Here is a 288,358-nt window from a genome sequence, read left to right as displayed (position 1 = left end):
CAAGATCCATGCCTCGTATCATAGATGAAAATTAACTAAAATTAGATTAAATACTTAAATTTAAGACCTGAAACCATAAAAATTCTAGAATAAAACATAGAAAAACACTTGTGGTTATCAGCCTAGGCAAAGAATTTATGACTATGACCCAAAAGGCAAATACTTGCAACAACAAAAATAAATAAATGGGACATAAATTAAAAAGCTTCTGCACAGTAAGGGAAGTAATCAGCAGAGTAAATAGACAATCTACAGAATAGGGGAAATATTTGCAAATTCTATATCTGACAAAGGACTAATATCCAGAATCTACTAAGAACTCAAAACAAGCAAGAAAAAAACAAATCACCTCATTAAAAAGTGGGCAAAATTTACATGAGCAAAGTTTTTTTCAAAAGAATATTGACAAGTGGCCAACGAACATATGAAAAAATGCTCAACATCACTAACCATGAGGGAAATGCAAATTAAAACCACTGCCCCAAGTGATTTACAGATTCAATGTAACCCTAACCACCTTATCCTGATCATAATGGCCATTAATTAAAAAAAATAAAAAAAACAATAGATGTTTGTGTGGATGCAATGAAAAAGAAATGCTTATACTTTGCTGTTGGGGCTGCAAATTAGTACAACTTCTATGGAAAACAGTGTGTTGTTTCCTCAAAGAACTAAAAGTAGAGCTACCACTCAATCCAGCAATACCACTACTGATATTTTTTCCCGAAGGAAAAAAAAGTCATATCAAAAAAACCCAAAAAACTCCTACACCCAAATGTTTTTTGTAGCACAATTCACAATTACAAAGATGTGCAGTCAACATAAGTGCCCATCAATTGATGAATGAAGAAAATGTGATGTGTGTGTTATATGTGATTTATCACGTCATATATGTGAAGTACACACACACACACACACACACACACACACACACACACACACACACAGAAGCACTGCGGAGTGCTACTCAGCCATAAAAAGGAATGAAGTAGTGTCCTTTACAGCAACTTGGTTGGAACTGAAGAACTTTATCCTAATTGAAGTATCTCAGGAATGGAAAAACAAGTACCTCGTGTTCTCACTAATAAGTGGCAGCTAAATGATGGGTACACATGTTCATAAATGGTATAAAGGACATTGCGTACCAAGAAGGGGGGGCAGTGGGAAGGGGATGAGGGATGAAAACTTACCCATCTGGTACAACGTACACTATTCTGGTGATGGGAGCACTAAATGCCCCGACTTCAGTATTATGTAATTCATCCATGCAACAAAAACACTTGTACCCCCTTAATATTTTAAAATAAAAGTTAAAAAAATAAAGAGTTTGAATTAAAAAAATCATTCAGAGAGTTTGGCTTTTGGAATGTGGTGTATTATTAGAGTTCATTTGTAAATATTGGGTGGCACTGTTCAGTTGAAGTATGAAGATACTTTGAAATGCATTGCTGGAAGTGTTTGTGGAATAATATTCATAAATAAAAATGAAGAGTATTGTCAGAGTTCTTCATTTATGGCATAGAGGAGATTTAGCTTTGATGACATATCTGATAGTCAATATAGAAAGAAGCAGTTCATATTTAAGTTCAAAATCTTTTTTTATACTTTTAATTAAAATTCAAAGGATTCTAGGGAATTATATCATTAACCTTTCTGTGCTAGAATTCGAAGGATCACTTTTTAGGTCAATGTGAATAATGAGTTTGCTAGTCTCATCCAAATGTCCATTTGTACAACTCCCCAAGCCCGGAGCAGGATTATTAACTCATCAGCCATTTGGCAGTCTTTGCCGAAAGAACAGTGCCAGATGGGGGTTTCAGGTCAGGGCTGTCCTCAATTGACAATGATGAATGACAAATTTAGTGAAGTTTTTTCTTGATTTAGTTCATTGTTACCTGACTCATTCAAAAATTTTAAAAAATGGTTAAAGTCCTGCCAAAGAGAGGAGAGAAGCAGATCAAAAGAAAAAGGTTTGGAAATACAACATTTATTCAAAATCTTTTTATCAGAGCTATCTGTAATATGATTGATTGCATCTGCATGTGCATTTTGTGATTGAAAAATAGAGGACTAGTGCTTATCAATGGGAAAATTACTGTCAAATTTTGTATTTGAAAGCAAAAAAATGACGACAAAAGAAATGGGAAGAACATGTGAGCATTTGAGGAAAACTTCTTTATAGGGGGTTGAGATATTCCTAGATAGTACAGGAGAAATAAACTGAAAAAATAAAAAAAGAGGAAAAAAGATTGTGAAGAAGGTAAAGGCTAATCAATATCAGTAAAACCATGCTGGTGACTGGAGGAGCTGGTGGAGATGGGAAAGGAGAGAAAAGTGAACCAACAGTGTCCAATAAATTCATTTGCACTTGAAAGGAACTGAGATATGTAAGAAGAAAGGCTTTTCAGTCATTAGCAGATTTGAGGAAATCTGTTGCTGGCCCCTAAGAAGGAAAACTGAGGCAGACAGAGCCCGGAGAACTGAAGTGTTCGGTGAAGATTTTTATGGACAGGCTATTGCAGGGTGGGTATAGTGCATTGTCTTCTCATATTAATTATTATTTATGTGGCAGAGTGTCTGATGAAATTATTATAATTTTCATCTTCCTTTTGGTTTATATTGGGACAAATTCCACTGCTACAGTACACCAGGAAGGCATTTCAAGAGAGCTATGAACCTACAGGTAGAAAACTAAAAGGCTTAAAGATTTTGCTAATTTTATCTCTTTAATAGAATTTTATAACTTTACAAAAGAAAGAAAATAGGGAGTAAACCAACAGCTTCTGTGTGGAAGGACAGGACTTATTTTCTTGGACATAATATTAACCATTGGGAATGCGTCCTTAATTTCGATTGAATTATTTGCAAAGGGTAGAGGACAGTGACCCAGACCCTTGCCAATACGATCATAAGATTTCAACCTAAAAGTGGAGAGAGGAGAGGGGACAGAGAGAGAAATATTTTCATTCAGTGAAAGATAAAAAGCCTACATAGGTTATGAAAAATAAATTTTCTTTGGTACTTACTATATGCGATAACTGTTCTAAGCTTCTTTCATGCATTAGATTATGCAATCATCTTTACTAACTTATTGAATAATTTTTTTTTTTAATCTTCACACATTGCTTTTCAGAACTTTGGCTAAGATCAAGGGTAAAATCTTTACAAATCCATGAGGAAACTGGGGTCTGAAGAAATTAAGAAATTTGATCAAGGTCATACTGCTAATAAAGATTTAAAATCGGCAGCCTTAGTCCTGTGCCCACATACTTAAACGCTACCCTCTCTGTCTTTCTAACATAGATATGTCACAAGGAGAGGGGCGACAATGGAGGAAGGGCCAAGTAATTCACTAAACAAAATATTGAGAGTGTCAGGAGACCATAACTATGATCCAAAGATGGTCATGTAATAAACAAAATGAAGGTAAATTTTAATTAAAGGTAAGACTTTCTAGCCACTTGGAGAAAATGGATGATGAGCTTTAGGGAAAAAATGAAAAAAAAAAAATCTGACCCAAAAAATACAAGTTCTTATAGTGAAGAGACTTTCTAATTATGTGGATCATGCAGATGATGAATTATTCCGGAAGCATACTATTGGAACATCTCCCATCCAAGTTCTAACCAGGCCCGACCCTGCTTAGGTTCCACGATCCAGACAAAATTGGGCACATGCAGGGAGGTATGGCCATCAGAGCCACATAGGTTGGCTTAAAAAACAGAAATTTATTATCTCACAGTTCTGGAGACCAGAAGTGCAAGATCAAGGTGTTGTCATGCATGGTTGGTTCCTTTCCAGGGCTGGTGGGAGAATCTGTTCCATTTTGTCCCCTAACTTCTGGTGGTTTGCTGGCCATCTTTGGCATTCCTTGGCTTGGAGAGGCATCACCCAAATTTCTGCCTTCATCTTCACATGACAGTCTCCTGGGTTTGTGTCTGTGTTCAAATTTCCTCTTTCTATAAGGACCCTAATCATAACGGATAAGGGGCCCACTCTATTCCTGCATGACTTTATCTTAATTATACTACATTGATCCTATTTCCCAATACGGTCACATCTGAGATACTAGACAAGACTTCAACACATGAATTTTTGTTGGGACATATAATTTAACCAATAAAAATGGTTTCGGATGATATTTTTATTTCTCAGATGATAAAACAAGTAATAAGTGGGACTCTAGACTTGATTGTGACCATCAAACAATGGTGATTGAATATATGGAGATGTTGACTGTAGGTGGTTATAACTAAAGAAGGGAATGCCAGGCACACAATATTACAAGTGTAGTAGGAAGTTCAGGAAGGTAGATTGTAATTGGTAAGAGTAAAGATATATATGGAGTCTCATGTCCTGGGGCCAAAAGAGAAAGAGTGGCTCAGCAGATTGATAGCTCAAAAAAAAAAAATTCACAATTATGAAGGATCCCCACATTGTGGGGTAGAAGCTGGGGTAGGGGAAGAGGTGTAGTCACATTGATCTTTTTAGAAAGAGCATTCTGAAGAGCTCAAATTTATAATATAGAATTTCCACTGACATTTAAGTTTTGTTGATTTTAGAGTGAAATTTTTCATGCACAAAACATGGAGATTAGATGACATGATCAAGAACTAATATTAAAAGCTCTATAAACTGGCAAGGGCATTATATGCAACCTTAAAATTTGTACCCCCATAATATGCTGAAATAAAAAAAAAAGTTCTATAAACTGTATAAAATATGTGAGAACATTTATTACTCTGAATAAAATATGGCTTTGGAAAAATGTCAAATGTATCAAAAGGCTTTTTCAGAAATGCTAAGAGCAAGGAGAAGACACAGTATACATAAGCCTGCTGCTTTGGGACAGATGGTATAATGTTAGCAGATTACAGGGAAAAATCAGAACTCCTTCACTGCTATTGGATTTTATCTACTTTGTTCTAAAGGTAATTGATCTTCAAGAGAGGTGAGATAATTCATATATTTTCTTTTGAGACAAGGTCTTGGTCTGCCACCCAGGCTAGAGTACAGTGGCATGAACATAGCTCACTGCAACCTCAAACTCCTGGGCTCAAGCAATTCTCCTAGCTCAGACTGAGACTCCCATGTAGCAGGGACTACAGGCATGTACCACCATGCAGGGCTATTTTTTTTATTTTTAATAGAGATGAGAGTCTCACTATGTTGCCTAGGCTGATCTCGAACTTCTGCCCTCAAGCAATCCTCCCTCCTTGGCCTCCCAAAGTGCTGACATTACAAGAATGAGCCACGAAACCTGGCTGAGGTGAGATAATTTAGAGGGTGGACCTGTCACTGTCAGTGATCCAGATAAAATATATCATAGGTTTCAAGGGAACTGGGGAAGAGATGTCTGCATATCTGCTGCTAATACATTTTGGGGACGTGTGGGAAATGGAAGGAGTGTTAGAAAATTGGGAGTAGGAAGTAACATACTGGTTTCCAACAAACAGAGGGCAGAATAGATTATCTGTACTGCAGACTGGTGAGCTTGAATTAATTCCAGAAAAAAAGATCTACATGGTGGGAGTTTGACAGTCTTTGGCCATGCATATCTTATGGTCCTCAATGCTCTGGGGTTCTCAGCAGAAATCATAAGGAGAGCAGAGCAAGAGGGAGAGGAAGGAGTATAGGGAGAAGTTGACCACCTGTGTGGGGATTCCAATGAAATCATCAATCTTTTTCTTTTTTCAGGCAGGATTATGGTTATGCAAGAAGGGTTCTGTGAAAAAAACTTCACAATACAATGAATTACTAAACACTTGGTTTGTGAACACCTGGGGAAGATTTCAGTGAGCTTCATTGTCCACAGTTAGTCTAGGGAGGATTGGTGTTGGGATTTTCCTTTCCTTTTTCTTTTGGTTTTTATCTTTTTGTTCCTCTACCTTTCCCTCCTCTCTCCCTTGTTCCCTCCCTCCATCCCTTGTTTCTTTCTTCTTTATCTTCTTCCCTTCTTTTTCTCTTCCTTGCTTATTAAGATTACCAAAGAGTTTTCTAGACATGTAGAAAATAATTTCCTGCAGGACATTGACAATAACTTTTGATAACCTTCTTGTGGAGGAGACAGAAGACTGGGAGATGGATGGTAGTATAATTAGGCAAAATTGTGAGTAGTTGATTAATTGGATGTGCAGGTTAAAAATTTAATGAGTTGTTAACATAAAACATATCTCAAGTCTCAGAGCTCTATTCCCTTTATAGTAATACCCAACATTTTCAATTAATAACTATTTCAATTATTAAAGCATGCTGATCAAATTTGTACATTACACGAAGCTGTGAGGAATAACAAATTTATTTTTAGATTCTTTCTTTTAAAGTGTCTCAGCAGGCTGGAATGGGAATGTAAACTGCTACATCAACCCAGCATGCACAAGGACCCACCGGCTGAAGGTGTGAGTAGGTCGCCCATTGGGGGTGGGAAGGGAGGCCTTAGCCACGCTTCTGGAGAATAATCCAAGTCCGTAAGCTGCAAGAAGCCCCAGATGGGCACATGAAGGTCATTCTCATGGCCACACAACAAAGCCAATCTCAGGCCGGGCGCTGTGGCTCACGCCTGTAATCCTAGCTCTTGGGAGGCCGAGGCGGGCGGATTGCTCAAGGTCAGGAGTTCAAAACCAGCCTGAGCAAGAGCGAGACCCCGTCTCTACTATAAATAGAAAGAAATTAATTGGCCAACTGATATATATATATAAAAAATTAGCCGGGCATGGTGGCGCATGCCTGTAGTCCCAGCTACTCGGGAGGCTGAGGCAGAAGGATCACTCAAGCCCAGGAGATTGAGGTTGCTGTGAGCTAGGCTGACGCCACGGCACTCACTCTAGCCTGTGCAACAAAGTGAGACTCTGTCTCAAAAAAAAAAAAAAAAAAAAAAAAAAAAAAAAAAGCCAATCTCAGAAGCCATCCATGCCAAGAAAGACTGTGAGGTACCTGCACCAGCTGGAGGAGCAGATGAAAGCAAAGAAATGCCGCACCACCCACGAGGATGCCAAGGTGCACCCAGCCATGAGTGATGCTTCCATTCTGTCCTTGCTGCTCCCAGCTGCTGGCATACCTGAGCAAGGTAAATTCAAAACTGGGGTCAGATGGAGTAAGAGGGAAGGAGTCTTGAGAATTTGAGAAAGATCAGAGAGGGAGTTGTAAGCACTGACTGAAAATTTAATATATTAATTGCATTAGATATTCACTTACATGTGAGTATGTTTTGATCCATAAATGACTATGACTGCATGTGGCAAGATTAAGTAGTCACTGCCAACAGGACTAGAACCTCATAGAGAAATTTAGTTTTGTTAAATATGAAAAAGTCCCCCCTCTCTCTCACTTATCTGATTTGATAATGCCACATGCTATCCATCCTTATTTAATAAGAAATATTTTGAACAGTGCCTGGAACTTTGCCAATGCTCAATGAGAGTTTTTATAGATAGAAGTCCTTTTTTTGAAAAATAACATCGTGCCTAGACCACACATGGAAAATTAAAGCCAGTTTAAGATGAAAATTGATAGACTAGGGTTTACCCAAAAGAAACTGTTCAAGATAATAAGTATAATTTTTGCCCCAAGAATAGGAATAGTAATATTGTCCTAACTTGCCCAACTACTGTCTATAAAGTAAATGTGGGTGTAGAGGGCAGTGCTGTGACTCCCAGAAAAGAATGGCAATCTATGGTTTATGGTGAATAAGGAATGAACTAAGCAAAATACTTAAGCATCCCAGTTTGCTATGGGGAAGTCAGAAAGAATGGGTTTTCCACTGTAGGTTGTTAAGAAGGGAGATTATTTTGGAATACTGCCTCAATGTATAAGGGAAAAGAAATGGAGGAGAATCAAACCCATGCAGAATTAGGGACTAACTATGACAATGAGTTTTAGAATGGCATGGGGTACTATGCAAATGGGAGGTGAGAATTGAATTGTTGTCATACATAGGAGGTTGTGTGTTGACTCTATATTATTATGCAATGAGTTGGGTTGGGAAATTCAGAGGAACAAAGATAAAATCTTATCCTCAAGTAATTTACAGTTTAGTAAATATAGATAGGTAAACAAATAGAGAATTAACTTGTCCTGCCATAAAAAAAAAAGACATGTGCTGCATACAAGTACAAAAAAGAAAGGAGAATCAGGAAAGATTTTCAAGAAAAGTAGATGCTTGAATTGAATTTACAAAGATGAATATATTTTCTCCAAATTAGAGGAGAAGCTTTCAGATAGGAGGAACTCATAATGTTCAGTACAAGAAGGGAATATTATGAGATAGTCCGATAAAGCCAAAATGCCAGAAATTCAGTACTATTAGACAATAAAAAGAGATTACTATGAGAGATAGAAGTTATAAAGACATAGGTTCTAGATCATGGAGAGTCTTAACAGGATATTAGTATTTTCTACCATTTTCTTATGGTGAGAGGGAATCAGTGAAAAATTTTAAGCCAAAAAGTGAAAAAAAAAAAATCACACTGGAAAAAGTTTGTTCTTTCCTTTTTCCAATTCATCCACAAAGACATGTGGAGATTTTTTTGAGGCTGGATCAGTGATCTCAGTAAGAGCTGATGGATTCCTGAAGGAAAGCAGTGCTGGAGGTAATGGTGGAAGGGAAGCAGAATTAAATAATTTTGGTCCTTTTCTGGTTTGGGAGTTAGAAGGAGAAGGATGAATCCTGGCTAGATCTCAGGTTTCTGTAAGAACATTTACCAAGAACAGTACTACAGGGCACAAGAGTCATTTCAACATATGGAGACAGATAAGTTCAGTTTTATACATGTTGACTTAAGGTGTCTGTGGTTACCAAGTGTCAATGGCCTGTGGCCAGTTGGCTGAGTCTGGAGCTCAGAAAACAGTGAATTCATGATTTAAATTTCAAGCATATAAGTAGATGATGAATCACTGGGAAGGTATGGTTTAAGCATGTTATGAGAAGCTGCTGATGTGTAAAGAAGAGAAGGAATGTATAACATTTCAGGCTACGTCAACATTAAATAGGTTCCTAGAAGACAAAGAGCCAGGCAAGGTGATTGGAAGGAATGGCTGGAGGGTTAAAATGAAAATGTACGTGACGTGTGTAGCAGAAGCAAGTCAATGAATAAGAGTTTCTGGAAGAACGGAGCATATGATAGAGTCAATTGTAGCAAAGTCGAAACAAGTTGAGGACTTAAAAATTGTAGATTAGATTGATTGATTGAATGAGTTGTAGGAGTGGAAATCACATGGTGGCGAATAGAGAGAGAATGCAAGTTGAGGAAATAGACACAAAGAACATGAATTATTATTTTAAAGAATGTGACTGAGATTAGTTTTTAAAAAGAATTGCCCTTTCCTTAGAGACAAGAAAGAAGTGATGATGAGGTCAGGTATAGCTAAATGTGGGTACGAGAATAAGAAACATTATATAGCCCTAACTATATCATTATATAGCTCTAAGTATATTTTTTTCTCAGAAAAGTAGAAGCCCAGGGGCTGGGCAACAGGGCAGACGGCTGAAGGAGCATAATTGCTACCTGACACCACTTCAGTGTGTATAAGGCACCATGTACTCAACTCACAGAAAATCTGACTCATGATCTCCCTGTCCTACCTTTTATTCTACCAACTTTGACTTCTATTTTTGGCTTGATATCCATAGATTTGAGTTTGAACTTTCTGTGGAATCTCAAAGACAGCCTCAATCCTAGAACTCTCCCTTGTCAAATCTATCCCTCATTCTCCAAGTGTTTATCTTGTCTATTTTGCCATGCAAATATCACCACAATCTGTTCATCATGCCCTGTCTCCATGGACACCAGTGGAGCCAAAGCTGCTGTCATCTATTACCTGTACAATGAAGTGGCCACCAGCATGTAAACTGCTCATAACCTGAGACACTGTCTGGGTAACCACCTTATTCCTGCAGTCTGGAAGAGGGACTAGAGCTGGTACTTAATAAGTGGTAAATGCATATTGATTAAATGGGTATAAGATTGGCTTCCCAACTGGTGTCTTGGCCTCCCATCTTACTCTACCCATGTTTCCTTTCTCTCAACCCTGGCACTCAAAGTGTGGTCTGTGAACCTGCAGTAGCCTCACATGCTGGGAATTTGTTAGAAACCTTGACTCTCAGGTCCCCACCTCCAGGCTTACTGGATCAGAACTTTCATTTTAACAAGACCCCTGGGTGGTTTGGAAGCACTTTAGAATTTGAAAAATGCTGCTCTAAAGAGCATCCAGAGAGATCTTTCTTTCCAGATGCAAATATGTCACCCATCTTTTACTTAAAAATATTTCATTGGCTTCAGTTGCTCTTGGGATAGAGATGAACATCATCATTTCAGTCCAGTCTCTCCCGTCCCCACCTCCCTGGCTCCCTTTCCCAACTATGTCCCCATTATGCTCCATGAAGCAGCCACTGCCACCTTCTCTAATATACCTGAACAAGCCTCACTCTGGCCACCACAGGGCCTGTGTTCCTGCCATTTCTTCTACTTCGCTCACTTTTGTTCTTACCCCACAATTGACTTTACCACGGTAGGTCCTATTCTTCCTTCAACTTTCATGTCGATTTTAATATTTGTTCAGTAAAGCCTTTTCCAACCGAGATTGCATCAAATGCTTCCTCTATATAGTCTCAAAACACCATGTTGCTTTTATATGTGGTATTTATTGTAGTTATTGTTTATTATTAATATCTTTTTGTATATTAGTATGATTTGATTAGTGGCTGTTTCCACAATTAGGGTGTGAGGTCTGTGAACACAGAAAAAGTATATGTTTTCCTCACCATAATATCTTGATTGCCTGGCACGGTGTTTAGCATAATAGATGTTTATTTAAAGAAGAATGAAAGCCACAAGGAGTTAATTTATTTTTCACATGGAAGTCACTAAGGAGTATAGTAACACTTGGAGGGAGAAGAAGAAAACTGAGAGACTGCTATTTCTAAAGCGCTCAGTCTGTACTGATAGTCAAGAAGGAATTGTGTATAAAAGCCTCAGGAGGGGCCTGTTAGAAGGTTTATTAATGCTCTGACCAAGGGAAAACAAAAAGCAAAATGCCAGTAGTAAGTCACAGAGAGAAAGTAAAGAGATTTGTTGAAATAAAAAACAACTAGTGATTTCAATGTTGTTAAAAATAGTAATCTCTGCTTTGTCATTGGGTTTATTAGACTTTACAATAGGAGAGGCACTATCCAATAAGTATTTAATTTTTTAACTATTCTGCAAGGAAGGTACTAGTACTAATTCCTTTATCAGGACACGAGAATAATGCATTTCAAAGAAGAACAGTAAATTCTCTAAGTTACATGGCAAATCAGAGCTCAAGTTTGCTCGAATCCAAAGCAAAGGTATTTTTATTACTTGTGTTCTGTCCCCATGAACTTTCTCAAATAACAAAATATTGTTTATGTAGTACTGTTTTACAATTAATGGATTTTAAGTCTTTAGCACTGAGAAAACACTATTTTAAAATAAATTTTAAAGGCCTATAAAAGCTTTTCATTATAAATTTTAAACAGTGCAATGTGTGTTCTTTTAGAAAATGAAGTTTCATATAGCATGTGTAAAGCATGTATCAACAGAGAACATGTTAAATAACAAAAAGATCCACCAGTTTCTTTTTCAGCACTGACTATTCTAATTTACAAAGGCTACAGTGTGAGATAATATTTTACTTAAAAAATGCAAAATTTGAAAAAGGTTCATACATATTTAGAATTTTTTTGCATTAGGAAAAACAAAATATATATGCACAAAAGCAGAAAAGAAGCACATTTGTAAGCCTAAGTGCAATCTCTAAATTAAGCAAGGTAGAAATAATCATATAACAATATCTAACCAGAGGTATCCCTTTATTCTCATATTACTAGTAACATTTGCTCAAATTCACAATGGTTGACGTTTGAATCTAATCTGTCAGTAACTTTCAATATACATTGCTTGTTGATGTCAACTTAAGTTCTTTATCACAAGAGCAGAATAGAAGAGATTCCCAGGGTAGTGATGAGGTTAATAAAAAATAAGTCATCAATATACAACGTAAGGGAAAAATAAGGCTGTTGGGAACTGCTGTAGTAATAGACCCTGTTTCTTTCTCATTAAAAAGAAAATGTCCTAAATTTTTTAAGACAAAAATTCTCATTGTAAATGCATTTTCTTCATTACTAAATAAGGTCTGGTAATTTTATCTTATAAATTGGACTGCAAGATTGTGCGAGTTCTCAGAGTGAAAGTTGCAATGATTATCACTGTCCTTCTCAGTGGAACCCTGGTGCTACTAAATGTGATTTTCCTTTCCCTTCTCAGTGATACAGATGTTTTCCTAGAGGATAGAATTAATAGGGGAGAATTGTGAAGGATGTGACACTAATAATCTGGGGAACTGAAAAGACAAAAAGGAATCACAGTATCTGCTGCTGCTCAGGGCCATCTTTGCTCTCCGTGTCTTAAATGACATCCATTCTATGATTCACGGGCATCTCTCTTTCACCTCGAGAGCCATCTGGATCAACACAGTTACATAGCTTTGGTGACAAATGCCACAAAGCTGACTATTCTCAGGGACCATCTTGAATTTCTGCTTAGTCACAGGCAGACCACAAACGAACAGGATAAAAATCTCAGAATGACCTTTAGTCCTAGGCTGCCCATCTTGGCTACGTTGGTTTTTCCAGGGTATTACCTAGCGTTTCGCTGGCGCACCAGGATCACGTAACTGTCACCAACATTCCCCTGGGGGACATCTTAAAGGATGAAGTGTCATCGTCCGCATGCCCGACTAGGAGAGCAAAAGAGGTTTCTGGATATTGAATCTTTGGCAAATTCCAAAAACCAGAGAGAATAACAGATGGTTTCAAGACAGTTGAGAACAATGAAATTTTATTCCTCTTTCAACATTTATATAATCAAATGCTTTGTGGGGGAGGAAAGATCCAGAAAGCTGCTTGAATTTGAGGTCCCTTGAAGAACCAGAAGCTTGTAATAGCATTGCTTTCAGCTGTGCTCAGGGGAGGAAGGAAATTGAAGAAGCTGTTTCTCCTAAGTGATGTTATGTGTTCCCAATTAATAGATGCAGGGATGGGAAAAGAGTAACGTGGCTGAAGCGGCCCACAGGATGGAGATTTGCTGAAATGACTGCCCAGCTTGTCAGCTGTCCCCTCTCTGGGCACTTTCATGGTGCACTTTAAGAGACCACTGCGTGACCTTCACATGCCAACCATCCACCCCGCAGCACACGATTAAACTCTCAAACCTGTATACAAAGAGCCCTGCTGGTTACTCTCCTTTCAACTGGCCAAGTATTTCAGCTCCACAATGCAATGATTTTTTTTTTTTAATATAACAGCTCACATTATAAGAAAAACGCTGTGTAACTGGAGGACTAACCGGCAATAGTTGAACAAAGTACATGCTGCAAACTGTGTTTCTTCCTGGAACTATTAAAGGCATCTCAGCAGTGCCAAAGTTAGCAACGTTTGTGGCAAATTCACATGCCCTCCAAATTACCTACCTTCATCCAAGCTCTGGGCTACAATCTAGCCCCAAAGATGGTATTGTTGAGGGTTATTGCTCGCATGATGTAAGGAGAAGAGAGAGGTTGATGCATGACCTACCGTCATTACTGTCACTACGTGCTGGTGGCACAGGTAGTACTGGCGTGGCACTGAGCTACTGGAAGGCAGGCCACCGTCGAGTGCTGCTCAGTCACCCAGACGCTGGAGTCTCAGTCTCTGGGTTTAAATCCTACCCTTTTAATTTTTATCAGCTGCTTGACCTTGGGCAGGGCATCTCACCTCTCTAAGCCTCAGGTTCTTCCATCTGTAAAATTATAGCAGTATATTTTAAATTAGGAACAGGATGTTGTAGGGGTGAACCCTTGTAAAGGATTCCAGATAAACACCTGGCAGTTATCGGTGCCTACCAACTGCTTCGGTTGTTTCTGACAGCTTCGTTATGACCACTATTATTCTTTGGATATAAACATGATATATTAAAAGAAACTCAGGTCCTTTGAATTGGTTTTCTCTTTATTAGTAAGGGGCTCATTCAAAACCAGGGAAAGCTGAAGTTGACATCAGCACCAAGTAAGCACGGCCACGTCCCACAGTGCTTTGCGAGGGCGTTTAGTTTTCACTGAGAAGACAGCTGGGGCCCCTGAGGAGCTCTGAGCAAGGACGTTTTAGGACACCTGGGTGTGAGGGAGGGAATGAATTCACACGGACACTGGTTAGTCATTAGGGAAAGAGTTAAGAGCCAGCTACTGTGGTTTCTTCGGATTCTTAAGTTATCAAGTGTTGTGTTTTCAACATATAAATCAATTTAAGTCCAAGAGAGAAAATTTAAAAAATTGATGCTTTGGTAAAATTCTGTAGTCATGATTGCTTGTTATATAAGTATCCATTTTTACCTCAATTTTGGTCTGTTCTGAAGCTTTTTTAAAAAGTATATACCATTTTTATTGAAGCTTAATTTTTTTAAAAAAATATTTATAATCACATTAGAAATCTGAGTAAATAAAAAATGACTTTCCTGCTGGGGTTTTGTTTGATCAAATCTTTTTTTTTTTTTTTTACCAATTAACAAATGACAAATCTGTTATCATTTTTGCCAAGTCCACTAAAACTGAAATGGCAGAGGTATCTTGTAACAGATCATATATATATATTGACTACCTTATTTTTGCTATCACAATAATCTCTCAAGTTTGTTACTAAATATTTTCATTTTGAAGCACAGACCCAGCTTTAAGAAATATGAAGAAATTTTTCTGAAAATATATCTTAATAATATTGAAGGCAAGTGAGACTGATTACCAATGGATGAAGCATGCAGATATGAGGTAGTTTTATGATAAGATAAGAAAAATATATTTCCATTCTTAAGGAAGTTTTGCCAAAATACTCACATAAAGGTGATAAGCTTCAGTTTTTATTTTATTTCCAGCATGTGTGTACCATTTTAAAGAAAATAAAGGAATCTATATACTTTGTCCTGGTCTCTGAGAATGGGTGGCTTTGATGATTCACAGAATATTTGGGGATGGGCATGAATACATTCAAAAAAACCATATATTACATATGGGATACATTTTTGATTGCAACAGATTTTGGATAAAATTTATTCAGATATAATTTGAATGAGGGAACAAGCATGGCAGTGATTTCTGAACCTCTGTTGAAAATTATGAGAAGTGTTTTTGTTTTCCTGTTGGAGAAAAGAAACTAGAATTGGAAAAACTTATACATAACCTTTAGAAAATGAACAGAATCAATTGAGATATGTGAGCCTAGATTTTACCTAGGGCTTGGCTAACTTAAAATTGAAATTGTGATTAAAAAACAAACATATAACAAACTCGTCATTAGCTTACCTTTTGTTTCTGCTGATACTCCTGTTTAAGTGTGCTCAAATCTTGGTGAGTTTCTAGGACAGAGAAACTTAAAAATATCTGGGAAATTAATATCAGCAGCACAAAGACAGCAAGACAGAGCCTTCAGGGTTGATCACAGGATAAAAACTTCCTAGTTTTAGGACTTCGTAAGAAAGGTTTTATTGCCAAGATATAGACAATAAGTTGTTTTAAATAAAGTGTATTACATTCTTAGAGAGAGGAGAGCTATATTTTTCTTTAGCAATCAGCGAAACTGCAATAAACATTTGAGATATGACAGAAAAAAATTCAACATGTGATACATTGGATTTGTCTAAAACAGAGCTATGATTTGAAATAATATGTGCATGAGATAGTGTAATGATATTGTTTTTATACATTTGGAAAATAATGACAATTTTTAAGAGAAATCAGTATTTTAAGATAGCATGTCTGAAAATAGACCTTGCAATGGTCAAAAGTCAACGATGACGTATAGCTTTACTACTTGCACAGAAGGAGAAATGCAAGACTGCTGCTAGACCATCCAAGAGTTCCATTCTTTCCTCCCTCCCTCTCTTCCACCCTTCTTCTCTCCTTCCCTCCTTTCTTTCCTTCTTGCCTATATTTTTAAACTATTGCCCATTCAGAAAAAAAAAAGTCTTAGCGGGATTTTTTTCTTTATTGAATTTTCCATTGTGAATGCTATACTAAGCAGTTTGAACTTTATCCTATAGCTAATGGTATCATTAGAGGTTATTGAAAAAGGGAGTGTTCTGGCCATCAGCTGTTGGGTGGATTGGTGGGATCAGAGTCTGGAATACAGGAGGCTTTACTGTATTAGACCAAACATGACAGACTGGGAATTGGGTTAGGTGGGAGAAATGGAAATGGAAGAAAGAGATAGTTTTGAAAAGGAGGAATCAAAGAGACTTGTCAGTTGGCTGATGAGGGGTGAAAGCTACAGCCGTAGCTAAGGAATCAGATGTTCCCACAAATTATGGGTATTTACAATAGAAAAGAAAGAGTCAAATATTAAAGAGAGAAAGGAGTGGCAGGGGATGTAATCTGAGAGAAAGAAAAAGAAGAAAACACATTAAAAGAAGGAACAGGACACCAAGGCAGTATATTGGGTTGGACGGGCCCACCTTGTTACTTCTGTCCACTGTTCACAGAACAAGAGGTCCGAGTGATGACTGGGGCCATTGCAGTATCCAGCTGGGGAAGCACACTCTCCTAGGCCATTTAGTTAGTTTCAATCAGAATTTATAAGATCTGATAAAGGATGGTAATAAAGAAGGGAAAAAGTTGGTTTGAGAAGGTTAAGATCTTGTTGCCTCTTAGCCAATTATGGTTATTTTCTTTCAAGATAAAATAAGATTTTTTTCCTCTTCCGCTGAGAGTCCATGTATATATGTGTATGTGTGTGACTCTTGATTATGCTTTAATTACATAAATTGCAATTGTAACTAAACCACTGAATGCTTACTCAATGCCAGGAACTATGCAGATTACTAATAAGCATTATCATGTTAACTCTTCACAGCAACCTTTAGACATGGTAGCATTATTATTCCCATCATGTAGATGAGTACACTGAGGCTCAGATGACTAAAGAAATTTGCTCAACTTCCCAAAGCTACTAAATGTCACAGCCTGGATGCAAATCTAGGCAGTCTGGCTCCAGAGTCTTAGTTCTTAGCAAATACACTTTACTCTCAAAGTTTATGTTGGCTTTGAAAAACAGTACATAACTTCTTGCAAAAATTTCAAACAATGGATTTATTTTATCATCAACTTTTTTCACATCATGTGGACAGCAGAGGATTTAGGTAGCATGTTACAACTTCTTTAATAGGTCTAGAGAGCATGTATGTATAGCTTGGGTTTCTGAGGGAAACCGTGAGAGAATTTCCCCTCCTTATTTAAGAGCATATAATGTACAATCATCAAAGCTGCCATGTGTGCGTTTAAATAAGCAGTATTTGTCTTGAAATATGCACTCATGCAGTGTAATGTTTCTTGTTGGATGGTTTAACAAAAAGAGGTAAGAGTTTTTGCGCTATTTTTCTCTCCTCTCTTGATCTTTCCGACATGAATTTCCTTTACCCCTTTTCTTTTTTTTTTTTTTTTCCTGCCTCAGGTTTATTTGTACAAATAGAACAGGAGGACCCCAGCCCCATGCAGACAGCAGCCCAGGGGTCACACCAGTCCTTCTGTCCTCATGTTGGCAGACAGAGACTTCTACTCTGGAGCCTTTGCGGGGGCCTGGGCACCTTTGGGAGCCTGAGCTGGGGCTGGAACTGAAGCTGGTGCTGTGGCTGAAGCCGCGGACTGGGCCTTGGTTTGATTCTTGGCCTTTGGCCGGCAGAGCCTGAGACCCTTGGCAATGCGCGCGCGAACACGCTTCCCAAGCTTGGGGTGGGCAATGTAGGCAAGTCGACTGAGCTTGCGGCTCATGCCCTTTGGGATCTTAGCCTTAACCTCCTTGGGCTTTACAAGGGTCTTGATAGCTTCAGCACGTGCACTCATGGCCTTGGCGTTGTTGGCCTGCATCTTCTTCAGGCCCTTCTTGTTGTGCTTCTTGGCAAAGCACATGTTCCTCAGGAACTTGGGGTCCACCCCCTTAAGAGATTCGTATCTTTGTGATCGGGGTTTCTTGATGCCATTTCTGTGCCACTTTCGGGACTGGTTGTGTGTGGTGTGGTTTTTGGACTTGGCCATGTCTACACCGTAACACACGTCCGCCGAAGAGCCTGGGACCGGAAGAGAAGGAAAGGCCGCGGTGCACCACAGGAAATAGGGCCGCCGCCGCCGGAAGGTACTACTGGAAATGCTCCCCCAACGCCCGAGGCTCCTTTACCCCTTTTCTACATAGCAGATTTCTACTCATTTGACAAGATTTGGGTCAATCTAGATTCCCTAATAATTTCATGAAGTTAGTGGCTTTCTTTCTGGGATTACCTAGCACTCTCCACGAACCTCTCAAAACATGTTAATTTAAGCAATCATACCTTGGCAAGGATCATACACTTTTATATTCCCTATAGCTCAGAGTGGCTCATAGTAGGAATGTATTAGAGAGAGTTGAGATGATGAATAAATGAAAACCGGAGGTATTTCAATATACTATTGTGAGCATTTCAAGCCTGAGTTTAACAGCCCTTTGTTCTAAAGAGCACAAATGACTTCTGGAAGTCCTGAGATACCACAGAGATTTGGGGAACAAAAAGATTTCATTTATGGGCCAAATGAAACTGTTAAAGCCATTTTACTTGAAAGTCATAATGTGCACTGGCTGACTACATTTTAAAAAATATGACTGTTGATGATGCTTTCTTCAATTTTTTCTTTCCAATTCTGAATCTACTCTTGATTATCCTGAATATCATCTTGCTGTTCGGAGTGAGTGTCCAATTATATTTAATTGCATCACTTTTCACGGTTAAAATTTCTACCATGACCGATTTTTCTGTGTTCCTGGGTAGCTTTATGAGCAATCTATTATTTTTCTAATTTCCAATTTGAAATAATGACATGCTCAATTTGCTTATGTTTGTCTAAATATATATATAATCTGTGGATATCAATTGTCTTCATTCATTCTAGCAAAATTGTTTAATTCACTTTAATTATAAATTTGCTGTGTTTTTGCTTCGACCAAGCACACTATAAGTTTCAACAGTTTTCTCTGCTGTAACAATTTTATTTCTCAGATGGCAAGTTATTGTGCAGAATAATTAAATGACCTGGGATAGTTGGCCAACGGGGATAACTGATGTAAATAGAGGGTTTATTTGGCACACATAAGTGATATGATTATCTTTTTATTTTTTGCATCTTGAAGAAAATACATTTTATATACTATCAGGCAGAAAAGATGAAAGGAACCAGTTTTCATGCACTTCTATTTTAAATAATGCAGTCAGTTTTTTCCTTGCAACTGAAATTTAGTGAAATCCATTTCTCTGAGAGAAGTTATGCTTTCATCTACATAGACGTAGGGAGGAAACCCAGTTCTGCACCTTCAAACTGTGGATAGAAAGGGCCTTGCTTAGCAGTGGGAATTTGGGTCAAGCATTTGCATATGTGATAACCACAAAATTGCCACCAACTTGAATTGATTGCCTCTGAGTGTCTTCAACCTGAGAGGCAAATACCCAACCAGGAGGCACCATATCTGCATTTTAAGCAGCTTCTGTTAGAGAGTGTTACCATCTGCATATAATTTTGTCATTTCCCAGAATACATTGGTATCATAGTAAGTTCCAGAACTCCAACTAAATGCCCAGCACTATGGTGGTCTGTTGATGTTACAGCAGTGAATACAGTACACAGGGCCCTTGGGCAGCTTACAATCTAGAGTGGCCCATGGACAGTGGACAAGTTGATACGAGTGGGATGACTGCCATTAAGGAGACATTCAGAGAGCTAATGAAGGCCAGTGATAGTGACCTACTCAGGGTCACAGCTGGGAGGGCCAAGTAAATGTTGTGTGTCTGCCCTGGACTTCATCACCATGAGTGTAAACACTTAAAATTCTAAGCTTCTAAGCTTCGTACTGCGGTCAGTGAAAGGCACAAAGGTTTCAATATCTACACACAGTGAAGACTCAGAAAGACTGAAGGTTAATTTCCTAGTTTCAGTACTTAGAATCAACAGCACTTCCTAAGCCTCTGTTTTGTACAATGTGCTCAATAAATGATGGCTGTCGATTTTTGGAAGACTGCATGTGAACTTTACATAAATGCAAAATTAAAGGAAAAATGTAGAATTTTCTAAACAGATTTTAGACTAGCTCTTTCGTACGTGACTTCAGTTCAATATAGCTCCTAAATTTAGAATCCATGTTTGGAAAAATCTCTGATACTAATGCATAGAAAGCCAGGGGACAGTCTAAAGAGGAATACTGATCATGGTGGCTTTCCTCCCTCCCTCTGTCCCTCTTTCTGTTCTCTCTCTGTCTCTCCCTCCCTCACCCTCTTTTTTTCTTCCTTTTCCTTTTTCAGCACTTGGAGGTCAATTTTATTTGTATCTGTTGAGGGAATTACTATCTGCAGTCTTCCTTGGGTAGAGGGGAAATAGGAAGAAAGCTCAGAGAAGAAAAGGGTTTTTCAGTTCAAAAGGAACCTAGTTTGTGCTTATCTATTTTGCAATCTGAGAAGATTTAACTCAGTGTGTCAAATAACTTTTTCAAGGCATTCAGAAAGTCAAGGCATGAGCAGAAACAGTACCAAACCAAACCCAACCCAACCCAACCCAACCCAACCAAACCAAACCACAAAACCAGACAAACTGAAACTGGAGGAAACCAAACACAGATTGTCCAGGAAACCAAGTCCAGATTGTCTTTGTGCTTTTGGTGATATATACTACACTACTAAGCACCGCAGAGTGAGCTGGTCTATTTGTGGAAGCAAAACTTTTAATTTGGAATCTATGTATTTACATTATTTTCACATAAGTGACTTATTGTCCTGATTCAGTTTTCAATGAACATGTTTGTTTAAAGAATGAATATGTTAATTTTAAGCAAAAAGCACCGAAATTGCCACTAATATGAGCAAGTTCTTTTAAAAAATTCTATACTTTCAAAAGAGACTATTTCTTTTCAGGAGATAGAGTATATTAATCATTTTCTGTTCTTCATGTTTTTCTTTTCTTTAATGTAATCATTAGATAAATATACATCATAGCACTTCACAGGTCTTTAAAAAAACTTTCACCTATAAATACTTTCTCAATTTTCTGTGCCCCGGTAGGAAGGGATTGGGGTATGTCACCAGGAGGAGATAGATTATTAAATGGCACTTTCAATTGTTAGAGTTCTATGTGAGTTACAGACATTGAGTTTAGTGGGTTCAATTTTAATCTGTTTTATAAGAAAGTGTTACTTTCTATCATGTGAAAAATACACCTCCTTAATTGGGACACAAAACATGAAAGTACTCCTTTTAACCTTCCCATATATCTCCTTGGATAAGAACAAAAGCTCTGTATTTACTTTTCACATCAGGCAGGTTATCTTGTTCCACTATCTGCAACCTAGGTTAATTACCATGTTTATAAATCACTGGCTGTCCTAACTTTGAACATTCTTGTTGTTTTAATGTTTATATGTCATATCAACAAAGCATTGGAAATCTGCATTAAACACTAATCTCTACTTAGGGTACATAAAACATGTTATCATTTCTGAATAAAATATAGTTTTTTTAATCAACAATATTCATCCGGAATTAATTATCGAAGCACATCTTGAGAAATCCTTAGGATTAGAATTGTATTTACCTCCAATCCCTTTTGATAATGCAGATAATATAGACATTGAAAGTTAATAACATCATCATACGGTGGAGGTAGGCAATTTCCCAAAAGCACATATATCTGTTTTCCATAAACAGGCACATGCAAAGCATTTCCAGCATTTGCATACACAAAATTAGTAAAAGCAAAACGAAGAATTAGGAAGGTGTCATATTCTACTAGCCAGTGTCTCATTTTCATTGTTGTCTGCAATTTTTTAATATAAGTCTATTTCCCCCATGTAGGATTGGTCTTTTTGGAGTCAAGTTGAAGACTGGAACTGTCTCTCATTTTTGTTTGCCATTTGGAGCTGTTTCCCCAAAAGATTGCAATCAGTTTGCTTTTAAAGAATATGTGATGTTTGAAAGAGAATGACAGGCAGAAAACTAAAACTACAATAATTACAAAATGAAAATACACAAAGTAGTTTGAAAATTATCTTATCATATTTGGCCAATTAGTCTGAAACAAGCTCTGAATCCATTTCTTAGAAATGTCAAATCTATAGATGTATCAAAAGTGGTTCAATTTTAATCTAGCCATATGCTTGTGATTTAGAAAAATAAATAGAAAACAACTGGAGACAAACATTCCAAAATGACCTTATTTACAGCTAATCAATATTGAACAATCACATGGCTTTTTGCTTTTTCTGTTATGCTTTGCTCTAAATGTACAGATATAGAATAGCCATAGATCGAGTCTGAGTTGACAGATCAATAATAAACATGTCTTTGTCACACCGATGCCTTTCTGTCTAGAAATAGGTAATCTGATAAATTTCTGTACATTTACATCATGTCTTCAAAATCATTGAAATCACCCACACCTTTATATGATAATAAAACTACCCATGGCCATATAATCCAATGCTTTGGTAAAATATTTCATTGTGTTGCATTTAATACCTTTGCATATCTATAGATAGAATTTCCACAGTTAGAAATTGGAAACTCCATTCTAAATAAAATTATTCTATTCTTATTTCATAAAACTTACCCTTTTTGAGTTCGATGTGTCAGTGAAATTTTACCCTCACCAAACTCTTCAAAGTCCAAGTCATCGTTTAAGAGGATGCATTTTTCCTGCTTGTCTGCTTCCATCATTTGCATTTTTGACAGTCTTGATTCAATAACCTCTGAAAGTCTGCTTAAATCCTAAGGTGATTTAAATGCTCTGCCTATAAATTCTATTTATATCCTATAATAATGTTTAGGAATAAACTTAGAGTGTTGACGCACAGCCCAAGTAGCATATGGAGCTTTTCTGCCAAAAGCTCCTCCCACTTTCACTGCAGGTAGGATTTCAATTTCACCTTCCCCAACCTGGGTGGGGGCAGGGCAAAGGAGAGAAAAAGTCTAGCAAGATGAAGACTCACATTGGGGTATGGGATGTGAAAGCCAGTATCTGTAAATATCCAACAACCTGTTTGGTGAATTTTCATTTAAAATTTCCCTTCATCTGAAGCTGTTCATAAAAAGGAGTAAAAAAAAAAAGAAATTTTTAAAAAGGGGAAACCACAATGTCATCTTGAGGTTACATATCCTATAAGACACAGGTTTCATTCTTTAGAAAAACACCGAACGGCATTTTTGAGTCAGATTTTTTTCTTTCTAGCTCAAGCTATTGTTGTCTCCAGGCTCTGTGATGTCTTTAATTCAAGTCAGAATAAAGTTATCCCAGATAATATTTTCAAAATATTTATTCTGATATGGAACCCTGGCAATAAAGGATTAGGACATAGAGATTGGCTATAGAGAAAGCTCATGAGTCAACTGATTATCAACAGGGTTGGATTATTAGTAGTTTTCTCCTATAAGGCCATTTTCTTCTTAGCCTGTTGGTTCTGTTTGTCCACCAAAGAGTGGTTGCTTGTGCATGCTGTTGCTCTCTTCTCACCTTAGAGAAGTGGTTCTCAGGTCTGGATCCCCATTACACTCACTTGAAGAGTGTTTTAAAAATACTAGTGTCAGGGCCCCAGTCCTGAGAGTGCATGTATATATATATACACACCTTTCTAAGTAATGGTGAGATCCAGCTAGTATTAAAAGAAATGAAAAGAAATATTGTCCTAAAAGCCTGTTTTCAGTTGCTGTTTATTAGGTGAGATTTTTGGTTGCAAGGGTGACAAATCTATTCTTATTAGCTTAAACAAAGGATTTTGGGTGTGATAGAAGCTTGGCACCAAGCTTTTGGCCTTTCCTGGGACTGTGAACCGGACGCAGTGATCTGTATGATTTTAGAATGGTGAGCATGAGACTAAGAATAAAAGAGCCATCTGGTCACCAGAAGGGTTGACTATGGCAAACACTGAGCTATTCACCAAACTGTTCCTGTCTCTCTTGGGCACACAGATAGATGTCACGCAGTTGTGCATGGCCGCAGGACGGAGTTCCTGCCAGTGCATGGTGAGGAAAGTGTTTCTGACACTTTTCAATCTTAACATAAAAATCTTTTCTTGACCTATTCACTTACTCCATTGAGAATACTCTGGAAACTTAGAGGAGAGTCATAAGATGTAAGAAGCCTGAGTATGCACATTTTTGCATGGAAGACACCTCCCAGGAGAGCCATCTTATCAAAAACACCCATAATACACTGTTTTTGTGACCAGCATATAAATATTTACTGTGGGAAGCCACTGAAATTCAGGGGATTCCTATTTTAAGAGTTTGCCCATCTGCACTAATACACAGAAGAAATTATGGGAAAATGAGTTCAATAATCAGGTCTCAGGAAGAAAAGGATCCAAACCTGCTGTGAGCATGCCAGCAGCAGCAGTTGACTGACCTGGTATCTAGAGCAATACCTGTACCTGAGCTCCTATAGGTACCAACTTCCACGGTACTTCATTTTTAGCTTTCATTTACTGGAAACAAAAATCTGAATGGTTCTTAGTTGCTTAGCTGTCCAACTCTGGATTAGTTAATTAGCTGTGGTCCGTGGATGAATCCACATTGGAGAAGACATGGGACATCTCCTTAGGTATAGTCCACATGCCACCAGTTGGAGCTCTCTCTCTTGCCTACCCCATTTATGTTTTCCTGTTATATTTCAACTATTACTATTATTATTGCTACAATGCTATTGTATAAATCCCCTCAAAGCTTATATGAGATTAGAAGAACCAAAATAAATAAATGTATAAATAATAAATAGATCAAGGATTCTATTTCTTTCCTCTTTTTAAATTAGCAGTGGCATTTATTTCTCCACAGGCTTTTGGCATCATTCATATTCTTCAAACTCTTCAAAGGTTTCTAACAGTAGTTCACTGATCTCATTTACACATTTCCCCTATATTCCAAGGTATAATTATCCTCTCACCATGAGAATTTAATTCATTTACAACAGCCCAGGTATTCTCTTACGGTCTCTTCTTTCATATTAGGTTTTATTTCCTTCTTGCCATGCTGCTGAATATCATTTACCTTGACAGGGAAGATAGAAGCATGATGGCAGACAAAATGTTCCCCATATTGTCAATTAATAATATATTGTAGGCTGCTGAAATCCAGCCTTTGCATTTCATCATATTTCTCAATTTGAACTTAACCGAAAGAGTGGACATTGTTGTTCAGAGCAATTATTTAAAGCCTAAATTCATTGAGGGCTTTAGCTGCAATGACATTGGTCTTATTGACATGTGTCACTTTCTTGTTGATTTTTAAGTGCATTTCACCCACCATCTGTATATGAATTTTAAAGTGTAAGCTCATCAAAGCACACTGCATATACTTTATCTGGCATTCTTTAGGTATTTTCTTCTGCTTTTCTCAATAAGATCATTTATGATTGAAAACATAAAAATTGTATTTCTGAGAATCCCTTAAGTCACCATCTATGACAGAATCTCATATCATGAAATCAATACCATCTCTTTCCTAAATCTTTGGATTTCTGCCTTCAAGGATACATGTCTTCATCTTCTCAGTCGTTATAAACTAATATAACATAGTTTCTTTCTCCTTGTTTCATTTTTGCAATGAGAAAGAATAGTGCTGCCTGAGAAAGGCCAGCAGTCCTTCAAAGGAAGGGATTGATGATCACATTTCAGGATTTTATTCTTGGATTCTCTGCCTTGGAAATATAATTGGTAATGTATGCAGAGTCACTAGCCTAGCTGCAAAACTAGCTAAGAGCATAGCAAAATAAAATGTAAAAACTGGAATGACAATTTCTAAATTCACACTCATAGACCTATGTCAACTAGGACACATAGATACTTGCATTAAATGATGAGCTTATTCTTTTCCTGCAAATATGCACAAAAAGTCAAATTGAAACCTAAAATCATGAAATTATGCAAATAAAAATAAGTTGGATGATTTTAATCATTAGGATCATCATTCCTTGAAAGCCTAATGCCTCAACCTTACCAAAATGGGAATATCTAAATAGGGAGTGTTTTTCATGCTAGTATTTAGGGGCCTCTAAAGTCTTTGGATATGTTTGAGGGATTTATTAGTTCTATAAACATATTTTACTTCTAAGTTTTCATTTATAAATGATAAAAAATGAACTATAAAGACTAAATTATATTTTAAAAGAGCACAGTTGAAAAGAATTTTTAATTCTAGAGTCCATGTTCTAAATTGATATAAATAGACTCCAACTTTGAGGAGACTTGAAGACAAGATTTTCAAGGGTCTCCTCCCTTACAATAAGTTCCATAACCTACTCAATTTTAAGAAACCCTGATATGGTTGATTAGGATGTTTGGCCCTGCATAATACCAAAGACACTAACATTTAAAAAATATGAATCTCTTGATTCTATGTTTCTATTTCTAACCATATATGCTAGAATTTTGTGTTAGATATCTTAGGTCATTGAATCAGGTTAAAGTCTTGTTTATAAGCCATTTAGTTCCATATTAAAAGCTAAATCTCTCTGGAATTCCTTCACTAGGCAATCAGTAATAAATTACTTGCAAAGGCTAGTTTTTAATCCAGTCTCAAGGTTCAGTAGGATTTGCTCAGACATCTCTAGCTGTGCAGGAACATAAAATACTTCTTTGCAGTCCCACACCCCCTAAGGCAAATTTACCTATCTTTGCTGTAAGCATTTATGTGTTGATGGTTTAACTCTCCAAAACTAATATGGTTTTTCTATTTTCAAATTCTCTGTGGCTCCATTCTCCCTGCTTCTTATGAATTTCACTCCAGTGCAAATTAATCCTTACTAGCCTGGAATAGTGGTTTTCTTTTTCTCCAAGATGAATTTTTCAGCAAGACATATCCAAAATTTGTTAGGGACTATGTTTTATTAGCTAAATAAACTCCTAGGATTTTCCAGATATTTGGAAGTTGCCAATGGTTTCTTACTTTTGTGCCAAGAGTAGAAGAGATGGTTTAGGATACTTGCATGATAATATAATATCCATTTCTCTTTCTATTTATCCTCAGCCCTTTGTTTACAAGTCAACTTATATAGGTCTGAAAGACTTAAAAATTTTCATACAGGGAAGTGTCTTCTTGAGATACAGTTTTCCTCTCTAAACACATCTTCTTTTAAATATAGAACGAACTGTTATTACTCTAATCCAGTATTTAGCTGTATTCCAATAAGTAAAACTTAAGTGATCTTATTAACCTCTTTAAATTTATACTTGAAATTTCAATTAGTCTTTGACACACCTATCAAGACTGCCAGGTTTTCCTGGTCACATCCCTTCCTGCCTTTCATGATCACTTTGTCAAACATACTCTACTTTTCCTCAAAACTCACGTGTCTTCCCTCATATCACAGAAAATCAAAGACTTAATAGGCAAATACTCTTAAATTGGGGGAGGAAGAAAAAACTGCCTGCATCTGCAATCACTCTCACTTCTTTCCCTTTTTTTTTTTTTTATAACGTTTAGTAATTCATTGTTATGTGGCAAGGAAATACTTGACACTGCTACAGGTTTTGCAGCCTAGCAGCAAGGAGAAATACCAGTAAATCAGCAAGTCTCACATAATGTGATAAATGCTATTATAGAGGTGTGGTGGGTTTGGGTTTGGGGTACCATCAGAATAGAACTCTAACCAGACAGGTAAGCCAGGATCCTTCTTCTGTCCCTAGTACATAAGCAAAGTCTTGAAGAATTAGTAAAGATTAGATAGTGGAGTGGAGAATTCTAACCAGATGACTCAGAATTTGTGTAGGGAGGGGAGGCACAAAGGAGCATGAAGTATCTTTTTGGTTTTTATTCCTTTTTTCTTGAGGAACTGAAATGTTCATTTATTTAAATTCTTAGTTATTATAAGACTGAAGAAATGGGGATGTATAAGAAGTACGGAAAATTATTGGAAATGAAGTTGGAAAGTAGATACATTATAAAGAATCGTAAGTGTCCATGCTTTATTCTGATGGTTCATGACAGGGGGTTGCCACTGGAGGGTTTTGGCAGGAGAAGTTTTGGGGGACTGAATTTTGTCTCCCCTACATTCATATATTGAAGCTCTAACCCACAAAGTGACTCTGTTTGGAGACAGGGCCTTTGAAGAGGTAATTAAGGTTAGATGAGGTCATGAAGTGGGAACCTAATCCAATATGGCTGGCATCCTTATAAGAAGAGACAGAGACACCAGGAATGCCAGTGTGCAAAGACAAGGCTGTGTGGGGACACAGGAGAAGATGCCACCTGCACGCTGAGGGGAGAGGCCTCACGAGAAACCAAACCTTATGACACATTGACCTTGGACTTCCAACTGCTAGGACTATAAGAAATAAGTCATTATTGGAGTCATCTAGTATGTGGTATTTTACGACAGCAGCCCTAGCAGACTAATAGGGTCATGAGAAGATGTATATTTCTGACATCAATATGAATAATGGATTGCATGGGTCTGGGAGAAAAAGACGTGCAAAAATAGAAGGAAACCTATTACAGTAATACTGGAACTTCGTAAGGTTAAAATAAGTGGATATTGGAGAATTGGGGCCCATAGATGTTAAGGAGTTAGAAGGAACTTACGTCACAGCCAATTACTAGAAGTAGGACATGAGCTCTAGGAAGACATCTAAGACTATTACCAAATTTCTGTTTGGGTATCTTGACTGTACTATTTATCTAGCTGAGAAACAGAGGGAAAAAAACAAATCTGGAGGAAACATAGTAGATTCATTTGAGAATAGGAGTAGGTTTAAGGTGTCCAAATAGAATGTTAAGATGCAAGATATCCAAATAGAATGTTAAATAGATATTGGATACATTTATCTAGAGATTAACAAAATTTCACAGGATTCATATACATTGAGAACTGCAAGGCTACACTAGCCTCCTTGTTTTTTCCATTTGGGGAGGTCATGGTTCCCAGTTTGCTGCTGTTTCTGGTGAATATATGTCTGTGTCTTTGCACCGAAGGATTAATTATTTATTCCAGTCTTCTCTATATGGCTTGTTTTGGTTGAATATATTTGCTTAGAGAAGGCGTCCTCAAACTATGGCCTGCAGGCCCACTGAGGACATTTATCCAGCCCGCTGGATGCTTTTGCTGCCGCTGCCTGTCCTGCTTAGCAGCCGACTCGTCCTGGGCCCACACTGCACACTCTCCAACGGTCTGGGGGACAGTGAACTGGCCCTCTGTTTAAAAAGTTTGAGGAACCCTGGCTTAGAGAGTCTTTGTAATTTATTTCCTTCCTTCCTTCCTTCCTTCTTTCAATCCTTCCTTCCTTCCTTCCTTCCTTCCTTCCTTCCTTCCTTCCTTCCTTCCTTCCTTCCTTCCTTCCTTCCTTCCTTCCTTCCATCCTTCCTTCTTTCCTTCTTGCTTGCTTGCTGCCTCCTTTTCAGCACTACATGGGCCCTTCAGCCCAGGTTTGCCTTGGTTCTAGTAAATGATTAGAGCACTGCCTGTCCCAAATGTTACCAAAGAGCATATCCTGGCAGTGTGGGAAGGCTGGCTAGGAGTTCATACCCAAAGGACCTGTGGGATGTACTTCCTACCGTGTAATGCTGTTGAACAGCAGCTCTGATTTAGTGTCTTCTTTGCCCTAATAACAGAGCAGAGTTTTCAGGGCTGGGGATGGTAGTCCCTTCTCCTCTCCTTGTCTCTGCCTGTCCTCAGGAATATTTCTCCCTTCAGCCACTTGTGATACTTTTCATAGGTTGAGCAGGGACAGGTCTCTTGCCAGGGAACCCAAGATGGTGGGAAAGGTCATTGTCTGCCTCAATCTTTCTTCTTCCAGTGTAGGAACTATGAGTCAGTGGAAAATTTTCTGCACGCTTGTGGCAGGGAAGATCAGGGGTAGGGACACCGTAGAGGTGGAAGTCTGATTCTCTTAACATCTACTCAGAGTATTTCACTTCTCTGTGGCCCCAGGAATTGGCCAATGAGGAATTGGCCTCATCCACAGATTTAAGTTATGGGATATAGCTGGTGATAATCTCAGCACTGTGTATTTGTTTTTGGTTTTCTATTGGGGGAAGGGAAGCCGGCTTGCTTCTAAACCACCATGTTGGAACTGGAACCTCAGCTGGTTGCACGTTCTTTGGTTTTCTGTTCCCTCCACATGGCAGCTCCCTGAGGCTTGTCCTGTCCCCACCCAGCATGTGGTCTTCATATTCTCCAGACTGCTGTCACAGATGCCTTCGTGTCATTACTGCAACAATTGCCTCCATGGTTGGCTCATCTTTTCACATAAGATTTCTCTCTATTTCCATTTGGACATTCTGCCATCACCTTTGATTCAAATATCTAAATTTAAATATGGACTCAATACCCCTAAAGTCTATCTTCTTAACCAAAGTTCTAAGATTTGACAGTTTCATTATTATTCTCCTTGTGAACTAGTCTTCTTTGACTCACCACGCTTCGCCTTAGATTATTTCCTACCTGTTCCCATCACCTGAGTCCGGGTAGACATTGAAGATCATTGTTTCCAGCTGTCTTTGATTATTGATTCTGTTCTCTCCACTCTGTCCTGTTTGTCAGTAAGACTCATTTTCCTTGCCTGACACATTTATTCTGTTGCTGCTCTGTGAGGTCTAAAAGGTAGTCATATACTTGCCTCAGAAGTCAGACCACCTTAGTAAGAAATAAATAGCATTTACTGGCCGGGCGCGGTGGCTCACGCCTGTAATCCTAGCACTCTGGGAGGCCGAGGCGGGTGGATTGCTCAAGGTCAGGAGTTCAAAACCAGCCTGAGCGAGACCCAGTCTCTACCATAAAAATAGAAAGAAATTATTTGGCCAACTAATATATATAATATAAAAATCAGCCGGGCATGGTGGCGCATGCCTGTAGTCCCAGCTACTCGGGAGGCTGAGGCAGGAGGATTGCTTGAGCCCAGGAGTTTGAGGTTGCTGTGAGCTAGGCTGACGCCACGGCACTCACTCTAGCCTAGGCAAGAAAGCGAGACTCTGTCTCAAAAAAAAAAATAGCATTTACTGGTTTCTTATTTGTAATATTGAAATAAGGCTATTTCCTCATCTGCTAAACAGGGATGATGGCAATGTTTGGCCTTCCTTCTGTAAATAATTGCTGTGAGAATTTGAACTTGAAAGTGTTTCAAGAGCCACACTTATAAATTATTATTATCACAATGTCTTTTGATAGCACAACATTAAGTTTATATGCCTCCTCTTGCTTTTCAAAACTCTATGTAATTTTTTCTATATTTTCATTCCAATTTCTTCACTGCTTCTCAGAATGAACCCTTAAGGAGAAGATTCTCACTGACTCAAAAATATAATAAAGGTCTTCCTCCCTTTATGTTTTTATTTGGTTTTTCCCTTTGGATTACCATTCTCTTTTGTATGCACTTGCCAAAATATATTATTATGTCCAGTTCAATCTTTATTCCCTCCATGAATATTTTCCTTTAGCGTTACTCTGATACATTTCTTCCTTCTTTAAACCATTATCACTAGCCTATTACAATACTCATTGTAATAGCTAGTTACTCTTTTGTTGTTGATATGATTATTCTATTTTTTACCTTAGCAACTACCACACTTTGGTAAGTGCTCAATAATAGTTTTGATTGGCTGATGTAAATATTAATAGCAAGCATTGTGTAATATAGCAAATATGAATTCTTTTTTCATATACTTTATTCCTAATATTTTAGCACAAGGGCTGATGCAAAAAAATTGCATTATATTTTCCAAACAAACAAAATTATTACATTATGAATCTGAAATTGCTAGATATAGACAAATGTACTAATCCTTATATTCAAGTGAATCACAAGGCCAAATCAGCCTAAATAATAAATTAGAAGTCTGCAATGTGCTTGTGCCACTCGACAATGACTCTCATCAACATAAATTGATACCGTGGGCAGATTTCTTATTAATCATGCCTCACCAGGGCATTGGGTTAAACGTTTAAATAACAGGCTGATAAGAGTCCTGCTGGCAATTTAATTCCTGCTTTCTAGGCTCTGGAAGACGGAGTCTCTCCTCTCCTTCCCTGAAGGAGGGGAAGTCCACCAACAAGTCATTATTCTACATGTGTAGCAGTGCCATTTCTCTTGGTTTCTGCACAGGTAGAGCCGCAGTTGGCACTTGGTGATGAAGTGTCACTCATTGATCCTCACAGACTCACACCTTTCCCCTCCTTGCAACAACGATCTTGTTTTTAGCCACCTTGCTGTGTACTTCCTTCGCCTTATCCATTATGCAAGGAGGTCAGCTAGTAACACTCAATATGACTAATTAAAAAAGAACTCCAAGGCAAAGTGCACAGAGGCACTTTGGTAATTGCAGTGATATCCATGAATAATAATGACAATTAATGAGACCTGTAATAGCTTTGTAAATAGTCATTTGCCCACTCACAAGAGGTGAATAACAATGTACACTGAGTGAGGAGAATCAACTCTCCTGATTCATTTGAGCAGTCCTTGCTTCGGCTTTCTGGATCCCACTCTTCTGGGATTTCATAAATTCCTGGAAGGGATGGACTTGGAGCCATGCTGTTTATGATAGCACAACATTCCAATGCATGGAATGCAGAGCATCTTCTTTGCATGGACTACTTTATTTTAAAAAAGATTTACTTAGGCTAAACTGAAGTACCTTTGGGATGACAAGAAATGTGGCCATATCGAATGCAAAAGAAATGTAGCAAGTTGTTGGAAATAGAAGGTTCTAATTCTGTAGCTGGAAGGGGCATTAGAGGGTATCTGATAAGAACACTAAGGCCAAGTAAGGTGAAGACCTTTGTATAGGGATTTCAGACTTGTTTGTGGCTGAGTTGGGACAAGAGGACAGAATCCTTGGCTCTGTGTCAGTGATTTTCACAGAACAGTCCTCTGAGGGCTTTGAAAATCACGAGCAGGGGCATGGCTTGGACTGGGTTGCGAAGGCCTGTTGGCAATGTCATACTACCGTCTAGTGGTTAAACTAGCTGCAAATGGCATGTTGCTAAAGAAGAAACATGGCAGCATGCGGGTGAAATGAGTAGCCAGAAGTGCATCGAAGCTGACAGAGAAGGGAATGATGAAAGCAAAAGACCCGAGGATCATGCTCCAGATTCAAGCAGGAGAATCTTGCACTGACTTAGAAACAAGACAGCAAACAAGCAAACACACCTGACTTCCGGACAGTGCTTTGTTGCCTGGAAAATGTCTCTCTACTCCTCAGTGCCTTTTGAATTTCTTCACTATTATTCTACTTTCAAAAGGGTAGACACACAATTCCTTAACGTGGCCTCATCCCTCCTTATGTTCAGAGTTTCCAGCTTCCTTCTACATGGGATTTGATGCACACTTAATTTTGTGGTCTGGGAAAGTTGATCTCACTCCTCTTCTGCTAGTTGATACCTATTAACCCTCAGATCTTAGATCCAGTGGCATTTCCTCAGGAATCTCTTCCCTGTTTTCAGCAAGGTCAAATCCATCCCTCCAAGATAGACTTAGGGAACATTGTGCATCTCTCTTTTACAGCATCTGTCACAGTTGCAGTTGAGTATTTGTTGTTCAGTTTATTGGATAAATATGGATTTTTGTCACTAAGGTTCCAAGTCCCATGAGTCCAGGACACTATCTGTTTTCACACACTGTTGCATTACTCTTGCATCTGCCATACTCACTTCTGAATCTCCGGCACCTGGCTGTTCTCTTCGCAAAAGGCTTGCAGGATAGCAGTTGAATGGGTAAGTGTTTCTTAAGTTGGGAGGGAAATATGGCTGTTTACTACATTTAAAATTCTGAAAATGTTAACAAGTTTACTGGCTAGTGGAAAATCGATTAGTTTTGTGAGAGATTTACGCGTAAAATGATCCAATTTTCCGCCAAGACTCTACATCATGGTGAGAATAGATGAACGCCAGATGGTTTCAGAATCACATGCTTGAGTTAAGTTCCCACATCCTGCAGGTTCCAGTTTACATCCGAAGGGGAAGTTTGTGAGTGAGGCGAGGGCAGTCCCTTTTGGATTTTCTCACACATTCCAATTTATGAAAACTTAAGGAAGCCTTCAACAAATGGTACTGTGACAACAGGATGTCCACATGCAAAAAGGAAGCTCGACTACTCACCTTAAACCATGTACAGAATTGACTCAAAATGGATTAGAGGCTTATATATAAGAACTAAAACTATAAACTTGTAGAACACAGAAGAGTAAATCTTAGTGACTTTGGATCAGTCGATAGTTTCTTAGATTTAACTTCAAAAGCATAGGGGGCAAAAGAGAAAAAATAAATACATCAGATTTCATCAAAATTAAGATTTTCTTGTTTCCAAAGTCATGATCCAGAAAGTGAACAGACATTCACAGAATGAGAGGAAGTCTTTGCAAATCCCATGTAAGGGATTTGTATCTAGAATATATTAATTACCCTTATCATTCAACAATGAAAAGGCAAATCATCCAATTAAAAATAGGTGAGGGATTTGAATCAACATTTCCCCAGAGGACGTATACAATGGTTCATAAGCAAATGAAAACATGGTCAATAGCATGAGTCATTAGGGACATCAAAAGCAAGTACACAATGATATATTCCCTCGTACTCACAGATGATCAAAGTATAAAAGACAGTAACTAGTGTTGGAGAGGATGTAGAGAAATTGTACTCATCATACATTGCTAGTGGAATTGTAAAATGCTACAGTCACTTAGGAAAACATTTGGGCAGTTCCTCAAAATGTTAAAAATAGAGTTACCATAAAGCCTGGTAATTCCAGTCCTAGGTATATACTCGAGAGAATTAAAAACATACATCTGCATTTGTACACTAGTATTTATATAAGTATTACTTCTAATAGCCACAATGTGGAGACCACCCAAATACTCATCAACTGGTAAACAGATAAACAAAATGTGATGTACTAATATAATGGAATATTTTTCAGCCATAAAAAGGAATGAAATATTGATACTTGCTACAGGATGGATGATCCTTAAAGATATCATATGCTAAGTGAAAGAAGCCAGACACAGAGGTTCCATACCCAATGATTACTTTTATATAATACATTTGGAAGAAGCAAATCCATAAAGATGGAAAGTAGGTTAGTGGTTGCCAGGGGCTGGAGGAAGGAGGAATGGGAAGTGAATCCTATTGGGTACAGAGTTTCTTACTGGGGTGATGGAAATGTTCTAAAATTAGAGTGGTGATGGCTGCATATCTCTATGAATATATTAAATGACATCAAATTCTACACCTTAAAAAGGTAAAATTTTATGGAATGTGATTAATCTCAACAGAACTATCCTTTAAAAAAAAAGAACAGAAAAACATATAAAAACTATAAGAACTTAAATCTGTATTAATTACTTTTATAATTTTCTAAGAGTAGCTGGAACTGATATGAGGAATGCTATGCATTAATATAGGCCATTTTTTTAAAACCTAAAATTTATACAAAAAGTAATTTTTAGATGGTTTTTGCTTAGTGATTTACATTTACTCCTGCCAAAATGAGCCATTTAGAGCAACGATTGCAGATGGGGCTATGAATTACAATCACACAAGAAGCTAACAATTAAACATTCTAATGATGAAATATTTCAAATATACATTCAAAAGCGTATATGTAACTCAGATATGTGTTTATCTGGGGTAAGTGTTTATTACTCTTTGCTTGGTGTAAGAAGTTTTGTCATAAATGGATGCTGACTTTCATCAAGTGCTTTTTTCTGCCTCTATTAATATAATCATATGTTTACTTTCCATTGACGTGTTAACATAAATGTCATTATTTGTCTAATAGTAAACCATCCTTGCATTCAAATTAAAGATCAAATGCACATATCTGCTAACCATGCACATTTGTTCGCTTTCCTTCATACACTGTTGGTGGGTGTCTAAAATTGTGCCAGGGTGCACCTCCTAGAGTGTGACCTCCATCAACTCAGGGCCACATGCTCTGTGTCTAATTAGAGTCTGGTCCCCGGTAATGAACTTGAAGTGTCTTCTTTCAGAGACAGTTTTATTTGTGCTTCGTAAAGGTATGTGTGGCCATCTTAACTAGAAAAAAATAAGATTTTTTTTTTCTTGGTGATTTGGGACCATAGAAGTAGTGTGAATTCTAGAGCCAAACCACATGAACTTGTGGTTAACAATTATAAGGTGAAGATAATAAGTATCTTCAGTTTTCCCTCTTTTTTGTTTTTTCCAAGCTTACTCATAGGAGGCATCACTCTGTTTCTGCCTCTCATTTATGTCAAATCTTTAGATTCTGTGGTTTCTTGAAACTTGGGAAATGGTTGGTTTCCTGACAAACCGTTGGTTCCATCACTAACATACTCCTCTGGATTCAGTCCTGCATTATTTTAGGCTTTAGAAGAATTTACACGCTGGTTTGTTCTATCACCTTCATCTATGATGCGCTTAAGATTCCCAGTCCTCATAGGTTACATATTCTGATTAAGTGTACCTGAGAAAACAACACTGGCCTTGTTATTAAAGGACATTTATATCTTTGCTCTCTTATATTCAGTAAGATGTAAGGTAGAATCTCTATATAATATCGAGACCCGTGTTCCCCAACTCTGCTACATTTAACACTATTTCTATTAGATGCTCTCTAATAACACAGGGTTTCATGATCAAAAAAAGCTGTGAGACGTTGCATGTCAAGGCCCCATTCTGAAGATTTACAGTGAATATTTGCACAGTAAAAATCCTGAGAAGTCACGCCATAAACATCACTGTTTTAGGTGGCTTAACATTTTTCTTAAAGCCTATTAACATCCGAAGAAACTAGTATTCTGTAGAATGAGCCTTCTCATTTTACAAGTGAGGAAACACAATCTTAAAGGGGCTTATTGATGCTAGATACAGTTAGGGCAGAGTTAGGAGGAAGAAAAGGTCATGCTCATAGTTCATTTCTCTTATTCCATACTGCACATATCTTATCTCAGAGAAGCGAGCAGGGATACTAAAGAAATGGGCTACAGATGACATACATATGCATATATTTATAATTAGTGAGGAGATTCAATAAGTTCCAGCATATGAAAGTCTTCTCAAGGCCTTTCTGGGATATCTGGACTATCGGGAGGAAGGATGAAAACATTACATTTTGGAAAGGTGTCACAGAAAGACCAGGCATTCACCAAAAGCGATGGAAAAGACCAAAATACTCCCTTTTCTCTTCTTATTTTGAACAATTGACCTATTATTAGCTACTTGCTAAGCACGTATTAGAAAGGGCACAGATGACCTCTATCTTAATGGATTCTTCAATGGGGAATTAATGTACAAAGACATTTAAATTCTGTACAACACAAAACTACTTTCTTCCTTTCATTCCTCTAAAACCTCTACTTATAAGCATTAAGGAATTGATTATCTTAATCCTACAAAGACAGAAAATTTTAAGTAAAAGAAAAAGTAACCTATTCCATCATATTGCAGAAATCTTTACAATGTCAGTCTACCATGACAAATACCTTGACTGCTTTACCTTCATATCTTGCCATTGCACGAAAGCACATTTTATTTATTTTTCACTTATGTTATTTATACATTCTCACTTAGTTAAAAAAAAATCTGTATTCACTCCTTTTCTGTGTCATAGAAATCTTTTAACAAATGAATTCTTTGATGAAGTCCATCTAGAAAACTTTGGTGAAGAGTATGTAATGGATTTGCAGGTCAACTTTCTCATTCATTCTCTTAAACACCTACCCCTGAGTCATGGCAACACCCTCACAAAATCCTCAGGACTTAACACAAACACTTTGAAAAATTGCAGGAACAGTCGAGAAACCTGAAGCTCTATTTTCTCCCTATGGCCTTAAGCTTCATCCCCTAGTACTTCTGTGTAAAATGGTAGAAGGTGCCACTTCCCATCCATGACTAAGTCATCCTTTGTTATAGTCAATTCTCTGCTCTTCACTGGCTGCAATCTGCTGTCCTGGGCCAATCCTTGGATATGTGTTATTTTCCCTGGAAAACCAGCAAACCCTAGCACTGACCTCTCTTCCAGCCCAGGTCAATTCTAAGCCCATAGATAGCTCTAGGACTCAGCACCACAATGTTTCCTGAAGTTCATTAACTTCGGGAAGCAATTATGTGTTTCTGACTTGGAAGATTTGAGGGTCATCTGAAAAAAATATATCACAAGGAAAATAATCAAGCTAGATGTTAAATGTATCTGTTTTTAGGCCAGGGAGGAGAAAAATAGTTTATATTCTTTACAATGGATATAAATCCTTTAATAAGCACATTACTCCTAGCCATGTGTCCCTAAGTCTACATTCATATTTCTCAGAATGAGCCGCGTATTTATTTATTCCTTTGTTATGAGCCTCCGACCATCTTTGGGAAAACTTCATTTTAAGTTCATGAAGATTTGCCTCACCCTATAGTTAGCCCCTTACCCTCCACTTCTCCATCCTTTTACCAGGGAAATCCCTGACTTAAATAATCCACAGATTATCTTCAGAAAAGTTAGAATTATTCTGGCTGGAACAACCGGGGCTGGATGGACTTCAGCAGAAGGGTGACAATGGCCTTGATCATTTCAAGCCCTCACCCCTTTAAAGTCTCTACTTCCCCCCTCACCCTAGGTTTTTGTCTTTTGTTAAATTTTGGAAAGTAGACACTCACAGAACTATAAGCACTAACCAACATATAAGGCCTTCTCAGAGACAGAATCCACATGGTTATTAAAGACATATTTTCTAGATGGTTCCATAATGTCAAGACTTTTTTCATCCCTAAGTGCATACAGCATTTAACATAATTATGCAAGAAATTTCAATCCCCCCATTCTGAAATATTTCAATCCCACAGAAAATCAATTGAAAATATTATTATTTGCTATAGTGGTTTAGATATTTTAATCAAACAGGTATACATACATTTTAAGTCCAAGGTAACAGTTCAGTCCATGTGTTTAATTCTCATGCATGTCTTTATATTTTACTGCATGTGACTACAAAAAAGATTTCCCTCTTTCCTGCTCCAGTCTAAGCATGGGGACCTGTTGGGACCTATTATTAAACTTTCCAAACAACATTTAGAAATTTAGAAATTTTTCCATGGTTATTGCACAAAGAACCTAGGGATAAGAGGAAGAAGTATCTAAATGTATTGAGACTCAAACTTATTAAGGTATTTACTTATCTGTTCATATTTGGTTGTTACATCCATTGTATAAATGGAGAAATTGAGACCCTAATTATTTAGTGACATAAACCAGGTCCACACCACATGGGATTGCAGAGCCAGTGCTTGAAATTCACCCGGCCTTCCTGCAGAGCTGGAAGGGGGACATGGTCTCCCCTCTCTAGAGCAAGTTTGCTATTTAAACTATGATGTTATTCATGTTAGGTGAAGACTAACTCTACAATGGAACATGAATATCACTTTAACAAGTACCTTGCCATTGTGCTTTAAATATGGTTTAAAACAGAAATTTTCATTTCTAAACACATGCTCAATTCAGGGAGATATGGCCCAAATGAATTTGGTAACAGTGATAAAATCTCTGCGGCTTCTAATATAAAACATAGATTCTTAAGATCTTGACCATAAAAATAAGAAAGAAATTCTATAAATGGCTATAAATTATGTATAGACCAAATGAAATGTATATAATAACTTCTTTTATAGTAGACTTCTGATAATGTTTGATATGCATATAAGTTTTGGAACATAACATCTTGAAATACTAGTTTTTGAGGGTCTTCTAAGATTTTGAGGTCTATGTTGGAAATTAATTTATTATATATTTATTATTTTTTCAGGAAGGCAGTTTATAACATGTTTCTCTTAATATTATCCTCAATTCACCTTTAAAACAATGAATTGTTCATGTTCAATGTTTTGATGATCTTAACTACAAAGATTTTAATATCTGATACACAGAAGATATTGCAATATTGCCCCTAAAACTTAACGCAAAGCAGCATTACTTACTTTCTTTATTTTTCCACAGGCTTCTGGAACTTCTTAACAGCTATGTGACTAACAAAACATGGCATCTACTTTCTAATATAGAAACAAGGAGGTAATGCTACTAAGCATTATTGTAAACTGGGTCACAGCCACGTAACATATTATTTGGAAAAGCTGAGTGGTGCTGCAATTAATGAATAACCTGGAACAATAACTAGGCTGAATTTTTTTTCTTTTTTTTTCCCTAACCCATTTTTCATAAGACTAAGTGCAAAGTTTTAAAGAAAAAAAAACTCCCCCAAACCTAATGGCCTCATTATCAGCATATACACAGAATATAAATCAAATAATACACAATGGAGAAAAATGGTGGGTAACAGAAGTAGTATTTATGGAATGCGTACTTTTTTTATTGACACATGCCATGCCTTTTATGTAGGTAGCCTTATTTAACTCCCACAGAAAATTCTGTGAGTTGATATTATTATCCCCATTTTACTGATGAAAATACTGAGACTCATAGTGTTGAGTGTTTGAGGCCGGTAGGAAAGTACATGAGTGGAGTACGAAACCTGTTCTATTGGACTCTGGGATGACACTTCTTCCCAAGAAACTGCAGTGCCCACGAAGGAGTAAGAACATTTTGAAAGATAAAGGGAGTTTTCCAAAAAGGAAATTCTGAGATGGAATTTGGCATGCAAAATGCTCGTTGGTGTTCTTAAGGTCACCTGTGGACGGGGGAAAATGAGGCAGAAGCAGCCAGAGGGAGAAGTCAAGCTGCAGACAGGGGCCCAGGGAGAGGCTTGGACCATCCTGCTGGGACCCTGGAGCAGCGACAGAGCCTCAGTCTTATTCCAGGTTGGGCTGAGAAGGCCCTGCCTGTACACACCTGCACTGACCCGTCACTGAATGCAGGTAAGGACAGAAAGAGACAATTGTTTGGATCTGTGAAATATTCCAATAGGATGGCCAGTTTACCTATTACAAGCTGAAGTTACAAAGCAACTGATAAACTGCAAGAGTAAGAAACAGGAAAAGGTATTTGCTTTTTTAAAATTTTTTGTCACAAGTAGATTGTTTAGTTTGAGACAGGGTTGGTAAAAGTATTTTCTAAGATAAACTGAAAAGCTACTTCTCCAAGAAAATTGACAGGGACATGAGCATAGGGTACATGAGGCCAGGGTGTGTGTGGCCACAGCACAGGGGGATTCTGCCCAATTAAAAGTCCCTTCAAGGGAGGAGAGGAGGTACAAGGCCTGAAGAGAATGCAAATTCATATTCGATTTCAGTTGAGATGTTGGTCCCTGAATGTACTATTATTTTGAAAAACAGCAAGTATGGTAACTTTATTCAGAAACATGCACTCTGGAATGATGATTTAAAAAAATTTGGAGTTTTTCTGGAATCACATCAAATTTATAAAAGTTGTATTGGTGACATGAACATACTTGTTTAACTTTCCATGTGTTAGCTGACTGTTTTCTGCATACAAATTCATTATTTTGCAAGCTGCTTCCAAGTAAATTGTGTTGCGGCTACCTTGGAGTTTGTGTTTCTTCCCATTTCCACACCCTTTCGTTCTCTCTTATTTCCACTGATTTTAGATCCTTTTCATTTTGAGAGAGGAGAGACACGAAGAAGAAAGAAAGTAGCAAAGTTGCTAATAATACCCAAAGAAATATTGCTTGAACAAAAATAAGTGACAGCTTGGAAAGAGCAAGAAACAGGATAGGAATGACCTTGTCCTGCGTTTGCTAATCACCTGTGAAAATCACCTCAGCTGTAGGGTAGGCGCCTGGGACAGATTGCGTGACCAGCTTGCAGTAGATCTCCAGTACATATTAATTGAACACCAATTAAAGGACAAGTGAATCAATGTTCTGGCGTCATACAAATATATTGAGTGTACTTTGTGTCACTAACTCACATTTATTAGAATTATGAGGGACTATTGAAATGTTGTCTATGACATTCTTGGTGTGACTTGCAAGTTGAGAGATTATCACCCATGATTATTTTCAGGGATGCTACATAGATAATAGCTATGTCTTCTCTGTTCAGCTATTATTTTTTGAGATGTCCATCTTGATATAATTTATTAAAGAGCTATATCTACCTAAAATCCTATAATTTTGCCCCATTATAAACCTTAGAACAGCTTAGACACCATATTTTGAGAATAACCCAAAGCCAAACATGTCTAGCTACTTTGAGGTAGAAGCTAGGGGAAGAAAAAAAGCCTAGTTAGGAATAGAACACCCCTATTGTTGGAGGCAGAGTCTCTTCTAATCCTCATTACATGATTTTCCTTGATCTTGGTGACTTACAAAGCGTATTGTCTCAGAGTTAAAGCCACAAACACCACACAGAAAGGGAATTCCTTTTGTAATTGGTGAAGGGAGAGAAGATTGGGTGGATTCTCTTCAAAACAGCAGTCAGGAAGAAAGAACACCCCGGAATGTGTGTGCCATCATCACTGGGATGAACAGCCTCACAGGAGGCATGTCACTGGCTAATTCTTTACACTGACTGTGTTTTCTGTGCTCTTCATTAATGCACGCATGCGTTCCTGTACTCAGCAGCTCTGTCAGGAACTTCATAAAGGCCAGTAACTCTGCCCTGTGATGGGAATCATTTACAAATGGACTAAAACCGTTAGATCCCTGTGTTTGAGTGAGGGTTAGCATTCCTGTGAAAAAAACAGCCATGGAAATCTACTGAGAAGCATTATCCTAGAAAATGTGCAGGTCTGTCTGACTCAGGCCAAAGGTGCATAGCACCCTGTTGTAGTCCTTGTCCTTTTGGGGCTTCTATTCACTATAATTATGTCCCTAACCTTCTATATTTGTTCCATAAAAAGTAATTTATGTGTCCTCAAAAGTTTGCCTTTTTACTTTCTTACCTTAAGAGCATCAGTCTTCTGTAATGCACCACCTGGAACCTGGATTTCAGTCTCACTCCTTAACCTTTGACCTTTGTGACCTTGATAATGGACTCATCCTCTTTGAGTCTTGGCTTTCCCCTCATTAAAAGGGTCTTAGTACTTTCCCCCCATTAAAAGGGCATAGAACTTATGACCTGTGTTTGCATGTCCAGCGAGACAATGCATGAGATTGAGAATCTTTTCACATGTTAATTAGCTATTCCCATTTTCTCCTTTGTGATGTGCCTGTTCTTGTCCTTTGCCAATGTTTTTGATTGAGAAGTCCATGCAGTCTCTAAGTTTCATGTCATTTTGGATGATTATTTGCATGCTTGCCTTTCTCCTGTTCTAGGTGATTGCTGTGGGCCTGACTGAGGGCATGGGCTGGCCAATTCCATGAGGAGGGGAAAGTGAAGTAGGGTAACAGGTACACTGCAATAGTAGGTGACCTTGGAGTCCCCTTCTTGTGACAAGGAGACTCTTTCTATCTGTCTCTTTCTGTTATATTGTTATATCTATCTATGTATTAATCGTCTCTCTACATGCATGTGTATGTAGATATATACACATACAAATGAATATGCAATTATTATTTTTAATCAAAGAGAAAGGAAGGAATTATAGTTTCAAGACTTTTGCTGCTAGCCAAAAGGAGAGAAAAAGCCTAGAACAAAGCCTAAACACGCCATTTGAAATTATATGTGATGTTATTACATCAGATAAAGCATTATGTGTGTATATATATCCATTAAGTGAGTGTGAAATGTATTGAGTAATTTTGGAGTCTTGTCACTTTCCTAAAAATAGGAAATGAATACAATGTAAAATGAGTCTGCCTTATACAATTCTGTTCTCAATTGTCTGTTGAATGGAAGCAATTACAGAATACACTTTGTTTTAATTTAATGACTTTCTTAGATACACTATTATAAGAAAGTGGCATTATAAAGTGATATTACATGTGTCATTCATTGTCCTTGCTGTTTACATTTTGTTATTCTGCTCAGCTTGAATATTGATGTGGAGGAATATATTTTACTTCCTTGGTCTAATGCATTGATGTTAAGATGTTTAGGATATTAGCTACTTAACCATATAACATTTGTTATTTTGTATATGCACTACACTAAGATTTGCTAATTCTCTAGTAAGTTACTTCCAAATAAGTACACCAAAATAATAAAAAGTATGGAAATTTTGGTAGTAAGAGCGGGCTGTTCACTTAAATCCTTAACCCCTTATCAAATATCATAGACATTTGTGATATTTACTTAAATCTAGTCTTTTATCACAAAAGACTTTAATTTTGTTCTAAATTTTTCCAAACATTCAGTAACATTTTAAGTTTTCAAATGAAAAGTTTAGTATTCTAAACCATACTTTTACTTTTTCATCAGATTGGCTAAATAGGGAACATACTGCTACCACTAATTTACCCAATTTGATGTTTAGACACGGTAATTGAATTATCCTCAATAAATTTAGAAGTGCCTATAATATATTTATGGTAATTGAAACATTTAAAATGCTGCATGTTTAGTTTATGAAAATTCTACAATATGTAATAAACTTTTATTTTTTAGCATTTTTCATCTGGAGGCCTAAGTTTTAGTCATTTTAGTATATTTATTTAAATTACACACCTGGAATTCAATAAATACCAGCACATTTTAATCTCCCCTTTGGATATGTGTTTTAGTCTCTAGATGTAACAAAGAAGTCTTAAAAATATAATATCACCTCTGAGCATATAAGCATCTGGAAGGCAAATGAGTTTGCAAAAACTGAAGTAGATTTTTATTGTTTCGACTTACTACAAATTTATCAGTCTAAAATGCACTTATTGTTCCTTATGTAAATCAATTGTAAAACTAAATTTTAAAAATGCCATTATCTTAGAGAAAAACCACACTCAATAAGATATAGGTGACCATTAAAGAGGGCATTTTTTTCCAAATACTGTTTATGACATTGTGCTCATGTTTCTTTATGTCTCTTCAAGGTAACTTATTTGCTTATGGTCATTTGTTTTTTAAATTGATTTTTTCAAATAATCAGCAGATTCAGTACATTAGATTAACATGCAAACACTCCATTGAAGGTCTAAAATCATTTCTATGTTGCTAGTAAGTAGTCTTTGATTTCTATATTTTTTTATATTCACCTTATTCCTATGGCTCTTTACTTGGGATTCACTTAATTAAAAGTATGATTGCTATATTGATGGCAAAAAATAAAGCTGACTTGAAAATTTTGATGAAAGGGATTTTTACGCATAAAAAGTGTATTTTGAGAAAACAAAGTTTCCATTCCAATAATTTGATAGTTCTTAAAAACACATATCAAGTCACAAAATTTTCCTTCTTGTAGCTAACTTCCATATGGCTCTTGGTATGTACTATTATGTCACTAAATGCATGCTATATCTGGTTAAGTTTGATGGCTTAAAATTTTAAAGATTATTATTTCAAAGTCTAAAACATTTGACACTTATATAGCTAAGAATTGCATGCAGTAGCCAATATCTCAAGTTTAAATGTATAAAACCAGATTAGTTAATGTGCCAGCTATACCCTCTTTGTTTTATGTTTTAGCTTCTTTAGTGCTAGGAAAAGTGGTACTTAGCATAATATTACTAATACACTGTGCTAAAATTCCCTTATTATTTGCTGTCTCCAAATTTCTCATTCTCTCTTGGAGCTCTACAATGATCATTGTGATCAAAAATACTATGCCAATGGCTCAAACTAACTGTACTTATTTGTTTAAAGTTTAACATATTAAGAAGAAAGACAGATTTTTTTGGCAGATTTTCACTTGTTTTGTTCATATTCAAAATTATTTTAAATTAAATTATTGGTTGCTAAATTATTACTTGATAAATTATGTATGGGAAATAAATCACCTATGCTAACTATACTAATGAAAATAAATGTCATTTGCTATGTAAATGCTATGTTTAAACTTTTATCTTTTTTTTTTTTTACGTATTTTACCATTAAATTCAATGATTTGGGTTCTTGTTCCTTCCTTATCTGACTCTGAAAGCAAGAACTATGTAGAGCTCTCTAGCCTTTGGGAAACTGATTATGATCAGTGTGACTGACAATGAGTGCTGGACACCTACCCTGTCCTCTCTTGTTTCCACCTAACAAGGTAAATCAACAGCGACAACAACAAAAACAACAACAAAATAACCCCCTTGTAGAATTTAACAACTGAAAAAAATAAAGCCTTGTATTTTATAACCCTATTCTGTTTCTTTTCTTGTGAAGGATTGGGCTGATTTCTGTAACTTTCCCTGTGTTTGTCTTGGCTTAATCATGGCACAGGCTTCCTAAAACCAGTACCTAAGTACAGTGTTTTAACATGCCGGACTTGACCACTGTTTTCCCATGGTGTTCATGTTATTGAATCCAATGCTGCTTGACTTGTTTGGTTTCTCTGTGAATCTTTGGCTTTCTTCTATTCTTGTGGGACAGATTCTAGAAGTTTCTGCCTTTAAAAAATGTTATAAAGGAAAATTGGAAACAATGCAATCGGCACTCTTATTGGAGCAGTGAAGAGGTCTGCAATAAATCTGTAGAACTTATTGCTGTAGCTTTGAAGCTTTGCAACAGGCCAATTTGCTCTCCTTTCTGTAGGGTCTAATTCATTAGACTCCTGCCATAAAACTTTTATTGGAGAAGTGGAATCATAAAGTCAACCAGAAAGTAAGGATTTAGAGATAAGTGGTATAAGTGTCATAATGTGAAGAATAAAATGCTACAGACAAAATAAAAGTATTTATTCACTGCTTTTGGAAGTGAAACAGCTTGGAAAAGACAGTAAGACTGTATTCCCAGTGATGATATATTTCTGTTTTGCAAACTTTACAATGGTTTGGCAAAGTGGCATGCTTGCTCTAGTGGGGACATGATTACTGTTTCTGCACCACTATAACACACACACACACACACACACACACACACACACACACACACACAAATATATAGGCATGCATATATGTGCAGATATGCATTATTTGTGTGTATGCATTTCATATATATACATGTCTATATACAGACATTATATATATATTTAATACACAATTTAATACACACAGAAGACAAATATAGAAGATAATTTGGAAATGAGGAAATTTCTCCATTTTTTATAAAAGTTTAGGGTGAATTCCTGCTTACATGCTTCTTCCTTAGCCTATAGATTAAAACTAGTCTATCTGAATTACAAGCAAATGAGTAAATTAATGAATAAATAGAAAATTCCCTGAGCAGACAAATGAACAACAAATTAACAAAACATTAGTTGTCATTCCCCAGTGAGAGTTATATTCTCTCTCTCTCTTTCTGTCTTTTCTTTTACTGTTAAATATCATATTGTTCAGAACTGGCAAGGAATAAAAGGCTAGGATTTTAGGTTTTCTTTATGAATTTTCTGGAAAATCCCATTTTAGTCTATTTTTAACACATAAAAACATGTGAAAGTTACTTTTCCTCCAAGTATCTCATTCCAATGACTCTATTTACTAGAAAATATCTTTTTCTATCAAAAGGAAATTTATCTTCTATAACTTCTATTCTCTTTTGTGATAGGTTCTTGAGACCAAGAAGTTCTCAAAACTTAGCTTACTCTTGCTAAGTCTTCATTTACCTTGTCTAAACCCAAGGTTCTGTTAAAAACATTCCCAGTTTGTTCATGCACTCTTCCCGTGTTATGGTTCTGTTTCTGAGCCATCCCAGTTTATTTTCTTAAATTCATCTTTTTACTAATATTTATTGAGACACTAATACGATGTACCAGAGGGCTCCATACACAGGAAAAACTGCAGGGGCTAAAGAGAGCTCTTCTCTCATAGAGCTTATAATCTGTTTAGGAGATGCAGAAGAATGAACAAAGAATAACTCATTTAGTTGGTAAGTGGTGTGGAGAAGAATCAAGCAAGAAAAGTGCATGAGAGAATAATGGTACAAGGGTCTGGGAAGACTTGTCTGATAAGGTAACATTTAAGCAAAGACTTGAAGGAAGAGAAAAGAAGAGTGAGGCAGATATCTGTGGAAATTGTGTTTACGCAGAGAACGCAGGGTGTGAAGTCTCTGGAGTAGGAGCCTGCTGAGCATGTGCAGAGGAAACTAAGGAGGCTGGTGCAGACTGAAGACAGTGAGTTGAGGGGAAGTGATAGGGGAAGTCAGTTAAAGAATTGCTCTGGCTGATACAGAAACTAGTCTATAGCAGCTCACGTTTGTAAATGGGAAGAGCTATTAGTTTCTTTTGAAAGAGGTGGTGGAGGCTCAAATTAGAATACCAGCGTTGGAGACAACAGGAAGTTCTTAGACTCTGAATAGTTTTGAAGACAAAGCTGATAAGCTTTGTTATAGATGGAGACTATGATAAGGAAGAAAGGAATCATAGATGACTCTGAAGTTTTTAGCCTGAACAAATGGGCTTGTCCAATCTGGAAATGGGCAGCCTAAGTTTCTTAGATAGGGACAGTATTAGAGTTGGGCTATAACCCTTGACTTACCATCCTCTTGTAGTATAAAACTTCACTTAAGAAATTCTATGTCCTAACTGTGATGTGTTCGGCACAAATTAAAGGAAAACAATCAATTCTCATGATGTAGATTTGCCATTATTATTCTCATGATCTAGATGTCTTGTTATTAGTATACACTGATGTCACATCATTTGTGGATATTTACTATTTTTCACGTTGAGTTTACCATTAAATTAAATCCTGGTGTTCCTTTCAACCCTAATCTGTGTGGGAGCAACTAGATAGCTGATTACCACATATGTAAAATCTCATTCTTTCTCTCAAACAGTTCTCAGCCTCTGTTGTCATGAAGATTGGCCAGGTGACTATGTTCTGGCCAATAGGAAGAAGTGATGAAGGTGTCTTCAAAGGTTGGCTTCCAGAAATCTCTCTCAGAAGCTTCCACTTTCTCCATCCTGATGCTTCTCATGGACACAAAACAATCTAGGGAGATTGGCAAGGCAGGTTCTCTGTGTGGAAAAGAATACCTTTCCCTCCCACTATTTGGAGTATGTTGGAGTATTGTATGATACTACTAAAAATTTGATGTTACTCCATTACTGAAGCTAGTAGTGCCTTAACCAACCTGAAAATTTGTAGGTTAAAAATGGAAGTTATATTTTAAAAATTAGCATTTGTAAATATTACCCAAGGGTGGATGTGGGTGCTAAAGAGAAAACTGTTATGAGGGATTGAATATGAGTGGCAAAATATTAGTGAAACTGTCATATGTGACACCTGGAAAAACAGATCAAATGCCTCCAAGACTGTATTTCAATGGAGTGAGCAGTATGATAGTAGTTTTTCTATTTGTTTAGCTGAAGGTATTAGAAGGAAGAGGTGGGCTCAGTCAAGAATTAGTTGGTTTGTAGGTAAACATCAAATGAAATAAAGACTCCTGATATTCAAGGCCTCAAAAGTTGGAAAAATCTGAATTCTGCTAAACTTAGTGATATAAGATTGAAAGGAAACTTCAGTTGCAAAGGCCCATTCAGATTTAGCTCTTTGATAAATGTGAGATGGAATGTTTCTTTTTCATTTAAGCAGGGTATCTCTGTGGTAGCTGCCATTAAATTGACAAAAGGAGGGGAGTAGAAAAAAGGGGGGGGAGAAGAGAAAGAGAGAGAATGATGAATGATTGGGCAAGAAAATAATAGACTAAAGAAGATATGAGAACTAGAGTTCTGGGGATGATCACTAGATCCACATAGAGCTAATGGAGGCAACTAGATTTTTGAGGTGAATATATTGGTAAAAAAAAATCATAAATCTGATTATGGAAATAATACTCCCAGAAGGTAGAGAGAGGAACCATTGGTAGCTACAAATTATCAAATCATCAAATTCCAGATCATTAGATGATCAAGGGATTTCTTTTCAGATATCAAAATTAGGTTCTAATATGAAAAAAAAAATATTCCACTGCCAGGTACCTCCTACCTTACCAGCAGAAATGCATAAAATCATTATTTCTGTTGATAACCATGTGTTCCTCATTCTCTCTGTTTCCAAACAGGAGTGTTCATTGTGGTTATCATGCCTGTGCTTGGTTCACCATCGTGTGTATCTGCCTGTGATGAGAGAAGATGACTTCAGGGATTGTCAGATCACAGGGAGCCATATCTGTACCTGATGGGCAGGCTGATACCTGATTCAGAGCTTTTCTCCATTGAGCTGAATGAGGTGACCAAGTAGGACGTTGTGTTGTCTTCCTTGCGGAAAGGGTGAATGTGTTCCATATGTGGGCGGAAGAATGTAATGGATATCTGGTGACTAGGAGGCTATCCTCGAGCAGAGAATGTCCAGCAATTGACCAGATCTATTCCCCTTTCCTTTTGCCATGCCCACCTCTCTTCTGTATGGTCTGCCTTTATGTCCAAATTCTGGCCACGGTGATATGTGCTAGAATGTTCTGTATCATTCTGAGATTCACAAAAAGCTCCTAACTGGTTCTGATCCTCACTTTCCCTGTGTTGCTGGCTGGAGGTCCAGGGCCTAGAGCGACGGTGGATGTCATGTTTGTGTCTGAGGACAGCAGAGCCTGGACTGGCCTGGGTTTCTGAACAACAACAGCAGCGAAATTTCCTCCCTTGCCCGTCTCCCCTGCCCACTGATTGGATTTTATGTGAGAACAAAATGAACTTTGATTACGTTGCACTGTAACTCTCAAAATTTATCTTTCATAGCACATTAGCTTGAAAAATCTTTACTAAAACAACTGTACTTGACTGTTTGGATTTTTGAACCTAAGACAAATTTACTTTGGTTATGATGAATCCAGATCATAACATGGCCTGATATTTACATCCCTTCTAATTTTTTCATATATTATGTTCTTAATGATAAATTTCAGATCAGGGCCCATAAGTCCTAAAGCCTTCAGAGTCTAGACAGCAGCAAATAGGAAAATCATAGGCAGCACATTCTAGAGAACTGGAAAGAACATATCCTACCTACCTATTGCCTTCCCTCGACAATAAAATTAATTTTAAACACCCTACTGGCTAGTGTACTCTGAAGACTACAACATTGGGACCTTTGACTTATATCTTCATCTGAATATTTTTATAAAAATTTTATTGGACAAAACTGAAGAGTGAACCACTCAAATTTTCTTTTGAGACATATATTTGTTCATACTCTTTTGAGTGTGCTTTTGCAACTGTTTGCTGATGTACTCCATTTTATTACTTGGTGGTTCAGACTTCTTTTGCTTGTTCATCAGGATGTCAGGAGTAATGTTGTCACATGACTGCTGACATCTAGACAGATGCTTTACTTATGTCTAGATATATCTGAATCCTTCTAACTTCAAAAGTGTGGTCTAAGGACCATCTGCATCAGAATCACCTAAGAATTTGCATATTCTATTCCATGTCACTTTATTGACCTGGTTTTCTGGGGAGATGGAACTGTGAATCTGCATTCTTGACCCACTCCATGAGAAAATTTTATGATTTGGTTCCTGTGATTTATTGCATTTTTCTGATCTAGGATTCTAGCATTTGAAAGTGAATAATGTTTGCTCTAAAACGATTGCTTCTTTAGATCAACGGTTGTCAAACATTTTTTGTAAAGAACCACCAAGTGAATATTTTAGGCTTTGCAGGCTGCTGACAGTTTCTGATTGATATTTTTCTTATTTTTAAAATTTTTAAACATCCTTTTAAAAATAAAAAATCATTATTAGTTCACAAATCGTGTGCATAAAAGACTGCCTGGCCCGCAGGCCATGGTTTGCTGAGATGCATCCTCCTCTTTAAGATGCCTGCATACCATTCCTTAAATGAAGAATTTCTGACTTATATTCTATGAATTTCTAACCCTGAAGGATGTTGTATAAGCCAAAAATATGTGTTCAAATAATTTGTGAAATATTATATGCTATTTCATCCTCACAGAGATTCACAAAATGCATCAATATAGTAAGCATTAATATATAAAGATTAGAGAAGTCTGGTCAACTAGCTCCATTTTTAGTAATACTTGAATATGGATGTTTTTCTTTCTCCACAAGTTTCCCAGTAATGTCTTGAGAATTAATTTTCTGTGGAATACATTTGCAAAGGTTTGGGAAATTTCCAACACTGATTTCAGAATCTTAGAATCTTGCCCATGAGTAAGATTGCTAAGTTCATTGTTTTATAGTTTACAGAATACACTTTTTTTAGCCCATTTTCAAAAATTAAGTTGGTATTTCCAGTCCTCTGGAACTTTTATTCTTTTCCATTACTCCTCAAAAAATAGCACCTAAACAGTTTCATGCTATTGTTTATAAATATGATGATCTACTTTGCATATTTTCTTAGTGTTCCATGCTTTTCAGAGGACTTGAATTTAATAAGGACAGTTTGGTTTTCTATTACAATTTCTTTTTTCGTTCACCTTAGATTTTGCTTTGACCTATTAGTGCTCTATTTTTAGGTTCTTATCCTTAATCTTCACACAGGAAGAAATGAAACTTAGAAGAATTAAGTAATTTGATCAAGCACATAAAAACCATTGATAGAACTAGAATTAAAAAATACATATTGCAGATGATCATCTTCTTAGTGCCTTGTTATTATCTATAACTACCTTATGGTTATATAGTCATATGTTTTTATATATGTTTAATTTTTTATGTACTTAAACTTATATGAAGCCAACACTTGAAACCTATTTTACAAAATGTGTAGTGTGTGTCTATAACTAGAAATTCAAAAGTAAATAATAATAGCAAACACTCTTATAGTGGTTGCTATGTGCCAGCTACCATTCTAAGTGCTTTTAGGTATTTTAACTTGTATAACCCTTGCAATAGTCCCAAGGGTTAGGTGCTATTACTTTTTGCAATGTAATGATGAGCAAATTGTAGCAAAGTGAGGCTAAGCCATGTGCCTGAGAAACACCACATGGGCGGTAACTGTAATGTCTGAATTTGAAATGTCTCTGTGGTTGCAGAGGTAATTTAAAGCATTTTGAATAATTTGATAAACCTTGTCATGGAAATCACAAGGGGTTGTTACAAGTTGGTTCATTTTAGAGAATAGCATAAACACTGCTAAATGCTTGCATTGTTTATATTGATTGACCGTTACTGAGAAATGTGTTGGTTGGAATTTGTACCTATCATATGTGTGTCACCTATATCATAACTTTCTGTTATCTAAGTTTATTGCCATATTTCTTTTCAGTTTTGCCATTCTACTGAAAAGAAATCCAAGTGTCCTCAGAGTCTCATCTATGGGGAACATTATTAATCTCTTCAGGATAATTATAGGTTGATATATGGTTAAATTTACCAATAGGATAAGGGCATCTATGTAGAACTTGTGTGATTTCCAGGCAATGTCCTCAGAACATGCAGGAGAGAATTATAATTGATCTGGACATGAGAGTTTAGTGTAGTTTGCTACCTGGAGGTACAGACAGAAAAACATGCCTACAGCTTCACTCTGTAGAGTTTGGAGTGAAGAGGGCTTATTTTAGGTCACCTGGACAAATCAAAATCTATTGGTTTTGAACCTCAAATGCCAAATGGATTACTGTAAGTCCATCACCATCAACACACTCTACTGCATAATACTCTTATCTTTAATGCCTGATCTATCTTATCAGTAAACAAAATAGGGGAAGAAGGAAAATGTACTCAGCGTAACAGTTCCTCTCCTGACACGCCCTAATTTGCATGTCGGTGTGTCCTGCTTCATGCACCAAACCACACCTCTTGCTCTGGGTCAGAAGGAATCGAAGCTTCTTTTTGCTTTTCTGAAAACATTTGTTGACAGTTATACAACGAATAGCAATTTTACTTTCGTAACCAACATGTGACCTGGAAAGGGCCATTGGTAGCCTCAAAAATGCAATCTTGATTCTCCTGTGTTCTTGCCTGTTGGTTCCTGGTTTTTCTTTTCCTTGGTACATTCCTTACACTGCTGCTCATGTTTTATTTCTGGTATATCGTTCGGACTTCTGAAAGGACTTGTAAAATTTAAGGAAATAAGAATGATGTCTTAAATAGTTAAGAATGTCCTAGAAAAAATTGTGTTTACAATTATATACCTGATTATGTGGAGATGTTTTAATGCTAACTTGCATTCAAATGAGAGCGTGTCAAAGCTTTTTGACATAACAATATTATCTGCCCTTTTTCTTTGCAGGGTTTACACAGACATTTTAAACATGTCATTAAACAGTTAGTATTATTCTCTTTGTCAGTAGAACAAAATCTAAAACTCAAGGGCCTCGATGGTCGAATACCAAAGCAATGGTCTCTTATTCCCTTCAATATGTCGAACTCTTTTTAATTCTAAGCCATGCACTTTCACCACACTAATTGCATTGTAGGCGGCCGACTCTTAGCTTTATTCTGATTATAAGCAAGCATATTTGTAGAAAGCAATACTGTGAGATCTTTAAACCAATATAAAAGAGCAACAGTCTATGTAATCCAATTCTTAATGTGTTTAGGGATGCTTAAATTTGTCTGTTTGGCTAAGTGAGAGCATGATTTTATTAAGCCAGAAGAGGTGACTTTGATGTACACATATAAAGACTCTTCCAGAGAACAGTCAATACTCCTAATCTAAAACATCTTTGAAAATATATATCTTATTCCTATGGATGAGAGAATGACTTTGTAAGTTTTATGCTTACAAATCAAATTTCAATTTCTCACTAGTATAAAGATATAAAATCATATATACATTCATTTAACAATTATTTTATTTTGTGCCAGGTACAGGGTTATGCATAAGAGATACAAAAATGAAAAGACCTCACTGCTTTTGATAATTTACAGTTTAGCATGTAGACAGGCATATAAAAATTACAGTATAATATAGTGCAATAATAATGGTATAACTTAAGAATATGAAATCATCTGCTAAGATAGTAGCTTAAATATGTAATCATCAATTCCCAGATATTGATGGCCTAATGCCAAGGGAACTGGATTTTTTAAAGTACTTAATGTCAGAGATCCATGTCAACTCTTGTAAAGTTGAAAGGCTTAATATTTCCGTGTTTTAGATATAAAAAAAAATGGAGAGATAAAGGAGATGAACTTTCATAGCTAGCTTTCTTGAGGTCCAAAGTGTTATTATGTTAGTGAATCAGCAACACCAATTCATATAAGAAATTGGTTAAGGAAAGGATAAAAACATGTTCTAGGCAGCAGCACATACAAAGGCCTGGAGCTGTAAAAGTCACAGGGTAATTGGAGAATTGCAAATGGTGTGTTGTTATTAGAATTTGGAGTGTTATTTTTAAAAGATTATGAAAAAATAATTGTCTGGTAGACAAAACCTCAGATCATAAAGAACTTTATAAAATATATTATGGAGTTTGCAAACACTTGGAGGTTTTCAGACAAGGTAGGGTATAGTCCTATTTACAAGCTATGCAGACCATTCCATCAGTAGTACAGTGTATGATTTAGGGAGAAGTGAAAGCTACAGTTCACAGGTTGTCACAATAGAAGAGATAATGAGAGCCTGTGATAAAACAGGGGTCAGAGGTGTGATGTAAGGCCTAACATTAAGGCTTACTGTTATGTGCTGTCTTGACATATGGTAAAATTTGAAGGACCTTGACAAGCCCCCCCCCACAAGTCCCTCTCCCACTCTGCTTGTGTGGATAAGGTTTTCTAGCCAAAAATCATCCTGATCAAAAGAACCAAGTGCAGTTTCTGCTTATCCCTAAATAGTGAGTTTTAGTTCTCTGCCAGCCTGCAGAAGTATCCAAATAAACCAGTCACAACCTTCTATGAGAACTGTGGGACAGACACCTCCCTCCCCCAGCCCTGGTCATGCACTCTGTCTGCGAGTGGAGCCCCCCTGTGGGCCTGCGTGGCATGTGACGTCCTCCTCCATGCTCTGTTAGTTCAGAGGAGGAAGAAACCGCTGCTGATCTGCTCCATGTTAAGCGCTGTGTGTTTGACCATCTCTTAAAACTTAGGGTGGGAATCCCTTCCTCACCAATGGCATGAAAAGAGGAGATCAAAACAAGTGGATTTGGAGAGTGGAGGTTAAAGCTGTGCAGTTCAATATAGTAGCTTTTAGCCACAGGTGACTGCTGAACATTTGAAATGTGGCACGTCAAGATTATGTGCTGTAAGAGCAAAATACAAACCATCTTTTAAAGATTCAGTGTGAGCATAAGAATGTAAATATCTCGATAATAATTTTTAAATTGATTGCATCCTGATATAGCATTTTGGATATAATATATGAAATAAAATATTAAAATTAGTATTATCTTTTTATAGTCTTATAAAGTGGTTACTCGAAAACTGAAAATTACATATGTGGCTTCCATTTGCGACTTACATTGTATTTCTATTGGGCAACTCTTTGTTTAGTAAAAGATAGTCAGGAAAAAATTTATTGTAACTTGGCCAAAAGAGAGATTCCTAGGACTGAAAAGAATGGTCTGGCTGGGTGTGGTCATGAATAAGAAAAGAGGATCCATAGGGGGCAGAAACTTTATCTAAAGTGGAAGAGTTTAATTTTGGATGTTCTCATTTGAGGTATCAGGCAGATGTTGAATGAGGAGCAATGTGAGGTGGGTAACAGGTCTGGAATTCATAAGCAGGTTTGGGGATCAAGGTACAGATTTGGGAGACGTTTAGTTCTGGCATCTAAAGTTACGAGAAAAATTTCTACAACTAGAACATAGAGAAAAATGAAAAGGTCGATGCTATATATATATTGAAATAAAGCAAATGATTGAGTAAACTGACGCTGCTCAACACATTCCAGTACAGCTCAATGAAATGCTAGGGAACATCTACTATGTGGAAGGCTTTGGTGATATCTGAGACTTTAAATATATGAGAACAGTAAATTTTCTTAGAAGGAACTCAATTACTTCTATAAACTTCTTATTTCAGGCCTGAAATACTGTGTATTTGCAATTTAAAAATGCAGACACTAACAATGTCTGATGTGAATAAATAATATAGAAGATATATTTAAATATAGTAAGTAAAGTGTTTTTATTTGTGGAAAGAAGATCTTACTAGAAGGTGGAGCTGGAAGTCTTACAGGGAAGAAGACTTTCGGAGAATTTAGAGAAATGTTCTTATGATTTTCAAGCATCTACAGATTGATAGCACTGATTCCTTATTAGTAATATATATATATATACCTCCATTGTCCATATGGCTCCATGTAATATATATGCCTCCAGAAAGTTTGTGACTTTGGTTTGGGGAAGTTTTAGCTCTACATTTGATATTCTTGATATAATATCTATTGGGTTGCAAAGAAATTTAAGAGAGAGATGTAAAGAGAAGGAATAAGAAACATATTCTACTGAATAACCTGAGAAAGGAGTAGATAGAGGAAAGGGATAGAGAGACTTGGACAGAATTAACTGAGATGGAACTACTTCGCTTTGAGCGTTGATATCAGAATAACAGCAGAAAGCAGTTCAAAATTTACTTTTGAGTTGTGGTGAGGAAAATAGTTTCCCATTTTGACCAAATATAATTATATGTTTAAGATATATATGTTTTATTATTGAAGGGAGCAGAAAAAACATATTCTTGCTTGATACATGAAAAGAGCGGTTTGAATATTATACAGTATTTCTGTAATTAACATACTTCCACACAACTACATCAGGCATTGTGCTAAATTATTTGAGTATATTCTCAGTGCCTACAAAAACTCAATGAACAATTATTTTATTGTCTCTAATTTACAGAAAAGGAAACTGAGGTTTGGGGAGGTTCCATAAATTGTGCAAGGCCATACAGCTCGTGAGAGGTAGAACTGGGAAGAGAACTTGGATATCCAAAGCCCATTCTCTAAACCTTATGGTTATAGTGATACGTTTGGCATTCAGGGACTAAGTATACAGTGAGCAAAGATAAAGAAAAGGGAGAAGAATCACCTATCTATGAAAACTTTGGATTTTAGAGGAGAAACAACATGACTCTAGTGGCCAGACCAGCAGCAGTATTTATTCTGAAGAAGTGAGAACCAATGAATGATATGGTATACATATACTACATGTTATTTTAACAATTTCAGTAAATATGGAGTTCTCTCTCTGCTTTTCCCACCCACCTTACTGGCTGACACAGAAAATATAATTTGTATGATCAAAAACTAGTTAAAGATTCTCAGATACCACATAAATGCATATAATTTGCATCTATACACATATATTGGGTATGTGTGTACATATACACATAATATATATCCATGGTTAAGCTCGGTTCCTATAGTTGAGAGAAAATCCTATTTGCAGGACTACTAGATTTCTTTCTGAAATCATTGGCCAGCATTATTTTTGAGGTACCTCCATCAAATAAATTATTAATATGTTTTCTAGCCACCAGAAACAGAGCTTTTAAGATATCATTCCACTATAAATTCTTTGTGTTTTCTGTGATTAAAAATAAATCAGTACTCATGATAAAGGTATCACATTATACCATATTAAAACAGTGAGATAGAAGAACAAAAAAAAATTCCATAGGGTAAATGTCAGACGGTTTTCTTAAAATGGAAAGAAATAAAATCTCCTATTGGACTGAAATCTATTTTTTTAAGATAATAGTAATAAAAAGGGTGTAATTTTTTCTCACTGGCAATTTTCCTTGTTGCTTATTTAATTCTCTTTGGGCCATTGTTAAATACAAGCAAAATTTGGTTTTGGATGAGTTTTGTAAAATAATTTTTAGAGACCGTTCCTGGAAAAACACGCATGTTTCGATAAAGATTTAGGAACAAATATTGTTTCTGCCTTTATCAGTGTGTGGTGATCAGTAATTATATTTTTGAGTTAGACAACTAGAGTAAAGAAAAGGAGGGAAAAAGAGAAGAAACTAGCTTGCTTAAAGGTTTTAGGAAGTTCTTTAAAATTCAAAAAGTGTATGTCATTCAAGATGGTGAAGTGGGCATACAGGATTCTAAGGTAGTTGTTATTTTATGACAATGAAGTATTCTTTTCGGAAATAGTTATTAAGACACTTTCATTGCTTTATGACTCACGAGGCTGCCTTCACTGTGGCTTTTATGTCAACATTGTCCCTTTGTTCATACAGACTATTGGATGGCTACCACTGAAAGTTCATTTGGCATATTGTTTGGGAGATTCATTTACTACTCTATTTAATTACTTTATCTACAGATTGTGATGCCTCAGATTCATTGGAAAAAAACGTTTTAAATTGTAAGAAAACTGCCTAAATTTAGCCTATGAAGTTAAATTTTCCATTTCTCTAACTGCATAGTAATCACTTTTATATATGAATAATTTAAATAAAAATCATGACTGTTAAAAAAGTGTATCATTCAAGACCATGAGATATAATTTCTTTAAAATTTTGAAGAATTACAGATGCTAAATCTTTAGTCAATATTTCTGAAGCATTTACTGGGCAAAAATTGGGAAAAGCAACATATATTTAAAATTTAAATTTTTTTGTGACTTATCATAATCTTCTCACAGCCTAGAGTCCTTCTAAGTAGTGTATTGTAAGATAAACATGAATTATAAAGTTAAATTTTATTTCGTTGTCTTCATTATCAAACTTAACAAGAAAAATATATGCACTGATTGAAATAACCAAATAGAAAAACTAGTCAATAACTGTAGACAGGTAACTGATCTACCTGTAGACAGATATCTGGAGATAGGTAACTATTACTGTATACATTATTTGGAAAAAAATTAGGAAAATGGAGAAAATGAGTACAGTTTTAAACATCTGGTGATTAGTTGGAGAACCTTGAGTTATTTAAATTTTACTTGATATAAAAACTATTTTCCCTTCATTTTATAAATATTACTTTTTTCCCAATTAAAAAATGTTAATCTATATTTTAAAAAAGAAAGAATTAGAATATAAACTGAAAGAGACTAGTGAACAAATCAATCAAATGTTAGAGCTCTAAATACACAATTACTGTGAGTTGAGTATGCTTCATGAAATGCTATGAACCACATGCTCTCAAGGTTAAGAATTTGAGCCTCACAGTTTATAGAGAAACCATAAGAGTAATTGTGATTTACATTAACTCATGTCCAAGAAAAATCTTATGCTTTTTGAAAAAGATCAAGAGCCTCTTGGTATACTGAGAAAACAACATGAAAACAAACAAAACCTTAATGAATTATAAATGCAATGTTGTATTCCAAAATAAAATATGCCAAAATACTAATTCTCTTCTAGAATACCCAAAATTTTTTTTTTTTTTTTTTTTTTTTTTGAGACAGAGTCTCACTTTGTTGCCCAGGCTAGAGTGAGTGCCGTGGCGTCAGCCTGGCTCACAGCAACCTCAATCTCCGGGGCTCAGCGATCCTACTGCCTCAGCCTCCCGAGGAGCTGGGACTACAGGCATGCGCCACCATGCCCGGCTAATTTTTTTTGTATATATATTTTTAGTTGGTCAATTAATTTATTTCTATTTTTGGTAGAGACGGGGTCTCGCTCAGGCTGGTTTCGAACTCCTGACCTTGAGCAATCCGCCCGCCTCAGCCTCCCAAAGTGCTAGGATTACAGGCGTGAGCCACCACGCCCGGCTAGAATACCCAAATTTGATTTGCTCACTTAAAATAACAACCACCACCAAAAAAAAAAAAAAACACAAAAAAAAACACAAAAAATCTTTAGTTTGCTATTGAATTATTGCAAACATAATTTGTCAAATTATAGGAAAAAGTAGTATTATCTACAGCCTGCAAAAACATTATTCTGGAGGAAGAATGCATAATGTTACCAAAGGCAGTTTGATTTATAGTTCCATTGAAATTTTACCTCAATGTATCACTAAAAAGGTTTCACTAAGCCTTACTATATCATCATTGATAAATGAGATAAAAATCCAACTAGCATGATAATAACCACCAAATAAAACAGAAAGAACATCACTTCTCTAGAAATTAATATTGGGTGACATGGTTGAGAGATTGGGTTTAGGTTAGAAATTTAGTGATGTTTGAAGATGTAAGTTTTAGATTATATTTATTTTTTTTAAATATGCATGAAAACCCTAATCTTCTACAATAGTAAGTAGATGTACTGGCATATATGAAAAATTCATGCTTTAAAAAGATTGGCATATACTACATAGAAGGTACAGTGCCTCACTCTATTTGCAAATACATCATGGTGTTTTCATTCGATATTTTTCAATAAAGTCTTTTTTTCTACCTCAGTGAAAAAAATATAAATGCCACATCATTGTCAAGGTAGAAATACCTAGATTAATAGTATTGTAAGATTTCGGACCCACTTAAAGATGGCCTTACACATAGAGTGACATTATGCAGGTACACACTCTCTTCCGTTTTCCCAAAACTCTAATAGATTTTGTTGGAACCATAACACCAAATTCAGTGAGAATGGCATACCCTGCCAGATAAAATGGTAATATTGATGAATATCTGAAAAACTTTCAGATAGTCCCCTCTTACAAGAGGAAGACAGACAAAAAAAACATAGGAGGTTAGTTATAGTATTAAAACTTCTTTAGCAAGTTAAGGAAATTCATAGAGAAGTAACTATAAAAGAAAATGTATGTGGGCTAAATAGAATACAGGATAATTGTTCAAAAAAAGAGTATGGGATTATATAATTTCGTTTCACAATAAAAGCAAAATTGTCTTTAAATTTGCAAGGGGAAACTATTAGCCCTTAATTCAGATATTGGATTACTACTAACCTTATTGACAGATACCTCAGTCTTTATATTTTCCTCAAAATTTTAATTGGTTACTTGCATATAATCTGGGTTACCAGTCATACATAGAGTTTCTGAAAGCTTGTGGTTAACAGAGGAACTAGGCTGTGTTATAATCTCCACACTAGAAACTGGATAATGCCACAAAACCCCAATTATTTCCCAAAAGCTTATACAGGGATTGAGGTGAGTCATTGTCACTACGTGCATATATAACAGTTTTCATCTTATGAAAAAGATTGAAGGAAATTTATTCATACAGTTCTCTGTTGACAATTACAAGGGCATTAAGGGAATAAAAGTTGTGGGGTTTGTTTTTTTTTCTTTTCTATTTAATAGTAAAAGCAGGTTTCTTGAGAGCCGTGTTTCCTGTTCCCAGTGCTATCTCACTTTCTGCAGCTCCTGCCTCAACCAGGACGGCAGAGGCTGCCCCAGCCTGTGCAGCAGTTTCGACAGTTCCACATTGTGATCACGGTAGTAATTAGAGAGGAACGTTCTAGACTGGAAAGCAAAAAGAGAAAGAATACTTGAAAGAAGTTATTCATTCATACAACAGGATTCCATAATCTACCTTTCTTAAGGATTTCCATTGCAATATGGGTACCTACAAAATATTTATTTATTTTTGTACTTTTCCTCAGGTAGCCCTTATTTTTACCTTTTAAAGAGATTTGTCAAAAGTGTAGCTATAAAAGAAAAATAGGTCCAGGTATGCCCCATGTGGCTTATCTACCATTACAGCACATATTTATTGTGAGGTTTATGAAGTCTACACAGAAAGAAGAAATGATAGCAGGAGTATAAAACTGAGGAAGAATAAGGTAGGGGCCTCAGGGGAAACTGGATTTACAGAAGCGAGCTCGATAAACGTGCACACATGCATTTCCTCTAACATTGGTCCAGAGGATAAAAATTAAAAGTAAACATAAATAATCATAACAACTGGAATTCATGATTATAAAAAATAACTTACAATGTTCCATAAAAATTTTCTATATTTATTTAGGGCCAAAACAGATTGTTTAAAAATCATTAAGAGCTTTCTGCTTCCAAAATCTTATGAGGTCTCTGAAGCTTGATCTCTTTTATATTTCTTACACTTCTTCTAAGTCAATCTTCTAAGTCAAGGGCTAATCTCTGGAGAGATTGGCCCTTAGTAGACAAGTGCTTGAAAAATTATAAAATATATTGATGGTTTTAGTCTAATGTTTATCTTTTACTTACACTGATTTTGAGAAAACAGAAAATTTATAACTGGGCTTTCTCCCTGGATGTCACTGACCTCATATTATATAATACCCAGTTAACATAGTCGCATCTCTTTGATAACATTAGAGGGGAAAATTGTCCTTGTGCACATACAGGTAGCAGCGGCTCAAACATTGTTTCCATCTGGCCAGAGTTCCCCCATCTTGCTTATGCCCTCCCCATCATTTTAACACAGATGGGTCTCTTTCTTCATAAAACTCCCTTAGCAACTTTTGTGTATACTGTGGAAATGGATTTAAGACAACAACATTTCATTGTAGACCATTCACCGGGTATTTCATTATGTTTTTTCCCTTAAACCAGATTGTAAACACTTCAAATTTGGTATAAGATGTTTATAGTAGTGGTGGGAACATTACATTGATTTCTTGGCAGATTAAAGTGATTTCTGAAACCCTTTTGAAATTATCGAGTTCAAAGGTGTAGTTTAAGGACCTTCTAGTATGTCTATTTCCATAGTAACGCATGAGTCACTTGCGTCGGCCCTTTGCCCACCCTGCCGTGACAGAAATGCTTATGATACCTGGTTGAGCCCGTGGCTGGCTGGTTTCCCAGCTTAGTCTGCCACATAAGGCATTTCTCCTCGTATCCTCACTTCTAGTGAGAGATTTTCCTGCCTTTGTGCAGTTTGTCATTGTTTCACACATCCTATTATAAATCAGTGACCATGACTAATTTGTCCACCCTGTAAGAAATCTGGGCTCATAACTGCTATATCCATGAATCCCCTCCAATGCTTAGCTCAGTTCCACACCTGCACAGTGCAGGCATTCAACATAGGGATGGAATACAAGAGAATAATACTTCAATATTTTATCCAAAATCACTTGTTTAGTATATACGTATTTCACTTGCTTATCTGACAAGGAAAAGTGCTCATCTCTGATTGTATCAAAGAGACAAAACTGTGCTAATTAGGTTATAATATGAGGTAAGTGACATCCAGACAGAAAGGCCAATTATAAATTTTGTTTTCCCCAAATCTGTGTAAATAAAAGAAAAACATTGCATGAAAACTGTGGATATATTTTGTAATTTTTAACTATTTAATAAGGGCCAATCGCTCCAGCTTGACTAGAAATGTAAGAAATATTAAAAAGTAAATTTATTTAAGTGCTTTACATATTTGGAAAGGAGATACTTTTCAGTAAGTATGTATGTTTGAATTGCATTCAAACATTAAGTATATAAGTATATATATTAATCCTTTATCAATCTCTAGCATCTTCTAAATATATAAACTATTACTTGCAAAGAAAGAGCAGAAAAAGGAAGCAAATTTCTTATTACTAGTTCTGAAACAGCTGTATGCACAGATTTTTGCCAAAATAATTCAAAGATTAAGAAAGTATTACCTCTGGATCCATGGGGGGATATTTTCGGCCTTTGCTTTTTCCAAGGCATTTGGTCTTTCCTCCTTCCAGTAGTTGACACCAAAAACCCTTTTGGGGGTCGAACCTACAACATATGAACATTTAAGGATTATGCATTGTGTACGGAATTTTCAGTGAGAACCTCACCAGTTGGATAAAAGAAATGTGCTTTTGTATGCCCATTGATTTGATTTAATTCAATTCATTTCTACATATATTTATTCACCTGATCAAGAAAGGCTAATTGAAATGAAGTAAACTATCTGTTATGTCTTTTAAATAGTTTTACTATAATGAACAAATGTATATAGCTCTTTAGTCCAATTTTATGTGGAAATTATTTGACCTATGGATCCATAAGATCAAGGACCAATCATAAAATTACAACTCATATATAAAGAACCTTTAGGCTCTTTTATTTATTTATGAATGTGATTTCCCAGTCAAAATATGTTAACAGATTTATTTGAAATCATTCAATGGTATATATTCAAGGGGATAAATATAATATAGGTATACTTCTCTGAATATAGACATGAACTGAACCTTCCAATTTGGAAAACCACTGTATTTTTATAGTTAAAATGTTTACACTTCTCAAAAAGGAAATTAATAATGTAAAAATAAAGGGGAAGATTAGACAATTCCTTATTTCTTTTGTTCAAGGCAGATTATCCAACAGGTTGCCATACCCTTGAAGAAAATTCTAATGTTGTTTTGCTCCCATGGCTGTACTGAATTACAAAAGAAAGGATGTGTATCCTAATTATTTTGTTTAAAACCAAATATATAAGAATTTTTGTTTAGGACTAACAAGATAGGAAAAATGAAAGAATGAACCAAATAAGATGGGAAAATTTAAATTTATTGCTATGGGACTTGCTGCATGCATAAAATATCGAAAAGGTTTGCATTTTTGTCGCTCAGCAGATGTTTTAGAAGGATGAAGCATAATTGACTGGGATGTAAAGTTAATTAGCTGCAGAATATTTTGTTGCCCTGGGCCCATTCCTATAACACCAGCGCTCCTGCAATTTGCCTCTGCACGTATGTGAATTCATTTAGGGGGAGAGGGAAGTTTCCTTCACAGTTCCCTGCCCAACCTATTATTAGAGACCTGATCTTTGCAATCCAAGTTGCCCTAGTACATGTTATCCATTAAAATTAAATACATCAGTAGTTAAATGGATAAAAGGAAGACACAGTCGTTTCCAGCCTGGACTTTTCAATCTGCACCTGGCCTATATCTCAGTTCTTTCTCTAGTTTCCATTAATTTCCCAAGAGGAAAAACAATTCCACATGCTGTGTAAAATGAGAGGAGGAAGTCGACATAACAGTGCCCTAAAACATCATTTTCTGCCTCAGGATGAGAATATTTAACTGCATTAAGGTAAAATACAGCCCTGGTAACAAAGCCAAGATATTTATACACACACTGAGAGCATCTCCTCTGTTCTCGGGTAATGAAGAGGTCTTGGGATGGGCTGTGGTCTCTCCTTGCTCTCCACAGTGGCTGTTGTGAGACGGAGCTCAATACAGTCTGAGAAAGGAGAGCCATCTAGAATAATAAAGCCATTTTTTTTTTAAGATAGGGTTGTCATAACCTTGAATCCACATTATTTTGCTGTCCTGGTTTCATTTATTGCATTGGCGACTTTATATACCTAAGTCTAACAAAGGGCATTTATCCTCTTGAGGTTATATCAATTTATTATTTTATGATTTTATTTTAGTATGGATGAAATTGTTATATGAAAATTCAAAGTATTTCTCAATAGAACTGTCAGACAACATTGAGGACATGAGTTGATGGCCATTCAAGTTTTTTATTCTACTGAACATCACTATAGTTATTAATTTTTGTGATGTGTGAGACATATTAAAAACCATTATTTTGTACTTGTCTGTAATCTCTCCTTCAAAAGTATGATTTCACATGTTTATGGAACTATATACAATTATTTTTAGTTAACAGGATGGAAACATTACCTAAACTACTTCTGAGAGAAGGGGAAGATATGCCAACATCAATAACTATGAATAAGAAATGCATTATAGGAAGTTTTGTCTACTTTACTGTTAGTTCCATGTAGATAAAAACTTCATTAGGGTTGTTTTAGTGGCTAAGGAACAACCCAATCTTGTTCCTGCTTTTCCTTTCCCTCAGTTATACCCACTAACTGTCTAATTGCTAATTGTAATCTGCTATGAACTGGGAAATTATATAACCAGGCTTCTTAGAATTTTGTCTAACATCCAATATGCCGTATATCAGACCTTGCGAGGGAGTCTTTTGTAAGTAAGGTGCATGCCCTTTTAAGGTGTATTTTGGCTGCTTGGAGGTTTTGTTTTTGTTATTTTGCCTCTTTACATTTTTCCTCCATTTTTAATTATTGAAATATATGATTTTATTTTCCCAAGATGACTGCACTAGTACCTCTTATTCTACATTCTCTTCTACTGAATGACTTCCTTCCCATCCCCATTAAGAGGTGTATTTTTATTTCTCTCTCCTTGCACTGGGACAGGTTGTTGTGACTATCGTAACAAATATCGTAACCACGTAGCAATGCTGTGTGACTTGCAGGTCTGGGTCAGAGAAGGCTTGTGGTTCTCTTGGACCACGTGCTCCCTGGACTTACTGTCCCTTAGTGGAACACAGCCACTACCCTGTAAAAAAGCCAAGCCACCTGAAAAGGAATGTCTTCAACCCACTGAAGTCCTACCCAACTATTCAAGTCTTCCCAGCTGTAGCCCCAGTTTTCATGAGCAAAAACAAACCATCCTAGCTTTGTCTCCAACCCACGGATTCCATGACCATAATAAAATAACTGTCATTATATGCCACCAAGTTTTGAGATGGCTTATCATGCAACAATGGATAACCGGAAAAATATACAAGATTATATTTGTTTATAAATAATTTAATAAATACAGAATAAAACATGAATGCACTCCTTTTTCAACTCTGCTCTCAATATTGCTCACTTTCACAGAGGGATTGATGGCCACCAGCATTTCATTTCTAACCTGTGAGTTACTTGGAGGAGGAGACTATATCTTTTTCACTTTTGCAACCTAAATTTCTAGGACATTTTCTGCACAGAGTAGGCATGTAAAATGTTTACTTAACCAAAAACGATATTGGGTAAAGCTCATAAAAATAAGAATGTGTCATAATATAAGTTGTACTTTGTAAGATAAAGTATTCCTGGTATTCAAAAGAGAGACACTGCATGAGTAATGAGGATATTCATCTGACTGCTTCAAGTTATAAAGTGATATGTAAATTCATAGCTGGTGTTAATGATGTTGTAGACACATCTACCAGTGATAATTTATGATGGTAAATAATGGAAGTGAATTTAAGCATGAGAATAGACTCACGTTAGTGCTTCAGAGTAATTATAATGAGGTGTAACTCCCAGAAACTTCTGGACTTCATCCATCACAGTAGCCGGGTCAGATCTCAGCTGCTGTCCATCAATAATTAGCAACTGTAAAGTCAAAAATAGCCACTTTATGAAGAACAAAACAAAATTGAATGGACTGAGCTGCCTGCCTTGACCTGGTAGGGCATTCATAAATTAGGTCAGTGTGAATAGGAAGAAAATATGCACTGCTCAGAGTACATTTAAATGTTTACTATTCTCACGTCCTTCCAAAACCATAATAAAGTTTGCCATAGGCATAATTTCTTATGAACTGTCAATTTACAGCCCTTATCTTACTTTATTGTAAATCGGAAATACACATAGATACTTTCTTAATTTATTACTTCAGTAGAAACCCAATTTTCCATGCATTTCAGAGCTCTTTAACAAAATGTTCATAGTATTAATAAAATTAAAAATTAAGAATTCACATTTCTTCCTTATTTATCATTGTCTCTGATTGTAAATTGTCATCGGTGGCAATGTTAATTCGCACTTTCTGTTTGTCAGCACAACATAATTATGATATAATAAACAGCAAAAATTAATTTCAGGACGTTACCTGAGAAGTGGCAAAGTAAGTAAGCCATCTTTCTATGTGGACTGCATACCATCCAGGCACCAGGCATCGTCTCTGCAAAGTTTTTAAGTCAGATGGGGCCCAGTGTCCTGTTGTGATAACTTCATAGAAATTAAACCTCAGGGCAGCTGGATCTTCATGTGATCGCTGGTGCTTGAACAAGAAAGTCAAATGCAAAGTTAGTTGGTTTTTTTTTTTAGACCTGTGTAGGTATGTGTGTATGTGTACAAGTATGCATGTGTGTGTTTGATGTGTATGTACACACGGCTGTGTGTGACTTCATTTTACAAAATATTAAAAGTTAATTATTTGATTTTAGAATAAAATATGGTAAAAGCTGCGTATATTGAAATAGGCATTAGTGCATTATTTATTTTAAAGTATTTTAAAGTACAAGCCTTCAATATATATCAAGTGTGGTATGTAGATAAGCTTGTGGTTATCTTCATGCATAAAATGTCTAAAATGTTTAGGTGCAAAGCAGAGAGCACAAGGATTTTCTTCACGGGTCTGATTAGAAGGGAAAAGATGTCAGGGATCAGACAAATCAAGCCTGACGAAGAGAGATTTAAATGGGAAAGAGTGGGCTTGCATAGTACTCAGCTCCTTCCTTCCAAATAGCCACTCCTGCAGATTCTGGCATTTCCCCAATACCCCCGTGTGGCAGGTGGGGCAGACACAGAGAAGACAGATGTCTATTCTTCATGCTTGTGTAGGTGTCCAAAGTCCTTTCCTTTTACTGTCTTACAGATTCTACCCAAACCTGCTCATTCCCAAATACTGGTTCACTTCTACTTCTCAGTTCCAAATCCTCAGAGCTGTTCACACCAAACCATCGTTGGTCAAGCAGGAAAGAGCCCAGCTCAGTGAGGAGTGAATTTACCAGTCAATACAATTTCACAGGCATTCATTAAGCTTCCTTCTAGAACAAAGATTCTGCTGATAAAAAGACATAAGTAAGACGTGATCACTATCTCTGAAGAAATCAAATCTAGTACGGGACACAATGGACTAATAGATTGTAATAAAGGTGTGTATTTGACTAGAAGTTACTTGCTGTGACAGCAAGACCAATAAGTGATTAATTCTGACTCGAAGATGAAGGGGTCTTTTTTAATAGCTGAAGCTTTTGAGCTAAAAGGTAGTAAGAAAGATTTTGATAATTGGGGAAAAAATACCAAACGCATATGGAAACTAAGAGAACTTTATCACCTTAGGTAAGTTTGAGTGAAGGTGGATGAATATGTGGAGCTAAGTGCTGGGAGAAATCGAAAAGTGAACTTGAAGAAAATCTAGTACAAGGTGAGGGACAGAAGCAGGCACTACGTGTGAGTTAAAAATTAAAATAACCAGAAAAGGAAAGATGATTAGGAAGTGGTGAATGGCTAAAAGAGTAATTAGGAAGTGGCAGAAACTTTTGAAGTGTTCTCATTATGGTATATTTATTGACATCCTTATATATGTGTTATGTTGCATATATAGAGGTTCTATAATTCAATTAATTAGCAAAATGTGTAGAAATTATAAACTTGAATCATGATAAACATACTATCTGTATATGTAATATAGTCATTCTAAAATTTCTATTTTAAGCAGTGATAACATGAAATTTCACTTAATCTGTCCTATATCGAGTTACACCACTTTAGAACCAACTTTTCTTTATATTTCTGCAACTAAATAGATTAACATAAAAATATGACCAGGAGGCCACAAAGGCACATATTTTATGGAAAAAATAGCACTATAGTTCCTCTGTGAGGTCCATTATAAAAATGTGGGGTAGAAATTACAGTGGCAGGTGACATTTGTAGGAGTTTCTGAATTACACCTGCCGAGTTTTGGATTTATGGTATTTACTGAACAGACAGAACTAGCTAAGTAATAGGCTACATTATTTTGAAATGTGGAGCAGTTTGGGGCCCTACTCTCAGCAATACAGCCATAAAAAGTATTATCAGAAAAAATAATTCCTTTCAGACTTATATGTATGTTCAATGAATTTATTGGAAGAAGCAGGCACAAGGAAGTGCCCACATCATAAAGATTCTCATTTATTTCAATGGTTTAATCTATGTGAAAGAAAATGATTCATTTAAATCTGCTCTAAGAAGTGCCTATGCTTTCTGCTAGAAAAATGTGCATTTCCCCCAAGTATTTGAATTCAAAACTTTTAATTAAGGCTTAACATCTTAATGCTTTGGGCACAATTTAAAAAAAAATAAGTTTATTATGATTTACAGTATGAGTTCTGTGAAGTGAGAAAGATATATTCTTGTGTCTGATGGGAAATACTGACTCATGGATTCTGATGGTAATTTATGAATCTTACTTCTAATCTACATCCCATATGGATCCCCAACCACTTGCAATCCAATTTGCAATGTTGTATTTTTCTGTCCACCAGTATTTGTTTGCACTAGTACATATTTATTGAAGAAAGTTTGAAAAGTCAGGAAAAAAAGGAAGAAAAACATAAAAATTGCTTGCTATTTTACTATATCCTTTAAAAATTCCCTTTTATTTATTATCATTTATTTTGGCATATTACAGGGGTACAAATGTTTGGGTTACATATATTGCCTTTGCCCCAATCCATTCTTCACACAGTAGATAATATAATATTTTCCAGTAGAAAATCTGGTAGTCATACCCTGATGATCATTTTTCAAAGGCTCTCAGTTGCTCAAAAAATGGCAACCACATGGTTCTAGCCCCCATTTATCTGTCAGCTTCATCTCCTGCAGGTTTCCACCTGGGGTTTTCCAGACAGCCACATGGAATTCCTTTTAGCTTTTTAAAATGTGCTATGGTTCTTTATACCTAATGTAATTTACACGTACTATCTCCTTTCCACCACTTTCCTTCTACCCTCATTCAATTAACATCTACTCTTCCTTAAGTTTTAAAAGTTTATTTCCCTAAAGATTGCCTTCAGAGCACCTTTACATACTTCCTCACAGCACATTCACAATGTCTAATGATTATCTTTATTATCATTAATTGCTTAAGCCCAGGAGTTTGAGGTTGCTGTGAGCTAGGCTGATGCCATGGCACTCTAGCTCGGGCAACAAAGTGAGACTCTGTCTTCAAAAAAAAAAAAAATTATCCACACATTAGAATAAACACAATGTTTGGATTATCATTTTATTGATTAAAACCATAGTTTAACGTCGCTGGAGAATATTTCATGTCAGTGTGACACAAATCTATACTGTTGGGTATTTGCTTTTCATTTTGTTATTACTTTTATAGATAATGCTGCAATATTCTCAAATATATGCCTATCTCTTGGAAGTTTTCCTTAGGATCAATTCCAGAGGAAGAACTACAGCACCAAAGGATCTTTCCATACCTCTTGGTAAATATTGCCAAATAAGCTTTCAGAAAATATCCCCGATGTATCCTTTTATTGGAATCATTGCGAACCTTTCTCACCACCCTCTTGCCAGCCCAGGAGTGTGATAGAAAAATATCACAATCTTTGTTGAGATATTAAAAAGGAGTGTTGTTTGAATTTGTATTTTGTTGACTCTTAAATGGGTTGATTATTTTTCACATAATTATTGAACAATTGCACTGTGTGTGTGTGTGTGTGTGTGTGTGTGTGTGTAAATGTTTAGCTGTGCCTTTTGCTCATTTTTCTACTATGATACTTTATTTATTTATTTATTACCAGTTCAGAGGAATGTTTTATAAAATAAAGGAACTAAGTAAGTCCTTTATCATGTACCTGTTAAAGATGCCCTAGGTACTGACTTAGAATTTTGTTAATTTTTGATAGACCAATATTTTACATGATTTAGGCAATCTAATCTTTCTTTGATTTTTTTTCCTATTATTTTATGCTTGAAAGTCCTTGCCCAACTTGATATGAGTTAAATATTCAGCTCTTATTTCTCATAATTTTGGGTGTGGGGAGGTTAGATATTTTTACATTTGACTCTTCAATGTTTCCGGGCTCTATTTTTTTTTTTTTTGAGACAGAGTCTCGCTTTGTTGTCCAGGCTAGAGTGAGTGCCGTGGCGTCAGCCTAGCTCACAGCAACCTCAAACTCCTGGGCTCCAGTGATCCTTCTGCCTCAGCCTCCCGAGTAGCTGGGACTACAGGCATGCGCCACCATGCCCGGCTAATTTTATATATATATATCAGTTGGCCAATTAATTTCTTTCTATTTATAGTAGAGACGGGGTCTCGCTCTTGCTCAGGCTGGTTTTGAACTCCTGACCTTGAGCAATCCGCCCGCCTCGGCCTCCCAAGAGCTAGGATTACAGGCGTGAGCCACAGCGCCCGGCCCCGGGCTCTATTTTGATGATTCATCATTGTCTACATTCAAGCTACCACTAAATGCTTTTGGCAGTACTTTTTACTGCTCATACCTGGTACCAAGAGTATGCCCTGTCTGAGGGGTCAATGAGGATGGTGATGATCTTGGCTTTGGGGACCAGAGATGCAGCTCTCTTGGGAGCTTCTTCTGAATGGAAGTAATTAGCACTCTTTTCAAAAAGGAAGTCACTTGTAATGTTGGATGGCGTAGGGAAAAAGTCCATGTACCTGAAGACAGAGAAAGACAATTAATTAATCTGAGTTTTTGAGATTTTTTTTTTCTTGCCATACTCTGAACCTGAAATAAGTTGAAAATTTTTATATTCATTTATATCAATTTCTAGTTATTGTGCTATAATAGTCTAAATAGCGGATATTCTATACACTTTGAATATGAAAACAATCCAAAATATGACTTTTCTAATGACCCATTTTGGACAGGGGAAGAAGTGAGATTAAATAGGTAGATTGATAAGGAACAAAAAGAAAATACTGCCGATCTGGACTGATGTTCTGTGCTATCAAAAGGCAAATCCAGAAATATTAAGTTTGCCCCTGGCAAGCAGCAGATTCCACCATTTTCTTAGGTGTTCTAAAATAGTAAATTATGTTTACAAATTTGAAAGCAGAAATTCTGTGAGGTGAGATGAAAGTTCACAAGACAGAAAGATGTGCGAATTGGAATAGCTATAAAACACCAAACATTTTGGGGGCATAGTTGTTCTCCTCCTTCTTCTGCATAATGTGTGCAATAAGCAGCAACGTGGACACATTATGGTCTATCTCGAGTAATTAAGCGGATATTTCCTGCCAGTTGCTCCCGCGGTGCTTGAGTGGGTTCACTCCTCCATATGCTGCTGGGATGTTCCTCAGCGTGTGGATTATGGAATCAATATGTTCTGAGGTTAATTCAGTGCAAGCCTTTAATTATGTGTGTAACCCTCCTTACAGCTCATCACTTCTCTAACCCTCAAATGTTCTAGAAATAAATAATGAGAGCAATTAAGAATTCATATAAGACACTTATTTTCCTCTTTGACACTTGTTATTATGTTTCCCAAATGTGGAGTGGTGAAGAGTCTCATCTATATTCCTGCTTAACAATTTGTGTTCCATTTGAGCTCGTGGATCAGAGAAAATTACTGTTCTGCTTTTAGTAATTCGCATGCAATTCCAAACCGCGCTGAGCCTTTCAAAAGGGAGGTTGGGTAGTTAGTACTCTAGATAAAGAGTGGACACATACTCTACTCATGATGGGAAGCCTGATCTGTTCACTGCTATCAGCCCCGCCCAAATGTAAAATCCCAGCTGCTTCTAAAACGAAGGAGCATCTCACTGAGCACAGGTTCCTGTGTGATCATGACACACAAAGTTACTTGCTACAAGTGTGTGCATTGAGGGTAATTTTCCTTGGGTGAGATTTGCTTTATATACCCAGGAGCTGGCAATTAAATTCAGAACCATATTTTCTTGGACAACCAAGATAGAACTAGAAAAACATCACCTGGATCGAAGATCATTTCCAGTATCAGGTTTATTCTATTTTAGTTTATGGGAAATATTGTGATTTAAATTTTTTCCATCATTTATCAAGTGCTAATTAATATTTATTTTATGCATGTGTGTTACTAGAATTGATACGGTTTTGGAAATGCTCTGTTATTATTTGCATGACAAATATCAGCCTGTGTTATACTACAACATATATAGTTTATGTGGTTAATGAAGACAACTTGTCATAGAGTATAAAATGAAACAAGCTACTGATTTATTCGTTTCCTCAAGCATCATTGTGAAGACAAATTATGTGTACAGTTAAAAAAAAAGATTTAGGCACAGTAAAATAATACTTTAAAAGACTTTTAAATATCCTTATGAATAATTCTGATGAAATATATCCCATAATGTTCTTTATTCAATCATCTTAATTTAGCAGAAAAATATTATCATTATTGCACTGTCCAAATCAAATTATAGGCAACACTGATTAAACATATCATCATTATAAATTAATTTCTAATTCACTGTGGTAGAATTGAGCATAACAAATTTATTCTATAATTATGCAGATGCCATGCATACATCTATAATTGCTCTGCAGTGATTGAGCATGTGTTAATAATGGAATTTATTTTTTGTTATTTTCCTTACCAGTCAATTCCCTTGTGATAGTTGTTGCCATTAAAGAATTGAACCTCTTCAAATGTTTTTGGGCTGGGGAGATTGCCGATGATGGAAGGGTGCATAAGAAGAAATAAATAAAGTGCAGTTGTCCCTATTACAAAAAAGATAAAAGGTGATATGGCAGCAAAAGAAGAGACAAAATAGTATTTTAGCATAATTTTTACTCAAAAAGTAATATTCAAATAACCCACTCTTTCCAGTGTCAAAATGATTTCCTTAAAATCACTTAGGCACATTCCATGTGGCAACAACCTAAGTGATCTTTTATTAGTCTTCGTGATTCTAGTGCCCTAAACACCTGATTTGATATTAGCATGTAGCCAAAATGAACAGACTGATGGCCCAGCTAGGGTAGCACTTTAGAAATCATGCAGTTCAATTTCCCTTCTGGAACCAGGTGAGTGGCTAAAGCACGAAGGTCACAGGTGCCCCATCTCTTCCTCTACCATCCGGTGCGGTACCCGAACCTTGTGGGTCTTTGATTTACAATGAAAATCACATAAATTAAATCAGACTATGCAAAAGAGGTTGGTATGTTACTCTGAGTATGGTCCTAAAGTATAACTCTTGATAAGAAAAACACATTTGCTGCCCTCAATTAACTTAAAGGCCATGTGTGGACTTAGGGTCAAGTCCACAGGTAATTGGGACAGAGTGAGACAGGTGTTGTAATGAGAGAAGACCACAGTGCTCTTTCAATATATGAGAAAATAGGTGATTTGGACCAGAGAGATCAGTGAGGGCTTCCGGGGGATGTATGTTCTAAGACTTGCCTTAGAAACGTAAGTGTTGGCCGGGCACAATGGCTCATGCCTGTAATCCTAGCACTCTGGGAGGCCGAGGCAGGCGGATTGCTCAAGGTCACGAGTTCAAAACCAGCCTGAGCAAGAGCGAGACCCTGTCTCTACTATAAATAGAAAGAAATTAATTGGCCAACTAATATATATAGAAAAAATTAGCCGGGCATGGTGGCACATGGCTGTAGTCCCAGCTACTCGGGAGGCTGAGGCAGGCGGATCGCTTGAGTCCAGGAGTTGAGGTTGCTATGAGCTAGGCTGACGCCATGGCACTCACTCTAGCCTGGGCAACAAAGGGAGACTCTGTCTCAAAAAAACAACAACAAACAAACAAACAAACAAAATGCAAGTGTTAACGCAGGTTGAAAGAAGAAGGCAGGATTGTAGAAAGATGGCCATTTGAATGTCTTCCCCCGCAAAATAGAGCAATCCAGTTTGGTGACACAGGCACTAGGCTGGACAGTCTAGCTGACAAAACCACTCGTGCACACACATCTCCAGAGTCTCAGGTGTCATCCCAGAACCTTATTTCCCTCAGAGCCAAGCCAGAGACTGCGAGCTACAGCAGAAGGGACTCACACAGTGACTGGGTCTTCATAGCTCTCTTATGAGCTGTTACTAAAGGCTCCTTTTCTTGAAAAAGTCAACCCTGTTGTGACACGTTGGACTGAGGAGGGTTGTTAGATGCCCTAGCCCTTGGAGAATCGAGATTAGCTACGCAGGTATCTGGCAGAGTGGTAACCACTGCAGCCCGAGCATCTGGAAGTCGAGAAGGCCAGCAGACAACTGGCACTTTGGGCTCATATTCTGTAAGCTCATATGAGCAAAGGCTACTGTGCTTCCAGTATAAATGACATCGACACCTGGTTAAATCCTCACATGACCAGCAAGAGGTATGAATAGCTAAAAGAAAGAGGCTGGGTGCAGTGGCTCATGCCTGTAATCCTAGCACTCTGGGAGGCCGAGGTGGGAGGATTGCTTGAGGTCAGGAGTTCAAAACCAGCCTGAGCAAGAGGGAGACCCCGTCTCTACTAAAAATAGAAATAAATTAATTGGCCAACTAATATATAGAGAAAAAATTAGCTGGGCATGGTGGCACATGCCTGTACTCCCAGCTACTCGGGAGGCTGAGGCAGGAGGATTGCTTGAGCCTAGGAGTTTGAGGTTGCTGTGAGCTAGGCGGACGCCACGGCACTCACTCTAGCCTGGGCAACAGAGTGAGACTCTGTCTCAAAAAAAAAAAAAGAAAAGAAAAGAAAGAAACAACAGATCTGTAAGAATCAACCACCCTGGATGGAAGATACATTACAACCTCTAGAATGGGGGACTCCTAATGAAATAGGATGGCAAAAATTAATAAATGCCTTTAAGGAGATTTAATTCCAAATTTAAAAAGACTTTTAAGAAATAATAAATATGAAATTAAATCATTCAAACACAATTAAAAAAAAACCTAAAGGATACTAAACTGGTTAACAACTAAATTAGAGAGGCCTGAAGACTAGGTAGAAGAAACATCTCAAACACAGTGAAAAATACAGATGTGATAGTTACGAGGGATGAGAGGAGTCTTGAAAAACTGATATGATTTGCTTCTAAAAACAATAGGAGTTCCAAAAGGAGAAAATGTGAGAAGAGAAACAAAAATGTTCAAGAAATAAGAAATGAATTAGCGATAGAGTAGTGGCTGGAAGAAAACATGGAATCCAGAGGGATTCTTTCTAAAACACTTTCTAAGATGAGACTTACATAAAAATTTTTAAGTCATGACAAGAATGAAACATGAGAGAGGGAAAGAGAGAGATGTGAGGTTTTTGAGACTCATAAGACAGCTAGGAAATTGATAGTTTAATATCCCTGAGGTGCTGATAGTCATATAATCAGTCACAAATTCTGGGCCCACTAACATCAAAATTTATGTATATATTTTTAAAATTATCACCTATGTTTTTTATCCATCCTTAACATTCATTTTTATTTAATTTCTTCGATATAAATATTTTTTGGAATAAGAAGAAAAGGCTTTATACTTTGTGATACCCTAATACTATTCTGTTTTCTATATGATCCACTTCTCCTTAGTTTTGATGTACCAGAGAAAGCCAGCTAAATCATGATAAATTAATATTGACAATGCGAAGACTAATCTTCTGAAAGACTTAAGGCTGGTGAATTATGCTCTTAGAATTATTGTGCTAAATTGAACTCTATTAGAAATCTTCTTCTATGCTGGTAAAACCAAAATTTGACTCTGAATGATGAAAGATGCACAGCTGTCCAAAGGATTGCAGAGGATTGCAGTTTGAACTTTGACCTTTGAACTTTCACGTCCAGAGCTCACATGCTCTCTGCCAATCTGTCCTTTGCCGGCCATCTTTCCCTGACCCTCCTGCAGCCAGGAATCCCTTCCAGGGTTCAACAAGTGGCCAAGTGGAACATGGCATCCTTCCATTCTCTCCTCACAACAACTGAGTAAACAGGAGTTTGAGGACAACTTTCCTATCTCATATTTGTTATAAAGGATGCATGCCCCGCATTTAAGTTGTTCAAAGGCAACTTGACATATAACAGCAGATTTTTTGCATTTATCTGTGACCCCACCTCCAGCTAATTTAAGTCTCTGACAGCAGTGGGAGTTTTGCCAACTGAAGCAACAAACAACAACAAATCTGACTTCAGACTTCTATGATTGGATTTTAAGAATTATTATAATCACTTTCACATTAGCATAAGATTTTCGGAGCCTATAAAATATTATCATCCTCCACTTTCTTTGTTTTAACTTCTTATTTGTTTGTTTGTCTTGGGAAAGCCGAAACCAGCTAAAAGTTTTATCATTCCCACAGTGGTAGGTCAAACATTAACATCTAAAGGTCTAACTTATTGTCTTTGTAAAATCGAACAGGGAGAAAAAATAGATTTATAGTTAATAATCTGCAATTTTCTAGCAGAACTAAAAAATAATAGTATCCAATGACAAATGATAGAGGATATGTCTTTAAATTAAATTTTTATCGTAATTTTATAACACAGGGATGTTTTATTTCTTTAGTAGTCATTCCAGAGTTAGCACTGCTGTAAAGGAGTAGGTGGAAAATTAATGCCCATTTTAAACAACAACAACAAAAGTGATATATCCACAAGCCTGTGCTGTTTTTTCTCTCCTCCCCGCACGTGTGTTAACTTACTGTTGTAATACAATTTATAGTCCTAGATGAAGAAAAGATTAAAACAACCAATATCTAATAGTCTGGAAATTTTGCCCACAACCTTTAAAATGATCTACTTACTTGTGTTACAAATATCTTCATCTGGGCCAGGCTTGTTTATTGAGACTGTTTGTTTTGTGCTATGGTTTGTGCACTCACTACTGAAAATGCTTCTTGTCAAAGTAGAGAATTCAAAACACAGCAACTCAATAAAAACTTTAATTAATCAGGACATGAACAAAGTGTATAAAACTGTCACCTACTGAAGAAAGTATAAAATATTCTAATTGAAAGTGTCATCTCATTGGTGAAATACTTTCACGCTGTTTCTCCACATTCTTACAGAGTTGTCCTTCAGAGCATGCGAAAATACCAAGGCAAAAAATGCCTGATGAACTTCAAGTGACTCAGAAAATAAATTCGAATCTAATGATTAATTTTAAAGAGCAACCCACACATGTAAAATATTCGAAAGTAATAATGGCAGTGGCTCCAAGAAAAAAAAAAAAATCAATTCCGGGCTGATGTGCTGTGCAAAATAGTTCGAATCAGGCCAAAACCTGTTTTAGTAACTTAATTCAGAATTGATTAGGGAAAGCCACAAAAAGTGGCTTTTTGCGACACATAAGTTCAACATTTTCAAAAACGTGGCATGTATGTTCTACAGGTTTAAAATCTACAGTTGAAGAATGTAGTGCCTAAGTCTGATTAATGGGGACGGTTGGGTCCCCTTGAGGTCCATGTGTGACGGTGATGCATGGGGTGTGAATGGTAGTGCAAGTAATGAACTAAATATCTAAATATTTCACTAAGGCAAAACCTAATTCACTAATGCCACAGAGCAATGTATTTCATAAAATCATTTTTACAAAGAGTATAAATAGCACGATTGGCTATTATTACCTGTTTTTTGTGGCCCGATTACCAGGAATTTTGGTAAGTGGTCACAAGTTTTGTCTCTGGACCAGATGTCTTTGTGTCGTTTGTCGTCACACGGATTCTGCAAGAAGGAAGAACAAGGAATCTTACTGTGTAGTGAATGCCCGGCTCTGCTCCTTAACAATTGTTCAAAACGTGGCATCAGATTCTTGTCTGATATCCTAGAGCTAGGAGTTAGACCTTGCTCTGGTTTCCTGATTTCCAAATCATTCCCTTATTAAGTGACTAGCACCTTCCTTACCACATGGTTGGAGCTCAGCAGCAAGTCGGTCCTGCTGTTACCACTTTTTGCTCTTTGGCTATCTATGTTCTCCAAGCAGTATCCCTGAGATACTACTCTACTTGTGGGTTTATATTTTAGGTCTGCATATCAAAGGCCTTAACTTGATTTAACCTGGTTTGACCATAGTTTCATATATATCTGTGCTCTGCTCTAATAGTCCCTATTTTTTTCTTCAGAGGCTGAAATGCCATCCTTAGACTTTAGACTTTGCCCATTTTTCCTTTTCGTTTCAATCTGTGTGCTATTCTCTTCCTTAACCAGCTAGTCCCAGAGTTCTGCCACACCCCGTAAGCTGATAGCATTAACATCAATATTTGTAGCTTCTACCTCCCACCTAAGCTCTAGACCTCTATTCTATGTTATGCATGTGTCATTTCTGTACAGTGATAATGAGAAAACTTCTAACCCAAAATACTCAAGGTGTCCGTTGATCCAATCTTATCCCACCATACTTCACCTCCTGCTCCATGCACTATTCCATTCTATTCCATTTGACAGACTCAAATTTATTATTATGACACTTTTGAAAATTAAAAAGGTCTTTAAAATGAAAATGAGGTAATTTTAAAAATATTTATTAACTGCCAAATTGGTTTTTTTATAGTACTGATCTATGCAATAATTATATTCAAAAACTATTTTCAAAAATAAAGTTCTTTTTGAAAAACACATATACCTGGGCATTAAAACAATTCTGTTTTTATATTTATTATTCAAATATTAAAAATGAAATAAGAGGAAAAATCATTTTTGGCTCATATTTATGTACTTTTATTAGTTCATTAAACACATCGTTCTATAATACCATGTCACCAAAGTTCTTCTAAAGAATGATTGTTTTCAATATGACTTTATTAAGTTTTACTTTTCCATCAAATTGTCTGCGATCACTCTCAAACTTGCATTTTGTGGTTAATAAATTTGAAAGTGTTGGCATTTTCAAATAACTCTTCTCTATAGACCATTATATTTTTAACTGGGGAAATATTTTCTCTATAGGGTTGAGAAGCTTATTTTCAATTCTAATATTTTTCCATATGAAATGTCTAAATAGTAGAGACTAAATACTTTCACAGCTATTTTCCATTCAGAGTATCTGTCTCTGACAAATATTTTAAGATAACACTTATCAAATGAGTTTTTTTAAATTATGATTCTTTTGACCAATTTGCCAAATATAGGTGCTGCAAAATCATAAACTTCTTAATATCATTCCATTCTAACAGAATATGTTTATCCAATTAAAAAAATAGGATATCCATCAAGAAATGTTTACCACAGTTGAACTCCCAAAATTCAATTAAAGAATGCCAAAATTAAACCCTCTATTTCATTTGAACTTTCATTATGTGATTTGTTGTGTCTCTTCTGTTACTGCTTTGAGGATTTTCTTTTTAAGAAAAAGAGGGTGAAAGGTACTAAAAAAACAGAAAAATATTATTTAAATATAGTTTTCTCAAAATATTATTTTAACATATTTGTAAATATATATGCAAAAAATATTTTTTTAAATTAATTGTGAGGAAGTAGAATAGCTACTATCTAATGACAACAGGGAAAAATATCTTTGGCATTCAAAAAAAAAATCCTAGCACTTTGGGAGGTCGAGGTGGGCGGATTGCTCAAGGTCACGAGTTCGAAACCAGCCTGAGCAAGAGCGAGACCTGTCTCTACTATAAATAGAAAGAAATTAATTGGCCAACTAATATATATAGAAAAAAATTAGCTGGGCATGGTGGTGCATGCCTATAGTCCCAGCTACTCGGGAGGCTGAGGCAGCAGGATTGCTTGAGTCCAGGAGTTTGAGGTTGCTGTGAGCTTGGCTGACGCCATGGCACTCACTCTAGCCTGGGCAACAAAGTGAGACTCTGTCTCAAAAAAAAAAAAAAAAAAAAAATCCACTAAGTTACTTGTTGGTACTTCCAACCCAGTTTTAACTGTAAATGGGAAAGTACAACAACCACTGCCTGGCAAATGCTGGATGGGGTGCCAGAACATTCTACCACAGTGTTCTTTTTGCTTCACAAACTAAGTTATCTTAATAACTTGTCTTATTTAAGCACAGCCTTTCTCTGCCATAATTTCTGTAGAAACATATAGGCGGAAACTATAGCCACTGCTACTGCATCTGATCCTGAGACTACTGGATCTACTAGGTAAGCCAGAGACCAGAAGAAGTGCTAGCCACAGGTGGGGGAAAATAGAAGAGGAGACAAGGCGGAGAAAATAAGCATTGGTTTAAGCTTTGGGACCAAACACAGTAATTGAGTTACAGTTTCTCACGACAAACCTCCTGCTGTAAGTTTCTCTAGGAATTATATTCACAGAATCCTGGAAAAACTCTGTCTAGAGGTGTGAACATAACACAAGAAACAAGTGAAGCCGAGTATATGCAGAGTGGACTGAAGTAGATGCTCTTTTCTCCACTGAAAACATCCTCTTTCCAGGCGAGTGCAACCCCTCCCCCAGCCCCAGTTGTGCCAGCTGCTAATGGTCCCCAGCTCGGGAGACTTGAGCATTGCCCTTCGCTACTAGGAGTCACCTGACTGGCAAATTACACTTCCAAACCCCCTCCTGTCTCTCAGGGGGCAGCCCATCCCCAATGGCAGACTGATGCAGGGTTGCAAAACACCTACCTACTTGCCTCAAGGGGAAACAATGTGTCCGTGTCACCAACTCTCTCCCTTAAGGTCAGATCAAGGCTAGACTTCACCAGAAACCACATCCTGCCCCATGTTTCCCCTTATAGGTTTTCCCTGAAAACATTTCTTCAATAAATCATTTGCAGCAGAATTCCTAGCCCAGACTCTGCTTCTAGAAAACACAGCAATGTCACTGATCATTCGTACTCTATGAAATTAAAAGATGCACTTGATCCAAATGCGTTTTCTATCCCAGACCCCACTGGAACAAGAGTGAAGTGCACTATGAAAGACCAGCATTGTATAAAGACAACTGCGTTATATTGGAATTTGCCTTGGAAAGGAGATTAAGTTATAGATCTTGAATTTTTATATGAATTCATCTACAGAAAAGGTGACAAAACAGAGTTAATGACAAGCCAGTAAACTCAATATTCCTTATTTATTTTACATAACTGAAATTTTATTTTAACCGGTGTCTCGATTTTCTGCAATCTTTTTCTTTAGTATTAAATCTCAAATCCTCTATAGTCTAGTTTTAGCCTAACTCTCTAATCATATTTATCACTGTGGTACAGAAGGCTTAACTATTCTCTATTTTTTTTCAGTTAAAAATGGAGCAGACTCTGTTTTGCTTAGGATACAGATTCTCAGGTAGAGGTCAAATTTTACAGTCTCTCTTGAATCTAGCTTTCTTCATTTAATAATTTCAGTCCAATGGAGAGTGAACCAAAAGTATACTTAAGTCCTTAACTATACTCTTAAAGATAAAGTCACCCTCCTTGTATTTCCTGTTTCCAACTTACCTCCAGCTGTAAAACTGCTGCGATCACAGCATGTGCATTGCACTCAGAAGTAAAAGCCACATCTTGAAGAGCCTGCCTTCCTGAGGCTCTGTATGACCCTGTGGAGCAGAGCTATCTATATCTCCTGGACTTCCTGCCCATTTTTGCACAGGAATGTGATGGAGAAATACATTTCCATCTTATTTACTCAATATATTTTTGAAATTCCTTGTTACAGCAATGTCCCCTCAATTGTTTCTAAGTACTGACCCATGAGAAGGCAAAGAGAATGCGCCAGAATGTGAGTCAATGCACTACTTGCTTCGGCAAGAAAGTCCTGTTAAAGTTGAGAATGTAATTTTAGCAGAAACAACCATGGTACTTAGTGATATAGTTAGTTTATATCCTGGCACTGGCTTCTTGTCTAACAGTGCATCAGCAACAAACAATTCGAGCCTGTTCATGGACCACACTTTGAGTAGCACTATTCTGAGTTAACAATTGCCAACACTAACCCAATGGTTCAGTTTTATTGTATTCACTATCATAGAAATACTTGTGTCACCTTGAGTTATATAGGTATGTATGTTTAGGGATGGGTTCTTCCTATCTTGTTCAGATTGGCCTCAAACTCCTGGGCTCAAGTGATCCTCTTGCCTCAGCCTCCTGAATAGCTGCTCCTAAATCTCTGAATCGTTTCTTTTTTTGCGCAATGCTCATATTTTTCTCCAATTCGTAGTCAAAAGGTTGCTGATTCTTCTAGCTTAAGCTAATACCCCCCATAAACCTCTCCCGGGCATTTTAGAGTGGCAGCACAGCTTAGTTATTAAGAGCTTGAGCTCAGGGGCGAGACTACCTGTGCCTTACACAGTTTTCCTAAATTCTCTGGACTTCAGATCCCTGTCTACGAAATAATGATTGATGGCATCTGCCTCACTTGCTTGTTGAGAGCATTACATAAGCAATTATATTTAAAATGACTAAATCATGCTGTATGTAGAGAGTGTTTATTATTTGATTTCACGTTGGCCCTTGCTTTCCTTTTGTCCGGGTTAGTTAGGTGATTGGAACAAGAGAAAAAAGTGAATTATCCTGGGCAGGATGGGTTTATGACAGGTGTCCATCTTGAGAGCAGACTTCTCGGTCCCTTGTCAGAATGCACTGGCGCCCTGGGTGGCTGCCCCTCCACAGGACAGTTTTACCTCCCACAGTCAGTTGGGGACACTTCTGGGATCTGTAAGTTACTTTGTAGAGAAATAGTTTGGAGTTTCTTTAGCAGACTTGAGGGTATAGGCTGCTCTACCAGATGACCCCCAAAACCCTATATTATCTTAATTCAACGTATTTCTGTGTACACTCGCTGCCTGGTTCCTGCAACTCACACATCCATGGTTTCAGCACGACTCATTCAGATCTCAACCCAAATATCACCCCATGCAAGTGGCCTTCCCTGGTGACCATGGCCAAAGCTTCCTCCCTCTCTTGGCTCCTCCTGAGATTTTCCTGCCTTAATTTTTGTTGTCACATTTCAGCACCTGAAATTATTTGTGTATATGTTTATAGTAATTTTATATGGTATATAGTATGGTTATAATTTATAATAATTCTATAATAATAATAATATTAAATCTCATGTTAGCAGTAGGCGTAGACAGATTTTGATGTATGTTTGAAAACTAACATAATATAAACTGTGTAGACATTTTGCATCTAGAACTCCTACAACAAACTATCTATGACTCCTGATTCTTTCAGGGCAGCTCCAGAAGCTAGTTCTTGCTATATACTCACACTATCACTTTAGAATTTAAACATTATTTTCTTTGTGCTATCATATTAACTGCTTTGTTTGTAAAGAACTTCATTTCTGAGCAGTATTTTAGATGTGAATCAGTAGAAAAGCAGTTGCCATGACCTATACTCATTGAATTTCCCCACACATAACCCAGCAAAGAGCAAATCTCAGAGTAGGTGTTCAGTTAATTTGTTCAAATGAAGGTTTCTTTATGCTCAGCAGGGGTAGAAGAGCAAACTGATCGATTATTCAGTGCCACTATTGAAAGTCAAAGTCTTATTTGTGCGATCTTTCTTCACTCTGCATGTTCAACTCAGCCACTTATCGTCTTTATTGCAGTGCACACCTCTCTCCATTCTAATTTCTGTTTGCAAAACTGGTGGAATAAAATGTTCACAGAAATAGGAAGATTTAATATAAGACTTGAAAAGAGCTGGCTTTGTCTCTAACACACAGATCATGGATAAACCTGCCTGTTTTGGTAGGCAATGACACTAGTCATATCTAGTTGTATTTTCCCAGGAAATGACACTGATAGGAGTAAACTATCAAATAAAATACTCTGTATGCTAAGATGTTACCGTACTTGATGTTCCAATTTTCTTTACTAACAATTCAATTTACATTACTACAATTTTTCCCATAGGTATCTTACAGTCGGTGGCATTTTGGATTCTCCAATCTAGGCAGATTGTCTTTCTTTGTAACTGCATTCTTTCTATGTTGTGCTATTTTAGAACTTTCCAAATGCCCATTCCTGCTTTCACCTCTTTCCCTACTTCCCCTTTTTCCATTAATCACAACTTTATTAACAGAGTGTTTACTTTTCCTGTTATATATTCTGGAAATGTTTGTTTAGACTTTTCCTACTTGACTTTTCTTATATTGTCTGAATATCTGAATACTGGTGAACATAATATCTAACTTTTATTGACCACCTTATACATTCCAGGCACTTGCTTGACATAGATTACTTCTAATCCCCAAAGCAACCTGGCAAGACAGATATTATTATCCCTCCTTTATAGCTGTGGAAGCCGAGATGCAAGGTGTTTTATTTAGGTCTTGCTGAAGGTCACACAGCAAGTTAATTTTAGATTTGGAATCCAAATTCGAGGTTGTTCCTGCAGTGAAATTGTGTGTTTGTGTGCATGAATATGTGTGTTTCTGTGTGTGTGTGTGCGTGTGTATGAAGTTTTTGGCAATGATTATGAAGTTTAAAGGATCTTCCAAAGAAAATCTAAGCCTTTCGTTGCACTTTTATGCTTTGTTCTATTGCTATTGTTTCCATTTTAAAAGTCAAAAGATTACAAAGCAATTATATCCCTTTTCGTTCTTGAATCCGATTGTTCCTTGCACAACCGAAACTGCAATAAACAGTAATGTACTGTTTTAAGTAGCACTATAGACATATTTAAACTTTGAAAAAGGAATTCAGTTAACATTGCTTTAGGCAGCGTATGATTAGGGCACCAGCCTAGAGAACAGGCATGTGACTGAGCTCTCAGGTACAGGAGATGCAGGTGGTTTTTGTACAAGGAGTATGAGACTAATTTACTGTTAAGTATACACAAATGAGGTGGGCAAAGAGTTTCCTGAAGCAATGAGCAAGATTTAAAAAGGGCAGTAGATTCTGATGAAATTATGTTCCTTAGAAGGCAAGAAGCACTGAGATTTTTTTCCCCTCCAAATAAGTAAACATTGCCAATTTGCAATCAAGGTAAGAAAACATGGATTCTAAAGAAAAAAAATCATACCACTTACCTTATTTTGAAGTCTGTATTTTTACAGAACACACGAAAGTTACTTTTGTTCTTATGAGATCTAGTTATTCCAACCTTGTTCTTTTGCTACTAAAAAAAAAAAAATTGCTTTGCTCATCACTTCTCCACACCCTTGCCTGCCAAGGTCGCCAAGAAGTTATCAGTTCGAGATTGATTGTTCCCATCCGTGTCACGTGCCTGTTCAGATAACTAGGACATGCATACATACATAGACTGTAATAGTCAAAACTTTAAAAGTGCCCAGCACTCATGGTAGAAGGAGTATTTTGTAAATTACAGACATCTCAGAGGTTATTGGTTTCCTTTTCGTGTCCCCTCTGTTCCCCTTCTGCTGCGTGACCTCATTGGGTAAAAAAGAATGCTATGAAAGACATTTTTAAAGAATTATTCTTTTCCTTCTTATCGGGATGTGTTGTTTGAAAATTTCTTCTGCTTATTAAGTTCTGCCTTATACAAGTCTATACAAATCCTTTCCAATTCTGCATTGTTCAGGCTGGTGACTTTCAATTTTTTTTTTTTTTTTGTCTTTCAATGTCATTTAAGCCTAATACGATTCACGTGTACTGATGAGGAATTTTAATAGGCCAGGGATGTGTTATTCTCAGGGCTTCCATTGGCAAATCCTTAGGGAAAAACTCTAAAAGTGACACCTTCTTTACCAACAGTCTGACTCTGTTTCTGCTTCATTTAAACCCCCCAGTCCCTCAATTTCTCGGGAAAGCCTCTCCCATTTGAGTGCCCTGATGCATAATGAATCCTCTGTCTCTACAGAATGCTTGTAGCACTTTACACACTGGTTGGGTACCAAAGTACCCTGAATTACAGAGGCGTATAGATGCCAGTCTCTGAGGTCAGGAGTAGATGGGAAGGGGCCCGTGGTCCAGCGTGGGTCTGGGGTGATGTCTTCAAGAGTGCTGCTTTAAGCACAAAGCATCCCTAATTTTTTGTAAACATCTATAGATTCTTCACTATCTTATACCCATTTATTTAAATAAACTAATACTATTGGTATTTTTCCATGAAATAGTCTCATAGTAAACTTGACTCCAGGAGAAGGAGGAATGTTTACTCTGTAGCTCCATCTTTAATACATCAACTGCAGTGTGAATTGTATTTAACTCATGCTGGTTTTAAGCCTGAGGCCTAGTGAAGCGTGTGTAACTCACATGTCTCTTTATCTTGGGAGCTATTTTTTAAGTTGCATGGAACTCATACATAGAAAACAATAAAAAATAACAAGTTTTTCATTTAAATCAGGATCATTTTGTTTTTGAAGTTTTTATTTTATTTTTGTAATAAAACACTGTGGCCTCAAGTGGAAAAAACTTTCTTTTTTTTTCAAGTGTGGCAGTCAATGTGTTAAACTGATGACAACATCCTTCTCCACATAGTACCCTATGCTATTATTTGTGTTTTAATAAGTATCTTGGCAGGGAACAGATAGTCAAATTAATAAAAGAAACTTTATTTTTAAATGTTTATTAAACAGCTAGTTTAATACAGTTCTGTTCACTCATAGTATGATATTAAAGTTACCAGATATTTCTGTAAGGCACACACAAAAAATTCGGTTTCTTTTTTTGTGGTTGTACTTCGATTAGGTGCACAAATATATTTTATGGAGATTTTAATTTAGAAATTACAGAAGTATTACTATATTATTTTATATTATTTTTAAAGGAAGCAATCTGCAAGTAGTTTTTTTTGTAACTGAACCTCCATAAGTGGTTTCTGGGGGGGGGGAATTTGGTACTTAACAAGAACATGTTCACAACTGATTGACAAGAAAAAAAATATCCAAAATTTATGTCACCATTTTTGGGTGTCAGAATGTCTGACATCCTCATGTAATCAAAACAGCGTTTCATTATAAATTAAAGAATTAAAATCATGAGCATCATTTCCATCTTTGTGGGGAGAGGAGGTATTTCTGAAAGGTTGAAATAGCATACTATTGCTGAGTTAGGAAGAGAAATGTAACACGGTCACATATAAATTTAAATTTTGGTTAGGAAAAAGCATTCAAGATGATAATGAAGTCTGTCCTCCACTCTGTAATCTGTGAAGTGATAAAAAAAAAAAAAAAAACTATACTGGCTTTATTTTACTGGAAAGACTAAAGGATGAATGAATGAAAGCAAAAGTGTGCCATCACCACTCCTGATTGCCCAGGTATGGGGTCATCAGTCGTAGATCTCTCTTTCCTTACTCTCAGCCCAGCCCACAAACAAGTTCTACCACTTACTTTGAAAATCTTTCTCTCCATTATCATAAAGCTGTTCAGGTCTTCCCTCTCTCACAGGTAGACTATTGTCCTAACTGTAGCTCCTCCCCATTTTTACCTGCCCTGACAAAAAGCTTCTGGTATAATCTTTATTAACCACTTTGTTTAAAGCTCTTCAGTCTCGTCCTCAGTGGCTAGAGCTTGTGGCTCCCTGCAGCCCGTCAATTTCGAATCACACACGCAGCTTCCAAAGCTTTCCCACTGACTAGCACCTGCTTCTCAAGGTTATTTCTCACTTCATCCCTACTTTCATCCAAGAAACAAATGTGCTACTTTCATTGTTGTTTGTATACACACACACACACCTCTGCTTTTCATTATTTTGTCACAATATTTTGAAGATAGCAGCTAACATAGTCTCACCCCTCAAAGTTCGCATGAGCTGGTATATGGCAAACACGATTGTCTCCAGTACTGCGTAGCAAATGCAATAATAGAATAACATGTAAGTTCTAGGGTGGTAAAAAGAGGAATAAATATTGAGACAAATTCAGAGCGTTATTGTGTTCCTATAACAAGGGGCTATCATGATTTGTAATTTCCATGGGAGTAAAGACCTTTCTTTTGATTATGTAGGTTGGATAAATTGACATGAAACATACCGTCTTGTTCTTCTGAAGCAAGGAGTTGTCCCTGAAATCTCATTATACCTACAGTAGATGGTAGAAGTAGATTTGGTTGGTTAAGTCTGTGGTCCCCGACACCCAGGGCTGCAGACTGGGACCAGTCTGTGGCCTCTTAGGAACCAGGCCACACAGCAGGAGGTGAGTGGTGGGTGAGCGAGGGAAGCTTCATCTGTATTTACAGCCGCTCCCCATCATTCACGTCACTGCCTGAGCTCCAATTCCCTCCCACCCCCATCCATGGAAAAATTGTCTTCCATGAAACCAGTCCCTGGTGCCAAAAAGGTTGGGGACCACTGGGTTAAGTGCAAAACCACCACCTTGCTGTGGTTGAAGCTACATTGGACTAAGGAGTAAGAAAACCCAGGCATTAGTCCTGACTTGTCTCTAATAAGCCAAGTGACTTAGAACAAGACACTTCACTTCACAAGTGTCATCCATTTCCTCTCTGAAATGAATAGGTTGGGCCAGATGTCCCTAACTTCTTATTCTGCTCTTACAATCTATAATTCTCTGTGTCAGCATTCCTTCATTGCTTCAACAGACACATGATAGAACTTCCAGTGTGTATGCCATTTGTTTATGTCACAGGCATTCAAATCTCATCATTTCTAAACTGGGGCTGGATGCCTTGACAGCTAGAGTCAAAAAACGTGCCAACCACACTGCGATTCCTTTTCCCACTTCTTTAACCCTGGAGACACCGGCAAGAGGGAACCTGAAGCCTTTTGAGCATTCTCCTGGTCACGTAAGCAAGCAGGAATCCACATCATGCTTGGCATGTTTGTGGATAGTGAGATCTGGAGTGACTGAGTGAAGATTGAGACTGCACTAACCTGACAGTTTGAGAGCTTAAAAGCATCGATTAGTAAATGTGCAAGAATTTGACCTTCCAGCTGCCTCCATGTTGTGTTTTGGGTTCCTATAATGATAGTTAAAAAAGCAAAATAAAGAATCTCTATTATTTCATACTTGGTACTGATTATTTCTACCAAAACAATAAGGGACATGGACTCATATGTGCGTGAGAGTATAATTTTGAGAGGCTTACACACTAGGGACTAAACTAACAAGGATACAGGCTAAAGATCACACATCAAGTATATCCTCAGCACACATTCCCATATTAATCATATTAATCAGCTTTGGAAGAATCAACTTCCAATGAGAGGAGCACAAAGGCATTCAGTGCTGCACTTAATAGGCTACTCATTGGCAGATATTCACATTGCACTTTTTAATTAGGTGACAAAGCAGCTTCACATATATGATAGTTGGTGCTAATGAAAATTTACATGAGGAACCAAAGGAAATCAAATAGATGCTAAGATTATCATTTTACACTTTTTCTTTCTATTTGTGGTAATAAAAAAGTGTGAATTGAAAATCTAAAGAAACATAACAGTTAACTTACTTTTAAATGTGAAATACACTAAGTCATGTTCCTAAATACAAAAAGGTGCCTTAACATTTCATTTGGACAATTTGTAACAATGACAGAGAAACATATTTGTTCACATAAGTCTCTAGGATTGTGAGGAACGGGCTATAATATGTTTAACAATCAATGCTGGCTTTGCTTATTTTTTAATACAACTAAATTCATATGGTATAAAGGAAATGATGACAAGGCTTATAGTTTTTTGTGTGTAGATATGAAAATAAGAGATAACACAAGGAAGAGAACTCAGGAAGTATTATGCACTTTGTCATTACTTCACAACTTGCAGGTTTTTGGACATCATTTATGATTGGCAAAATCACCAGATTTGCTGCAGTAAATGAACTGTTCTCAAAATCTCATGCACCTGAATAATTCCCTCTTGAACTTATTCTTCTGTGTTTCTATTCCTTGTTTTAGATATATCAATATATATCAATATATATTGATATTTAGATATATCAATATAATTCATGTGATAGCAAAGGGAGTCTTTCAGTAAAAAACATTTTCTCTTGAGTGCCATTTAACAATTTTTACAAAAAGCTATATTTGATAATATATGTAAAAGTTCTAAACTTATCATTGTTGTAAACAACAACAATAACAAAAATTTGTGAACTCTGGGAAACTTTTCCTGATTTATTCTCTTTATCAAGAACTTCCTAGGAATTTATGACTATGATACTATTCAAAATTAAAATATGTCAGCAAGTGCAAATTATATGTGTATATTAATATTTCTTATGTCTTCCAAATAGTATATCATTCTCTAAAGAATGTCTCATTTTTTATTTCTAATTTTCACTTGTACCCCTAATTAACTAGACCAGTATTTTATAATTAACAAATAGTCAATCAATATTTAGAATCATCATGCTTACCAAATCATACTAGAGCTGATATATCTTAGATTATATTCACTCTTTAAGAAAATAGCATTACTGATATCCAAATAATACCAATAAACATGATTCTTTATTTTAAAATGTTCAAACAATGTTAAAAAATACAATTCACCAAAGAAAGAGGAGTAGAACTTCGGACCACTGACTGATTATTTCTATGTCAGCTTTCTGAAACCCTTGTTAATTTGGCTATTTTCTACTGCTACTGCACCATAAATTATAGATATATACAAGCACATGTGAGAAAAGAATTGATTTGCCATCAATGATTTGTCCATTTTATAAAAGTGTACGAGCTCTTTTAAGTAACTACCATTATGGGGAAAAATGCTTTGTCTTTATGAAATTCAACGTCTATTTGGTGTGATGCTATACATTCATGATAATGAAGCTCCAATCTATTTATCTGGATAGCTAACTTACATGCCAAATATGTCAATGGTCAAGCAATTTATTGGAAGGGTATATAAGTAGAATGTGTAGTTTGATATAAACACAAATGGGGAAAGGCTGCTGAATACGTTATCAGAGTATGGTATGACTTACTGTGACAGTCAGTTTTAAAACACATTTTGGGACATATGTTAATAAACAAGAATAAGGAAAAAATCCACCACTAGCTTTGAGGGAAAAAATGTATTTTATTCTTCTTTGCATACCCTAGAGCAAGTTGCCTTACTTTACATGTAACAGAAGCTCAATAAACATGCGTTGAATGAATTTATGACTGTATAGACACAGACTGGTATGTGACATTCTTTATGGAATAAAGAGAAATAAATGGTCTTGAGGAGAGAGAGAGAGGATGGTAAAAAGTCTGTTTCATGGTGATTTCTCATTAACGATGATGCTACTTTCTCTACCGACTGCTTAGCGGGGGGGACCATCAGATCTGCTCTCTGCAGCCAGCTTATTGATTGTGTGGGTCGATGTAATCTGATGCATAAAGAACCAAGAAATGAGAGGCAGCATTCTCCTAGATAACTGCTAAGAAGCAGATAGTTTACATTTGATGCATCCAGGCTAAGTGGCCCCACACGAAGTTGAATTATTAGTAAAAGCAATTCTAAAACTGACAATTCTCTCTTTTATCAGTATGTCTAGGTCTCATCTTTGTGAAAGATTAGTTAGCTTTAAAGAAAAGTGAAGATATAGTAAGAGAAACTAAATCTCTATGAGTAGAAGGTAAAAATTGCTTCTCCTTTTTTATATACAATGTTTTATGCATATGCATATTAGGGTCTAGTTATAGGGTCTTAGATTACAGTGGCTCTTGGTTTTTCTTTCTCTACGTATCCAATGTCTAACTATTTTACTGCTAGTTAGTGCTCACACTACATGCAAGTCAAAATGATGAGCTTGGAGAAGATACCAAGCATAAAACAACATCCTCAGTGCAAAATTTCCAAACCAACCACACAAACAAAAACCCAGAAAAACAAGCAAAAACTGCAAACATTTTATCTATAAAGCAAAGTATTGTTGAGGAAAAGAATGAAACTATTGCAAAAAAGAGTAATTTGTGTTAAATACCAGTTTGAGTATACCCAGCAAAGTGCCTGACACAAATTAGACACTCACAAATTGCTCATTTCTTGCCTTCCATTCCAGGAAAGAATGTTAAATGTTACCTGCCAGAGAGGGTCTTTCTGCTCAGGGAAGAGCTCAAAGTACTTGTGGGCCAGTTGCACGGGAGGCAAAGTTTGCAATTTCAGGTTGGTCCAGCTCTGCACAAAGTTGGCCAAGTTCACAAAGGTATATAACCCTAGCCGGTCATTCCCATAGTTTGATAAATGGGTCATGAAAATGCTGATCTGAAAGATAAATAAAAATAACCACAAAATATCATGTGCTTAAGCTCAAAAGTAGCTGTACCAGCTCCAGATAGCACCTCACCTAGCTTTGGAATTTCATGAGGAGTACAATTATCTTTTTAGGTGGAAAGCCACACATTTAATTTTCACATACAAATAACACTTAAATGAACTGAAAATTGAAATTAAGATTGTCATTCCATCACTGCACATTAAAAGTATAACATTACTTTTCATATTATTCTTTTTTGCCTATTGTGGAACCAATATTATCAAACTCAAAATCTATTAACTTCCAGACTAATGAAGAACCAATGTTTGACCAGTTCTAAAATTGAACAATTTTTCCAGATGTTTTCTGGTTTAAGCATGCGTATAAATTGAAATGGAATCAGACTCGAGAAAACTTGTTTCTTTGTGATATAATGAAGAATTCTTATTGCAATAAGTTGTTAATGTTTGCACAGAAACTGATTGTATTTAGCCAAAAACTCTTTTGTACTAATTAATCCTTTTACATCTTTTCATACCTCAAATACCTAAAAATATCATGGCATTTCAGTCTTGTTCTTTTGTGAATCAGAGATTAAGTAAAAGTGAAATTAGACTGATTACTCTTGAAAGAGAAGCCAAAAATTTAAATACAATTACCGATATAATCTATTGTCCATAAGGTAGTGTAGGAATTTAAAAAATACTGCATAAAAGAGAAACTGCATAAGCTTGATCTAAATTTCAGAGATTATTTATGCAATTCATAAAAAAGAGATCATTTTGTGCCCAAATCAATATTTTGTTCTTGTTCTTCAATCTCACATTATTTTCAAATAAAGAATTATTAAAAATTCTTTTTACTATTAGTATATTGATCTATAAATCTTTCACAACAATTGAAGTACTATAATGAAGTACCTTTTAAACTTTATTAGAAAAGTAATATAATGTTATAAATAATAATATTAGAATAAATATAGCATCTAAAATTAAACAGAAAATAGTATAGAAGAAAAGTCAAGTGTTTCATGGCTAAACTTTTATATGGATGATCACTGACTCATTTTTAAAGATTTATATTTCTTGATATGGCTATTTGGATTATTTGGAAATAAAAATGAGTTTGCAATAGCCATTCCAATATCATTTTCATTGCAACTTGGTTACATATTAGCCATTCAGTAAGGCTCTACTGTAGACCTTATATTCCCAAGAGCTAATATGCCGTTGGACAACTGCAAATACCCCAAAAAGAAGTCTTATATCTTAAAAATAATGGAGCCATTGCCTTGTACAAGAATTAAAAAAATACTCTGACAAGGCATTACAAGTCAAAGACACTAGGCTCATTTCTGGGATCCTCTTTCTACTTTGGAAAAGACATTCTCTATTTTGTGTCATAATAGAACACTGAAAAGGACTCTCTAAGGAAAACCTACTTATTTATGTCTTTATTTTTTTTGATAGGTTCCTAGGAATATTTATTTATTTATTTATTTTATTTCAGCATATTTCAGGGGTACAAATGTTTAGGTTACATATATTGCCTTTGCCCCACCGAGGCAGAGCTTCAAGCATGTCCATCCCCCAGAAGGTGGGCACCACACCCATTTGGTGTAAATATACCCATCCCCTCCTTCCTCCTCCATCCTGCCTAACACCCGATGAATGTTACTATTATATGTACACATAAGTGTTGATCAGTTAATACCAATTTGATGGTGAGTGCACATGGTGCTTGTTTTTCCATTCCTGGGATACTTCACTTAGTAGAATTGGCTCCAACTCTATCCAGGATAATACAGGAGGTGCTAGATCACCACTGTTTTTCATGACTGAGTAGAACTTCATGATTTTATTATATATATATATATATATATATATATATATATATATATAGCACATTTTATTAATCCACTCATGTACTAATGGGCACTTGGGTTGTTTCCACATCTTTGCAATTGTGAATTGTGCTGCTATGAACATTGGAGTGCAGACGTCTTTTTTATAGAATGTCTTTTGTTCCTTTGGGTTGCCTTATTGAAATGATCAGAGTTACTCCATGCCATGTTTAAAGGTAGAGAAGAGAATGCGGCCTTAATGTTCTTAAATTACATGAAGTAATATCTAAAATTTACATAGCACGTACTATGCATTAGTCAGGGTTCCAAGCTCTTTACACATATGAAAGAGTTAAACCTTCACAATGCTCTTCCAGGTAAGTACTGTTAGTGTCACCTTTCTTTTTTACAGATGAAAAAGCTGTAGAACAGAGCAGTTAAGTAACTTGTCCAAGTTCCACAGCTAGTCAGTGACCCAGCAGTAATGCAAACCCAGGCAGTCAAAGTCCCATTTCTGACACATGATATACCTGAAACCTTCATCTAAACACTTTTATATATATTGAGTTTGACATCCATCATGTTTTTCCTTTTGTATTAAAATAGAAAAAGACAAAGAACATATTTCTATAGAAGATGGTGGGGAAAAAACTATGTAAGTATTATTTGGCAACTTAAAATTTTCTTTTTTCTTTTTAAATTGGAATGGCAAAAGACAAAATATTTTTGTAATTTTAAATGAAAACTTTTAAGAAAATGAATTACAGTATTTGAAAAGAATATTAATGATGGAATGCAAATTTATCTTGGAAGATTATGTCATTCCTGTTATATTTCTAGTCCTTTATTTTTTCGCCTTGGGGTGTAGTCAAATCTTTTTATTCTAAAGGCCAAAAAAGAGAAAGGCTATTTTAAAAAAATATTCTTTATATAGCTTATTTAGGTAGAAATTTAAATTAAACCCCTAAATGTTAGTTGATATAATGGTCTTACCTGAGATACATATGGAATCATTTGGACAAATTCAGGTGCATATGTCACTGCCAAATATTACAGTGGCCAATCTCTCACTCAAGGTCTTTATTTCAAATAGGAAGTGCCCTCTTGGCAGGACTTAATTACAGAGTTTCTAGAACGTAACATGGTATTAGTAGTCGATGACCATATAATTGCAATTGTTGTCATGAGAATTTCTTTATAATCGCCACAAAATAATATGCCTTTGATCCCAATAAGTACACATTTAGCTCACGTCACTACTGTAATTAAGAAATAAGACAGTGTAAGTACTGTGCTTCAGGATAATTATAGCTTCCCAGGACTGAAATGATGATGAAAAATCAGGCTGTAGGCTGAGTACCTGAAGAATATAACAATATCCTAGAAATCTACCACCTGCCCTCCAGCGCTGTTATTTTAGGGTGGACTTTTAAGGCACCTGAGAGTTTCAAAAGACTGATGAAATTATGAGTAAAAAATATTTCCTTAAGAGTATTGTAAAGATGATTTTTATATCATGGGCAGATGTATATTATCATTTTATTAAGGTAGTAACATATGTTTTTAAAAGATCATTGCAGCAGACTCATTCTAAGATATTTTTTCAGAATTTCCTTAGGAGGATAAGCATTGTTCTGGGAAAAAAGCATGAAGCTGAAAGCAGGACAAATGGAGAATCTGTCTCTGGAAGAAATCGGAGTGTGGAGATGTGCAGTTCTAAGCAGAGGCATGTTGCTGCATTTAAAGTTTCCTGGACAGAGAATAAAAACACACGCCCTGGCCATGCTGGTGGCAGTCACTTCTGTAAGGGGCAGCCTGTGCACGTGCCTTGTGGTTGGAAACAAATTAGCGCTGGTATATGGTCCATTGACTGCACTTTAAGAAAAACAATTCTGCAGGCACAGCTTAACTGCATATCTGGCTTGCTTAATGCACCTATTGTGCAGACAGAGGATTTTATTTTTAGTATTTCTGGACAAATGGCTCATTTAAAAAAGCAAAACCAAACCGATTTCATAGAGGCAAATTAAGAGTGGACATGATTGAGGCAGAAATGAGGGGATTCAAAGAATAGGTGGTATGAGAGCGTAGCAAGTCATTTTTCATACTTACGACATATTGCTACTATTTTTTACATGACAGCATATGTTCCTCTGTTTATCCTGTTCTTTTATTTATTTACTTGGATTGTTATTTTCTTAGTGTCTACGAAGAATAGTCTTGCTCAGGACTGTAGTCCCCGAAGTACCATCTGGGGGAAGTATGACTGCTACATGGGTGGAAATTGTTTGTATAGATGATTCTCTGTGCCTTAAAATATGGGAGCTCAGAGATATGCATTGGTTCAGACAAGGAGAACTTCATCTTTCATATGACGAAGACAGGCCAGGAGATCTTGTTCAATAGATGAGTTGAAGAACAAGATATTCAGGAAGTGCTGATATCAGTAGGCCCACTTGCAGCAGGCCTTTCTGCGATGGGTAGGTGCCCTTGTGTCCGTCACTAGCACTGTCTGCTGTCCTTATCTCATCCACACGTGTTCCTCCCTCAACCCTCAAAGCTCTCAATATCATCAAATATAAAGCCAGTCTCAATTCTCTCTTTTATCTGTTGTAAAAATATGCAAGCAAGCTTGTGGGTACTCTCATCGTCTAATTATTCATCAGAAGTCTAATTATTCATTAGAAATATAAAGTTTTACATTAACCCAATTGCGAAACACAATGTGCATACACAAAATGTGGGAAGGTGTTACATATGGAATAAATCCATTTAGTGATGCATCTATAGTCCAAGGAACAAGGAGGTTTTAAATACAGTGCTATATAAATCTTGATAATAGGTAATTGGGTAAATGCAATTGAACTTCATATAGATAACCCTTAACTGTGTGACAAATCACTGTCACGGTGACAAATGAAATGGTAGTAAATAAATGTAGGCAAGAAGCTGTTCCCCAAATACTTAAGATGACAAGTTATACAATCACTTATGTTTTATAACATTTTATTTTTGCCTTTCTTATGAAGCTACCTATATCCAAAATAGAGGAAGTAGAGAAGAAAAAAGAGAAGAACAAAATTAAAATTAAAGGACTCATTTTATCCATAAAATGAAGCATCAATACTCTCTAGGTTGATTTTCATTGCCAATGCTTTTCCTACTCGTATGACAAATGCAGTTTAATTGCAAATTGTATGGTCATTAATTTCAATACAGTATCTTAAATAGAAATTTAAAAATCATTGTTTAGAGCATATTTTTAGTTAAAATACACATTAAAAATTTGAGTAACTAGTTCTGTGCCTTGTAGTACCTTTAAAACTCAAATCATTTCCAGAGTCGTCTGATATACAGTTCCTAGGGAAAAAGCTACAATAATAAAAGCAGAAAGAAACAACAGTTTTGCAGAGCAAGAAAAGAAGTACCCCATTTTGAGGCAGCTCATATTGTGCTCTTGGCAGAGCACAGCATTTTTCACCATAAATAGTAGCCGTTAATTTCTATTTTTTGCCCTCTGTGGCTCTGACAGTGTGCTCCTTTTCAGAAGGAGTCCATTGTGTTTAAAAATATGTCCATTAGCTTGTTAAATTATTGATTATGCTTTTAGTTCTCATAAAACGTGAAGATAGATGGACTACAGAGATAGGAATCCCTGATGGCCCATCTGATGGCCTTTGGCATCTCATACTCATATTTTTCTTATAAAAGGTAATTTTGTGTCTTTATTTTAGTCTTGATATAGGCTAGTACCACACAAGAGACACCAGAGTCAGGCTTTGCTTCATATTACAAATTTGAATGCAAATAGCACTTCTTGATTTAAACACACATGATGTAAATGTTGGTAATAATTTTAGGCAACCGTGTCCTGGGCAACTCTTTAGTCCCAGGCAGCTAATAACCTGGTAAATGCTGACATCTGTGTTCTGTGTTCTTAGATCTCAAAAGTAAGAAAAGTTTGTCCAAACCTACTATAATGATATTATTATTTCACTCAATCTAAAGACTGGTATTACTTTGGAATCCACTTATTTATATGCCATTTTATTTTTCAGTAGCAAAACATATTTTGGGATGGTTGCTTAACGGTTGATCTTATCTTAACATGGTATGCTGCTGAATCATAACATTAACTTTAGAAATTGGTTTTATGTTCACTTTTGTTTTGTTCCCTGATTAGGGACAAAGAAACTACCCTGTTTAGAGAAAAGGAAATGAGGATCAACGTGTTCAAGTGACCTTTCTGGGGTTGTACCGGGAATCCCAGCAAATCTGGCATTCAAAGTTGTCAATCAAAGTTTAGTGTTAAGTCAACACTTAACAAGTTAACTTCAACAAGTTAACACTTGTTGAAATGGTAGATCTTACGTTAAGTGCTGTTACCACATTATGAAAAAAACTGGGCATGTGAATCCAGAATCAGCATTCTTTAGTAGACTGTGGTTCTAGCAGAACTTCAGAAACAAGTTTGTCAAACTTCCTTCTACTTTCTGCTTCTTCTCCTTCTATCATTTTAATTATCTGGTAAATTTTATTTGTAAAAATCCTTTATTACAACTAACATTTCTTTATAAACTTTTCCTAGAACTGATTGAATGTAAAATTTCAGTTATATGTTTTTAATTTGGCAGGGGGAATAAGAAAAATAAAAAAGTTGATATTTCAATATCAATATTTATGCACACACATACATTTTAGCTGATTAGTGGCTCTAGACATTTCAAGATAATGAATACCGACAAAATAAATGAATTTCATTTAGAAATATTTTACTTCTCTTGTGACACTAAAAACAGACAGTAAAGTTTTCTACTAAGAAATTGTACTAAGAAGTTTCTACTAAGAAATGTGTCATAGAAATAGAAAGTAACTGTGGTCTTCTAATCTCAAAGAGACACATTTCATGGATTTAGACAGACTTTTCAAGATGTATTTCTCTAAGAACTACTCTTAGTAGGAGAAGGAAAAATAGAGAAAGAAAAGAGGAGAGGAAAAGGAAGGAAAAAAGAAAAAAAGGAGGAAAGAGAGAAAGAAAGAGAGAAGAGAAGAGAAGGAAGGAAGGAAGGAAGGAAGGAAGGAAGGAAGGAAGGAAGGAAGGAAGGAAGGAAGGAAGGCAGGCAGGCAGGCAGGCAGGCAAGCAAAGAAAACTCCAGATTCACACCATCAGTAGGTAAGAAGAACCTACATATTCTTTTTTTCTGAAAAAATGTAGCTGCTAACAATGGTTTTTAGTTCATGTCTTTAAATCTCCACTCAATATAAACCCTAGTTATTGATCTTTTTGCTCAGCCCTTCCCTGAGCAGAGGGGCTCTTTGCTCCATGTGACTTTCAGTGTGGCTTCATAGAAGATGTGTATCAGCAAAAGCATTTATAATTAATCATTATTCCTAGTTGATGTTTGAACATCTCATATCCTTGACTATTGAAAAGAAGACTTTTTTTCTTGGGTGTGTGAAAAAGCTAAACCTTTGCTTTATAATTCAGAGCAGGTTTGATGAAGAAAATAATGGTAATGCAAGAATTAAAAAATCAAGAGATAGTGATTAAAATATCCCAGAAATCTTTATTCCATAAGTCTGAAAATATAGAAAAATAACTTTGGGTTGCTGTAATAATTCATATGGTTTTGATTTACATGCAATGGGACAATACATGAAATTTAGAATGAGAATGCCTGGGTTTTATTATTTTCTTCATTATTTTCTTATTTCTTCATTATTTTCTTCATTATTTTATCAAGTAACTTCTCTGAATCTCAGACTTCTTTACTGGTCAATGAAAACAATAACTTAGTTTACAGGTTTGTTGTGATGCTTAAATGAGTTGGGAAATGCCAAAATATTTTGTAAAATGAAATCATTGTATGAAAGTTATCATTTTGCATATTCAACTAAAACAAATTTAGAATACTTAACATATCAAATATAATTAATTTATTTGATTTATATCTCAGAGATAATGTCTTTTGTAGGCAAAGTCAGTGTTTCTTCTGATGAAATCATCTGTATATATCACGGCTTATGACAATGTAATTTCTAGTTAAGCCAGAAAAAGCCGGATACAGGTACACCAGAGTGAAAATGACTATATTTGATTCCTAATACATGAAGCTCTTTTGTGGTCTTCAAAAGAGCTCTGTTTTTCTAAGCTTTAATTTCTTTTGAATTGACAAATAATAATTGCATATATTTATGGGGTATAATGCAATGTTTTGATACATGCATACATTGTGAATGGTCAAATCAGTTTAATTAGTATATCCATCACCTAAGATATTTATAGTTTCATTGTAATGAGAACATTTAAAATCCTCTTTTAGTTATTTTGAAATACACAAGAAATTATTATTAACTGTAGTCACTATGCTATGCAATAATACACTAAAACTTAATCCTAATAAATGCAAGTTTGATCCATCAGAATCACCTCTGGCAGCTGCAGTTAAAAATCAATATAGGAGGAGATTGTTAAATGGAATCCTTTGTTTCATTTCAAAAAGTGCAATGAGTAGATTTTGAAAGCAGACACTACTGGAGGGTAATGCCTCACCCCTATGCGCCCACATCAAAGAACACTCCTCAGCCCTCTCCCCCATTCCCTGGCCCTTCAGGGCACTCCCCACCTGGCAAGTTATGCATTTGTTTTGCTGTATATTGTCTATTTCCTCACTCCCATGTTAGACTGCAAGCCTCTTGAATACAAGGACTCTGCTTCTATTGTTCACTGTTGCACCTTCAGTGTTTAGTAAAATGTCTGGCTCATAATAGGTGTGCAACAAACATTTGTGGAATAAACAAATGAATTCTTGGTAATGCATACTTTTTTGCCTGTAGACAATGTGGAGTAACTTACTTGCTTTCCAATTATTCCCCCAAAGTCTAAAGACGTGATGGGAAAAACAAAACACTCTATGCTAAAACCCAGAAAACAGCTGGCATTTAACAGGACACAATGAATTGCTAAATTACATTTTTTATTTGTGTTTTCCGTTTCCATTATCAGACTAAATGCAACCAAAGTTCCATTCTGCATCTGATTACTTACCACTGGCCCAGTTTTTCAGTCATAATATTTGGTTAGTGCATTATTAACAAATCAGAACTGTTTTGATTCAAGACCAACTAGAGTGTAAACACTGATCTTCCTGAATAGAGAAGTTGGGCAGTGACTTCGTCAAAGCAGCAGTAAATAGGGCAGCTGTTCTAACAGGGAACAGAAGGCTCCTGCTATATTTCAGTGAGCAAGAGATTTACTCTCATTTTTCTTGTACATTAATAGAGGCTTAAGTCATTAAAAGACAACACATGCTCACAACCGTACAGTTATTGCATATATTTGTGTTTTGTTTTTCTTTTGTAGGCAAGTCGGAACCCGGATTTTAGATGTCACGGCAATTGCCTTTTAAAATATCCTGATTTTCAACAAAGAGCTCTCATTTTTACAGGACGGGAGACAATCAAACCTGCTTTCCCTCTGAGCTACTTAGCATTATTCTCTTTTTAAGAGATCAAATCTCCTTTTCAACCATGTTGCAATGATGCCACATAAAAGTCAGTGAAGTGCAAATTCATAACCCCAGGAATAATCATGGGCGGTTCAGCCACTGGGTGGAGAAGACAGGTCCATTAGTAATCAGTGTAAGCTTCACGAACAGCCTCAAATAGAGTTCAACTCTTTTCAGTGAAAAAATTGTCATCTTTAGTTATTCAAACAATCAAAAAATGCACAAATATTTATTAAATGGGTACTAAGTGCCTGGCAGTCTATTAGGAAGTAGAGGTGTAGGCCGGGCATGGTGGCCCACGTCTGTAATCCTAGGACTCTGGGAGGCCTAGGCGAGCGTATTGTTCAAGGTCAGGAGTTTGAAACCAGCCTGAGCAAGAGCAAGACCCCGTCTCTATTATAAATAGGAAGAAATTAATTGGCCAACGAATATATATATATATAATTAGCCGGTGGCGCATGCCTGTAGTCCCAGCTATTTGAAAGGCTGAGGCAGGAAGATCGCTTGAACCCAGAAGTTTGAGGTTGCTGTGAGCTAGGCTGACACCATGGCACTCATTCTAGCTTGGGCAACAAAATGAGATTCTGTCTCAAAAAATAAAAAAGGAACTAGAGGTGTAATAGTGAATAAATTATGCTTGGTTTTTGTCTAAATAAGCTTAGGGTCAAATGGGGCTATAGAAAAGAAAAGAGCACATTATAATACAATGTGAAATGAAAATTCTATGGGTCTATGACACCACACCAGAGCTAAGGGGAGGGCACTGATCTAAGATTTACGAAAGCCTTCTTGGTCTGAAGGATCACCCAGGTGAGACAGCGAGTTAGAGCGGGGGTGGAGCTGAGGTTACATGCACAAAAGGCAGTCCTTACTAGACCGTCTTCTAGAGAGTAAAAGTTGTACAAATGCGGTCCATGCAAGGAAAAGAAAGAGAACAGTTCATATATGTTTTTAAAATTCCTGCTCATTTGGAATTCAATTTTAAGGGCAATGAGGAAGTGGTTAAGGATTTTTTGAGTAGGGAGGAGACATACTCAGATAAATATATCCTGACTGCTTTCTGGAGGAAGGGAAGACTGGAGGTTGGGAGGCATGTAGAAGGCTGTTGTAGGCACATGATTGAGACGTGTTGATCACCTGAACAGTGGCAATGGGAAAGGAGAGAAATTAAGCAGATTCAAAATATGTTAAGGTATTGAATCTCTAGTGATCTGTGTTTGCTTAGAGGTCAGGGGTGGTAAAAAGAAGGATCAAGGAAGATACTCAGGTTTCTGGCTTAGGTAACTGGCTGGATACTAGAATAATTTCAACTAAATAGGGAACAGTGGAGGGATGAATAGAACAAAAGATTGAAAGAAAGAAAGAAAGAAAAAAAACCTTTAAAAGAGTGGTTATAAAGAACCAGACAGAGAGCTGGGCTTTGTGGGCCCAGGTAAGCTCAGATAAATTGACACAGGTTCCAATCTGTGTGTGGTTCTCTAGCATGACATTGGCTAGAAGTCAACTTTAGGTCTGGAAAGAGCAGACAGTTGAATTGAGTATTTGCCAAATGAATATAATAAGGAACATCTTAGTGATGATTGGAAGATAGAGATTAAAATTATCTCCCTATATGCCTTCTGTAAATTAGTAACATTTTTAATTCTCTGAAATATATTTGCATAATACTTTAAATAACTCACTTAATGCCTTCAGGTTGACTATATTAAAAAAATACATTTACTTATTAAACTGCACATTTTAATGTTTCTACCAAAGGCCATTTACAACTGCTTGGGCATTTTTAAACTCTACAGGACACACATACCCTTCTACCTGTTCAAATGTCAAGGGGGTATTTTGATAAGTGATAACAATGAAGGGAGGAATATGCAGTGTGTTCTTTTAAAAGAGGAGCAAAAGGATCAAAATTTTCTTATACTCTTGCTAACTCTCTTCTCTCTTCCCTCTCCTAACTTTGAAATATTATGGTGAAAAAAAGTAAGCAAGAACTCTGGGAAAGGGGAAAAAAAATGGGTTCCTAGGGTAGAATTCAAGTTAAAATTATATAAAAGAATTATTTTTTTAGCTTTCTTCTGGATCAAGCTTAGCTTTTCGTGGTAGAACACATGACTTTTTTGTGGATCAAGGTTGTAAGAGCTCAGGGAATTTCACCCCAAAATTTGACTCCTTGGTATAAAGAGTATTTGAACTAAAGGGCCTTAGAGATCAACGGCATTAGAAGGGGCTTTCCCTCTGTCTCCATAAAAACCAGACTGGACCCATCAAGAACAATTATCTTTCCTTCCCCTCCCTGTTATCTCAAAATATAGCAGGAAAGAAGATCAAGATACAACCAGAGCTACAAGATACAACCATTTTAAGGATAATGCCTGTCTCTCAGATTAAATTGATTTCCAAAGAGAATAATTTGCAAGTCAATCTGTTTCCCTCCATCTACTCATCCTCCCAAGTAGCTATTCACCCTCTTTAGTAACCATTTATTGCTTCTCAACAGAATTACCCACATTCCTTATCTCCCCCATCCTCTCTAAAATGAAAGAATATAAACTCCTGGACCCCACTGGGATAGTGGGTAATCACTCTGTGATTCTCCCTGTGCACATGGTAAATAAATTCACAATCTCTTTCTCTTATTCATCTGCCTTATTGTAAGATGATCTTTCAGTGAACCTTCTGGGATGAAGGAGAAGTTTCCCTTCTCCCCCAAAAGGTGACACATGGGAAAATATGTTGGCTTCAGTTATTTTGCACATAACTGTAAACAAGAGAACATCTCCAAAGCAAGGGATCCAGAAGAGCAAGTGGCTTTAGGATGTGTGGCCCCTGTGGGACTGAAGGAGGTGGGAAAAGAGGTTGAGCATGGTTGTGTCATGAGATATGGGCAGCAAACAGCACTGCCATTACTCCTGAAGAACTTACACATCATATGCCTGTATCAAAACATCACAAGTACCCTGTAAAGCTATACAACTATTATGTACCCCTAATAATTAAAAATAAAAACATAAAACCTTACACAAGCCTGAGAAGTGCAGCATTTGAATGCCTGTCACACCGCAGCATCCTTAATGAGTCCGTGTTAACTGGAGAACCAGGGATTTAGGAAGAGACTCAGCACAGCCAATGAAAGAGAAATGAACTTGAAGAGATGTAAAGAGAAACTTCCCAAATTGAAGTGCAAAGAGTTAAAACAAAAACAAAATACAAAAACCAAAAACAAACCAAACCAAAACAAAAAAAAAACCTCAAGACCAAAACATCCAAAAACTGTGGAACCATATCAAAAGGTGCATCATCTGTGTAATACCAGAATAAAAAGAAAGGAAGAATGGAGAAGAAGAAAATTTAAAGTATTAATAGCTCAGAAATTTCTAAAATTAATGCAAGATAGCATATCACAGATATAAGAAGCTCAGATAACACCAAGCAGGATAAATATCAAGCAAACAAGCAAACAAACAAACAAACACACGTAGAAAACCAGGGGGAAAACCACCTCACCTGTAGACACACAAGGGTAAGAATTATAGTGAATTGTTTAGCAGACACAATGCAAACGAGAAGGGGGAATAAATATTTAAATTGTTAAAAGCTAAAACCCACAGGTCTAAAATTCTATATCTAACAAAATTATCCTTCAGGCCGGGCGCTGTGGCTCACGCCTGTAATCCTAGCTCTTGGGAGGCCGAGGCGGGCGGATTGCTCAAGGTCAGGAGTTTGAAACCAGCCTGAGCAAGAGCGAGACCCCGTCTCTACTATAAATAGAAAGAAATTAATTGGCCAACTGATATATATATAAAAAATTAGCCGGGCATGGTGGCGCATGCCTGTAGTCCCAGCTACCCGGGAGGCTGAGGCAGAAGGATCACTCGAGCCCAGGAGTTTGAGGTTGCTGTGAGCTAGGCTGACGCCACGGCACTCACTCTAGCCTGGGCAACAAACCGAGACTCTGTCTCAAAAAAAAAAAAAAAAAAAAAAATTATCCTTCAAAATTGGGGGAGAAATAAAGACTTTCACAGGAAAACAAAAACTGAGGAAATTCTTTGCCAATAGACCTGCCCTGAAAAAATGTTAAAAGTTCTTTAGGCCAAAGAAAAAATGATATAGTTCAGAAACTTGGATCTACTAAAGAAAGGAAAAGTGTTTAAAGGAATAAACAAAAGTAAACTAAAACGACTTTTTCTTTATTCTTAGTTAATCTAAAAGATAACTGTATATAGCACTAACAGTAACAATGCACTGAATGACTACATATACATATGTATGTATGAATAAGTGAAATGGATCACAGGAATCCATTAGAAGTGGCAGGGAAGAATTGGGAATACTGTCTTATAAGTTACCTGCACTACATGTTAACCAGTATAATATTATTTGAAAACAGTCTTAGGTTAGCAAAACATGCATATTGCAAACTCTTGGGCAATCACTAAAAATAAAAATAAAAAGATATATAATTGGTATGCTAAAAGAGAAGGCAAAATCAAATCATATAAAATGCTCAATTAAAACCAAAGATGACAAAAGGGGGAGGGCAGCAAATGCAGCAAACAGAAATTGGTTATTATATGGTAGATATAATACAATCCTATCAATAATCACATTAATTGTAAATTATCTGAGTATATCAATTAAAAGACAGATTGTCAGAGTGGATTCCAAAAATGAACCAAGACCCAACTATTAATGTATGTTATCTGCAAGACGCCTACTATAGAAGAATGACTCATCTGTGTTAAAAGTAAAGGGATGGAGAAAGCTATACCGTGCTAACACTAATCAAAAAAAGCTGGAGTACCTATATTAATTTCAGGAAAACAGACTTCAGAATGAGAATGTTTATTATGGATACAGAGTACTTATATTGCCAAGAACAGACACTAGACTTCGCACACTTATACATACACTCACATATACATAGATACACTCACTCACACGTGAACTTACACACACTCACTTCCACACTTCTTCACAACACATGTGTGTGCCACACACCAGCTCCCCGCTGTTGGGGAGGCAGGCAAATGTAGTCAGGATTGGGAGGAGAAGGAAAAAAAACTTTATTTGGATTTAAAATCACAATTTTTAACTTTAAACATCTCTAATGTTCTTATAACTGAACGTGGCCAGAGAGTTATAAATTCTGGCTAAGATATTCTTATGGAATTCCCTTATCTTGTGGGAAGCAGGGTTCAATATGGTACCAGTGAAAGTTTTCAATAAACTTATTATATAATCAGATGCTTTCCCATAATAGTTCTCCAATTTTCCACAGTGGTCAAAAACTGTCAAAAACTATTCTGTCTAAACACCTCAACAGAGGTAATACTTATATGCATGTTAAAACTTGTTTAACATAGGATAAATCGATATTTACTTATAATACTGACTTGAGTTAATTTTCAGAGGTATTAGTTCCTTATTTGCAAGTCTCTGTGAATTTTTGCCTTTATTGCCTTTTTAGTAAAGAAGTCATGCAAAGGGTTTGAATGGTTCTCCAGCTGATGCTAATGAAGCATGCTAGAATAAATCCTTTTTTGAAATATCATGATTGACAGTATCAAAATACATATCATAATATTTTAAAGTAGAAGTATTGAAATTTTTATTAAAGTGAAAAAAATGAGGTAATTTGGGGCCCAATCCCATCGTGAGACAATAATCTCACAGTGGTCTTGCACCATATATATAAGAAGATCTAAGAAACTAAAATTGTTTTCCTCTCTGCATTTCACCATTTTCCCCCTGTTCTCCTTTTTCCTCTTTTCTACTCTCTTGTACACAGATATATAAATATGGGTTTTGCTGGCCTCAGTCTTTTTATTATACTAGAAAAATGTTCTATAATTTCCAAGCTGTCAAAATCTGATCTGCATGCCAACAGGCTATATTTTTAAATACATGAGTAGCGTTGTGAACAAAAACATCCCTGTCAACTGCCCATTTCCCAGTACTAAAACAGCTCCATCCTAGGTTATCTGCCACAGCAGTTCTTTGAACCATATCCTGACAATCTACCTTTAGATTATGGTCTGTATTATAGATTAAAAAGTATAGTCCGTTCACTGCTGTTGGAGCTCTTAGAATATTTAGACCTGGTAACTGAACAAACAGCTGCGGTAACAGGAAAGGATTACTGAAACTAGATTTTGTGTTGACAGAGCACTAATTTTGATAATGACAAATTGTTTCAAAATGCAATGCTTCTCATATTCATGCCCCTTCTGCTCCTGAAACAAAGTAATTTGTGTGCCTGAAAATTGTTCCTGTGCTTTAATTTGGTATCCTTATAGATATCCTGTGTTTTTATTGCAGCACAACTGACAAAAGAGTTCAATGTTTTCTTAGTACTATTTCTTCCATGAAAAGTCAAAGAGGCAACACGTGAATGAGTTTTTTTTTCTTTTTCTTCTTTATTCCCAGAGCACTTTGAACATGGCTTTATGCTATTATTTATTGTACTTTTTAAATTAATTATTTCTTCCACTAGACTGTGAGCATATGTGGAGCAGGGATAGATTTTATACATTTCTTTGTTTTGGACTCTACATAGTCCCTGGCACAAGTCAGACCAGGAACCACGAACTCACGTGCACGTAGGAGCCAGCAATCAAGTTATAACTGAGCAGGTTACGTTTGTAAATGAGGAAACACAAAAGCAAGGTACACAATAATAGAAAGATCACATTCATGTTTAAGAGAATAGAGAATGGTGATGTCAGTATTGGCCTAGAGATCATATGCTTTGCTCTCTAATAGATGACCTCACTATTTTTCAAAAGATTTCAGGTTAAATATTGTTAATATGTTTACATGTTTTTAAAAGTGGTGAACAGTATACTTGCCAAACAAAACGTATCTGTGAGTTGAATGCAGGTCGTTGGCAGGTTTTCAAACCGTTAAGCAAGTGTTTGACAAATGTACGGATGGTTGGGAGTAGGGCGCCTCTGTCCTGTGTAGCAGAGACAGCAGGAAGTGCTGGCACTTGCCACTGTCCCACTCCATTCTTGGAACTGAATGGAACAGAATGTACATCAAATTCTTTGACTTATAGAGACGATTCCTCGATTCACCGAGGAACTCTTTAGAGGGAGGCAGAAAAAAACACTTTCTGGCGGCTGTTTGCTGTTCACCTGTGTGGAGATGTCAAGTTGCCGAGTCATAGTGAAGAGTAATGAGTATTTGTGACAAAACACAATCAGGTTGTAAACCTGAAATGACAAAAAAATGTTGCCCACCATGGAGTATTGTCTAATTTGTGAAGTACTGTAAACCTTTAAATCTTTTCTGTTCACGGTTTATGGTTTTGCTCATTGCTATATAGTTTTTGGTAGAACTAATGATTGCTGATTGGAAAATTCATTTCTCTTATTCTTAGGTACCATATGTTGCTTCATGCAATAAGAAAATAAGGAAGACATAATGAAGGGGTGATGGAGAGAAAAAATGTCAGCAGGTATGTGATGCTAAGTTTTCCTGTCTCCTTACTTCCCATCCTGCCTGTTGGCAAATAGCAAACTGGATTGTTGAGTATTTTTGTGTGACTGCAAAGATCTTAGCTTTATGAATTACTTGCAGACAAAGGAACTCAGAAGAGGACTGACTGAGAAAACTGAGAAAGATAAGAACTATTTACGCCTTTTAGCGAATACTGGCATTTTCTCTCAGATAGGCTTATATGGTTCCATTTGAGGAGTGTATAATAGCAACTAATCTATTGTGAATTACACTTCAGTTTTCACACTGTGAAAACAACAATTGCAGCAACAAAAAGAAGCTAATGTAAAGCCAACTATTCCAAAATTAGCTAAAGTTTCATTCTCAAAGAATCTGAATTTAAAATCAAGTTTTATATGAGAAATCAGATGATTTATAAAGAAAAGTGTCTAAGAATCCCTGATCTAATGTGAGATAATTTGGGAAGCAGCAGTAAACTTTTTTTTTGTATGTTTGTTGTTTATTTTAAAAATTAATGTACTTCCAAAATGAAACATGATTTTTTTTTTTATTGTCCAGAAGGAAATCAGATAAACAGAAATTAGAAAACTTGTAACAACTGAACTTGGATCGTATTATGAATCCGGCAGGAGAAGATTGCAATGCTGAACAAGAGTTCAGGGATTAAGTGTCAAAGCTATTTAAGAGGATGCCTGCTTGGTCATACATCCATAAGGTTTAGTGCCGAATTTTTGATTAGCAAGGATAAACATTCAGCTGCAGCTCCACAGAAGAGGCAATGTGATTAAAACTTATAAGCACCGCCTGTCTGCTTGTTGGCACAAAAACAAACAGGCATCCATGCATGGATCCACTTAATTATTCTATGAAATCCCAAACTATCTAGCTTAAAGTAATTTGGCATTTAAAATCCTTCCAATGTTAATACATCTGCTCGCCTGGAACATGTTCAATTTGTTTATTAAAGTAATGAGTTTGTTTTACCCGTGCAACTTAACTTTTTCACCCTTTGGACTATTGGAGAACAAGAGAAGCGGACACCTGTTGATTTTCCACTTACTGTCACCAGGTAATCTCAAGTTTTTCTTTACTGACTTTATGATGGGCAAAGGGAGGTAGATTCTTTTCATCTAATTGGGTGCCCTAATAAGCCTTCTAATTTTGAGTTTGAAACATTGATAACTCTTCCTTGTGCATTTCTTCCCACACTCATCTTCGAATGTATCTAAACTATACTACAAGTGATAGAAATCAAGGGAGAAACAATATATTTGAGAAATATGAAGAGTTTAGACTAAACTAAACCAAATAAGCCAGCTTATTCAGTATGATTCAAGCCTAAAAGTATTTATTTAACTAGTTACTGATGAAGGGGAAAATTGAAATTAAAAATGTCAAATCACTAGCACTCACAAAGTTGCCCCTATATGCTAGTCTTTGCAATTGCCTTATAATGTCCATTTAACTGACAAACTGATGAAGAAGCTAGAACTCAAAGGGATTTGCATAACCCACTCACAACAGCACAGTCTCTGGCTTAACACACCGGAGTTTGTGATTCCAAAGTCCAGGCTCTTAAAAAATAGTTCTATGAATACTGTATCACTTTTAAATTTCTCCTAGTTAGTCCATGAATTATTTCTTACATCTGATCCAAATGTCCTCCTTTATCTTCTTTAATTTTGTTGGTCTTGCTATTGTTTCTCTGATCAGCTCAATGTGTAACACTTGACTGTTGCCTAAGAAATACAATATCAGTATTTCTACTGTAGAGATGATGGGGGTCTGTGACAGGCACTGAATCTTACATCCTCTACTAAGTCTGTTTTTTTTCTCATCCCACATTTTTGATACTTTGGGGATCTGAATCACCAATATATTCCTATTTTAGCTTTCCTTTCCTTTAGTGTTTTTGTTCTTGTTGTTAATGTTTTATCCACCTCCACGTGATCATCCACACATCTCTGCTTAGCTGTGGGTTCCTCGTACCTGTTATACATTTAGGCATGTTGGATATTATCATACTTTCTTAAAGGATTCCTTTGATGGTATAAAACATGCACATCTACATCTCCAAGCTGACTTTTTTATATCTTACAAAAGCACATGTGCTTGAGCAAAAGAAGAGCTACCCACTTTGCTACTAAATTGGATACTTCAATACATAATTCTTTCTTTGGAAAATATTCTTTCAGACTTTCTTCCCCAAATACTTTTGAATTGCTCATTTTAGTACATCTTATATTAAAATGTATTTTGGTCCCATTTACTCTAGACAGATGATGAATATACAAATTATATAACTGGTTATTGCTTATCAAATATTAAGGAGAAGTCAAAGAAATGAGGAGTAGACTGAAGTTGACCTTGAAGAATATATTAAGTCAAGTAATATGAAGCCCAGGATCATAAAGTCTATTCTCAACTTGAAGACTCTGGCAGAGACAATAAAGCTTGTGTTCACATTAAATAGTAAAGTGTTTGAAGTTAAGCCATACTTGTAACGAAGCACAAAACTTAAGAGAGGCACAGTAAAATTGATAATCCTCATAGAAGTTTACAAAGACTTTTAGAAAATGTCAAAGCAGACATTGATCATAAGCTTCTTTCAAAAATGATATGTGCTGTCTCTAATGGAACAGCTGTATCTTCTAGAAAGATAATCTTGAAAGGGGGAAAAAGCTCAGAACTCAGAATTAGATGCACCTGTTGTCTAACTTCTGGCTTCATCATTTTCCAGCTGTTGACCAAGCCTCAATGACTCTATCTGTACATTGGGAATAATGATACTACCATCACAAGGCCTTGTTGTGAGAAGGAAGAGTACTGGGCTTACAGTGAATACGAAAACTGTGCTTTTGGATATAAAATGTGTTCATGTGATAGGACAGAGTTGGGCCTAAAGAAATCCTGATGCCTTTCTTAAGATATTTTATAAGCCCAAGTGCTTATGTGACCCCAAATTGTTTGCTACATTATTCATGGAAGGGTCTCTTCATTCTTTTAATGCATGTGTACAGATTTTAAATAAATTAATGGAATGCTTTGTTTTACAAAGTCATTTTGTTAGGTAGATAGTGAGGGATTCCGGGTCTCCTAGGGACAAAAGAGGGTGCCGTTGCCTTGGTGCAATTGTCCTACCTGGGAAGAAGGACAAGGGTGGGCCCCATCTTGGTCCTGCCCCACCCTAATCCTCTCCTGAGAGAGGGCCATACCTGGGGGAGGAGGCAATACCTTACAAATCTGATAATCAACTTAGTGCACTAACTGTAAAAGAATGCAGAGGACTCTCTAGCCCACGGGCCAAGCGGCATAGATACCACAGAGTCTGGAAATTGACCCAGAACAACCCACATGAGTGGTTAAGGCTCAGTTCATGCAACTCCCAGCTGTCCAATCAAAGTGGTTCCATGGTGACGTCAGAGCCACTAGGAAGGTCCCGATCTGGGCACTATAAAAGAAGACACAGACTATAACTGGACCCATTTTTTTTGTTGCCCTTCCTTTCGCTGTCCCTTTGCTGTGACAATGCGTCCGGTTGTCATCTGAGGCGTAGGGATCATGCTCTGTGAACCCATAGCTTACTCTTGCTCTACAACCCTATCTTTCTCTCCTCAATAAACCTCATTTTTGTGCTTGCCTTAGTTTGGTGTTTCATGGTCATTCTTCGTAGATGAACGCCCCAAGAACTGACATTTCAGACTAAAACCCAACATGCTGACATCTATTTGTGTAGATTCCACATTTGTACCCTTTTCCAGGTTATAGTTTGGGGAGTAAGAAAATTCACAAATAAAATACAATTATATCTTATTAAGATGAATATAAATAAGACTATAAATAAAATGTTAAGGCAATTTTCAATAAATAATAGCAGGAGATTAGAGGTATTTTGCTAAAACTTCATTAATGCACAAATCCTTGCACATAGAATTACTTTGCAGGTAATTAGAGTACGCCTCCTTTATAGGGAATGCTCAAGAACAAGGCTCTGAATGCCTTTTCCTCAAGAGTCATATGTTGCTAACATTTTCACTAAATATAGACATGTTGACTACAATGCAGAAACTTTCTCCCCACCGAAATAACAGCCGTTATTCCAGTCTTAATATAAGGAACAGTGGTAAGAGATGGTCAGAGATTTCTGCAACTTCTTTCTCACTCTTTCCAAACTCTTTTATCCTATCTCTCTTCTACTTCTTCAGAGTAGAATATTCTAGGCTGGTCTGCCCAAGGTTAATCCTCTGTGTCCTTAGTGATACTCTTCATTCTTGCTCGGGGAAACTTTTCTTATTAATTCCCACTTCCTTTCACTAGCCTTAGGATACTTACTCTTCACTGTCACTTTGCCTACAGTAGTCATCTACTCTCTTTATCCTGAAATAGGCTAAACTTCACTATGCCCCTGAGCTGTTATGCAAATATTCTACTACCTCCCCCTGACCAAATTCTTTAAATTCCTTCATTTTTTCCCCAGGCACTGAGTCATTAGTACCCTTGTATTTGGCTTTGATTTTGACCTCTATTATGAAACTCACTCCTCTTTTAAAAGTCACTAATGACTTCCTAGTTGCCAAATCTTGAGACCTTCATCCTCCTCGACATTCAACCTTACTTGACAATGTTGACTCTTGCTTTGTCTTTGCAGAGGACAAAGTGTTCATCCATCACAGTGATAATAAACTCTCATTTCACACACTCTTTTTCTCCTTTATTGATTCTTCTTCTCTTTACTTGAAGAGATCTCTGAGTTCTGCACATACATTTTCCTTTTCTCTTTCTATGCAATATCCTCTCCTAACATTATTAAAGGTCTTGGCTTCTATTGTTGTCTTCAAGTAGAGGACCCTCAACAACCTTTGAGGCTGAAAATTTTAGTGCCATATTTGCAATCTGAAATGTAGACCTCTCCCGCATAAATATCTTTAGGTCATTTCACATTCTTCTCAACTTGCTTTTCTCTCCACACCAACTCCTCCAACATTTCCCCAGCTCAGAATCTTTCTGTCATTGGACTCATTGTTTTCCCTTGTTCTGCATACCCTGTCAGTTGCCTGTCCTATTGATTCTGCCTGGGCACTTTTCTTACTACATTGCCTTCCTTTTTTTTTTTTTTCCATATTCGTCATTCCAATTTGGAGTCTGTTTATGTCTCTTTAGCTCTATTACAAGAATCTCCGACTGATCTCAACTTCCATTTTTGTTCCCCCTAATTCATTCAGCCTCAACCACCAATTTAATCACAATAAAGCATCTCTCTGCCTTTCTCCCATAGAAATGTTCACTGCTTTCAGGAACTTTTGATGAAAGTTGAAGTTGCTTCAACACTCTTTGAAGCCCTTCATGGTCTAACTCCAACACTGCATCCCAGGTCTTCATTCTCTGATATAACCACATGCCGTTGCCATTCTTCAGACACATGAATAATATTTCTTTCTTTGGCATATTTCAAAATAGTTACTTTTCCTCTGCCACTGCAGGTAGCAAAAGAGGATTTTTCTCTGATACTAACTGTGAGAGCCTGGTTGAGCTTTTGGAGGTAAAACTAACAAAAGGTGGGGGGTATAACTCCTGGAGTTTTTGACTTTCAGACTTAGCTACACTGAAAGCCTCTTGTCTACACTGAGTCTCTGGCAATCTGTCAATTACAGCTCAGGTTTTCCTACCCCAGGACTGATTCCCACAGAGGTTACTGCTTGGGAGCATTCTGACCCAGAGCATTGTAATTGTCTGCCTTTGCCTGTCTTTCCAAGTTTGAGGGCAGAGGTTTGCCCTTTTGCCCTGTGACCTTGCTTCTCTTAGAGATCTAAGAAGAGTTGTTGATTTTCCTGTTTGTTTAGCTTTTTATTTGTTGGAGCAAAGTTGCAACTGCCAAGCTCCATAAATGCTAGACTGGAAACTGGAAGTCTTCAGATAAGTTTGTAACAAAGAATATCAAAGGAGAAATAAAGAAAAGGCAACACATGTACTATCATTAAACTTGAAGATCTGAAGACCTTTGGCTTCCCATTTTAACTCTCTAGTCTGGAAACCTCTAGATTATTGAGGTGTATAGGAATTTTCTCTTAAGTTACAGATATTGAAGGCAGAAGCTAATGGAACGAAATAAGGTGCTGCAAGGTTTAGTTTGGGTTCCTTTGGGGTTACCGTTATACATTCCTATTTTATTTATGCTTTAAAAAATGGTAGTCATGATGTCACATATTACTTTCAGAATAGTAGTGATTGAAATATGAAAAATTTTCTTTTTTATTAATGCATTAGTTATCAGAAAAAAGTTAGTGGAAGATGTATATGAAAGATTCCTGAATTCATAAAATGACTATCCTTTTCCACATGAATTTTTTCTGAATGACAGTACTTTTGACCATGAAACAATTATGATTTTCCCACTCAAGCAATATGAACTTTTACTATAAACATATCACATATCTCTCATGCATTTTGTCTCTCATGATCAACACGATAATAATAAAAAATGTGAAGGAATTTGAAACACTAGGATGTTAACTAAAGCATCAAAACAGAAAACGACACAGAATATCCAGAATTACGCAAGTTTTTATTAGTAGCATTTATTGCTATTACATTCATTACCAACCTTGACTAACCCAACCTAACACAATAATTTCAGTATTGATACACATTCGCTTTATGTTCTCATGATATCAAGTGGCTGAAAGGTCATACAAATACGAAGAAGATAGAAATGTGTGTTTGTGTACCTGAAACTTACTTTTGACAGTATATCCAGCTGCTTTGTCACACAGATGCTAGAAATAGCTGAATGTTAAATGAATATTTTTGTCAGTGCTTTCTGAGATATTTGACATAAAGGATGTTATGTAATTTGTAGAGAGTTTTTTTAAACAAGGAATAAGAGATTGAAAATATTAATACTAATAATATTAAATATATGCAATTCCAAGTAGATTGATAGGTATGTCTACACTCCCTTCACTAATTGCTGTAGGTCACACCTGTGCTATAGAAATTTTTCAGATTATCAAACAATTCTGAGACATTGTTATTCCTACCTATCCATACAATTCACAGTTAATTATAGACTGGAGCAGACCCCAAAAGGAATATTTTCCAGCTTTGGTAATAGATTGTTGAGTTAAAAAGTTTTACATACTCTTAAAGCTACATTGCCAATAGCATCAAACCGGGCTGAAAAAGGAAAACAAATGAACAAACAGAAACAACCTGTAATGGTTTGTTTGAACTTGGTTTCTTTCTTCATCTACCCTGCCTAAAACATAGTTGCAGATGAAATTTCTTTATTTCTCTTTTTTTCTTTCTTCCTCCAACAAATCAGTCTGTGATATGTGTATAATGTCAACCTAATTAATATACTACCCTATAAAATTCCTACATTATGAATTCCCTGGACCACTTCATTGCTAATTGGTGTGAATAAAGCTTATTAAATGGGATATTCATCCTGGATAGAATTGTACAAATAATATTCAGCTTCTTAAAATCATTGTGAAGCACATATAAATTGAACTTCTCTGTAACACGTTAATAGGGAGTTCTTATCAATTTATCAGCTACTTACAGAGAAAACCTAGCCTTATTTTTTAATCAGAATATCCTTATAAGTATAGATAAAGGTTTTATTTGATGCTGCTTTAGTTGAAGGATGCTGGTTTTTTATTTTAATTGAAATTATAAAAACCTGCAAAAAGAAAAACCTAGTGAAACTGAGATATAAAAAGATGTTATCTGCTTTCATGAGTTTCTCTTTGCTTTCCTTTGTCAAGTTGATTTCATGTGGTTTTAAAAAATGATAATTCTTATGACTTAAAGTGCTTACCAGTGATAATTAACATCCATTTTGGAGTCCTACTATGTGTAAACAAACCTTGGAATTAATTTTGTTCACTATGCAGTCTGTTCATCAGAGATGATTATATTTTCAAATCAACCATTTTCCAATTAATTTTGAATGGCAAACAGCACAGTGGCAATTCTGTTCTTTTTCATTTACTTCCATTAAAGATTCATTTGAGGTAATCAGAGAATTTTGTATCAGCTGTTTTTTTTTTTTTTTTTTTTTTACCTTTAAGGTATGCTTCTGACACTTTAATAAATAATCCTATAGTCTATGCTGGAAGGTAACTGATTTTTTTCCCTTAACATCCCCCTCTTTGACACATGTTCATTTATTACTATTTCTTCCATCAGTTGACTCACTTGAGGCTAATTCTGATGAAGTGCTTTCAAACAAGGACCACTATTGGTTTACATTAATGAGGAAATGTTGGAAAAGCTGCTTTGGAACAGGAGAAATTAGAAAAAGAAAAATTATGAACCTTGGGATCAATTTTTCTATGAGTCATAACGTAATTAACTATAAAATATGAAGCTGAAAAATACTATTCTCAGTAGACTCTGATATTTCGCTTCATTTAGGATCTCCGTAATAAGAAGGAAAACAAGAAAGAAAGATTGAAAAGAAAGATAGACTTACAGTCATATTTAGGAAGAAAAATTGTGCAGAAAAGCTTAAGTTAGGAAGAAGCAGATTTAATCATATATCTGGAGTTGGATGATAAAAGTCCCTTCGACTTTCATGTTTGCACTGTAATTTTTCTATCATGTTATCATCTCTAGCAGCATTTCTTGTTATGAAAGGAGATATTTGGGGGAGATTATTCTACAGATAAGCATTCTTTAGTAGCATACCTTTCACTAAGAATGTAATCTTCAAACTTTCATCCTGTAAACACACTGTTGTAGTTAACCCCTTTTGTCCTTCTGGCTCAGTTAATTTCACACGCATGCCACAAACAAAAAGATAGGTGAAATACTTCATTGTTAAGTGTTTTATATTCATCATTGAAGCGTCATAAAATCATATTCTTTATCTCCCTTATTTTAGGTCTTTTGGTTTCAAGTGTGGAAGATGTGTGTGTGTGTGTGTGTGTGTGTGGACTAGAGGTGAGCTTCCAATCAACTTGGACTTGAAGAGATCTATGACTCCAGGCTCTTCCGAAGGGACCATGGTGCATTTATTTTTCACAATGATTCCTGTTTGTCAAGACTAGAGTCTTTTACATATTTTATAAAAATGTGGTTTTTAATAAATAAAAGCAATAACTATATTCTTTTAGTGATCTATGATTCTATTTTCTTTGAGTCTATATCTTAATTTAACAAAAAAGACATACTGTTAATAAATCAGCTTAATCTAGTGGGAAAGTGTATTAGAATGTGGGAAAGGAGAATTAATTGTTCTCTAATATGACCCTAACTAGCTAAAACACATTGATACATCATTTATTCCTTCTGACTCCCAAGTTTTTTAAAACTCTAGGAGCTAAAGTAGAGGAAGTGAATATATATCCTTACTGTTTGCATTAGTTGTTTTGCTTTAAAGCTATATTTCGTGATTGTCATTGGATTCATTGCAGATGGCAAAAAAACATCTGGCCCAGAGTAAAAGCACAGGCTTCTGCTCTAGGGCGTCTGTCTTCACGACCTGGCTCTGGCATTTACTAAAAGTCTAACTCCCAGCACAGTATTTAACTTCTCTATGTCTTGGTTTCTTCATCTATATATTAAGAAAAAATAAATAAAAGCAGAAAAAATATAAAAACATGGTCAATAATAATAGCACTTCTCTCGTAGTTAGGGTTGTTGTGATGATTTAATTATTTTAATGCATGCAAAGGACTCAGACCAACTACTGGTACATTAGAAAGCTCTTAGTAAATGTGACGATTTTTAATTTTATTTAAAAAATACATTTATTAGCCCTAACTAAGCCCCAGTGGTGAAGCAAAAATATATTTAGTGTACATACTCAGCTGCTTACCATCTAAACAGCAGACACATGTGCTAACAGGTGTTTTTTAATATTTTATGATAGGTGTTCAGAGGGAGCTTAGGGGAGAGGTACCTAACTCAACCTGGGGTGGGGATGGTCAAAAAGTTTTCAAAGAGGAGGTTGCATCTAAAATGAGTGTGCAAGAGGAAAAAGACAAAGGGGATAAATGATAGAGAAGGAAGAGCACAGGTCCTAACTTAAAAGCATGAGAAAAAATAGCTCTTTTGGGAAAAAGCCAACATCAATATTACTGGATGTTACCTTCCTTGTGGTGGTGTGAAACCAAAGCTTACTGGAGTCAGACTGAGAAGACACTTGCATGTAATACTAAGAGGTCTGCACTTTCTCTTGAAGAGGAATCATTTACTGATTTTGAAAGCAGCAACTTGAAGCGATTTGTATTTAACAAAAGATATCCCCGGTAGTGCAGGTGCTAAATTTATATGAGCAGTACTGTTAAGAAATATACAACAACAGAAAATAATCAAACAAATAATACCAAAGTCATATTCTATTCTATAATAGAATCATTTATAGGGTAATTTACATAATTCTGATATCAAGAGAAAATCTTAATGCTATGAAACTAAGTTAAAAAACTAAGATATGAATGATAAATTATATCGTGATCCACATTTTAAAGTACTTTCTAGTACTTTGAAATGATATTTGTGGTAGAAGATAGATTAATTTTATCATTTTCTTTTATTTTCCTTTATTTTCACACGGTCCTCAGTAAGTATATATTTATTACCTTTGTAACCAGAACAAAATATAAGTTTAAACATTTAAAATCATGTAGTTGAATAAATTCTGGTGAGCTTTTCTCCTTTCTGGGACAGTAAAAACTGCATTGACCTACTTCTTAATTATGCACAGTTTGTTAAATATAAGATGCTTAGACCTCCCATTTTGTATGATATGATATGCAAAGTCATTTTATTAGATAGCAGCTGCAGGAGACTTGTGCATTTTGAATTATGAATTATGTGTGGGTTATAGACAATTATTTTTATGTTGTCCAAGGTTAGATTTTTCTCCCTTCTCACAGAAAGTAGACTCAAAAAAATAGAGCAAAATCAAGAAATCTGTTCACATACACACATACACAAAACAGGAAAAGTTCAAAACTTTTTTCTTATAATGATAAATTAATGCTTTTCATGGTTTACTAAGCCTATACTTTTAATATTCTAAAATAATTTTTGTTTAACATTTTCTATTTTCATAATTATAGCAAGAAAATACACCATAGATTAAAATAATATATGTTTAGAAGTTGTTTAATTAACTAACAAGAAATGTATAGTGATATTAATTATAAAGATAAAGAAAATTTTTACAAAAGAAATTATAAAATATATTGCATGGACTAGAACAATCCTTTTCCTATTACCTCAATATCATGCCCTCCACCCACATCCTACTCTAAATATTAATAGGATGGTGATTTGACCCAACCTCTACAAATTGAATATTTATATATTTATTATTTTCAAAATTCATTTATCAAAAAATTACTTTCTCATATTCAGAGATATCCTTCAATAAAATGTAAACAATGACCAAGATAATAAAAAATTTAGTGTTTCTTCTGAATCATTGTAATAATGATGAATAAATCATATTGAGGGTGGGGGAATTGTTAGGTGATTCATTATATCTCTGCTGACTTTGTATCAGGATTTAACGACCTAAAAAGTCTCAACTACTGAGACTTATTAGAAAGCTAAACTACTAATTTAGATTAATTCAATGACCATTCAAGAATTTATAAACGAGGATATCACCAATTTCCTTGGGCAAATCCCTACTCATTAGTAAAGACAATGCCATGGATTGGTATAAAATTAAAAGTTTATTGATACAAGTAGCAAGATATGTCATTTAAATGCCAGAAGAGTTGTTAATATCTCATTTCAAATATAGATTTTATTTTTAATTTTGACTTATAGAGAGCTCTTCTTGGTGGGCATAAGGAATTATTCCAGAACAGATAATTCTTTGGCTATTGCGAGAGGATGATATTTATAGCTGTATTTATTAGCTTCTCTTGTCTGTTAAACATTTATGAGCTGGTTCTTTATCATCCAAAATGGCAAGGAAGCAAGAAAGATGAGCTGGAAAAAAGATACTATGAGATCTTGTGGACACCGAAGAGATAAAATCACAGGTGCAGATTCTGTCTCAGGATGTCTTAAATACATCAGAACATATTCTCTTAAGATCCACTCAAAACCTTGATGAAAGAATGGGGAAAAATTGAAGGTAACCAATGAGTTATAAACCAGAGAATGTGAGCAAAAATGAAAAGCTCATCTCATTCATTCATGTCCTTAATTTCTCAGAGTTATGACTTCAAGAAATGGACACCTCTATTAAAATAAAAAAGAGGCCCGCAAACATTGTCATAATTCAATATTATGACAGTCATTTAAGAGAGCGAGTTTTTTTTTGTGTGTGTGTGTGTGTGTGTGTAATGGCTTATTCTTTGTCCCAGAGAAAATGAGAAAAAATTCCTTGAAATTGCTAACAAAAATAGCAATGTCTGACTAATATCCTTAAATATGCAAAAGGAATGTATGTTATTGAAATGTGTTCTTTACTCTGTAGATACATCATTCAGTCCTGTAACTTTAATGTTGTCTAGATGCCAATACATCTCATTGTTATATAGCTCCTGAACTGACGACTCACCTAACTAAATAATGAATGCATTGGCTATATAAAATTTACTTCAAAATCAACATATCAATAAATGTACCCTTGATAGCTCCTTCCCCAGACTGGCACTTTCCCAACATTACTTATCTTAGTAAATGTGCTTTCGTTCATCTGCTTCTTCAGTCCAACATATGTGGGACACCACTGACTCCTCTTTCATCCTCATTTCACATCTAATCCATCAGTAAATAAAATGCATCCCGTAGTCAACCACGTCTCATTATCTCTGCTTTTACCATGCACTCCAAGCATTAATCCCTGCGTCGCTAATCCTAGCACTCTGGGAGGCCAAGGTGGGTGGATTGCTCGAGGTCAGGAGTTCGAAACCAGCCTTAGCAAGAGTGAGACCCCGTCTCTACTATAAATAGAAAGAAATTAATTGGACAACTAATATATATAGAAAAAATCAGCTAGGCATGCCTGTAGTCTCAGCTACTCAGGAGGCTGAGGCAGCAGGATTGCTTGAGCCCAGGAATCTGAGGTTGCTGTAAGCTAGGCTGACGCCGCGGCACTCATTCTAACCTGGGCAACAGAGTGAGACTCTGTCTCAAAAAAAAAAAAAAAATCTTTGCGTTGCAATAGCCTGGAAATTGGTATCTTTGTCTCAGACCTCCTGACTATAGAATCATCTGGCCCCATCTATCTGGCTGGATTATTTGAAAACATAATCTGATTGTGTCAGCTCCCTATCCAAACCTTACAATGGCCCACATTACACATATAAATACAAAGGCTTTATAAAAATGCGCATGAAAATGCAGAGTAAAATTCACAGTTGGTGACCTGCGAGGCATTGTATGATTTCGCCCTGATACTTTGCTGATTTTACATCCAAGCCACTTCATTTGCTCAGTGTGACTCAGCCAACCAGGCCTCGAGGTTTATTAAACATGTCAGGCAAGTTCAGTCCTAGGGCCAGAACCATGGATGCTCTTCCTACCAGGAATGCTCTTCCATCGGATGCCCACATTAATGATGGCCTCATTTGACTTGGCCGTTTGCCAGACATCACCTCCTCACAGAGGCCAGCCTTACCAACCCACGGCACACCCCGCCATACACCCAAAGCCACTCTCTGTCCTTATTTTTCTTATGTGGGTTTTGTGTGTTTGCTTATTTTCTCTCTCTCTCTCCACTATACTATAATCTCATAAAAGCTGGGCTGTTGGGTTTTTGTTTCCTCATTCCTCTATACCTAGGGCCTAGGATATCACTTGGAAGACAATAGATACTCAACAAAAATGCATGGAATGACTGAAGACTATTGCAGAGAAAGCTGAAAGGCCAAATATTTAATTCCTCTTAAGTACTAGTGGCTCTTCCATAGAAAAGTAGAGGAAAATTCAAGAAAATATTGTGTGTATTGGATGTTTCTTCCTTTGCAATCTCAAAATAGTCTCTCCTAAAATGGTAATAAATGAGAGTTTTACACCAACTTTTCACGGTCTCCTGACATATTTTTATGATCAAGTTTATATTACAATAAGTAATACTTATTATAAGTAGCATTTTAAGGATTCTATTAAAATTATTTTTGTATCTCCTGTTTTATTTCATGATTTTAACTGTCTAGTGCTATCATTTACCTAGTTTGAGAAAGGGTATAAAGAGAGGTTAGAGCAATATACAATATCCACTGAAAGCAGGAGAGAAGGGGGAGGAATGCATAGGTAGTAGATGTAGAGAGGTGTATCCTAATAAAATATTTTGGTAATAATAACCTCCTATCAATGGAACATGAATGTAGTGCAAAGTTTCTAACAGCCAAAATGAAAAAGTGGAATTAGTTAGTTGTGTGAATTCCCATGTAAGAATAAAAAAGGCTAGATGCTCAAAAGTGTAGCTATTCCTGACGCTAAGCATTTGTTTGTTTGTTTTTTTAAGGATTTCTCTTAAGATCCACATAGAGATGGTACTAGCAACACAATAAGGGATGTGATCAACAAAGCCACTTCTTGTTAAGCCTATGACAACACATACACACAATCCAGGCTACAAACATGCATTACAGGCACGGTGACAGTGAGCAGAAGCTGCTTGAAAGCACAGCTCTTTTCTTATCTATGCTAGAGCATCTGGAGAAACAGACAGACTCCATGGCCTTCAAATCGCTCACGCAAGAATAAATATTTGATAGACACTGGGTCAGGATGCATTTGAAATGATGCTTTCTGAAGTACTTGCTGTGCGGCTTTTTCATGTTGGCAGTTAGACCAAACTCAGGTGCCTGAAGAGGTATAAAGCATAAAAGGCAGGGTGGTAGGATGAACCCTTCAATACGAATTCAGAAGTTTAGCAAGAATACTTGCCATCCCACCTAATCTCAAAGATGACTGTTGCCTATTCTTTCAGAAGTGGTCCCTATTTTCTCATAAAACTATTAATATTTTGCATTCACATTGAATCGTACACAAAATAGCATATCTGAATCCATTTTGGAGGAGGCAAAACTTAATCTGTCTGCTTCACTGTTGAGGTCATTATTATCAAAGCAATAAAATAACTCCTTATCATATAAAATAATTTCTTTTTATTTCTATTTTATATAGCCAAAATGGGAAATGTGAGTGAAAATAGCTATATATTATATCCAGCCTATTTAAAAGTGATATATTTTTATGAATCAGGGTCCAAAATAAGGATGCATGCAATACATTCACACCTTACTTAGAGATTTTTGATGTTTTATCAAGAGAGCATGACAACTGATTCTAACTTCCTCAACAGTTTATGTTACTTATGAGCATTAACAAATTATTGAGCTCAGACAACTTAGCCCATATCCAATTTTTGACCACGAAATTACAAGACAAGAAAAGGACAATATAATTGTAATTCTCCAAAAATAACAATTAATACTATTTATCATCCCTTCAAAGTAATAGCTATATGTTAAATATCGACATGATGTTAATTCCTCTTTATGTTTCTAAGATTACAGGAATAATTTTGGAGTACTTATGAATCATATTATTATTATTTAATTAAGGCTTTTGATTCTCAATTACTTACATTAAAAATGCAACTTTATAATATTTTTAATAAACAATACATTTTCCCCCCAAAATCTGATTATCATTATTTCTGCCTATAGTAATACTTCTCAAACTTTAGTATGTGCAACACAATGTCTTGAAATGTTGATTTATGATACTCAGAGATACTCACGGCTCAGCATTTTGATTCAGGTGATTCTAATGGAGACTATTTGAGAAACACTGCTCTACAGAAAGAAATGAACTTTGTTACATAGAGTGAGACTACTGCTATGATCCAATTCTTTTGTTTTTAAAGAACAAATTTTAATAATGTGAAATTTTGTGCATATTTAAGAATATTTTTCTAATTATTAATCAAGTTTTCTTTTTCTTTTTTTTGACACACAGTCTGGCTCTGTTGCCCAGGCTAGAGTGCTGTGGCGTCAGCCTAGCTCATTGCAACCTCAAACTCCTGGGCTCAAGCGATCCTCTTGCCTCAGCCTCCTCAGTAGGTGGGACTACAGGCATGCACCACCATGCCCGGCTAATTTGTTCTATATATATATTTTTAGTTGCCCAGATAATTTTTCTTTTTCTTTTTTTTTTTTTTTTGAGACAAAGTCTCACTTTGTTGCCCAGGCTAGAGTGAGTGCTGTGGCATCAGCCTAGCTCACAGCAACCTCAATCTTCTGTGCTCAAGCAATCCTACTGCCTCAGCCTCCCGAGTAGCTGGGACTACAGGCATGCGCCACCATGCCTGGATAATTATTTTTATTTATATATTTTTAGTTGGTTAATTAATTTCTTTCTATTTTTAGTAAAGATGGGGTCTCGCTCAGGCTGGTTTCGAACTCCTGACCTTGAACAATCCGCCTGCCTCGGCCTCTCAGAGTGCTAGGATTACAGGCGTGAGCCAAAGCACCAGGCCTATTAATCAATTTTTCAATCTAACATAGTGGTAGTCCCAGAATGGTATGCAAGAACTACAGGGGGGTAATTAATAAACCTATCTCTAAAAAAATTACAATTTTATTTCTATTTATTTTGCATTTCAAAGTAATACATATGATAATTATTTTATCAAAGTAATGCTTTGGTATAGTAGAAATCAATTCAATTTATTCATAAATAAATATTTTTGAAAAATTTGAGGATAATTGTTCAAATCATTTAAATTGATATGTCCAAAAGTGTTGTATACCACTTCACTGCAAAGAATGTCTTACTTTCTATTACCCATAGGAGGTGAAGTGGTAAATATACTTTAATAGCTTTTAAATACTATACATTAAAACATAGTTGAGGACTATGTTTCAACTATGGGGAACATTTTATTGTTTAATAAGATAACAATAACCCTGTCAGAATCAGTACCCTTTTTTTCAAGATTTCCTTGAAATTTGAATAGTCATGGCACTAGCCTAAATTCAAGTTTCTTATTTTTCTTTGTTAAATCTGAGGTAGCAGAACATTGGGATGGGAAGTACTTGAACTGCCAGTCCTTGCTTTTAATCACTGTCTTTTGAAAGGCAGGAGCAGTTGCCTGTTTCCCTCTACTGTTTCATTAAATGCATTTCGCTTCTGTTGTTACCAGGCAGAGAAGAGGTAGCTTGGACTCAACACAGCAGCAGGTGGAGGTCGGGGCATTTGTTTTTATGTGTGCTTCTATTATCATTGCTCAGTATCTAATCTTTATTTTTTCTTAAAATATTAAATGGTACTATCTTCAAGGAATTTTTAAAGATGAAGGAGACATTGAATAGAACCTATTGCTGAGCAGAGGTGCTAGTATGACAACAAAGTCCTGCAGAGTTGGTGAGAACAACTTTTTTAACTTACAATTTCATCCGTGAAAAGGACCGTAATTCTTCACACATTTTGACTGTGAACAAGAAGATTAGCTTAAAGGAGGAATGAATTTAATATCTAGCATATTTATCTTAAATTCTAATTTGATTTCTTAACCTCATTGCATCCTACCCAGGGCCAGTGGGAGAAAAATAGTGAACCAGGAAGAAATAAAATCAAGTTCAACTACAGCGGGTTCTCTGGTCCTCTTATGATATTGGCCCAAACTTTCTGGGCTCCATTTTGGGCGTTTGACAGCATTGTGGTTTTGTTCTTAGCAGACTGAGAAGAGAGGCCATGGATCAAACTGCCTATTGGCGATTGCTGGTGAACCCCTGAGAACAGCGGTAGTGAGAACATTTGCATGCAGGGATCTTCTTACCAATCCTGAAGATTAAAAAGTTGTTTCTTTGGGCAGTCAAGACATATTGACATGCCGGGCGCGGTGGCTCACGCCTGTAATCCTAGCTCTCTGGGAGGCCGAGGCGGGCGGATTGCTCAAAGGTCAGGAGTTCAAAACCAGCCTGAGCAAGAGCGAGACCCCGTCTCTACTATAAATAGAAAGAAATTAATTGGCCAACTGATATATATATAAAAAAAAAATTAGCCGGGCATGGTGGCGCATGCCTGTAGTCCCAGCTACTCGGGAGGCTGAGGCAGAAGGATCGCTCAAGCCCAGGAGTTTGAGGTTGCTGTGAGCTAGGCTGACGCCACGGCACTCACTCTAGCCTGGACAACAAAAGTGAGACTCTGTCTCAAAAAAAAAAAAAAAAAAAAAAAAAAAAAAAAGACATATTGACAATAGATTCCTTGCTGATTTTCTCTAACCCAGAAAATGCTTCATTAAAGACTCTAAATGAACTAGCATAAAGCCTGTGTGTTTTTCCAAACGTAAGTTCATTTTAAAATCTACTTCATTGGTTGTTAATTGAAGTCTATTATTTTTATTACAGACATACAATGACGTTGAAAGTCAACGGACAGTGTAACACTACTTATGTTCTATTGTGTCCTAATAGTATCATGATTCTAGAAGTAATGAGCTGAAGTTGTTTATTAAAGAGAAAACAAGGAGGAGGAGGAGGAGGAGGAAGAGTGAGGGAAGGGAAGGAGGAGAAAAGGAGGAAAACAAAAATGGAAAGGAGGAATAGAAAAAAAGAAAAGTAGGAAAAAATGCAAAGGCCATAGATTCAAAGTCACAATATTCCCATTCATTACACAGTTTTAAAATCAACTTAAAAAGGGCTGATCTTCAGAAGTCCTGAGATCTTTAATTTTGCAAAGACAGCCAAGGAAGAGGGAATGGCACAAACTATTGGTCTCTTATGCCACCATCCCCTTTGAGAGCCATGTTTATTCCTACTCTTTCAGTGAAGACAGTTTTTTGAAAGTTCTAGCAAGGGATGGAAACCATTCTCATGGTTTGAGGAAAGAAAAACTATCCTTTCTTGAGAAAGGTCACCCTTTCGATGGAATAGCTTGAATATTAAAATGTAAGAATATTAGCTTTCTTTCTAAACACGAGTATAATGTCACTCCACCTAAGTGTGCTTACGTGTGATCCTTACAACCTGCACAATCTCGTTCCAAGTTCCAGCTTTCTTCTCTCCTCCCTCTCTGCTTTTATTATTTGTCCTTTTCATATTTTTTCCATATATGCCTCTGGCATGAAACATCCTTCTTCAATGATAATAAAAATTCTAGGTTCTCCGTACAGCACAAATGTCACATTGCCCTGGCAGAGTTTCCACATTTTTCTTTTTCCAGGCAGTGGAAATCCGCCCCCTTTTTTGTAGTTTTATGCCTCCTTTTTGACAACACTCAGCAAATCCTATCCAAATTTTCTGTTGTGTGTTTATTTCTCTCTCAGTTCGTGAGGACTACACCCTTAATTGTTGTTTTTAATTTCTCTGTCACACTGTATATATTTAATATATATTTATGGAATGAATCAAGGAGCCTGTAGTTTTGAAGTAAGAATGGAATTCTAAAAGGTATACACAGTTGTCCCTCAGTGTCCACGGGGAATTTGCTCTGGGACTCCCTGCACATACCAAAATCCATGCATGCTCAAGTCCCTGATATAAAATGGTGTGGTATTTGCATATAATGTATGTGCATCCTCCCATATACTTTAAATCATCTCTAGATTACTTATAATATTAATACAATGTAAACAATTGTTATACTGTATTGTTTATGGAATAACGACAAAGGAAAAACATCTGTACCTGTTTAGTACAGATGCTTTCCCTTTCCTGAATATATTTGACCTCTGGTTAGTTGACTGCATGAATGTGGCACCCACAGATGCAGAGAGCCAACTGTATACTTCTGCAGTGACATCAATGTGCCCAACTTTGGAAGTTGATAAGAGTCCAATTACTGCTTCTAAAATCACTCTCCCTTAACAAGGAAGATTTCCCCAAGTTACGGTACTATTTTGACAGCAGTCTGCCTTAGACAGACAGACAGTATAAGGTACTGATGAAAGAGTAGGGACTTTGAAAGTTGACTTCTTGAGTTTAAATTGTAGCTCTGCTATTTTCTGCCTGCATAATACTGGATTAATTAATTAACTTCTCTGGAGTGTCTCCTCTTTCAGAAAAGAAAATAATAAGAGCATCAACTTTATATGGTTGTTTGGAGGCTTGAATGAGTTAATACATATAAAGCATTTGGAAGATTAAATATAGTAAACTATAAATACTATTTATAAATAATCAGAAGAAAGAGACATTTATTGCATTAAAAATAATGGGTGTCAGTATTTGAATGGGCATTAAAGATAGCTCGGATACCATTGGAGTTTTGCAGATTTTACCCTCATATTCCAGATTTAGATATCTGTTTCTTAGGAATTAATTGTGAAGTATCTCTCTTTTTCTAATTTTAGGCAGACATTAATATAACTAACTTGAAAAGGTCAAATAAAATATTAATTTCAGTCAAATTTGTACAAACAATTATCAATACAGAATTGATCTCATTTGCACATTAAAATTTTAAATTCCTGGCTAAAGATCACTTCTAATGTTGACAAGGATAGTTCTCCTGGCATATACCATTGGTCAACAATCTGATCAATTTCTGAGTTGTTAGTATCTTCCCTGGACTCCTCACCCTAACAGAAATGTTGCTAAGCTCATGGAGCTAACACGGAGTGGATCACTGATGATATCAGGGTGGTGAATGAAACTGGGGAAAGGAGACAGATGTGAACACGTTAATAGTTTTGGAGAGTAGTAAATGCTATGCAAAATAAGACAGGTAAATGATAAACAGCGACTGCAGAAAGGTCAAAATGACTTTTGACCTGAGAACCTGAGACTGGAAAAGCAAAGGAAACATAGGCTTGCAAATGCATGGAAGCAGCTCATTGCAAGCAAAGTGACACAGTACAAAAGCCCCAAGGAACAAACAACTTCTGCACATTTGAAGGACCCTATGGAAAAAAGGATGGTGTGGTCAGAGTGCACTAAGTGAAGGTCAAGGTAGAACTTGATAAATGCAGAAAGTACAGCAGAGGGCCAGACCACTGTCCAGAGTTTGAATTTAATTCTAAGATTAAATGAGAAGCCATTGGAGAACTTGAAGAATGGCCATGGCATGCTATATCTTGCATTTAATGATATTATTTTGACTGCTTTAGGGAAAATGAATTTTTCTGGGGGAAGCATAATGCAAGCATGGTCTGGGAGAGTTGCTGCACAGATGGAGAGAAAAGCACTGACTGGGCTACATTTTGCAAAGAGAGCTGACAGTACTCACTGATGGATTTATTCAGTCAACAGATATATAATAGGATCTACTATAGGCACAAACTTGGAAAAGGAATGTCTCCTGATATTACTGGGAGGTTACCTGCTTTCTTGAAAGTTATTACCAAAACCATAATAATTGAGCCAATAACTCTTCACACAGTAAGATACTGTCTCAGTGCTCGCTTATGGTTGGGCTTCTTTTTCAAAATTAAAAAATGCAAAAGTCATTATAAACTATTTTGTATATATAGATATATTTTCGCATTCAGCAAAAGATAGGGTAAATGCTGCTTCAAATTTGGGACAATATGATGTGTTTAAGTTCTTCCTTTGGTTTTCTAAATAGCACATAATTCCTAAATTCTTTGTGTTTATGAGCATAACATCTCAACCCAAGTGGAAAGCTCTGTCTCTATAGATTTGATTGCTCAAGCAAGTTGTTTAAGTGAACTGCAGAATGGACTTCTGCAAAGAAATTGCAGGAGGATGGCAATTTTCAAGTCACATCTTTTATTCACATTTGATTTAAATGTGTACCTGTGTGTGAAAGAGAGTTTAAGTGGGTATAATAACAGCTTCAAAAAAGAGCAAGATTCCGTTACTTACATTTTATACTTTGAATGGTATTATTGAATACCTTAAATTGTGTTAAAAGTGACAGCCATAAATCAAGGAAACACTTCACGCTTAGAATCTTATCTTTTACATTGTTTAAACTAGCAATTTTCATACAGTGCTAGAAGAGGCTGGCTGTCATCATGAACTTTCCATTTACAAGAACACGACCTTTTCTTTACTTCTAAACCTCTTAGCTGCTTCTCTGGTTTTAGTTAATGTTCTCACAGAGAAGTAATTGAACACTGACTGTTCTGTTGGGTGTGAAGTTCAATGGAGACAGATCTATAGGATCAATGACTGCAGACATGAAGAGTATTCTTTCTCCTAACAATAGGTGATGAAACCCAGCCTAGAGCTTTCTATTTGGTTTGTGTGGTTGAGTTTGCTTATTTCTATTAAATCCAACTCAGTCATTTAAATTATCTGTAAATATAACCGGTAAGGCCTTCATTTTTCATATCTTTAATTTGTATGTACCGAACATGGAGTTTGCTAGAATTCTATTTATTCTTCACTGGAGCAAAGCCCCCAAAACAGTCAGTGTTGACTATAAACAAAGATAGATTTAGTGTTTACCAAAAGCTTCTCTATTAATACAAAAATTAAAAGACCTTAAAACCAGCAACACTAATAATCCAGACAGAAATGTTTGCCAAAAACATCCGAGGTACTTTGGTAGATGACAAAAATCAAAGAAAAAAGATAGCCATGCCCAGGCAAGCAAGCATTGCATTTGATGACTCAATTTGTTTCACTGGAATAAAAAATAATGACAGAAATTTTATTACTTAAAGATAGCTCAGAAAGCACCATAAACTGACACTGCCAAGAACATTTTCAGAAGCAAAGCATATAATGAACTAAAAACCTTTGTAATAGAGGATGTCTTTATCACGATTTATGTGTTTGAGCAGGGACACACAACCAGGCAACATTCAAACTGTAAATAAACCCAGAGCTCGTGGGCTTCTACCCTAGCTCAGAACACTTGATTTTTAGCACATCTTAGACTGTCTCTGTAAAACAGTAAGAGAACGAAGATTATTTCCCCCATTTTACAGACAGAGAAATTCTGAAGCATATGGAAATGATATGTCTTAATTTTCTGTATCCAGTAAACTAGGAAAAACCAAATAAACCAAGACTTTCTGAGTTTGGGTTATTGCATTACGCAGCGACATTCCTGCTGTCTGTCCGATGTAATGAATGAGGAAAGAACAACTTCCTGTTTTCTTTTTTCTACTTCCATTTCCTTTTATTCCCCTTCCTTCCATTCCCTGTCCCTGTTTCCCCTTCCCTCCCAGTCCTCCTTTCCCTTCCTTCCTTATCTCTCTTCCTCTCCCCTGGTCCTCTCCCCTCTCCTTTCTGTTTTCTCCTTTCCTTCTGCCATGACACAGCAGGACAATGCATGGAAAGAGCCTGTGGTGGACACATTCAGTCGTGATGGCATAAGTATTCAACCCAGGGAGGCCACACTGTATGCCCGGGACACACAGAGTGTGAGTGAGAAAAAACGCAATGAACATAAACATTCCACTGTGAGCTACACTGTGCACGTGATTGCATGTGTGTACGCAGCCGTGACATCTGACTCTAACCTGTGATCAGGCAACAAAGAGAGAGCAGAAGTGAAATATTATGGACAAATATTGAGGTTAAGGTGAGAGAAAAGTACTGTCAGCTTAAGAAGCTGTCCATACTAAGGCCTTCTGTACTCTGGATAACAATTATTGACATTTAGTATGCACACAAATATTCCATATCATATCTGCATATAAGCCATTAATGGAAAAACTAAGACAGAAGTATTTGGTTTCCCCAAATATGAAAATATCAACATATTTTGGAAAAGAGTTCTTATTTTTATTTTTACTATCTTTGAGGACTAGAGGAAAATGAAGTAGGAATAAACAAAGTGAAATAAGATAAATTGATCCAAAATAGTCTTTCTTATTTATGACAATTTAAACAACTTTTAAGTAAATATTAAGGAAAAGAAACAAGATATGTTCAATAAAAAAAATAGAAACAAGACATATTGAAATATTTAGGTGTTAGAAAATTTGGAGAAGACTTATTAAGGTCAAGAATTTTGAATTCTATAGTACAGTGAAAACTCATAAACAAAGCATACATTTAATTTTGTGGACTAAGCCACCCATCCTACTTCCTACCAATCCATTGGTCATATAAACACTGATACAGGGAGGTTTTCCTTGCATTTTTTTATTATTATGAATTCACTGATTATGCTTGTAAACTATCCCTAAATGTCAAGAGCATTATGCACTTAATACTTACGTGTTACAGGCCCAAAAATAGGAAGAAAAAGGTTTTATCTATTGACTACATCCACATAAATAGGAAGTGGTGTTTTTTGCTGTTGAAAATTTATTTATGTTAAAGAGCTATTCTACTACCTTTCATTCCATGCTTTGGGAAAACTAAATTATCCAGTTACACTAGATGAAAAAGACTTCCCAATACAATATTGCTGCTTTCACTTATTTTTCTATGGAAACAAAATAGAAAAAAAAAAAAAACCAACAATGTAATCTTATGGATTTGTTCATGGTCTGGAAATACATAGGAATGCAAATTGTATTCCATCAGGACCTGTAGCAACTATTGCATTAGAAAGATGTATGTCTAGACAATAATAGCAATCTCTCTCTTATTTCATGAGAAGACAGAGTTCAGGTTTAGGAGGCAAAACTATTCTGTATTTTTGCTATGGCACACTTTGTATTCTGAACTACTAATTTTTAAGTAAACCCTATTGTGGAACCTGAACAAAACATGCACTACTAAAAAACTAGGAAAAAAAATTTCCCCACATTCTCTACAGCCTTATACTAACTCTGATCCTGATTTTCAGTCTGAACACAAAGAATAATATCATACATTGGGAGGCCATGCATCTTAGCTGACTCCAGGTTTTACAAAATCCCTGCTGTGAGTGTGAATCACTGCAGAAGTGGTGATTCATGTCCTTTTGTAAAGGTTAGACCTGCAAATCTTTAAGGAAAGAAAAAAAAGCAGATAAAGGAATAAAAGAGGTGACTGTAGGTCTTTCACTGAGTGGAAATAGAATTTTCCACAATCTATATACTCTACAGGGGTCCATTCCTCTCACAGTTGGTGTCTGTCCTCCCAGGCTCTGAGCCCCAGAGCTCCCAATAACATTAATTGCTTCAAAGTCCCTATCTAGAGAGGAAGGAGATTTCACTATAGTAGAAAAGTTAGAAGTTAATTTCTATAAAAAATAAATACTTCTGAAGCCTGGAAGGGTAGTAGGGGAGAGAGTGGAGTGAAGAGAGGTTGATTAATGGATATAAATATATAATTTGATAGAAGAAATAAGACCAAGTGTTTGATAGATCAGTAGGGTGGCTATAGCTTACAATAGTCTATTGTATATTTTAAAATAGCTAGAAGAGAATAATTCAAATGTTTCTAACATAAAGAAAAGACGAATAATTAAGGTGATGGATATCCCAATTGCACTGATTTGATCTTTACAAATTATAGAAATGTAATAAATCAACATATGAACATTGGAATATACTTCTATTATGCATCAATAAAAATAAAAGAAAAAATTACTCATGTGATTTTTTGAAACACATGTAAGAAACACATGTAAGAAAATCTCCTATGAGTCTGAGTGAGAAATATTAATACATTATTTTATAAAGAAGTATATTATAACAGACTATATAATTGCTTTGTTCTACATGAAATATTAGCTAATTGCTGTAATTTTCTTAAAAGCACAATGTTTATAGGAAATCCAAGTCAAAATCGTCTAAGAATACTTGAATACCTTGATATCAGTAGTCACTACTAATTTATCATCTGCTACAGGCTTGGGATATTGCTTGCATTTTATTTTGTTGCACTGGGTATAAAATAGATTTCTGTGATTTACCTTTTATATCTGGTTCTATATTATTTCAGCATTAAAAAGAGCTCAAAGTTTGGTTCAGGTTATTTTTTGTTGATGTTTTCCTGTGCCTTACAGCCGCCTTTTCTCTAATCTGTCTAAAGAGCCAGCACTAATCCATAGTGTAGTGCAGCTTCTATTAGATTCCATGAGCTCAGAGATTGATATACACGAGGAAGGAAAGCTCATTAACCAGCCTAGGTATATGAAAGTTCAGCAGACAGCACATGGAGAAGTTTGTCATTGCAGCTCCATTATAATCTACTGTCAATTTCAAGTATGCCACTCTTTCAGGCACATATTTTTTGTTCACTTGAATTTGCAAGTGGCCAATAGAACACCCCAGGGTTAGTGAGTCTAGGCACTGCTCATAACTTTGGAACATGTAGGATATTTTCTGGCTCCAGTACTGACATTTTAGAGCATTATAGAGTTTGAGTCTCTTTAAACTTATCTATTAAGAAAACACAGAAAATTCTATATTCATATTGCTCTTTGTGTAGTGTAAAATTAAAATGAGTAAGGAAAAAAATTAAATCCAGTAGGACATATTCATTTCAAGCTTTTATATTACTGGTGACACCATCTGATCAGACCCCTGACTTTTTTTTTACTATTGTCAGTTGCTGCGTATTTTATAGGGTGTTGTCTCAACTTGAATGATGGCGGGCTACCTGGTGTAAGCTGTTTCACATACATGATTAAATTATATTTCTTCCTGTCTGAACAAAGATTATATTGAAAATACAGGAAGGATTCGGCACCAGGGAAATACATGTTAGTATTTGACAAGTGAGGAACAGTGAGGAACATCAATATGTGATGAAGTCATGATAAGAATCTAAAAAAATAAATAAGAAGGAGTTATCTGAATGTTAAGTGGACAAATGCCTAGACACTTTTGAAATGCTATTCAAATAGCCCTCATATCACTTAATTTTCAGTTGCTAGACTCATTTGGGCAAAACAAGTGGGTATCCAAGGAAATCCAGAAATCCTATTTCTTGACATTTGCTGAATTAAAAGATCTAATACACAATAGTAACAGGAGTTCATATGTAAGTCAAGATGTAAAAATATATTCCAATTTGCATTTTCTGTTTCATGATAGATTAGAAAATAATGACATATTTTGAAACGAGAAAAAAATACGAAAACAAACAGGATACATCTCTGAATGCCAGCTCGAGTCAAAATTCAAATTTTAAAAACTGTTGAAAATGCACTAAAAAAATTAGAGACTTTGGAGCACAGAAAAGACACAGGTCTACTCTGTGGGGAGGGACAAGCCCAAATAATGTGAATCCTTAAACGGAAAGCGGGACAAGGAGAGAGCCTGGGTCCCAGTTTGGCATGTGCCTCTGAGATTGCAGAGCACAAGCTCTAGAGGTTATAAATGAGAAACAAAAAATGTGGAACTTTTCAAGGTTATTTAATCCAGTCGCCTTCTTTTAGGCAGATGAATTCCCAAGGCAGTAAGAAAGAACTATATAGTTGTTGATTCTATTTTAAAGTACTCTTGAGGGGGAGATTCCAGGACATACCTTCATATACTTTTCCAGCTTTTATTGGCCTCACAGGATGCTTACATACAAATGAACTCAGAAACTACCAATCAAAATTCAAAATTGTTCTGCTAAACCTGGAAGTAATATTTCAGTCTCCCAGCGATGGGAAGGTTATGTCTCCTTTTCTACTTCCCTCCATGTATCTACCACTAGAAAGCTTTCCATTTTACCTTATCCTATTATTCTGTTATGTGTTGATGGCAAGTTACCCTTTCCTCTTTTCCTCTGATCTTACACTTATAGAGTAGATACAACTTTACAATGCTGGTTGGTAATGTTTAAAATTTAACTTGTTTTATATATTTTTATGTTTTACAATGAGAGATGTATCCAATGTCTAATTGCATGACAAGATAGAAATCACAGATTCGTAGTGTCAGGTGAGATATTAGAAGGCACATTCCTACAAAATTTGTGTTGGGACAGCTTCAATGACAAGGAACTCAATATATCATGACACAGCCCAAACACCTCTGAAAAATGAAATTTCTTGCTAAAAGTCCTAGAGCATCTAAGCTCCTATTTCCAAGTTTAGTGCCAAGTTAGTGCCCAACAGATTTTGTTGGTTCATTTTGATTTTTAATAACCATGCAGTTTAAGGGGAAGATTTTTAAATTACTCATACTCTGATAAAGCACATTTTGCCCTCACTTCCCTGCTCTCCAATCCAATTTACAAGTTTTCATCTTCATATAATATAGGTTTTATTTAATTTCTTTAGGAATTTAAAGTAGTACATATAAATTATCTAACATAATTCATTTAAAACATACCTGGAGCTTCACTGCAGACAATTTAACTATAGTTTTATTTAAAGCATACATCTCTTTTCTAAAGTATGAAAATCTCTTACATTAAACAAGGTTGACATAGAATAGACACACTATTTCATATTTTCTGTGTGCACTGGAACTTAAATGAAGATATGCTTCGCTAAAATTTCAGAAATGGAATCATTATGGGAGAAAAATCAGAAAGCTGAAATAATCCCAACATTATCTAATGATAATGTATTCCCATACTGTTATAACCTTTATGCATACATTTATAACAGGAACTAAAATCACAAACTTTGAAAGAGAAAAAGACACAATTTTTAAAAAGGGCCAAATTCTCTATCTTTGATTCCAAATAAAATTAGTGGAGATTTAAAAATAGGCCTCCCATCATCCAAGTGTACAAAGCTAATACGTAGCTACATATTTTCAGTGCAGCTTTACATTTTGATCATTTTTAAAGACTGAAGTAGGTGTGCCTACTATTGTATTGATCCAGAAGCAAACACAGCTTATGGTGAAAATATGCATTGCTGATGAAATTATGCATTTTAACTTTTGGCTGCAGAACCACATATTATTATGTCTTAATCACAATTCAAGAATGGAAACCAACATTGAGATGTTATATTACATTTAATTGTTATATTCAACACATACTTCTTAACAAATCTGTGTTTTTTCTTGACTGATTCTCATAAGGGAATTGAATAATTTGGATATGTAGTCTAATTTCTCTCTAGTAGGGCTAGAATTTTCCAACTAATCATGTGAAGGGGTTGTGAAGCAGTTCTAAGAGGGAAGTATATAGCAATAATGCCTACATTAAGAAAAAAGAAAGATCTCAAATAAATAACCTAACTTTACAACTCAAGGAAATAGAAAAAAAAGAATTAGTCAAGCCCAAGGTCTGCAGAAGAGAGAAAAAAATAAAGAGTATAGCAGAAAGAAATGAAATAGAGATTAGAAAAACAATTGAAAAGATCAATTAAACTAAGTTGGCTTATGAAAAGATAGAGAAAATTAACAAGCCTATAGCTAGACCAAGAAGTCAAAGTAAGAAATGAATGAGGAAACATTACAATTGATACCACAGAAGTATAAAGGATCATAAGAGACTACATAAACAATTATACTCCAACAGAATGACTAACCTAGAGAAAATGGAAAAATTCCTGGAAACATATACCCTACTAAGACTGAACCATGAGGAAATAGAAAATCTGAACAGACCAATAATGAGTAAGGAGATTGAATAAGTAGAAAAATGTCTTGCAACAAAGAAAAGCTTCACTGGTGAATTTTACCAAACAGTAAATAAAGAATTAACACTAATTCTCCTCAAACTCTTCTAAAAAATTAAAGATGAGAGAAAACTTCCAAGATCATGTGGCATTACCCTGATACCAAAGCCAGATAAAGGCCCTATAAGAAAAAAAAAATTATAGGCCAATATCTTTGAGGAACATGCAAAAATACTCAACAAAAATACTAGCAAACTGAATTTAACAGCAAATGAGAGGGATCATACATTGATATTAAGTGGGATTTATCCCTGGGATTGTAAGAATGGTTCAACATATGCAAATTAATAAATGTGATACACTGCACTAACAGAATGAATAAATGATACTATGCTCATCTCAATAGATGCAAAAACAGCATTTCACAAAATTCAATATCTTTTTATGACAACAACTCAACAAATTAGGTATAATAGAAATGTACCTCAACACAACAAAGTTCATATGACAACCCCACACCTAATATCATACTCAGTGATATAAAGTGGGAATCTTTTCCTCTAAGACCAGGAGCAAGACAATGATGCCCACCCTCACCACTTCTATTCTATATGATACTAAAAGTTTTAGCCAGAGCAATTAGGCAAGAAAAAGAAATAAAAGGCATCCAAATTTCGAAGGGAATAAGTTTATTTGTCCTTGTATGCAGATGACATGATCTAGAGAACTCTAACGATTCCATGAAAAAATTGACAGAATAAACAAATACAGTAAAGTTGCAGGATCTAAAATCAACATACAAAAATCAGTAGTGTTACTCTATACTAACAACAATCTATCTGAAACAGAAATCAAGAAAACAATACCGTTTACAATGGCATAAAAAATACCCAGGAATAAATTTAACCGAGGAGTTAAAAGACGTGTACACTGAAAAGTATAAAACATTGATGTGCGAACTTGAAGAAGACACAAATAAATGAAAAGATATTCTGTGTTTATGGATTGGAATAATTGATATTGCTGAAACATCCATATTACTCAAAGTGATCTACAAATTCAATGCAATCCCTATCAAAATTTCAATGAACTTTTTCATGGAAATATAAAAATCAATCTTAAAATCTGTATGGAAACACAAAAGACCCACAATAGTCCAAGGAATCTTGGACAACAAGAACGAAGCTGGAGACATCACACTACCTGACATCAAACTATATTACAAAGTTATACTAATCAAAATAGCATGGTACTGGCATAAAAAGTAACATATAGACCAATGAAACAGAATAGATGTCCCAGAGTTAAATCTGTACATTTTCAGTCAATTGATCTTTGACAAAGGTTGCACAGACACAAAATGAGGAAAAGACAGCCTTTTCAATACACATGTGTTGGCAACTAGATATACATAATGAAGAAGAATAAAATTGGAGCTTCACTTCAAGTCATATTTAAAAAATCAAATCAGGATGAATTAAAGGCTTAAATGTAAGACCTGAAACTACAAAACTACTAAAAGGAAACACAGGTGAAACAATTTTTGATAATGGTTTGGGCATTGAGTTTCTTGTACATAAACCTAAAAACACAGGCAACAAAAGCCAAAATTAGACAAATGGGATTTCATCAAGCTAAAAAGCTTCTACATAGAAAAGAAAACAATCAAAAAAGTGAGGAGACAACCTATGGAATTGGAAAAAACATTTGCAACATTTGCAAACCATACCTTTGCAAAGGGCTATATATATATAAGGAATTCAAACAACTCAATAGTAAAAAAAAAAATTTCCCGATTAAAAAATGGGCAAAGGACCTGAAAAGACGTTTCTCAAACCAAGACATACATACAAGTGAGCAACAGTATATGAAAAAAATACTAGCATCACTAATCATCAGGAAAATGGAAATTAAAATCACAATGAGATATTACCTCACACCTGTATAAATGACCATCATAAAAAAGACAAAGATAACAGGTATTTGTAGGAATGTAGATTACTATAGCCATTATAGAAAACATTATGGAGGTTTCTCAAAAAATTAAAAATAGAACTACTCTATGACCCAGCAATCCCTTTACTGGGTATATAGCTAAAGAAGTCCAAGAGATATTTGTACTCTCACGCTCATTGCAGCATTTTCAAAACAGTCAAGATACATAGCTTAAGTGCCCACTACCAAATAAATGGGTCAAGAAAATGTGGTATATATACTCGGTGGAATAGTACTCAGCCTTTAAAAAGGAGGAACTTTTTTCATTTGTGACAACATAGATGAACCTGGAGGACATTATGCCAAGTGAAACAAGCCAGGCACAAAAAGACCAATCTTCATGACCTTACTTATATATGGAATCTAAACTCATGGAGCTGAACTCATGGAGCAGAGAGTAGAATGGTAGTTACCAGGGACTGGGGGAGAAATTGGTCACAGGGCACAAAGTTTTAGTTGGATGTATGATATGCGTGGAGGTGTATTGCACAGTATGGTAACTATAGTTAATAATATGGTGCTGTATACTTGAAAATTGCTAAGAGAGTAGATTTTAAATGTTCTTATCACAAACAATGATAAGAATGTGAGGTGATAAACATGTTAATTCACTTAATTATTTCATAATGTATACATATAACAAAACATCAAGTTTATACCATAAATAATACAGTTTTTATTTGTCAATTATATCTTAATAAAGCAGAGGGAAAGAAAAGAACTAACTTGAAGAAAATAACAATGGAAGACATACATCACCTTTTACTGCTAGAAATGAACTTTCGTCAGCCTCATTGCAAAGTAAAAACCACAACTTTCTAAACAGACCTACAAAAAAATCAGTTCCCCCAAAATCAAATTTTATCAAGGAAAAGATTTGAAATGTAGATTTAAATATACTTGCAGTAAAGATGTGCTATAAATAAAGAAAATAAAGATGATTAAGTTTTTTTTTTAAAGAAACACATTGGAAAATACTGTTATTGGATGCATAAATAGAATACATACTGGGTTCAGAAGGATTGTGAGGAAAAGTTCACCTCCTCTGATACTTTTGTCCAATTCTTGGGGTCCTCCAGGGTACTCTTTGTAGAAAATAGTGTGGGTGAATAACCCACAGGTCTGTCGAGGGAGGACCTAAGGAAAAGGGGGGAAAACAGCACATTGACATGATTTCATTAATAACTTCACCACTGTCTCATGACTTCAGAGTGTGCAAATGATCATTTCCTACTGGAGTTCCTTGGTTGTTAAGGTCAAAAATCTTACTGAAATCGCTAATGCTGGTCTAATTATATAAATATTAAGGAAGATGCCAAATCAAAGCTATAGGACATGTAGGTTAAAGAATTTTCACTGAGGAAGATGCCAAATCAAAGCTATAGGACATGTAGGTTAAAGAATTTTCACTGAGTTCTGTAAATCCAACCCAACACCTGAGTTATATTAAAGGATTAGCAAAAATTAATAAATAAATAAGGCCTTCTTAAGATTAGTTTTATTCAAGAATGCAGATTCTTCGAGGATATTTTTCATGCGATCAGATCATTTCTCTCTGGCCTTCTGAAATCCCATCTTGTGTTGGGCAGAGGTTTTGGGATTCAACACCATCAGTGTTCATCACCCCTTTCACATTGGTTGTGTTTTTACTACACTCTGAATTTAAATGTTATCACAGTAGCAGTCAATTATCTAATGACTGATTCTGGCATATTTTGTGGTTATTTCTTTTGTAAATCTGAATGTTTAACAGAGAAAGCAATTAAGTAATTTTAGTCCAAAACCTTATTTTGAATAATAAGCTATTTATAACCTAATGGAAAAATGCATCTAATTGCACAGAGTAGCTATGATTTTTTAAATTCTTTGCCTAATTATCATTATAGTTTATATTAAACTTGAGGTAAATGAATGCATGTGATATTGTTATTTCATAATATGTCAAATGGTCATGCAACATAATAAAGAGAAATTTTGGTCCTTTCACTCTGATTTGAAATTATATGAGTAATGATGTTTATACCACCTAGATTTCTATGGACATCAATATCACTATTTGCATTGTTAATGGCTTCATTTAAATCTGAGGCTTCTTTATGTCTTCTGGTACCAATTTACAGTAAAGTAAAGTTGTATGCTTGATTAACTTTGAGTACCAGCTCTGGTTAGGCATGCATGCATTTGGGTTTTCAATAGTGATTAGATAGACAGGTAGATAATTCTAACAGCAATATGAATAATGGATTGGTAAGGTATAAATATTTAAAGGAAAGAAAACAGTTTGTAAACTATCGCTCTCATCATGATTTAAGTCACTGGAAATAGAGATGGACACTTAAAAATAAACTTTTTTATCTCAAAGTGTATAATTTTTTATTTCAGTGAATGATCATAAATTCCCATCTAAAATCTACTTGGGTTTATTCTCATTTATAGGAAATAATATAACATTCTCATATCAAATTATTTTTTCAATTCATATATCTGAAAAGAAAAAATATACCCTTACATACCCTTTGTGGGATATGTAAGGAAAATATAAAAAGAGCAGTATCCTTAGATAGTCAAGTATCTGAAAGCCAAAAGAAAATGAATGGATAAATTTAACTCTCAGATGCTGTTTATTTCATTCTGTTTGTTGATAGTGTAGCAATTTAAGAGATGTTTCCTGGATCCATGGAAGCTTTCTCTGCCTGTAAAACTCTCAGTAAAACCACCCAACCTAATATATACTGAGAAATTCCCCAGGAGAATTATAGAACTCCCAGGTAAAATTTCAATTCTGAAACTGCAATGGATAATCTATACAAAACTCATTCCCATTAGTTCCAGCTCATCTTGGACTCACCAAAGCCACTCGACAGCTTAGGAAAGAAGCCTACAGCCAGACAATGTGTTGGATGTGGCCACCACCATGGTGTGTTGGGAATTTCTCATAGTCATGTAAAACAAGGATCTGATACATCCTTGGAGGTGATAAGCACTCTGTCTTCATCCCACAAACATCCCACAAAGAGCCACATGTGCTCACCATGATGCCATTGTGAATGAAGCCCTTTCTGTACCGTGCAGGTTTCAAATGTGGATACTCTTCGGTGCTGGTGACCTGAATACCCCAGACCTTCTTCCAAGCTGCATACAGCTGGATGTGAACCGGGTAGACCCCTGAGTGGTGTGGGGCCACAGCATAGCCCATGTTGATAGGTATTCCATGTTCCTGAAAGAAAGCAAGAGCAACACCATGATGATGGAGTATGGCCAATTGATTCTAATTGTTTCCACAAACACCTATTTAGAACACATTGAATTCTATGCTAAGTATGAGGGGAAAAAAAAACCTAGCAAGTGGAGTTTTTATCTTTCAGCAGCTCAATCTTATAGCTCTCTGATGGTATAATAGATATAGTGATTGCTTTGAGCATGTGGTGTGTGGGAGAGATTAATTCTGAATTTTGAATACAGAAAGTTTTGGGAGAAGATAGGAAATGAACTTGGCCTTTCCTCAGATAGAAATAGGGGAAATTAAAAAGGTGTCATTTTGGCAAGTGCCCGAAGACAGAAGATGAAAGAGCACAGTGTGTGTGTGTGGGTGCATGTATGTGTCTGCGGTGTTGAAGAAAACCAGAAAGGTAATTATGAACCATAAAGTGATGAGCTTTTACAGTTAAACTGAAGGTTTTAGAATTAATTCTATTTGAACACTTTAGATAAGGAAGCTCTCTGAGCATGGAGGGCCAAGATCTCTCCAGATTTTAAGAAGGTTCTAGAGACAACATGTTAAGATGAACTATAAGTGGGGAGAAAATTAATCAAGGCTAGGCATTAGAATACTATTTATATGGTACAGATTAGGTAGAGATGGGTAACTAAATTAGATTATTGGTAGTCTATTATTAGATTATTGATCCAGTGAGGTTTGGGATACGGAGGGTGAAGGAAAGGTAAAGGGTGAGATTCTCTCCCCTTAGTTTTGAACCTTAGCAACTCAATTTACTTTTTATAAAACCTACACTTTACCATGAGATGCTTACCTTGGGTAAACTATCAACTCTAAAGAGGTAAACAGGTATAAATTTAAAACAAGAGTATAAAAAAATTGTCAAAGGATGGTATTATACTGCTAGGTACATGAAATAGATCTGCGGTGTTCTAATTTTTGCTTCTTTATATCTCTCCCTTTAAATGCTTATCTGCTTTATAAAGACTCCTTGTAGGATTGAATCTCATCAACTGAGGTTATAAATGACAATGCACAGTCATATATGAAGCTGATTGAATCAATAAACAGAACACAAAAGTGTTGACTTGACAATTGCCATTTATATTTTCTATTACATGGTACACAGCATAGAAAAAGAATTCAGTCTGGTATAATAAGCGGGCAGTAAATGGATCACATACCTACAACGTCTAAGTCATACACCACACTAAGCTCAGAAGACGGACCCTAAATATTTCGCAAGTCTCCATCAGTCTTCCTTTTATGTAATGACTCTCATTGTTTAGCCAAATTCACCTCCCTTTCACCGAGACTACTCGTGTTCTCTAACATCTATTACAACAAATGACTCTGTAGAAAGCCTGAATTATGAAATCAATGCTGCAAAATGAGCTGGAGTCTTTTGCTAGGCACCGGGGAAAACTCGGTTCTCGGTGTGTGTAGAAGAAAAATACTTATCCCAAAAGCTTATATTTTCAACACAAGGCAATGTTGGAAAATTCCAGTAATAAAAGTACTTGGAAAAATACCAGAGAGGGACAGACAACAACTGTTACCATGATACATCACGAGGGTACGTCTACTGGGAAAGGCCTTAACTTCTCTCTGGTTTGTTCCATGCTGTCTAAGGAATGTTCTGAAAGTTTGAGGATGAACAATCACCCAGCAGCCAACACATTGCCAATATGTGGGTGTAGTGGGTGTGAGGTAGAGAGGTGAGAGAAATTTCGTGAGAGAAATCCGGGGTCAAGGAGGTTCGAACTCCTCTGTCTGATAAACAGAATTTGTCTGACTGGTGCCTAAAGAGGTGATCCTGATTCACAGGAACAAGGGGAAAAAAATCTGTTATCCTCTGTTTTCTTTCTCAAGTGATTCATACTGAGGTTTATAAGCCTTGTCCCATCCTTAATTTGAAAATAACAAAATCAACAGCATACAAATATGAAGAGTCTTTACTAATCACTGTGTTAGTCCTCATTTTCAATCACTGTATAATATTTTATTTCAAATTTGGGGCCTAGAATGCTACATGAGTAAGTGTCCCAGACACAAAGAGATGAAAAATAAAATCAGTGAAAAAAATTGAAAAATCAAACAACTATATCTTATCAGGAAAAAAAAAATTCACTTCTGACAGATAGTAAAATGAATTGTAGAAGTTTCATAAAAAACCAGAAGGTAAAAAGCTATTGATTTGGTGAGTAGGAAGGAAGGGGCAGTAAAAAGATTTTATTATATTTATTGATTTCTGGGGGCTTGATATTATACCATTTATAAGGCCATCATAGCACACTGGCAACTAGAGCTCAATCAAAATAGTAAATCACCCTAGATAATTATGAGTTTATGCTTTTTCAACCTAAATGATAACACAAAGTGAAAAGTAATTCTCTAGTAACTCTTTTCCTGTTATCAAGGGGCTTACTGAACTAGAAACCTTCATTCTTTACTGTCCAGGGTTTAAAACTCACTTCACAGAGACTTGGTCAACTAAAACACGAATTAAGCATCATACTTACACAAGATCACAAAAATTACAAAATTTGCAAGGCTTTCCAATTTAAGTATAAGAAGCACTTGAAATTCTATAAAAATACACATAAATGACAGAAAACAAATAAATTCAAACGTGGCTTTTATTATTTTGAGAACCATGTCTCTTAGAAGATCTAGGAAGTCTACACTATTATAATATGACATGCCACCACAAATATTTACAGGGCAGTTTGACTGGATCTAATTTCTCCAGTTACATTAAATCCCAGATGGTTGGGAAATGAGATATTGTAGTAATTTATAAACTACATAAAAAAAGGGTACACATTTTCCAAAAATTAGAATAAAATAAAATGCCTTTAGCACTAAAGCTCTAACAGCAATGGAATATCATTTAATTTTTCTTTGATCATTTCTACTGGTCATATATCTCCTTACAATTTCTTAGTACCTGATATTTATGAAGTGTTCTTACATTCGTGTCTAATGTGATCCTCATAATAATCCTGTGAGGACTGGATGTCGTTCATAAAATATAGAAACAGAGGCTCAGAGAAAACATATGGCTTGTTCATGTTCATAAGTGCCAGGGCTAGACTTGTACCCCAGGCCTCTAAATTCATAGTCTTTGCTTTTCCACCAAGTTGATTCTACTGTGATCCCTCCCCTACCCATAGTTAATAGTTGAAAGTGCTGAAAAATGGGAATTTATGTATATATATTTCTGAATTGGAATTCCTATCCACTCTCTCTTTTTTTTTATTTGGAGAGATTATAAAGCAAAAATCTACATTTCTCAAAATCCTCTACAGCTATCACATTTTTTTTTTTTTTTTTTTTGAGACAGGGTCTCACTCTGTCACCAGGGCTAGAGTGCAGTGGCATCATCATAGCTCACAGCAACCTCAAACTCCTGGGCTCAAGTGATCCTCCGGCTTCAACCTCCTCAGTAGCTGGGGCTATAGGCACATGCCACCACACCTGGCTAATTTTTCTGTTTTTTTGTAGAGACTGGGTCTTGCACTGTGCAGCTATCACGGTTAATGAAAATGAGGTTCAGTCAATTAGAAGTACTCAAGACAAATTTCAGGGGAGGGGGGTTAGGGAGGCAGAGGCTAAATTCTGGCAGTTCCTGGCTCCTGCTGGTGGCACGTAAGAACCTGAAAACAAGAGGCTCTTCTGCAGCAGTGTTTGGTGCTCATTTGCAAAGCAGCAGCAGAGGTTTATTGTTTCTGTCAGAGCTTCAGTAGCAGCCTCAGAAATGGTCGCTCCTCTAGGGAACCAGTTGTGTATGGCCCTGGGAGTCCCTGCAGGAACACAGCCTAGAATCTGCTCCGTCAGCCCTTCCAGAGTTTTTAGAAGAGCTTACATCACTGAATGAAAATTCTCCTTATTTAAAATAACTTAAAAGTGGCTTCTGTTTCTAGCTTGGAAATCTGACTGCCAGAGCTGGTCTTTACCCCTTTCTAAGAAGTATAAAATCTTTAAGAGGTTCAGCTGAGATGTCTGATGGTTTAAATTCTGGGAACACATGAAGAATTTGGTAAAGAATTGCCCGTATTTCTCCAATGAAACTGACTGATACGTGGCAAACACCTATTTGTCTAGCTGGACACTATCATGCTATATCTATGACTGTTAAATCTTACGTATTGAGCAGCCAGTGGATTTGTATAGAAAATAAGTAGGAGACTACAGCCTATTTAAATAATAAATACCAAATGCACATCAAGACAATTAAATTCAACTACTTTTGGAAAATTCGTTATTGAGTACATGACTTACCTATCAAGCACTTTGCTAAGTACTGGGGTAGATTGCCTATAAGACATGGCCCCTGCCTCATGAAGTTTGAAATCTAGAGACAACTTTGGAAATCGGTCAGATTGATTCATCTTAATTCTTACTGAGTTTTGACCTAACAGTATTTAAGTTTGAAAAAAAAATTATAATTTTTAATTTCTAGACATTTTTCTGGTGGGAAAAAAATGAAGTCTCTGACATGAACATCAGTGGAAATCATCCTTTAACATTGTCTTAATAGATATTTAAGTTAAAATAAAAAATTATGACCTAGAGGCCTGCAATTTTAATTTTCCTTGGGATTTTATTAGTAATTGGGTAAATGCAATTCAATATAATACATTATTACTAAGAAACGTTCGATAAGAGTAGGGCATGGATAATTACTAGGGTTGTGGTGATTGTTCTAGTGAGGAATGAGCAAAATTTTGGCCCAACGATGCTTTGTTGTTGAATTTTTTCTACACCCCAAAATAATCAAATGGAACTGAGATTCAGAGATAAAGTACTAGTACTTCCAAGAATGATTCTTTTATGGTTTTTAGATAATAGTTAATAAGTATGAACTTTAGAATTAAAAGGATAATAATCTCATACAATACTGAAATGAATAAACTACTCCAGATTAATGGCTGTTGTAAAAAAATGAATATCTTGAATCAATTTGTTTTGGTTTTGATATGAGCAAAATTTATATATATGACTCTGCTAAGGATAAGCTAGAAAAAGATAGCATTATTAGATCCTATATATTTCCCATGGAATTCATCTTAAAAAGAAGATTGGATATTTAATAATAACTTAAAATCTTAAAAATGGGACAAATAAGTATATATTCATATATCTAAATATACATTGACAAATACAAATAATTTGAAATGGTATATTTCCATTCCAATCTATGCTTGCATTTTTATCATCAGTCTTCTTTCAAAAATAATAATCTCATCTATAATTCACCAGGATGAATTCATCCAATGGTTCTTTGTTGTGATCAGGTTAAAGTCCAAACTACTTAACTTCACTCTCCAAATATCAGCAATAATTTCCTCTGGGGCACATTCTCTGGTGATGCTCTTCCATCCCAGACTGAGTTTGTTCAGATAAATGTGGACCCTCACAGTCTTCCATGAATCTCTCTATATTAACACTTTCTCTCCTGCATTTGAATGTCCCTACCAACAGAACCTAACCCCTTTGTGTATACAGATTCTTTCTTTTTCACATAATTATCACTGGAATCCATCACACTACATGGAATACAGCAAGTCCATAACAACATATTTATTATTCCAAACAGTATTCTACAACTTGAACTCTGGGGACAGACTGTGTGGATTTGCCACTTAATTGTATAACCTTGAGAGATTTCCTTTTCTGAGCCTCAGAATTCTCATCTATAAAACGAGGTTAATAATATTAGGGGATTAAATAATGAAAAGAATAAATGAGTTAATATTTACTATGCTTAAAATAGTACCTGTGAAGTCATAAGCTCTATTTAAGTGTTCAGAAACAATACAGAGATCATTTTGGACGAAGGTCTATCAACTTTGGAAAATGCAAATACAAGGACTGCAAGCTTCAGCCAAGGACAATAACTAAAGAGTGAAGCAGAGGAGAGATTTAGAATAACAGCAAAATACATGCCAATTCCTAAGGCCCATAGAGATAGAGCAGAGGGTAAATCAGAAGTAATAGTGGCCTGTCTAGTACAGCTGTCTCCTCTTTCCAGCCTGCTCTATATCCCAGAGGCCAGACAGTAGGAACTATTTCAATGGGTTCCCTATCTTTCTTGCTTACTGTTGAATTTGACAAATGGAGAATCCTGGTAAGAGATCAGAGGGCAGAAACAGTAAGTGGGATATTTATTCTCTTAGCCCTCTCCATGCAAAGTCCTCTTGTGTTGTCAGACTCCTTTAACCAAAGCTTAAAACAACGGTCAAAGTGTCCTTCAATGCCCACAAAATATATAATTCTCTCCATCTTGTTGCTGGTGACCTCTTTTTTCCATTGCCTCTACTAGCTTGCGATTTCATAACTCCCTTACCTGCACTGTGGCTAGGCCTAAGGTATTTCTCTATACCCTATCTATTTCTTTGTAAATAGTGTTTTTATTAAATCCTCTGCAAATACCATCAGCATCTCTAATCTTCTGGCACCCAAGATGTTACAAATAGTCATCACAAAATCTCTCCTAGATCCTGGGGTTACAGATTCACACTATGGTGAAACCCTGTATTGTAGGTAAGGCAAGGAAGAGGAGCAGGTACTCTTGAAAGAACAGTGCTCCAGTGGTTGATTTTGGTGACCACACATCTTGGTGACAGCAGGCGTTGCAGCACTTCTTTGTGAAGATAACCACATCCTGACATTGAGCAGAGGGATCTGTAGGCGTCACATGGAGTGGCGGAAAGAACCACAGGTGAGCAAAAGCATCGCCCTGGAGCTGCATCTTTTGGTCAGTTACTGGCAAATATTTTTCAGAAGACCCATCACACCAGAAAGAGCCAGAGACTTCGAGAAGAGCAAGGCGGGTGCAGAGGGCTGGCTCATGGACACACAGGAGTCATTCCTTGACCTCACGCCAATGGCTGGGTGGAAACTTGCAGAATGAATGAAGGAGTCAATACCACAGGGGAAAGAGTCAGACGGATGTCATTTTCTTTGTTATTGTGAACTTACATTTATCCTTCAGGAGATACAGCTTATGAAACCATAATATATTTGGGATGTTTTTATGTCCCCAGTGCTTAGCAGAGTGTCTAGCATATTTTTGGCATTTAATAAGTATTTTAAAGGAAATAATGAATAAAAATGTTATTAAATAGACATATCATAGGTGTTTAATAAATTTATGTGGATGAAAAAACACGTGAAATAATGATTGCATCAATGAACCCGCTTAGAGTAAAGAGAGAATGCATTAAACAGTACCCTGTTGAACTTGAAGTGTTGATTTGTCCTCCTAAATGCACAACTTCTAGGGAGTGACACTGATGCTAAAGAGAATAGATCTCATTATCTATTTTTCCTTTTAATAAGGATTTGGGACCATACTATCAACTTTGAAAATGGTCCTAGAATCATTGATTTTTCTACTGTGTTTTGGGGACTGAAATTGTCTTCTGTTTTCATAAGCGATAAAAGCAATGACTATGTGACCCTGGAAATTGGCTGGGTCAGTCTTGACACTTTTTGGACTGAAGCTTAGTAAATGGTGACAAATCTCTGGAGGGCTCTGTGTTACAAATGGATTTTTTTCTTTTGAAAAAGAAATAGCACAGCAATGGCATTGCTTCTACAGAGTTGAACTTTCCAATCCTAAGCAGAGCTATTTTTGGACAATTGAGACACATTCCTTTAATATTCTTGACCCTGCTGAAGGTCTACTTTGCTACTTAAAGAGAACTAACAGAACTAAGCAAAGCCTTCACCCACATTGTATAAAATGTGCCATTTCAGTTGATTTGGCAATTGCCATTGCTAACTTTTTGTGTTCAGAAGTCTCACTGTACTGACAATCAAAATGTTCCACACATTTTGGCTTATTAATTCCCTTTACTCAACACATATTTATTATGCACCTATGATTTACCAGGAATCATTTCAGGTGTTGAGGGTATAGTAGTAAAAAAAACCAAAAATAATCTCTGCCATCAGGGAAACTTACGTTATAGTAAAGAGAAACTAAGATTACACAAAATAAGTCAGTAAATCGAACAGTATATTAGAAGGTGATAAGAGCTATAGGGAAAAAGAAAGCACAGGCAGACAGAGAAACGAAGGGGCATGGGTTGTAATATTCAATGGATTATTCAGCAAGGGTCTCATCTACTTTCTCTAGAAGATAATATTTTGATTTAAAGTCTAAAGTTGTAGGGGAATGGGCTATACAGATAATTTAAGAATGATTATATCAGACGGGGAGGACAGCCTGGACTTTGGAGGAAGAGCAAGTGTTCTATTGTTTCTGGAGCAGAGTTAGCAAAGGGTGAGATTAGCAAGAGGTGATGTCAAGGGGCGGGGTTGTTGCAAATAGGGTTGTAAGTTTTTTAACGCACAAGTCTGTGGGTCACCTTCGCAATGACTGTGCTTTTTCAGAGGTTGCACGAGGCAGCGCCACTGAAGAGGAGGGGTGGGTACAGATCCCTTAGGTGCTTATACATAAAGATTATTATAATTATTGTATGTTTTCTATACACACATTCATGCTTCAAATTAAAATCATGCCTACCATTTATTTTTATTTTGTTACTATCATGGTGAAGCAGCAGTTGTAATGGGCGCATGTATAAGTTCTCTTCTGGTTGATATTTTTCTCAGCAAGGTGAGAAGCAAGACCATCCGCTGAGAGGGTGGCAGTGACAGTTTGTGTGGTCGTTTGAGGAGAGAGGAAAAGGTACGGAACTGTCAGCTTTCCAAAATGATGCCTTCCCTAAGTGATTTCTTATTCTTTCCCCAATAGCTCAGACTTTCAGACCAGTCAAACATACTGAGCAGAACATCGTGATCTTCTCTCTTAACTCATGTCTCTGCAGGACTTCCTGACCATGCAACATTCATCACCAACAGCCGACTTTTGAGTCAGAACACACGCAGACCCAGTGACCTCAAACCCATGCAGCCTGGCCTGCCTTCCACAGCCCACTGTGAAAGTCCTCATCCTTAGCTGGTCATGGAGATAGATTTGAGAAACATGTTTCATTGCCCGGCTAATCAACAGCAAGACAACCCTGTCTTCTCTGGCAAAACTCATCTCAGTCATTGGCTCTCTCTGGGGAGCAGCTGAACCTAGGCTGGAGCCCTTTGGGTTCAGTAAGAGAATCTGGGGCTGAGACTCAGGTTGCCTTGCTCTCAGCTTGGTGGCCATAGAGTGGGAAGAGACTGAACTGCCCCTACGCAGCCGCCCAGCTGTATTTTGGGCTGGGTTGGTTTGGACTCCCCTGCTGGCTTGGGGGTCACTGGCCTTAGACACATCCCTGATGGCCATGGAGGGACGGATCTCTGGATTTTGGCTTTGCCTCCGGACAGGTAAGTGCTATTTAAAGGTACCACACGGTGGAGAACACACCTCTCAGTTTGGGGAATTCCAACAAATTCCATTTGTTTTGGGTTGGAGAAGCCCCAATCATCAGTGAGAGTGGGAATTCTCCTAATTGTTTTGATTTGTCACCCCCCAGGCTTATTTGTTGAAATTGCAGTTTATTTAAAATCTTTTGAATTTTTGCTTATGTTAGTGTGTGGCCATGGGAAACCAGAATTCAATCCCAGAATGTAGGGCTTTGGGATGCGTTCTCCAAAACTGGTCTGAGTATAGCTATAAACCTATGAAGAAAACAAAAATGATATTTTTTTGTACTATTGTTTGACCTCAGTATTCTCTTGGGTATGGAGAAACTTGGCCCCTCAATGGGTTATTAAATCGTAATACATCCTTCAATTAGATTTGTTTTGTCATAGTGCTAGAAAATGGGATAAAATCCCCTATCTTTTATGTTCCTTTATCAAAACAAGCCAAATCAGATTAAATGTAAAATTTTAGTACAATAGACAGAGGCCTCTAAGAAGGTTGGGGAAAGGAAATCTAACCCAGAAAACCCCTCCTATAATTGGAATGAAACTCTTTCCTGGAATAACTTTGAGTGGCTTCGGCCCCATCACCAGCCCCTGCTGCACCTCCAGGCCATGATCTTACCTATGACCCAGGCTCCAACTCCAGGTGTGGTTGCACTGGCCCTTTACCCTGGCCCCTGATCTTCCTGAAATCTCTTTTTTGATTCCCCTTGCTCCCCTGTCTCCCCCTGTGAATCTGGGACCCCTACCTTGTTCCCTTTGGCCCTTCCTAGTTTCTCCTTCTCAGAGGGCAGTCCTGAAAAGCCTGGGTGTGGTCTCTCCCTCCTCCACCTGCCTGGGTACCCAATTAGGCCAAGGTCCTCCTTCGTTCCCAGCAGGGCGATTTCCTTTGAGGCAGGTCCCCATAGGGGGCTTATATGAAAACAGATAACCTGCCAGACTAATGGGGGTTTATAGCCCATTTACCACTTCTGATTTATATAAGTCTGCCGGCAGGGACAACTCACAGCAGAGAACTGATCTCTTTGAATCTATTTTTACCATACATCATCCCACCTGTCTGAATGTACAAAGCCTGTTCAACGTTTTGTTGACCTCTGAATGCTGCATTGTCTTACAAAAAGCCTGTGAGGAGGAGGGTGATCAGCTACATGCGAAGACCCAAGTAACCAAGTGAGGACCGGACCTAATGTGGCAGTCCCTATTCGTGGCCCCAACTGGAATCCCAGTGATAGAGATGAATGTGAGATTCAACACTTTTAGGGCTGCATTTTCAGTTGGGCTCAGCAAAGGAGTCCCTAAGATTAAAGGCCTAAGATCATAGTTCAGGAAATAAGACAGGAGGCTTATGAGAATCCATCAGCCTTTTCAGAAAGAATTTTAGAAGCATACAGAAAGTATACTGATTCAGATCTGAGAACACTGAAGATTTGAAGCTGATGCACATGATCTTTATTGGTCAAAGCATGCCTGATATTCAGCAAAAATCACAAAAATTGGAAGATACCTTAACCTGGCTGAAGTAGTTGATGAGGCTTTTATAAAACATGAACAGACTAAAACAACAACAAAATTGCATGAAATGAAACAGCAGGTTAAATTTTTGGCAGTGGCCCTCATGAGGACCTTTAAATGTTCCAGCAAAAAAGGCTTTAATCCCCAAAGAGAGGGGAAAGAACTGGCCAATCCTCCACTCCCTAGGGAGAAATCAATATGCTTATTGTAAAGGGGAAGGTCATTGGAATGACTGCTCCAAGCTGAAGCGGAAGGGTGGTCTGGAGCCTGCCCTGCCCTTAGCTGGACTTGCTGGGGAAGATAGAGATTGATGGTGGGGCCCCAGGGCTCCCCAAAGCCTCAAGAGATTGCTGCCCATAATTAACATCTCCCACCAGAAGCGTAAAGTAACAGACTGTTTGAATTTTTTGCTTGATATTAGTGCAACATACTCAGTTCTAAAGCTCAGGCTAGGTAGGCTTACGAAAGACTCAATGTTGATGACGAGGGTGTCTGGAGAACCCTCTTAAATATTTTCTCCAGCTATTAGACTGCACCGTCAGAAATTATTTCCTCACATACAGCTTCCTTTCCATGCCAGAGTGTTCTCTCCTATTGCTGGGCTGAGATCGTCTAAGCTGCAGGCTCAGTGACCTTTCAGAACAAGCAAGTATGTATCGAAGTCCTCCAGGACATGCCTGTGCTTTGCAAGTGGCTCTGCTTGCTCCTTTGGACATTTCTCAATCTCTGCTCACTGATTCTGGATCAAGTCAGCCCTGAGGTACGGGCTATGGGACAACCTGGAAGGGCGCATGTGGACTCCACCCATATCATGTTAGAACTGAGAGCATCTCCCTGCTGACTCAGGCAGTATCCATTAAAACTTCAAGCTAAGGAAGGTCTTCAATCCCTAGTTTCAGCTTTTCTGGAGTATGAACTTCTTCAACCTTTGTGTTCTCCATACAATACCCTCATCCTGCAGTTAAAAGACCTGGAACCCAGGAATACTGGTTCATTCAAGATCTAAGGGCAATGAACCAAATAAAAGAGGATATTCGTACTGTGGTACCTAATTGCTGCACTTTCCTCACCACTTTATGTGGAAATTTTGCCTGGTTTGCAGTAATAGACTAAAAAAAGTTTTCTTTTACATTCCCCTTGCCCCTGAATCCCAAGAACTATTTGCTGTTGAGTGGAAAGAGTTAAAATCTAAAGACAAATGCCAGTATTGTGGGACTACCCTTCCTCAGGGGTTTAAAAACTCCCCAACAATCTTTGGAGAAATCTTGGCCAGAGATTTGATGGAAATAGTTTTGGACAAGGGAATGATTTTACAGTATGTAGATGATATCCTGGTAGCCAGTGAGACCGAAGCTCAATCTAGGAAACATGTGTAACTGTATTAAATTTCCAGGCTGGCAAAGATTATATCAATAAAGTATCTCAGAGAAAAGTACAGATTTTACTTCCCACTGTCAAATACTAGGGCTTTGAACCCTCTCAGGAAATGCAGAACCTCCTCCCAGACCAGAAAGAGGCTGTAAGCTGAATAGCAGTCCTACCACCTGTAAGCAGTTGCAAGGAATTTTGGATATGGCTGGATTTTGCAAGATCTGAATTCCTAACTTCATGCTAAAAGCAAAACCCCTTTATGAATCCTTAAAAGGGGTAGAAAAATAAACCCCTTACTTAGATTGGGGAAAACGACAGGCTTTATTGATTCTTAAGGAAACATTGATGACTGCCCCTGCATTGGGCTCCTGGACTTATGCAAGCCTTTTGATCAGTCAAGAAAGGCAAAGAATTGGACTTGGAATATTGACACAAACTTTGGGGAACCATAAGTGACCTGTGCAACCTTTTCTGTAACCAATTATATATAGTGACAAAAGGAAGTCCTACTTGTCTGAGAGCAGTTGCTGCCACTTGTGATATTTGAAAGAAGCTGAAAAATTCACTCTCAGGCAACATGTAACAGTCTACAATATGTGTTATGTTTTACCATTGCTGGAATAGAAAGGGGGCTGGCTATTGGTTGACAGCTAGTTGATTGGGCAAATATTGGCTGCCATGTTATATAATCCCAATGTGGCTTTAAAAGCAATATCTACCTTAAATCCTATCACCTTGCTACTGACAGATTTCCCAGCTCATTTATGCATTGAAATTATTGATCAAGTATATTCCAGCTGACCAGATTTGACAAACCAGCCTTGAGCAGAGCTGGATGAGGAGTTCTTCACAGACAGGAGCATCTTCTTGTAACAAGGACAATGGAAGGCTGAGCATGCAGTAGTTACTGGCCAGTGGGCAATTGAGGCTCCAGCCTTACTTCCTGGGACCTCTTCCCAGGAGGCTGAGCTGATTGCACTAACCAGAACTTTACACAATGTAAAAAACAGTCATATTAATGTCTATATTGATTCTAAGTGTATCTTTATGGTGGTACTTGCTCATGGAGCCATTGGGAAGGAACAATAGTACTTTACATGTGGAAATAAAGAAATCAAATATGGACCAGAGATATTTGACCTCTCAGAGGCAATTCACTTCCCAGGAGATAGCCACCATACATTTTCAGGGACACCAGAAAGTAGACACATATATTACCAAAGGAAATGCAAAGGCAGACTTAGTGAGAAGAGAGCAGGCTGGCAATTGTCTAATCAATTGGCCTTAATCCCATCCCTCCAGCTGGGTAGCCACAACCCCAGATATTCTGAAATGGATTTGGAAAGGTCTAAAGAATGGGGATTTCCTAAATATTATTATGACAAAAATAGTTTATAAAGGAATAAGGAAGAGTCTTTCTTCCTGAGGCCTTCATCAGATCTGTACTTGAATAAATTCATCAGAACACTCATTTTGGGCAAAATGTCACCTTATAATGGATATACCTTATCTTCTTGGGTCCAGCCTGCAGAGGACTATTCAAGCAGTAATTTAGAGCTGCCTTACATGCCTAAGGAAAAAGCCCAAAACCTTTAGGGGGGTTCACAGCTCTCCCTTAGGGAAGAATCCAATGGAGAAGAACCTTCTCTGGGGAGGACTGGGCAGTAGATTTTACCACAATGCTGTGAGTCTCTGGAAACTCTCCTTATCCACTGGTGTTTGTTGACATCTTTTCAGCATAGGTGGAAGCCTACCCAACTAGAACTGAAAGGGTCTTTGAAGTCATGAAAGTTCTTTTAAAACAAATAATTCCCAGGTTCGGACTTCCTCAAACTTTCTGATGTGATAACAGAGCTGCCTTTTTTTGCCAAGCTTACTCAGAAAATATCATGAATTTTGGGAATTGATGGGAAATTACATTCATTATGAAGAACCAAGCCAGCCTTGTCTTGCGAGCAGTTAAATAGACTTAAGTTATTATTTTGAACTAAGACTATTGACAAGTGAATAAGATGCGTGAGGCCTGTGAGTGAGTTCGAGCACCCACACTTTTGTTGTTCTCACCCCAGGTACATCTCATTTTAGTAAGCAGCAGCTAGATAGAGCAATGACCTGATTCTCCAAGATTGAGAAATGAACAAACAAAAGTGGGGGAATTGCCATTGGCTTTGCAAAATGACCTCTTCCCTAAATTATTTTTGTCCAGCACCTCAGATTCTCAGACCTGTCAAACCTAACGAGAAGAACATTGTAATTGCCTAACTAACTTTTCCACAGGACTTCCTGACGACTCACCAGCCATCACTAACAGCTGATTCTTGAATCAGAACACAGGCAGACCCCATGACTGCAAACCCCATACAGCCTGACCTGTCTTCCACAACCTGCCATAGAAGCCTTTGCCCCAGTGACAAAAGTGCCTTTTCATCCCTGGCAATACTCATTGTCTCAGTAATTACCTTTCTGTGCAGTGAGCAACCAAACTTCAGCCAGACTCCTTTTGGGTTCAGTAACAAAACAGTGGTCTAGAACAGTAGGATTGGAATAAAATAAGACTTGTAATGCAACATCTGCGCAGCATTGAGAGCACACTTGAGGTCTGTGGGAAAGTTTCAAAATGAGAGCAATTAAGCATTGGTTCCAGCCAGATTTAGTTTCAGGGGTAGAGGTATAGTCTTAATGTAAATTTGGATTTGACCAGCACTGAGGCTTTACAGGGAAGTGTGGCAAAACAAAGGGTGTAAAGAAGTTCAGGGAGTATAAAACAGAACATTTATGACAACTGGTTCTTGAAAGAAGCTGAATTAGGAGGAAAGCAAAGGCTTAAGAGGAGCAGGAGGCTGCAAAGATGTGGTAGCACAACATCTCAGAAAATGCAGAACTGCTTTTCTGCACTGTTTCCTTCATTGCAGACTCTGGTACGTGGAACTGTCTGCTTCTAGATTTTATTTAGTAGCAAGAGAAATGCCAGAGTTATTAAGTATTTAGAGTTTCAGATAATGTTTTTAATCTGGGAGAAATTATAACATCAAAGATTCTTAAATATGCTGAGTCAGATGGAAACAAGAATGATATTATCTACCACATTGTTACTTCATTCCTATAAGACTGTAAGCAGAAATATGCAGAGAGAAGGTATCCAAAATAATTTTACTTAATACAAGTCACACTATTTTCATGATATATTCATTTCTAATTTTGTCTTAAGTAACTTGTATACATCAACATCTTCATATACTTTCTCTTTATTCATAATAGTACCTCAAGTATTTATATGCAGCACACATTCTTTATTTTCTTTTTAAAAATCTGCCACCTGATTGCCTATTTTCATGGAGTAAAGTACTGGTTAAGACGGACTAGCTAGGGATGGGTTTGTGTGAAATAGACAAGTTGAAGATGAGTAACTGCCCTTTTTGAAGCTGGATACAGTGTGCCTTATCTTCTGATTTTCAACATTCCCCAACTTTTTGGATCCTTCTACAGTTATATACAGTAGTTGATGGGTTGAGAACATTAATTCAAAGCATTACTTTGCAGGAATAGGAGATTTGTAGAAACTATTACTTTCTCTTAGCAATGGAATATTTTTCTAATATTATTTTTGAGTCAAGCTGAGATTTCCCTTAGGAGGGATTTTTCCTCCCTTAATGTCAGCTTAACACATTTATGAAAAAATGTTTTAAACATTTGGTATATGCATGAGCCATCCTCTGATTGTCACTTCCCTCCCCTACCCTCCCAATACATTATTACATTTTGTCCTTCTATGACATCCTGTGCCTTCTCTTAAAGTAATTCATATGTGTGGTTATTTGCAATTTTGTGAAACCTTTACTATTATGTGAAGCAGGTTAAATGTTATCAGACAAAAAAGTAAGCTAATGTTAATAAATGGTACCAAAATGTTCAATAGAATTAAGTAAATATGCTTACTTGAGTTACTGGCTATAGAGACTATTAAATAATTATATTTTTCTATAGACATGTTCACGTGTTTCAAACTAAAATTATGCTGAATTATTACATTTCCATTATATTATTTTCAATTCCATTATCATGTTGCATTGGTATCATACTTGGAAATATAAAACATTAATACAGTTCTCACCTTAAAACAAGTTTACATCAAGCACCCCAATTCTCATATATAACTGACCAGCTTTAACTGCCTCCATTGTCAACATATTTGAAAACAATTTCTCATATTCGCATATTGCTCAAGTTACTGTGAAAATGACTGCAGGGAACTAAAGTGTCAACTATAAAAAGAATCAAGGAATGGTAAAAATGTTCAGCCACTATGGGTAAAGCATAAAGGACACTATCAAGCTGAGAGAATTTTTCAAACTCGAAAAAGTAAAATAGAAAAAAAAAAAGAGAGAAAGAAAAAGATGTTCTAACTACTGGTTTTGAGGGATTATTCAATTTGAATAGGCTATAGTCAGTAAAACAGTTACATAATAGTGATATAAAAATAGAGTTAAATAATAATGCTAAAAAATTAAAAACTTTGGCTCTTTATTGTTTCACAGTCATTTAATAAAGTATCATCATTGAAGCAATGAAATTAAAATTTGTCAGTGAAAGCTAATTATGCTATTATTGACCATTTCAAGAATCTACTCACAAAATTGTTATCTAGTAATTAATTGATAAATAGGCACAAAATCTCTCTATCAATACTTTCTTGAAAGTGTTAGGCCATTATGTTTTAGGGTATTTTTCTATGTAAATACTTTTAGAGTGCCTAAAAATTCTAAAAAATGGGGCAACTTGAATTTACCCAAATCTCAAAACAATTTAAGAGAAACAAATACAGTGGGAAAGTATTCAAGCATGCTATTGAATAGGGAGTGAGTTCAACCTCTATACTAAAAAACAAAAACAAAACAACACAAAAAAACAATGGAATAAAAAATGAAGGAGTATTTTTTCTTGAGTTATGGGAAAGCTGTAGGTAAAGGATTGCCAGTGTTGATTCATCAGTTCAAGACTGCCAAAAATGAGGCCTATGATTCTCTTGGCATTTCCATCATAGTTGGATGGATAACTTATCTCCAGTCACTTGGACCACATAGTCGATAAGAAAAAGGAATGAAAGCATAGGGCAAAAGGGCAGCATCTGCCTCCTTTCTGGATCTTTCCTGGAGGCCCCATCCCATGATGTATGCTTACATCTGATTGGCTAGAACTGTTAAATATCCACTACCTGAAATAAAGGAAGTTGAGAAATTCAGTCCTTGAGCTAGATACTTTGGCTTTATAAGCAAATTTTGGCTTTATTTGGTAAGGAAGAATTTAAACATGGGCGTTGAGTATGCATTTAGAAGTGATTACCAAGGACTAAAGACATCTGTGTCCTGAAAGGAGAATATTGAAATAAGGATTCGTATGTCCTATTGCTAAGCAGCCCACTTCCTAATCTTAACTATGAATAACACATAAAAATACTGATCTAGGAGATTACAGGAGAGCAATAAATTATAATATATTAATTAGAAATATGGGGAGGTGATATGAAAATTTGGAGAATTGGTATTTCAAATGATAGAGTTCTAAGCAAAGGTGATTGATGAAGTTGGATTTAGGATACCTGAGTTTCTAACACATAGGATAAAGATAAAGAATTCCTCCATATTCTGACCCACATGAGGTAGTTGATCTCATCAGCTTTTAATTCCCAACTCAAAGTCGCCTCTGAAACCAAATCAATTTCTTTTTCGTTCCCCCAATAATTTATGCTCCTTTTGGAAATATGTTAAGGCCAGAATTATTGGAAATGGTATGTTATGCCCCAGAATCATATGTCTAAGGCCATAGTTGGTCACTAATAATCAATGATGAATAGATGTGCATCAATTATGGGGAGGGGGGGCATGGGCAATATATGCAACCTTAACACTTGTACCCCCATAATATGCTAAAATAAAAATAAATTATGGATTCATGAAATACTGTTTATCATGATTCTGTTTTGATATACCTTCTTCTGGATCATGTGAGTTAAGATTTGGTAAATCATTGACAGCAATAAATGGCCTCTGTCTCACATTTTCTTTCTTTGTTTGATTTTTACAACCCTTTAACAAATGTAAAACCCATGCTCAGCACACCAACTATACAAAAACAGACTGCAGGCCAAATCCCATGGGCACTAGTTTCCCAACCTGTAGGTTGTTGCTGAACTGATGCATATTTTATTGGAAGAGAATGTTATTGGAGGCATAGTCTTGTGCTCTTTCTCATACTGCTCTCTTTTGGGGAGTTCTCTTCCTGCTTTCTGCCTCATGTCCCCTGCCCCACCCACTTTTCATAAGTGTTGTCCATGTCGATTGTCTGTCCTGCTTTTCAATTTTTCTTCCTCTTATGACTAATGAGTATCTTTTTGTGGCTGTACCATGTTCTGTACATTTCTCTCAAAAACCTATAATGCCACTTGTTACATTTCCTGTGCGCCTCTCTCCCTACTCTGCTCTATAAGTAAACCTAATTCAGTTTTGCATCCCTGATGTTGAGTAAAGTGCTTAGCAAATAACACACATTCATTGATTGTCCAGGAAAGGAATAACCGAAGGAAGAAAAGGAGAAAAGGAGGGGAAAAGGAAATGAGCAAACCAAGGACTGACACACGAAAGGAGGGGGTTAGTTTTCACACTGGAAGTGTTAATTTTTGGACACAATTGAAAAACAATTTCAAAGGTTCAAGTGTTCACATGCACATGGATCTAACTCTTTCTAATTTTTTCACTTATTTATTTAAAAATATAACTTTTGTCATCCATGCTTTTATTCTCTTGCAATATTTGGTAAGATATTAGACTCTTTTCATTGCTAAGTACTTGGGATCCCCTTCATTATGGAATTATGGGTAGACAGAGGGTTGATTGCAAAGCCAATTGGAATGTCCTTTTTCTGCTTCCAACTTGAATATTACATAACCTTGAAAAAGTCACTTTAGGCACCATCAACCTCTTATTTCAAAATGAATGGCATATGCTTCTTAAAGAAATATGCCATGAAAATATGCTATGAAAATGATAGCCATTGTGAGAATGATAATGATGACAAGTACTTGCCGAAATGCTGAGTTCCCAGTTACTCTGCTAAACCTATGCACACGGCATCTAATCCTTGTACAAACTTTTATGAGGCAGGAAATACAGTCATCTTTATTCTACATAACTGAAAATTAAAGCACAGGAATTTTAATTTGCCAAGGTTACCCATGTAGTAATTGGCAAAGATGGAATTTGAACCAAGATGAATCTGAAGCCAAACCCAGGGGCTTGACTTGCGCACTGAACAATTAGGTAATGACATGGGCATTGTAAACTCCTGGCACAAAGGGAAGGATTCTTATGTATAAAAATAGCTACGATTTTGTTTTCTTCCAAAGAACATGACTTTTTTCTTTTGTAATTTGTACACAGTCTATTGTTTTGTGTAATACAAATACATAGATAAAATATTAATTTTCTTAAAAGCAAGTACATTAAATATCACTCACATTAACCAGTTATTAGCTTATCTTCTGGGGGATAACCTCTGGTGCAGTTTTCATGTATGAACACTTGAAAAAAACTTGGAATGCCTCTAGTTAATCCTAAAAGATTATTTGAAAACATAACACCATGGAGAGATCAAGGAAAGCAGAAAGAATGATTTCCAAGGTTTTATAATTACCAAAAATAATAATAACAGGGTATCTAGAACAGACAGATGCAAACCTTAATAGATTCATAGTAATGCATTTTGGGTGATATAAATAGTTCATTTCCTTCAATTATTGTTGCGCAATTTAAAGTGCATTTTGTTGATGGCATTTATTTCTTTGAGGTTAAACACATTCAGAAATAAAATAGCTGCTTGACAAGAAAAAAAAGATGCTGCAGTTAAAGCAGGAATTTGGAGAATACGGGGTCTGCTACTACCCTCTGCTAGGAAAATCAGATAGATAAATATGTATTGTAGAGATTTTCTGTCTAAGGAAAATTCTTTCACGTATCTGCCGATACCAGACCAGTAAGTCAAGGGCTTATCATGATAAAACACATGACAAGAAAAGCCATTTTTCTCTAAATCCATTACTAAGCAGTATGAATATTAATAGCTAATGAAATACCAATTCTAATTTGCAGGCAAAAATTCATGCTATCCTTCATGTTGTAAGTTTGGTGAAAATAGTAATTGATGAGAACCTTAGAGACTACTGGAATATGCCAGCTTGGAACTTTATTAAACAATATTATCCTACTTGTAAAATGAGTAAAAACCTTATTTAATGTCAATGAGTAGATAAAAGGAGAGAAATAAAAATATTTTCCCTGCTGTTCAAGATACCAATCATTATGCCATTTATATCCCTCAATTTTCCCTACTAATCTTCTAAGTTTTATACAATAGCATCTCCTTCTCTCAATACAGAAAGATCTGTAAGTTCTTCAACAATTATTCATTTTTGCTGAGGCCATTTGTATGTTACATTAATTACGTAGGCTATGACCGAAAAGTCCATTAAGAAAACCAGGCACACAATCTGGCTACAGAGAGATGTTATCTGTTTCTCCCAGAGATCATCAACTCTTACTTTGGATTCCTGAGTGGTGCAATTGGAACCACATGGCAGCTTGTGATCTCTTTGTGTAGCCAGGCAGAAGTCACACAAACAAGTTCTGGACCTCAGTTTCCTCATTTGTGAAATTGGAAACTTTCAAAATTACTTTAGAAACAAGCCTAAGAAGCTCGCTCCATCCGACTTCCAAACTCAGAGCAACTTAGACTTACATTATTTTAGAGATATCTGGGACCTTGATGGTCTAGTTTGCTCACTTCATTTTACTGAAGTGGGAATCTGGCTAGCAGACCCATATAACACGACAAGGGCTAAAAAAGAAAGCTGTCAAAATCTTACAAACTGGAAAGAGGAGACAGGGAAACTAGAAAAAATAGACACAGAAATTCAGAAATTTTGGAACATAGTTTAAGAGCAAATGGTCGTCACAATCTCAGCAGACTCTGAGACCACAGCAAGAACCCAATGGACTAAAATCAGTCATATTAACAATGAAAATCTTTCAGTCTTTTTGAAAATGTGATGTGATGCTCAGTACACATTTATTAATTTAAAAACAATAAGTTATATATTTTAGGAAGTTGTTCATGGAAATGGACAAAACAATAAATCACTCAAATGCTGAAGCTTTTTGGTGGCAAATGGGTAGCTTATATATTGTAATACAGTATTCCACATTGATTTAGTATAAACTAAGGGTTGAATCTATAGGTGTTTAATCTTGGCTATCTTTAAAACACAAAAGTATTGACGTGAAAGTGCAAAGTACATTGATGGACAATATTGTCTTAACTATGAAATATAATGATGGATGAATTGTATCTGTGAATGTCACTTTTGGACAATATATAAGAAACGTATGCATATTTAACATAATAAGCAAAACTAACAGATGATGCAATGAAGAGATATTTCTACTGACTACATGGGTATATAAGAATACTTTTAAACTGTAATAAAATACCATCTCTAAATAAGTGTTCTATATGCAGCAACAAAACCATTTAAGTGCTCATAGAAATGAGCTTCAAGTTTACTGGCTGGTGTTTTATAATCTTCCACTGTGATTTTATTATTTTATTCCTTTCTAAGACCATTTTACTCATCATAGGTCTCTAATAAATTGAATTAACTATATTCAAGATCATGCATATATTCCATTTTCTTAACATGTAGCAAATTTTCACTGCTCTGTCTTCCAGGAAAATTCCATTAACATTTTATCTCACTATCGAATCTGTTTTCAAACTTAAAAATACCTTTTTGCCTACCTTGCTTTAGGATTTTAAAATATTGATGAAAAAACCCAGATATAACAGATTCAATAAACAAATTATTTCCAAAACCACAGTAGGTTTTAATTTGAATACCCAATCTAGAAATTCTGGCATATCAGAGAAAATTATTAGCAATTCCAGATGTATTTCTATCACAGGACTTAAATGTAAAAGTACTATGGCAATTTTGTTACAGAGAACTAGGATAATAGATTACATGGATTGAAGTACACTAAAAAATGAGGTAAAAAAAAAGTTATCTCATCCTTGGGGAATTGGTGAAATAGAAGATGAGACTAGAAGACAAGTAATTTACTTTATTAGATAAGAGATACAATCTTCACTTACCCTCAATCCCCTTTTTAATACTGGAGAAGTAAAGATTTGAATTGATACAAGATAATGCCACCAAAGTATTTATTAATGCAGGCTTTTATAATTTGTTCTTAAAAGTGTATATATGGTGTGGGGAATGGAAGGGAGGGAAATGTTCTTCCAAATTCAAGAGCCAGAGAGCCTGGATGGAGGTAGGTCAGCAGTTATTTGTAGGAAGAGCAGGGGAACCTTGGGGTCAAGGCCAGAGTCACCAAACCAGGAGGAAGAGCACAGCACAAGTATGGCTACTTGGCCACTTCCAAGAACCAATCATAAAAAAACAGATGAGAGTTACAGCACATAACACAAGGACAAAAGACTACTGGGATTGATAAATTCAGCAAAGTCTCAAGTTACAAAATCAATGCACACAAATCAATAGCATTAATATATGCCAACAACAGTCAAACTGGGAACCAAATCAAAGATTCAATACCTTTCCCAATAGCAACAAAGAGATTAACACACCTAGGACTATATTTAACTAAAGAGGTGAAATACCTCTACAGGGAGAATTATGAAACACTGAGAAGAGAAATAGCAGAGGACGTAAACAAGTGGAAAACAACACCATGCTCGTGGGTCAGCAAAATCAACATTGTTAAAATGTCTATACTATCCAAAGTGATCTACAGATTCAATGCAATCTCTATTAAAATACCAACATCGGTTTTCACTGATCTAGATATGGAACCAGAGAAGACCCCATTTAGCAAAAGCAATCTTAAGCAAAAAGAACAAATTGAGAGGCATCAACTTACCAGACTTCAAGCTATACTACAAAACTATAGTAACCAAAACAGCATTTTATTGGCCTAAGAACAGAGACATAGACCAATGAATGGAACAGGACTGAGAATCCAGTTATAAAACCATCCTCATATAGCTATCTGATCTTTGACAAAGCAGACAAAAACATGAAAAGAATCCTTATTCAATAAATGTTGCTGGGAAAATTGGATAGCTAAGTGTAGAAGACTGAAACAGGATCCACACCTCTTCCCCTTCACAATAATCAATGTACAGTGGATAACAGATTTAAACTTAAGGCATGAAAATAAAAGAATTCTAGAAGAAAATGTTGGAAAACCTCTTACAAACATTGGCCTAGGCAAAGAATTTATGAAGAAGACCCCAAAGGCAATCATGGAAACAACACAAGTAAATACATGGGACCTGATCAAATTAAAAAGCTTTTGCACTGCCAAGAAAACTATCATGAGACCAAACAGACAACCTACATAATGGGAGAAAATATTTGCATGTTACACATCTGATAAAGGACTGACAGCTAGATTCTATATAGAACTCAGAAAAATCAACAAGAAAAAAAAATCAAACAGTCCTATCAAAAAGTAGGCAAAGGACATGAATAGAAACTTTTCAAAAGGAGATAGGCTAATGGCCAAAAAACATATGAAAAAATGCTCGGCATCTCTAATCATCAGGGAAATTCAAATCAAAACCACAATAAGATATCACTTATCTCCAGTGAGAATGGCTTTCATCAAAAAGTCCCCAAACAACAGATGCTGGTGTGGATGTAGAGAGATAGGAACACTCCTACATTGCTGGTGGGACTGCAAACTAGTGCAACCTCTGTGGAAAGCAATATGACGATACCTCAAAGAGACACAAGTAGAATGGATCACATCAAATGGATGCTGGATCACATCATTTGATCCAGCAATCCTATTACTGGGCATGTATCCAAAAGAACAAAAGACATTCTATAAAAAAGACATCGGCACTAGAATGTTTATAGCAGCACAATTCACAATTGCAAAAATGTGGAAACAACCCAAGAGCTCATCAATACATGAGTGGATTAATAAAACATGCTATATGTATGCCATGGAGTACTACTCAGCCACAAAAACAATGGTGACCTAGCACCTCTTGTATTATCCTGAATAGAGCTGGAGCCTAGTCTACTAAGTGAAGTATCACAAGAATGGAAAAACAAGCACCACATCTACTCACTATCAAATTGGCATTAACTCATCAACACTTAAGTGCACATATAGTAATAACATCCATCAAGTGTCGGGCAGATGAGAGGGGGAGGAGGGGATGGGTATATACACACTTAATGGGTGCCATGAGCACTGTCTGGGGGATGGACATGCCTGAAGCTCTGACTCAGGTGGGGCAAGGGAAATATATGTAACCTAAACATTTGTACCCCTGTAATATGCTGAAATTAAAAAGGAAAAACATATGTATATAAAGAAACAAAAGCAGAATTAAAAATCCTATGCCTTTATTTCAGGAATCTTCATGTGGTTAGTCATGAATAAGATGCCTGGCTGCTCAATAAAATATCAAGAAAAATGCACATCACTATTGAAAATGTCAGCATTGAAGACAAAAAGTTGATACTTATGCCTTCAGGGTATTTTATGGTCTGCAACTATTAGTGGACTGAAAAACCCCACTGGCTGGGAAACTTTAATGAGCCTGTATGTAAAACTTAAAACAACAAAACCTAATTCTTTATTTCTTTTTTCCAAGTCTGTTATGGAAAAAAAAATGAATAGTTCAGGTTTAAGCTAAGGCAGTCTTCTTTCTGTGATGGAAGGGAGATGTAGCTTAAATTAGAAATGATTTTGGTAACTTTTTCATTAAGGGCATTCATGTTGTCAATGTTTCTAGTTCTTTTCAGCCCTTGTTATCTGTTGTCATCTTTGAAGATTTGCTTCTATTTATTGACATGTTGAAGCAACTGAATGGCAGCAAAGCTCTATGGTTTACTAAAGGAAAACGAATCAAAAGAGATTTTTCTCCACACTAGTCCCATACTAAGTAGAGTAACTTGTGACTATCTCTTGGTTGACTGTATTTATTATTAGACTAGTATCCTGGTAGTACATGACATATATATTCATGGATTAAGCATACATATGCCTGTACTCACACACACTGCATGCATTTGTGCTCATGGATTAACATATATGTACAAATAACCCCCATATGTATATTTTTTCACATTACATACATATGTGTGCATGGATTGGTGATGACAATGTTTAATATTTAAAAAGCCTCTTCTAACATGATGAAAGGGTAAAGAATCTGTTTTGCAATGTGTTTCTCTCATGATTTTTAAACAAATTATAGAAAAAAATGAACTCTACCTAGGCAGAATTCAGAGAAATTCCACAAATGAAACCATTCTAATTGATTGGTGTTTTAGTGAACTATTTTTGAAATGATCAATAACAAGCTATTTATACGTCTGAATATGTTTGAATCATTTTTTTGGAAATGCCATGAGAACTGTGGTTTTGAGACTGACAATCCATCTACCAGCCAAGGTCATACCAAGGAATAATGAGGAATGTCAGTATAGAATTTTAAGAAAGATTTAAACACTTAATTTTTATCTGTATAAATTGCTCATTTAGTTTGAAAATTTCTTTCTATAATTGCTTCAATTGCAGCTAGCTGAGTATTTCAAGATGTTCATTCCAAATTTGTGGACTGATGTTGTCCAGGACTGACCAGAGAATGTTAAAGCTGGAATTGATCAGTGGCATTATCTGGTCCAGTGCTTTTGGTTGGCAGATGGGTTGATGTAAATTAATTATCTGAAATGTTTGCAGTTCAGAAAATGAAAAAGGGAGTCATTACCATTTTGAGGGAGAAAAGCAAGGCATAAAGACATTAAATAAGTTGCCAACTTTATCAGAACTTGTTACTAGCAGTTAGGACTAAGATTTAGCCTGCCAATATCTCATTTAGTGATTTCCACGATCCTCTCCTATCTTGATACTGTTGATGGCTTCAAAGTGTCACCTGGATGTGAAAAGATAATAATTTAATAAGAAAGAGATATATTTCTTGGCTCTCTGGCCAGCACACATATTGGCATGTCATGTTGACAGTAAAGGTGGTGTTCTGAATGTCATTGCTTGAAGAGTCTTGAGTTTTATTGAGCTGAACTCCAGAAGGAAAAGGACAGTGTCATTTCTGTATGTGTGCTTAACGGGATTCATTTTAGTTGTGATATTTTGACTATGCAAAAGATAATAAGACCTTTTTTGACAAAATATATTTATAGGCATAAGTCTAGCTTCCAGCCACACTGACTAAACAAATGTAATTGCTCTGAATGGACTCTAAATAGCTTTCAACATTTCATTACAAAGCAATTACATCTGGGTCTTTCCCAGAGCTCTCAGCATGCCTTTTAAGAAAGAAATTACACAAACAGGTGAAATCAACCATTATGAAATATAACCTACATGCCTAAAAAGCAAGGCTTCATAGTGGAAGTGAAGTGGAGTAGGAGGTTTAAACCAGGTGATAAACACGTTTTGTTTTCGAGTTAACTGCATTGAAAGAATTTAGCATGCTTACTCCAGACAAGTTTATTTTTGAAAAGGGAAATATTTATTTAATTTTATGATGTTATGAAACAGTACAAAATTGATTAGATATTTCCTAAAGTTTAAGTAAAAACAACCTCTTGTAAATTCGTATTTTTTAAAAAATTGACTTATTAAAAGCAAGATGTAACTGCATATTTGTTTGTATTTACAAAGGTCACAATCAATGAATTCACACCTAATGGATGCTTACTGTGTGCCAGCCATTGCTCTAAGCGCATTAAATGTAGCCTCACAGCAAGCCTATGAGGTAGTCATTACTATTATCTGCCTTTTTACAGATGGGGAAACCGAGGACAGAGAATCTAAGTGATTTAAGATCAAGACATTGATGGAAGGTGAGGATTCGAACACAGGTATTCCAGTGCCTGAGTCCATGATCTAATTGCCGTTTATGCTGTCTACGCTGACTGCTAAGAGTCCTGTGAGTAGGTCTGACATGGGTCTGGGGGTTTAGAGAAAGGGCGAGCGATTGGCATCATAACCAGCATGGCTTTATAAAATACCCTAGTATTCATTTGGCCCTAAGGCTCTGGTTCATAAGGAAACTTTAAAGAAATGAAGCTATCTGCAGCCACAGTATTCATGCATCATTAACTGTTTATTTTAAGATGGGGGTTTCTAACTGGGGCTCAGGGTCTTTAGGGGAGAGTGAAGATGTGACAATGTGCACCTGAGCATTTTTCTTGGGGAAAGTTTTCTGCCTTTTGTTAGATTCTTTAAGGAATACGAGACTTAAAATAAGGTCCGCAGCAGGCAGGGATGGGCAAACTTTTCCAGCAAAGTTCCAGATAGAAATATTTTGGGTTGTGTGGGCCATCTGGTCTGTTTTGCAACCGCTCAGCTCTGCGGTTGCAGCGAGAAAGCAATCGCGAGTGATGTGTGAAGGGATGAGTGTGGCCGTGTTCCAATAAAACTTTATTTAGGGACTTCGCAATTTGAATTGTATACAATTTTTATGTGTCACAAAATACTATTGCTCCTTTGCTTTTCCATTATTAAAAAAAAATGTTTGAACAAACTTTCTTAGCTCAGGGATCATAAAACAACAATCAGCAGCCCAGATTTGGTGCATAGGGTCATAGCAAGAGAACCCTTTGTTCACAGCAAGCGATTATCAAAGGGTAGTCCCAGCACCATGGGCATCATCTGGGAACGTTTTGAAAATACTAATTATCAGTCCTCTCTGCAGATCCAGTGAACGGGACACTCTGGGGGGGAGGGGTGAAAGTCTTCTAGGTGAAATGGATACACACTGAAGCTTGAGAGCCACTGGTCTAGAGTCATTGTTCTACAGATTCAATTCATCCATCCATTACCTTCATTCTTGCAACAAATAATTTTTGAGAGGTTAATTATATTGCACCAGGAATACAATGAACAAAGTACCGTTTTTATCTGTATAAACATAAGAATAATCTTTTTTTTAAATAGAGGATGGCAACTCTCTGAAAATGACTTACTTTTTGAAATATATTTTATATATATATTATGTATTATATGCATACACGTAATTTTACATCATGACCTCATATGTATATACACACATGCCTGAAACAAAATATCACAAAGCAATATGTGCCCTTAATACATATGATGCATCCTGATATTCTGTTCTATTTCTTTTTTCCTTCCTTCCTTCCTTCCTTCCTTCCTTCCTTCCTTCCTTCCTTCCTTCCTTCCTTCCTTCCTTCCTTCCTTCCTTCCCTCCCCCCTCCCCCTCCCCTCCCCCCCCCCCCCTCCTCCTCCTCCTCCTCCTCCTCCTCCTCCTCCTCCTCCTCCTCCTCCTCCTCCTCCTCCTCCTCCTCCTCCTCCTCCTCCTCCTCCTCTTCTTCTTCTTCTTCTTCTTCTTCTTCTTCTTCTTCTTCTTCTTCTTCTTCTTCTTCCACAGAGTCTTACTCTGTTGCTCTGGCTGGAGTGTAGTGGTGCCATCATAGCTCACTGCAATTTCAAACTCCTGGACTCAAGCAATCCTCCTGCCTCAGCCCCCTGAGTAGCTGGGACTACAGGCATGTGCCACCATGCCCAGCTATTTTTTCTATTTTTAGTGGAGATGGGGTTTCACACTTGCTCAGGCTAGTCTCAAACTCCTGACCTCTAGCAATCCTCCTTCCTCGGCCTCCCAGAGTGCTAGGATTACAGGTGTGAGCCACTGCACCCCACCTGTTCTATTCTATTTCTATCGGAGCCAACCCAATAAACTGATTTTATAATCCACTACTAGATCACAAGCCACAGTTGAAAAAATGCCACTCTAAAATGTGCTCACCAGTGCAAATTCCTTGTTGAGAATCATCTGCTCCACCAAAGATGACTCATTGTGGAAGAGGTGGGGCTGCATGTGGCTCCACATGTGAGGAAACCACCAGAACTCATCCACGGACCGCAACAAAAGGTCATCTCCTTCATCTTCCTCTTCAGTCCCTGTAAAGTATAAAGTTAAACATGGCTTTAGTGAAGATTTTATAGTAGATTAAGGGTGATGTTTGTCAGATTTATGTTATTCTTCATGTTCCTGATACATAGATCCAATTCTGTGTTTTCTTTTTCCTTTCTTTTTTTTTTTTTTTTTTTTTTTTTTTTGAGACAGAGTCTTGCTCTGTTGACCGGGCTAGAGTGCTGTGGCATCAGCCTAGCTCACAGCAACCTCAAACTCCTGGGCTCAAGTAATCCTCCTGCCTCAGCCTCCTGAATAGCTGGGACTACAGGCATGCACCACCATGCTCAGCTAATTTTTTCTATATATTTTTAGTTGTCCAGCTAATGTCTTTCTAATTTTAGTGGAGAAGGGGATCTCACTCTTGCTCAGGCTGGTCTCGAACTCCTGACCTGGAGCGAACCTCCCGCCTTGGCTTCCCAGAGTGTTAGGATTATAGAGGTGAGCCAACGCCCCACCTCAATTTGGTGTTTTCTTAATCAGAGATAAAAGACCACAGTCTAAATTACATCAGAAGTGAGGGGTTGGGGATTGGATTGGGGTAGGGCAGACATGGTTGGCCCCAGGTCAGACAACTGTATAATTTAGAACTTAGGGGTATTGTTTAGAATTGTTAACACATGGTGCTAATAAAAGGCAGACCTACTTTTAGATGATTTATTTATGATTCTAAAATGATCAACAGACAAATTATCAAATTATTTTCTTTATTGCACACGGGAAACCTGATTAGAGAGCATATATCTTTTTACTCTTAAGAGTTTTGCTTTATAGAAATCTAAAATTGAGCTTAAAACTTACTGATACAATTTGTTAATTTTTTTCTGATTATAGAAATACTATATGGCTCTTAAAGAAACGTGGAAATCACAGGCAAGTAATATAGAAAGTCAAAAAACTAAAACAAAAGCAAAATCCACCTACAAGGCCATCTTCTAGACATAAACAGTAGCGACATGTATATCTTTCTTTAAAATATTTTTCTACTTATTTTTTAAAAAGTTGAGCTCTTACTGTGCAAATACTTTTGCATCCTTATGTTTTAACTTAACAGTGTATACCTAAACACTTCCCATTTTAATACAAATATTTCACAAAAGTTAAACAATGAATCATATAACTTTATAATATAAACCTGACTTGAGAGTTTGAAACTAATATTCCTTTCTCTTCCTTTATTGGGAAAAATTTTTAACAGTGCTCAATGCATGCGAAATATCATGTTAATGCCACAAGTAAAAAACAATAAGAAAATAAAATAACAACAACAACAGCAAATTACTTCTAAGGGAATTCATTATGTTGCAGCTGTCCAAGAATATCGTCCCTGTATGAAATCATATAGTTTTTATACCAATTTACAATATTCAGTTCAATTTAAAAATGTTCTGAATCAATAATATAAGAATTAACTCCTATATGGTCTCTAAATACTTAACTACATAAGTAAAGTAAAATAACAAGCCCTGGCTTATAGTGTGGGGTTATATTTATTTAGTTTATTTTTTTCATAATAGAGTATGTTTTCAAGGTGGTGCTTGATTTTTGTATTTTTTCCTGAAATTAAGGGAATAAATATTAAATACCTTTTTTAGGGTTTTCTCAGAATGTTCCCTTTATGTGTCCTATACTAAAGATTTTCTTGATCATGAAAGCAGTGCCATGAAATGATTAAAGCATATATTTAATGTCACCTAATATCTTGAGCACAGCTCCGAGTTTTGCCACTTCCAATTAACTCTGTGTTCTTGGACTAGTTAACGTCTCTTGAGTATCAGTTTCATGGTTTAAAATGGGAATATAAATATTTATCTCATAAGGTCTTAGTGAAGAATCAATGAGATCAATTTATTAGAGTGCTTAATATTGTCATTTGTGAATAGTAAGCACTTTTTGACTATTTAGGATCTCCCTCTTAAAAATAATATCTACTGGTTTATACTTGCTGCATTTTGAATTTATATGTTTTCACACATTCTTAGTAACTTTGTCTGCCTAGATTATAAATTTCTTAAACTCAGGGACCAGATCCTTTTACCTTGCACTGTAACTTGCCATTTCCCCGGAGCAGTGAATAGATGAATAATTTAATTCAGTCTTTACTAACAAAGTCAGTGAACTGCAACAGTTTCATAAGGCCACTGAAGTGTACGCCACCTTGTGTTTCTTTTTATGTACATTTTTTTGTTGCTGCTATACAGTCCATAACCATAGTCCTCAAAAGGTATAAGGACCACCAAGTTTAATTCGGATTTATGCACCATGAATGCTATTATACGAAGTAAAGAAATAAGAAATTTTGAAAGTGATAAAGCTCTATGAATAAAATGAGCAGACAGAATTCTTACCTTTTGTTGAGGTTAGCTCAAATTGTTAGTATTACAAACTTATAACTCATTGACTTTTGTTAATGCATGAAGAATATCAAATATTGAAATCCAGATGAAGAAGAGTTAATTACTTTCTGCAATGAAGTGTTTATGCTACAGAAATTTCTCAGGGCCAGAATTTAGCAAATGGAGACAGAGATTGGAAAGAGTTACTACATGTCACATATGATAAAGGAGTTGATAGTTCTCTCATCCTCCTGGAATTATCCTGTTGTGCTTTGAATATGGAATGTTTCAGGAATGCTTCCACTCACTTTAAACTCTGCAGATCATAACTGCAAGTGGCAGGAAACACATAACGCATACTTGACCAGAAAGGAGGTCAATTATTCAATTTAAAGAAAAATTTTCAGACTATTGATATAAACAGATGCATGACTGATCATAACATTTCAGTAATTTTTATGTCAGAGATTATGTTAATTTATAAACACTCTACACGAGGTTGAGAGTGACATTTAAAATCTCTCCCCTTTTTTTTTTTTTGTAACATCATGGATTAATTTCTGTCAGCCTTTCTCTTATTTTATGCTTGCCATATAATTCAAACATACAAGAGGCAGACCCTTGACACTGGAAATAGCTTAATAAAAAATATGATACTAAGTCATGCTGAGGGACAACAGCAGAATTACAAATGTTTTAAAACTCAACTAAATGAAAATATTAAATGTTTGGCATTGTAATAGTACATAATATACAGCATGTATTTTTCTATACCTATGTATGCTTAAATTATGTGTGGAAATACAAGTTGCAGTTCATATGTGACCATATTAACACAAGTTTTAGACCATTCAAATATCTGTGTTCAAATTGATCCTTTCATTTCTAACCTGATCTAGACTCTAGATAATTGTTCATGAAAAACAAGTGCATTTGGTGCTTATTTAAAAATGATATTCTTTTAATTTTTCTGATTTCCAGTGAATAAAAAGCATGTTCATTCATAAATAAAATATATGAAGAGTACATTCTTTTGTTATAACTTTTGGAGGTCTGTATTTTGAGATAATAACATGCTTTTAAAAGTTCTTTAAGTCTACCAAAGTAAGAATAACTTTAGCAAAATCTGGACTATAGGTTAATTTCCTTAAAGATATAGTCATAACATTAAAATAATTTTCGTAAAACTTCAGTGTCTGCATTATCTGTTTTGTATAAATTTCTGCCTCTTATTTGCTCATCTGTGTGAAATATTGCAATTCCTAAATAGTAAGAAAACATCACCTAATTTTCTTTGTACAGTGATTTCTTTGTAAACCTAATTTTCTTTGTACACATTGTTCCATGTGGGTGAGTATAGAATAAACTAACTTTAAATATTATACTAAATAAAAAGAACTGTGCAATGATAAATTAGAAAACAGAGCCATGTAGATTGTCTACTGTTTACTTTTTTTGATAACATTTGATTCTTATTCAAAAATACTTTTAAAATCAATATTAATAATAAACACTTACATAGCACTGACAACAAGCTAGGCATTGCTCCAGATGAGAGAGAGCCTTATTGTTACCCCCATTTTGTAGGCGGAAAAACTGAGGCACACAAGTTTAAGTAATCCGTTTGTGTTCCCAGAGCTAGTAAAATGTTAGTCTGTAATTGAACACAGTTTGTTTCCAGTTTCTAGTCTTTTAATTAATACTTGGTACAGAAAAGCAAAGTAAATAAAAGATAACCAAAGGAGGAAGAATGTAACACTTTTCTTAACGTTCTTAACATGTTTGAAAGTAAATGACTCTATAGAAAATGCTATTTTTGGTAAAACAAACTCTCATGGAAAAGACCAATGTTAATTCAATTTGCAAACATTATTCATGAATTAATTATTGATTGGGTCATATTCACTTACAAAGAACAGCAACGATTGTCACCAGAAATCACATCCCATGAAAAATAAAATGTGTAGCCCCTCTTCCTTAGAAAGCGTCTTAATGCTACACTGTCTCCATTTTTCAACTGAGTTTTCATTGTACAATTCCAATCAAGCTGTATTTCCAGACTAAAATATTTCACTCTAAACTGCATGCTTTTATTTTTTTCTTTTTAATCATCACTGCGTCCTTCCCCTTTCAATTTGCCACCCGTGGGTGGGTGAATGACTTTTAGGGAAGGCTTAGAGCTGTGCCCTTTCGGTGTGAGATTGTTTTTAGCATGTGAAGAGCAGAGAAGCTGAACAGGAAAGAATACATGAGACATATAAATAAGTGAAGCAGTCTAAGAAATGCAGGATCAATCATTATTACACTGGGCATACGTGATTAAATGTCTCCAAAGCAATGGGGTTCATCAATCAGCATCCTCGTGCATTGGAAAAATCAGATCATCCTGGGAGAACTGAGACAGCCATGGCGACACGGCCACCTCCTCATGGTGGCACGTCACAGCAAGTGAACTAGTACGGAAGGCACTTCCTTGAGTTGCAAGGTTTTTTTGTTTTTTTTTTTTTCTGTAATGTAAAATCTCCATATAGAAATGTGACTGAATAGGGGCGAGGCGTGTTTTTCTGATAGTGAGTGTCACTAACGTGTAACTCAGCTCTGCAAGAAACCTTGATACCCCACCCCTGAGTGCATTAATAAGTATTCAACATGATATGGTTACACCCTTGAAATACGTTACAGATGCACTTCAATGGTCCTACAGATAAAGTAAGTGTATCAATTAAATAAAAGTTACATGTGTATGTGAGGGAAACAAAACTTCCAGAATTTACATTTGTACATATTTTGCTTATTCTCCAACTCAGCATTGCATAGTGTTCCTGCCATTATCGTGTTAGGCTAGTTCCAACACAGAGAATCAATAAGGTCTGTTTAAGAGATATAGTTCAAAATATGTCTCTTTTATTTTTTCTATCTTCCTTCAATAACTGCGCCTGTGATATTGACTAGGGGGCCGCTCCTTTCCTAGTGAATGTGTACTGTGCACATGTTCAAAATTTTAAAGAAGAAATAGGAAGTGTTATAACCTCTACCAACATTAACTTTGCAAATGTCTGGCCGGTTTAATAGATCTGAGTATGAAAAGTAAATAAAAACGAAAGCAGTTATCCAGATATATTTCAGCCAAAAGAATGGCTTTACTTTACTGTATAGCTATTTAAGACAAAGTAATATTATTTGTGTGTGAACTTCAAATAATCCCATAATTTTTCCCCCTGCATGAGTAGATAGGCCTTTATAGTTTTCTGCTTTATAACTTCATAGTCAGAGCATCTTAGGCCTGAACTCATTTCTTGAGGGGACTTTTGAAGAAGATTTTCAAATTGCAAGCTGGAGAATTGCTATCCCTGTGCGGATACGATGACCCAAATCTCTTTCTGCAAAACGTCCTTTCAAAATATGCAATCATTTGATTCGTCACGTGGTCTAAATACTAATTTTCCTTCTGTTACTTTAAGCAGATTTACATGTTTCAAAGGAGGAGAAGAAAAGCATCAAAGAAAAGCCAATAAAACATTGCTACTTCAATATTCTAATAAACCATGCTGAGCTTTTACATTAAAAAGCCTCTTTGAGTAAACAAGCTGCATTTATGATAATTAAAGATTACCTCTGCATAGGCTATTTTTAATGAGCCAGGAAATTGCGTACATGCATAGAGAATACTATGAAGTGTTTACACTCAGATGCTATGAAGAAACAACAGCGCAAAGTTCTAAACAAAGCATTTAGCTCAGAGCATAAACGCACAAATAGGAGCAGGCTGTGGCTATTCTCCTAATGCAGGCTCCAACTCACAGCTTTGTACTATGTTTGTCATCATTGTAAGAGAATCAATTTTATGAACATAGTTCTTGAGTAGCGCCAGACATTAGAATGCTAGTATTCAGAAGATAAAAGTCAAAATCTTGAGGTGAGAATGGATGAAGAAGTCATGGACAGAGTCATGCATGCACACCAATCACATTTCGAGAATTTTCTGGGAGGCTGACACTGACCAGAGGTGCAACTGTGGCTGCTGGATAGAGACTGAAAGAAACACAAACCTGATTTTGATGCTTTGAATATAAATGGAGCCAAATTAGCAATAACATTTTTAAGGGACAATCCTGCAAGGGAAGGTAAAGTAACAAGGTGACCCTTAGGGTCTATTAAATTTCTTTCAGGCTACAACGTATCTCTCCCATCGCCAGATGATTTCCAAAATATACAATATGTACAAAAGTATCCATTACCTCAAATATTTGATAATTTAAAAATACCATCAGTTATTATTAGTAGTGCTGTCATCATCATCATCATCATCACTGTCACTATGCTTTTCACCTATACTGTGCTGAAAAACAAGATGTACAATCATACTCAGAACAGTGGTCATGGTTTCTTTTATCGAGTTGAAAAAGTCAATTTTCTTTCTCTTTTGCCCTTGATTTTAATAGTATTTGCCAAAGTAAACAAGCTCATTGATTTTGGATTTGGCTACTCATATAATGCACCCAAGTTTTTCCCATAATCAATGTGGACATTCTATTTCTCCTACTTATGGAACATTTAAAATCCTATCTCCTATTTATATGTAGCTGCCTGAGAACACGAAGGTCCTTCTTACCTGTGTGGTAAAACTTCCCTGAAAATCCAAGGTTGAAGGTAAAATTTGCAACCTGAGTGCGCAGTAAATTTTGAGTCTCTAGTAATGCCTGAAATAAATAAGAAATTAACATGATTTTAGAAAAATAAATATGAAGTTTGGGGATGCCTCTTTTGCAAATGTGTGTCGATGAGTGAAACAAAATAATATGAGCTTTCTTGTTTTGGGGGTTTTTGATGGGTACTGTTATGTAGTTTTCATATTTCAAGTATTGTAATTATTATTGTTATTATTTTTATTGAAGGATACCAATTATGAACCAGGGAAGTCCTAAGCACATTATGAGTTGTTAAGGGGCAATTCTGTAACTGCACGGCACTGAAATCATTTTTCATTTCTGTGTGAGACATTTCTTGAATTTCAGATTATTATACTTCCTTTCCTTGGGGAAAAATTTTCAGAATTGCTGGATATAGACAAGTCTTGTATTTCTTGGTAAGGAATAGGAGGAGAACTTTTGTTGGAACTGCAATTTAGTATTTTATTTAACTGTGCTACCTTCTCATCATTTTTAAAGGCATAATTATTAAGTCAAAAGCTTGGGTTTTTATTTTACAAGCTAAAGAGCAATGTATATTTTATGGGGTATTGCTTGCAAATCTAGGGCTATGAGGAAGGAAATAACACATAGGAATAGATACCCTTTATATTACTATTACTAATTCTGTTAAAAAATCCTTTAAATTTGACAAACATTTCCCTCATTTCTAGATTTGGAACTTTACTATGTTAATTTCTTATTTGTAGATAGGATAAGAACACACTGATAATAATTAGTTAGAATTAGTCATGTAAGTTTTCTGCCAATCCTTTTATGGTTATATTCCTATGTCAACCTATATATTAATAACATAATTCAGAGCTCTTCTGTCCTTGGACTTTTTAGTTTGCTTATTGGTCTGATTATTGATCCAGAATGTTTTTCTATGTTTTCCAGTGGATTTTCTTAAAAGGACTTACTTAGTTTTGACAAAAATGAGAAACTCATTGCAAACTAGGATATTAATGAGTTTTGGTTACTCCTGTCCATCTGTTAAGGTGAATAAAGGGCCAGACATTTAGACAATTTTTTTTGCATTAGTCGTGGTGGCTAAGAATTTGCTTCAAAGACTTGTGAACCTATTTATTCCTTTAGAATTAAAAGGGTCTCCTGCAAATTGGTTTAATTTACAAAAAAAGTAAGAATGAAATTACCAAATAGTCAAAATGTTGATAAACAATATAGTCAGTGGTTATCCAAGATCGCAATTATGCTGGGTGTAATCAGGGTGTAATCATGGCCAATCTTATTTAAATATTATCAGTTAAACAGACAAAGAAAGAACAGACCCTCTAGCTTAACTTAGTTCAGTGAAATATTAAAATAAATTTTTAGAAAGATCAAATATTAAAAAGAGGGTGGGGTTAAAATGTCTATTGAACTAGTGAGCTTATTGGTAAATGTGTAATATAGCCTTAAAATAAGAATATGAAGCATTATTTCTCTTCGTGACTTCCTTTTTCTGGCTCTTTTGCTTTATTCAATGTATAATTTCTGAGCCTCCTTATTTTGAAATATATACATTTTTTGATTTGTCCCTTCCCCTGTTCTCTTCACCAGCCCGATTCCATCCACTCAGTGTTTTTCCTCTGAGTTATCAAAGTCATTCTTAATTCAGCATTGATTTATCCTTTGTCTATTCTTAAATTCCCCCAAAAAATATTTGTTGTAGGTGAATACAGTGTTGAATTTAATAAGTACGGCCCTTGTGAACTTGGACCTTACTGCCTAGAGAGGGAGAGAGAGATTCAATAGACGGGCACACAAACATGTAATTATAGTTCTTGATAAGTGCTGCAGAAGAAATCTAGATCATGCCGTGGTCGACATGAGTGGGGACTTTAGACTGGGGAAGTGGGTCCAGATCATCTGGAGCTTTCTTAGGGACAAACTAATAAAGATTGAGTAATCCATTTTCCCCCAATCAACTTGACACCACCTTAGGCAGTCCCTCATTCTCTTTTTCTTGGGCTCTTAAAATGTCATAGCCTCCAAGAGTGTTCCCATCTTCCATTTTTATCTGTCCCTACAGTTGCAGGTCTGACACCCTGCAGTCATGCTAACATCCCAAAGGTGGTAAGTGCATTGCACCTTTGGGGGCCAGGAGGCTCTTCAGTGCATGACTTAATTTTGTCAGTCTTTTCATATCTCTAATCTCTTCCTTTATCGGTGAAGTAAAGCAATGGTGAATACTTACTTCATTGTATTATTGTGAGAATTGCACTGGATAAAGTATGCAAAGTGTGCAGCTGAGTTTCTGATGCAGAGCAAGAGCTGAATAAATACTGAGCCCTGAGTGGATCATTATCTCCCTGTCAGTGAGGTACCCTTACTGCCTCCATGTGCATCACTATTTTCCCCAAATCACCATGTTATCTAGTTACATTGAACTATCCCCCACTTCCGACTTTTCTGCATGACATTTCTCTGGCCTCCCTTTGCCTAGAAAACCTCCCCAGCTCCAAATCCCATTCCTCAAACCTCACCCATTCTCTGAATCTCTGCCCAAATGCCATGTTTTGGTATAAAGCCTTTTCTGATATCTCAAAGGTTTTTCTTTTCTCATCTCTCAGAGTAGGTTTCTAAATTATTTTCTTAACACTTGCATCACTTTCCACTTAATAGTGCATCAACTCTTATTTCCCTCTGTAGTCCATAAGCACCCACAGGTCCATCAAACATTACTCATTTTTGTGTATCTCTTGGTGCTAAATGTGTCTTCATATATGTATTGAAGTATTAAAAGTATGATAAAAGTACATATTAATGCAGAGCAATAAATTGGATCAGTTTATCTTATTTTTATTAGCAACATTTTTCCAATGGTAAAATGATAAACATGGTTCATGGGCCATACCAGAAGATGATGTAAGACCAACATAGATAGGAGCTTGCATTTTGCCACACGTTTTATAACACAGATGTTTTATAAACTTGTATTATAGATGCCCTACTAAGACAAGCTCACAGAGACAAGGCAAATGGATTTTCTTACACTGGTGCTAATTATCTATATGAAGAATTCAACAGATCTTTCTATTATTGAAATAAATAGACTTGTCTAGTCACAGAGTCCCAACATATCATTTTGACTGATGTGGGAGTAAGAATGACAAATTCTATAAGTAAAAACAAAACAAATGAATTAAAATAAAAGCAAATCTTAAGAGGTTTCAAGGCTCCCTAGTTCAGTGTAAGTAAATGGTCTTTTGTTTTCAAAATTCAGAGAAAGGAAGTTTTCATATCTTTCAATAATGAAAGAAGAGAGATACAAATAATAATGAATATATACCAAATCAATTCAATTTTTAAAAGTAAAAATTGGAAATACATTTAAAATAGTAAAGTGCTAAACTATAAAAATGAAGGAAAAAAGTAGAAAACCTAAAGAATTGAAATACAGGAAAAATTTAAAATGTCAGAAAAACACTAGCAAGGAATAATATGAATAAATGAATATAAAGTTAAGAATCAATTAATCATAATGAAACTAAAAAAACCCTCTTATTTAGGAAAGACTTGTTAATGAGCTAGAAATAAACTGTCACTTTGAGTTAAAAATCAAATATTAAAGCTTAAAATATATCATGCAGGTGTAAATATACTTTTTTGTACTGAATATATTGTTGGGAAACTCTAACTGTTAAAAACATATGTAAAATAAAATATACTTAAGTTTTGGACAATAAACATCATTTATTGTCTTAAATGGTATTCAAGTCATAAAAACAATTTAAATGGCTTTGAATTTTTCCTAAGACTGTTTATACACTAAATAACTTGATTGGTTATTAAAGGGAATAAATATATAACTTATTTTTACAGGCAAAAATTTGTTATTTTAATAAGCATTAATTGCATTAATTCAATGTTCTCATAATTAATTCCTCAGTATTTAAGAAAGCAAGTCCAACTTTGCCCCAATATAACTCAATACTGTTAAAGAGAGCAATGGTGTTCAAACATTACTGTGGATAAAATTTTCTAGAGGAGATTGCTAAAATTTTCAATTCTGGGAGCCCACTTGAAAAGATATTATTTAGTCTGTCTATAATAGGGCCCAGAAATGTGCATTTCGTAACACATTATTAGCTGGTTCTAATAAATGTTAAGTGTTTCCAAGTCACACATATGCAATGAATCACCAGAATGTTTGCCAAATACCTATTCTCAAACTCATCCTCTGGGATTCTGAATTGGGGGTATAGGATGGAGCCTAAAAATATATTTTTAACAGTGATTCCTTTAGCTTCAAACTGGAGATTATTACCATCAAGACATGTGGGGAAATATGTTGCATATGTCTTAAACCATTCTGATATTTATATTGTTAATATCAGTCTAATCCCTTTCCTAAGTGTATTTAATAAGTCATGTACATGTTTATATTTTGAAATAGCCTTATATTTTCAAAGTTTCAAATCAAATGTCTCAGAGTGATAGTGTTTGTTTTATTATACTCAAAAACTCAAAAAAAAAAAAACCCCTATCTTATTTATCTCAACTAGATCCTGCTATGGGAATCAGAGGAGATTGCTTATATTATCATTTTCCAGGTAGAAAAAATTGCTTAATGGAAAGATTAAATAGTTGCCCCAAATAACGCAACGAGAAGGCCAAATTGACCATGCTTGCTTTAACACTTGGTCCAATCTTAATAACCTTGGGCCTCTCTACAGAGAGTTTGTATGGCTGCCCAGGATGGAATGGAGTCAGGACTCCATGAACTTTGTCAAGGTACAGATGAAGATGAATAAGGCTGACTCAGCATGAAAGTATGACGCTTTTGAAGTTTAACTTTGATAATTTCTGCCTCTCTTCTTACTCATCTTTCTCTTTAGAAGCAATCCCCATTCCCTCTTTTTTGATAAACTTTTACTTCTACTCAATGAGGAAATGGATATAATTTGTAAATCCACAAAAACTTATACCCACATGTAAATCTTGTAAGTAATTTCACATTAAACAGTTTAGCTCTGATTGTGGAATGGATGAGTTAATGAATGAATAATGAATGAATGCCTCTGATGATAATACTGAACAGGCATGGGGGTCTTTTGTACCACGTAAGTTTGGGGTACAGGGATCCTACTGCTGAAATCGCACTCAATCTGGACAAACATCTGCCGAGTCAAAAAACACCTTGGTGTTTCAGAGCAATTTATCCTCTTGTCTTTCCATCCCTCACTTAAAATGTTGCATTGCCACCTTTCTTCTGTGGTTCAAGACTCCAGGAAGAGAGGAATATAGGGGTTACTCTCTCGGGGCTCTCTTCCCTCCTTGTGCCTTTGTTGACTTATTCATTCATTCAAACAATATCCATTGAACTCTTGTTTTGGGCACTTTTCTAGGTCCTAAGGATACAGTGGTGAATGGCAACAATATTATCTAATATTATTGAGACTTAACTATGTGTTAGGTGTTGAGAAACTCTCTATTTAAATTATTTCTTTGAATCTCCTAATGATCCCTTTGATAATCCTATTTTACAAATACAGAAAATAATGCATAAAAAGGCTAAAAAATGCCACACAAAGTCGTGGAGTTAAAAAGTGCCCGAGAAGCAAAACTGCTAAGTTTTCTGTTTTCATGGAGTTTACGTTCTTTGCAGGCACATAGACGATGTGCACAGCAAGGCAACGAGTTGCAATTGTTGTTAGTATTACAAACATAATTTTAGCATATGCTGTTTATTGAAACTAACACAGATCTACACTTCAGCAGAGTAGACAATGAGATCAATGACAACTTCTCTGGCAAAGTAGCTGTGCTACTGAACTGAGGCAGGAGAAGTCAGAGACCAGTGGGTCCTGGGACGTGTTCTCCAGGCAAAGGGGCGGAGGAGAAATGACCTCAGCATCCCATTAATACACCACACTTCATCTCACATAAAATATGACCTACATTTTAAATTGATTCTTCTGCCTACTTGCTGGGAGGGAATTAGAGAGAAAACAGGGAGATCACTTAGAAGGTTTTGGCAGCAGTTCCAGTAAGACGCAATCCAGGCATGGCTTGTCCTGGTGGTACTGGGCATGGGATGAGGTCCATGGTGTGACTGCCGATGATGGACTCATGTGGGAAGTGATTGCATTAATGATTTAGGTTTCTGACATTTGGTGAAGTGGGGAAGAGCTGGGAGGGGTTTTAAGGGACAAATTGGCACTTCCACTGCTACACTAAGCATTTCTTCCCCACAGTGGCCTGATGGAGTGCTGAAACCTCCACTCCATCCCTAACTGGAAAGACAGACCTTAAAGTCCTTTGGCATCATTACTTCCAAAACTCTGTCAGCCAGGATTGGAGGGCAAATTTCAAAAACTAAGGGCACACAGAACATGTATGGTGAGAGGAGTGGTCTGATAGTACAAGCAATGCTTTTTGAATAATGGAAATTTAAGCATTGCTGCTCACTAAAGATACTGGCAAAAAGAAGAGAAAAAGTGCAAATTGGTTTGACTTTATAAAATAACATTAACTCAAGTCACATGTGGTGAAGGGTTTGCATTTTCTGCTTGATTATCAAAGAACACAATCAAGGTTATGTAAATCATTAAATGGACGTGCATTTATAGTGTTGTGAATTTTATTTGACTGCATCAGCAAAACTCTCCATGTGTCCTTGACTAGCTTCCTAGTGGATGTGGGTGGATCTGTCTTGTGCCCTAAACGTTGTGGCTGGAGAGTGTTCTGGGCAGCTCCTGTGCACAGAATTCTAAGCCTCTGACTCTAGTCCATTCTGGAAATATTTTAGATGAGCTTCCACTTCTGTTTTCTGATTGGAGTGCTGGTTATCTTCCTGGGACCAAAAACATCTAAGAATATTTCTAGACCTTCTATCAGTCCTGATTTCTCTTTCGACTGTATCCTCAGGTTCAATCCACATAGATCATCTCAAGCTATGAGTCTTGCTCTCTGTTCCTGTTTCCACGTTTCCCATGCTCTACTTAATTGATTGGAATTTTGAATCAAATCAGTAATTTTAAATCAAATATGAGCTCATTATGACTCTTCAAATAGAATTATTTAGTCTGCCGGCATTCTTCCTTATAAGTTAGTTCCTGAATGCTGGTCTTCAATTATATTATTCGATTTACTTCTCCAAACCTCCATCATGACTTATGAGCATTATTGAGTTGTAAAAAGATAAACATATGTTTTAACTTTAGAGGTTATTGTGTGGCATGATTATTTCCTTAAAAGCTTCATATAGGGTAATAACAAAAATGATTCATTTTACCCACACCAAAGTATTTAAGTAAATGATAGAGTAACAGCAAGGTAGAATTATAACTATTTAAGGATAGTGCAATGAAACTAGTTATTGTGAGTTCAATGACTAAAAGATGGCTTTGGGAATAATAAGAAATAAAATAGCCAAGAGAAACGTGCACATGTACATATAACACAAACAAAATAACAAAGTCAAAATCCTTGTTGGTGAGAATAGAAGCCAAGATGTTTATTACTCAAAATGTTCTCAGGTGTTCTCAGCAAGTCTCTGTAATGAACTGGCTCCAAATCCTTTTGTGTTAGGTTGGAACTTTAGAACGTAACCTCTGCCTCATCCTGGCTCTTGTACTCAAAGGCTCACTTGATAGAAACGGTCCCTCCTGCTTGTGGAAGGACCAGAGCAGGTACGAATTCAGTACCCACCTTCAGAAATGGCGTGGGGTCTGCAGAATGCGGAAGTTTGGGCTAACTCCCTTATTGAGTCATTATGGACAATATCACTGTTTAAGAGGAGATAACCAATGAGAGAGAATTCTTTACTACAGAAGAGTGTTTTCCAAACAATGATCTATATAATTTAATAAATCGATGAAAAAAATAATTCTATATTCAAAATGCTTAGGAAACACTCTATGTCATACACACCACCGGGGATGTTCTCAAGACACATTAACATACTGCAGTCCTTTAGTAGGAAAATCTTGTGCTTGATTTAATTTAGCTTTTCCCTCAAATAATCATCTGGCAACTCCCACCTCCACTTGCTCAGGTTTTTGATACACTTTTTTAGGAAAAACATTAAGTGAATGGCTAATCCTTGAGAGGTAGAGGTGTTTTCGGGGGTCATGACATCCTCCATTGAATATAGTTTCCTATTTATCATACAATGCAAATAGCAAAATATAATAGCTGTGATCTTATATAAAATGTGATTATACACATGCAGTCAAATAATGACATTAGCATTCTGCGAGCAATCTGTACAAAGGAATATTTTTCCATTGTTCCAGGAATTGTTATCCCTAAAGAGCTTCAGATCAAGATCAGTTCCTTAATAATGTGGAATTCTGGAAATATATTTAGAAATAATAATTATACTTTTGATAAATATGATAGCACACTTCTTGGAGCATCTTAATCTTGCTGAGCAATTATTAAAATAACTATTAAGTTGTTTTCACTAACAAAATTACTTTTTACTTAAGGATAAAAAATATTAAGTATAATTCTTAGTTTACTTTTAGACCTTAAAAATGTAAGTCCCGAAGCAGCTACTGCCTTAACCAAGATCATATATTGGTATTCTTCCTCAGATCTCCTGTTTCTGCCTTTGTTCAGGGACAGACAGTGTCTTCATTCTCATTCTCCATCCTCTCTTCTCTCAGCACAACACCAGGGCAGACTTACAATAACACTCACCACGACTTAAATATCCAGGAATTGTTGGCTTTCCCTCGTTTCATTTCTAGAAATTTCTAGAAATTTCTTTCTTGCTCATATGCTGATTAGGACTTTCTTTAATGTTAAGTTCTTCACTTATCAGCTATTTTTTATTTTTATTTCATTGAATGCTGTGTTGTAACAGTTCTGAAACAACCCTTGAGCCCATAAAGCATACATTCTGTCCCCATTTTTATAAAACTTCACATTCTTTTGTGGATGCACCTTGGAAACATCTGAAGTTTGTGCAGGATTTTTAGGGTCTTGGGCTGTAAAGACAGCTTCAGAGATCCCCAGCATACCTTTGGCAGCTATGTTTTTTCTACAGTGACTCTGCTAAAAATGTCCTGGCACCACAACAGAAGGAGAATTCTGTAGATGGTAGGTATTGGGGATTTTAATTTCAAATTTTGTCTCCTCCAGCCATTTCCTTCAAGATGAAAAAGAAAAAATATATTTTCAGTTTCTTGTCAGTATTATCCATTTCTGCCTCACATCAGCAAGGGGTACATTATTGATAATGGTAATGCTAATTATATGGAATGGTTCAATTGATTGATATTCTACAAGTGATTTGAACAAAAATAAGTCATTAGCTTTCCTGGATATTTACATACTGCATAACACATGTAGGGTAGGTGGCATGCTGTCAAATATATGCTCTATGTCCCACAGGAAATATATCTGTCTTATTTCTGAATCAGAAGGCTATCTATTTTTAAATATGTATTTGTGCTGATAAATGAATAAACAGAAAATATCTGTTAGAAAATTGATTTATGATCAGGGCATAGTCTATTCATATGGCACAAGATAATAGATACATTTTAAAAGTATTATTTTATTAAAATGTTGCCATAATTTGGATAAAAGGTTACAAGTGTCAAATTAAACATTGCAAGCACCTTCCCTTTAATGACTTAAAAAATGTTATCACTGACAATAGAAGCAAAAATAATGATCATTAGAGAGTTCTTCTAATCTAGCCATTATAATAGTATAAATTCAGTATAACAAATGGGAGTTTATTTAGCAGCTCAGTATAGCAAAACTTATTTGCAAATATGCAAATCTACCTTTAGGAACCAAATAGACCTTAAGTAAATACCAGAAGCTTTATCTCCATTAAGACCCATACTTCAGCAATCATTTGTTGAACCACTTCTATCTTCTAAGCAATCTCTTAGGTCCTGCTAATATATAGGGCCCTGTAAAAATTTGTAAGATGTACCCTGCTAGTGAAAATGTTTCTGTATTTTAGTTTCATAACAATAACATTTTCATGTTTATTTGACTATATCTGAATAAATGTGGATTAACACAAATTTTCATGATCATCTTTATAAACTTTTTTGAAATTTTAAATATGACACATAGTTGAATTTTTTGCAAGCACACATTCAGGTACATACATCTTTGAATGTCTCCCAAAAATTATTTTGTAAGGCTAAATATCAAATCATAAGTCAATTTATATGCATTTGAAAGAGGGAAACATTTGGAAGAGAGAAATATGTACCTTAATTAAGAAATGAGTGTCTTGGAGTTTGTAGTAAAGTAGAAGGAAAGTGGTCAGATTTGGAGAATAGTTTGAAGGTAGAGAGTTTCCAGGACTCTAAATATCAAATGATGAATTGAATGCAAGCCATGAGAGAATTGAATGTGCTGTGTGACGACTTCTGGATATGTTCACAGATTTTGGATCTCAGACGAACATCATCTGGAAATTACCAGCTACTTTATTCTGCAAGGGGTGAAGTATCTCTTCAATATCTCCAGTGTGCCATTTAGTGAGTTGATGTCATCTACATAAAGCAGGAATTTCTGATCTATTAAATATTTTGGCCCCCAAAATATTTTATTTCTGTTTTCATGAGAGCTCAAGCAGGGTGGAATAAAAGCAGGCTTGTTCAAATATTAATATTTTGGAGAAAAGTTGATGGAATGAATAATCAAGTAAAAATACTGTCCTAAGGATTTTTTATTGAAGAAGTATATTAGATACAAGTTAATTGTGCAGGAAATGTCGTATTGACACAAACATCCAACCTTATTTAAGGAACCTAAAACAATGAAGAATGATAAGCATACCATTACCAATCTTTTAGTATAAATATTGTGATATTTATATTAAAATTAGATATTAGGCATTTTAAATATATACATTTATTCCATTCACTGAACTGTTGAAATAAAACTCCTAATTATTACTTTACTAACTATAGCTCCTCTAGTATTATAAAAAATTTACAAAGTACTAAAATTTGTGACAACAAAATTCTGTGTACTTTTAAGTCTAGTAACTCTGTTAAATAAGTTCTTAAGGAATCTCTTTCCTAAAAAACATTTAATCAACTACAAGGACATTTTATTAACTGATTATTGAGTTTGACATCACAAATATCTCTCACCTTGGGCCACGGACAATGCAAAGTCTCTTAAAAAATCTTCCATTACACATTATTTTACATTAATATCTGGAATTACCGTTAGAAATTTGAGTTCTCTTTATTCTTCCTAATTGTTGCATATATCCAGTAAGACATATTTTTTCTACAATATCCTTGTTAATTACTAACATATCTCACATTTACATAATACACTTTTTGGGGCAATTTCTGTGGTAACATTTCATGGCTAATAGGAAGCAATTTGCTTTTCTTTATTAAGTGCATTAAAACTTCATGCCCCAGACATCATTGACGGTAAACATTTGATTCTGCTCAAATTTAATGCACCGAGGCATTTTGCTGTGCCATATTAGGTTTATTTATGTGCTGTGTTCTGCATTGTTAGCTGCTAATGAGACTTCAACTCTTATTGCTCTAAGGCCTGAACACTAACCTCGTTTTAATGAGTTCATTATTTGCTGTCTTCTGAAAGGAAGACAACAAATTTTCCTTTTAATTAAAGGTCAAAACACCTCTGGCGAAGGAAAGAGAAGAGGTTATCAAACCCTAAGAGGAGCTGAGAGATAGCTCTTTCAGATTTCTAAGCTAAGTAGGGTTAGTATAGACTAGGGTAGGCCCTGGTTTCTCAAGAATACAGTCAATCAATTTCTAGCGACCAAGGTGCATCTGAATTTAAGGCAAATGAGAACACTACAACATGATAGCTAACGTGCCCAAGACTTTGTAAAAGATGAAAGTCAGCCAAAGTAATTAAAGAGGCTTTCCTTCTAACCAAAAGGGCCATGTGGATCAATACCACTGCAGGAGCAAGATTTCTCTTTTGCATGACAAATGAGTTACGGGGTGAAGAGAACAGATGCCATATTAATTGAGCCAAGTAAAACTATTCTCAAATATTTTATCACAAAAAGCAGAACAGAGGCAAATCAATATTTTGGGGGAACCGTTTTTAATAATTTAAAGGATGTGGGACCCAGCATGAGTTATAGGAATATGTGCTGTATATTCATATGAAAATAGTTGCTAAACTGTGACATTTCTGGGAATATCAGTTGTTACTTGCATTTGCAAGCAATGCATGCCTCTAGCTGCAGGAGAAAGGTGAAATTTCAATAATATATAATGCTATCAAAACAGATATATGAACAACTAGCTACTTATATAAGCTTTAATACAAATGAAATCAAGAGATTTGTGCATCATAATTAAATGGTGTGTTTATACTTACCAAAAAATATAGTTAGATTAAAAATCAAAACATTTTCATTTTGCCCTGATGACATACACATTCTGCATATAGATTATTTTAATTGTATACTACATTGCTTTCTAATTAAGAGTAAACTTTCTAATAATATATTTTCATTGAAATGCATGCCTTCAATGACTTTATATTAATATGTGAAATCTAGTACGTGCTTTTTTATGTCACTAGCATTATTCATGGTTTAAAGTATGTGGTCAATAAATCAATTTTTCTTTAATAAATTGTTTACTTACAAAAAATTGTAAAGATAGTACAGAAAGTTTCCATATCCCAATATCCATTGCATCTTACATTTAGTGTTGGACATTTGTCACAATTAATGAACCAATAATGATATATCGTTATTAAGTAAAGTCTATACTTTATACATTTTTTTTTCTGTTTTCCCTAATGTCCTTTTTCTATTCCAGGATCCTATCAGAATAACACATTACATTTAGTTGTTTTATCATTTTAGGCCATTCTTGGTTATGAGATTAACAGGTGTTTTTAATTTTTTTTTAGAGCAGTTTTAGCTTTACGGAAAAATTAAGCAAAGAGTACAGAGTTCCATGTTCTACCCTTCCCCTCCCGTTCTCCTACTGTTAACATCTTCCATTATTATGGTGCATTTGTACAGCTGATGAATGACTATTGATACATTATTATTAACTAAAGTCCACAGTTTACACTAGGGTTCACTCTGTGTTGTGCAGTTGACCCAAGAACAAACAACACAGGTTTGAAATATGCAGGTCCAGCTTAGAGGAGGATTTTTTCCCAACAAATACACTGTGTGTCTGGGAGTTTCCACATCTACAACCAAACACGGATTGAAAATAAAGTATGCACGTTGGATAGGGAGGGGTGACTTTTTGTATCCTCAGTTTTGCAGGGCTGACTTGAATATGCTTAGATTTTGGAATTCATGGGGGTCCTGGAACCAATTCCCTGCAGATACTAAGGAATGATTGTACATTCCATGAGTCTGGACAAATGTAGGACGTCATGTATCTGTTATTGTTGCATCATACAGAATATAGACACTAGAATGTGTCTAGACTGTAAAATGTAGTTTCACTGCCCTAAAAATCTCCTGTGCTCCTTAATCATCCTTTCCCCCAACAACTGCTGATTGCTGATCTTTTCACCGTCACCATAGTTTTGCCCCTTTTACAGGATACCACTTAGTTGGAATTATACAATATATGTAGCCTTTTACAACTGGCTTCTCTCACTGGGAAACATTCATTTACGATTCCACCATGTCTTTTTGTGGCTTGGAGGCTTATTTCATTTTATTGCTGAATAACATTCTATTGTATGGATGTGCCATCATTTGTTTGTATCCATGGACCTATTGAAGGACATCTTGGTTACTTCCAAGTTTTGGCAATTATAAATAAAGCTTCCATAAACGTTGACTTGCAGGTTTTTGTGAGGACATAAATTCTCAACTCATTTGGGTAAATAACAAAGAGTGTCATTGCTGGATTGTATAAAAGACGTCCAAATCTGTTGTTCCTCATAGTTCTTATGGGAACTCTATATCTTATGTATCGGTGGCATCATGTGCTTGCTGATGGTTAGCTGAACTGTGAATATTTTATCTGAGATCTGTATATTTTACTTAAAGAAAATAGCCACTTCAGTTCCAGAATTCAATATTCCAAAGGAAGGAGTTAAAACTCATAAAATGAAATAGTATTTAAATAATTATATATATATTTATTTATAATAATAGTTTCAGGCTGTGCTATAGATAATAAGTGCTTGGAATTTCAAATAAAGAGATGACACTCATATTGCGAAAGATCCATATTTTATTTGCAATTTTGGCTGAGGTGTTAAAATATGTTTTTGCTCATTATTCTTATTTATAAGCTAGGATTCTAGAGGTCTATTGAATATAAGAATTACATCTGGGGGGTGTTAACTACTAAAATAGACCCAATTTAAACAGTTTTGGATTCATTTGTTTGGACAATAAACAGTATTAATAGTACATTTTGTTCATGATCTTTCTTTATTTGTGAGAAACAGGGTAGACACCGAACTCACTGGGTGTTTCATCACCTTCTGGTCTTAAAATTGTTGCTTATGTTTTAAATCAGACAAGATCTAGAGGTGGTGGTGAGTAAGTGGAGGAATAAGATCTAGAACGTAACTGTCTCCAATTGCAGTTGGGTACGATGCCTTCCAATGGACCCACACTCTGTTGTCTTTCTATCTATTTTTGTTGGGGATTTATGTGTTCTTTAAATTATGCTTTTGACAGATAAATACATTTAAAATATTTTATAAGATTATATTTTAACTTTAGTTTTAAAAACCAAGTGATGAGGCAACTGTCCTTATAGGCATTGTATGAACTCTGGAAATCTGTGCATTCACAATATCTATCTTTTGCTAAGCGGATCTCTAATTACTTACAGTTGCACCCTTGTCCTTAAAGGATCAACTCCTTAAAGACATTGCTTTTCTAACTTTTGGTTGTGTCACTTCAACTCAAGATGCTAAAGAAGATTGGCAATTGTTTTTTTTTTTGTTTTGAGACAGAGTCTCGCTTTGTTGCCCAGGCTACAGTGAGTACCATGGCGTCAGCCTAGCTCACAGCAACCTCAAACTCCTGGGCTCAAGCAATCCTTCTGCCTTAGCCTCCGGAGTAGCTGGGACTACAGGCATGCGCCACCATGCCCAGCTAATTTTTTTCTATATATATTAGTTGGCCAATTAATTTCTTTCTATTTATAGTAGAGATGGGGTCTCACTCTTGCTCAGGCTGGTTTCGAACTCCTGACCTCGAGCAATCCGCCGCCTCGGCCTCCCAGAGTGCTAGGATGACAGGCATGAGCCACTGCGCCCGGCCGACAATTGTGTTTTTATCTATAATTCGTAAGTGATCAAATACATTCCATACCTTCTTTTCTAAGAACACTGCTCATGGCAGCCTCCTCCAATCTCACTCAGTACTCCTTACCCTGCTCTGCATTTTCTTCGTTTTCCATTGGACTTAACACCTTCTAACCCACCATACAATTTACGTAGTTATCATATATGTTAAAGGTCTTTTTTCTCAGCCACTTTAATAAAAGTAGGGATTCCTTCTTTCTTTGTGTCCTGATGGATTCTGTGAGGCTAAAACAGTACCTGGAACATAGAGTGCTCAATAAGTATGTATGGAGTGGATGACAGCAGTGTGTAGAACTGACGGAAATCAATTATTAGGAGCTAGGTGCTGACCGTTCAGGTCCCCAGGGGGAAGACATTTCCAATGCAGCTGTCATTACTGTCAGATTACTGAGACGAACAGGACACCAGGCTCAGATGTATACCATATTGTGTATACCATTCCTTAGTTACTGAGCCATTGTATACAGCTGGGCATTTAAGCCTTCGATGTTAGATGATCATAGGATACAGCAAGAATAAGGCTGCAATTTGAAGAACACTTTGAGCTTGTGAAAAATTCATCCCTAGGTTTTAAAAAAAGTTAATGGCTTTCATTTTTCCTGTTAATTAATCAATAAGCCAGAACTAACTAGGTATTCATGATTAACTAACCAGAAAATGACAGGCTGAATGGAGAAAACCATAAAATCTCCATAGATTTCTTAAGCAGCAGAAGAAAAAAATCCCTGAATAAATTATCTGCTTTTCTTGGAATAGGTCACTTCGAGAAGTTCCTGAAATTTTGTCTGATTTGTAACTATTACAGGTCATTGAAGCAGGACGAGAGGAATAAATTTAGAGACTGAAATGTGTGTCAAACTGGCTGCTTTAATTCACACAGCTCTTCCCCTACAATCTGCAAGAAGCATTTAAGATATTGTTGTTCATTTTTACTAATTTTACCTACACTGGGCAGGAAGTTATGCAGTTATAACCTGTCCATTTATTTATATAATGAGATGAAGCCAGAACTATATTCTCATTGTCTTGGGAATTGTGAATGTGGAAATAGTAATGAAATATTCACACTGATACATTGATATATAGTTTAATTTGAATTAAGAGTTTAGATTCTTAGTAATCTACCCTACTGATTCATTTTCAATGAACCTCTGCTATTTTCATTCAGACGTAACAAAAGGAGAAAGGTGAAAGTATCTTGATATCTCTTTTATATAAAATAGCTATTATCTTTAAATGCTGACATTCTGGCATTGAAATACAAGGTTAATTTGAATAAGCATCTAAATTAGACACATATGTAGTCATTCTGTGCTGCCCAGTGCACTCCATCCAGAACACAAATATGGTCAGAGACCGAATTATGTTAAACAGCCCTGATACTTCTGTGTGAATTTTATTTGAGTTCTCCAAAATGATCTTGACAATTATTCATTTTAAACAGAATGCCTTGTTTTTATTTGTTTCCAATATTGTGCATTTGATGTTTACAAATGTCTTTTAAAATCTCTCTATAACTTTTTATTTTATTTCAGTATATTATGGGGGTACAAATTTTAAGGTTTCAAATAATGCCCTTGCCCCCCCTCCTCCCACAAGTCTGAGCTTCAAGCGTGACCATCCCCCAGACGGTGCACGTCTCACTCATTATGTATGTATGTATATACTTTTTATTATGCAAAATAGTTTAATTTTTTTTGGATGGTCTAAAATTATAACTGAGTAAAGATTTAAAGTAGAAACTTGGATTGTTTACTGACTGGCAGAATGAGTTTTCTGAACCTTAAAATAGGAATAACAAGGCTTACTTCGAAGAATGGATGTGAGATACAAATGAAATGACTCATGAAAATCATCTGCCTTGTGCATATTTTTTATTTATAAAGAAACAGAAAACTAGGATGATCATAAGATTACTTGAACTCCCATGGGAAGCTCATCTCAGAGATCAGGACCCAGGTTTCCTGATTCCCCATATTTCTACTACGTTATACTGCTATCATTCATGTCGAATTCCAAATGTTTGTGTCTGAGGATAACTTTTCATGATCGGGACATAGTTAAATAATAGAAATGGGCAACAGGCATTTGAAGATGGCTCACTTCCCTCTTTGTTTCCGCATGTTCTAGCTCAGCCCTGGGGACACTTGCTTTCTGTAACAAGCCCGGTCCCTTCCCTGTACCCGTCAGAAGGGTGATCAGCCTAGAGTCAAATAAACACCATCTTTTTAATACCACATACTCCTTAGGCTATTGAAACAAGATCAATATTAAAAATGCAATTTTTATTCAGCAGGCATCCCTCCGCTTGTTTAAATCGAGAACTCGAATTACTTGCCTGTGTGCTTCTCTTCATTCGGGCTAAATTAGAAAACGACTCTGGAGAGTTTCTCTTTCACGTGTTCACAGGTGGCCTCGCAGACCAAAATGAAAAATAAGTAACAGTCCTGTTTAGAAGAAATAACTACTTGCCTTTACTCCAATGGATACTTAAAAATCAATGATGCTGCAGAGTATTCTATTGAACGGGCACTGCAGGCACCCACGACGCAGCTACCTGACCTCGCCATGCTGTATTTAGCCGGTTAAATGTTTGTCCCATGAGTCATGTATACCTTTTTCGCTTCCTCACTTTTCCCCCTTAGCCAGGCCAATGTTGTGAGTTGTTTTGCAAATATGATTCATTTTCCAACTTCTGAGCTTTTGCTTCTATAGGGTACTCTCCACTTCCACCATGGCTCTATCCGTTACAAAACACGATTCTTCCTCCCAATCCACGTACAAACCCAACTCTTCCATCATGCTTTCCCCGATTCTTCATTAGAAAAGAATTTATTGTTTTCATCTTATTTTCTTTCTTCTACTTCTACTATGTTTAGTCATCAGTAGAGATCAAGGAGATTGAACAAAGAAAAAAAATGCAGATATGCTCCTCAAGTTCCTAAAGGAAAAATATATCTGTCAAATAGGTGGTAATATTGTCAAAAATTTATAAACCCAGCTCTGTAGAGTGTGAAACATGTCACTGTTTTAATTGTTTTGTGACAGGTGTTTTTTTTTTCTTCTGTACATTAGAAAGCAACTTACCATGTTGATGTCTAAGTGATCTGAATGTGTAAGCATAAATATTACATCCAAGTAAAGCTATGTTAATGAATTCAGTCTTGTATAGTGGTTTTTGTGAAACTTTTCCTAACTTCCTACAAGCTAGCAATGCCATGGAGAGAAGGAACTGAGTTTGACGTATCTTCCTATTTCTTATATAAACATGCACAATGCCTTATCTACAGGAGAGACCCAGAGAGTAATGCATTGAAGTGAATACTCCATTAGTTTGCTCAATACACGCAGAGAGAAACAGGACTCCTTATAAAAGAGTTATATAACTGATGTTCTTTTCCACTCACTGCGACCATCAAAATCCTCATACTAATAGACAAATAATTCCCCCTGGCTCTAGGGGTTTTGAACTTGCATCTTTTTGAAGAGGATTAAAGGATTTGTTGGAAATGACACACTATATTGGAAATTATATGTAGTCTACGACACATAGGCGTATATGATATGTTGCGGTAGTCAACTCTGGTTTTCCTCCACTGATGATAACTTTTAAGTAGTGTGGCTAATGGAATCGTTCTGCTTTGGGCTGGATTTCTGTCCCCAGAGCACCTGGGGATTAATCATTTCCTCCAGTGGCTTTTATCCCTTGCCTGCTTTCCTAACATGTCCTCTAGTCTCAGAATTCTTGCAACTATCCACAAACTCAGTGTTTGCTTTGCTAAAGACAAGACCAGATGCTTCACGTTGGAACTTTTTCTTTGTCTGCCTCCAAAATGAACATCTTCTCTCTATAGCTCTTCTGGAGATCAGCTGTTTCTTGCATGCTGTGGGTCTGATAGAGGCTTTTAAAAACTTGTTTTAATGGAAAGAATAACTGCAGCTTAGAATCCAAGTTGAAAATGGATTCCCCAAAGTGCAGAGATGTGGAGGTCATGAGGCGTTCTGTGCAACCCCATTAACTATTCCCTGGGCAGTCCATACTCAGGAGTAGCACATGGCTCACCTCCCTGATGGAAGCCTTAGGGAAACATTGTTTCTAAAAGAAAGCAGACCCTGGGCAAGAATTAAAAGCAGTCTCATCCCATAAGTGCTAGAATTCAAGCTTTTAAGCCTCATTGCTCTCAGATACATCATCAAAGTGACATTGCTGATCGAGGGACTTCCCTGGTCTGACTGTAGTTTTGCAATTCAGAGAGCTTTCTTTTTTAACTTAATCCCAAACTTCATCAATAGATTCTTTTGTGTTCTTGCCTCTATTTACCTAGGAAATTGCCTCGTGGCATATTTTATTTTGTGCTTTGGTTGAGGGACTCTTACTGGAAAAGAAATCTCTTTTAGGCCTCGGATTTAACCCTCGCTTGCCCTTCTCAGAGAAGTCACTTCCTCTACCAAGCTTCATAACAGGCATGATTTGCTCTACCATCCGTTGTGTTGCTTAAGCTTTGGGTCAAGCTGAAGATATATCTTGTTTATCTCCTACCATAATCACGAAAGATTGAGAAAGTAAGCTTCATGAAGGCAGAGTCAATGTTCATTTTGATTACTGTTATATCACCAATGCTGAGCACAGTTTTTTGTTCGTGCTAAGTATTATACTTTATGCATATGTGTTGATGACTGGGTAGATTAATGTGTCTCTTTCTTATTTTTTGCTTCACAAGGTATTTAACCACCTGCTGATTTTTGTAAATGTGTCTATAAAATTGTACTTTCATAGAAATTAACAGGTAATAAAAAACTATCCTCTATTGAGCATTTATTATTCACTGTTCTAAGCATTTTATACATATTAACTAATTCAATCTGCACAATTTGGGTACAAGTTAGTCTTACTTCATTTCACAACTGATGAAACTGAGGCTCAAAAAGGTTAAGTATATTGCCCAAAGGAAAACAACTGGTATAAGCCAGTCTGGATTTAATCATGGTGGTCTTGCTTTAGACAGCCCTTGTAGATTCTTTGGGTTTGTATCTTGGTCTATTATTGTATTAGCAATGTAACCATTTGAATTACCCTTCACCTCTCAGTTCTATCATCTACAAAATAAGACTAATATTAATACTTATAGCTACTTGTTTCTTGTGAAAAATAATTGAGAAGCTACATAGAAAGTTCTTAGAATTGATTCCTGTCACATAGAAAGTGCTCAATAAAAATTAGTGATTCATATTATGATGATAAATTTAAAATATTTTGCCAAATGGAGAAGTTTTGAAGTATGATAAATGTAAATAAATAACAGTTATCAAAGATCTTAGAGTGTTCAGGGAATGGCAAAATATTCTGAGTGGCTTTTCTTTTTGTTCCTTGCTCAATAGTTGGAATTTATTTTTCTAGGCAAACACACAGAGGTTTGCAGGAATACTATCATAAAATACCGAAGTCAGTAGAAAAAGAATCACTATGGTACGAGCTGTTTAGGAGGTGTATAGTACCTCCCAATCCTGATGAGATATTTAGTAAACCTGTAATTGGTATGCTTGGAAGTCCCTTGACAGAGGTGATCAATGAAAAGACTATACTTATCAATAAATTCTCTTTTTGCCAATTCTAAAGTGGCAATGTTACTATCTTTCAAGAATATCTTCAAAATCTGATTATTTTATAAACAGTCATAAATACCAGTCATTCTATGTTGTAATCTAATGACATAGAATATGAGTATGTATTTTAAAATATTAAATTTGATAATTGTTTAAAAGCTATATTTTATCAATCCAATTTACTTCTAAAATATCATGGCAGCTATATCATGTGACATTAAGAGGAATTTATTTGACTATAGTGCCAATTCAAAACAATGATAAAATGAGGATAAAGTTAATTGACATAAATAACAATGTGAAAAAATCAAGTATCTTCAGTTTAGCATTTTACCTAATTTCCCAGTAATTTAAACTTTCATTGCTCTTATATATTGCCTCATGAGACTTTCTACTTCTTAGAAGTCTGCTGAAAAATCAAATACCTCCAGCAATAAACTAATGGTGATAAATCACAGAGCTACAAAAATTTTGAGATATAATATCTTCAGACCCTTTTCATGTATGCAGCAAGGACTATGTTTAAACGTAGTTCCAAGTGGATCACCACTCATTAAAAAAAGAAAGCCAAATAAAACAAAACAAACCTAAAACTACTTGAGGCAAAAACTTAATGATCTGTCTTCACTGGTACTAGTCTATAGTTGTTGGTATGACACTAATTTTTATGCAAAATTTCTTACCCTTCTGGAAAAGTTTTCTGCACCCAAGTGTTCAAACCTTTCCTATCCTTAAAGGTCTATATCTTCCCTGTAGCCTTCAATGAAATCCTCTAAGATAATCCTTGATTGTCTTAGTCCATTCTGGCTGCCACAGCAAAATACCATAAACTAGGTAGCTTATAAAGAAAAGAAGTTTGTTACATATAGTTCTGGAGGCTGAGAAGTCCAAGATCAAGGCAATGACAAATTTGGTCTCTAGAGAAAGCACCCTTCATTCCTACTTGGCATCTTCTAACTGTGCCCTTACTTGGTGGAATGGGTGAATGAGTTCTCCTGGGCTTCTTTTAGAAGATATTTGTGACACTCATGAGTGCTCCATCCTCTTGACCTAATCATCTGTCCAAAGACTTCACTTCCTAATATCATCGTCACCTTGGAGTTTAGGATTTTAACATAGGAATTTTGGTGAGACACAAACATTCAGACCATAGCATTGATTTTCTTCTTAGAGTGATCATTTTTATTTTTGTCTGGCCGATCATTCATTTCCTTTTTGAATGGTAACAGCACCTTGATTTTCCTACATTGCATGAGGGCTTAGTGAGACTTTTATGGCTTGCCCTGCCTTAGCCCACGGGTCAGCATGCACTCACACTAGGCTGACCAGGATCTCTTCCTGGAATTTAATTATTCAGTGGAGTGACCCAGAGGCAGATGTTCGAGCTGATGGGCTCCCCAGTGTGATGATGTAGAGAATGGAGCCATTAGTCACTCCCACCTAGACTACCAGTGCTCATCCTGCTCCTTGCTCTGACATCTGTTATTCTACATATAAGTAAGCTGTCACATGCCTTCCAATAAATTGATTTAGATTATGATAATCAGAGCCCGATCCTGTGTGACTGCCAAAGAACAATGACTCCTACATTAGGTAATTTTTACTATATTATGATTATACGCTCCAGGATAACTATTATATACTGTGTCTATAATAATATTCTAAACTCCTTCAGGGCTGGGACCAAGTAGTGTACTTTATTTTTACAGTATCCCTCAACCAAGTATAATCAGCTCCATGAACAAACACAAAATGACACACCCCCATATATGTTTTACCTGTAACTTTCTTACGCTTTGGGTTCCCAGGCCAGTAAGACTCACTGACCAGAACATTATCCTTTTCTTGTTTAACTAACCCTATACCTTTTGAGTTGTCACCCGGAAATGGCAGACTCTTCCTAGGATAACAACGCCAAGACTCACTATTCGTCAGCAACCTCTGACTTCTGACTAAGACCTCCTGCACGTGTTGCTTTCAGCACAACCTTCCCCAAAACATGCAGCCACCTTCCTGAACTCCTTATTAAAACCCCCTACCCTCAGTTCTCCCAGGTGATGTCATCTATAATAAATTCCCTTTCTTCCTTAACAATCCTGGTTGTCTCAGAAATTAGCTTTCTGGGAAACAGTCGGACCTAGGCCAGAACCCCCTTGTAGATTTGGTAACAGTAGCATGGGTGTATATTAGTTGCTTAACAGATAACTGTTAAAATAGTGTGTGGTTTTCAATAATGACTTTCAGCTTTCAACTGGCTTCATAAAATGAACTTGATTTGCTTTTAGATCCACTGCGTGCATTTTCTCAAAGCAGGTACAATAGATATGCAAGAATCTTTGGTGGGGATCTAGGAAAGGCACAGTGTTCCAAACAGCATAGTCCTGGGGAGAGGTGAAGAGATTTTGCAGACTGCTTTTGCAGCTGCCAGTTGATAACATTCTATTCCCCAACTCCTAAGCTTTGGGTGCGCTGTGTACAATGCATGCAATAGGAGAATTTCTGAGCTGCAGCAGATAAAAAAGCACGTCTATTTGTCATTCTGTGCGTAAAGCTGGCCCTGAGCATGGGTCGGTATAAATAGATCTTCATCTTACTGTTCGTCACACTAACCACCCTTCTCAATCAACCCCAAATCACAGTGTGATTTGAACATATAATAGAAAGTTATTCTACTATAACAGATGCATCAGTTCAGTGAGTTGTACAAGATATGTATGGTGTTTCTCTAGTACTTAATATTTCATCCTTTTCAGGGCTAATTGAGCAAAAGTCCCTAGGGTTGTCCTAAAATTTTTGATAGGAAGAAAAGTGGAAAAGAGTTTAGCCTTTTTCATAACGAAATTAAGTTGGTTACAGCTTAATTTTCAGGTGATCAAACTGGAACATAGTTGAATTCACAAGGCTGACTATTTTTCAGCTTTGCCATAATGGGAGAGTTTTCCCTTGAATTTTAACAAGGACTCAATTCTTTTATTTTAAATTGATTACATTGAATTGAATTGTTAAAACTGAATTGCGTAAAATTTTTAATTTATCATTAACTACACACATTTATTGGTTACCTGTTATGTGTTTACCACTATATTGCCTGCAAAGAATAACTCCTCACTCCTCCTACTCATTGTTTACTAAATACTGGTTGAGTGTAGTATCCCAGGGGAAAAGCATATCTGAAATGATTGAAAAACAGCAGCGAGGAGGCCCATATGCCTGGGGTAGACAGGGAGAGAGAGTGGAAGCAACAACAGCAGGAGATAAGTCTTTGTCCTTATTTTGTTCATAGTCCAGTAGAAAAAGATAATACTGATATTTACATTATAGGACAGGATTTTCTGTATTCAAAGTAATCTAAGGCATGAATGGGACTTTTGAATAAGACTGGGATGTCCTAGAGGGGCCAGGAGATGAGTGAGAACTGAAGGTTGAATATAGTTAAGCCAGATGAGAGTGTGGGTCAGTCCAGGAAGGAGGTAAAAATTAGCATAGGGAAGACCCAGAGAGATGACAAGATATATTCAGAAAACAGTAAGAAGTCCTACATGAACAAGGAAAATATAATTAGTAAAAGAGACAAAAATGATGATGGCCTTTGTGTAACAAACTAAAAATTTTGAATTTCATCCTCAAAGTACTAGAGTGACATTGAGTGTCTTTCATCAGGGGAATGACAAGAGCATTCAGATGGCATTTGTTGCAGGTGGATTGAAGCCAAACCAGCCTGCAGGCCATTAGAATCCCACAGCTATAATCCAGGGAAATCATGAACTGGGAAAGAAAGAGTAAGAATAAATCCAAGGGCTAGCCACATAGTTTAATATACAGGCATTGGATAGAGATTGGATATATGATGAAGTCAGAAAGAGGCTGTAATTTGAACTCCCAAATTTTTCTTTTGAACACGTACAGGCAGAGGAATGACATTCGCAAGCAGAGGAAAATAAGCTTGTAGAAAAAGACTATGGTATTATTTTGAGACATGCTGAATCCGAAGGACTTGAGGGACATTCAAGCTGAGATGCCCCGAAGTCTACACATATAAATGGTGCATAAGTAGAGAATTCTGGAGTTGTCGTGTGTCTGGCGAAGTTGAAACCATGGCTTTGGATTAGGTGTGTGGAGAGAATGTGTAGAATTAGTAGAGTAAAAGATCAACGACAGCACCCTAGGAACACATAGCTATGGCAGGAACGAGGGAAAGAGGCAGCAAAGGCAATTGCCAAGAAACAGCCTGAAGAAACAAGATAATTTTAACAATAATGGTAATTTAAACAATAATGAGTATGATCAAGACTTACTATGGTGAGAGTTTGAAAATAGCTAGGTTTGGTTGAATATTTACTAAATACAATTTACATTGGTTAAGGCATTTAGCCTCACCACTTAATTCCTGTATGGGATGAAAGATTATAACCTCTCATTTTATATCTCAGGAAATGGAAGAACTGATGGTTAACTTAAACTTGTTGAGCCAGACACACTGTCTGCACTACACATGGACTCGATTTAATTATCTCTACCACACTAAGGAAACTTATTATCGGCCCATTTTACTTACACTATAATTGAGCCACAGGTTACAGAACTGGTAAACGTGCAGGCTGTCGGACAGTGCTTCACACTCACCTTGCTTTGTGAAACGATGACAGAAAGACGTACTTTCACTTTCACAACACGGGTGAGACTGGGCCATCACAAGAACCATTTCAATGGAGCGAGGATGGCAAGAACACAGGCGACACTCCACTGAAAAGCTAAGTGAGAAGCAAGTGTCGACAGCACTTTCAAGAATGCACAGAGAAAAATTGATGAAATAGGAGCTAGTTTTACATGTGGACTGAGAAAGAGAGCTTTTTTTGTATGGTTGGTTTATGTTTGTTTGCTTGTTCAAGAGGAAGGCAAGGTAAATTGAAAATTCCAACAGAAAGAGAAAATGATGACATGAGAAAGAGAAGGATTGATAGAACAAGGTCTCAGAGAAGGTGGAGAGAAATGGGATATAAAGCACAGGTACTAATTCGCTGCACAAAAGCACACAAACAAAACAAAAGACCTCCTTGACTTTCTTCTGCTCAGATGGTGGAGACTGCAGGAAGACTGTCTGGGATATGTTCAGTGAATCCAAGAATCTCCTCTTGTTTCTCTGGAGATGAATGTGATCGTGGCAAAGACCATCTGTCGCGGCTCCTGCCTGGGCGCTGTCCTGCCCCTGTAAAGATCTGAGGCCTGAGGAAAAGCTGGCTCTGGTCTGGAGCTGACAATGGAATTCAAGCCGTTCAGGGAATGCTAGAATCAAATTTACCTGTAAACTCACTGCAGGATGGGCATTAACTTCCTTTATTATCTTTTCAACTAAATTAAAAACTTGTAGAATGACATAGAATTCGGTGGGTCTCTCTGAGGTTTGTGACCCAGAAGAGAACTTCCAGAAGCAACCCAGAAGAGCAGACCTCAAGAACAGCCTCAGAGATACGATAAGCTTTGATAGATCTTTCTGGATGGACAAGATGGGACCAATCAAAATCCTGACATTTTAAAGAATTCTCCTAAATGTAGAATTTCTATCAGACACATATCAAATGTGATAAAGTTAAAGAAGAATAACAGAAACTATTCTACCATGAATATACCATTCACCTTTCCACTATTTCCATACAGTTACCAATGACTTTTTTCAAAGCCCTTTAAGATGAGATGTTTTTGTGGTCCTTTGATGAGTAAATTCATTGACTGTCTCAGTCTAGATCCACAGTTGAATATCTTGAATTGATATTCAATTGTTGAATATCAATTGTATTCACAATTGAATAGAAGACTCTTCTTTTACGTAGATCATAATTTATTTAAGAATTCATCTAGATTTCAACTACAATTTTAAGTGGTAATCTTGGCTAAACATTGTTGCATTTGCCTCCACTGAATTTACCTTTATTTATTTAGAAATGGTAAGTGACAGTTACATTATGATTGTCTTTAAAGACAAGGGGCACAGCTTTGTAGGGTTAACAAATAGCTTTCATTATAATACTGGACCAATACAAATATCACACACATACATTAACGCAATAGATTTCCATTAATCATGCCTCAAGCAATCACATACACTTGAACTCACACATACACCTGTCAGATGATATACTGTGTTTTCTGAGGCTGATAGAATTCGCCTCTTAGCTCTTGCAGAAACTTCAGAGCTTCAGACGTTTTGAGATGAGGTCACAGTAATTTCCTTGATCTTTCAGGGCTTTACTAAATAATTTACTAGAGTAACCTTGCAGTAAGGATTCCTAGGGGGGAAAACTCCTCATAAAACTCACTGAATTAAGCACTTACTTGCCAGCAAAATACTTATTCTGTATAAATGAGTCATTGATCTATAGGACAGTGTTGTTAACATGCTGTACTCTAACATTTTAGGAATTATCTCACTGAAAATAATTAAGCAAGAGGGAGATTTCAACTAGGGGAAGACTGGCAGCTGTACTGTTATCTCCAAAATCATTTATTAAAATGTTTGCATTGATATTAAACTAGTATTAACTTTTAAGATGTAGTGCTATTGTATCTCTTTTCTATCTTCTTCCTTTCACCCTGCAAGATGACAACTCACTCTTTTGGGACACACTATACTAGGACACATTGTAATTTTTTCTTACTTAAAGTAATAGAATTTGGTTATTTTTTATTTTATAAATTATCTTCTTGAGGGTAGAAAAGGATTTTTCACTTTTGAAATGAATATAATGTATGAAGTCCCAGGATTCTAATACTTACCAGCACACACATATTAAGCAATAAATATGTTAAGAATACACACATATTGCTTTTGTCAGATGGCTTCTTGTGACTTTGGTATCTTAAACAGTTGACTTAATATAGACCTGGGATAACAGATGATGTGAAAGATAATCATATTCTCGGTTGGTTCTTTCAAATACAATCTGATTTTTTCTAAATTACTTCTAAAAATGTGAAGCTGCTAGGCATTTTGATCACTTACCAACAAAAAATAAATCATTTGCTTAAGAAAATTTTCAACTATCCAATGATCATTTGATTAAATGTGAAGTTTATCACTAATTCAAAATTAAACATGGCACAAAATGATAATCAATAAAGCCCGTTCTAGATGTTTTCACATTGATGATGAGTTAATTTTCTTATGCAATTATAATTGTGATCATAATTGTAATGTCTTTATTTTCCCGCAATCCCCACAATACTGAACAATCGATAAATGGAAAAGAAAAAGAAAATGATAGAAACATCCATACTATTTATATTCAGTCCATCTTCAGAAGTTTGGTACTCAGGAATAATCTTATCCTGCTGTATGACTTGTCTCATGAATGGTTTCTATTCAACTCCAGGCTACACATCTACTGATACACTAAACAATTACCTTAACCACACTTCATAGCTGTCAGGCCCTTCTGGTACTTATCTACATTTCTATAGTCTGAGAAAGGTCTTATCACTTATCTTTTCAGATACTCCATTGAAGTCTATTTCTTAACCTTTCATTCTACTTCATGCATCATCAAACTTTCTACTTTTACAACAGAGATTCAGATTAACATTACAGTATCACTTTATTTTTGCTGCAATCTGCAATACTTACTGCTCTAAAATGACTGATAGCTTTATGAACTGACATGTCTTGTAAGTCCTACTGCCTTCAACTTAGACACCCTCATTTTTAAGTGAAGAATTTAATTTGTTAGAGAAGTAGCAGTATCAGGTAGGAATAAACAGTACAACTTTATTTTTAAGGTCCGCTCATCTCAGGATAATAAATAATATACTGTTTACTTAAAACATTAAAAATATTTTATCTCCCTGAAGAATTACAGAACTTACTTTATTTTATATTCCAACACATCTTCCTAAGAGGAAAGAACTCAATTTCACAGAGAACCCAACTATTAAGAACAGAAATAAGAACATATTTAATGCATACTAGCTATACTGTCCTATATAAATAATGTTGTAGATTCATGAAGCAGTGTTAGTTTTTTATGTTTATAATTGAAAAAATATATACTTTGTTAATTTAACAGAAAAATTGTAATAATTGATAAAAAATTTACAAATAAGACACATGAATGGCAAAATAAAAGAGAGAAAAAGTGTGTGTGTGTGTGTGTGTGTGTGTGTGTGTGTGTGTGTGTGTGTAGTGAAGTGGACAAAGTAAGAGAGGGTTTGATGACCACCCACAATAGGTACTAGAGGCTTAGAGCTGATCCATAATTTCAGAAAACAAAATAAAACAACAATAAAAAATACAAACCAATAAACAAGCCACAATTGATTCCAAGAATCAATGATATCATCATAAAACAAATGATAATTTGTCAATTTTACAACCTATACATTATGCCTATCAAAGCTAGGTATTTCTGAGACCATGTTTTACAACCAGCAAAACTTCTTGTTTTTACACTTATCACTGATATATGGGAGCTTTCACTTATAAATGGCTAGGTTATCTGATGGGAAATTGAACCAGCATCTTAAATTTTCACTACTTGATGTTATGGCTCAATGTCACTCTAAATCAGCTGTTTTACTACTTGATAGTTACAAAGTAAAACTATCATCCCAACACCATCTCTGGAGTGACCTCAGTTGCTCTCTTTTTCTTACTGGAATTTCCTCATCCAAATGAAGTAAAATAAACTGTTAACACTGGAGTATTTGTTTACCCTTTGAATTTTAATAAAAAGATTTGATTCAAATATCTTTTCAATTTCACAATGAATTTTGCTAACTAAATTTGCTGTGCTAAATTGAGTACTTCATTATAACACTGTATCTCTATCAAATAACTGCATTTCCTACATTATTTTTGCTTTTTGTCTCTTTTTTTTTTTTGATATTTAAATGCACTAAAAGCTTTTTACCCCTGAAAAAAAAAAGATGGCAATAAAACTTTGTTGCTCCTTCCATTTTTCCACTTTTCTTTCACTGGCAGATTTCTTTTAAAAATAGTTTGCATTGACTCTTTTCCCTCCAATAATCTAGCTAGTATTAGCACTCACAGAACTTCAACACAATTGTTATTAGTAAAAATTAATCACAAAATATATCTTTTTTTATCATTCCTCATTTTGTTTCTTCACATTTTAAAACTTCTGTCTCCATCTTTGTATGATTTTGATTCCTTCAATTACTCCTATTCCTATTGCAGTGGTTATCTTTATTTTTCAATGTAGACTAATTTTCAAGCCTCCTACTCATTTATTTCCTTCCCATAAATTTTGCCTACCTTGTTAAAAATTTTATTTTAACTATCACTATATCATGTATGGCCATTAAATACACATCTGGCCTGGAACTCCTTCCTGAGTTATGGTTTGCTTGATATTGCTTAATGACTCTCTCAAGTCAAACGTCTTCTACAACCTGAAGTTAAATATTTTTAAACTTTATTTCCATGTCTAAATCAGCACCCCTCCCAGTTTTCTGGCTTCCTCTACTGCTACAATTGTAATGGCTTATCAAGGCTTCAAAATTCAAGGCTGTTCTTGACTCCCCCAACATATCCTTAGTATCCTCTTTCTTCCACTTTTCTTCCCATGATCCACTTCTTGATAGTTTCACTGCCTCTGACTCTTAGAGATTCGTATCGATGCAATCCTAGGTCATTGTCAACCAAAACTCAAAACTCTTTAATGGCTGGGCGTTATCTACCAGATATTGTACAAATACTATCATCTTACACATAAAATCCTTTATAATCTGCCTCCTGGGTTATTTTCCAAACATGCGTTCCTGAGTTTCCTTTCATTCATCTCAGGTCCAAATCATAATAAATGAAGTTCACATGAATACAGTTTTCTACCTGCATCCTTTTGTTGCATTCTCCATCAAGAATGATATTCTGCCTGTCCTTCATATCTACATAATTAAAGTTGAACTTATAATTCAAAACTTAGAACAAATATTGTTTTCTTTTATAACCTTGAGTGATGCCACTCCTATCTTGCTAATCAATCAGTTTAAACTAATAGTTTACTTACTTGGACTGCACTTAAAGGCAGCCTGCCTTGAGCATATTATTAACACCACTTAAATACATTCTGCCCCTGGTATATTATCGATGTATTATATTTCCAACTGGACTTCAGCATAGCTCATATTATTTGTTTTTTTCTTTTTTTTTTCTTTTTTTTTTTAAGGGGAGTTAATACAGTTGTAAGCTCATATTATTTGTATCTGCCACCAACCTACCACGCTTAGTGTAAGGCTTTAAATGTTTATTGAATGAATGGCTCAATTAATGGAAACTCATCGTGATGATAAATTTTTTGTGTCCACTTGACTAGGACCCTACAGGGTTCCCACACATTTGATCAAATGTCATTCTGTGAGGGTGTTTCTGGATAAGATTACCATTTGAATCAGTTGACTTAGGAAAGTAGATTGCCCTTCTTAAGGTGGGTAGGCTTCATGCAATCAATAGAAGACCTGAATAGAACAAAGGTTGAGTAAGAGGGAACTCTTCCTGCCTGAGGTGCTGGAGCTAAGACATAGGTCATTTCCTGGTTTTGGACTCACACTAAAAAAAAAAAAATCAACTCATCGCTCATTTTGAGCTTGCCAGCTTTCACATTGGAGCTTATACCATTAGATCTCCTGGGTCTCCATCTTGCCAACTGCAAAGCTTGAAACTTCTCAGCCTCCATAATCACATGAGCCAATCAATGCTTTATAATAAATCTCTCTCTTGTCTGCCTCTCCCTGTCTCTTTATCCTTCTCTCTGCCCACCACCACGAGAGATAATGTGTTGGTCTATTTGTCTGGAGAACTGTGACTAATATATGTTATATTTTTTGGTATTTTATAAATTTTTTTTTATTAATAGTGTATTTTGAAGGATGAATCAGATTGGTCTGGGAGCCCTGGCAGAGGCTTGTCACGGGAAAAGAGCCACCACAGAGAACTTCACTCAGACAATGCCCAGTGAGGCCATGAAAGTGGGGCTATCCCTGAGATCCCAGAACTGTAGAGCTACTGCTGTGCCACTCCATCTTGGAAAAGCTACAGCCCTGAGACTCCAACCCCAGAGAACTGCTGTGTGGACGGAGCCCGGAAAAGCCAGAGGGGTAGGGCTCCCTGAGGCCTTGGAGGAGGTGGGACATGGAGTCAAAGGACATTGTTCTCCAGGTTTATGACTTAATGTTGCTCTCCCTGGTGGATTTTAGACTTCTTTGGGACTAGTTGCTCCTCTTTTCTTACTTATTTCTCCCTTTTTGAATGGGGATGTCTGTCCTATGCCTGTCCCACCATTGTGTTTTGAAAGTAAATAGTTCATTTTGATTTTACAGGCTCACAGCTGGAGGGAATTTGCCTCTGAAAGAAGCATGCCTGGAGTCTCAGCCACATCTGATTCAGATGAGACTCTGGACTTCGAAAGTTTGAGTTGATGCTGGAATGAGTTAAGACTTTGAGGGCTAGTGGGATAGAACGAATGCACTTTGCATATGAGAAGGATGTGTTTTAGGGGGCCAGGGGTGGAATGCTATAGTTTGAATGTCCCCTCCAAAACTCACACAGGATATTTAACTGCCACTGTGATGGTATTAAGCGGTGGGACTGAAAAGACATATTTAGGCCATGAGGGATCACTGTCATAAATGGATTAAGGCTGTTCTCATGGGAGATGCTTATGCCGTATGCCTTTGTGTTCCTGGACTTTTCACTACCAGGAGCCAAACAATTTTCTGTTCATTATAAATTACCCAATCTGTGGTATTCTTTTATAGCAACATAAAACAAACTCAGGCAGTTAGAGACCCCACAAGTCTCCCTTCTGGACCTCACTACATTGGACCAGAGTAATAAGTCCAACATGTAAGATACCCTTGATAACCTAGAACATTCTCTGCCTCATCTGAGCCTCCTGATTTCCTGCATCCTTAAAATTATTTAGTAAAGTGTGATACTGGGTAGAGTCTCAGAGAGTGAGATTCATGTTGTCTGATTTGAGGATCTGATCCTGTTTGTTAGGTCTGTTCCTGACCTGGGGAATGTCTGACTTAGATGAGGCAAGGATATATTATTTCTGGACACCACATGTTCCTTGTGAACATGAGGAGACAGAATGTGTACTCCAATATAAACTTTAGATTGAATAATATTATTAGAATTCCTGCCAGAATTGAACCTTAAGGGGGAATTTAAGCCTATTAGTACATTTCCATCTTTGTCATTTGTTTTCATAATTGCTACAATCAAAGAAAACTTATTTCATAAAAATTTTGTTAGCTTTCTACCAAGTGAGCACCATGCACTATATTTCTAAGAATTCACAGATCCTGTGGTATGTGTATATTTAGGCTTAGATCAATTGAGTTTAATATACAAAGACATCATTTAAAATGATACCTGAATTTAAGTTTATTTACTTTCAAAATTAGAAGTCCTGGATAGAAATACAAATATATGCTTCTCCAAGTCTATATTTTCACAATGTGACTTTACTGATAAGAATTGTGTAAATTCTACAAAAATATCTGTAGATTGAACTATTTTCTTAAATAATATCTGTGGGGCTTGTTCCTTTCTATTATGCTGTCATTTAGGTTAGTAAACTAATACTTATATTGTCATTGGACTGGTATTATAGTTTTAAGAATTAATATTTATGATTTTTCATTCATGTTATTGAATGTTATTTAGAGTGCTTTCCTTCAAATATTCTTCAGTTTAGCTCTCTCTAGAATAATAAAACCGTACTTCCTTTCAATTCTTTGGGCTGCCAATTTCCCATCTGATTGCAGGTAGGTTAACCCTAAGTTAATTTTGTATAGTATAACAGACATCTTGGCCTTATTGAAACAAATTTGTTTGGGTCAATAAAGGGCTATCAAAGAAAAATGTGTTATAAAAAGAAATAGTAATTGTCTATATAAAAGAATATGATGGAGAAAGTTAATTTTGCGGTACCAAACATGTAGAAACCATTGTTTCTACATGTTTGTTCACCAAAACACCTGTGTGTGGGGGAGGTGGAGGGGAGTAAAATTTGGTTTTTACACAAATCATAATTTAAAGAAGGAAGTTGTAATATTGACTCTCACCATCTCTCTGGTTACTCTCCCTTTCCTTTATGCCAGCCAGATTAAACTCCAGACATCAGAGATTTTTCATTTTTTTGCTCACCATTCTCCTAGTATTCCTTTTATCTTGACTCAGATTTTCACCTCAAATACTTAAATATCTTCTGTATTGCCCGAGAGATAAGTAGGGATAGCACCATGGAGGGTGCTGTGTAGCCTAGGAGCTTCCAGAAAACCTGAGCTGCTGAAGGGTTTTACGTAGCACTTTATGTAGGACGTGATTGATTTGTATTGTAAGAGAGTCTTCTGGTAGTTTTACGGAAGACTAACTTAAAAAGAAGCAAAGTAGAATCAGGTAAAATAGTTAGGAGGCTGTTACAATTTTACAAAGGAGAGAGAATGAAAGCCTTAGGTAGCCAATACTGCCATCACCATTACTAGTAATAACAGAAACAATAAAAGGAGCTAGTGTACCCACATGTTTGAAGTGCACAATTTGGAACAGACCAAAAAACTGACTTTATTTTGTGTCCCACCAGCCTTTTAAAATGCGTACAGTGGGGGTAGTTTTCTCTGAACTACAAGAAAACTTGAACAGGTCATCTGACTTTTCTGTCCAGTCTTGGATGGCAGGCAGTCTTGCTCCTTCACAAGTTTAATCACTCAAAATATTCATGGCATTAATCCCAGACCAATCTTTATGTAAGGCAAGACATCTCCTTTTTCTCTTTTCCAAAGGCTCCAACCCGCCTTTGACGGAGGAGGCATGACCACCTGTGTTCTGTCTGCTTGATCTCAGAATCCCAGAGTCTGGCTGCTGTTTAACTCCCAGCCTGAATCAAAGAAAGGACGGTAGAAAAAGAGGTAACCTGGCAGGTGAAGTTGACCCCTTCTTTGTTGGATTGTTTTCGCAGTGGAGCCCACGATAGTCTCAGGCTGGATTTCTGTGTGTTGTGCAGGAAAGGTATTTTGTTTCCCTGCTTGCCTGTTTCCCCCTGTGAGCTTCACAGGTGAGCAGCTCCACACACACATTGGAGTCTTCAGATGCTTCCAGGAGCTTCTCTTGGGCAGGAACTTCTGCTCCCTTTGAGACACTCATGCATCCTTTACCATCTGGGATGAGAGAGGAAACCCAGCTCTCACTTAGCCTCCCCACCAAAGCAGTGTGTCAGCCCACATGTTGATTTCTGCTGTCTGGGTGAGAGCAATGTGTCTCAAAACATGCGGTATATATAGCACATATCAAGCTCTCCGAGTTTTCTACTTGAAGTGCAATCACTGTATGTTTGATGTGTTAAAGAGAACAACCCCCAGCCTATTTTGTCTTGAGGTAGAGACTGGGGAACCACAGGAATTCCTTTTTAAGAATTTTTCTTAAGCTGCTCTCTAGATTTTAAAGTCTCATAGTGAGTGAGAATTTTCCAGTAACACAGACACAGTTTTTGACCACTTTCTTTGTAAACACTTTACATTCTGATGGGATTTGGTAATTTCATACCTATTGTATCTTGATATCTTGTTGGAAACCTAACTTTTAACATCATGTGATAGCACCATTTTTGAGCACTTAACTTTTATGGTAAGCACTGTGATAAGAGCTTCAATATATCAACTCACTGAGTCCTTATAATAACCTGAGTGAAATAAATTATTAGCGCAATGATTCATATGAATGCACTTATAGTAGAGAAGGTTAGGAGGGTATAAATTCAAGGAGGTATTTAGGACATATAGTCAGTATTAAGTCTTGATTAGATGTTGGAAGTGATAGAATTAGATAAGACTCAGGATTCTTGGCATGAGTGCCTGGTTAGAGTGACTTGCTATCAAAAGATGATATTATTAATAGTAATAATCATGATCATGATTAAAAAATGAAAATCCTTCACAAGGGGTAGGCTTAATGGATACACCTTGAACAGGAATTGCCAGAGGATGATACCTAATAGGTAGCTCGGTATTAAAATATGAATCTCAGGGAAGAGACATGGTACAAATATAGATTTGGAATGCTTTAACCTCCATGTGATTGTTGAAACTTTGTCTATTGATTAGCCCAATGATCTGAAAACGTAGAATAAAAATAACAATGGAATGATCTGGAGTTATATGGAACAAAAATATTTCAGGAGAAGATATTAGAAGAGGACACAAAAAAACCCAAAAAAGTCAAAGAAAGAGACATAGGAAGCTATAGTAAAACAAGAAGATTGCAATATGTCTGAATTTGTGAAAATAGCAAGTTGCAGGGCAGTCTCACTCAATGTAGTGGCAAGGCTAATATAATGAGAATTGAAAAGGACTAATTGGGAACAGGAATTAGGAGGTACTTGGAGAACTTAGCAAGAAAAGATTTATTACAAAACATGGCAGAAGCCAGATGATGCCGGATGAGAAGTGAGTGTTGAATTAGTAAAGTTTATCGCAGGAAGCATGAGCAAATCAGTCAGGATGCCTGGAGGAGGATTTCATAAAGGGGTGATTTACAAAAATAGGGTTAGAGAGGGATAATACAGTAATTTAGAGCCTAAAAGCAGGGCTCCATACCCACTTCTAAAACTAAGATCACAGGGCGAGAGAGTTTACCAGACCTGGGAGAAAAATATTTCTGTGTAGAGATGGGTGCCCAAAAGAAGTGAGAGCTTTGGTCAAGATACTTTGCCAGAGGACAGAAAGCAAGGCCACAGTTAAACAGGTATCTTTTTCTCACTTTCTAATAAAGAGTAAATAAATTACTGTTAAAAGAAGTGTCAATAACTAGGGGAAGAACAAGATCTGCTGCAACCAGAAAGGGATGTGAGGTGAAAGAAATGTTTTGGGAAGGACAAGCACTGAGCGTGTTGATGGGCTGTGAGGAGAATGCCTTAGAGAAGGAGAGGTTGAAAATGCAGCAGCCGCTGCTATTCCTTAGTATAACCAGAGTCTGGAGAAGCTAGAGACGGGATCAGGGGTACAAGTTGAGAAGTTGGTCTTCGACAGCAAAAAGGGACACTTGTTCCTCTGATATTTTAGAAAACAAGTAAGGATTCCTACATATTTAAGTATGTTTCATGCATGGAAAATATTATGTTAGAGAGATCATCTCGGTAGCCTTTATTTTCTTCACATTGTAGAGGACAAGACTGGTGAGACTAAAGGTTATTGAGTAGGAGAAATTATGAAGTATATTTACTTTTATCATTGAGAAGAATTAGTGAGTAGAATAAAAAATACATGTATTTCAAGGCTCAACTGGGATCCAATACTTTACTTTCACAAGGCTGTGATTGTCACTTTTTCACACATGTATAATGGTACAAAATGCAGATTTTAATATGGATTCAATTCACAGTGATGCATAGATGTGGTAAAAGAAGAAACAGAGGTATCTCTGTCCATTTTGTGCTACTATAATAACATAACTCAGACTAGGTAATTTATAAAGAACATAAATTTATTTCTCATAGTTCTATAAGCTGGGAAGTCTAAGATCAAGGTCAAGGTCATCTGTAAGGGTCTTTGTGCTGCATCCTCATATGGCAGGAGCAAGGTGGGGAGGGGGCCCACTCCTGCAAACCCCCTTTATGGCAGCATTATTCACTATGAGGGCAGAGCCCTCATGTCTTAAGCATCTTCCATTAGGCCCCATCTCCCAACACTATTGCATTAGGGATTACATTTCTAATACATGAATTTTGGGAAACACATCCAAATCATAACAAGAGGGAATATGGACTAAAAATCCCTATGAGGGGATTTTAAAAATTTAAAAATCCCCATGAAATAAGAAGACACATATTGAGGTAGGGTATGGGAAAGATACACAAGGCTTTGGTCAGAGAGTGGGTCAGTGAGATCTATCTCTGAGGTTGAAAAATTTCAGGTGATTGCACTAGAAATAGGTGGCTGAAGAGTGAAGATGAAGGTATTGAAATTGGTATGGATAGAGAACCAAGAGCTTAGGGCAGTGGTTCTTGAACCTATTTAATTGTAAGAATAATCAACAGGGCTAAACATGAAAAAATTTAAACCCATTTATAATCTGCTGACTCACTGAATCTAGGTTGGGACTCTACAAATCTTTCTTGTCCCCTCAGGTAACTCAGGTGAGACTGGCCCAGGTCCTACTTGGAAAAGTTGACTTTTAAGTTGACATCTGGGTTGAAGATGGTGGGGATTGGGATGGAGAGAAAGGCATGAGAGAGCCTAGAGCATTCAGAGTATAATTTGGGGATTGTTAGAAGACAAGGGAATAGGTTGAAGTCCATGTGGCCAGTTGGCCTGATGTTCAAATGAGGAATTTGAAATGACCCAAATGCTCATGATTGTAAACGGTGAAAGAGTGATATCTGGAGCAGCAGCAAAGCATTGGGAGAATGTAAATTTTCTTACTGGACTAGTCACGTTTAGTTACAGAAATGGCTGTAGAGAAAATAGGCTCCCTATGTGATCCAGTTTTTAGTTAAGGCAGGATAAGCTAAGAACTTTCTATGGAAAGGATGAGAAGGTAGGAAAGTTGGTTGTTGATCAGATGAGCATTGCAGAGAATTCAGGAAGAAAGTGTATAGTCAGGAACTACCAGCAAGCCAGAAGATACCAGGGGCATTTTCCTAATACCAATTATAATATGAAATATATAAAATATGGTGTGATCAGAAGTCCTGTCTATTTTAACACATATTAAAATTTCTATTTTGTTAATGCTGGGCACCTAATAAATTCTTAATAGTATTTGCAGATGATTGCCTTACTCAGAAAAAAGAAGTAACAAGAAAAACTGCTAGTTTGAACTTCATTCTGACCTATACGAAATGCTTATTTGTAATGTCATCTTGACAGGAAACGTAAGTCAAAGCAACTGGTCATCCTGCATTATCTAACAGAGAAAGAAGGGAATTCTGACAGACAAGTCAGACTTTTGGTTAATACATAATAAGATAGAAAAGTTTTATTGCTATCCCATTGTGAGAAACTCTATCTGAAAAATCATCTCAAAAGGAGGAATGGAGTTAGCTAAAAATATAATTATGATCATATAATTGCAAATAATCACAATAAAAATTTTAAAGAGAGGCAAGAAAAACAAGTTCAGTTGGGTGGAGAGTTCTCCAAAGATCTCAAAATTTAAAAGATGTGTATAAGTTAAAATGAAGGACATGATACTAGGGATGAAAACAAAACTACATCATATCCCTTTGAGGTTAAGTATTGGGTCTCATGCTTTAATTTAGAAATGGTAGATAATTCAGAAAAGGGTTATCAGAACATTTACATGTCTTGATATCATATCCTGAAAGAGATGATTAAACAACTGCAGCCAGTGTAACTAGTTGGATTCATTCTTGCTCCTACAATGCCATCACCCAATTTATATTGTCTCCTGCATCTATATCTCCCTTTGATATAGCAGGTGTACCTCAGAACTTTTCTGGTCATTTTTCAGTGTTAAAATAGTTTAATTTTCAGTGATTAAAAAGAATACACTCCCATGAAATAAATGGTTTGATCACCTTTTATTTAATACATTTCTTCACCTCCCTGCTCAGATTTGAATTGGCAGTGGCGGAAGGGAGGGTGGTCTTTTTTGGTGGTCTTTTTCGGTGTAATACACCAAAAACTTCCTCAAACATTCTGTTTCTGGCTCCTCCATGGTCCACAAGATAGATGAGTGGGGAAAGGACGGGTCTGGCTTGACTAAAGATCATTTGCTGAGATTAATTCCCCACTTGAGTGGGACATTTGCAAGATGATTTAGTCTGTACTATGTGCTCTGAAAGTACAGACTCCTCCCACTAATGCCTTCTCTTCACTCTGCTCCTTCAGACTTCTTCAGCCAACCCCATCCCTTGGGATTATTCTAGGTAAGAGTAAGGCATCAATCAGCCTTCTGCTCTCTAGACCTCAGGGAGCTCTGTTCACATTCCCCCAAGAAGTCTGTCTCTATGCACACTCAGGCTCCAGGCTGGCTCTCAGGCGCTCTGAACACCCTCACATGGTTTAAAGTATGTAGGCTTAAAGTGGAAATAACTTTCCTCTCTTCAAGTAGAAGGAAGTGAAAAGAAGATGCCCTAGTCTCTATTTCTAGAAATAAATCATCACTCTGAAGTTTCCTTTGAGTTTTCTCTTCATTTTTGTAAACTAGAAGTAAGAAAGGGGCTAAGTGTTCATCACTCATCATCCAACACCTGTCCTTAGAATGTCAGCATTTGATGTCCACGGTCCTTAGCCAAACAGGGAAAGCCCCACAGAACATTGTGTTACATTTGCTATCCTGAAGAAGGCTTAATGCTTATGGTACTTGGGGGTAGCTAAGCACCAGAAACATCAGAGTCTTAATTTTTTCTAACTCCAGAGAGCAGAATCAACACCACTGGCAATAGAAGATTGAGGGAGGCAGATAAAGAAGAGAGCCCCATCTATTATAAAATGATGAGATCCTTATCTCTGGAAATTTTCAAATAGGTTTTGGAACTGTTTAGTGACTGTACAGAATCAAATCACATCCAAGAATATAAGATGTTCTGAAAGACCACAAGGTGCTGATTTGAAGACATGCAATGTAATCTGCCTCCTACTCATCATGAAAAATTTAAATTTTCCAAATTAAAACTAAAATGATCCCAAGAAACAATCTGAAAAACGGCACTAATCAATCATAACATTGACTGTACTTATCACTTTCTTACCTTGCTTTAAATTTAGTTTGTCAGCGGAATCAGTTAATTTTATGTAAGAACTAATCGCCATTCCTGAATGTTTACTAGAATACTTTCTCTGGTAGGCTACTTGTATATATTATATTACAAAGTTACTTTATATCACTGGAATTATGTGAAAGGTCTCAGGGTGAAAGTTAAACCACCATTTACTCAGAAATCATATAAGAAGAGATAATTATGTCTGTCCCAGATTTAAAAGAACTGAGTGTTTTCTCTTTTTCACATTGCCTCAAATATTAGAGTGAAAATCATGTTGGAATATATAGTTAAATGATACAGTGATTGTTTTTGATTGTGATCTCCATGAAATTATCTCAGACATATGACATAGTATCTATCATGGTCACATTTATTCTTAAATTTTCTTAGCAAAGTGCACCTCTTTGCAAGAGCATGTGGTAGGTTACGCTGTTGTTGTTGTTATACAAGTTTGACCTTTGGCCAAAAATAATGAAATTCATTAGTTGGAAGATGAATAATTATGTCTTTTGAGTTTCTTAAAAGATATATTTTCTTCAACAATTTTCATGACCGTCTCTATTAATACTACTAAGTTTTTAAGTAAACATGCTGTTTCCTTTTAATTTGTATATCTTTGATTACTGGTAAAGTATTACACATATTTTTTCAAAATCTATTTCTAATTTATGCTTTATCTTTTATTTTTGTAATACTATCTTTGTCAATTTATCTACAGGGCTCTAAAGGGGGCTAATTTTGCTGATCTGTCAATTAAGTTTATTTCTAATGTAAAAATGTTATCAATTTTTAAGTAGTTAAATGCATTTTCAATTTTTATAAAAATTATGTCTTCATATATTGGTTAATGTTTTCTTTTAATATTCAACTTTTAAATCTGTCTATAATTTATTTGATACATTGTTTAAAGTAGAAAGTCTCATTTGATTTTACCCTAAACTAATTTTATTTATTTAATAATACAGATTTACCTATCAATTAAGATTGCCATATTTATCATTAATTAAGTGATAATTATCAGTGACAAAATGGTATAGGAAAACTACACTACATAAACCATTATTCACAGGTTGTTTGTTCAGTCTTTGGGGGTTGTATTTGAACAACATTTATCAAGCATTTTGGAATTTTATTTCTTCTGTAATGAAAAACATCCCCCAAATCCAAAAAGCCAGTTAAGGATTGACCTGAGCTACAAAAAGATTATTCTCAGTTTGCTAGTTGCAAAATTACTTCAAAAGTTTGACGGTGGTAAACAACTTAAAGATTTAATATTAAATGAAATTAATTGTAGTTTGACACTTGTGTTAATTATACTTTGATCCTAAAATTCAGGTTGAATAGTATGTGCTTCCTTGACATCTGGCAAAATATGGAGGGCCTCAAATGGCCTAATCACAAGTTCCCCTCCTCTGCTCCGGAGGAAAAGCTCCCTAGCCAAAAATCCTCCTTATTCTGGGCACCACACACAGTTCCTTTTTATTCTAGAGCAGCAGGTTTCAGTTTCCTGCTAGCCCACAGAATTATTCAAATAAGTCGATTACATCCTCCTGCAGAAATCAAGGACACTACAAAGGCAGCCACCAACATCCACTGGTTGTTTACTCTGTTCCTTGGTGCAAATTTCACCTGGCCCTTCAGGGTGTGCAGTTTCCTCCTCCCTGAGGCCGTGAGTAGTTTTGACCCATAAATTGCACTGATCTCATCTGTCCAGTGTCAGGGATTGTGTGTTTGGTGATCTCCACAACCCTGGGCAAGAATCTCTGTCTCATCCATCGAGTGAAGTAGAAGCAATTGAAACAATTATGAAATAACATTCAATAATTAATAAATCTTTATAACAATTTGAATCACATTTGAAGTGTTCATGTTATAATATTAAGAAGAAAGATGCAGGATTCAAAATACTATTATTTCTAAAAATATTAATCTTAAACTGGAAGAAAATACACTAAAATATTCATTTTGATGATGTGGCAGCCATGGAGCTGTTCAAATCTCCTATAGGGAACATCATTGATTAATAGCCTCAGTGGGTCCCCTTGGATCTACCACTGCCTTTGCACCAAATGCTTCCCTACCCTGTTGCAACCTGCTTACTGAGCACAGCAGGGGTGCTAATTTAGGATTATACCCATGAGGTATATGACTCTTCCAATGGGAGTCTTTATTTTAGGGGCTTCTCATCAGCAAGTCTAAACTCCTTAGAACTGCACTGCAGTCTGAAACTCTTCCCATCTGTCCTCATGTCTTGCCCCTTTCTATTGCAGAAGCCAGATCAGCATCACACTCTGATGGCTCATCCCACCTTCTTCATCTTCCTTCTCCACTAATAAATTTCTTCAGTGTCTAATACCAACTTCACATCTGCTCCCCAAAGCACCCAAACTAACACAATAATCCTTGAGTTACTGGACTGTTGGTGGCTTTAATTTTTTTCAAAATCTATTTTATTTAGTTACAGAGAATAGTAAAATTATAACCCATTATTTTGTCATTTCATTTGCTTGTAATTTTCATTTGTTTACCATAAATTTAACATCATCCCATTAAGTGATAAGGCCATACCATTAAAGGACTTGCAAATTTGTAGTAGAAATAAGATTATGTATGTCTTAATAAGAGTAGGCAAATAATTAATAAAAGAAATTTCACTAGGTGGTATTTCATTATGTGATGCAAAATAAAAGAAAACAAGTGCTATTAATTGTGGAAAGATAAAGGTGATAGCTGAAGTAGTGAGTAAATTCTACATGGTCACAGAATTGGAGCTGGTTCTCAAGGCTAGATAACATAGAGGAACATAGACAAGGGGAAATAGAAATTATAGAAAAGGCAGCAGAAGGAATGCGTGATACATTTGAAGAGTAATGAATAACTCATTGTGGAAATGTAATTTAAAGATTAAAGTACATTAAATTTAAAGATTAAAGTACATGCCATGTTACTTAAAATACAATGGCATGTTTATAGTGTTAAAAGAGCATAAAGAAATATTTGATCAGTTGACTTTTATTTTATATGTGTACCTATCCAAACTATTAGTTGAAAAGTAAAAACATCTCACACGGTGAATGTGCTTTCTGAGTGTTTGAACATAATAAATACATCAGTCCCATACGAGGTAGAAGTACCATGTTGATATCTAACTCCATGCTCAATGCCTCCTTTGTCAATTACATACCAAGAATGTCAACAAAAAATCTAATTCATTCTATGAAAGTCAATTATAGAAGTCTGATTACAATGGAAAATGTCATTACCAGTAAGGATACATAAAGATAATGAAAGTATAACTTGGATTTATCTTTTACTACTGTATGCAGGACAAGATAATTGGAATGCTAAGCTTTTGAGTTGTTATCTTTGGAAACAAAGATTCAAATAAATAATTAGCCAGAGTGCTTTCTTTGATTGTTTATTAAGAAATGAGCTGGAACCCATTCTACTACGTGAAGTATCCCCAAAATGGAAAAATAAGCACCACATGTACTCAACAGCAAATTGGTTTCACTGATCAACACCTAAGTGGACATATAGGAATAACATTTATCAGGTGTTGGGCAGGTGGGAGAGGGGAGGAGGGGATGGGTATATACATACATAATGAGGGCGATATGTACCACCTGGGGGATGGACATGCTTGAAGCTCTGACTCGAGGGGGGAGGGAGAGGCAAGGACAATATACATAACCTTAACATTTGTACCCCCATAATATGCTGAAATAAAAAATAATAAAAAAAAGAAACAGTAGTTTTAACAGGTAATGGGGTAACAAAATTAATAAAAAACAAATTTACTTTTTTATTGCAAAAAGCTCGTTTTTCAAAAGACAAAGATATTTTAATTTGGTTATAAAATGTTTTCTAAGTTGACTACTATATAATGTTTCTTAATAGAATATTTTATATAACGGATATTTACAACACCAGTGTAAAATATACTCTCACGTTTCTTTTTACCTCATTATTATTTTAATATAAAGCATCCCTGGTTGTGAGAGTTTATAGCTATAAACTATTAATTTTTTAATATGGTAATTTAGTTTTTAATATAGATTTAATATAAATTATACATTTTTATAATTTTAAATATAGTAATTATATGCATGTATTTGTATGTATTATAATCAAAACAGTATAAATACTTCAAGAAAACTAATAATAGTAAGTATGTATAATTTATAAAGTGATTTAAAATAAAAAAATTAATTTAGTCATTTCAGCAGACCAATAAAGATAAAAATCCTTATGCATTCTCCCTAAGTGAGAATTCTGCAATTGGAGATTAATAAAGTTGCCAAGGTTAGTTATATAATAGGCAGATGTCAAAACCAAAATCCTATCCTAGTTCTTTTGTTGCAAGTTTGTGCATCTTTTCTAAATTTAGAGACTCAACACAAAGGCACATCTTAATGTTACATGAGTAATTAATCTCCTAAGTGCCTGACATCTAAGGCTGATCTTAAATATAATGATATTAAAATGAAATCATTCAATAGTAAGAAAAATTCTCAAACATTACATTTATATAAAATAGTGAACACAATTATGTAACATCCTTAATACTTATTTACTTTCATTCTGATAATATTTTATAGGCAAATAAGATAAATGAAATAAAAAGCAAAAGTTAGTTAAAATATAAGAATAAAACTTTTAAAATAGAAAAGACAGGAAATAGCATTTTATATGTATTTTGCTTGATAAGTTGTGTTTTAAGAGAGAAAGAGACGTGGGAGGAGGAGAGAAAAAGAATGTATGTGTATGCTACAAGAGCTTTCATGAAAAGAGGAACAGATTTATATAATTAAGATCAATGAGGCTGTGATTCTAAGGGTGTATCTTCTTTGTAAGGACAGGGGTCATTAATGATCCTTCCAGGGAAAAGAAAAGATGAAGAAAAGAGAGTAATCTGTACCACGGTGAACACTGCTAGAGATTAGTGACCCAAGGAAATAGAGTCAAACAAAGACAAGTCAAGGTAAATGAGCAAAATGTACCACTGGGGAAGAGAGAGATCACGGATGGATTTTTCACTGGATATAAGATTGCTAATTCGAATTGGCACATATAAATTTAATTGTGAATTGGACATACGACTGCTAATTCATAGATTAAAAATTGAGTCTATAAATTCAAATCTAACTAAGAAAGACACAATTTTATCTTTTGAAATTACTATCTACCCAACATACAAATCCTCAGTAGCAGAATTTTTGGTTATTCTTACTATATTGTCATGTGTATGTGTATGTAGTATATATATGCTTTTCTCTCTAGAATGTTGTTTGTCATCGGAGACTTTTTTTCTATGTATTTCCAGAGCAGAAATTTAGTATCTGGAATATTATGTAAACTCAGCAAATATTTTTGGGATTAATGAAGAAATAATTGGTTTGAATAAGTCTCACTAAATAGCTGAAGCTGAAGCCAAACTTTGGATCCCAGTAATTCTAGTCAGTGTTGGTCTGAGTCACCATTATGAATTCAGATATTCAACATCATAACCATGCAATTAGTCTTTGGGAATAAATGAACTCAAATTCGGTTTTTTTATGACCATTCATAAGAAAGCAAGACACTATAAAGCAGCACAACTGCAATAAACTTTAGAAAGTTCAATAACCTTTCCAACGTTCCCATGTTTATTATTCTGATATCCTTAGACTTTGTCGAGTAGCTATTGGCTAGGAAAATCATTTGGATTTGTTCTTAGTGATAACAGTAGGGGGGAATTGCGTAAGACCCTGGGACGGGGAGCCCTGGGCACAGTGAGGGGCGAGCAGTGGTTTCAAAGGCAGTAAGAAGCCTCCGTCCCCCTGAACCTCTGCAGCAGAAGACAGCCAGGGAAAGCATCTTAGCTCTCAGAAAGCATCCAGGGACTTAATAGAAACTCATTAATTTTAATATTTAGCAAATTAAAAAACCCCAAGGCCCTCATCTCTAATATCAATATTGTACATTTGTGTAATGATCATTTTATTTTCAAAGCATTAAAGAACCTCTAATTAATCACATAAGTTTTTAAACAAGTGATTTTTCCCCCCTTTAAAAATTAAGTTATAAGAAATATTCTGGAAACACAGTGGCAGCAGCACATCTTTCTAAATTTCTCTTAAAAGCATAAACAGCAGCAATTACTTGTTTTAGTGGAATTAAAAATCACGGACTGTATGTAAAACAGCTGCAGTTGGTGAACAAGCATTCCAGCGGAACCTGCAGAATGAGTGGATAGGGCCAGACTGCTGCCAGGTAAGACATTCATGTCGTGTCTGCATTTGCAGAGGAAGAAGCAAAGGAAAGCAACAGGGTATGTGAAACACCCGAGAACAGAACCGGCAAACCACTGACACTGCCGGCCAGAAAGCATCACATGCTCATCGTAGAAGAGTTGCTAGAGCTGGAAAGGTTTTTTTTTTATATTTCCTTTCACATGTGAGTCAAAGTTTACAGTGGCCAGAGAAATTTGGGCCTATGAACCTTAGAGCTTACTGAAAGAAGTTTCCAGTATGGACAAATTCTACACTGAGAGGAAATGAAAACAAAAACAAAACAAAAAACTGGGTAGTAGTAGAATTCAAATTAAGCAAGAAGTGAAAATAAGATAAATAAATGTATATAAAATAGCTGTGTGTCTGCACAAGTATGTGCATGATATGATAGAACTGGAGCTATTATTCATACCAATTATATCAATAAATGCAAATGGCTCAAGTCATTTATTAAAGGACAAATATTTGCATCGTATAACAAAGCTAGATCCAAGACTACACTGTATGTCTCTCTATACTACCATGGATCAATCTCTAGGTTATTTCGTTAAGAAAAAAAATGTATAGAAAATGTGTTGTGTATAATAACATTTACCTAAGAAAAGAGAGGTGTATAAATAATGCATAATACGCACAAATGTATACACGTATATATACACTTACATTTCTATATATAACTTCTTCAATAGATTTAAATATATATCCATGTATCTTTTAATATATGGATATGTATTATATCCATATAATATCCATATAATTATATGGATACAATATAACTTCTACAATGGGTTTAAATATATATCTATATATTTTTATATGGATATATATTATTATATACATATAATATCCATATAATCATATCCATATTATATTCATGTAATATCCATATATTATTCCATGTATATTTAAATCCATTTAAATCCAAATATATATTATCTGTATATATTTAAATCCATTAGTTCATAACAATAATAAAACAAAAAGCAAATAATTGTCCACAGTTGGAGAATAACAGTCATTCAACACTCTGTTTTGAAAACTAGTAAAGAGGACTAAGCATCTATTCACCTTTTTTTTTTTTATGAACTGGGTAATAAAATAGTGTAGTTTCTCTTTATAGCATATTCTAGCTAATGAATGAAGAAGGAATTACAATATCGCCATTCCACAACCCCCAATGAATTAATAGATCTAGGCATTGATCGTTAACTGCTGCTGAAATCACACAAAAAGAGACAGCCAGACACTGTGGGTCTCCTTATGGAAGCAGACACCTTCCTCTGGGAAGCAGCTTTGCTTAAATACCGAACCTGGATCTGATCTAATCTCTACATCCAACTCTCAACCTACAGAAAATACAGAGCATGTTAAAGGGCAGATTATTAGATAGTTTACTTAACAAAATATTTTTTTCTTTTTTATTATCATTAACTAAACATAAATCTTTTATAGGAGATAATTATTTATTAAGTGCCTCAGCCTTTCAGAAGAATTTTCCTAGGTCATTGATGGAAGACTCAGATAGGTTTAAACAATATTTTCAATATTAAATATGGGTAGGATGCAAATCAGTTCCAGGTGATTTCTGGTTAGCTGTGTGCTTGACAGGCTAGCTAATGAGATTCTCTGAGAAGGATTACCTCTGAATGAAAGTGCATTGCTGAGATATGAATGGAAAGAAAAAAAGATTAAATGTCTTGTTTTGAAGTTAATTTAATCACAGAGCTTTGATATCTTTCTTTTTTTCATTCCAAGAATGTTACTGATCATTATAAACAGAATTTGGTGTGTTCCATTTGTTTCTTCCTGACATATCACATTGTGTACTTGCAGGTGTCTGAGTTGCTACGGATAGGTTTGAATTTTCTCAATACACACTCAGGAAAGGCTATATCCCTCCAATATTTGTGAAGGTAACCTGAAAAATAAGAAAAACAACTGGTACTTTTATTCTTTATGAATAAATTACTTCTTATGAAAGGGCTTATTCAGTCATTTATTCATTCAATCATCAGACATTTATCAAATGTTCATTATATGTCAACTTTTAAGGTAAATGCTGCAGATATAATGATTTACTTGTTAAATTTATTTAACAAATAATTTTATAGTATAGTAGCTCCCCTCGCCCTGCCATCTGAGGTTTCACTTTGCAGAGTTTAAGTTAGCTTTCAATGCTGTCCAAAATATTAAATGAGAAATTTTAGAAATGGACAAATCATAAGTTTTAAATTGCAGGTTGTTCTGAGCAGAATGATGAAATCTTGAGCCATCCTTCTCTGTCTTGTCCCGGATGTGAATCATCCCTTTGTTCAGCATATCCGTATACATGACCCACCCATTCGTCATCAACGCCGTCTGCTTCTGACATCCAAGAATTGACATCAACATCGTCGTGGCTCAATGATCCAGATAACCCGAAGCAAATGGTCCTCCTTTTCATCAAAAGGTCAAATTGTATCCTACTGCCAAGTCATAAAGCCTATGTCATCCACCTCACTTCATCTTACCATGTACACATTTTATCATCTCATATCATCACAAGAAAAAGGGTGGGTACAGTACAGTAAAAGATATTTAGAGAGAGAGACCACATTCACATCACTTTTATTACAGTATGTTGTTATAATTGTTCCATTTTATTCTTAGTGATTGTTGTTAATCCCTTACTTTGCCTAATTTATAATTTAAGCTTTTTCATAGGTATGTATGTATAGGAGCAAAACAGTATATACAGGGTTTGGTGCCATCCGAGGTTTAGGGGTTCCACTGGATTAGGAGGGACTATGTTACCCATAATATGCTGAGCATCTTTAGAGCTGGGAGATCTGCTATTTGAACTCAGAGAAGCTGGTTCCAGAGTTTGCATCAGAAGTTTGCAAACTTTTTCATTCATTGCATTGTAGTGTCTTACTGATGTATTTCATGGTATAACAAAAGAAATATCCCAGAGTTTCATTATTGTATATTTAGTGCCTTAAACTTCATAATAATAGTATATTAGTGCCTGACTGATGTCCCTGTGTTTTTCCAAACTTTTAAAAGATTTGGTGGCACTTTTGGGAATTCACTGCATGCTCTAGGGTGCTGGGTGCACTGTTTGAAAATCCAGATTGACTTGGTTAACCACTATGCACATTGCTTATGTATAAAAGACAATCCTTACTCTCAGTCTGAACCAAAAATATTCCACCAGTTTTAAAATTTATTTTTAAAAAATCAAGGCAATATATGCATCATAATATAACTTTAAAAAGTAAAAATAAAATTATGAGACATAAAGACTTTTAAAGTATTTGTTTTCAATCAGTCTTATATTGATACATTGGATTATGTTTTAAGAGGTGGCAGAAGTATTATAGGAAATACTTTAATATGACTTAAAGTATCCAAGTTTTTAGAATGATGTATATTTTTATCACTAAAAAGTACTTTAATTCCCACATATTTTATTGAGTAGAGGAAATACGCTATCATATGTATATCCAACTTATTGGCAATTGTGCTTTATTGATTTTATACATGATACTCATGAGTATAGGTAATATATATGTGTTTATCACAAGTCATATCTTTTGCAGAAAAACTGAATTCAAGAACAACTGTTTAGAGTTACAGAAATGCATAATAATAAGAGTGAAGAACATAAGAACATAGGTTTTCAGATATGAAAGAGCTGGATTAAATCCTGCATCCACCATTGGATAACTGTCTGACCATGGAAAGCTACTTCATGACTACTGGATGTGAATGTCTCATTTGTAAAATGGGCATGCAGTATTCAACTTGTACCTTATTATTATAGTTTATATAAGTCTGGTCCTGAATCTTCAATCTCTTCTTAATTTGGCATGCATTATTAAAAAAATAAATATTGAATAAATGAAATAAAGAAGTGATACAATTAAAAAGTTGGCTGCATGAAGTGTTATCTAAATAATATAATCAAAGTACAATGGTCTTTTAGAGTGGGGAGAAATTACTGCTTGAGGAATAAAAAAGATGTTGCGATTAGCTTTTGTGGGTAACTTACAGCAGTGACTTGCAAATTTTTACCATGACCACAAGAAAATGCATTTTATATGCTTCTTTAAAACTTTGTGTTTGTATAGTTTTAACACATTCAAAATAATAATTTGTTTTCTATATTTGTTTGATGCACCCTGTTTAAAACCTACTAAATTAATTTTTGTCTCATAATTTGAAAGAGCTAAAATATCTCATGACTGATTGAAAGACAGGAGAAAACTCATATTCACTCTGGTGAAAAGTACTCACAAATTTAGGCCTTAAATATTTTCATAGATTAAACTCAAAATTAAATGTACCAAATACATAAGGATACAAGTGAAAATTAGCAGGAAGGAAAAAGGAAAAAAAAAAACAAAGTAAAACCCAGATGTAGACTGCCAGAGCATCAGAAAAAAGGATTTATCATATAAATAATACAATGTACTTACGTATGAATTAATGAAACTGGAAAAAAAAAAGGCAAGACAAATTAAACAAAAATGGCTACTAAAGACATGAAAACATGCTCAAACCAAGCAGCAATCATGGAAATTCAAATTAGATTACAACGAATGCAATTTTATACTCACTACATAGGGAGACAGAAGAAGTCTGGCAATGTTAAGTGTTGACAAAAATATGAAGCAATGGAAACGTTTACATTTCCCTGGTGTATAATGAAAATTGTTAGAATAATTTTACAAAACAATCTGACATTACTTATAAAGATGAACATGTGACTACAACTTGGCAGTTCTACTCTTAGAAAAACACGAATGAAGTCTAATGGGAGAAATCCAAATAAATGAGGCCCCAGGATTTCATATTTTCAATCTAAGGATAAAAGGGAAATAAACCTTTCATACAGAAAAGGACCAAGAAAATTTATGTGGTTTGTCCACAAGCCAGTAATGTCAGTAGGTAATCAGTTTTAGATAGTATTTTACTCCTTGAAGGTTTTTATTCAACTCCCTTCAAAAGGCACATAGTGAGAGAGTTAGATATAAATTTTCACCTTAGTATTTTTTCAGGATACAGTACTTCATTCACTCATCCATTTATTCATTCACTAATCCAACAAATATTCAGTGAGTTCTAGAAACATTGTACAATATTAGTAGCTTCCTTCTAACCCAGTTAGTCTGCTTATTAAATACCAACCTGGAAGAAGATATTTAAGAAGAAGAATAATCTATTAATTTTGTTGTATCTTTCAGTAAAGAAAAGCCACACAACAAATATAGTAAACCAAGTTAAAAAGAAAATCAAGAATACTTTATGTCAAAATTTCATTGTATTTTTAAAACAAAAGATACGTGTTTATAAGGAAATGAGGCTTTTTATTCCATCCTCCTTGGGCCCAGTAGAAAAATCAGGATGGCCAGGCTGTACTGACAGGTCAATAAGTGGATGCACTGCAACACCTTATTTTAACAGATTTTAACAGATAGAATATAAAATATAATTATTGTGAAGATGAGATAAAACCTAAAGGGTAGGTAGAAACTCTAAGATTTTCTCCTGATATTCCAATGGGGTGCATCTAACCTTCTTTGTAGACAATTCCAGAGGAATTCTAATGGCAGTCAATGACCTACTATGAGTTTTATGCTGTAGACCTGACAATTATAAATCAAGAATTTCCTTGTATATTAGTATTATTTTGAAATTTTAGGCCCTTGATTCTTGACATGGTACCTACTCCCTAGCTGATTATTTTATAAAATTCAGAAAATCCAAAACCCACCTTTTGACTTAGTGAGTTGCTTATTCCATCATGGCTGTGTTGCCCATTGTAAAGTCGCACACGCCCGTGAATAAATAGGAAGTTGTACCTTTACATCTCTGTTATTGACTTGTATAAATCTTTTTATTGTTTGTTTATAGATTTGAAAGTAAACCAAAGTGAAAGCAACTTTAACCTGAATTCAAGTTGTCATTCATGTCAGTCTTTGAGTCCAAATGGATTTTAGAGTCTTACTTAACTTGTTACCTTATGGCCTAGTACAGGTGACATTAATGCTTAATTTGAGTCTGTATTTTAAATGGAATTTGGGCAAAGTAATACTTACTTGACTCCAGGTTAATGAGAAACAACAGAGGGATAGTAAATAGGTGGTAGGGTGGCACCTAAAGGCCAAGAGGATGTATGTACAAGTGAGAGAGAAAGAGGAAGTATCGGCAAGGTGAATTTTAATGAATCTCTACACAGCAGATGGTACCATATTCATTGCTCATGTTACATTGTGGACAACACTTAATTTAAGCAATATAATTCATCATATGAAATTAGTGCTATTAATTTCAGTACTGACCATTAGGTAACTTTGTTTCTATCTAAATTATGGATTGTTTGAATAAAAAATACACCTGAGTTTATCTATAGTTTTATACTTAAATGTATTTTTGTAGTATTTTTAAATAATTTAAATTATAACTGTGGTTCATAATATTTTTTTCCTTAAAAGGGACCTATAAAATATTCAAAGCTTCAAAACACTGATGAGGGCATGACTAGTACCGCAATTAAATTGCATTAAAATAATAGTATTAGCTTACACTTTTTAAAAGAGTAGAGCAACACTTTTAGGTTTTAAAATTAGTTGTAGTCACATAAGAGTGATGATAATGCTGATAGAGCTAATTTAGTTTCAAAAGACTGTTGATTTGCCTTGGAGGATATTTCCAATTTAATTTAAGTTTCTCAACCAGGGAACAGCTCAAATGATTTGTAGTTTCATAAAGCATTCTGAAAGGCCATTTCGTTGTCCATAGCAAATAAACTCAGAATCAGATTCCCTCTATGCAGTGTGTTACCGAGTGCCACTTTCACAATGTGACACACAAATTTTATTAGAAATTATTGGATCACCATAAAACCAAACTCTTCACTATATTTCTGGTCATGGTGAGAAACAAATATTTACTTTATACAATGATTTAGCCATAGTTCATGGCATTTCAAGACCATGACTCCTTACATTAACATGGTTTCCTTCTCTCCAAAGACAAATTGATCTTCTTTTAAGAAATTTAAATTATAGAAAAAGAAATACTTTATGTCACTGGATGGTTACAGTCAGAACTTTCGATTTTGAAAGCTATCCAGTGGTAAGTCCTGGTAATGACTATAGCAATAACAAAATCCAGTGAGAGAAAGCATCATTTTGGATGATTTTTCCAATTTTTTGCATTTTTTCTTTCTCTTTCACTCACATATTTTCTCATATATACACATACACACACACAAAAAAAACACTTTTATTATAAAATTATCTTTAGAAAGTAATATTTCAACTTAACTAGAATTTGGACTTCTTATAGATCAGGCAGTATTTATATCCCTAAGGTTTTTTAACATAAATAAAACTTGTCTTAAATTTCCATATTAGTATTAAAATATACGTGTAGTTACAACTAGTTTAAATAATTTTAACTTAATTCCCCTGGTTTACTATCTGTATTTGTTCTCCCCTGTAAAACACACACTTGCTTCTAAGGTTATGTTTATTAAAAATAACTAGGAATGGAATATATCATAAAAATGACCACATCAAGTTTAGGCTTAATGTCTAGACTCAGATATGGCAGGCTGTAATTCTTAAAGTTCCTGTTATTAATAAGGATCAGGACAAATAACATCATGTCAATGGTTTGGTGAACAGTGCACTATAGTATGTTGGTCATCTAAGTTGAAGAAAAATATGAAGTCAGAAGAATTCAGACAAATCAACAAACATTCCCTTATGAGAAATGATATTTTGCCTAACTCGGAAAAGCATCAGAATATCCAGTGTATATTAATATATATTGCCATATGAGGAAGTTGTCAACGTATCTGTTGATATCTTGTGCTAATATATTCCCAAATAGAAAGAGTATTAGAATATTCCATTGTAGTTACTTATAACAAGGTGACTAATAAAAATAAGTAATTTGGCAGTAGTAATCCCAGAGGCTGATGCTGCTTCTGTTGTAAGAAAGATTGTTTTTCTCTGGAGTAAATGGTCCTTGGTTAGCAACTATATTAATGGAGGTACAATGGTCAAACAATCTCAGGACATAGATTGGAAGGAGAGAAGAGACAGCTAAACAAATAGTTGTTTAACTTTTTCTAGATAACAGATTACATCAAACTTGCATTCTGGGATGAACATTAAGCAACTGAAAGGAGGAAGGAGGAACAGAATTACAGAGAGGGAGGAGGAGGAGAAAAAGAGGGGAGGAAGAGAGAGATGAGAAGGTAGAAGGGGAGGAGAGGGAAAGGAAAGAGAGGAGAGGGGAGAAGGAGAGAAAGAAGGAAGAGTCCCAGCAAGGTAGCAATCCATGAGGGACCAGTAGGAGATGACAGCTAGAAAGTCATTATTGGCAGACATCAGAAATTTTTAGCATGTTTCTGTAGTATTTCTAACATGTATAACTGAACTTTAGTTTATAGTACTTTGTATTTTGTTATTTTTGGAATTGGATTAAAATTTGAAAGTAAGCATAAAGAGATATGAATTACTAATATCTTTTTAAAAGACATTCGGAAATGTACTTTTAGAGCTACATTTTACTAATACGTCTTGTCAAAAGTCTAAAAGAAGTAAAGCAATTTCCAGCTATTATGCAACTAAAAGGCTACATGCAAACACAAATATCTCTTACACTTTCTTTGTTAGTTAAAATAATTTTACAGTTCTTGTTCTAAGGAATATTCCAATTTCTATATGAAAAATTTTTGTTCATAGGCTTAAAAATATGCTTCAGTTTCTATTTAAAAATTGAGGCTTTGTGATTTTTTTTGAACCAAATAGAAAACAAAAATAAAAATATTTTGATATCTAAAAATAATCTGCATGCCCTTTGACTTTCTCTGCATACAAATCAACACATATACAAATAAGCACATAAAATATTTTCAATTTTTCATTTCATGAAATCCCAGTATTTGTCTTTGGATGGGTATTTAATAAGACTAAAATCTTTAGGTGAAAGAAGCATTACATAAAACAGCAGTTTTTCTGCAAATTTTTAAAAAATCAAACTGTTATTATAGATACATAGTAAATGAAGATTTAAAATACTTAAAAACTACTTTTAAATAATTAAAATAATTCAAATTTACCTAACACATTTCATTAAATTTGGTTTGTGAAATTCATGTGTTAGATCCTTTCTATTAATACTTATCTGATGCTTAAAACAAAGTGCTTTTATAAATTTAATGCTTTATGACTACAGGAAAAATATAGCCAACAACAAGCAATCATTAATAGTAATATCTATGTAGCATTCAAAAATAAGACTTTAGGGAAAAAATAATTATGAATGAGCTTTCTTTCCTTCCAGTATTATATGGAAACTATTCAGAATAGCTATATGGAGACAAATGTTCTAACCTTTGAAAAAATAATTTTCATAAATAGGATTAAATATGCAAACACACTTGTGTTTACAAAACATGCATTTCTATGGTATATTAAAGTTGTCCTAGTGCTCACTGTGGATGAGGTTAATATATTCAATTATACTTATTTTTGAATGTAAGTTTCTCTATATTATGTTAAAAATAATGTGTTAGTTTTTGTTTGCTTGCCAAAGATTAGGTGGCTATATGAGAATGGTTTAATCTGGGTTCTCAGTTCTGTTCCATTGGTATACGTCTCTGTTCTTGTGTTAGTGCCATGGTGTTTTAGTTACTATAGCCTTGTAGTATAGTTTGAAGTCTGGTAAATTGATGCCTCCCAATTTGCACTTTTTGCTTAAGATTGCAGGGTCTTCTCTGGTTCCATACAAGGCGTAGAATTATTTTTCTACATCTGAGAAAAACTACACTGGTATTTTTGGAAAAGACTCTTTATTCAATAAATGGTCCTGGAAAAATTGGATAGGCACATGTAGAAAACTGAAACAAGATTCACACCTCTCACAAAAATTAACTCATGGTGGATAAGGGACTTAAACCTAAGGCATGAAACTATAAGAATTCTAGAAGAAAATGTTGGAAAAACTCTTATAGATATTGGCCTAGGGAAAACATTTATGAAGAAGACCCCAAAGGAAATTACAAAAACAACAAAAATAAATAAATGGGACCTGATCAAATTAAAAAGTTTCTGCACAGCCAAAGAAACTATAACTAGAGTGAGTAGACGACCTACAGAATGGGAGAAAATATTCACATGCTATTACATATCTGATAAAGGGCTGATAGATTCTAAATCTATACAGAACTCAGGAAAATCGGCAAGAAAAAATCAAACAACTCCATTAAAAAGTGGGCAAAGGACATGAACAGATACTTTTCAAAAGCAGACAGACTAATGGACAACAAGCACATGAAAAAATGCTCAACATCTCTAATCATCAGGGAAATGCAAATCAAAACCACGATGAGGTATCACTTAACTCCAATGAGAATGTCTTTTATCAAAAAGCCCCAAATTAATAAGTGATGGCATGATGCAGAGAGATAGGAACACTCATACACTACTGGTGGGACTGCAAACTAGTACAACCTCTGTGGGAAGTAATATGGAGATACCTAAAAGAGCTATAAGTAGAATCACCATTTGATCCAGCAATTCCATTACTTGGCATCTACCCAAAGGTAAAAAAGACATAACAATGACATCTGCACAGGAATGCTTATAGCAGCACAATTCACAATTGCAAAGATGTAGAAACAGCCCAAGTGCCCATCCATACATGAGTGGATTAATAAAATGTGGTATATGTATACTATGAAGTTCTACTCAGCCATAAAAAACAATGGTGATCTAGCACCTATTGTATTATCCTGGATAGAGCTGGAGTGCACTCAGTGAAGTATCCCAAGACTGGAAAAACAAGCACCACTTGTACTCACCATTAAATTGGTATTCACAGATCAACGCTTATGTGCACATATGGTAATAACATTCATTGGGTGCCAGGCAGGTGGAAAGGGGAGGAGAGGATGGGTATATTCACACCTAATGGGTGCAGTGCACACCTTGTGGAGGATGAACAGGGTTGAAGCTCTGACTCAGGTGGGGCAAAGGCAATATATGTTGCCTAAACATTTGTACCTCTGTAATATGGTGAAATTAAAAAAAAAGATGTGTTAAATGAATTTGGCAAAAAAACTATGAATTATGATTTCTATCTTAAGTTTTCATTGATTAGAGTCATATTCTCTAATTAGGACAGTTAACTACAAAATACTTGTTTGAGGAAAAGCATGCACAGAGGAAAAACAATCTGCAAACATAATGATCAGTGGAAAAATTCAAACTCAAAAGTCAATATTGAGAGGCACTATGGAATACTTAGTAGGAGTTAAGACTCTGGAGGCAGAATTCAAATAATAACTGTGCTTCTTTTTGGTCATATGATCTAGGACAAGATATTCAAGCTCATCACATCTGTGTTTCTCTTCTGCAAAATTAAGGTACTAAAAGCTACTACTTAGATTGTTTAGAGGATTGAATGAGTTAAAATGTATAGAACAGTAAGAATAATGTTTTGCTCAGAGTTGTACTAAAGAAGTTTTTCATATTCTTTCTTTTTTACCTATTGCTTTGTTGTTAAAATTTTCATTTTAATAGTCAGTTCCAATCATTAGTATAACCTCCTATTATTTCATTTCATTTCACAGTTCAATGCAGGCTTGCAGTTTATATTTAACACAAACTTTAAATATTTCAATTGAGTCCTACAAGAATAAACACATCAATTCCACCATACTATTTGAATGAATGATTTTATACACAGATATTGTTTGGTTATTTGTGGAGAGAAATTTTCCACATAGCTATGTTCACATATACACACATCAGAAAGGGCAATGTTCATATATGAGAGTCCCTACCTGTGTGATGTCTTTTACAGGTACTTATGTGATATGATTACACCACTGTCACAAGGCTCCGAAAAAAGAAGTGGAATATTAATGGTTAATGAAGCTAGCAGGAAAATATATATGTTTATTTGTATATATATAAAAATGTATGTATAAGTTTTAAAATCATGAAAGACCACCAGGAAGTTAACATAGAAAACGCAAAATGGCCCTGAATCTATTGCATGTTCTGTTTATGCACAATTGCTAACATATGCAAATCCAGAGAGTATTTATGATGCTTCTTCAAAATGAGACAAATGCAAAGCTCACAAAGGCAATGTTTCTCCTTTCTAAGCACAGGAAAATGATACTTTTATCTTTTCATAGTTATATTCATCCACCTGAGCCATTACTGTCACGGATGAATGTGACTTTTCTTACCTGCTTGAATAATGTTAATGATACTCGATCATGTTCTCACCGTCAGTATTTATTCTTTTATTTGGATTTGGGTGGCAAAGCAACTTCAATAATACCATTGCCGATGGAAATACAGTATATTTGACAATTTTTGTGATGAGTTTATTGTTACAACAAGGGCTTTCAAGCTAATCATTATACTACTGCCTTTTAAGTCTGGGTGGGTTAAATATCCTAGTAAGATATTTTGTCTTCCATGTACTCTTTTCCAATATAGGAAAATATTCTTTTTGCTTCCTGTTATATTTTATTACTTTGTACTTAGTTTTTAAAACATATTTCAAGTTTGCCACTTCCACACTTTGTTTTTTCCTTCCTTCCTTCCTTCCTTCTTTCTCATTTTAAGACATTTGAAATCAAGATGTGCTTTTCTGGTAGGAGAACACAATGCTTTGAATTGATTTTTCCTGCTTTGAGGTAAAGGCAACGACATTTGAATATAGCATTTTTAGAACCCGTTTCAATTTCAAGGTCTTTTTCAATTTCCTTTCTTTTCAGTATTAATGGTACAAAAGTGAAATTGTACTCTATGGGAGCTCCAAACTTTTATTATTATTTTTTAAGTAGAGCAGTAAGAAAGGCTTAGAATTAAATTGCATAACCTTAGCAGGTAGTCAAAATTAATTGTGCTTTTTTATTTAAAAAATTAAATGGTTTTATAGAGTCAGAAAAGATGAATAGCTGAGACTGTGGCAGGAGTTCTGAAATTGCACACACATACACACACAATCTCAGAATTAGGTTTATTGAGGCCAAGAACCAAGTACTCATGACCTTTCCGTTCGTTACACATATGAACAGAAATGTAGTGGGACATTTCTTAGTGTGATGATAACCGTCCAGAATATAATAACTTCTTCCCCAACATCCAAAATAAAACAAAGCAATCAACTGATTCTCCTGACTATACCAACAAGATGGTAAATTGAGAATTGATCATGACCAAAGTGAAGAGATCAGAAATTGATTGAAAAGGACATTAAATAGGGTATGAAACAAGCAGTGGAATTTAATAGAATAAACGAAAGTTGCATTTTTGTCCTATGGCTTACAGAACCCATCCACATGTTTACAGACATGTACAGTATCTCCTCTACACATGGTTTTTACCTTCATTATGAAAGGGGTCGCATGTGCTGCACATGTGACAAGACTCAGATGTGATATTATACAATGAGAATTACAAAGAAATATATTTGGTCTTCTAAAAGCTTGTGAGCCGAGAATACAGATGTGCTTAGACCAAGGATAGTCACAGGAAAAAGTCAAAGCCATCAACAAAGTTATTAACCATAGAGTCCAATGTTTTTTCTTTATAAAACTCTTTTAAAAAGAAAATTTTCACATAGACCATCTCTCTTTTTCACCCACTTTTTCTAATCTATCACTATGTAATGTTTTATTCTAGTTTATTTTTTAAAAAGGGGGGAGCATTCACATAGTTCTTCCATTCTCCACTAACCTCAAAAATTAGTCCAGCCATCTCAAGGTTTTCTAAAATCTTTAATTAGTGGTAACTAAGGTTAAGAAATTCCACAGAAACACATAAGGAGAAGTCAAAGGAACTCTTACAACTTCTATAATCGTATTTCTGGAACTCAATCTCACTAAGTTAGCTCTCTCTAAAGCTTCATATAGGAATCAATTGGCATGATCTATCTTGAGACTCATTCTCACTAAACCTCTGAAATCCTGTTATTTTAAATGTTGGTTCTCTTGTGTTTCCTCAGATATTTCCCCTTCTACCTCCCATATACTTTCCACATTAAACAAACAAACAAACAAAAAAAACCCCTCGTTTTTTTTTTTTTTAATTATTTTTTTTTATTTTGGCATATTATGGGGGTACAGATTTTAAGGTTTCAATAAATGCCCATTTCCCCCCCTCCCCCCAAAAGTCTGAGTCTCCATCATGACCATCCCCCAGATGGTGCACATCTCACTCACTATGTATGTATATACCCGCCCCCCTCCCCCCTCCCACCTGCCCAATACCCTATTACTGTAGCACCTATGTGTCCACTTAGGTGCTACTCAGTTAATACCAGTTTGCTGGAGAATATATCTGGTGCTTGTTTTTCCAATCTTGGGATACTTAAAACCCCTCGTTTTTATTGTTCATATCCTATAGTGACGAATGCAATGTGATAATAAATATTAGTTATTTTGATATACAAATCATTCAAGGGAAATCACTTATACTTCAAGGGTGAATGCTACATGGTTTTCAATCAATACTTTCCTACTTCGTTCTGCAAAATTTCCTAGGCATTTTTTCCATTTGTACAGATGGGGAAAAAGTCCAAAAAGGTTTCTTGCCTATAAGATGAACAATTTTCAGCAGAGACATTCTTATGTCTCAATTCGGAAAAACTTTTTGAAAGAGAGAGCAATTTACTGTAAATTACTAGAACTTTTTCACTATGAAAATCGAAAATGCATTTCTATTTTAAATGGCCAAGGTAGTAGCCTTTAAGCATCATGAAAACTGTAATTGCAATCAGACGAACTATTTCTGACAGTCTGTGAGAAATTTAAAATCAAAATTTAAATTTAAAATAGCTACACATACATGAAATAAAATGTCTATTAAATATTTAAATAGGAAAGGATTTGGATGCTATTGAAATTTATTTAAAATGTATGTCATGCATGCAGGAAATAATTGGAACCAAATTATTAGAGTTCATCATAGGTATATGTTAAATATTATTGTATATGTAAATATACACACACATACACACACAGAGTTAGTTTTATTTCGATGTAGGTCAAATACAGCATTTGTAAATCTTTAAATCCTTACAGTAAGTAAACAAATCACACAAATGACATCACATAAAGAAAGTGAGCTAATTTCTTCCTTTCAATTAATATTTTAGAATGATTTCTAATTGGCTATATTAAAATAAGATTTTGGAACATTGTTCTAGTATTAAGAATATGTAAAATAGTCCAAAAGTTATGGCTATTCTACTTACATGGTAATTAATTATACAATAATTTAATGGTAGCTAAATGTTGGGAAAATAATAGCATGTGTGAAAAGTCCATGGAATCTTTAATATAGTTAATCTTACATATGAAATGTTTATTGTGTGTGAAAACCAATTTTTATACTATCCACTTATTTACTAAGCTTCCTTTGGAATAATTCATTGAGCAGTAATTAAACATTGAGCATCAGTACTATGATATAGACAGCTGATTTTTTAACAAAGAAAAGTTAGATTATTCAGGAATAGGAAAAGATACTTGCACAGATGTGCAAGCTCTACATATGCAGACATGCTTATGAAAGCAAGGTTTTTGATTATTTTTAACTTATATGGTGTTTTGTTTATAGGAGACTGCCTTTAAAAAAGAAAAATAGATACAGCAAATATGTGGTATGAATCTCATAAAGCATTTTGGATATCAAATATATTTTTTACAAAATATCATTTGTAAGAGTTATTTGCAAGCAAATAAAAACACTTGTATTACATTTTACTTCTAATAGATTCAGGTTTCAAATCAAAATTAAGTTGCTTGACAAATTGTGCCTGGTCTTTTTAATTATATATCTTTAGAAATTCTAAGAAAGCTTGGGTTTATAGCTCTAAAATTTTTCTTTTTATGAGAATGTAGTATTGCATATGTTTTTCTATAAATTCTATTTATTTCATCATATTTAATTAAAATTTATTTATAATTTTTACCTAAATATTGAACTATCAATATATATTTTACATTCAAAAACGATTATTTAAAAAGTTTAAACATCATCGATGCCTTGATGCTAGCAAATATTAAATTAATAGCTGTGAAAGTTTTAACTTGGTTATACATACACAGAAACTATTTTTACTTCTGTGTTTTAACATTTAAATAGGTAGAACATTTCTTTATCATTTAAAAGCATATGCTATGAATTGATGCATTCTATACTCATAATATACATTTACAATCACACTGAATAGATCATAAAAGTTATATTAAATATACCTCCCACATCTTTTTTTATAAACAGTTTGAAGAAACTTCTGTTTTATATAGTAGTATATTTCTGATGAGTAAAAATGATTTTTGTAGGTTTGTTATTCAATACATGGGAGTGAAACACTTAATGGTGACAACATTCAGATTTCATCATAGGGACTTATATTAGGTAATTAGGTAAATGAAGTATTATGATCTCAATTTAAACAAAGTCAGTTTAAATTACTGAACTTTATAAAATCTAAGATGCAATCAATTAAGGCATACTCCAGTTTGTGCTATGCTAAAATGTAGAACTACAAGTGAACATTAGAAATATGTTAGAAACATATTAGAAACATGTCAATGAAATATGATAAAACATTATCTTTGAATACTATTAAAATCTATATGTTCAAATAGTACAAAATGTGGAGATAATGGATAAATTCATGATAATCAAATTATTGAAAAAAATGAAAAGAATCTTTTTCTTAAACTTTAAATTATTAAGTAAGTTAGCTAATTTGTATTAAGTATTAGGCACTTTTCTTAGTGTTAATCATATATTAAATTATTTAATCATCACAGCAACCTGTTGGATTTATACTACTATTATTTTTCACTCTATAAATGAGGAAACTGAGGCAAATAAGATTAAATAACTTACACAAGGTTATAGTTAATGAGTAATAGAGCCAAGATTCAGGCCATTCCTCAAAAACAATGTTTTCAAGTGTTATTTTAGACTATCAAAGATAATGGTGTTTTTGTTCCCACACAAATTAAATTTCCTTCAGTAAAACATGTGTCCAGAAAATAAGCAACTGTTTTCATACTAAATATGTCTCAAGCAGAATCTGGAATAAATTATCTTCCCATCATTCAGCTTCTATGCCAAGAAAGGAACTCAAATTCCCTATTTTATAAAGAAAAAGACCAATCATCCCTTAAAAAGATGATTCTAGATTTTGCTTTCATTGCTGCTTTTGAGAAGTCAGCCACCAGTCCTTTTTTCTCCCAGAAAAGTGTAACCAGTCTTGCTTTATTTTGTGTCATTAAAAATGTATCTAGGTAGAAATTTATTTTTGGTTTATTCTGTTGCAGGCTTTGTGAGGAGGCTTTCTGAACTGGAGAATTGCTGTCATTCATTGACTTTGGAAAAGTCATAGCTATTATCTCTTTGAATATTGCTTTTCTATTATGCTCTTGTGAAGATTTGATTAGATTCACTAGTAAAAACTAGATTGCCAGACTTTAAAAAATCAACAAAATCAATTTATATTCTGTTTACAAGAGACACAACGAAGTCTATAGGACACAGGTTGGGAGTAACTTAGCAGGCAGAACTACTAAATGGAACTAAATAATATTAAACAAAAGGAAATCTTAGAAAAACAGTATATCAGATATGATGTAAGTCACTCAAAATGATAATGAAAGACTTTTAATTCACGAGAAAGATATAATAATTCTAAATTTTTAAGAACCAACAACAGAAGTTTATAATATATAAATCACACACTGAATGTATTAGAAAACTGGAAAATTTGCCATAGTCAACGAAGATTTTGACATATCTTTCACAGATCAAACATGTAGAAAATTTACAGACCAATAGACAAAAATTGAGAAAGGATACAAAAGATTTGAGCAACACAATTTACAGTCTTGTGCAAAGATGATAACTAATCTCTGGTCCCCAAAACTGAAGATACACCCTTTGTAAGCACACAAGTAGGAACAACCTAAAAGAAAATTAATACTATACGGTTCTATAATGTAACTTTCAATACATTAGAAAAGATTGACTATGAAGATTACATTGAATGCTAAATTAGTTTTTAAAGAACAAGTAAAACACTTCGTTGGCTGGGCGTGGTGGCTCACACCTGTAATCCTAGCACTCTGGGTGGCCAAGGTGGGAGGATCACTCAAGGTCAGGAGTTCAAGACCAGCCTGAGCAAGAGTGAGACCTTGTCTCTACTAAAAATAGAAAGAAACTAGCTGAATATGTAGAAACTAAAAATATGTAGAAAAATACAGCCTGGCATGGTGGTGCATGCCTGTAGTCCCAGCTACTTGGGAGGCTGAAACAGGAGGATCGCTTGAGCTCAGGAGTTTGAGGTTGCTGTGAGCTAGGCTGATGCCACGGCGCTATAGCCCAGGCAACAGAGTGAGACTCTGTCTCAAAAAAACAAAAACGAAAACAAAAAAACAAAGAAAACAAAAACACTTTGTTAATTGGAAAAATTTAAGAATGCACTTACTTGATTCAAGGGTTAAAAATGAAATCATGGGAAAAATTAGACAATGCTCATAACTGAAGGATAACAGCTATATTATTTTTTAAAAGCACATATAATTAGTTAAAGTTGTAATGTTAAAATACATGACTTTAAGTGCTTAGATTAGATTAAAAGGAAAAGGTGGTATTTCATGAGTTAATCATATATTTTTCAAAAGACACGAAAAGAACATCAGAATAAAATAAAAACTGTAGAAGGAAATAATGTGCAAAGATAAAACAAACATTGAAAAGGAAAACAAAGTAGACAGGATTAAGAACAGGGGAAATTAATTAATTAATTAATTAAGCTAATTAATTAATCAAAACCAATCCCAGATAGATCAATCAAGGGGGGAGGAGACCAAGAGGATGGTTAATGAGCACAAAAAATATATTTAAGATAGTTAATGGAATGAACAGTATCTGATAATAGAGCATAGGGAAATAGTCAACAACAAGTAATGATATACTTTAAAATTACTAAAAACAATTGAATCAGGATGTTCCTAACATACATGATAAATACTTGAGGTGATGGATACCCCAATAACCCTGATTTGAGTATATATATATATCTATATATATATCAATTACCCTATATTACATATACCCCATAAATATGCACAACTAATAGGTATCCATAATAATTAAAAAATTAAAATCAAGAGAGAAAACAAAAATGAACATTAGAAATGAAAATGTGACATACTGGTAGCCAACTTCTAGGGAGTTTTATAAGAAGATTCTATTATAAACACCTTAATATAAGAAGATTCTATTATAAACACCTTAAAACTAGAATTTTGAAGCAATATAATGGGAAAATTTCTTGAAAATATAAACTACAAGGTCAGGCATGGTGGCTCATGCCTGTAATCCTAGCACTTTGGGAGGTCGAGGTGGGAGGATTGCTGGAGGCCAGGAGTTGGAGATCAGACAGAGCAAGAGTGAGACCCCCTTCTCTACAAAAATTAGCTGGGCATGGTGGTATGTATCTTCAGTACCAGTTACTTGGGAGGCTGAGGTAGGGGGATCACCTGAGCCTAGGAGTTTGAGGTTGCTGTGAGCTATGATCACAACACTGCACTCTAGATTGGGCAATAGAGCGAGACTCTTGTCTCAAGAAAAAAATATAAAAATAAAAGAAATGAAAAATATATAAGCTGCAAATCAACTCATTCAGAATGTTTTTAAACAATCATAAAGTATGATCAAAACAAAAAAAGGAATTATTAATTTTAAAGCATACCATAATGAAATTTTCAGGTTCAGGCATTTTTAGAAGATCTTTAAATAACAGGTAAGGCCAGTATTACACAAACTTCTAGAAACGACAAAACATACATACAAAAATACCCACATATAATGTATAATAATGTCGATGCATTTTGCTACAATACAAATCCAATTTTTCTATGAATCAAATGACATCGTTAAAAGATTGGAAAGGACACGTAATAGAATGGGGAAAGATATCTGCAGACATATTATTAACAAGAGCTTAAGATTCAGCTTATATGACAAACTTCTAAAATTTAATATGAAACAAATAATTCAAAATTGAAATGAGAAAAGGACCTATAGGTTTTGCAAAATATATAAAAAAAGGAATAGTTGTTGAAGATATATAAAAAAAAAACTATTCAACCTCATCATCAGGAAAATACAAATAAGATCCCATATACAATTTTATAGCCATCAAATGCAAAAATTGAAGTCTGACAACCCCAACACTGAAGTGAATCAACACTATAAAGAAAATAAGTTTAGTGAACTAGACTGATAAGCATCACTGTGGATGAACCCTAGAAATAAAGAAGTAAGAGAAAAAACGATTTGCTGAGAATATGTAAGGTAGGCATCTATTAATATAGATTCAAATGAAAAAGTCAAAAATACTAAATAATTTATTGTTTAGGGATGCTTTCATATATGATACAAGTATAAAGAAAACGAAGAACATGGTACACTCAAAATTCAGGATACTGGTTGCCCCTTCAGTGGAAAAAAGTGATATATGATTAGAAAGGTGATGGGATTATTCTAGATCCTAAATTAGGCGTCCTCAAACTATAGCCCATGGGCCACTTGCAGGTGTTTTTGCCCATTTGTTTTTTTACTTCAAAATAAGATATGTGCAGTGTGCATAGGAATTTGTTCATAGTTTTTTTAAAACTATAGTCCGGCCCTCCAACAGTCTGAGGGACAGTGAACTGGCCCCCTGTTTAAAAAGCTTGAGGACCCCTGTCCTAAACTAAATGTGTGTACAAAGCTATTCCTATTATCATTCTCTAAGTTGCAGACATTTGTTATACATACTTTTTAAAATGTTTGAAATGTTTCAAAATTACAATAATGAAAAAACATATCAGAAGAATATTTGTTTTATTTGGAAGGAAAAAAAGTAGTGGGTAGAAGACCTAGGCTCCGAATAGACAAATAAGGATAAGTTGAATGAAAATAAAATACAATGTCTATGACTTTTTTAACAGTTTAGCCTATTTTCCAAATAATAATCATAATATAGTCTAGTTCTCTCAGGATTATATAATCAAGTTGCTATTTTCCATGATAATTTAATTTATTTCAGAACACACTGTGTATTTCTACAGGGAGGACACAAAGAACAAATTTTTGTTTTGTTTTTCTCTTTAGTCACTCTTGAGATATGAAAACATTTTGCAGTCTCTTTTGATGAGTATCACAAGAGAAAGACAGTGGCCTTAGCTGAGAAAGCTCATTGTAATTCAGGCCAATTAAATGGCCAATTAATAATCACTGTTTATGTCTTCATAAACAATGAGAAAGTTGAGAAAACTAATCAGAAAATATTGCCACAGATTCCAGTAAGGCTTTTAAGCTATTAACAGTGAGATTTAAAGTCTCTAATAAGGAGTTGTTTTTCCACTTTGCTTAGACTTTGCCAGCCTGGTTGCTTTTACTAAAATACTTTCTAATACTTTCTCTTTCTCACAGAGACAATTACTACAGCTTGCGTAGTAAAATGAAGTTCATGGACTTTAATTGTATTCTTCCCCTGGTGTTTCCAGAGATTGCTCTCTGTTCAGTAATTATCTAATACTGTTAACTAACCAAAGTAAGCACTTAAGTTAGTGTTAGATCCATTACTATTCTAGCCTGTTTTGAGTGCAAATAAATTCAAGGAATGTCTGGTCTTTAAATTAAAATCTAATTTGCATATAAAAACATTAAAATATTGTTGCAAAAACTCTAACTTGGTCACAGATCTCATTTCAATATATACTTTTTTAACAAGTAATAATAATTGGTTGATACTCAGGAAATAGAGTTAAATAAAAGCATTCCTATAAAACACTTTTTTCTAAGAAAAATAGACATGTTCACAATAAACACACTCATTAAGAAAATACATATATAAAAACTAAATGAAATTCTTTCAGTAGACCACAATTTCTGGGCAAAATAAAAGTGGGGATTTAACTTCCTTGTTCTCTTGATGCTTAACCCCTATACAACGCTCCAAATTTCAGAAATATTTCTGACATAGGATCAGTTGGTACATTTCACAGTGCTATTAGGAGGCAGTCATGTTGAAATTCCTATTCATCAAGGAGTCATAAATAGGGAGGAAAAATGAGTTCAAAACGCCAAATTCCAGATGAATGTTGTGCCTTCTCTGTTTCTTAAACACTGTGCTGTTTTTGGTCAGGCATTTCTTTAATTTTCTTTCTTTGAGGATTACCGGTACTTACTAAGCTTTTATGTTTTCTTCCTTATATAACCGATGTGAAGCATACGAGTGGCTGTTAGGATAACTATACTATCTTGGTGCATGAAACAGTTTTCTTCTATATGAAACTAACTTGTCATGGTTTTATTACGGGATACTTCAAATGCTTTATTAGATCCATTTTTCATCTTTGATTCATTCCTTTTTAGTGATTACCACTAAGACTACAAGTTTTAAGCTTGATGATTTCCAAAGTCTACACTGTCAACCCAATAGTGGAAGAAAATCTAGATTGATTGATTTAGAGACAGAGTCTCTGTGACCCAGGCTAGAGTTAGATTTAATTCTTCAGAAGCCTAACTATGGATGTTCCATGTTAAATCATTAGATCTTAAACCATTAATATCCTAATACCTTAAACCAAGCTCTTTATCTGTCTAGTAACTTTTCCTCTGCCAAATTTGTTCTATTGAAGGACAGAATACCTCTATTTCAGGATAATATAGAAAAATGTCAGTACCTATGCAACATGGTTATTCTAGAACATTGGGTAGAGCTTGAGGGAGGGAGGAAGGATTTCTCCTTGTCTACTCGCATGTTACTAAAGGTTATACCACCAGAAGAGTAACATGAGGATGAAGAACATGAAACTATCAGAACTTTTCTGAACATAATTGAAAATTCTTTCCCAGAAAACCATATTTATTCAAAAGTAAAGTCAAAAGTCAAATGCCAAAACTGTGAATTGACTATTTAACTTTAAAAAGCAATATTTTTTTTATGGACATATAAGTCACCCAAGAGGTGAATAGCTCTCAGTTCTAATCAAGTTTCTCATATTCTCTGATTAATTGTTCTAAGAGAAATATTCAAATTACAGGAGTTTAAGAAAAAAAGAGAGAGAAAAAGCCACAAAGCGTATTTAAAGAAATAATAGCAGCAAACTTTTCAAATCTAAAGAAATAGACAAGTATCCAGGTAGATGAAGGCTAAGAGTCTCCAGTGAAACTTAATTCAAATAAGACTACACCAAGACCTATAAAAATCGATAGTCAAAAACCAAAGACAGAAAAGAGATCCTGAAGACAGCAAGAGAAAAGGAGCATATTACATGTAAGGGACTTTTAATAAGGCTAGCAGTGGATTTCTTTCAGCTTTTGTTTGTCTGGAAAAGACTTTATCTCTCCGTTTTTGAAGGACATGTTTGCTGGTTAAAGTATTCTTGGTTGACAGCTCTCCCACCCCTACTCTTTAGTACTTTGAGTATATCATCCCCCCTCTCTCTTGGCCTGCCAGATTTCTGCTAAGAAACCCAGAAAGTGTGGGGTGTATGCATATATGCATACACACACACACACGCACACACACACACGGAGTACTACTCAGCCATAAAAAGGAATGAAATAATGTCTTTTGCAGCACTTTGGATGGAACTGGAGGCCATTATCCTAAGTCAGGCATCTTAGGAATGGAAAAACAAATACCGTATCTTTTCCCTTATGGGAGCTGAACAGGAGCTAAATGAAAGATATACAGGGTCAGAAAGAACAGTAATGGACATTGGAAACTAAGAAGTGGGGAGGGGAAGGAGACGAGGGATAAAAATCTACCTATTGAGGACAATGACAACTATTCTGGTGACAGTAACACTGAAAACTCTGAGTTCAGCATGATGCAATTTATCCATGTAACAAAAAACACATGCGCCCCCTACATTTTTTGAAATAAAAAGAGTATTTTCTTCAAAATTATAGTTAAATTAACATGTGCATATGTTAACAAATAGTATATCTCACTTAATGTACATTATATAATTCTATACATATACACATTTGTATGTACACACTGATATATACCTATACACCCATACAACCTTTGTGGGTCTCTCTTCGCCTGTGACGTGACTGAGCCTTTGTTAAATTTTGATATTGTGTTATTCTGTCCGAGGTTATGCCACTTAAGAAGCCATTAGTGACCTTCGAATATTGTATGAGCAGTGGGGGGTAGCAATTTATTTTTCTACTGAGAATAAGTTGAAATAGCTGGATTTCAGCTGGTCAGTTTCATTTAGCATTATGAGGAACTTTAAAATTCATATTGTTCCTTAGCATGAAATTAGGAACACACTGTCCTTTTAGGGTTTCAGGAGAGGAACCGATCTCTCAGAGAACCATTTGAAGCACGTGGCCTCTTTTTAGGTGTATGGTTTTAAAATTTAAATAATACTAATATTTATATTAATTAAAATGAATAGTAAATACTAAAAAATAAGGGAGAAAATAAGAAAAGATTAGATAGTACACAACTGTGATCTCTTAATCCCTTTGTAACAGTTTCCAAATGAAGTATTTGGGTCACAGTCAAGAGGTGTTCCATTCAGTAGCTTATTAAAAACAGAATTCACCAACCCACATAGACTTTGAAGATTTTTAAAAAATGAATTTGTTTTACTGGCTTCCATCATGTTGTATCACAGTGGCCATAAGGTCTTAGGATTGGGGGGAAGCTTTTATTTTGAAGTCATATCCAAGTTTCACCTTTGCAAGGTAAACAGCTTAATAACACAAGATCAAAAATGATGACAAGAGCTTAACAATCTTCGGTTCCTTTGTAATTCTAAGTTGTGTCCTATTATTTTTGTTCATATGTTTGTTAAACTTATTTATGCACAAAAAGAATTTAGTTATATATAGGATGAGATAGGCACAAGTGAAAAATTATGTGAGAATGCTAAATGAAGATTTAAAAAAGAATTATGCTCGGAATTACCTACCTAATCCAGTGTAACATATTTGGTTTTGTCTTTATTTAATAGCCATTATATTATGAAAAAGTTATGCAGTCAATTGGTCATAACCTAGAAGTGCTACCAGTAACCCTGCTATGTTACTCAAAATAATCTGAAAAAAAATAATAGGGATAACAATCCAAGCCTCCTGAAGCCAAGGCCAATACCTTGTACATTCCCTGTAAAAACTGTTTTTTTACGAACATCTGTATTTACAAGTGTATGAACATTTCATGTAAGTAAATACTATGCTTGTTTGAGGTTATAGAAAGGTCTTGGGCTGCTTGTCCATCTTGTATTTTAACCACAATTGTGTTTTAATTGTATTTGAAACACAATTTTCAAACCCAAGTTTGGCAGGGTGATCAGTCTAGAAATAGAGTTTCTCTTACGTAAGTCTCACTGCTACAAACTACAGCATATGCTAGAACAAGGGGGGCTGTTCTCAACAGCTATAGCTGGGATGGGCAAAACTTAAAAAAAGGCAAAAAGATTAAGTTCAATTACTCCTTGGGATATTTTGGCTCTGCCCCATTCTGAAGCTATTTGGGGGTGTGAATACATGCGTGTGGAACGATTAAGGCTTAGTTCAAGATTTTTTTTTTTCCCAATGACTATTTTATTTCAAACCTACTGCACCTTAAAATTTTAGTGATTTAGGAATCTAAACTATTCAAAATTATATTTTATCAATACCACATAAAGAAACACAAACTGTGATGTTATTTCTAAGTGTTCTTACCTTCACATCTTTGACATTCATCCTTGTTCCCTCCTTTCCCACAAATATGTCATCAATGTCCACAAGGATGTACCTGTCCAAGGACAATGCCAGCCTCTTTCCTGACAGGAAGGAGATGGCATCTATGAAGATGAGTTTGTGCAACCAAAAGTTCAAGTTGTTGCCAAAAAGAACTCGCTGAATTCCATCATGAAGCCCTAGATCCTGAATCACTGTCGCCAAAAGTGTTTTGCCAGCCAAAGACGAAAGGGAATTTTCTGTCTGTAATTCAGTTAAAAGTACAGGCTGGTAGGTCGAATGATTATATTGGAAAATAGTCCAGTCTTCCCCAGGAAGAGGGCCTGTCTCAACCTTGGGGGCTTTGGTGATATGCAGCAAACGCGACTGAGGGTTGACAGAACAGTCCTTTAGAGCTAGATTATTGTAAAGGTTTAATGGAAATCCTTTCAATTGTGTACTTGGTAAGCTGTTCTCATTGGCTTTATGAAAACCGATGATACTAACACTGTATTCCACACAGTATTTTTCTAGAAGCTCTCGATTCCATGAGTCCATGCTGACATACTTCAGAATATTTTCATAAATAACTAAAGTATATTTCCCTTTGCCGTTATCTGTAAGAGGAGGTATGTCTCCCTTGCCCGGGGCAATGACCATGTGGTACCGAAATCGGCTGGACTCCAAAATAGCTACGATGTCTTGACCAAGCTGAGAGTATTGGCTCTCCACAAAGAGTAGGACAGTAGGGTCAGTTTTGGATGTATCAATAGGTTTTACTGTTTTCAGCTCCATGGACCGATATGGTAGAATTTTGACATCAGCACACTCGGCTTCTGCAGTGGTTTCAATGAGGGTCATTTCCTGTTTGTAGCCAGTATAGAGGAAGTAGGCAGAAATGACCATGCTCACCAAGCAAAAGGTAGCTAAGAGAACAATCAGTGTTCGAAAACTTCTCCGAAGCTTCACAATAAGATTCATTTTTTAAAATAATGCTTTGGAAGTGTTTTCCAATTTCTTTTTCTAAAGTGCCATAGTGAATAAAGTATGAGATGATGTAAACATAACTTCCCAAGAGTTCATGTAACCATTGCAAAGCATGTAAAATGTTTGAAGGGATCACAAATGAGTTAAAGCTGGAAGGCAATGGACCAGGAGGGCATAAGCTGAAGAGATTTTGAGTATGTCCGATACCAAGAATTGCTGCAGAATCCTCTAAGCATAATCTGAAAAAGAGGAGAAATCCAATAACTGAGACAAAAAAGAAATAGAAATATTTATGTGTATACATATATATATGCTAATATCTAAAAATCAAAAATATGAGAGATAATTTTATTGTGCTAATATGCAAAAATGTTAGTAGCCTGATGTTGACAATCTGGATTGTACTACTTAGAGTATGGTAGACTTTTTGAGGACCTCTAGAATACAGAATTCTATTTGATTTTGCCCAAACATCCATATATACAGGAACACATATTGAGATCATTTCTCAGCTAGTCACCTAGGGGAAAAAAAGTCATAAAAAGTATGCTTTCGCGTAGAATGTTAATTACCATAAAAATAACTTCGACAGAACTGGCAAACTGTAGATTCACATAGAATTAGAAAATCAAGTATTTGTGTGGGGCTTGGAGCAGTGGAAGATGCTCTTAAGTATGTGCTTAATCTCTGGAGTGCCAAGCTGAGTGATTAATTTGGTTAAATTTACAGTGGTTATAGGTTCTTCCCTTTAATAATATATCCTGCATCTGGAACAACAAAGAGCCACTTGGCTCTCTTCCAAGTAACAATCTGTATAGACTAGATTGTCCCTTCTTCCTTCTTAGAGGCAAGATTAGAAAGAAGCTATGGATTTCCATTTCTAATTTTTATACAACAACCAAACATTCTATTTCCCTATCACTTTCTTTAGTTCTAAAGAAAAAACGTAGAAAGCATTAAAAAAGATCTTTCCCAAACTGTTTCATCACAATTAAGATATCATTTTTCGAGTGAGATGTGCACCATCTGGGGGATGGTCATGATGGAGACTCAGACTTTTGGGGGGAGGGGGGGAAATGGGCATTTATTGAAACCTTAAAATCTGTACCCCCATAATATGCCAAAAAAAAAAAAAGATATCATTTTTCATTATTCTTAGGTGGTTTTCTTTGTAGAGATGTTTCTAACTTTTAGTGAATTACTGTCTGTATAATTTTTTTCATTCCCCTCACAACTGTGTTAGAATACTTAAAAAAATTTCCATTTCCCAGTTTGCCAAACTAGTGTCCATAGGAAAACATCCAAAATCATTCATGCTTAAAATTTGTGATATGTAAGATGTGTATTGTTGATACATTACATCATGGAGAATTAAATTAGCATGTTTTGTAATGAGTAATACAAAATGAGTGATATTCTGTCACACTGTAGACATTTTATGAGTTTCTGTATTTTATATTTTCAATTTGAAGATCTGAATGATTAATGGTTAATGATGACAGAATTATTAGATTAAAAGATTAAACATTACAATATTATGTCACTGCTTTCATTTTATATTACTGTTTTAAAATAGTCTTTCTTACTAATTTAAACAAAACATTCTATGCTACTTGTTTTTGTTTTTGCTTTTGAAAAAATATTTTAAAAACATTCTCAAAAGTTGAAAATCTGAAATTTTGAAATTTCTACCAAATATTTTAAATATTTTAATTTTTCAGTTCCAAATATATCAATGGACTTGAATTTTTCTCTGTGAAACACATTGTACCAATGTGAACAATCTCCCCAATTTCATATTCATTTAAAAAGGAAATTAATTTCACATTAGAGACTTACTGATACTGTTTTCCAATAAAATTGTTTAAAATAATTATTTGCTCTCTGAAACCCTTACAAGTGCTTCAAAAGCCAGTTCCCTTTAAACAATTGCATTGCATTTTACTAAAAAGAAATGAAATATAGCAATAAAAAGGCATTGGTTTGCCTCAAAATATATAAACCAATTATGCTACACCTTCTGCTTTTGTGTGTGTTTGAAAATGTTCATGAATAAATTTTTAAAATAAAAATCAAAAAAATAATATGTGAAGAAAATGAAGAGGAAAAAAGAATATAAATGTATGTATTACCCATGAAATATACACTTAAAAATGGTAAAGGTCACGATTATATATGTATATTTTACCTAAATAAAAAGAAAATTGAAAAAATTTAAAAAATGTATAGTTAGTATATATGGGTATGTGTGTATATATATATATGTATAAACTATTGAAAGAAATTTGGAATTTGTCAAAGGAGTTTATCCAGTTTTATATTATATTTATTCCTAGACTTCTCCAAGCTCATGTAATTGATTTATAAATCAATTAAAGCAAACATAGAATCAGATACATCCCACCCCCATCCCAACCCGAAGAAATGGCCCAACAAGAGCAAAAATCTATATAATCCACATCCTTTGGAGAGTTGTTTAGTGTTTTGACAGTAAATTAAATATAAATTTAATCAAGAGATTTGAATAGAAACTGAATGTATGACAAGTTAATATTTTGTCAAATCTTTATCTCTTCTGACATAAGAAATGTGATTTTTATTTTTGAATGTACAAAGGATGAGATGTCAGTTTTGCATATTAGAATAGTTCATCCTAATATGCAATAATAAAAAAAGAAATAAAAAAGCATATGGGACTAGAATCTGCCAACCCAAAGAATAAATAAAATTTAAATGTGACATTTATTTAACATTAATATGTTCAGAGTTGGAAGAATGATAGGTACATATTACCACATGGTAGATAATGTGTGTTTCAATGTGTTGTTTTAACTAAAGGATTTATCCTTCTCATTCAATCCTCACATTTCCTCTTCCCTTACAAAAATTGGCCAGTGGAGATGAGAAAGCCTGGACCATAACAGATGATATACTGTCAATGTTTACTTATGTTATACACCTGAGAGAGGAGTTGGTATGATGCCACTGTTTGGAATGTCAAAGGGATGTGGTACGTGACTTTTCTGAATTGTTTTCCTAGTGTTGTGCCCCTTAAAAGTGGGTAAAAAAAAAAAAAAGGCAAGGCAGGGGATGGGAGTAGGAAGACCAACCTACGTGAGAATCTTATGTTGTTAACATAAGTAAAATAAAACAATGAAGATTAATTTTTCGAAAAAAGCATATGGAAAAAAGGTCATATAAAATTTAAGGAGATTCGTTTCAAGATAATGGTGAAGACATTAAAAGGCTGCCCCAAAACTATGTAACATGTACAAGTGTTTTTAAGGACTCTAAGGCAATACGCTAACATTTTTATTTTACCTTAATCCCACGTCCTCTGCGGAATTAATCTGAGACCAGTCAGCAACAAAAACATATAGGAGCTTTCTTTCCCCCCTGCTTTTCCCCTTACATGGTGATGTTAGCTTTTCATTATAGGATGAACAAATAAATGGATTTCTGAGTACATTGGATCTGTGAAAAATTAATATTTCCTTCACCACCACACAAAGAAAGTTAAATAAGTGTTGGTCCCAATGCTTCTAAATCTGACTTTCACACATCCTAATAAAGCTACTGTTAAAAATTTGGAAAGGGAGATCTACTCATTATTTTTCACGACAATCTGTCTCAAAATGTGGGCTGCAAGACCTCTGCACAGAGTTTAGGAAGAAAAAACAGAGACCTTTATAGATGTTGCCTTCCTTGTTCTCTCTCCTTTTCTTATCTTTACATTCAATGCTTTCAAATGTGGATCATCGCCTCAGTAGTAGTAGAATAAATATCTCCCAGAATCTATTACTCTCTTTTAAGATTAGATAACATGAAGACATTATTGTTTTGTATATCTCTTTTCAAATCATTCGTCGATTTATTTTCAAAATGTGTTTAGGGATTCTCTAAAATATAGTTTGTAAAGTGTATTTTCCACATGTTCTAAATTATTGTAATTTTTTTTTAGCAGCAGAGTAGTAAACAGAGCAATTACAGGTGCTATTATAGTTATTCCTACTTTGGGGAAAGGTGGAAATTCAGAAGAAAGCTAGAAATAAAATCACATTGAATATATGTGCGATTCTTTCTTTGTTGAATACTGTCTAATACGCTATACAGGTAGGTCACCAAAGAGGCTCATTAAAGTTGAGCTGAAATTTAAAAATAACAATAACAATATTTCCAAGCATTTAATGAGTGGCTACTACTTGCTAGTAATTATGCTACATTCTTTGCATTCCTTGTCCTGTTTATTCATTCTTAGACTATTTTTAAAATGGGGTAATTGTGATTTAGAAGGTTTAAGAAAGGGACTAAGCTCACATTACTAATAATTTATAATGCTAGAGTTTTATGTTCCACCAATTGCATTGTTAAGAAAAGCCAAAGATTAGTTTGAGTGAAGCCAAACATTTAGCAGGAAGGATAATTACATTATTTAACCCCATATCAGCAAACTTTACTTCAATTTTAAAAGTTTGGATACTCAAAAACAGAAATATCTACCAAATATGGAGAAAATTGTAGAGGTGAACTGAGTCAACTAAAAGATGCTGTGTTAAGTTTGGAGGACTTAAGAATTTACAAAAATTTAATCAGCTTTGATTTTTCATGATACCTGGGAGAAAACATTTTAAGTACTTTATTTCTATATGTTTCATGAGTTTCTTGTTTTCTTGTTTAAGAAACTTATAAAGAATTAGCTCATATTTCATATTAATGTAGCAGTATTAATATTTTAATTAAAAATCAGAATGGTTAAAACAAACAAATTTAACCATTTTTTACATATACACAAACTGCACCAGCATACCCTCGAGGTGAATTCCAAAATTTACAACCATCTTTTAAGAAAGTTGCAGTTTTTTCCAAATTACAAGTCCCCACCACATAAATGAACATGAACATGTATGTGTGTGAGTTTGGATCCCACTGTAACATTATTTCTTATTCCAGGTCATGGTCAAAAGTGTTTGAGCTGAAACACTACTCAGGAAGGCAGAGCTAATTCAAATTATTTAATCTGGTTCTAAGAGAAATGGTTCTATGACAAATATCACAGAGGTTTTAGCTAAAGATCAATTCAGTCTCTTACGATTCTGAGTGGTTTCTGAAAATATCCAATATTGATTCAATGAGGTTGAGACTAGGAATTGATTGATATCACATGGTTTGGTCCCTTGGAGTTCCTTTCAGTTTTAGCCACAAAATATTGTGATATTATTTTCAGTGGCAACCATACCTACATAAATCACAACTCTTTTTACCGCAAATGAAGGTGCTAAGTAATGAGTAATTGTTATATTTAATCAAAATCAAAGTAGTATTCTTATTTTATGAGTTTCTGCAAAAATGATTCTTTCTTCCCCTGTAAATAACCGTTTTAATATTACCTACCTTTTATATACTTCATGTTTTCCTGATTTCTGTGACAATGTAAATTTATTTTAGTCTCCAAAGTATGCATTTTTACCACTACAAACTCCTAAAAGTGTCATTTCAAACATAATGATAACATTACTACCATGATATTATATTGTAACATAATATTATACTAGGTACATAGCTTTGAGCTATCAGCTATCTTCATACTTCAAAAGATTATGAAGGCAACTCAGTAAATAGAAGAGTAAATGTCAGGCGATTTCTTTTATCACCATTTCCTGTAGATATATATAGCGCCTATTTACCATTTTCTTGTGTTTTGTTTGCTAAAGCAGAGAAATAACATGATTTTTAAAAGCAAAGAGTCCATTATTATTAAAATCAAACTGTAAATATCTATGTATCCATCTCATTTATTAGAAAAAACATGCGGTCTTTGAGAGTAGGAAACTACCATATGGACATTTGTTCTGCTTTGCCATGTAAGATTTAGATACAGTAATAGAAATGTGATCTGTGTCAAAGTTCAGAGGTGTAGTGATCATTGCTTGGAACTGTGTTTATTTCTATAACTAAGATTTCATCATCGAATTGTATCCTTAATACTACTAAAATAATAACCATATCTTTAGAATGTATCAGCCAGAATAAAATAGAATTAAACAATTTTGGAATGACTATATCTATTCTATGGGTTCCTGAAGTCCAGAGAATTCCTTTAGGAATTTGGGATAAATCCAAGAATCTGTCTCATTTTGTAGAAATTTGGGGGCAATACTTACAATGGGACATTGAAAATTGAACTTGACCCAGACAGGCTATCTAAAATGTAGCTCAGGGGATGAGCCAAGAAGGCTAACTAAAGACATCACTTGTCGGGTTGTCCTGGCTGGAAGGTTTAATGCTGGACTGAGACAGAGAGCAGTTGCAGGTTGGGTGTGGATCACAGGCAGAGACAACAGAAGAGGAGGGCTGGGTAAAATTCACACCCATCGGGCACAGTGCACATTGTTTGGGTGATGGACACACATATAACTTTGATTCAAAATATACGAAAGCAATTCATGTAGCTAAAACGTTTGTACCCCTATAAGATGCTGAAATAAAAAATAAAATTTAGTTCAGTCTTAGATTAGCTCCTATTTACTCTTCTTGTAAGAAGTAAAGGCAATTCACCTGTTTCTCATATTATCATTGAAAACATCTAAGTTCCTCTGTTTTAGTCTGTTCTTCATTTCTTCTCTGTTTATTATTTCCCTTTCATCTCTAGAAAATTTTCTTTCTTTTCTTTTCCTTTTTTTACTTGACAGTGGATGGTTTTAAAGTCACTGCTTTAAAGCTTGTGCTAATGGATTTGAGGAGTGTGGGTATTAATTGGCCAATCTATCTAACAATGTTTCCATTTATATCTCTATTTCCTTTTCTTTCTATATAAACAATTTATATAGAAGCTACAAAAGTTGACTGAGGAAATATAATATCATGGTATTCTTCCCTGTTTAGATAAAATTATATGAACAATTTTCTCTCAAAAGCAAGCTCTTTTTCTGTAAATTGTCTTATCTACAAAAGTGATTTGAAAAAAATGTTTATCAAAACTCACACTGCTACCTTTGTAAACAAAATTTATGTATATTTTATACTGGAAAGTATTATAACATATTTGAAAATCCCGAAAAATAAAATAAAATCAACATGGCTTAACAAAAACTTCTGTCTAGTTCTTTCTGTGTACGTAATTTTTTTCCTGTAGCTTAAAAATGTAACTTTTATCTTATCTTTTCATTTAAAATTATGACATTGTCTAGTTATAATAAAAGAGAAAAATGATTAAGAAGTCCTTCTTAAATCCATCACTGTTGTTTCTACTCTATTTCCCCAACTTGTTACATTCTGATGATTTCAATACATTTCTAAGCCGGGTAGCCCCACTACCTAAAACCCCAACCTTCTACTTTACAATGAGAAAAGGAAGTGAAGGTTGAACTGGCTCAAAATTATCCAGGGAGCCAAGCTGATCCCTTCCTACCAATGTTCCCCAAACCTAAGGAATTCTCCCTTGCTTCCTGAAGCTATGGAAAAATGCATATCTTTTTCAAGTCAAGTAGCATAAGTAAGTTATCTCTTCTAAAGTTGTAAAATACTCAGAACTATAATGGAAAAATGATGTGACCAGAATTATCAAAAGGTAAAATAATAAAACAACGTATCCTCCATCCAGCAAACATTTTTTATCACACAGGCTATAAAACCAGGTTAATCAGTCATATTCGCCATTTGTTTTTCTAGGATTAGAAAATAATAGCCTGTCTATTGATATATCACATTTAATTGACAGGAAAAAATAAGACATTTGCTTTTCAAAATGCATATTTCTTTATTTCGAAATATTGTTTGGGTCTCTTTTTTAACACTAGAGGGCGATATGTTCTAGCTTTTATTGCAAAAAATAGACCAACAGCACCTGTTACCCATTCACAGATTACCAAACACAGAAAGTGCTAATTCAATGAGTCCTTAGCGTGCAAGAAACATGGCTCTTGGAATGAACATCATACTGTTGATATCAGGGAAAGATCAGTGACTCTTCATGTTAAAATACCAATTTTGCAACAATTTCACACCAAATATGTTTTAATCAATTCTCTTCCCCACACTTGTAATGAATAGCCAATTTTATATTGTTTGTATGGTTCCCTGCTTCTATAATTATATTTCTGCTTTTTAAATGTACACCTTCATATTTTTGTTCTTACTATGCACAAGGGACAGATAAAACAACAGATAGTTTTAATATCTTGCTAATGTTGGTGAATTTTAAGATCTAATTTTTTTCTGAAGCAAAAAGAGGTAAAACACCTATAATTCAAATATGTAAAAAACAAGTTTGCCACATCTTGCTTCCAAATGGCCATGTATTTAGGATATATTTCTTAACTAAATACAGTAACATGGATTGGTTTTTGCAAAATAGATTTACTTCTCAGTTTCACATTTCTCTATTATGCAAACATGTCTGTGAAATAAATTCATTTACAAAAATGGCATGATTCTCAAAATTTGAATCTGCTTAAATAATTAACCTTTTAAAATATATTAAGAGTAGAGAATTAACATACAATTAATAATAGCTTATATATAAAAGAGAAGTGTGTACACCATGATTTAGGTTGTCTCTCAATTTGCTCTGTTTCTTAGCTATGAGGTTGAAATATAAAACATGAGAACTATATTTGAAATAATTTAAAATTGTCGTTACAATTTCCATGTAGAATGGCATTATGATTTATTTGCAAAAGAGGCTTCCTTGATACCACCTTTTACTGCTCATAGTTATATCTTACAGTTGTAACATTATATGCATCCATTATAATTTATCATTTACCTGAGAATCTGTAAAAATACCTGCTCATGTGCAGCTGTTTTACAGATGACTTGAAGGATAATGGATAATTAGGAGGTTGTGCTTACAATGAAATACTCAAATTAATCATTCTGAGTAAAATGTACAAATATACAATAGACTTTATCTCTATTCATGCTTTGAGTTCTTCTCCAAAGTTGCTTTCCCTAAATTAGTCATTAAAATTTGTTTCAAGAAAAGTATTTTTAGAGACTAAGTAATCTTTCTCAATAACTATCACAGAATTTGTCATAAATGAGGACTGAGTGACACCATGATAAAGATGCAAACTATAATTGGAATGCAAACATCAAGGTGATTAAAAAATGCAATAAGAAAAATTGTTCTTAATTAGATTTAGTCTCATCATTCTACTCCAGTTGTGGTTAAGGCTACATGCACGAACACACAGATATCATAAAGTGTATTTGAAAAGTGGCCACAGACCAAATACTATACAACTATCACTGCTGATATTGAGATCTGGGCTGTACTTCAAGTGACACCACCCCTGGAATATGGACGTAGGTAAAGACACCCCAACCTAAATGGAATTTTCTTTGGACCCACTTCTTCACTTCAGTAGCTTCCGATTCAAAGTCTGGTAGGAGCATATGGCATTGGACACTCTCAGTCGGCATGTCTGTGACTTGACTGAGGAAAGAATGACTTCACATCTGAATTGAGGTGGAAATTCATACGATCATGAATTTCTCAAAAATAAGAAGAGTGTTCAAGTTTCTGGATATAAGTGAAGATAAAATAAACCGGTAAAACGGGAGTTAATATAAATGAACTTGAGTACAGAAAATGGTAATAATAAAGCCTTGAGACATTGAAAATAAAACAAAGCCTAATTGCAATAAATAAGAACAATAGCATAAATGTAATAAGAGAATAAATGGAGTAAAAGTGTTCTAAAAATCCTATATTTTCTGGGAAGAAGGTCAAGATATTAATACATTTCAAGTATTGGTAAGTAAGTATGCACGGTGTGATTTCTAGTGAAACCAGTAAGAGAAGTAAGGAAAGAGGCCTGGACCAGATCCTTCCCTCGTGCCTGTTGGCACTTTGATCTTGGACTTTTAGCCTCCAGAGGCGTGAGACAATACATTTCTATTGTTTAAGCCGCTCTGTTTTTGGTGCTGTGTTATGGTAGCCTTAGGAAGCTAATACAGTAGCTGTGGATTGCCAGATTAGTTGAATTTCAGAAAATGAATGTTCCCAATATTATGGCAGAGACAGCTGTCTACCTGGAATTCCTTCCCCCCTTTGCATACCCCCAGCTCTTCCAACTCTTAGGGCATGATCCTTGCTATAGACTTTGGGCCCCTCGGGATGTAACTCCTCACACAGGGACGTCCGTGACTTCTCCCATTGTGTCCCTTATCCCCAGCGATATGAGTCATCAAAAGACAGTCAGGACCCCATGGACTTCGCTTACCCACCTGCACAGTGCACTTGTGAACCCATTTCCTGCCCCTCCATTTATTGAACCATTTCACTGTGCTTACCAGAATACATGGTCAGTCATCAGAACAATTCTTTCCCTAAACAGTGAAACTCTTCTCCAAAAGTTTTCTGCACCTTCCTGACCCTAACTAAACCCTTGTTCCCTGCCCCCAGGACCTCAGAGCTCTCTGACACTGTATTTTCTCTCCTAGTTCTCTACCATTGAGCCAGGAGGTTGGTCAGATGTCCTTCTTATTTCTTACTGTCACTTCTAGCCTATTCTCCTTTCTAACTCCCTAAAATCCTATAACTTTTCATCTTATCAGACAGACCATACCACCCACCTATTCTCCTTCCAGCAGTCATCAACTCAGGCCTGGGTTGAAGCCCTTCAGTTCTAAAAATCTTATCTTTTGGAAACCATTCATTGTTCTCACAAACCACTCATGCAATAATTGTTGATAATAAAAATAACCATATAGATGATCCTTCCCACACTATACCCAAGGTTTTAAGTTCTCTCTTTAATGCTCCTGTGTTTCTTCTTATCACCACCACCAGGTTCCATGATCACATGCTAGGTCTTTCCATTATAACTAATCACTGTATAACTGTAAGTGATTCGTAATATTGGTTTCATACATTTTGCTATCCAAACACTATCTCCTATCACTTTAGCTCACTCTACTTATCACCCCAATTTCAACAATATTTCAAGTTCCTAGAATCTTTAAACCATTCATCTTTTCATTTTGCAGTCTCTCTCTCTCATGATGCCACAACACTCCTTCCTCAGCATAAATCATATAATCATTCATTATATATGATATACTCTCGAATCTTTTTACTCTCTTTCATTTCATGCTGTACAGTTGTCTAAACAACAATACTGAATAAATTCCCCATTCCGCCAAATCTATGCTTGCAACTCTGAGGATGGGTGACACATCGCCAATCTGACTTAAATTCTTGATCGATAACCTCAAACGGGCCTTTAATTCTTGCCAGTCATCTTTTTATATTTTTTAGTCCATTAACATTATCTTCTTCTAGATGAATGTTTCACATCTTTCGCTCTATCTTCAAACTTTTAACTTTCTTTTCATGCCTCTCATCTGATGATCTTGTTTTCTGTTTTACAGGGAGCATAGTGGCAAGAAGAAACCACTACCATTCTTACTCACTTGTATGTGTGTATGTTCTCTTTGGGGTAAGTTATCTACTCTAGCTAAGGACAACTCTCTACTTGTGCACTAATTTTTAATGCATTATCACCTACTCATTGGAGATATTGCTTCAATAATACTTTTCTCTGTCCCATGTAGCCATAAAGTTTTCATTTTCTACTAAAATATTTATACCAGCATGCAAACATTCTATTAGCTCGATCATAATTCACTTACCCTATAATCTATCATTCTACTTCTTTCCCCTTTACAGCAAAACTGTTGGTAACGCTGTGTCTAATTTTCTCTGGAGCCTGCTCTAATCAGGCTTACCCTCACCACTTCATTTTTCTTACAAATGTCACCAATGACCTTCATGTTGTAAAATCCAATTATCAATTCTTGCTCTTTATCTTACTTTATCTATAAGCAGTATTTCATACCACTGATCATCCGTTCATCCACACAAAAACTGTCTTTCCTCAGCTTCTAGGAAATTATACGTTTATGGCTTTTTATGTCTTTCTAGTTGCATTTTCTGATCTCTACTCTACCTTCCCTTCTTTGGAGATCTCATACAGTGTCATGGTTTGAAATACTATCGATAATTATAGTGTTAAATGTGATTGATAATAAGACTCCAAAATTGACATCCACAGCTAGATCTTTTACCAGCTTCTATTTGTATATTCAACCAGTTTGGAAATCTAATGAGCATTTCAAATTTAAATGAGATCAAATCTGATTGCCTGATATTTTCTTTAACACTAAATTGATTCCTCTGACTGTCTTCTTATATAAGTAAATAGTGCTATGTTATTAGAAACACACACACATACACAACCCATACTCACCGGTTACTGCTGGTTATTGACACCTCTCTTTTTTTTCCCCACCAGACCCACCAAATATCTAATCCATTGGCTCTACCTGAAAAACATATCTAGAATCTGAACATATATTAACACCCTCAGGGCTACCATCCTAGTCAAAATTAGAATCATTTCTCCACTGAATTATTAAAATATCTTCCCAATTGATCTTTGCTTCAGCCACTGCTCCACATAAGTTGTTTTTCAATATATTGCCAAAGGTATCTTTTACAATGTATATCAGGTTATGTCTTTCCTCTGATCAACTCCTCACCAAAAAAAAAATAGATAAATAAATAAAAATGACCCTCACACACAGGTTACACAGAGTAACAGCCAAATTCATAGACTGGTCTACACAGATCTACCTAATATCCAACACTTCTCTTTCACTGAATTCTCCACAACCCCCTACTGGACTTCTAAACAGTCTCTGAACATGCTGTGTTCTTAACACACAAAATTCTGGGCTTCTGCACTTGCTGCTGCTTCTGCCTAGATTAATTGCCCCCAAGTATAAACATGTCATAGTTTTCATTTCTTTTAGTCTTTTACATCAATGTAATATCCTCAATACAGCTGCTTCTAGCCTCCCAGTGAAATGTTACAATTTCTCTCCCAACACTTCCTACTTCCTTCTTGTTTTTTCATTTATTTATATAGTAGTAGGAAATTGAATTGAAAAGGTAGATAGGTACTAGAAGATAAAAAGGTCTGATTTAAAATTCTAGGGAGTTTAAATTGCCTTAAAAGTTGGATGGCTATTGAAATAGTTTAATTGAAGACTGACATGATAAATGTTGTCGTTAGAAAGTCATCCGTAAAGGGGCTGAGAGGATAGATTGAAGCCATGAGGTAGGAGATCAGTTAAGAACTAGTTACAATGGTCCCTCTGGACTTAAGAAAATGACTTAAGAAAACAGAAATAAGAATTAAAAAGGGCAAGCAAAATTTATATGGAAAGCAAAAGACCTATGATAGCCGATTCAATATTGAAGGAGAAGAACAAAGTTGGGGGACTGAGATTAACAAATTTCAAGACTTAGGACAAAGCTATAGTCATCAAGACATTGTGGTATCAGTGAAAGAACAGACAACCAATCAACAGAACACAATAGTAAATTAAAAAATAAGCTTGCATGAAGCACTGAATTATTTTTCTAGATCCATAATTCTACACTTCATTTGGAATCAGAAAGAGCCTGAATAGACAAATCAATCTTAAGCAAAACAAACAAACAAACAAACAAAATAAACAAATCTGGAAGCATCACATTACCAGACTTCAAATTATACCACAAACCTATCATCACCAAAACAGCATGGTATGGGCATAAAAATAGACACACAGACCAATAGAACAGAACAGAGAGCACAGAAATAAAACCATTTACCTATTAATACAACCAATTGATCTTCAACAAAGTAGATGACAAAATACACTGGGGAAAATATGCCCTATTCAATAAATGGTGCTGGGAAAAATGGATAGCCATATGAAGAAGAATGAAACAGGACCCCTATCTCTTACAACTTAAAAAATTAATACAGGATGGATAAAATACTTAAATGTAAGGCATAAAACCATAAGAATTCTCAAAGAAAATGTAGGAAAACTCTTCTAGATAACAGCCCAGGGGAAGAATACAACTAAGACCCCAGAGATAATTCTAGCAACAACAACAATAAATAAATGGGACTTGATTAAATTAAAAAGCTTCTACACAGCAAAGAAATGATCAATAGAGCATATAGACAACCTGCAAAATGGGAGAAAATATTTTCATCTATACTTCTAATAAAGGGCTAATATCAATAATCTGTAACGAATTCAAACAAATCAGCAAGAGGAAAACAAACAACCTCATTAAAAAGTGGGCAGAAACATGAACAGAAACTTTTCAAAAGAAGATATACAAATGACCAACAAATACATGAAAAAATGCTCAATTTCACTAATTATCAGAGAAACTAAAATTAAATCAAAATGAGATATCACCTCACCCCAATGAGAATGGCTATTATGAAAAAGTCCAACAACAATAGATGTTGGCACAGATGCAGAGAGAAAGAAACACTTATACACTGTTGGAAGGACTACAAAATAGTACAACCTCTATGAAAAATACTATGGAGATTTCTCAAAGAAGTAAAAGTAGATCTACCATTAGATCCAGCAATCCTGCTTCTGGGTATCTACCCAAAGGAAAAGAAGTCATTTTATCAAAAAGACACCTGGACGTGAATGTTTATTGCAGCACAGTTTACAGTTGCAAAGGTGTGAAATCAACCTAAGTGTCCATCAATTCATGAGCAGATTAACAAAATGTGGTACCATAGAGTACTACTCAGCCATAAAAAGAAATGAATTAATGTGTTTTGCATTAATTTGGATGGAAGTGGAGACAATTATCCTAAGTGAAGTATCTAAGGAATGGAAAAACAACACCACATGTACTTTCTAAAAATTTAGAACTAATTTATGGGCACATAGGGGCACAGAGAGAAGTAAAAGCCATTGGAAATCAAGAAGGAGAAGGAGGAGGGGAGGGGTAAAAACCTACCTAACAGGTACAATGAACACTATTCAGGTGATTGGCACACTTATAGCCCTGACTTAAGCATTATAAAAGCTAGCAATGTAACAAAAACATTTGTATCCCCTTAATATTTTGAAATCTAAAAAATAAAAAAAGAAACCCACAAAATTACAAAAATGTAATCAACTGATCTTTGAGAAAAGAACAAAAGCAATTCAATGGAGAAAGGATAGTCTTTTCAACAAATAGTGCTAGAACTGAACATTCACATGCAAAAAAGTGAATCTACCTACAGATCTTACTATATTTTCAAAATTGACTCAAATAGATCATAGACTATTTGTAAATTTCATGTACACTTATTTAAATATCATTGTACAATGTAAAACTATAAGACTCTTTGAAGATAACATAGGAGACAATGTAGATGACTTTGGGTGTGCTGATGATATTTTGAACACAATACCAATGGAATAATCCACAAATTAAATAATTGATAAATTGGATATCATTAAAATGAGAGAATTTCACTGTGTGAAAGGAACTGTTAAGAGAAAGATGACAAGCTACAAACTGGGAGAAAATATTTGCAATAGGCATATCAGATAAATAACTATTATCCAAAATATACAAAGAACACTTAAAATTAAATAGTAAGTAAACAAATAATACAGTTTAAAATTGACAAAAAAACGCCTAAACAGATACCTCACGAATGAAGATATAAAGATGCCTAATAAGCATATGGAAGATGCTTCACTTTGTATGTGACTATGAGGAATTACAAATTAAAATAGCAATGGAATACATGGCACACCTATTAGAAGAGCAAAAATCCTAAACACTGACAACACCAAATGTTGAAAAGGACATAGAGCAACAGAAAGTCTTATTCACTGCTGGTGGGAATGCAAAACAATGCAGCTACTTTGGAAGACAGCGTTACAGTTTCTTACAAAGCTCAACACAGTCTTATTATATTATCCAGCAATTATACTTGTTATTTACCCAAAGAGTTAAAAACTTACACCCACACAAAAACTTATAGACAGATGTTTTATATTAGCTTTATTCCTGGTTATATTCCTGGTTAACAATAAAATATTATTCAGTACTAAAAAGAAGTGATCTATCAAGCCATAAAAATGTGTGGAGGAACACAAAATGCATATTACTAAGTGAAAGAAGCTAAACATAAAAGGTTATATACTATATCATTCAAATTATATGAAATTATGAAAAAAATAAAACTATGGAGATAGTGAAAAAAATCAGTGGTCATCAGGGATTTTCGGGAAGGGTGGGATGAATAGGTGAAATATAGGGGGGGTTAGGGAAATGAAACAATTTCATATGATACTATAATGACAGACACAGGTCAGCATTTGGCAAAACCCATAAAATATGCAACACTGAGTCTGAATCCTAATGTAAACTAAGAGTTTGGGTGATAATGATGTGTCAATGTTGGTTCATTGATTGTAAGGGATGTTGGTGGTGGGGTAGGTTGTGCATGAGTAGGAGGGGATTTATGGGAATTCTTTGTACCCTCTGCTCAATTTTGCTAGGAATCTAGAACCACTCTAAAAAGTAAAGCATTAAAACAAGAGCAGGCTGTTTCAGGATATTTATGTATAACTTTCTAGCTCTTATAAATCTGTAGCTCTATACAGTTAGCACAGTAGGATACATTTAAGAAGCCCTGTTTAAGAGCCACAATAATTTATTTGAAACGAATTGTGTTCTTCACTAATATTTCCTAAACAACATTAAGTAGTTCTAATTCATAAAACAAAATGACACTTCTAAAATGTCGTTTTCTCTACTCTTCAATTCCCCTGCACTCCAAAGCTACTCTGGAAATCTCTGCCAAACGTTTCACTATTTTTTCTCTCCCTCTCATCTCACTTCCTTTCTACAAGACCCTATGGTATTGAACAATTAACCTCATATTCAGAAAGCAAGATAACCCTTCTTTTTAGGGCTAAATAGAAAGGGTAAATGCTTTACACTATTTCTTAGATAGACAAGGCTGTGAATACTCTCATGTGAATTATTTTTGTCCTGTCACTAAAGAAATAGATGTGTCATGACTTAGTGATTGATTGAATGTAGAGAGGAAAAAAATGAATCATCCAAAGACTACAGACTTTCACACAGTCATTCATTCAGTATTGATTGAATGCTTTACTAAGTACCAGATGCACTATCCACCTGACAAACACTATCTCTGCTCTTCAAAACCAATGAAGGTCTATTCTGTAACACATTCAAATGAAAAGTCAATTACAGTAAGTCATGATGAGTTTAATAATATGGAAGATACAAAGTTACATAGAAGCAGAGAAGATGTGGGAAGAGAAAATGAGTAGACTGTAATATATTATTTTTTAAACATCCATGAGATATTCAAAAGGAAATGTCCACTAGGAAGTTGAACATATAGGAAAGGAATTAAGGCCTGTGCTGCCATTGTTAAAAGGTAAAAGGAGCCATGACATTGAGTGAAAGCGCTAAGAAACAGTGTGATAGTAAGATGATAGAGGTATACATTAAAAATTTAGAAAACAACACAGCATAAACTGTGGCTAGTGGAAGAACGCCATGGAATCTGCAAGTAAGGAATATCAACATTTCTGATCAAGTATTGAATGCTATTTGTGAGTCAAGAAACACAATCGAAAATTGACATTGAATTTATCAATCATGAGAATACTAGGAGCCTTGGCAAAAATAAGCCTAGTGGTTTAGTTAAGTCAAGTAAAAAATTAAAGTGAATTGAGGAGGAGGTGGTGGTGAACAAACTGAGAATAGTTGCAAACAAAAAGGAAAAGGAAGTTTTTGAAAAAAACCATTTTCAATGGAGTTAAGTGATATCTTATTGTGGTTTGGATTTGCATTTCCCTGATGATTAGAGATGTTGATCATTTTTTCATGTCTTTTTTTGTCCATTAATCTATTTTCTTTTGAAAAGTTTCTGTTCATGTCTTTTGCCCACTTTTTAATAGGGCTGTTCATTTTTTTCTTGTTGAAGTTCTTTGTAGATTCTGGTTATTAGCCCTTTATCAAATGAATAGCATGCAAATATTTTCACCCATTCTGTAGGAACTGAAAGAGTTAATAGCAATACAACACTAACACTTGCTGTCATGAGGAATATACACCTATTAGGCACTTGAGAACTCTAAGGATCAGTGCTATGAAATTTCAAAAAGATTCCAATAGACTGAAGTCATCAGGAGACAATTTAGGGATATAGATTGTTTTAATCATTGAAGAATGAGAGGATTTGGATTTTGAGGAAGAAAGAGGAAAGAGAGATTTGACACAGAAGACAGAAGAAGGATCCAGGACCAGGTAGGGGAATAACATGACCAACTTTGTCCTTAGAATTACAATGGAGTATTCAATTTCTGTGCTTTTCTCTATACACTTGAGTAAATCAATGTATAGCCAGCAGCAATAAAATGATTGCCATCAACTGATAATTGCTTTGGTTTAGCTCAATAATCATTCTTCAAAACCATTATTATATTTAGTATTGATTTTCATCCTTGTTAATTGGCTCAGTAGACAATCATGGAAGCATTTATCCACGAAACATAAAATGCTCACTTTGCCCTGGTATTCTTATAGGCAAGAAAACTATAAGATATACAGATGAATCAATGAAGCCAGAATGTAGAAATTCACTTCTTGCCTTATGAATGAATAAAAGAGGGAGAAAAAAATTTGCCTAATATTTAACATTGAAGTTTAATTGTAAAAAATTGTTAAGGAATTTATTAAAATATCAATTATAATACTAATAAAAATTTATATTAATTTACTTTTTGTTATGTGAATTTAATGTTACTAACAGCATTATAATTATATTCACAAATTACATTAATATCTGCAGTCTCTTAGAAGCTACATTTTTAATATTTTAATCATTCTTTTTCTGAATTTAGGTAAGCTTTCAGTTTATCAGTATAAATGGAATATGTCTGCATCAGAAGTAACAAAAGATTACTATCTCCTCAAATTAATTTCAACAATCACTTCTCTACCACTGACTTTCTTACCTAGAGACATTTAAAGTAAATATATAATGTTCCTGTTTGGGGGCAGTATAACTGGAGTCTATTTACTTGGTAGAAAGTTTTAGCAAGATTTTTTTTTTTATTATATTATCTCACTATCAGGAAATTATCTGTGTGAAATTCTATACTACTGACTTTGATCTGCTGATAATGAAAACTGAACTCTTTCCAAATGGACACTTTTTATCCTGTGTACAAATAGCTATAAATTCCAATTACCAAAATATTACTCAAAGAACTCAAGGAATGAATAAAGAATTTCAAGTCCAGATAAATGTAGGTACAAGTCCAATGTTACACAGCTAATATGAACTCTCTTCCTCTATTGCTACTGTTCTGTATTGGTACCTTAAATATCAAGAAGTAGAATTTTCATTGCCATGTACAAGACTAATAAAGAACTTTATGAAATAGAAAATACTGAAATTGTCTTTTGATTATTTCTTTCCTAACTATAAATTTTATATCTCTTATAGTTCCTATTTCCACCTTTCACTTATTTCTTTTACTTCAGAGTATTCTGAATTTTATACAATATACAAAATAATTACTTTTAATCAGTAAGAGAAATGCTTCATTCAATTTCATTGGTATGCCTGTTATTTTTAATCTGATTGCCTCATATTTTATGTTATTTTAGCTTTTAGATACTACCAAATAAACACCAGCTTGGTATCAACCAGAAATAACATGGATGGTAACATGTAAATATAGTCTACATAGAATTTAACTATCCCATACAAAACTAAATCAGGTTAAATAAACAATTGTCAAAGTTTTGGAAACCATGACAAAAACTCATGATAAGAGATTTAGAGTGATTTCAAGCATTCTGCTACTAGTCAGAGGCAACACATTTCTTGAGATGTTCCTATTTTAATACTTGATGACTGGAATCTAGAATTATTACAAAAGTTACTTATGAATGCTTTAAAAGGATACCAGGTCCTGTGCCAAAATAATTCACTTAGCAATCCTATTTGGTAGAAAATACTGGGAGATTATGAAATGTAAAATATTGTGTTGATTTTCAATATACATTTGGGAACAAAGAAAACAAGGAGTAAAAGTGGTCTTGTTTTTTATATGGAAACCATGAGATCAATTTAAAATATACCAATACATTTGTGACAAAACACAGAATACAATTGGTATCTTTTTATTCTCAGTCTAGGTCAACATTAGCAATTAGTAATTTTAAAAATTTCATTGTATCTTCAAGCCAAAAGGCTTCTATGGAAGAAATTACTGCCTTGACAACAGACGGTGGCTAGAAGGTTTCTTAACGTTTTCATTGTATAACTACAGGGAATGTGGATAAGACTTTGGAATGGAGACTTTGCTCACCTAACTCCCTGCTCTGCCAGTTGGTTAGATAACCAACTAGGAAAAATTTGTATTTGTTTTAATTCTATCTAGTTTCAGTTTCTGAACTTTGCCTTCTTGTCTTCTAATTCCATGTTTCTCTCTACTCCAATATACCAGAAAAGCAAAATAAACTATTTGGCACTTTTTTCTAACAGTTTTTTCCTCTGGTCAATGGTCCGTTCACTTGTTTGAATGTTAGTTAATTTTGATGACTATGATGAGTTAGATTAAAACGTTGATCAATGATATGTGATCCTTTACATTAGATTTAATGTTATTAATATTCAACTATATAATCAAAATGTAGTAGAAACTATGCGAAAAGATGGTTTAGGTGATTATTTCCAAATGAGGATTGGGATACTCATCATTCAGGGCTTACTTTAAATCAGTGCAAAATGTTACATTGTAGGCCAAAGTCAGAGTACCAATATATATAATTAAAACTTAATTCCATTAATTTAAAATCTCTCAAGTTTTCAACTTTGCACTAGAAACTCCGTATTTATTGTCACAGCTTTCTCAGCAGTTCTGTGGATTATCATTACCTCATTCACAGATCATGAATCTGAGAAGGGTTGGTTAGCTTTAACATTTTATCACGAATAATGGCTAAAATAGATTCAGAATTTAGATTTAGTGAAATTCAACATTACCATCTGCCTTCTACTATATCACGATACCATGTCGTCTTTAAACCAATTCGCATTTCTTTACACGACTGTGATTCTTCTCTCACAGGGCTTATGCTTCACAATTAAACCAATCAATCTCTACATTCCTTAACATTTACAAGTTCATGGAAGCCAGAAATATTTTATCATTTATGACTCAAATCATTACATATTTTCTTTCTTGGACTGGCTCAAAAGAATAATGAAATGATATGTTTAAATGAAAAAGATAGACTTTTACTCAAGAAATTTATCATTTCATATTTCCTTAAGAGATTATGCACCTTGTAAATCTTTTTATGAAAATTTGCTTTTTTACTGTAGGGCACATACTGAGTAATACAGTCACACTATGTAATTTTACCCTATTGCTATTTATATGAATTATGTTGACCAGTCTTCTAACCAACTGCTAGAGCTGGTTTTCAGGTGGGCAGAGTATTTACATTAAAGCCTTTACCCATAATTCTTATAATGACACAATGAAAAACATCAAGAAACCTTGGTAGTAACCATTCTTCTCTTTCTAAAGGCAGAAAATCTCAAGGAGAAGACAGAAGTCTTCTCCACAGGTACCATTCCACCCTGTGTTGGTTGCTTTAATTGAGTGGAAACTTACTGATAGAAAGTATTTTTTCCCTGACCTGCCATAGAAACAACTTCCCAGGATCTTTTGTATTTTAGTCTGTTGGTGTCACATAACATAAAACAAACTCCTTTTTTAAATTAAAAAAAAAAAGAAATCTTCAATATATAAAGATAACTATACTGCTTCTCTGTAGTCTTTTTCCTTTAAATATCACTGTTGTTTTCAACTGTTACTCATATGGTATGGTTCCCAGATGTCTCTTTACATTTTATGTTAATCAAACCCTGGCTGTCTGCTGATTATTGGTTAAGCACTCTCTAAGCATTTCTGCCATCAAAAGTTTTTGGTTAAATGAGGAGTACTGACACACATACAGCAATTTCATTATGAGATGATAAGTACCATGAAAGAGCTGTGTGCAGGTAAAGCAGCCACACCTGGTCCGCTCTAGGGACAGAAGAAGGTCAGAAAAGACTACTCCTTAATATGAGGCATCAGGAACATGAGACTGATGATCAGGGCAAATAACGAGAGACCTGTGCTAAATGAGGTCATAGAGAATGTTTCCTGAAATTGACACTATGGTTCTATTAATGCACTCTAAGTTTGTATTACCATTGTATTTGTCTTACCAGACTTTTGTTTCTTGAATTTGAAGTACTTTTGTAATTGGTGAAATTATATCTATAGTCATTTCTTGTTATACAGGAAGCACTGGTTCCAGGGCCCTCTTGGATACCCAAACCCACAGAAGCTCAAAACTCTTATACAAAAAAGCACACATTTGCATATAACCTGCTCACATCCTCCTGTATGCTTGAAATCAGCTTTATATTACCTATACCTAATATAATGTAAACACCATATAAATAGTTGTTATATGTAAATAGTTGTTATATGTATATAGTTGTTATACTGTAATATTTATGGAATAATGACAAGAAAGGAAATGTGCATGTTTAGTACAGACACAAACACTAATTTTTTAAAAATTATTTTCCATCCACAGTTGGTTGAATCAATGAGTGGAACTCATGGATACTGACAATTACATTGATCCTTCTGAATTTCATTATGTTAGGTCCATTCTTCCAGAAAATATAGTAATCTTTTGGAATATTGGTTCTTACCCCCACCCATATGTGGCAATGAGATGGGGGACCAGCTCATCTGGGGCTTAAGTTTCAATATTAGCATTGAATTTCATGCTGTAAGAAGAACATATCTCTCATCTTTGACAAAGCAGACAACAACCTACATTGGGGGAAAGAATCCCTATTCAATAAATGGTGCTGGGAGAATTGGATAGCCACATGTAGAAGATTGAAACAGGAGCCATATCTCTCACCACTAGCTAAAATTAATTAAAGATGGATAATAGACTTCAACCTAAGACATGAAATCATAAGAATTCTAGAAGAACATGTTGGAAAAACTTTTCTAGATATTGGCCTAGGCAAAGAATTTATGAAGAAGGCCCCCAATGGCAACCACAACAACAAGAATAAATAAATGAGAATTTATTAAATTAAAAAGCTTCTGCACAGCCAAGGAAACAATCAACAGAGTGAATAGACAACCTACAGAATGGGAGAAAATATTTACATGCTATATATCCGATAAAGGGTGAATAGCCAGAATCTGCAAAGAACTCAAGAAAATCAGCACAAAAAAAATCAAACAATAGAATTAAAACGTGAGCAAAAGAGACAGAGAGAAGCTTTTCAAAAGAAGATAGATAAATGGCCAAGAAACATATGAAAAGAATGCTCAATATCACCAGCCCTAGACCTCCCAGTTACACCCTTTAATGTATCATCTGAACTTAATGCATCTAGAGAGCACTCACAGACACTATCCTTGGATCTTTAGTTTACTGTCTGTTTTCTCCCACCAGAAGCCTCATGAGAGCTATTTTGTTCTCCCAGGTACCTTGAGTGGTATCTGGCACATGTTAAATATAATAGAAAATAATATTTATTATCATTAGTATTATGAACAGTATTGAACAAAACTTTAAAAATATTATTTCTCTATTTAAAGTGAAAAATATGTCCAGACAGATGAATAGGTCAATAATTTCAGTATTAAATTGAGTTCAACCTCAATTGATCAATTTTAACATTATTTCGTGGTGATTAAGAACTATTCCAAGGAAAGTGGCTTCACAAACTGAGATATCAGAAACCATAATACTTTAAATAAATTAATAACTATAATTTGTAAACAAATACATGTGTTTTATTTTACTTATTATAATATGTGAAATCTTAATTGGATTGACATCACAATTAGTGAAAGATTGGTTGAGAAATAAAATTTAAATTCTGATTCTAATCATTAACTTGCACTTTAGAGTAATGATTAGAATTAGGACTTTTCTGTGCATTCATAGGAGCATATGTATATCTGCATCTGTTTCCTTTCCTTGTATTAATCTTTAGTGATGCTATATTTATTTCTGAGGTTTAAATGATTTTTATGTAGGCTTAAAAGACTACTCAGTACATCAAGAAGAAGAACTCTTTTCAGATATCTGATGAAATATGACGAATTCTCTGGGTCAGAAGACTACAATTGAATTTCTGATCCAGGAATGGAATCAAGCCAAAGTATCTACATGGACAAAATAGCTTTTCCTTCTTTTATTTTTTTTTTCTTCCACTAGCATGGCAGTCAGCCTTTGGGATGAATACGAATGCTATTATGTTTAAAGTACTAAATATGAAAATAATTTATGGTGGTTTAAAATACTAACATAAGGATTGTTTATATTTGTGTATTTTTTATTCTTCCCACTAAGCTGCAATTGCTAAAGGGAAAAGATCCTATTGAGGAAGAACAGGGAGTGTATGGAAAGGGAGCAAAGGACTCTACTCAAAGAAGTTAGTAAATTAAACAGAAATTCACAGGTGAAAGAATAGCCCACTTTTTAAGGTTGACATCGCTACTTCTCTGGCATAAATTTCCCACCCTATCTTACTTTTCTTTTACTGCTTAGTATAGTTCAACCCACTTTAACCACTTTTTCTTTGTATTTTCCCTATTTACTCTGTGTTCAAACCTGGCCATTAGATTCATAATTGCCGCCATACTAAACTTGTGAGACTCGCTCTCCAGCTATGCAGGGGAGTATTTCAGCTCAAGTAGCAAAAATAAATAGAGAAGGGAAGGGATGAAAGGCGGAAGGAAGGAAGAGAGAGAGGGAAGGAGGGAGGGAGGAAGGAAGGAAAGAAGGAAGGAAGGAAGGATAGACAGAAGGAAAAAAAGGGAGAAAAGAAGAAATGAGGGAGAGAGAAAAGAATGGAAAAGAGAGGCATAGGAAAGGGAAGAAATAGAAAGAGAAGTGAAAGAGGAAAATGAGTGAAAGAAAGAAGAAAGAAAGGAGCAAGTGAAGAGAGATTAAGAAAGCATTTCTAAATTTACTTTTTGCTTGAACATACCGAACTTGGCCAAGCTGACTTCAACTTCCATGTGGTTATGGTTGAAGATGCATTCCATTAAAGACTTTTAATAAGGAGGCTAAATATTTTAAACAAATCTCAACATAAGTTCATTTTATTGTGGAATGTCCAAAATAGGGAAATTCTTCTAAATTGGGAGCAAATGTGTACATGAACCGGGTATGCACGTGTTTTTATCTTGCTAAAAGCTTCCTTGAATTTTTCAAATATTTAAAATAATAATTTCTAAAAGGAGCAAAAATTCAGTTTAGTAGAGAAATCCCAATTTTACAACATAATAGAGTTATTACCTTTGTCTTCTCAAATACCCTAAGGACAATACCAAATTATATTTTTGAGCATCCAAACATGGCTTCAACTCTTCATATGTTTTCTCAGCTACTTCCTTAATTTCCACTAATTAATCAGAATTATTCACTTAGTGTCATATTATTAATGAAGTATCATAAGTATTTATCCTAAAAGAATATATCTAAGGTAATCTATATATGTAAATTATCTCAAATATTAACTTGGAAGCCCTTATTTAGTTTGTCACATGTAGGTTACTTTATTATAACCTATTTCATGGTCTGAATTATCTGAATACTCATGAATATAAACAAATAATAACAAGGCAAAGTAAATAAACATGTCACATTATATGGGCCAACTATTCACCTGCAGGAATGAAGAGTAAGTTACCATTCACATTTCAAAATTCTCTTTGTCTTGAAATGTCAAAAGCCATTAATGATTTTGGAATTCATTTCCAGACTATTTTGAGTTTTGAGGAAATCTGTTCTCAATTCAGTATTATTTCTAAAAGAAATTTTAGATCTGTCAATTCTAGAATGTAATAGTATTCCTTAGAAAACTGAGATAAAGACAGCTTGGGACTAGGACTGTCTCTAATAGAAATGACTGTATGTATGTATACAAGTTGTGCATTGCAAATGACACCTCTAACTTCTTAAGTTTGCTGAAAAGGACTTAAAAAGAGTGAATTTTAACACTCTGTATAGTAGCATAGCTGAAAGTTTCCTGAAGTGCTAACGAAAAGGTTGGCTAAATGTTTTATCTTGATGGTTGAAGGCAATAGCATTGTGTCTGACACTTGACTCATTTTTCTCACTTCAGAAACTTAAAATAAATCAACAGACATCAAGTTTCTCTTTCTTCTAGTTATTTGGACTACATGACGAATGGGAGTTTGCCTTCTTTTTTGTTGTTTAGCTTTATAAAAATATATACTACCACAGTATTTAGAATGTATACTTTTACTGCAAATTTTACTAGGCCAGTTACTTTAATAAAACCTTCACATTTCTTTGTTTTGGGCATGTATCCACATGTGGCATTTCTTACCTTTCTGTCCCTACCAAGATGATGGTTAGAAGGTACATATCATCTTTATTTATTTTTCTTCTCCTGAGTATATAATGTATGTTATAGTAGTTTCTGCTAGGCTTATTTACATTTTTTCATTAATGCAATATTTAATAAAAAAAAAAAACCTTTGTTACTTTAACATTTTGCTCTACTTAGAAAATATATTTGTCTTTAAATATCCCACGGTTTTTGCTGGAGAAAAGAGTAACTCTTCAGGTTAAACATAATGCATTATCAATGAATTTCAGCCCAGAAAGAATTAGCCTTCTGGGTGCCAAGCATCACAGTCTTGGCCTCTATCCAGGGCTGATATTCTAGTTTTATTTTATGTTTCCCCAGCTGCTTTCTAAATCTGGGGAGGCAGCACCAGCCAGAATTTTCTAGTTTGAACACAGTATGCTAAACGCTTCTGTTCTCCCTTAGTAGTTGCTACTAAATGATGCACAGAAAGTTTGATCTTTGAATTTTATTTTCAAAGCCCCTTTTCCACTCAAACAGAAAGTGCAAGGGGTCGTATAAACATGAGATCTATCGAGGACAACTATTTATTTAGCATTTTTAAGAACTGATGTTAGTATAGAGATTGAATTAAGAAACTAAATTTATTTTAATTCCAATCACAGAATGTTTTTTTGAGAGAAGAAAGAATAGGTATAACAGGTTTAATACTCTAATAAAATATGTGAGATTGTTCTTTTCCTGAGGTGAACAGATACATAAACATGCATTTCTATTTTGATTATCACATATAGAAATTTCAAATTTTGATTTTTATATATAGTGATATATCAAATAGTCCCCATTTACATCTTTTTGGTATTTAGGGTAAAATGTTTAAAAGGAAACATGTCTTAGATAGTAACTCCATCTTGCAGAAAACAAAATGCAATTTATGTACATTTTGTAATTATTTATTAAAAGGAAAAAATATTATTAAAATCCTCACAAGATGTTACTTTTATTTAAGAATAATGCCTGAGTTTCTGAATTGCATCTATATTCTTCCTTTAAGGTTGATATTCATGTTAATAAGTCATACACATTATCAATTTTTCAAAAGGTTTTTTTATGCATCAATCTTTGTGGCAACCAATTGCCATTCAGATAGAATTAAAAAGGACAATTATGCTTAGTGTTCAATTGCCAAAAATCTTCCCAATTATCTTACTATGTCTATCAATGTAAATGATGTAAATATTGATCATAAGGTATACCTGCATAAAATTCCTTATTTCTAAAATGTCAACAATCATAGCAAGTTTAAATTTACATTTATATACTGAGATAAATGTAAATGGAAAGTATATTTTGCTTATTAATCATTTATTTTGTATGAATTCCAGTTGAAGACTTAGGCTGTTCTAGTCAGTGGATTTATACAGTCTAGGTATACTTGCTTCTTAAAAAAAATAACATAGCAACCAGTTGGCATCTGGATATAGCTAATTGGCATACTTTTAATAGAAGGGATTAAAATTATTTTTTGATATTAATAAACTTCTAAATCTTTGTGGAGAAAATTTATTGTCTCCTAGTTTTCGGGAAATGCAACCAATTACAGTAACTTTTATCTTTATCAATTTCCTAATGTGGCAAGAAACTCACAGGATTTTAATCATGAACTTGGTGAGAGTGGACAACTAAAATGACTTTAAGAGTTACAGAAGCACACCTATATCTTGGTATGTGATTTATTTAAAACATTTGTGGTCTTGAGGTAATGAAAAATATTCTGGTAAAAGGCATTGTGAATGCAAGCAATGGTGTGTTTAAAAGAGACATGATAAAGCATAAGCTGTTGAAACTTTTTCAGAGCTATATGGGAACTCACAGTATAACCCATCATAATAAACAAAACATATCATCACTTGAAAATGCTAAGATGATAACTCTGAGAAATATAGTATTTTGTCAGAACAAATTACGAGCAAAATATAGTTTGTTTCCCTTATATTTAGCTTCCTCTAACAGAGATACTGAAAAGAATGAGTAAGACCATATTTAAATACCATGTCTTGCATTCCAACTTATTCTCTGCACGAGGAATTTGGAGGTATTTATAGGTATAACATAAAGCTGTTTCTGTCTTCCTAGGAATATATATATATATATGTATATATATATATATATATATGTATATGTATATGGAATATGACATATATTGTTCTAAGAATTTATTTTTCTTTCCTAATAGGAGCTAGGAGGAGGACATCCATTTCTTTATAAGCAATTTATGACTGTATCATACAATTTCAAATGTCTGTGGCAGCTGTTTCTGTAAAGCAGACCATTAGAACAGAGCATGCCTATAAATCTCTGGTCCCAAGGAGAGGAGTTCCCATCTTCAGTAATTTGAATGCCATGTTTTCAGTAACACTTTTTGGGGAAATATTTATAACCCTACAGTTAGTTTTGGATATTGAATTTGCAACATCGGTGATTTTGGGAAGACTAAAATTGTCATCAAATAAGATGTTTTTTTATGCAAATATCCTGGCAACTGTTTAAAATATACCAAGTTGTATCTCTTTTTTAGGCAGGACTCTATTTTCCATTTATCTTGCAAATATAACTTCTACAAAGCATAATGACAGTTAAGAAAACAGGCTGAAAAGGGAGACTGAATTTGGTTTTAAAATATTATCTGCTTCTACATAAATCTTTCACAAATAAAACTTTATTGTATTCTACTTGTTTACATAGCTAAGCAACACAAATCCATTTATTGCACACGCCTCGGTTTCAGCAAATTAAGTAGTAACTTACCTAGAGAAGCATTTCAATGTTTTTTTCTTTTCCTAACTTGAATTTATCCCGAGTTAGAAAATGAGATATCCAGTATTCAGGTTCACTTGGCTCCAGGTTAATTAGAAGGAGCTTTCAGTTCATGCAATCTGCCTGAACAGTATTCCAAGAGCACTCTCTAGCTCCAGTCCTAGTATCTGAACTCTTCCAGCAGAGTCTTTTTTATTTATACACACATTGTCCTTTTTCAAAACAAGCAGCCAGCTGGGATGATTCAAACCTCTGTTCAGCACACCGTTAAAATGCAGCTTCCTTCTTGGACACGAGAATTACACCAGGGAGCAGACCGAGTACAGCAAAAAGGCAATGAGAACTATTTAATCACCGGAATACCAGCTGCTCCTGCTCTGCTGTTGCTACTGCTGCAGCTTCTCCTGTGTAGCTGTAGTCGGTCTTTCCCTCCTTCCCCTCTCTCATGTCTCCAGAACTAGAAAGGCAGCTTTGCTGGGTTATGATTGGCAGAAACAGCCAATTCTTTCAGCTAATCATCCTCAAGACTTTCAAGAACCTGAGGCTGTTGTGATGTCATCCAGTCAGTGGGATGTTACACATGAATACATTCCAACAGAAGCTAATTCAGCGATCCACTGCATTCCTCTCACACCACGGTGATTGATTAGATGCTCCTTGAGGATTTGCATAATCTTTCATTGTACAGTTGGACTATTTCGTATGAAATTTGAGAATAACATTCCACTTTGCAGCTATAAGACTGTACCACAGGATGCTGTTGGGTGAAATAAGAAAAATTCAAGACAGGGTTTTCTGCTGCAAATATGTGCCAGTCAAACATACAATTTACAAACTCAAAGAGAAAGCCAACGACGAGCAATAGGAAAGCTGGACAAGTATTAGTGAACTACATAATCCTCCAATTAATAATAGCATTTTAGACCATAATAAATATTAGAAGAAAAGAAAGAATGTGTGTGTGTGTGTATTGTATGCATTGTTTTATTAATTGAAATAAATTACTGGATTATAATGGAAAAGTTCTTTTCTATTCCCAGTTCTGCCAAAAATTGTCTTCATGTGTTGGTTCTTTTTTAATTGGCAACATGAGATCATTACCTGCTTTCTGTTCTCTACTAACTCATGTAAACTCATAAAGATACTATAAAGTACTTTGATATACTTTACGTAAAGTTCTTTAAAGTTCTTCATTAGAATACATACAAAATAAAAGTAAAGCACTTTCAACTGCATTTCTTCACTCCAGTCTATATGATTACGAGAGGCTCTTCTTGCTTTATCACATAATCTCTGCCATTTAATTTAGTGGAACAAAGATGTGCTAATGAGAATTTTGTCCAAGACCCCTAATAGGCTAGAGAACAGAGCTGCAAACTATTCTCAACTCCAAGTACTCCTCTGGCATATTGGTATCTTTGGTTATAAATAGTTCTGCTTGAAATACTGGCTGGTTTCTGAGAAACCCTATGTATGACTGCCAGGTAGGGGTGGGAGGGAGTCCTTCAAAACTCAGCAGTTTTTGGTAATATGGTCTTTTAGATGAATAATTTTAATGCACACAATATTATTATTGTTATTATACTGCACAAGGTTTTGAGGGTCAGCAAGCTGTAGACACTTGCTAGATAGACGATAGGAAAAAACATCTAGCAAATTAGAGAGAATATTTACCAGTTATTCATAAATAACAAATATAATCTAGTATATAATAGATCATGTGCCAGTTATTTTTTCAGGTTTACAGGCTAAATATATATTAAAGGAAAAATTATATTTTACAATTCATCAAAAAGAGTCCAGGTATTTCTTACTACCTTTCAAGAACATTTGGAATGCAAAATGCATTTGATGATCAAGTCAGAGTTTTCTTCGTGATACACATCAAAATTCAAAATAGATAAATAAGTTACAGTTAAACATTTCAACAATGTTGTAATGAAATAATTATTAGTGGAATAGCATCATGCCAAACACTAACTGCTGATAAATAAAATGAAGTAGGATACACTTTAAAAACTAATTGAAGATTTTCCACTGTATATAGTTTGGCTCACTAATAATGACTTCTTCACTTAAGTTTAGTGATTATTCTTAAGTCTTACATTTACAAAAATGATTTAATGAAAAGAAACATTGTTATAAAACACTCAGGGTCTTTATCCTATTGATATCATTCCATTTCACATCTCCTGAAAGAATGTCACTTTGTCAGAATGATTTTAGTTATTGGAACTAAATTATAACACAGTGAAACGATTATAAAACCATCACATTAAAACATAGAGCAAAATTAACATCCTCAGCACTGGTGATAACTATAGTTGATGTTAATTGATTACAAGTGAAAGTTGATCAATTTCATCTCTAATATTAGTCTATAAACAATATTTTCAGTTGAAAAGACATAGTTTTATTCCCTGTAGTGAAATGACTAATAAAGTGAAACTACTTTGACAATGTAAAAATGTTACATATAATATTAAGGGAAGATATTCTTACTAAACCTAAAATATTTTTAATTATTTGTTAAACATAAACTTTTGGGAAAAAAATCCAGAGATAAGGAATTAAAATTCATTGTAAGGAAAAAAAAAGTCCACTTTACTCTTCTTTTCTCATTATTCATTCAGAAATAAATTAAATATCGAGGATAGTCCCATCATGTAAATATGCGTAAATAAATGGAAACTAACCAAAAAGTTCTTTCTTTTCTATTCCTGGGGAAAGCTGGAGAAATTCACAACATCTAAATTAAAACAATAACAACAAAATAATCTCAAAAGTATTTTGAATATTTTTCTTATAATTTCCTTTGTGTATTGAGGTCTCCAATGAGTAAAAAAATTATCTGTGAAATTATAATCTTTTATCATTTTCTAATCTGTCATGTTGGAGGAATGAAGTAAATGACCTTGGACATTTCCGTGATATGCAAGAAAGAAGACAGGGAAGAATTATTTACTCAAAGTGGTTGTTTTTTTTTAATCACTGAACCTTTGTTCCATATTTATAGGCCTTGCATGTCTGTCAAATGTAGCATCTATGCAGTTAGTTTTTAGTAACATACATTAAGCAAAGTATTTGCCCAACCACTTATATTTTAATTCTATAGAAAAGAAAGTGAATGTTCTTTGATTTTTATTTTGACATCTCATAAAGTGTAGTATAATTTTTCTTTACTTATTAAGACATGGTTCAGACTTATACTAAGACCACAACGGATTTTTATAAAATTGAGTTGAACTTGTTGAACTAGTAAACTTTTGGAGCCCAACATATTTTCATTCAATTGTTTTCTTGCTTCAGCAGATGTTAAATTAGTATTTGCCCATTACAAAACTCTTTTTTAAAACTACTTTTATCTTAGAAATTATCTTTTAAACTTTCAGTGGAGGAGTTTCCTTTCAAGTTCCAAAAATGCATATGTGTAATATATATTGTTTTAAATTTGCAAAAGTGAGAAATGTTGAAAACATTTTATATTACACACTTATAATCTATAAAAAGTATTAAAACATTATTTTGTACTTAATTATTTATACTTTATAATACATATCTCTCTATATATATTCAATAGAAGAAACAGAAAACAAAACTAAACACATGTTTATTGAAAAAGGAAGCCCATTATTTTTGTTTTTAATGTCAGTTCTTTTTTATAGTGAAAATGAGAGTGCAGTTATAGCTACTAAGAGAAATATTAGAAGAGTTCAGAAAAAAATTCAGTAAATTTAACAATTTCAAAATTTTTAGTCATGTTTATCACTCATTAACTTTTTTTTGCTAATTGCTATTAATAGTAAGTCTTAAATGCTTGCACCTAAAATAAATAGAAATTTGCATAGAAAATGCCAAAAAAT

The 288,358-nt window shown here is 35.3% G+C and overlaps 2 protein-coding genes across 2 annotated transcripts; both read right to left on the bottom strand.

Annotated features, from left to right (window-relative positions):
• Window positions 1–17,457: 17,457 nt before the first annotated feature.
• Window positions 17,458–18,149, bottom strand: LOC142864862 (large ribosomal subunit protein eL29-like). Its single transcript, XM_075998315.1, has one exon. The coding sequence runs from the start codon at window positions 18,067–18,069 to the stop codon at window positions 17,590–17,592; it is 480 nt and encodes a 159-aa protein (XP_075854430.1). The 5' UTR covers window positions 18,070–18,149; the 3' UTR covers window positions 17,458–17,589.
• Window positions 18,150–60,549: 42,400 nt separating this feature from the next.
• Window positions 60,550–284,989, bottom strand: NDST4 (N-deacetylase and N-sulfotransferase 4). Its single transcript, XM_075998102.1, has 14 exons — window positions 284,487–284,989; window positions 254,374–255,596; window positions 181,641–181,728; window positions 174,525–174,679; window positions 145,188–145,373; window positions 143,165–143,293; window positions 93,871–94,053; window positions 79,659–79,755; window positions 74,717–74,840; window positions 72,619–72,793; window positions 68,222–68,392; window positions 67,613–67,722; window positions 64,207–64,309; window positions 60,550–62,083 (listed from the first exon to the last, which is right to left on the bottom strand). The coding sequence occupies exons 2-14, from the start codon at window positions 255,349–255,351 to the stop codon at window positions 61,964–61,966; spliced, it is 2,619 nt and encodes an 872-aa protein (XP_075854217.1). The 5' UTR covers window positions 255,352–255,596; window positions 284,487–284,989; the 3' UTR covers window positions 60,550–61,963.
• Window positions 284,990–288,358: the final 3,369 nt, after the last annotated feature.

Source organism: Microcebus murinus, chromosome 27 (genome assembly GCF_040939455.1).
Source record: "Microcebus murinus isolate Inina chromosome 27, M.murinus_Inina_mat1.0, whole genome shotgun sequence".
In the NCBI taxonomy this organism is placed as follows: domain Eukaryota; kingdom Metazoa; phylum Chordata; class Mammalia; order Primates; family Cheirogaleidae; genus Microcebus; species Microcebus murinus.
Note: the sequence above shows the minus strand (reverse complement) of the source record. Positions and strands in the feature narration are given on the sequence as shown.

What these genes read in the sequence shown, in the direction of transcription:
- LOC142864862 (XM_075998315.1), bottom strand. Translation starts at nt 18,069, where the DNA reads ATGGCCAAGTCCAAAAACCACACCACACACAACCAGTCCCGAAAGTGG.
- NDST4 (XM_075998102.1), bottom strand. Translation starts at nt 255,351, where the DNA reads ATGAATCTTATTGTGAAGCTTCGGAGAAGTTTTCGAACACTGATTGTT. An exon ending in TCAACAAGGAATTTGCACTG is followed by an intron (nt 145,374 to 174,524) that starts GTGAGCACATTT and finishes GCTTTCTTTCAG; the next exon opens with GAACATGGAATACCTATCAA. An exon ending in GGGCATACTCTTGGTACCAG is followed by an intron (nt 68,393 to 72,618) that starts GTATGAGCAGTA and finishes TTCTTGTTCAAG; the next exon opens with CACCAGCGATCACATGAAGA.